The sequence below is a fragment of the Polypterus senegalus genome, chromosome 3 (assembly GCF_016835505.1).
Source record: "Polypterus senegalus isolate Bchr_013 chromosome 3, ASM1683550v1, whole genome shotgun sequence".
Lineage (NCBI taxonomy): Eukaryota > Metazoa > Chordata > Cladistia > Polypteriformes > Polypteridae > Polypterus > Polypterus senegalus.
The window spans coordinates 276,943,957-277,232,314 of record NC_053156.1 but is presented as its reverse complement, the minus strand read 5'-3'; the positions used below and the strand labels follow the sequence as shown (position 1 = coordinate 277,232,314).

The following is a 288,358-nucleotide window of genomic DNA, read 5'->3' as shown; positions in this document are numbered from 1 at the left end:
GAAATTACTCTAACATGTATGTTCTTGTGGTACAACAGAAAACCAGAATGCTGAGAGTAATGTTGGGGAGAATTGTGCAAAAACTACACACGGTGACCTGATCAGGATTCATATCTCGATTCTTATTTAAATTTAGTATTTCAATAACATTACAACCAAAAAGAAAGTAAGTTATATATTGTTCACAAGGGTGAGAAAAGATATGTGAATATAGTACTGCACAAAAATGTGAAATATTAGGTGCTAACACAATTCCATTATTAAAAGATTACAGGCTAACTGTAGGCACCATGCCCCAGCTATCCATTACCAAACCCACTCAGTCAAGTTTAGGGGTCACAAGGATCGGCTATCCCAGCAGCATCAGGTACCATTCATTGCAGAGCAATAAAATAATCATTTTCTGTCTATATGTTATTTCTTATTTAATCCCATATATGTTTATCTGGGAGGCAAGTTTGGATTTTGTTTTATTGTAATAATCTTGTTTTTTAAAATTTCTGTAGTTCCAGTATTTCAGTGGTTTTAAAATAATTTTTTGAAAGAGAAACATTTCTTAATGTGTTCAGTGACCTTTCCTCAATATTTCCTCATGTAATTTTTGCTGTTAGATTCACTTTATTTTGTTAATGTTGTAGCTTTCTGTGCTAATTTTTCAACACAAACCTTAGTGAGTATTTTCTTACAATTAGTTATATTTTCCGTCTGCCTACAGAAAGCATGCGGAGCCTTTGAAAGCCCCCATTCCATATGCAAAAGGCAGAGTAAGTAAAGCCGTCTCAACCCAAAGTACGTGCAGGCACTGAAAATATATCTGATGCATGGGAGGTCTTTGTTTATATAGAAATGCTTCATGCAGAAATAATATGCGTAAAGAATGCATGATCCAATTATAGACTTAATTCACTTGATATTTAATATCACACTAGATTTTTCAGTTATATAATCTGATTTGTAAATGCTGAAATTTGAATGTGAGTGTATTGAAAATGTGGCAGTAACAACAGAAGTACATACAGTAAAATGTGAAAGAAAGTTGCTTTTGTTGAAAATTTTATTATTACACTTAAGTCAATTTTATTCTCTCATTTTATCAAGGTTTAATGCTAATCTTATAACTAACTCTGGTTATATATCTAGTTTTACACCACATTGGTTAACAAAGTATTACGTCCTCTAACATGCTGCACACATGCTACATTCAGGTGCTTAAAGTGACAATTTAATGTGTCAAAAATGTGCTCATAATTCAGTTAATTTTATTTATTTATTTACATTTGTCCAGAAGGTGGAACCTCCTAAATAAAATAAAATGAAGTGTGATACTTCAATGAGATAATATAAAATTGCTCATAATATTTTGTCTCTGAGCTAAACTTTATGTGCCGTTTTCTTTTGATTAGGAAGTTATCTCTGTTTTACTTTAATTAGGTCCTCGTTTTCCACCCCTTTTGGCTGTTATTTCTGCTTTGGAATCTTTCCCTGTCCAGTGTCTTTGGAATATGTTCTGTTTTTTTATCATATGCTTATGCAGTTTTCCATTGGTGACTTAAAAAGTTAGGATGCAGTCCAATAGTTTTTTTAGCAGTTACCTAAAATGAGACATTGCATCAGCTATGCAGTTTGTTTTGTTTTTACTGCTTGCCTGAATTGACTTCATTGACCTAACTACTCAAAGTTAAGTCAATCATCTGTTGTGGTATTTACACTGAGTAGATCAATTCTCTTAAAATCCAGATATATACAACAGTACAAAGCCTTTTAATATGTAATTACAGGACTTTCATCTTAAACATGTAAAAGGGGACCTTTTCAGTTGCCCACCAACAGATGCTTTGGCACACTGCATCAGTGAAGATTGTCGAATGGGTGCTGGAATTGCAGTGATATTCAAAAAGAAATTTAGTGGTGTACAAGAACTACTAATGCAGAGTAAGTTACTTTATGTAAAAAGAAATAAATGAATAAAACTTGCAACTAATTAAATTGGCATAAGAAGCAATTTTATGTTTCACCTTCTATGAATTTGTGTTTCTTCATTGTTTCCCTTCTAGAAAAGACAACTGGAGATTGTGCAGTACTAAAGAGAGATGGTAGATTTGTGTACTACCTGGTGAGTTGTCATCATTTTAGCAACATTGGCAAATTTTAATCCATAGACTCAAATTAAACTGTTAATTAGTTTTTGAGGTGAATGTGGAAGTGGTATCAGTCATATTTTTCACAATCTAAACGTTTCATTATTGTTTGGCCTTATGGTTTTTCAATCATCCCCTTTCTGCACTACAGAGTTGACATTTTTTTTTCTCCTGCACAGATCACAAAAATGAAGGTATTTCACAAACCTACATATTCAAGCCTGAAAAGTAGTTTGGAAGCCATGAAGATGCACATTGTCAGAAATGAAGTGAAGAACCTATCAATGCCTAGGTACAGTGAATTTATCTTGTAGGCACATTTGTAAGCTTTGTGTTAACCTGTCTGTGTTCTTCAGAAAATGACAGTCACTGTGACTTTTTAATGCTTTCTTAGACTTTTTGTTTTATTTGAAAGATGTGATGTGTGCTGTGTTCATTTGTGAAAAATGTGACATCAAAGAAAATCTAACAGTCCTTGTCATTTACAGAATTGGTTGTGGCCTGGATCGATTGAATTGGGAGCAAGTGTCTCGGATGATTGAGGATTTATTCAAAGACATAGATATTCAAATTACTATTTATTCCCTGTAAAACCATTTCCTTGTTGGTGTGTTGAAATGTTGGGGCCAAAAGACGGTTTGTGTGAACATTTGTTTTGCTGTTTAGTAAGCTGAACTCGGTAAATTATTTTAACAGCTGTGGGGTGCTGCCTTTTGTCTGAGGACTGGTAGAGCCAGATGTTATTTCTCAGTTGAATGTTAGGAGTGAAGAAGGTGAAGGGGTTTGGTGTCTCTGAAATGCTACTGAGTTCAATCGGGTTGTTTAGTGTTGCTGGTATCACTTGAGTGTTCCAGCGTTGACACTTTGTCAGTCTAGAAGCCCCTGGGACCATTCTGTGTTTCGTTTGAAATGTGAAAAACCTTTTTATCACATTGCTTCTTTCTTAAATTGTTCTACAAAATGATTGAATTGTTTCTTTTAAAGTTTAGGTTTATAGGTTTTGTGCAATTTTGATTAAAGGGGATATTTAAAAAGAATTTAAGCAGCCTGATCCTGCTGCCATAGCCAGATAATTGTTTCTGTTTAATTATACTTTCCCTGCTGTAAAGTAAGTGTTCTATTCCATTTTAAATGATGTGCATGGGGTAAGAGCAAAACGGTCTGATGTTAGTGATTTCACTTGTTAGTTATTCAGCATGCCTGTACTGCTCATGGGTTAGTGTAGCCTTGATATCACTAGTATTTTCTTTTTTAGGTTTACAATGTCCAGGTAAGGAGGAAATACCCCCTTTTTCTTTTTTAGAACATTAACCTAGTTGGCTTATCTGCATTCTGCAGAAATCTACCCTTCATAACACGTAAATAATCCTCATTTCTCAATCCCTTTGTGGATATCAAAGTGGCTTAGGAAAAGTGAAGCAGCTGTTGCTGCTCGTCATTTTGATAATGGTTCTTGATTTGCTTAAAATAGAACTACAGTAGCTTGGCATTTCACATTAGAGGAAAGTCAGCCAGTTCGGAAGGGCACTGGGTATTGTAATAAAAGATGTTATTAAAATGAGAGTTGCCATCCTTGAATGTGGGGATTCCCTTTGTCTGCTAGTTTGGTTTTTGCTAATAACAAATTTTTAATCAGATGGGCAGTTTCTGCTTTTGATTGAGTTATTTATTTAAGGTTTCTTTCTGTGTAACACAATACATTACGCTGTGCTATTGTTACAGAAAAATAATAAAGAGTTATATTTTTACGTTATTGAAATACTTGTTTTGCCTCTTAATTTGTCCTTTCAGTTTGATTTTTTTGTCTATTTTTAAATATTTGTATGGCTAACTGTTGAAGAATGTACACTAGTACAAATGCTGTGTCCTATAGCAGAGCAATCAATTCATTGTTTTTTGCAGTTTTGCATTCATTTCTAACTGACTGCTTTACAATTATTCAACATAAAGTTAAAGATCTAAAAAAGTCTGAAAAAACATATTGCTTTCTAAAAGGTATGCACTAATTTTTAAATGTGCAAACACAATGAAGAATTTGCAGAGGTTAAATTGGAATCCAAATTATAGTAGAAATGCTAGTTCTTAGCATAGTATCATCATCATCAGCCCATAATAGCTTAACTTTACAGCCAGGTTAAAACATGCAGCACCTGTTGATGTGAAAAGTGGGGAATTTAAAGTATGATTGTACCAGAATATACTTTTCTACTAATTAAATTAACTGACGATTGTTGTGCTCAAATACTGTTTCAGTCCATTTCAGCAATTAGGTGTTTATGTAATTACATCATGCTGGAGGAAACGGATAAATCAAATTTAATTTAAAGAAAACATCTTAAGGTACAGAACTGAACTTATTATTTAATAAACTGATTGAATCAAATATATATATATATCATGGGATTCTCCATATGAACTTCCATTACAAACTGGAATCAAAATGTTAGAAGATCTCCAGATGCTTTGTTTAAAAATATAATACCACGATAGAAAGTGAATTTACATTATGTACCAGCTGCTTGTCTTTCAAAGCAATTTTATCTGATAGTGTAGTTACCTTTGACATTAACCAAGCTGAAAGAGACCTGATGATCCATAAGTATCATTTAAGCCTTTTTGTGACAATTGAACTTGAAGAGATTTTGGTAAGGACACTACTGATAAAATTGGTTACTGCCTCATACTTATCTATTTTTTTTTTTAATTCTGTATTTCGCCTTATACAATTTCTTGTATTAGGAATTTGTTAGTTTTCGCATGCACCTTGGGGTCAGAGCGCAGGGTCTACCATTGTACATCGCCCCTGGAGCAATTGAAGGTTAAGGGCCTTGCTCAAGGGCCCAGCAGAGTAGGATCTCTTTTGGCAGTGGTGGGGATTCGAAACAGCAACATTCGGGATACCAGCGCAGATTTCTAGCCTCAGAGCCACCACTCTGCCCTGTAACATCTGTTACTGTGATTTGGTGGAGCATTGTGGCAGAGTGGTAGTGCTTGTGGCTCACAAGAAGCAGTTGTGGAGTTTGAATTTTTTCTGTATCTTCACATAGGATTCCAATTTCCTCCCACAGTCAATAAAAGTGCAGATTAGGTGAATTTTCAATATAGAATTGGCCTTATTGTGTGTATATGGGTTTGTCTCCAGGTGCCCTGTGGCACTTACCTGGAAAAGTGGTTTAGGAAAGCAGATAAATGGATGTTTGATTACTTTGAACACCAGACATACTGTATTTAAGAAGCAATGACTTTTGTACATCATTTTTCTGTCACACTCTTATTAATGCAGTTACAACCCAATAAAATTCTGACCAGTTTCTTTTAATACTGTGCAAAGCTGAAAGCAGGGTAAATACTTTTTTCACAACACTGCTATTTGTCTATTTCTAGATATAGCAGATTACTGCACATTATTGGAAAAAAGGGCAGTACTATGGGTGGCTGTCCCAAAAAAGATGGATGCAAATAACTAGTTATTTTAAAAAGCCATTTTAATTAAACACACACACTTATACAGTATATATACACTATAAGAGAATGTGTATATATATATATATATATATGTGTGTGTGTGTGTGTGTGTTATATAAACTGCTCAAAAAAATTAAAGGAACACTTTGAAAACACATCAGATCTCAATGGGAAAAAGAAATCCTCCTGGATATCTATACTGATATAGACTGGGTAATGTGTTAGGAACGAAAGGATGCCACATCGCTTGATGGAAATGAAAATGATCAACCTACAGAGCCCTGAATTCAAAGACGCCCCAAAAATCAGAGTGAAAAAATTATGTGGCAGGCTAGTCCATTTTGCCAAAATTTAATTGCAGCAACTCAAAATTGTACGCAGCACTTTGTATGGCCCCTGTGTTCTTGTATACATGCCTGACAACATCGGTGCATGCTTCTAATGAGATGACAGATGGTGTTGTGGGAGATCTCCTCCCAGATCTGGACCAAGGCATCACTGAGCTCCTGGACAGTCTGAGGTGCAACCTGGTGGCATTGGATGGACCAAAACATAATGTCCCAGAGGTGTTCTATTGGATTTAGGTCAGGAAAGTGTGGTGGCCAGTCAATGGTATCAATTCCTTCATCCTCCAGGAACTGCCTGCATACTCTCACCACATGAGGCCAGGAATTGTCATGCACCAGGAGCCACTGTACCAGCATAGGGTCTGACAATGGGTCCAAGGATTTCATCCTGATACCTAATGGCAGCCAAGGTGCCTTTGTCAAGCCTGTAGCAGTCTGTGTGACCCTCCATGGATATGCCTCCCCAGACAATCATTAACCCACCACCAAACTGCTCATGCTGAATGATGTTACAGGCAGCATAATGTTCTCCATGGCTTCTCCAGACCCTTTCACTTCTGTCACGTGCTCAGGGTGAACCTGCTCTCATCTGTAAAAGCACAGGGCACCAGTGGTGCATCTGCCAATTCTGGTATTCTATGGCGAATGCCAATCGAGCTGCATGCTGCTGGGCAGTGAGCTCAGGGCCCATTAGAGGACATGGGGCCCTTGGGTCACCCTCATGAAGTCTTTCTGGTTGTTTGGTCAGAGACATTCACACCAGTGGCCTGCTGGAGGTCATTTTGTAGGGCTCTGGCAGTGCTCATCCTGTTCCTCCTTGCCCAAAGGAGCAGATACTGGTCCTGCTGATGGGTTATGGACCTTCTATGGCCCTCTCCAGCTCTCCTAGAGTAACTGCTTGTCTCCTAGAATCTCCTCCATGCCCTTGAGACTGTGCAGGGAGACACAGCAAACCTTCTGGCAATGACACGTATTGATGTGCCATCCTGGAGAAGTTGGACTACCTGTACAACCTCTGTAGGGTCCAGGTATCGCCTCATGCTACCAGTAGTGACACTGACTGTAGCCAAATGCAAAACTAGTGAAGAAACAGTCAGAAAAGATGAGGAGGGAAAAATGTCAGTGGCCTCCACCTGCTAAACCATTCCTGTTTTAGGGGTCATCTCATTGTTGCCCCTCTAGTGCATCTGTTGTTAATTTCATTAACACCACAGCGGCTGAAACTGATTAACAACCCCCTCTGCTACTTAACTGACCAGATTAATATCCCATAAGTTTTATTGACTTTATGCTATACTCTGATTAAAAAGTGTTCCTTTAATTCTTTTGAGCAGTATATATATATTATATAAAAAAAAATCTTGGGCTAAGACGTGATCTCGGAGAGACACTTTGAAGTCCCACGAGACTTCTTGCATGTCACACCCTACTTAAAAGCAATTTCTTGGAGACACTTTAACATCCCACGAGACAAAGAAGTGAGACAAAAGGGCAGCTGCTGTACAGGCTTTTAAATGATCAACGCACAGCGCGAAATGCAGATTACGCAGCACGGCAGCAGCAGCTGGCTTAAAGGACAGCTGCTGTACAGGCTTTAAAATGATCGTCTCACAGCGTGACATGCAGATCACGCACCATGGCAGCAGCAGCTGCTGTACTGGCGTGGTAGCAGCTAGCAGACAGCCAGCAGCTGATCCGTCCGCATCTCTTTAGCGTTCAGCCCCCACCTTCACTACGCGAGTGGCAGAGACGTGAAGTGGCTAGCATGAAGCACGCCCCCGGGAGCTGGGGGTTATGGGGCGGGTGAGTGAAATGTGTAGGAGGCACAGCCCCCTAGTGTGTATATATGTATATGTATATATATATATATATATATATATATATATATATATATATATATATATATAAAATATGAGGTTTCTGAACTCTCTTGGACCTCCCCCCAACGGGAAGACACACTGAAGAGCGTCCCAAAGTGCAATTACTGTATCTGTGGAAGACAGCCTATAAGTTGCCGGGGCAACCATGGGCTCCCACCATTGGAGCAGTTCACCACCAAAATAAATTCGAAGATTGCGGTCACGCTATGAGCACCTGCCGCCGATGGGTGATGCAGGGAACAGTATTACTTGGCCACTAACATGACCACGACCCTACCTGATTGCTGTGTCTGTGTATAGGAGAGTGTAAAATCCCGTTATAATAAATAACCGTGCTGTTCCTGTTTCAAGCTGAATAAAGTTTGTTTTGCTAAAGTATTGAGACTCACCCTCAAGTTTTGGAGTGCAAGACAGAGGCTCACACGTTACACGGTACCATAAGTGGAGTCCTGGCACTGATGGATTCCCAAGAAGTACAGAAAAACCCACAGCAAGATGAGGCTTTGTTGGCCATCACTGCCTTGGCGCAGCCACAATATGTGCTGCTAAAGATGGCTCCCTTACATGACCCTGAGTGTTTCCTATTCTGTTTTTGAACATATGCCAACATTGATGTGGTTGGGCAGGGGAGCCTAGGCAGCTATTTGACCATATTTTTAGCCTGAGAAGTCCTCCTACCAGTACAGAGTCTCCCTCCCAAAAGACTCAATGATCATGACTACCTGAAGCAACAGATCCTCCTCCACACGGCTGTGAGCTCGGTGGTCAAAGGGTGCCAGTTTCAGCTATGGCATATTGATCCGGATCACCCTGTACGAGGACAGATCCAGGGCTTAGTGGACCTGATTCAAAGCTGGATCTATGAAGTACCTTTCGAGAAGCTTGCTACTGATTCTGTCCTGTCAAGGATAGACGAGAGCCTTTGTGATGAAATGCTATGGAACAGCATCCACTCTGACCTTCAGACTAGAGGGGGCACAAAACACCTAGAAACAATGGGGCTACCCAAGCTTAACCCAGATTTCCATCCAGCCAGCACAGACTTTCAGGGTCACCAGCACCACAAGTAGAAGATGCGAAAGATTGAACACCATAGTGCAGACTAAGCGCAGCTGCTTTTGCTCTGATTAACTGGGACACCTGGCTTGGGAGTGTTACCTCCCACCTGCGCAAACAATGACTATTGTTCTGGCCCAGGTATGCGGCTTGCAAGTTTCCCCCAGGATGTTAAAGAAGGACAATTTTAGGGTCTCTATTATGTAGGGTGGACGGGAAAACCACCGTGACTTGCTCCGGCAGAGCCCTTATAAGACCACAGACAAAGTGAATATCCGCTGTGTCCATGGGGACATTAAAACATATGAGACTATATTACTCCCCCTGAAATTTAAAGGGAAGAACTTTAAGGTTCGGAATGCCGCATCAGACACCTCAGCCTGGCCATTCCTAATAGGAAAAAGGAATGCCCTCTTTTCATGGGTCTTGTCCACCTGCAGAACACCTTCCCCTGTAGTGGATAGAGAGGGACTCGCTGCAGACAGTGTCAGTCAAGGAAACAGATTTGAAAACTGGGGGACAAATCCTCAAGTGAAGTCCCGGGCCAGCTGGCAAAGTTTTCTGCACTGACACACACACCAACAGCACAGACCGGAGACTCTATATGACACAGACGAAAATGAAATAGAACTGGGAGGTGAGTTTGATGCTGCATCGGACACGGTAGCAGTGGGAGGAAAGGACGACTGCATCAAGCACGGAGGAAGCAGAGACCGGAATCCAGATAGAGTTTGCTCACCAACAATGAGCCGATAACAACTTGGATTTTGCATTCAGACAAGCCCATGTGACAAATGACTTTTACTATCTGGAGAGAGAGGACCCGAATTTTAAAACACCAAATTTTTTAATTAAGGATGGTTTTGTTATTTCTGATTGCATGGGTGATAGATGTATCGATCAGTTGGTAGTACCAAGTCATATTGCTCACAGTCACATTCTGGAGGGTCACCTCGACACGAAAAAGATGAGGGAACGTGTTTTGAAACTCTTTTATTGGGTGAATGTGTGCCGGGATGTGGAACGATTTTTTAAAGCCTATCTCGACTGTCAAATAGTTTCCACTCACAGACCCGCCAAAGCACCTCTTGCACCGATGCCTATTTTAGAATTCCTCTTTGAGAAAGTGGGATTAGATATTGTTGGCCTGCTTCCCAAAAATAAAAGTGGCTTTCAGTATATGCTCATATTTATTGATTACGCCACAAAATACCCAGAAGTAGCAATGCTGCGACAGTGGACGCCAAAACTAATGCAAAAGCACTCTCGGATATGTTCATGCATACTGGTATCCCTCCCAAGATCCTCAATGATCAGGGCACACCCTTTATGTCTCGCATCATAAAGCAGGTTTACAAATGTTTTGGAATTAAGCAGTTACACTCCACAGTTTATCATCCGCAGATGAATGACCTGACTGAACGATTTAATAAAACCCTAAAACAGATGATTCGTTTGGTAGTTCATGATAATCCAACTTCCTGGGACATTGTAGTACCTTTCCTCCTGTTTGCTGTCTGGGAGGCCCCACAAGCTTCCATTGGCACAAGTCCTTTTGAACTATTATTTGGCCGGCGACCGTGTGGGGTGTTGGACATTTTTCAGGATGAATGTACGGGGACTTGCGAGGCAAACCCTGGGGGAAGGTTTGCTGACCAAGTCGTTTCGCTACATGAACAGATTGCCAGATTGTCCTCTATTGTGGTGGAACATCAGCAGCGCGAGCAGGAGGCGCAAAAACATAATTATGACAAGACAAGTAAACTCCACGAGTTTCAGAAGGGGGATCGCGTGTTTGTGTTTCGGACCGAATGGCAAGGGCCGGCAGTGACAGAAAAGTGTATATCCCCAGTGAATTATAAAGTCAGAATTTCTGGGGCGGCAGTAACCCATAAAGATTTTGTATATTTTAAAGGAGTGGCACGACCATCACAAAGTCCTGGTCACGGCCGTAGTGGACCCCCAACTGAGGTTGCCGTTGAGGATGTTTTAACTGACACCCAGAAAACGGAATTGCTATCGCTTATCGATGGGAACCCGGATGTTTTTTCGGCTACACCTGGCCGGACAACGATTGCAGAACACAAGATTGTCACTCCGCCCGGTGTGACTATACAGGTGCCCCTGTATCGTCTACCAGACACAACAAGGAAAGTGATACACATATTGATTTTAGGCGTTTCAATAAGATTTCCAAGCTTGCTGTGTACCCAATGCCACGTGTGGACGAGCCGTTAGAAAAGCTTGGGCAGGCTTCATATATCTCCACCTTTGATCTCACAAAGGGTTATTGGCAGGTCCTCTTGGAGGAGTCTAGTTGTGAGAAAGCCACATTCGCCACTCCAGACAGGTTGTTTGAATTTATGGTACTCCCTTTTGGTCTCCATGGTGCACTGCTTTTGATGGACCACATCCTGACCCCATTCTGCGTACGTGTGAGCCCATCTTGACAATGTGGTCATTTTCAGTAATGACTGGAAATCTCATCTCGTCCACCTTTGGGCGGTTCTTGACAGTTTGCGGCTGGTGGAGTTGGCAGCCAGCCCTAAGAAGTGCAAGCTGGGTATGTCAGAAACCCACTATCTGGGATATTCCATGGGGAAGGGTTTGCTCAGGTCTCAAATGAACAAGATGCGGGAGGTGCTTGCATATCCCCGCCCCAAAACACATGGCTAGCCTGTGGAATATTACAGGTGGTTCATTCTCAGTTTTGCACATCGGGCCGCGCCCGAACGGACTTGAAAAGGGCAGAACGAGTGCCTGTTAGAGAGCTTTTGTGGACCTGAAAAATGCTTTATCATCATTCCCGGTTCTGCATAATCCTGACTTTTCAAAGGAATTTATTCTGCAAACAAATGCTAGCGCTTCGGTTTAGGAGTGGTGCTCTCAAAATGTTTTGAGGGGGAAGAACATCCTATCACGTTTCTCAGCAGAAAGCTACTACCCAGGAAACGTAATTACTCAACTATTGAAAAGGAGTACTTGGAGATTAAGTGGACAGTGGAGGCCCTCCGTTACTATCTCTGGGGACGACAGTTTATCCTGGTGACTGACCATGGCCCACTACAATGGCTATACAGACAGAAGGATATGAACGCCCGGCTCACACGGTGGTCTATTAGTTTGCAGACATTTGCTTTAGATCTTTGCCACCATCCCAGGGCTGCACACACCAATACGGACATTCTCTTCCGACTGGCTGAGCCTGGCTTGGACGGTCACTTTGCCCACACCGGTGTGGAAAAAGCTGAGTGGGTAGATGTAAGGTTTCTAAACTCTTTTGGGGACGACACACCGAAAAGTGTCACAAAGTGCGATCGCCACGTCTATGGAAGACAGCCTATCGATTGCTGGGGCAACCACGGCCTCCCAGTGCTGGAACAGTTCGCTGCGAAAACAAATCTGAAAAGATTGCGGTCACATCAGGTCTTCTTGGCTACTTTTGTACAAGCTTTGTACACCCTGATTTGGGTAGTGTATCACATTCTTCCTGTCAGATCCTGTGAAGGTCCATTAGATTGGATGGGAAACACCTTTAAACTGACATCTTTGTATCTCTCCACAGATTTTCTATGAGGTGTAAATCTGGGCCTTGCCTGGGTCACTTAACGGTAGTCAGAGATTTGTCCTGAAATCACTCTAGCATTGTCTGAACTGTACAGTTTGGGTCATTATTGTGCTGATATGTGAACTGCAACCCCAGGCTGAGGTCATGGACTCTCTGCAGCGGGCTTTTTTCAAGGTCCTCTTTGTATTTGTTTTTATCCTTCCCTCAATTCTGGCTAGTCCCCCTGTCCCGACCACTGAAAATTACACCCATAACATGATGTTCGTACCACAATGCTTCAGTATATGTATGGTATGAGGCAGGTGATAAGTAGTGGCCGGTCTTCGCCAAACATAGCGTTTTGGACTTATACCCAAAGAGTTCAATTTTTGTTCCATCTGACCTGAGAATCTTTTCCTTCGTGCTCTCAGAGTTCTTTAAATACCATTCAGCAAACTCCAAACAGGCTGTATTATGCACTTGATTGATGGGAATGCTGCTGAGATGACCCTTCTTCCGATAAGTTCTCCCATCTCAGCAGAGTATTTCTGAATCTGTTAAAGTGACTGTTTGGTTCTTGGTCACCTGCCTGACCAAAGTCCCTGTTTGCCTAGTTAATCAGTTTGGTCAGATTGTTGGTTACAAACTTCTTTCTTTTCACATATATTGAGGCCACTGTGCTCCTGGGAACACTCAAACCTTTAGAAATGGTTGTATTCCACTGCCCTGATGTATGCCTCCCCACAATTTTATCTCAGACATCTGCAGAGAGTTCTTTGAACTTCATGGCTTGGTTTTTGTCCCAACATGCAATGTGAATTGTGGAACCTTATAAACACAGGTCTTTGTGTCTTTCTAAATGATGGCTAATCAGTTCACTTTGCCACAGGTGGACTCCAATCAAGTGCTAGACACACTTCAAGGAGAAGTGAAGTAAACAGGATGTAGCCAACCACAATTTGGAGTGCCATACCCAACAAGAACTTATAGACATTAAACATACAAGATTTTGATTTTTAATAAATTTGCAAACCTTTTTGCACACATGCTTTCACTTTTTTTATTTTGGGATATTGAGTGTAGATTGATGGGCAAGAATGGCCAAGCCTTTTAAAATTAACTCTACAAGACAGTGCAGAAAGTGAAGTACCGTATATACTCATGTACAAGTCAGGACTTGAAACCTGAAAAATCGATCATAAAATCAGACCCCAACTTTTACGCCCATTCAAAAATGCGACACATTTATTTTTTTTTACATCTTTATTTTTTCTTCTGATCGAGCACTCCATCATGGATAAGTGATGCTCTTACGATAAAGGTATGAGGGTATGAGATACAAAAACACAAAACAGTACAAACGCCGTCTTCGGAATAGTTTGAGTATTACCGTGTGGTCACGTAGACACAATACATAGAAATAAAAGGCCGTGTGCTCTGTGTTTACTCTCTCAGGTGGTCATTAGCATATCATAATCTCTTGGACCAATAGCGTGAGTTTTCCACATTTGACTTATGCAACCAACATTATAAAATACTGGAAATTGTACGGTAAAATCAAGCCCCAACTTATCCATGGGAGAACTTATATGCGAGTATATACGGTAGTCTGAAAACTTTCTGAATTCTCTATGCATACTTATCTACAAAGTAAAACTGTTGCATAAAGGAGTACAGCAATCCCTCGCTATATCACGCTTCGACTTTCGCGGCTTCACTCTCGTGAATTTTATATGTAAGCATATCTAAATATATAACATGGATTTTTCGATGGTTCGCGAATTTCTGCGGACAGTGGGTCTTTTTATTTCTGGTACATGCTTTCTCAGTTGGTTTGCCCAGTTGATTTCATACTAGGGACGCTATTGGCGGATGGCTGAGAAGCTACCCAATCAGGACACGCGGTTAAGTTCCTGTGTGCTGATTGGCTCAGTGACGGAGCACCAAATTCAATTCCGCTGCATTAACCAGGAAATCTCATCTTGCTCATTCAGCATCAACGTGTTTCGCTGTGTAAAGAGTTAAGTTTTGTGCTCTTTTGTGTTTATCTTTGTACATAGTCAAGCTCTTCATTATGGCTCCAAAACTATCTGCTCTTGCTACTGCTTCAGGGGCCGTGCCCAAGCTTCAATGGAAGATGCTAACGATTGCCGAAAAGGTAAAAGTTTTGGATGTGTTGAAGGAAGGGAACACCATTACGGCATCAATGAGTCAATGGTTCTTTTTATTTAAAAAGGAGAAAAAGAATATAAGATCTACAGCCGCAGTGTCCTTTAACCAGGGCACAAAACGAGTTGTAAGTGGATGTAATAAGGCGGTAGTCCGGATGTAATCTGCTTTAGGGATTTGGATTGAAGACTGTCGGAAGAAGAACAACGGCGGTGCTACACAATTGACTGAAGAGGCTCCTTTAGAAGAGCTGTAACGCTCTCCTTTGTTATGCAGTAAAATGAAACTCATCGTTGTCGGACAAGTCGTCGTGTCATAATTAATTTTCTATGTACAGTACTTAGTACATGTACATATGTTTAGTGTCACTGTACACACATTTTACTGTATGCAATTTTTCTTGCATTGTACGTATTTATTGATGGTGGCCTGTCTATCGTAATGGATGTAACATACGTGATATCGGAGACGCTTGATATCTTTAAAATAATATTTAGGTTTTACTGTATATAAGCAGTGTGCTTACATACATAATTTCAACAAATCTTACCTAATATCTAAAAGAATACAAAGGGTTTATGCTGTATAACTGTGCGGGAAATGTTTTTAAGAGTGTGGGAGAGTTTATAAGGGCTTAAAATATATAAAAATAACCATATGAACATATGGCTTTTACTTTGCGGATTTTCACCTTTCGCGGGGGGTTCTGGAACGCAACCCCCACGATCAAGGAGGGATCACTGAAGATTCTTATTTTGTGCTCAAGATGTTATTGAAATAAAGATCAATTAAATTCTTCCAGATTGTTTGACAGTAAAAACACTGTCTATTATTGCAGGTGTGTTGAGATGGCAGGGGTTTCCTCTTCATCTATTAATTTTCTGGGTTGCCCTAATTCAATATGGGGTCATGGAAAGGCAGAGCCTCTCAATATCAGGTGCAAGATAGGAACCAGTCCTGGTCAGTGTACCAGTCCATTGCAGACCACAGTCTTTCACATACCACATACCTCTTTTGGCATCAAGGAGGAGAACTGAAGTACCCAAATAAAAACCCATGAAGACATATGGAATTTATACCAAACCTACGCACATTCAGCGGGCAACCATTTTTAGCTTTTGTCCCCTTAAGCTTTGAGGCACAAGAGTGACACCTATAAAGGGTACATGTGTGAGGTTACATGTCCATGGAGTACAGTCTTTGTGCTACAGATCTTAGGACAATTGGGAAATGGGGGTTCTGTTTGGAAACAACATTTGCAAACCTGGTGTCTCCTTTTTTTGTCCATTTCCTCTGAGAATCATTATTTCCCAAAGTGAGCTGCTCCTAATTAAATTGTCCTGCATAATGGGGAAAATTCCATGGCTGTGGTCTCTTAGTTAGTAAAGTTCTCTTTCCTTTAGTCACCCAGGGTTTTTGTTAGCCCTATGCTGGCTTTGGCCTATCCTTTGATCTACAGGAGCGTCCATCACTCCCACACTCAGTGTCATTCACGCTTGGAGACTTTAAAGACACATGTCTTTGGTCTCTGGAAAGAAAAACCATGTACACTCCACACTGAAAGTCAATAGGCCTGGATTTGAAGCCTGGGTCGCTGAAGTTTCAGGTTGCTGCAATAACCACTGTGTCACCATGTTGCCCTTTTTCACACTATTATTAATTTTTTTTGTCTTAGTTAACAAAATACTAGTAGCAGTTTACAAGTGTTGCCAAGCTGTTATGGTCAATCACTGTCAGTCACACCAGTTGTTTCAGCTGTGACAGATGATGTGCTTTTTCTCCACACCCCCATGTTACAAAACAATCAAGACATAATAATGGATGGAAACAAAACATTGAGGCACCTGTTTCTAATTCAAATAACAGTCATGCCAGCATTGTTATTTCTCAACTACTGTTTCTATTGTCATCAAACTATAATACTTTGTAAAACTTTAGTACCTGTTCAACATTTAGACGTCTTTGTCCAAAGGCTGCATACATGTTGTTGACTGTACCTTTTACCTCAAAAGACCTGTTTTATTTCAATAATTCCTTTATTTATATAGTGTGTATTGTATGACAGTGGTTCTCAATCTGTGGGTCGGGCCCCCCTAGGGGGCGCAAAGTAACAAAAAGGGGGGCGCGAAGATGTGAAAATAAGAAAACAAGAATCGAAAATATGAAAAATACATCTATTGAAACCAAAAACAAATTAACTTAAACTACATTCTGATACTAGAAAAATAAATATAGAGTTAGATAAATGTCAATAAAAGTAAGTAATAAAATATGCATCTATGATATATCATTAATTAAAAAAGAACAAATTGGTATTAGTAGGCTCCTTTCAAAAAAAACATGTATGGCGCGATTCAAACTGTTATGAAAACCTGGGTCGCAAATACTTAAAGGTTGTGAAACGCTGTTGTCTGAAAGCAGATATTTGGGATGTGGAAGGAGATTGGAGTACCTGGAAAAAACGTAGTTAGTCAGTATACAAGCTCACACTGACTCCCAGCCAGGCCAGCATGTGCCTAACTAGCACCAGGAATTTTGTTTCACATAAGGTAACATTCTCAAATCCACTTGAGCCAATCTGGGGTCATGCCCAACAACATGGGTACAAAGTGGAAACCTAGACTGGATTTGGTACTCGTTCATGGCAGGGCCTGCTCACATTCATCAGTATACTAACTTGGTATTACCAATTAGCATATACTATTATCACTATATTGGAAAGTCCAGAAAGTATAATATCAGCTACACGGTACTGGGAATGGGCTGGAGATAAACATCTAGAATGACTACTCAAGCTCAAAATCGTTAATTCGGTATTGTGTTGTTATATGGGGCGGCAGGGGGGATTTGGGGGTAATGCGTATCCTGACTGCATTGAACAAAGTCAGTGATCAGCAGTGTTAGGACACCAGTCCAATATGAGGTCCTAAAACCCGCATTGGGCAATTTTAGTGCAACCAATTACCGTAACATGTATGTCTGTAGAATGTAGGAGGATAACTGAATTATGGGGATGGGGAGAACTGTCATTCTCATTTGGACCAGTTTCAAGTAAATAAAGTGTTTGTGCTTGTGTAGAAAGTAGCAGGGTGGCATGGTGGCACAGTGGGTAGCTCCGCTGCCTCGTAGTGAGGAGACCCGGGTTCACTTCCCAGGTCCTCCCTGCATGGAGTTTGCATGTTCTCCACGTATCTGCATGGGTTTCCTCCCACAGTCCAAAGACATGCAGGTTAAGTGCATTGGCGAGTCTAAATTGTCCCTAGTGTGTGCTTGGTGTGAGTGTGTGCCCTGCGGTGGGCTGGCACCCTGCCCGGGGTTTGTTTCCTGCCTTGCGCCCTGTGTTGGCTGGGATTGGCTCCAGCAGACCCCCGTGACCCTGTAGTTAGGATATAGCGGGTTGGATACTGGATGGATAGAACGTAGCAAACCGATCTACACGTATCAGAGATTGTTATATCAGACATTCGAGATGGCAACCGAACAATCCTAAAGAGCCAGACAAAAATGTTTAAAAATGATATTACTCAAAAAGCCCCTTTTCCTTTTCTTTGCCAACAGACTTTTCTTTATTTTCTACAAAAGCAGCCACTGAGAGTGCAGCTTGTCCGTATATAAGATTACCAACAGGATCACACTGTAATGATATCACATTCTGACAATTAGGCCTCATAGCCAGAAAGTCTACAAACAGTGGTGATGTTATAACTAGACAATACAACATTTAAAAAAACAAGCACAAAAACAACTCTAAGATTTCCTTTTAATTCCTGATAAGAACGTGGAAACTCAACAACGACAGAAAATCGGTGGCAAATCTGAACCTGTGTATTCTGAATTTGTGAGGCAGCAGTGTCAATCACTACTCCATCAATATTTCAGTTACTGAGCTATTCATTCTGAATGAACTACAAATGATTTTTGAGGTTACCATCACCCTTTTTATAGCTGGAAACTCAGAAACTGGATTGTGTAGTCCTTTTTATTGTCATAGAAACACAAAAATGTCATCCTTTTCATTTCTGTAGACACAGATAGGAAGAGGTTATACTTTTCTTGTTATAAACAATTTGAAAATGTTGCCTTTTTTCTTGGTACATTAACAAAAACCAATGAAAATGTACTTTTTAGGCGTGGACACACAAAGGAAAAAAATGTCATTTATTAGCTTTAACATAAAAACATCGCTTTATATTGCTAAAGACTTGATTCTAGCAAAATAGGTCACTTTTAGGTCACAAGCCTCATTTACAATTTAATGTCCTGCATGCTTCACAGTCCTGAAGCATGAGTGCCTTAAAATATGTTATACAGAAGGGTTTACAGGAACACGATGGCCTGTGCAAGGCATGTCTGACTGAAAAAAAACATTGAATCGTCCCTTCACTGGTAAACTGTCATGATTTGCAGGTGGCACACACCCTGAAAACTCAAAAATAGAGGTGTACGATATAAGACACTTTGGATGAGGCCATCTGTAAAATAGTAAATACACGTAGTATAGAGGAGGCGCTGACTTGTGGCACAAGAAAGACCGAGCCATGATGAACATAAATGGATGACAGAGCTGGCTGGTAGCTTGTATCCCATCTGTGAGACAGTCACATTAACAGGGGCCGAGTCCGAAAAATGGCACAGTGCTGCTTTTGCGTTTCTTTTCCATTTCAGTGGGTTGTGGGGTCAGAGGTCACTGAAGGTCTGGGATCAATCACTGTTGTAGGAAAGACAAAGAGAAAAGTTGAGTTCATAATAAATAAGCTGTGTTTTCATGATATCGAGCAATACATTTATTATTATGGTTTCTCTTTATTTGGCAGATGCCTTTATCCAAGGCTGCTTAGAAAATACATACACATACAACACATTATACAGCTGAGACAAAATACAGTTTCACTAAACTAACTTTTTGCAAAAAGCAAAACTCACTACACTGAATTTTAGTGGAGGTTTTAAAGGGTGAAAACAAAGAATACTGTCTTGCTAAAGACTTGTTCACACTTCCATGTTGACCTCTCACATCAGTAAAATCAATTCTGCTTATGCCTCTCGTTCTCATCAGCACAGAGGAGCACAATGTGCCTGTTAAAAGTGTGACATGCTGCGTATTTTAAACACAAAGTCACACTAAAATGCACTATCATTCACGTTACTGTGTTTTCTCCACAGGAAGAAGTCTCCCTCCTAGGAAACGTTGGTTTCCCATGTAATGGAACTGGATGAACATGTAGAAAATGAGACATGCAGGTTAGTGATGCTGAATTGGCCCTGGTGTGTGTGTGTGCGTGTGTGTGTGTGTGTCTTAATCCTGTGACGGACTGGCTCCACCCGTCTAGGCTCCAATTGAGCAAGCATTCCATATGCTGAAGTGAAAACCTAAGGGGACAAGCCCCCAAAGTAAGCAGGAGCTTAAGATGGCTGCATTAGAGTCTTAGCAGAACAACAATGAATCACCAGAGAATCACCAGAGAAAAGACCCTCAGCACTTGCTGGTGTGTATGAATCATAGACCAGTCATTGCATACAAAGGATATGTGACCAAGAACTAAATATGCCATTGCTATATCCCGAACATTATGGTACCCTGAAATGGGGGGCACCATGTAGAAAAAGTGTTGTCATTTCTGCATGGTGTGACCACAATATATGCAAATACCCCTAACCGAAAGTGTAAAGTGCAATTTAATGGATTGTTTAATTTTAAAAAAAATTTTAAACTGTAGAGCAAAGGAGTAAATCATGGAAAAATGTGTCTTTTGTCCCAAACATTATGGAGGACACTGTACCAGTAGGCATTTTGTGTCTCTTTAGAACCCTGATGGTCATGTGCTCAAAACTGTCCTTTCATGTCAGTTATTTGTGTCTTGTTCATATCTGTGATATATCAGGCAGTACTTGAGTGACAAGATGCCCAGGTGTTTCCTGGTGAGGCCACCAAAATTTACTTACATCTTGTTTAATGTAAGATCTCGTCGAGTATCTTTTCATGATACTCATAGTTCTCCTGCACATCTTCCCAGGGAGTAAAGGTCTGCCCCTCAGATTCCACAAATGTGTTCCAAGTGTAGACGAAGTCAGAAGGCTTCATAATCTTTAGTTTGCAGCCTGATGCCTTTAGCAACCGAAGCCCCTCTTGAATCTCTGGTTCTTCCCACAAGAAGAGTCGGGCTACCATAATGGTAAGACGCATGTTTTTCCGGCTTTTTAAGGCTTCAGCAATCTTGGCAGCGCAGGCAGAACAGGGGCTGGAGGACATATACCAGGTGACGTGGTAGCGGATCTCTGGATTGCATTCTGGTAGTATATCTCTGAAGAAGGCCTCTTCAGCATGCATTGAGATGTGCTCATCTTCCAGGTAGCCCTGAAAAGTCTCCACCTCTGCGCCATGAACTTCAACTGAGTAGCACAGGAAGGTCTTGTTGCGCCCAGACGAGTACTCCACATTTTTAAATTGAAATTTGAAAAAAAAGGGTGACAATCGATCACTAGAGAGAGAGAGGGAGAGAGAAAGCAGAATCATATGTATCAGTCAATTAAGTATTAATGAAGCTGGGGTTCAACTCAGGTGTCTCCTCATTACCTTCTTCATTAATGAAGGCACAGTGTCGTAATAAAGTTGTGGGTCAAAGTTCAATAACAGACAACAGTTGACTTTATCGATGACTTAACCTTGGCCTATACAAAAAAAGTTTTGTCATATATTGAGTAAGCCTCCTGATCCCAAATGTATTTGATTGCAGGCAGGTGGGAAGGATTGCATTTTATGGCAAGTGGCACATTAATACAGTGGTCACTGTATACATTTTACATGTTGTCCCTGTGTTTAGATGATAACATCCCAAACCCAAAAATATGTAATTCATGTTAAGTGGTGACTTTAAATTCACCTCATATGAGAAAGAAAACACTGGGAGTTGATACTGATACACCCAGTGTTCCTTTCCTCCTTGCAGGTGTTAGGCATTGTAACAGAATAGGCTGATTCAGAAGATTAATGGAAACCACACAGACTAGCGCTACTGAAAACAATCCATGGAGTGGTAACAGCTTTTTGTTGCACTCAGGCTTTGTAATCATTGGTTATAACTCAATGTTTAAACCTAAATTCTGCACACAAGTCAGCAAATGAACTGAATTGTAGTGTGAAAGTGGAGTACACCAGAAGGTAGTCATGTTCTACTGTTGAGCTGATATTGAACTGAAAGCATTGGTGTGAGCGAGACTATGAATAAGAAGCTCTTCTGCAAGGCTGTTTTACTTACACCCCACAGGAGTTGACTGTAATGGAATACTAACATGTTTTTGGGAGATGTCATGCATGGTCATATTTATTTTTGCCAGGCCCCATGTCAGTACTCAAAACTATCTTAATATGTGTTGCTTTGATTGTTCGTTGCCTGCCTCAGACTGACATCATGCTCCCACTTGCACCAGTTGTTTCTGGAGCACACTCTAACCAGCAGAGTATACAGGTACTAAAACAGATGGATGTTTCAGCAATGGACATGAGCTGAGTGTATGTATTAAATATGCTAGATGGATTTTGGCATTCAGTAGGTGTAAATATGGAACAGAGGAATCTTAAATTTATTAAACTACTAGGGGGCTCTGCCTCCTGCTCACTTTGTTTGCCAACCCCCGTGCAGGCAGTCCGCGCTAGTCACTGCTGCTTGCGATGAATCGTGCTTTGATTTTGGATAAACACTGTGAAGGACAGCCGAGTCCCATGCCCGGCAGGGACGCCCCTGCTGCTTATGTTCCAGGGGAGCCGCCATGGGCAGTCCAATACCTTCCCCGGGACGCTTGGTGGCAGCCTCCCTGGCCGACGGTGATTCCCCAACCACCCGCAGGGCCCCATGGGAGATGGAGTCCCCCACAGCTTGGTTGGGGCCTAGGGTGTCCGCTAGGGGGCGCTGTCTGCTTCCCACAGCCCGGCTGGACGAGTCTTCAGCCCCACCCGGAAGTGCAATTAGGACCAGGTGGTTAATCACCTGGAACGCTTCCGGGTGGGCTATAAAAGGGCCCAGCCACCACCACTCGAGGAGCCAGGGTCGGGAGGAGGAGGACTACGCTTGTGGAGGAGTGGTGGTAGAGGAAGAAGAGTGTGTTGTGCTTTGGGACTGTGTATTGCCTGTGGGTCACGGGGAAGACGTGTGCCCACGGGTGAAGAAAGAAATAAAGTGTTGGTGTTTTCATACGTGCCTCAGTGTCTTTCTGTGTCGGGTCAGGCGCCTATATAGCGCCTTTGTTACAACACAAATATCAACTCTGTCTTTGATATCTCCGTCTTTCAAAACTATTATCGTTGGCACATGTTAGTTTATTATATATGTAAGCGTCATCTTTCGGATTCATGTTGAAATTCAGGAAAACTTCTTTGTCCGTGTTTTTCAGATAAATTTTGGGTAAAGTGCACTGCTTTTCGGCATATGGATTTGTATCCATTATTGGCTGTAGAATTTCTAATACATCCGATTGTTTAACTCTTTCAATTCTATGCTGCATTGCTTCTCAATGATCATACATATAAACCTAACCAAATTGTGGTTTCTTTGGTATTATACTTTTAGTAGCTTTAGTTGTTGCGGGACCACAAATACTCATAGCATATGGTCCTGAATCATGTAAATCTAAGTTTTAAGCATTGAATGATGCAAACGTGAACAGATTATTGTAGTTTTGGATAATTTGCTTGTAGTATTTGTGGATTTCACTTTCACCAAATAACAAATCTTTTATTTCTTGTGGATACGCCTCTTCATTGGGAAGAAACACCACTTTTCCCTGATGGCAACATGAATTAGATGATCTGCAAGTCTCTGACTTAAACTTTAAAGCTGAACAATATCCACATACTTCTCTCATGCCACCAATGTCCATATATTCAATCTCTTTTAGCTGTTCCGTTATTTCACCAAGTAATAATTTCAATTTGTTTGCACTAATACAATCTTTACTATCAGTTTTCTGAGACTTTTGAATTTTAGTACTTTCATAATCTCTAACCTGCTCTGCATGTGTATCACGCCAACGTTTTTGAACCTCTTTATGACGTTCTACTTTGTCTTCTACTTTTTGTCTTTTATTTCTGCCCCCGCTTGGACCTGTTAGGTTTTCAATACCACTTGGTCCGGGCTGATTATAACTTTCCTTTTTTTCCGAACTTACACTTAGATTATTATGAATTCTTTTCTCTCCAATGCTTTTGGGCCTTTTTTCGACCCGCTGCCCTTTCTTCTTTGCTTAGTCATTGACATTTCATCTAGAATGAATAAAATTATTGTCCAGAAAAGGACTACAGTAAAGGAAAGGAATAGATTGTTTGTCTTGTATTAAAATGAGGAAAACGTAAAAATTTATAAGAGCTGAGCGCACAGGAACTGTGTCTGACAATAGCATTCACATGAATGAGAGTTGAGTGGACCGTTAGCGTGGTTAAATCTCTTGGCACAAAGTCTCGTCTCGCAGTACTTGAAATTATCTCTCTGAAAAAGTCTCGTCTCGTCCCCGGATTTTTTTTTATATAATACAGAGATGTCTTTGTGTGTAAGCATTGGATATAAATAAGATTTTGGGTTGAGATATGTTTTTTTAAAGGAGTATTCTACCCAAGAATTATGTAATTTGTATCTGTTACTCACCTTTCACTATTTGTAGTGATTGCTAAGAAAAAAAATAGAGGTGGCACTTTCGCTAACATTCTCTTCCCCTTTTCTCCCCTGCAGCTCAGAGAATCTATCCAGTGAGGGTGCTTAGGCCCATCTTCATATATATGCAGTGATCCTTCCTCAATCGCGGGGGTTGCGTTCCAGAACCCCCCGCGCAAGGTGAAATTCCGTGAAGTAAAAACCATATGTTTGTATTGTTATTTTTATATTGTCACCCTTGGGTCACAGATTTGCACAGAAACACAGGAGGTTGTAGAGACAAGGACTTTAAAACACTGCAAACAAATATTTGTCTCTTTTTCAAAAGTTTAAACTGTGCTCCATGACAAGACAGAGATGACAGTTCCGTCTCACAATTAAAAGAATTCAAACATATCTTCCTCTTCAAACTAGTGCGCGTCAGGAGCAGAGAATGTCAGAGAGAGAGAGAGACAGAGAGAGAAAAGCAAACAATCAAAAATCAATAGGTGCTTTTAAGTATGCGAAGCACCACCCGACAAAGCAGCTGCAAGGAAGGGAGCAATGTGAAGGTAGTCTTTCAGCATTTTTTAGAGGAGCGTCCGTATCCTCTAGGCTAGTGTGCGAACAGCCCCTCAGCTCACACCCCCTCCGTCAGGAGCAGAGAATGTCAGAGAGAGAGAGACAGAGAGAGAAAAGCAAACATTCAAAAATCAATACGTGCGGTTAGGGCTTTTAAGTATGCAAAGCATCGCGCGGGAAGCATATCGTATATCATTGAGGAGTTTTATTTAATACATAATATGTGCTCTGATTGGGTAGCTTCTGCCAATAGCGTCCCCTGTATGAAATCAACCGGACAAACCAACTCAGGAAGCATGTACCATAAATTAAAAGACCCATTGTCCACAGAAATCCGCGAAGCAGCGAAAAATCTGTGATATATATTTAGATATGCTTACATATAAAATCCGCGATGGAGTGAAGCCACAAAAGTCGAAGCGCGATATAGCGAGGGATCACTGTACATATGTACATATGTACAAAATTCTTTATACAATGGGCTTCAATAGTGAACGGATCTTACCGAAAGCAAACACTATCAAAACATTAATTAACAAAATGTCAAAATACTCAATGTTGCATAATCCCAATGTTAGTTATCCAGTCATAATCGCACAATATTCCAGACACTTTAATTTTTTTGTTACAGTTTTGTTAAATACACTAATTTCAGAAGATTATCTCATGTAAGACAGTTCAAACTAAATCTTGCTTTTGAAATGAAATCCCACCACCCCTTAATTACTGGACAGGAGTCCTGTTTTCAGTTCAAAAGCTCATTCTTGTTTGAAAATACTTGTTGTCATGCATGAAGCAATTTTCCAGAAAAGATGCTAATTGTTGCCACAGTTATTATATCTTTTAGTGTCACTTTTACCTTTGAGTTCATTTCATTTTCATTCACAAGAAGTGGATTATTTAACAACATTGTAGTAAAAATACATGCATTCAGGATATTGTGAGCATACAACTGGATGACTTGACGTGGATTATGTAACACAAGTATCATGAGACTTCTCTGTTTGACTTTTGTTTTCTCCATTCTGGATGAAATACATGAGATAAAAATTTTATCTTGGCCATCATTACAAACTACGTGGAATATGTAACATATCAAAAAATGTATACTTTTTGGGTTGCCTATTCATTTAAACTTCGCATCACAGCACTCCAACTTCAATATGACCACAAATATGCCATTTCTGAGAGACCTGATTTTTATTTTGTACTTTTCTATAGGATGAGAAATCAAAATTATATACAACCCTGCTACAGTAAATCAGGTAGCAATGCTTTGTCTGAATTGTTGCACTGGGATACACTATGTTTGTACTTGGAAAGAAAGTCACGTGAAATTAGCGCAGAAAAAACTCTTATTTCTCTTTTGCCCTGTACCATGTAAATACAGTTTTAAGATTGCTTGCTTTTATCGTAAGTAAGGGGCTGTTAACAATGAAGTGTGCAATGGACAGTGCACATGGGCAGGCATCCCAGCTGGGATGGAGCATTGCTAATTAATTGGACAGGATGCCAGTTCAGATATGCCACAAGGAACAGGGAAACGATTGTCATGTTTCACCCAGAAGAGAGGCAGAAGATGCCAGTGTGACAGTGGGTACTCTGGTGTCCCGACTGGGGCACCCGTCCATGTGTGCAGTCCATCACAGGTGCAGGTAGAAGAGCACTCAGCAGCTAATTCAGTTCCATTTGCCCCTGTGAGTGTTTGCCATATTACAGCTGTTGTAACATACTGTATATTTAGAAAGAAATCTGAAAAAATAAATTAAGTTCAAATTTGTAACAGTAGTAATCTACTGTGGTCTGTTTTTTGAGAAACGGAAAATCCAAGGTGATGGGTGAACAAGTAAGGTTAAAAACATGAATTGACAAGAAATTCATAAAGGATACAGAATATCATTTTCCTTCCATTCTTGGTTTGCACTTGTTTTGTACAATTCAGGTGTACACAGCCCTGTATCATTGGAAACAAAGCAGGAACCAACTTTGGATAGGCCACCAGTCCATCTCAGGACCCACTGAGTGCACCGCATATCAAGGTAAAATGCTCTATAAATATAAAAGTATCAACAGTCTCTTACAGTAAGATCCCTAATAGTAGGCCAGTGTCAAATTAATCATCTTGCTGAAACTAAGGCTTAATTTGATGTCATTGTGCCAGCTCAAGCAGCTTGGTAACTGCACAAAATGTTTGGTAAACAGTAGGCCATCAGACCTTGCAGCTGTGGAGCATGTCAGCCATCTGGAGAAGCCAGCGTTCTAGGGAAGTGACAAGTCAAGCTGGAAAACAGCCACAGACGCTGTACTTTGAGCTCAGGGCTTTTACAGACGTGGTGCTGACATACGGCCGCTTTCAAGTTGGAATTTATTTAGAACTGATAAGATGTAATGTGGTCTTGTGCAGCAACAGGTACTAATTTGGGGCTCCTCCTCTGCTGAAACGTGCTTTAAGAGTCTAGCTAATCTGGACTGGAGCTGATGATCTTTTCTTAACTTAAAGTTGTCTTGTTTGGTTGTGGATCTCAATCTTAAGATTTTTAAGTGAGGACAACTTAAAAAATGTCTTTCAGTAGCTTGTGCCTTGTTATATGAAAAATAAAGAGCTGCACACCCATTACTAAGAGCCCACCTAGCTTCTCCAAAATGTTTATGCCATCAAAACTAAATGAAGACCTCAGCTAAATTTATGAGGCCCAGTTCTGACCATTTTGGTGGCGCCTTTTGGAATTAACATGACTTCAAACTAGGTACCCACAATATAAGATTTTATGCTATACTAAAAACACAACAATATATTATAACTTCTTCGAGCCTTTTGCTGAAAGGAAAACAGTAGTTGTAGAGTTCTACATTTCAGAGTGGGAGAGGCCAGAAATTGCAAAGTCGATGGACCTGAGTAAAGGCCAGGTGGGAGAGTCATAATTGTGATGTCAAGTGAAGAAATGAATTACCAGTGCAGAAGTACCATTAAAACAGATTATGTCTGTGGTGTGTCATAACTTATTACTTATTATAGAAACCTACAAGGAATGTTTGCAATTGACTTACAAAACGCAAAGTAAACTGGTACACATGTCGTAAATGTAGGAAGGACGGTAACTGTGTGTGTGTGAACTGTTAACATTTGAATTCGATGATGGCTTATAGCGCTGAACTGACCTCTCTGTACTATTCTGCCTGTTCTGGATTACAAAAGAAACAGCACAATAGAGCAACGTGGAGACTGGCAAGATGGGGAAAAAAAAAAAAACAAGTGGTCACCAATTACAAGCGCAAGATGTTATGCGAATGAATATGAATAATATGAATAATGTTGCATCTGTGCCACAATGTTTTCCGAAATGTACTATACAGGTCAAAAAATGAATAATTCTAAATATCATATACTGTATACGTATGTCTCTGTTTTGTTTTGTTTTTTGACATCATAGACCATAAGGCGCGTACTAATTCAGCGTGAGCAGGAACACTCAATAAAACTGAATAAAAAAAATCAAGTGACGGTGAGGTACGAATAAGTCAGATTCACCAGAATTTGTGTGTCAGTTTTTATCTCTCCATATCAGAGAATGTCCAGTTCCATTGCCTGAACACACCACTCACATCTACAGTTATTCACAGTTTCAAATAAAAACTAACAGCATCAGATCCCTGGGTGGGGGGGCAGTAGTATGTATTATGATTGTGACTGAGAAAATAAAAGTAAAAAAAAAACAGTAACTTTTACAAGTCCTATAAATGTACGCGGTCTGTTACAGACGCAAACCAAATGTATGTGTGTACTGTATAATATTAACAACTAGCAAAATACCTACGCTTCGCAGCAGCGAAGTACTGCCTTAAAATTTTTATTAAGAAGAAAATTAAACCTTTTTAAACTGAGGGAAAATATACCAATATTTATTTGTTAAGGATCTCTTTGTATACCACATTTTGAATTTGGCCCTCCGGTTGTAACATGACCAAGCTTACTCTTGAGCATGCAACGTACAGTGGGCCATGTGAACAGTAGTCTTGTTTCAAATCTCACAACTTGGATTGCTGCTGTCATAATCGGTTTGAGTTTCATGGTTTGTTTCAATTACAACAGTATTTGCAGGACTTGTGTTGAAGTGACATTCGGCATCTGTCAAGCATTGTAAGCATACAACCGGCTTCATCGATAACTTCACATCCAGCTTTTAAGAGTTTAAACATTCATAAACATCAAAGTGTCCACTACTCAAATCATCACCTGTCAATCTAAGATGTTTAAGAGGGATTGGCAGTTGTCGAAAGGTGTAAAATATTTGGCCATTTCGGTACACTTGAAAGCGACAACCGAACAATTCAGCGGCAGCCATCAACTCACATGCAGAACCATAGGTGAAGGACTTAAGCATTTCATTCTTCTAGTGCTCCTGTGTAGTATAATTATCTCCTGTACCGTCATCAGTCCACACCTTGAACCTGTCCCAGTCATTCAATACATAAGACACAATGTTCCTCCGGATATCAAGAGTGAGCCTGATATGGCCGTGCAATATGTAACACAGAGAATGGAAAAGGTAGGTGCCATCTCCGGGCATGGAAACCACTCGGTAAGTGACAGTTCTTTGATCAATGGTGATCACTTCGATAGACATGTTAATGGGGGTATGGTTGGAATGGGTGCCTGAACAATGTAAAGTAAGCCTAAAATACCTAAACAATAACTATAATCGTAATAAACGAACAATAAAACAGCAGGGAAGCCGTGGATTAAATAAAAAGGCTGTAGTTATCAGCAGGGAGACGTGAATCCCGTGGCGAAGCAAGGAAGGGAATGTAGAGACCGGAGCGACGGCCGGCCTTATATAGGCAGGCAGCCAACAACGTGGGAAGCGTTGGGATGGGGGACCCAACGCCACCTCACACGGTGACCGAGCTGCAGGCTATGGGCGTATATATGTACGTAAGTAGGATTCAGTTAGCGTTGGGAACCCGCATACCAAATTTCTTGAAGATGGGCCCATAAGTAACAAAGACTGTTGAAAAGTTCAATATGGCAGCCGACAGTGGCATCATACAACCAAAATAAGTACCAAATTTCAGCCTTCTACCTATACGGGAATTTGGAGAATTAGTGACGTTGGAATGTTCAATATGGCGGCTGACAGTGGCATCATACCACCGAAATAAGTACGTACATTGGTTTCGGTTAGCGCATTGAAGCCACCTACCAAATTTCATGAAGATGGGGCCATAAATAAAAAAGTTCAACATGGCGGAAGTTGTCGACCGTTATGACCGTTACACGTAGAATTTCGAAATGAAACCTGCTTAACTTTTGTAAGTAAGCTGTTAGGAATGAGCATGCCAAATTTCAGCCTTCTATCTACACGGGAAGTTGGAGAATTAGTTACGTTGGAAAGTTCAATATGGCGGCCGACAGTGGCGTCATACCACCGAAATAAGTACGTACATCGGTTTCGGTTAGCGCAGGGAAGCCGCCTACCAAATTTCGTGAAGATGGGGCCGTAAATAAGAAAGTTCAACATGGCGGATGTTGTCGACCATTATCGACCGTTATGACCGTTACGTATAGAATTTCGAAATGAAACCTGCTTAACTTTTGTAAGTAAGCTGTAAGGAATAAGCCTGCCAAATTTCAGCCTTTTACCTACACGGGAACTTGGAGAATTAGTGATGAGTGAGTGAGTGAGTGAGTGAGTGAGTGAGTGAGTGAGTGAGTGAGTGAGAGCAGCTCACTATTGAAAATGGCAAATATAGGAGGCAGTCGGGATCGAACTGGGGACTCTTGATTACAAGTCAGCAAATCTTAATCATAGAAACTGTTGTCTTTTCCTTGAACCTTTTGTGAAAGTGTTTATTTGATCTTTGGACTTTAGACTTCACACATTATACAGTTTATGCCAACATTTTGTCATTTACTACTAAAATATGAAAAATGTTTCTGTTTTAAAAATGTGTTTGCACAGATTATTGCAGAAACAGAACATACATGAAATGCATGTGTTCCAAATAACAATCTATTATTTCCACTCTAATACTCCAACATTTCACTCCCAGATAATCGAGGCATGAGCTGGGAGAACTTTGTGCACGTTCTGCGGCTGTGGGGGGATGGAATAGCAGGCTGCTTGCTGCTTGTCTTTATTGGCACTTTTACAGGACAAAAGACGCTGGTGGAGAGGTGCGAATGGATTTAAGGTGGGCCAGATCTATGACTTTTTTGTAGGCTCTGGTAATTCTAATGTTACAACTGTGTCCTGTCTGTCTGTGTCCGGGTTGGCTTTCACTATATAGATATACACAGTGTATATTTATATATAATTTTATATATATGTATATATATTTATATATGAGTATTTGCACTTGATCACCCAGACACCATTGGTAATGTGCGAGGCCAGACTATTAAAATCACCTAGCCACCTAACAATGATTCCTGCCAAAACTAACAGTAGTACAAATCTCTTTCACCATCTCAAACACTGACGCGGAATTCAGTACAAACAGTCCATGAAACACATTATTGGACACCCTTCCTCTTGCACTGGCAAACACCAGCCTGTCATCTTGAAACAAACTTCTTTTTCTCATTGTGTATTTTTCCTAAAAGACCATGTAAAGTGAAGAGAAATTACTACCACTGTAGCTTATCATATTGCAGAGGACATGGTCCCCATCAGTATTGCTTAAAATGATAAATCCTGAATAGGAGTTGCCCCATGTCATGTATGTGTGTTGGGAGGAGCACCTTCCAGACTCATGAGAGGTATGGTTCCCCCTCTGAAAGGTTATTTAGTGTCAGTGGCAATATTGTCTTTTGCTAAAGGACACCCTTGTGTTCTTGTTGCAAAACTTATAAGAGCATTTTCTTTACATTTTCAGGCACTTTAGGGTATTGATTCAAGTTGTTGTTCATTCTGGTTTGAGTTATTTAATCCTAGCAATTTGTTTTAATTAAGACAGTTAATCTGAAATCATTGAACAGGGAAACAAAGCCACATAGTTGTTCATTGTCTTATGTTGAATACAGGTATTAATTGAAGGTTTTATTCAACAAGTCAAATTTTTTTAAATATTTGTTTTAATTTTCAGTCAGTTACAGTGGGGGATATAAGTATGGAATGCATCAGCAGTTTTATTTTCAGTAAATATATTTCCAATGAGGCTATTCACATGAAATTCTCACCAGACATTGGTATTAGCTGAAGTAATCTATAAATATAAAGGATTCACAACATTAAAGGCCATAAATAAAGGTATGTGTAATAAAGTGGAATGACACAGCACCCTGTATTGTCAGCTCGTATTTTTTCCTTAAATAGGACTAAGGTATTGAGTTTATTTTTATTTTTAGATTTGCTGTGATTTTATGTTAAGATCAACAGAGATACAATACTTAAGCAAAAGTACTTTTTATGTTTGTCATTTGGAAAATATTAGAACAATCTGGCCATTAAGCTCTTCAGAGCTTAATTCTTCTAAGGTAACATCAAGTCGAGTTTTGACAGTCCCTAAAGGTCTACTGTCTACCACACTATTTGGTCACTTATTCCATGTGTCTATAGTTCTTTATGTAAAGACAAACATCCTAATGTTTGTATGAAATGTACCCTTAATAAGCTCACAACTGTGTCCCCGTGTTCATCTTGATCTCATTTTAAAGTATGAGTTTCCATCCACTGGATTCATTTCCTTCATAACTTTAAACACTTCAATAATGTCTCCTCTTAATCCCCCTTTGCTTCAACCGAAAAGGCCTAGCTCTTTTAATTTTTCATTATAATTTATCCACTGGAATCAGCCTAGTCACTCTTCTCTGGACCTTTTCTTGTGCTGCTATGCCCTTTTTGTAGCCAAAACTGCACCCAGTACTCCAGATGAGGCCTCACCAGAGTTTTATAAAGCTTGAGCAGAACTTCCTTGGCTTGTACTCAACACATCAAGGCGCTATATAACCTGACACTCTGTTAGCTTTCTGTCTGGAGGATAATAGTGACAAGTCCAGTACGACTTCTGAGTCCTTCTCAGAAGGTGTACTTTTGATTTTCAGAGCCCCCATTGTGTATTCAAACCTTACACTTTATTTATTTTTTATTTTACTTTATTGATTTTATTGTAATCATTCCATACAAATAGATCAATTTTTACAAAAAATAGGATTGAAAACAAATCAACACCCACCCCTAAGAAAGAGAGCATGGGCAACTGAGTAGAACTTAAAGCTAGCAGCCGTCTGGAGTTTTTTTGTTTTTTCTGTCCCCCCTGGCCATTGAACCTTACTCTTATTCGATGTTAATGTTGATTTATTTTGTTTTATAATTGTGTCTTTCATTTTTCTATTCTTTAATATGTAAAGCACTTTGAGCTACTGTTTGTATGAAAATGTGCTATATAAATAAATGTTGTTGTTGTTGTTGTTGTAGTAAAAATAAATAAATTGAAGAGTTTATGGAGAAGAAAAAGAAATGGGAAGAGATTGATGTTAGGTAGAATGCCTAGATAGATAGATAGATAGATAGATAGATAGATAGATAGATAGATAGATAGATATGAAATGCACTATATTATAGATAGATAGATAGATAGATAGATAGATAGATAGATAGATAGATAGATAGATAGATAGATAGATAGATAGATAGATAGATACTTTATTAATCCCAAGGGGAAATTCAAAAAAATAAGGAACCACACCGGCGTGGGCATTTCTTCTCAGTGCTTTAAGTTGACTGCTTGAATAGGCGAGTCTCAGAGTGTAAAAATCCATGTCAAGTATTAAAAATAGTAAAAGTGTCCAGGGAGCGATTCCACATAAAAGAAAGTGGTAGAAGTGATCAATGAATAGAGAAAAAAAATTAAATAAAGGTAAAAAGATAAAGTCATACACAGAGCTGCTGGAATGGCTGCCACTCTCGACGGCGCCGGAAATATTGTCTTGTGGCCTCAGAACCCCTGCAGATTTTATTTTTTCTCCAGCCGTCTGGAGGTTTTTTTTTTCTCTCCCCCCTGGCCATCGGACCTTACTTTTATTCTATGTTAATTAGTGTTTCCTAATTTTAATTATTCATTTTGTCTTCTTTATCTTTCTTCATCAAGTACTTTGAACTACATTGTTTATATGAAAATGTGCTATATAAATAAATGTTATTGTTGTTGTTGTTATTCTAAAATGTTATTTATCAGATCCTGCCAGGTTTTGAAAAAGTTCTGCACAGAACCTCTAAGTGAGAATTTGATTTTTTCCAATTTCAAATATTATAAAACATCTGTTACCCACTGACTTAAAAAGGGAGAGTTAGGATTCTTCCAGTTGAGCAAAATAAGTCTACATGCCAATAGTGAAGTAAAGGCAATCACAGTTTGTTTGTCCTTCTCCACTTTAAACCCTCTGTGAGCCCACCTAACACAGCTGTTAATGGTTTGGAATGGAATTGTGACACCAAGGCTGTCTGAAAGGAAATTAAAAATTTTGTCCAGAATGATGTTAATCTGACGCAGGTCCAAAACATGTGACCCAGTGAGGCTGGGACTTGATTGCAGTGTTCTCAGATTGGACTTTGCCCTGGAAACATTTTGGACAATTTTAAACAAGACAGATATGTTCAATATATAATGTTGAGTTGAATAATTGTATGCTTTGCACAAATGGAGCTCGAATGAATTCTCTGCATTGCTACCTTCCACTCCTTTTCTGATATGTTGAGGGAGAGATCCTTTTCCCACTGTACTCTAGGATTTTTGAAAGTGAGGGACTGTAAAATAATTTTATATGTTGCAGAAATTCTGTCTGAGTCCTCGGAACTGAGCAATATTTTTTCCAGTATAGAGGAAGGTGGGAGATGAGGAAAATTGGCAGGTTCTGTTTAACAAAGTTTCTAATTTGAAGATAGTGAAAGAAATATGTTGCAGGAAAATTACATTTGGAAGTTAATTGTTCATAAGATGCAAAGATGTTGTCTATATAAAGATCTCTAACCAATTTCATCCCAAATGTTTTCCAGATATTAAAAACTGCATATGTTTGCGAGGGTTGAAAAAGGTGGTTCTCGTGCAGAGGTGCCACAGATAAAAGATTCTCTATCTTAAAATGCTTCCTACATTGGTTCCATATTCTGAATGAGTGAAGCACTATTGGGTTATTAGTACATTAGCGATAACTTGCATTTATAAGGGCACAAAGCAGGGAATATAAAGAAGTACTGCATGATTTTATTTCTATTGTGCACCAAGCCTGTGTATGTTCTTCTGTTTGTGTCCAGGTTTTTATATGTTGTATGTTTGCGGCCCAGTAATAAAACTGAAAGTTAGGTAGAGCCATGCCACCTTCTGCCTTAGATCTTTGTAGGGTCACTCTTTGGGATGTTTTTTAGTTCCAAATACATGATGTTATGGTTGAATCTAATTGTTTAAAAAATGATTTATTAATGTATATTGGAATGTTTTTCAATAAAAAGAGAAACTAACACTTTCACTTCCTAGATGTAATACTTTACATTTACTGACATTAAATTTCATCTGCCACACATCTGCTCAAGCCTGTATGCTGTTCAAGTCCCTTTGTAATGATTCAGCAGATTCTAGATTATCTGTCAATCCATCTAGCTTGGTATCATGTGCAATCTTAACAAGCATGTTATTTATATTCTTATCTAAATCATTTATCTATATTAAAAACAGCAGTGGCCCTTTAGTGACCCCTGCTGGACACCACTCTTAACATCGGCCAATTCTGATGAGGCTCCTTCACCATAACCCTCTGCTTCCTGTGTTTGAACCAATTCTACACCCATTTAAAAACAACACCCTGAACTCCCACTTCTTTTAGTTTGATGCCCAACCTCTCATGTGGCATCTTATCAAATGCTTTGTGAAAGTCAACATAAATAATATGTGCTCCACTTTGACCACATCCTTTTGTTGTTTCCTTATAGAATTTCAGCATTCTGTTAAAAAGCTACCTTCCTCTTTTGAACCCATGCTGACTATTTCATAAAACTGCTGTTCTTCTCATATGTTGATCAATCTTATCCTTAGTAATTCTTTCCATTAATTTACCTGTGATGCACGTTAAGCTTACTGGCTCATAGTTGCTTGGATCTTCCCAGTCAACCATTTTTTAATAACAGAATTTCCTAAAATGTGCGTCAAGGGTTTATATGTATACTCACTAATCTCCTTGAGGATAAATGCTATTCTTGGTGAATTGTTTGATTTCAGCCTATTTAAGCCAAGCAGCACTTCTCCCTCTGCAATTTCCAAATCCCTCAGTACCTCCTTAGTAGTCCCTTTTGGGAGGTTATCCAATTCCTCAGAAAAATGCAAGTTTAGAGCATGTGCTGTTTCACTGTATTTTTTAATTCCCCATTACTGTTCCTGATGAACATCACCTCCTCCTTGACTGTTCTTTTATTACTAAGATACTAAAAGAATCTCATTGGGTCATCTTTTGCCTTATCTGCATTATTCTTCTCTAACTGCCATTTAACTTCATTAATGTCCTTCTTAATGGTTGTCCTCATATTCTTATACGTCCTACAATTTGGAGTTACCGTATATACCCGCAGATAAGTTCTGCCACGGATAAGTCGGGAGTTGATTTTAACATACTATATCATTTCTGGTATTTTAGAATGTCGGATGTATAAGTTGAATGCAGGAAACTCACGCTATTGGTCCAAGAGATTGTGATATGCCACCGCCCACAGCCTTTGTTTTCTATGTATAGTGCCTACGTGACCACACGGTGATACCCAAACTATTCCAAAGTGACGTTTGTACTGTTTTGTGTTTTTGTATCTCATACCCTCATACCTTTATCGGAAGAGCATCACTTATCTACGATGAGCGTTCGATCAGAAGAAAATATGAAGCTGGTTTTAAAAGAAAAGTCATTGAAGTAGTGAAAGAAATTGGTAAGTGCGCCTGAGAAACTAGTGTGAAATTGGAGGAAGGAAGAAGATGTAAAACAAAAAAATGTAAGCGTCGCATTTTTGAACGGGCTCATAAGTTGGGGTCTGATTTTATGATCGATTTTTTGGGTTTCAAGACCCGACTGTATACAGTATTAGTCTTAAATGTCTTATACAGCTGTTGTTTCCTTTGCTTCTTCTCGGAAGAAATACTGATGTGAAAAATAAAAGCTTTGCTCCTTCTGACACTGTCCAGTTTATAAATTAAATTTATACCACAGTATTTTAGAGAAAATAAAATAGAGATATTGTGACGAATGGAGGCCGGCACCATTACACGGCCAGGATTCCTCCAAAATAGAAGGACAGGGGAGAGGACTTCCGAAAGGGCGCTATCTCCCCTGAACTGTTATTTGGCAGCCCCTCTGGATTGTAATGGTGCCTTGGATTCTCGCAGGACTATGTGGGAGTTACTGTTTGCTGCCACAGCCCTGTTGGGATGCCGCAAGGGGGAGCTGTGAGAACTGTGGGAGTTGTAAGAGCCCTACTTTGGGCTTCAGGCACACCTGGGAGCAATTCCAGACCTCCCTAATGAGCCACCTGGAATGCTCCCAGGTGTGGCTTATAGAGGAACCAGCCGCCTCCCAGAAAAGGCCAGAGTCGGAGGACAGCGCTTATGACGGTCGCCTGTGAAGGAGAAAGGAGGCTGCAAAGCTCTGGAGGAAAAGGACAGAGTTTCACTGTACTTGTGACTGTTGGAATCAGTCCTTGGAGACTGCTCTGGATCTGGCTGCCTTCTCCTCTTTCTTTTTGTTGGACTGAGCTGGTGCTGTCGCCTATTGGTGTCGGGTTGGGGCGGTAGGTGCGTCTCTGGTCTCCACAATTAATATTGAATATTGCCACATGATCTAAAAATACCAGGATATATAGCATTTAAGCCATATTGCCCAGCCCTGCGCTAATGTCTCCCAAGCAGTTGCTAGCAGACAAGAAACGGTCAGACTACAATAATGAGGAGAACAACTCACAAACTTGGTACATTTGCAGGTCACACCATGCATAACTGCAACAGTAAAGGCTATGATGTCCAATTAAAAAATAAAAAAAGAACAATAATATAACACTCACAAAAATAACACAAAAAGGCACAAAAGGGCACACAACATACTGCACATGTGTGCTAGGATATAATAAAGAATTAATGTTGATTATTTTGTTGTTGTTTTTGTTTGTATTTTTACTTTTGGGAATTTATTTCATGTAATCCTTTCCCTTTGTTGTCCATGTCTTATTTTGGTTTAACTGGACAGGAGTGCAGTTGTTTTGCACCTTCATGCTTATGTTTTTTTTTTTTTATCAGTATGCTGCTGCTGGAGTGTGTGAATTTCCCCTTGAGATTAATAAAGTATCTATCTATCTATCTATCTATCTATCTATCTATCTATCTATCTATCTATCTATCTATCTATCTATCTATCTATCTATCATGTATTGCCTTTCATATTATCTATCTATCTATCTATCTATCTATCTATCTATCTATCTATCTATCTATCTATCTATCTATCTATCATACACCTCTAAGTCAACATTGGCTAAGGGACAAGTGTAATACTGTATGACGTATATATGAATGGAAAACAGTGTTCTGCTGTTATGGACTATTTTGCCATTTATTTTATTCACTTTTTTATTTATTTTTGTTTTAACTTGAGTAATTGTGTTTTGTTATTTTATTTTTGCATTGGAAAATTGCACCTAAATTTCATTGCACACTGTCTCATTGCTACGATGACATTAAAGATTTTGATTTGATTGATTTTAATTTGATTTACTTGTGCTGTCTGACACCAAAGAAAGAACTGAAAAAAAGAAAAGAAAATTTGTAAATCTACTACTAAAAGACACCATTTGGACAATGTCTAACATAACAAGCAAATCCACAGAAGTGAAAAGGGAAACAACTTCAAACTGTAACTGCAAAATAGTTGGAACTGTGTCCCTCAATCAAGGAAAGCTTGAACTTTGACATTAACATAGTCCAAGTCTGCTTTAGAAGACTTGTTATTCATCCTGGAACTTTCTGCAACAACTGGCAAGTGTAAAAATAATGTTCAGGCTTATCATTACATGAAGTCTTAACTAATGACTCAGAGACGAGGGGCACTGTATGTGAAGTCAGAGATGACCTCTGTAGTGTACACAGATGAGACAACTGGCTCACGCTCATAAAGTGGTTTCCTCGTCAGCGTGCATGTCATGGTGGTGTCTGAACATTTGACAGAAAGCTGCCTTTTTCAAGCTCGATGTAAAATGGTTGTACTTAGCATACTAGTGTGAGGTACAACTTTGTGATATTTCAGCTATTGGAATTTTATTATCTTTGGTTAAGTAACCTGGTCAGGTGGAGTGGAGCTCATGCCTGAGTCGGTGATGTTTTGTTGGATAGTGAAGCCTTCATGTTTAGTTTAGTGCCTTGTCTCCTGTCTTCTTCTAATTGGAGTTTTTGAAACATTGGCTCATTGAGATTTGCTTTACAGTAGTGTATCAATAGCCACCATATACAGTAAGTATCTCTCTTACATCTTTGCTAACAACTGGGCAGCAAACTGTAAATGAATAATGTTAGCAAAGAGACAGAATTAAGACGGGTAACTTCAGTGACAGTTTGCACAACATTTATCCTTTAACTATTAGGTCTCCATCAGCAGTGATGGGAACATCTAGTAAGATAGCTTGAGGTAGCAACCCTGGTGTGGTCTGGATTTTTTTAAAATTGGCCCAAGATCTGCACTTACATCAATATTAGGCCTCAGCAGCCTCAGCCACGCTCATTGCTTCTTCAAATTAACCTAACATTTCTACTTAGTTCCTCTGAAAATCTCTCAGCAAAAATATATTTGGTGGTTCTTTGTCTGTCTGTTGTGAATCTTAGTTTTGTAATCCTCTTGAATCCATTTCTGTTGCTTTTTTTTGGAATGTTATTTTGTTTTTCTTTAACTTTATGTTACCATTATTTTTTGTGATGTCATTGTGCTGCCATTTTGTGCTCATGTAATTCTTGTGTGAATTCATTGCATGGAATAGGATTTGTGGCATTGTATTGCATGAGTCCTCATTATCATCCATCCATCCATTATCCAACCTGCTATATCCTAACTACAGGGTCACGGGGGTCTGCTGGAGCCAATCCCAGCCAACATAGGGCGCAAGGTGGGAAACAAACCCCGGGCAGGGTGCCAGCCCACCGCAGGGCACACACACACACCCACACATCAAACAAACACTAGGGTTAATTTAGGATCGCCAATGTACCTAACCTGCATGTCTTTGGACTGTGGGAGGAAACTCACGCAGACACGGGGAGAACATGCAAACTCCACGCAGGGAGGACCCGCGAAGCAAAGCCAGGTCTCCATACTGCCAGGCAGCAGCATTACCCACTGCGCCACCGTGCTGCCCCCTCATGATTATGCAAAACAATGCCGTTCAACTAAACTTTGTCATAAAGACCTTCGTTTTAGTTGGTTGCTTAAGGAAAGGCGTTCATATACCTTTTGTTTTGATTTCCGTTGCGTTTTTCTCTCTGCGTGGTTTTTACTGGGGTGTCCAGCTCTGGTCCTGGAGGGCCCCAATGGCTGCAGGCTTTTATACTAACCCTTTTCAAACTTAGTGGCTAGTTTGTGCTGCTAATCAACTTAATTTAAATGATTTGCTATTAGGACTCGGACCCTTTAAATCAGGAGTGATTCATGTCAGTCATGGAGGTCCACAGTGGCTGCAGGTTTTTGTTCCAATAAAGTTCCTTAATGAGAATTCTGTCATTGCTGATGAAGCACTTATTGCTCAAGTGACATTTTCCTTCTTCATTTTATTTGTCTCTCTTGTTAAGATTTTGAATCCTTAATGTTTTATTTTAGTCTTAATCAGCTGCAGTCACTGTTTTTAATGGCTCCTTATTAGCAACTAGCTGTGTAAGCCTGTGCTGTAAAAAGCCCAGGGTCCTAGAAACTATTGAAATCATCAGAAAAAAAACTGAAATGTAGAGATGTCAGGTAATTGAAAGGGGCAACTCTGGACGTCTCTCTCTTAGGAGGATTCGTTTTGCCGATGTTCTCACCTCGCTTGTGCATTAGCGGTGGGAAGAGTAGTAAAAGGGATAGCGTTTTGCCCATTTTAGTGGCAAAGCGACTTTGTCTTTCTTCAGGGGTTTCGTTTTGCTGATGTGCTCGCCTCACTTGTGTTATTAGCGGCTAAGCGAGTTTTCTGTTTCCTCGGAGGCGCAGCCCTTACCCCGACACCACCTCTCACTTCCGTGCCGGACACACAGACACACTTCCACGCGTAGACATTTATATATAAGATAAGATGCAAATTACACAGGCATCAGCACTTCTCCATTTAGCCTTTTTCCATTTGTGTTTTCATCATGCGCAATTTCATTTAGTAAAATACTCCGAAGAAAACTGAAGAGAAAGTGAAGGACTGAGAATCTGTTTTACACTTCAAATAACTTCGATGACGCCATTAGAGATTTTAAGAATGACCTGACATGGCAGAGTTAAAACAATAACGAGTCATGAAAGTAAATAAGATACTCTATCTATATATATACTGTATGTTATTGGCAATAAGGTGAATGATGGCAATAACGTGACAGCCTTCCCAGAACAGTGGAGGCTGTTAGATACACAAAAGGGGTGACGGTAACTCCATATTAATGTTCATGGTTTTGGAATGAGATGTCCAACAAGCTCATATACTGTAAGTGTGATGGTCAAGTGTCCACAAACCTTTGGCCAAATGGTGTATACATGTACTGTATGTATGTTATTTGTATAGTACATCATGCTTTGAGTTGGCATTGATTGCTATTTTTTGTTTTACATTGTTATAATTGTGTAATGCATACTAAGATTTTCAATAGGAGTTCAAGCAACTAGTAAAACAATTAACTGAATTCTCTAAAAATCCTATACTTATAAAACGATGTTCTTGGTTAATCTGCAGTGGATTGACGTTCCATCTGGGGTTGGTTCCCACATTGCACCCAAAACGGCCTGGCTGGTCGTTGGACCTTCATGACCCTGAATTGAATAAGTGGGTTATATAATGGACAGATGAAAGCCCTCAGTTCTGCCATATCACTCAGTACATTTGTTCATACAACGCTGCTTTAATCCACAACAGAATCAGTTTGTATAAATGGGGCTACTGGGGTGTTACAAGGTGGTACAGTTCTTCGAGTGGTGGGAGCAGCAACACATTGTATCTGTGTCTTCTCCCATCCTTAGCCTCAACATACAGTTACATTCATCGCATTTATTTATTTGTTTATGTTGCTCCATTTTTCTCATTACTTGTTCAGTAATAGTAATAAACTCTTCATGTTTTCACACCAGGCAGTCCTGTCTAGAACTGGTCCTCTCTTTGTGCCTGATGCTGTTTTAGTTCAGAAAATGAATGGATGTTTCCTCCAGCTGCCTATCAGCTATTATTTAACTTTCAGTTAACTGTCATGGATGTGATTTGAGGATGTATTTTTCACTCAAACACCGCAAGTTACACTGTGTAGATTTAACACGTCGGTTATACTGGCCAATTGGGCAGAAAATATAAAGATATTCTGATTCTGGGAAGAAACTTGAGTTCAAAAGATGCACAAGGCCTGAACAAACTTATCTGGAGAGCCTGCTCCATCACAGGACTAAACCTGGACAGCCACACAAGTGGATGGTGACAAACCAGGAGGCCATCATGAAAAATCCCCCTCATTCCCTCCAGCAGGCGCTTTCATGGAGGACTTTTAGCCACAGACTCCTTCACCACTGTGTGCTAAGAAGTGCCTCTCAGCGTTTTTTTCTGATTGCCGCTGTGGGTACTAGATGTAGTGTTCATCTACTCACCACACCTTAACAAATAGTTTTAAAATGTTACTAGATAATATTGTCAAATTGTTTGCCAGTAGAAGGAAAAAAGTAGTGTCTGTCCTTTCTGTAGGCTATCTGCGTTTATACTGTTAGTGCGGTGACTGTTGCCAGTTCATGTACTTTTTATTTCTTGCCATTGTTATAAGGTATCCTTTCTGTACAATTTAAAGCTTTAAAAAAACCCTTTAGTCTTTATCTAAAATGACGTTCTTGCCAAAGATTTTGTGCAGATGGTCGTAAACTAGGAAGCGACTATAAATGGTTAGGAGGGCTCATCCTATCTGAAGTCTAACATTAGCAACCCTTGATAAAAGGCACTTGACTTGACCAATAGGGAGGCCCATTAGTCCCCAAAAGGCCATTCTTCTGTAAGCTGCAGGGAAATACTTCACTCAGCTCACCTTCTGTACGTTTCCAAAGCCTCTTTTATCAGGGTGTGGACTCCAAAATGAAATGATAAACTCTGACCCCCTGTGCAGTAATCTTGCTGGTTAGATAATGTCAGCTCAAAATTTCAGCATTTACCCCTTTTGTGCTCCTTATCATTCTTCTCAATGACTTCTTTACATGACCATCTATTTACATTTACATTTATTCACTTAGCTGACGCTTTTATCCAAAGTGACTTACAAAAGAGGTCAACATAATCGAATAAATATCAGTCTGAGGACTATGTGGGAACAAGTGTTACAGGACAAGGGTATACAATTGAAAGAGCTCTAAACCAGCAGAGCAACACAAAACTAATTGCTCTTACCTTAGTTACAAGAGCCTGTCATCAAAGCCATTATGAATTAGACACTCACAGAATAAGAGCTTTTCAAACACATCCTAAATCAACAAATCAGTCTGGAATGGAGGTGGGCAACTAGTTTCACCAGGTGGGAGCTTCAAATGAAAACAGTCACCTAACGGTGGCACCACCAGGTGCCATTCATTAGAAGTCCTGATTTGGCAAGAAGATGCACAGGGCCTTAGGACGGCCTATATATATATATATATATATATTTATATATATATATATATATATATATATATATATATATATATATATATATATATATATATATATATATATATATATATATATATATATATCTTTAATATATAAACGTCTATGCGTGGAAATGTGTGTGTCTGTCTGAGTGGCCCAGGATTTCAAGGCTACAGCATGAAGCACAAAGAAAGCGACTCTGTCACCAAAGTGATACCACCAAGAAAACTCGACTCGTACTCGGGACTTTTGAATTACAGGGAAGCCTTCTGTGCTACAATAACAGAGGAGTTGCTGACTTGGAGGCCCCAGATTCACAGCCAGCACATCCATCACATTTAGGCACATTTAGTAGAACTGTAAAATTCTAGAAGCCTATTGATTTTGGTCAGTATATCTCCAGTAACTTTGCTCTACACAGATGATCATTTTGCTTTTTTTATGCGCATTGGCCTGTAGTGTTTTACTCCTAAAATCATGGATTTATGTAGAAAAAGATATTTATGGAACCGCTCAGTTCCTTCTTAAGTTTGAACCTATGTCTGAATAAAAGGCATAAATGGATTTCTAAATTGTTCACTAAAAATGATTGTAAGCTTGATTCATATGTCAGTGGGCAGGATGGTAGCACCATCGCTACACTTGGGATATGGGTTCAAGTCCCTACCTGGCCACCACCCATGTTCACTTTACAATGTCTTTCCCTTTAATGGGTTTCTGTTTTGCTTATTATCCTATGTCTCTGGAAATAATTAATGTTGATGGAGTACAAATGTCTCACCGCGTAGTAAATATCAGGGGGGTTCAAAAGGGCGACCTCAATATAGAAAAAAAGTTTAAATTTCATCACAAAAATAACAGAAACTACGAGTATTAAAGTAATACTGCTCAAATACAATATAACCAAATTAATGAGTTTGTATAAAATATCAAATTGATCTACATATTGAATTGCCTTAAGAAGTGGTCAACTTAAAAGTCGGTCGCCTTAAAAGGCGGGTCAGCCTAGTTTATTCAGAATTGTTGCCAATTATGTAAGTAAATGTGTGCCAGTGTCAATTTTATGGTGTTCTGCCTTAAATCAGCACGCAGCGCAGGGTAGGTTCCTGTGTTATGCCCAATGCCCTGGGGCAGAGCTTACCCCCTGGGCAAAAGTGGACTCAGAAGATGGAGATATTTTTGGGGAATCTTGGGAACCCACCCATTTCCAAATCATACCCAAATTACCTGTTTTCTGATCTACAATTATTATTTTGTATTTTGGTGAACCCTTTATCTAAGGCAGTGGTCTCAAACGATCCCAGAGGGCCGCAGTGGCTGCAGGTTTTCATTCTAACCCTTTTTCTTAATTGGTGACCAGTTTTTGCTGCTAATTAATTTGTTTTCCTTTCATTTTAATTGACTTGTTTTTTTTACGATTTGTTCCCCTGAATTTCTTCATCGTTCCTCTGATTTGCTTCATTTCTTTCCTTACATGACACCCAAACAGAAATAAAATGTGACGTGAGTGAGCCAACAGAAGATCAGCTAATTCAGGGCGTCCAACCAATTTCACCCTAACCAGTTGCTTCATTAGGCGCTAATTCTTGTTGTTAATTAAATCTGTTCTTGAATTCCATGGCTTGTTGCTGCTCTCATTGTGCAATGGTAGACATTTCTAAAATTATTGACTTCCTCTTTTCTAAGAGTTCTTTTAAAATGTTTTATGGACCTGAGCAGATCAGCATTCCTGAGACCTTCATCTTTCTTTATTTTCAGATATTGTGTGGCAGACACATTTTGCTGATTATGTTTTGGCTCATTTTATATCTCATTATTGTTTGACTGCTAATTAAGGATAAAGAAACAATTGATGGGTCCGAGTCTTCAAGAACAAGTCAATTAAAATAATTCAAAAGAAGTTAAATGGCAGCAAAAAGGTCACTAATTAAGAAAAGGGTTAGAATGAAAACCTGCAGCCACTGCAGCCCTCCAGGGTTGGAGTTTGAGAACCCTGATCTAAGGTGACTTATAAAAGAGGACCACAGATAGGAGAAGTGACTTGCTCAGTGATGCAGAAGTGGGACCAGATTGTCAGTCCTTTGGTTGAAAGTCCAATGGCTGGATCACAATCAGTGGCGTAGCGTACTGGGGGCGGCAGGGGCGGTTCGCCCCCGGGCGGCACTTTTAGGGAGTGGCAAAGAATTACTGTATATTTTAGTCTTTTAAATGGAAATACCTAAATAAGGGGGCGGCGAAATTTTCCTCCGCCCCGGGCGGCTGACACCCACGCTTCACCACTGACCACAATGCTACACTGCCAGTAGTGCAAAGCAGAGGTTGTAGAACTTGTTTTTTAAATTGACTTCAGATTTAATTTTAGCGAAAACAAAATATATCCATGTTGTGATTTTCAGCATTAGAATCTTTGTTTTTTTTAAATGCAGGTCTAGGAACATTAACATTATCTATAAAAAATATTTAACATTTACTTTCTAGCTCATCCATATCTTTTTCTTATTATCGAAATCCATCCATCCTTTTTCTACATCTGGTTTTATGGTAGAAGCACAAGATAGTAACTACAACTGGACAGGATGTCACTCTAGTGTATGGCACGCGGTGATAATCCACTCTGGCATACGCCAACAGAACCTGCCCTGGACAGGATGCCAGAAAGACACTCACACCACCATAGACTCACATCAACCCCTGAGCAGGACATCCAGCACAGTTTATCACAAAACTGCTGAACCAAACCTGGACAGAATACCAAGCCAGTGCGTGACACATTCACATTGTCCCTGAACAAAGTGCCAGTGCACTACATGGCATAATGCTTCACATACCCACAGAGATAAACCTGTACTGGGCACCGATAGCATTGCAGGGCACACTCTCACATGTATCCACAGGATCAGCCATGATAGCAAGGCCAATGCACTGCATAAAATACCTAGAAAACCAGCCCTAGATTGGGACAAATGCAATGAACCATCCTTGCTCAGGATAGCAGTCCATCACAGGGCAGACAGTCACACTCACTCATTAAAACATCAGACAAACTGGACGAGAACAGGCCATTCAGCCCATCAAAACTCACCTGTCCTATCCACTTAATTCTTTAAATGACATCAAGTCGCATTTTGAAGGTCCCTAAAGTCCTACTGCCCACCTCACTACTTGGTAACGTGTTCCATGTGTCTGTGGTCCTCTGTATGGACAAATCTAAAATATTCAGTTAGCCAATAGGAACATTGAAAATCCGAGGTAAATGTGCAAGGGTCGAAAATGCAAACGACATACAGACAAATGAACAAGCTGGTAATCCATGGAGCTGTGCAGCTGCAGCACTAAACACCGTGCTACTGAAACAGAAGAGGTGAATAGCGAAATTATATGTAAATGCGCATAAAGAGAAATAACTGAGGGCAACATGCCCTGTCCATTTTATGCAATGTCTTTTAATATCATTCACTTTAATCTGTATATATATATAAACAAGTCAATGTACGTGTGTGTGTATGTATGGATGTTCCAGCATCACTTGATGAAGTGATTTTCATGAAACTTGGTACACATGTTTCTCATTGGTCAACTGAAAATACTGTAGGGTGAAATCAACCCTCACCCACCCACTTCTGGGCAAGGTGGGGGGATGATCTTACGGTCTTGTATGTCTGTGATCATCCATTTGACACTCGGAACGACCACCAGAGGGCGAACTGGAGGTGACTGCCAGCGTTCTTTATGTTTGAGCTCCACTGTGCGCCTGTTGCTTTTAAAATTAAAGATTTGGCCATTTCCGAGCATTAACTGGATGATAACATACATACAAGGCCACAAGACAAGCACATTAGTGAGTCTTCATTGTTATTTTTATTTTTAAAGTTGTTTTTTTTTTTAATTATATTTTTCTCAAACAATTAAAAAAAAAAAACACTTTATTTTCCTCCTGGACAATACTGGGTATTTCAGCTAGTGAAAAATATGTGTGAGAGACAATCCTGGAAAGTTAGTTAATGTTTAAATTTGCATAATTGTTTAGCTAGAACAGAATGTTAGTTTTAAATAGCTGTATAGATACTGGAAGATTCTCTTTTTATGCCCTATAAGCTAAAATGTTAATGGAATGTTTTTAACGCTCTGGCAAATTTCCAATGTTAACAAAAGAATAAGCTCAGATAGAATGATGGATTACTTGCAAATGAAAAGATACCAAGCAATACAATTTTCGGACCAGGTGTCATATATATGTGCTAAAATACATTGGCTTGATATACAGTAAAAATCCATACAGTAATTTAAAGAAATGTAGGATGCCAGATGCACACTCACACCACAATAGGCTCACATCAACCCCTGAGCAGGACATCCAGCACAGTTTGTCACAAAACTGCTCAACTCATTTTGAAACTGAAACGTCATAAGCAATAAGTTATTTTTGTGGGTATTATCAAATTTCTTCTTCCTTTCAATTTCAGTAAAAGTTTTAAAAATGAAGATACTTGCACTATGGAATTGTTTGTGTATGCGTCAGATGCAAAAAGTAGGCATCAGTGCTTGAACCTTAGGTGTAGAATTAACGCAGCTATAGTACCTTTTAACTAAGGAGACACTGAAAGGTGGTCTTAATTAATTCAAAAGAAGTTAAATAGCAGCAAACATAAAAGCATAACAGGTCACTAATTAAGAAAAGGGTTAGAATGAAAGCCTTTTAATTAATTTATTGTTTGTCATGCCAGCAGTGGGCTGACGCTCTGTCCAGGGTTGGTTTCTGTGTTATGCCTAAGGCTCCCCAGATAGGCCTCAGTCCTGGGTTACACAATTAATATATGGATGTCAATACTCCCTCCACCCAGAAATTATATTTTAATATTTTTGTTTGTAGTTTCTTCTGATGATTCTTTTTTAAGAAGAATCTGGATGAGATATTTGGACAGCTTACTATTAGCTAAATAAACAGGCTTAATGGACTGAATGGTCTCCTCTCATTTGTCAGATTTCTCATGCATTCTTATTTATGGCCAATAAAAATCTCATGTTTTCACATAGAATGAGAGAAAAAAAGTTAATACTGTAATAGACACTAATGATGACCCGTGTTATACAACAGCAAACGTGAAAAAGTATATGGAAAATATTAAAAATGATCACGTTACTTGTGTTGAATAATCCACATGTCTTTCATCCAGTAGTCTACTCATAACATTCAAAACATGTGCTTTTTCTTATTAAAATATTATTAACAGTTACTCTGGGAAAGGAAGTGTTCATCTTAAACAGGAAGACGCCTCCCCACAATTCTGTGGCTTTGACTTAAGAACAGGACTCTTGACCACTGAATGAGGGGACATTTGCGTCTTCAGTTCAAAAGCACTGTATTATAGGAATGAGTTTTCCCAGTTTATGATGAATTTAGCCTTTCTTGGAAATAACTTAATAATATATATATTAGCAAATAATGCAAGTGTTTACGCATAAGACTGAATAACTGACATGTGGATTATGCAACATTTTTTCATTATTCCATGAATGTTTTTCACGTTGTTTGCCATTGTTCAGCCCTGTTCACCAATAGAACCAGTTACGGTATATCCTAAACTTTTTTCTTTTGTTCAACATCCATCCATCCATCTATTATTCAATCAGGGTCACAGGGGTCTGCTGGAGTCTTGTTCAACATGAAAGCACAAAATTACATTTTTTTGTTGCCCATCACTACAAACCACATGAGGTAAGTAGCCTATAACACACTACCATTTTTAGCTGGAGTGTTCCTTTAATGTGCATTTTTCTTTGACGCGTATACAGTCTCACTAATCTGTTCTGGGGCTGAGGAAGTGGAGAGAAAGTTAGAAGAATGAATAAGGGCCATGTTCTCCCCGTGTCTGCGTGGGTTTCCTCCCACAGTCCAAAGACATGCAGGTTAGGTGCATTGGCGATTCTAAATTGTCCCTAGTGTGTGCTTGGTGTGTGTGTGTGCCCTGCTCTGGGCTGGCACCCTGCCTGGGGTTTGTTTCCTGCCTTGCGCCCTGTGTTGGCTTGGATTGGCTCCAGCAGACCCCCGTGACCCTGTAGTTAGGATATAGTGGGTTGGATAATGGATGGATGGATTAATAAGGGCTTTGGAAGACAGAGGGTTGAAGATAAATAAGAAGACAAAATATATGAGGTGTAATGATGATCAGGATTCAGAAGTTATCTTGCAGGGAGAACTATTGATAAGAATGGATACGTTTAAATATCTGAGATCAGTGGCATCTTGGAAAACAAGATACAGAGAGATATGTCCATAGAGCACAGTGTGGATGGAACAATTGGAAGAAGGCATCAGGAGTATCGTGCAATCAAAGAATTAAGGAGAAGGTTAAAGGTGAGGTTTATAAGACAGAGGGGAGACCAGCAGTGATGTATGGAGCTGAGACGTGGGCAGTAAAGGGAGAGCTGGGAAAGAAGTTAGATGTGGCGGAAATGAGAATGTTGAGATGATTGTGTGGAGTTACAGGAAAAAGGGCCAGAACAAGAAATGAGACAATCAGAGGTACAACAAAAGCATGAGGGACATCAGAGAAAGGACACAAAAGTAGGCTGAAGTGGTATGGACATGTAATGAAGAGAGGCAATGAAAATGTGGGGTAAAGAGTGATGGGAACAGAAGTACAGGGGAAGAGAAAGTGAGGGAGGCCAAAGCAGAGATGGATGGATAAAGTAAAAGAAGATCTGAAAGAAAAGGATCTGACTGGTGAGAAGGTGCAGAACCGAGCTGTTTGGAGAAGGTTGATCAGGAACATCAACCCCATATAGAAGTGAAAGAAGATGAAGAGGAAGTTGAACTTCTGCTCTGCTTTCCTTAAAGACATCTTTTTTTTCTTGAAATTTTTCTTTAAAATTTTCAGTGTTCATAACAGTTTAAAGCTCTAAAAGTGTCAAAAAGAGCAAACAATTTCATTATAAGAAACCAACCCTCACTGATGCTTACAATAACTCTTCCTATCCATTTTCCAAACTTGCTTGATTCATAACAGGTTCATGTAGAGACAGAATCTAAACAGGCAGGAAGCAATTGTGAATCTGATGGTAGTCAGGGTTATGACTTAATCAGTTTTCATGTGGTGAGCGTGGTAATGCGCTGTACTCTCCCGGACTCCCTCTGTCTCTCTCCGTTTAACTCCACGTTCTGGAAGGTGCAGCACAAAAGAAGAAATGAATCCTAAAGAGGATGCCGGTCAATGGTGCCATTTTGCGGCCAAGCTTATCAGTGCACCAACAGACTGTTTGGTAGCTAACCCATGCGGCTGGGTGCCATCTTTATCATCTGCGCTCTGGGGAAATGTCTAATTCGCCTTAATGGGGGTGCCGGCCCTGATTGCAGGGCACGGTCATTCATCCATCTGTCTTCTGAACCTGCTTAATCTGTGAACATTGAAGCCTATCCTGGCAGCATCAGGCATAAGACCGGACCCAGTTCTGAGTGGGAGGCCAGTCCATTGCAGGACAAACTCTCACACACACACACACACACATAAATATCGCACCACTCTACCTAATTTGGGCATTTCTGGGAACCAGGACTAACCCTAACTGCACAATGAAAACCGACATGGGCACAGGTGGTGTGTGCAAACTGTAGCACTGAAGCGTATTAAAACAGTAGCATGTGAGCCTGTGGGTACCCACCTGTTAGCGCTGAATGTTCTTGATGCGCACTGGAATGACACTCCATTGTGATATTTTTGCTTTGTTTTAGGATGCCATTAGTATGTTTTGGAGATGGCATGGTGGTGCAGTGGTCAATGCTGCTGCCTCACAAATCCTGCCTACTTGGTCCAGATCCCATGTTCTTATGTCCGGGTGGCTTTTTCTCTTTGTATTCCACTATTTTTCTGCCCACATTCCCAGAGAAATGCAACTTGTGTGAGTGTTATTACTTCTAAATGTTTGAAGAAAACCCCACCGATCAGCTCCTTAATAGAAAACTTCAAGGAACTTTTTGTCCTTTAGTATGATGAGTGCATCTACGGCACTTAAGAATTATTTCTACTCAAAGTCTTTGGATGTTTTTCTTTTTTTTTTAGCGACTATTGCTTATGCGCTCCCACCGTGTTTTGCTTTTTGCACCAATGCTTATTAAGGAAATGTGAAGACCATACGTGAAGATTAAACTTTAACGGGTGCTGTCTATAATGCCCTATGCTGTTTTCCGTTGCTTATTGATGACTTTGTGTCTTCAAACTATACAAAAAAGACCCTATTAATTGTAGACGAATATATTTTACTTTTATCCTTTGCAAAATATGAAAGCTGTACTCAGAAACAGGGGCAGCAAGGTGATGCAGTAAGACTCACACCTCACGGATGCAGCTTTCAAGTTCCCATTCCAATTAAATGCAATTAAAATTTGACAAATTACTAATCACATAGCGTATACACATGAAGATACACTTTTATTTAAAGGCACAATAAAACAAAGCAGTTCCACCCTGATTAACATTAACAGAACCTGACCATATCCGTCCGTTCATATTATTGTTGAGCTTAGGCCGATTGACATCATAGGAGAAGGTGAGTATGGCTGTGCGTGTGTGAGTAGCCCGCACTGGACGGGTGCTGTGTTGAAGGCTACTGGGATAGGCAATGGGCCCACGAACCCTGAACTGGGTCTAAGAACGTCATGCTATGTTCTGAACACACAGAGAGCACTGAACGACTGAGTACTCTCTCTCATTTTGCGTCTTCTGTTTAAATCAAACTGTCCTGCAGTGAGACATCGCCGCTCTAAATGGCTCACATCCAACACGCACTGTACACGGCCAGGTTAGCTGAGGGCCCTTGCTGATGACCCCCAGCTGACTTAGCGCTTAACTCACCCAGAGATGATTTCAAAAGGAGGCAACTCCATGGGCTCCACTTGGTTCTCCGAGTTCTCCTGGTTCTCTCCATTCTCTTTCTTCTCCTCATTGTTGGTGGGTTGCTCCTGTCCGTTTGCCTTCTCTGCCATGTTTGAGTTTTTCAGGGACTGAGGGCAGATAACTGCTGGTGGAAGTGGAATGGTCGGCAGGCAGAGTGAGAGAGACAGTATTGGGCAGCTGCTGACGGCTATCTGTGAACTTCTAAAATAGGCACAGAGTGGGGGTGGGGGTGTGTGTGTGGGGGGTCAGAGATAGTTGATACTGAGACTTGGGAATGTGCTGGGACTCCAGCCTGAGTGGAGGCCATTTGTGTCTTTGGCAGGGAGATAAGCGGCCTCGTCTGGCGAAACAGTGTGAGAAGTTTGGGGGGTGGGTTGCCCTCCATGAGATCAATCTACATTTGGGCCTCATTCATGTATCCTCTGGGAGTGTTAAGATGGCCTGTTATGTATGATGAGGTGCCACCAGTAAAGGGTTAGCCTAAACAAACAACCCCAAGGTGCAAATTCTTCACTGCATTTCCTTTAGTAAGTTCATTTTTTAAGATTTCAGAAAAGACACACATTTTAGGGCAGCACATTGGCCCAGTGGTTAGCATCATTTCTTCATTGATCAAGCATCCTGGTCATTATCTATTTGCATGTTCACTACACATCCATATGGGGCCTTATCTGCAGAGTCAAAAATCTGGATTTAGGCTAACTGATTATTCAAAACTAGCCCAGTAGATGTGAGTGGGCCTTCTGATTGACTGATTTTGTTGGGTTGGCTCCTGCTTTGTGTCCAGGATAGACCCCGGCCCTCCTTGAGCTTGAAGTGGATAAAGCAGGTTACAAAACGTACATATTAATTTCAGCTGTCAGTTGAACTTGAACATACAGACCACAGGTCCCAGTTTGTGTTGTGTCAGCGAGTGCAGCGTTCTCTAAGAATAAACAGCTGAGACAACGTTTTCAAAAGGGTCATAGAGTTAGCTGAGACTTGGACAAGCATGTCACACAGGGCCCTCTGAACAACAGTAAGATGAGAAGATTGAGGGGGACAAAATGACCTCAGGGCCTACAGGCATAAATCTGTTCTTCAAAAGCACCATGGAATCATGAGGAAGGCCAGTGCAGAATGTCAGGGTATATAGCGCCTGGATGTGTGGAGTACAAGTCACAGGAGGTTCTGCTCAATCTTTATAACACACTGGTGAGGCCTCATCTTCAGAATATCAGTGTATATAGCGCCTTGATGTGTGGAGTACAAGTCACAGGAGGTTCTGCTCAACCTTTATAACACACTGGTGAGGCCTCATCTACAGAATGTCAGGTTATATAGCGCCTTGATGTGTGGAGTACAAGTCCAAGGAGGTTCTGCTCAACCTTTATAACACACTGGTGAGGCCTCATCTACAGAATGTCAGGTTATATAGCGCCTTGATGTGTGGAGTACAAGTCCAAGGAGGTTCTGCTCAACCTTTATAACACACTGGTGAGGCCTCATCGTGAGAATATCAGGTTATATAGCACCTTGATGTGTGGAGTACAAGTCACAGGAGGTTCTGCTCAAGCTTTACAACCCACTGGTGAGGCCTCATCGTCAGAATATCAGGTTATATAGCGCCTTGATGTATGGAGTACAAGTCACAGGAGGTTCTGCTCAACCTTTATAACAAACTGGTGAGGCCTCATCTGGAGTTCTCTGTACAGTTTTGGTCTTCAGGTTACAAAAAGGACATAACAGCACTAGAAAATGTCCAGAGAAGAGCGACCAGGCTGATTACAGGACTACAGGGGATGAGTTATGAGGAAAGATTAAAAGAGCTGAGCCTTTACAGTTTAAACAAAAGAAGATTAAGAGGAGACATGATTGACATGTTTAACTTTTTGAAGGCAATGAGCACAGTGGATCGAGAGTGTTACTTTAAAATGAATTCATCAAGAACACGGGGACACAGTTGGAAACTTGTTAAAGGTAAATTTCACACAAACATTAGGACGTTTTTCTTCACACAGAGAAATGCAGGCACTTGGAATGAGTGACCAAATTGTGTGAGAAGAAGTGAGAATTTAGGAACTTTTAAAACTTGACGATGTTATTTTGGAAGAATTAAGTGGATAGGACTGGCAAGCTTCGTTGGGCTGATTGGCCTGTTCTTTTCTAGATTGTTCTTATATTCTAATGCATAGAACATAAGAAGAAAAGGGAAACCATTCATCCATTTGTTACTTGTTTGATTATCATAGAGCTAAATGTCCCAAAATCTCAGCCAGATTCTTCTTACACTGCATAACTCCATTGCTTGTTCTAGACTCCCACAGTGAAAAATCATCTGAATGAACATCTCCCTTTGTATTCATGACATAATTAAGCATTTATGAAATCCTGTCAGCTCAACTCTACTGATACCCTTGAGTCTTTTGAAGATGTCAGCCAGATCTTCAAGTAGCCTTCCCTTAGCCTGTCAGAGTAGGACTGGTGACCTATAGAGTTGTTTCCTGCCTTGTGCCTAATGGTACTGAGGTGGGCTCTGGCCTTTCCCTGGCCATGAGGTGTATTGCATGGGTTTGATAATGGATGTATGGATAGCCTCCTGCATGACTTGCTAATGTAAGACTAAATAGAAGAAGAGGCACAGACTGCTGCTCTTATTTATTTTTTTCTCCAGCCTTTGGAGTTTTTTTTTTGTTTTTTCTGTCCACCCTGGCCATCGGACCTTACTCTTATTCTATGTTAATTAATGTTGACTTATGTTTATCTTTTATTGTGTCTTCAATTTCTCTATTCATTTTGTAAAGCACTTTGAGCTACATTTTTTTGTATGAATATGTGCTATATAAATAAATGTTGATTGATTGATTGATTGACACTTCTCTTAAGGCTGTGCTCAATTTGACGACTTTATCTTAAGAAATCTGAGGCTATCAGTAGCGCACTCCCATGAAGCCGGTCACATAATGTGATGTGTCAAGTGACTTGCTCCATCTAGTCCATGACTTGCTCCAAACAAATCAAGCAGCGTCTGAAAACAGCTGCAGTAAAGGCCTGGCAAAGCATCACTAGGATGGAAACCCAGCACTGGGAGAAGGCCATGGGTTCGGACTTCAGGCATGTAAAGGATTTTTAACTGAATATTGAAAACAATCATTATATTTATGATTCTGTTATTTTGTCAAAATAGATTTGAGCTCCTGAAAATAGGGGGACCATTTATAAAAATGGCTGTCATTCCTAAACAGCTCATGTGATATTTTTGGTAAACCCCTTAAATTAAAACTGAAAGTCAATACTTTAATCACATAATGATTGCGTAATTTCAAATCAATTATTGTGGCATACAGTGCCAAAATTATGAAAATTGTGTCACTGTCAAAATAATTATGGACTTGAATGTATCTAACAGGTATGCTGAGTTCTTCTGCAATTTCTATTTCCATTCTGTCATGGCAGTAAAGCATGAAATGTAATGTGGCCTTTAGGTTGATTGGTGACTCCGTGATTGGTTTAATTTTATTCATTCTAACTTCACTGATTTTTTACCTTATTGGATTGGCAGCACGGTGGTGCAGTGGGTGGCGCTGCTGCCTCGCAGTAAGTAGACCTAGGTTTGCTTCCCAGGTCCTCCCTGCGTCGAGTTTGCATGTTCTCCCCGTGTCTGCGTGGGTTTCCTCTGGGTGCTCCGGTTTCTTCCCACAGTCCGAAGACATGCAAGTTAGGTGGACTGCCGATTTTAAATTGTCCCTAGTGTGTGCTTGGTGTGTGTGTGTGTGTGTGTGCACACCTTGCAGTGGGCTGGTGCCCTGCCTGGAGTTTGTTTCCTGCCTTGTGCCCTGTGTTGGCTGGGATTGGCTCCGGCAGACCCCTGTGACCCTGTTAGGATATAGCAGGTTGGATAATGGATGGATGGAGGATTATTTTTCTATCTATCACATAGTGCCTAATCTATCATTGTATCATGTCTTTCTTGTCTTTATATAGTGCCTTTCACTTCTATCTATCTATCTATCTATCTATCTATCTATCTATCTATCTATCTATCTATCTATCTATCTATCTATCTATCTATCTATCTATCGTGCCCTTCATATCTATATAGTGCCTTACAGTTATATCTATCTATATTTTTTTTCTGTTGCCCAGTCACCATCTGTGTGGCTTGTTCTCCCGATGTCTATGTGTGTTTTCTCCAGGTAGTCCAGCTTTCCCTTCACATCATGCAGATATCCAGGTAAGATTAATTGGGAAGACTAAACAGGAACAATGTGGATATGCCCTGCAATGTACTGAAGTCACACAAAAGACAGTTCTGACCAAGATTGCAGGTTTCAAGGGAGCACCAGAAGACAGAGACATGGTCTTACAATAGCCTGGCAATATGGTAAAGTTCTCAGCAGGAATGGCACACATCACCATTGCAGCTGCTGAATATCTTTGGAGATGGTAGCGAAGTCTCCAGCAGTAATTATTTCAGGGGCTGAGAATTCAGAGAAGAACAATAGAAGATGACAGGTGTTTACATAGGATCTTATTAGTCCAACAGCTGGTATCAAGCAGATCTGTTGCAATATTTATGGCCCCGTTGTAGCTGGCCCTTTAAATAGTCCTTTAAACATGAGAGGAGAATACTGTGGGAATGGACCCACGAGACAATTACAGGAAGGACCCTGGAAGTGCTGCCCCACTTAGTCTAAAAAGCTTACTCCTTTCAGAACACAGGTGCAACTGAAGTCGGAACATGAGTAGTCCAACTGGCAGGAACAGGAGGCCAGAAGAGTTATGGGAGGTGAGAGTCAGGGCTGTCTCGACAACATCATAGGCCCCCGGGCAAAGTAGTGTGCTGGGGCACCTGTTTTGATAACAAAACAGAAATATATATTGGCATCAGAAACACACTGGGCCCCTGGCCAGTGTCCATTGTGCCCATATGTTAAGATGGCCCTGGTGAGAGTGCTTACCTGTGTTATTGTAATAGAAAAAGACCAGAAACTCCACCATACAGACAGCGGATTATACTTGTATTTAGAAAGATCAAGAAGTGCAGCCATAAATTGTAAGTTGGACTGAGATCTGGATTCAGACTCGGCTACATCAGGACATAAGTGTCTGGCCAGTGTCAAATGTGGTGTTTAGTTTGATGGCCAAAAAAATTCTAACTTTGTAACACTGGCTTTCTCTTTACCAATTTCCCATAAAGCAGTGACTAGTAAAGCACCCGGGCAACAGTTGTTGTCTTCACAATCTCAGCCATTGTAGCTTCTAACACCATCAAAGTTCTCACAGGTCTCTTGATGGCCTCCCTCACTAGTTTTCTGCTTGCACAACTACTCAGCTCTAAGCAGATGTACAGTTGTGCCGTAATTTTTCCATTTCATTATGACTGATTTAACTGAACTCTGAGGGCATTTTCTTGTCTCCATCTCTTCAGTGTTCTTCTGTCTTTGTTGTGTAAGTTAGACCAGTGTTTCTCACACTTTCTGGTGTCACAACCCACTTTTTCCAGTGTAAATGTCTTTGCGAGACCCACCAAGGGTCTCTTATGGTGCATTAAGCACAGCCATCAGAGGGTGGCCAGTGCGATTGTCAGAGCGGTGACCCACTTGCGACCCACTACTTTAGACCACGACTCTAACTTAGCACAAGTTGGGCCTTCCAGATAAGGCATATTTTATAGTGCAATCAACTAAAACCCCAGACAGGAGACATCCATTGAACTAATTCTCTGCCTTCTAATGCCAATTGGCCTCTTCACTCATGATCATGATGGTATCATATTAAAGGGGGAATACTGATGCGATCATGCATTTTGCGTTTTATATCTCTCAATTATAAAAGGAAATCCCGAGACAAGATTTTCTCAGAGATAATTTCAACTCCCGTGAGAGATAATTTCATGTCCCGTGAGACAAGACTTTTTGCCAAGTCACACACTCCTCTCAAACATTTACAACCATGCCCACGCTTCACTCACTTCTCATTCGTGTGAATGCTATTGTCAGACACAGTTTTTGCGGTCTCAGCTCCAAGCAGGATCGGAAATAAAAGACAAAGAGTAGATGACAAAGTAGAAAGTTATAAAGAGGTTCAAAAATGTTGGCGCGATACACATGCAGAGCAGGTTAAAGATTATGAAAGGACTAAAATAGGAAAGTCTCAAAAAACTGATAGTAAAGATCGCATTGGTGTAAACAAATGGAAATTATTACTTAGTGAAATAACAGAACAGCGAAAAGAGATTGAATATATGGACATAGGTGATATGACTGAAGTACAGCATGTAGATATTGTTTGGAATTAAACTTTAAGTTGGAGACTTATAGACCATCTAATTCATGTTGCCATCAGGGAAAAGTAGTGTTTCTTCTCAATGAAGAGGCGTATCTGTGAGAATTAAAAGATTTGCTGTTCGGTGAAAGTGAAACCCACATACACGAGCAGCAGAGACGTGAAGTAGCTGGTGCGTAGCGCAGGGCAGGGGGTTGGCGAGCGAAGAGCAGGGGGCGAAACCCCCTAGTTTCTAATTCATTTAGACCACTTTATAGAGATGTGCTTTCACTTTGACATTAAGGAGTCTTTTGCTGTTGATCAGGGTGAAAAAGAGAGTGCAGGCAGGGTGGAATGGGTGAACAGCGTGAGGAGTGATTTGTGACAGATGGATATCAGCAAGAGTGAAAGGGAAGGTCTACAGGACGGTAGTGAGACCAGATATGTTATATGGGCTGGAGACGGTGGCACTAACTAGAAAGCAGGAGACAGAGCTGGAGGTAGCAGAGTAAAAGATGCTAAGATTTGCATTGGGTGTGATGTGGATGGAGAGGATTAGAAATGAGGACATTAGAGGGTCAGCTCAGGTTGGACAATTGGGAGAAAAAGTTAGAGAGGCGAGATTGTGTTGGTTTGGACATGTGCAGAGGAGAGATGCTGAGTATATTGGGAGAAGGATGGTAAGGATAGAGCTGCCAGGGAAGAGGAAAAGAGGAAGACCTAAGAGAAGGTTTATGGATGTGGTGAGAGAGGACATGCAGGTGATGAAGGAGGAAAAGAAGGGTTAAAAACTCCAAATTAAATCCACTGTCATTCCATGTTGTATAACAAGAAAATGTGAAAACTTCTAAGGCAGTGAATACTTTTGATGGACACTGTAAGGACAATTTCTCTATTTACAGAAATGTAAGATCCATGCCCGCTGTATGCACTCTTAGTAAGACAGTGTTGGATTTTGACCACTTCTCATTTATCAAAGAATATAATATAAACTTGTCCCTTAACCATTTCCAATTTAATAAATACAACAGATAAAAACAGTAGTAATAAAAAATAGAAAAAAAATCTAACACCACAAGTGAATATAAAGCTTACTTTGGCTCAGAATTGTCCAAGGCAATCACTCCTACAAGTCACTCGTCTCCTGCTATCTGAAGAGAGCGACAGTCCAGGCCTGATAGGACCAGCCTTGTATTTGACGGCCCTGAGTCCCTTATACTCCAGCCTCTGCAGTTTTCAGTGTTATATTTAGATTTTTTTTTAATTATAATTCACAAAGCCCTTATACTGTATGAATTTTCTTCATGACTTCCACCTTCAGTGTTCCATTTTTCAACACATTTGCACCCATTGATAGGCCCACAGTGTACATATTGTCCCTGAATTACAGATGGCATTTCAGTGCCACAAGAAATGTCTATTCACATCCCAGGTCAATACATGTCTCAAGACTCGCTTCACTTTGAGTTCCAGTTCTGTGCAACTAATCACCACTGGCTTGAGTTCAGTGCGGCCTAGTGTTGTGCCACAACTCACATTGACCCAATACCATTATGGACTGGTGTCCCACTGACAGCTTTCCTGAGTAATATCACCAGATGACAGTCCAGCGTGACCCTTGCTTCAAGTAATAACGTTCACGAGTCCATCACTTCAGGTCTATATAACTGGGAAATTCACTTCCTTTAGGACTTGACTAGGTGGTGGTTGCTTCCAACGGCTGTGCTGTTTTGAGCATCCACAAAGCCCATGCGTTGACGTCGCTTTCGTTGTTCTGTCATCTGTAAGGAAGAAAAGTAAAAAGAAAGTGTACCAGAGCTCCTAATTTTTACTCCAGTTTTTCTAAAGATGTGTGCGTTAGGTTAAATGACAATTCAGAATTAGTGCCGTGTGTGTGTGTGAGTGGGCTCTGTAATGGACTGTTAATAAATTACATTTCTAAACTGCTTTTCTAACCTGCTGAAAATGTCTTACATAGACAGTGGGTAACCACTTGAACCACCACCATCCACCAACCAGTCTTGTGCCAGTTTGTTCACCACACATTAGCTACTAAGTGGTGTAAGAGTGAGAGACAAGAGTTAGCCAGTAAGGGACTGGGGATGATTAGGGGCTAGAATGGATGAGGCCAAAGTGGGCAAATTAGGCAGGATATCGGGAAACACTCTACTCTTTTTAAAAGATCCCCAGGAATCTTTTATGATCACAGACACCTGAGACGAAGACTGAACTCCTTTGATATGCATTTGGTTCATGAGATCGCTGGCAAGGGGTGTGTGGCACTCCTGAAATCTGTGCAAAAGGACGAAGGTCCAAGACTTTAGAGTCCTGGTGCTCCATGTTTAGCTATATGGTTGCGAGACATGGATGCTATCCAGTGACCCGAGATGAAGACTGGACTCCTTTGGTACCGTGTCTCTCCGGAGAATCCTTGGGTACCGTTGTTTTGACTTTATGCTGAATGAGCACTTGCTCATGGAGTCTTGAATGAGGCACATTACCTCTATTTTGAGGGAGCATCAGTTACGGCACTACAGCCAAGTGGTGTGATTACCCCCAGGGTGATGCGGCTCACAGGATCATCATTGTTGAGGACCTGAGTGGCTGGACCAGGCCAAGAGGACACCCACATAACACCTGGCTGCAGCAGACAGAAGGTTATTTCTGGAAGGTGAGACTGGACTGCGTATCTGCCTGGGTGGTTGCCAATCAGGATCTCAAGCTGTTTTATTGTGTGGTGGGTGCAGTAATGTACGGTACCAGTGTATGCTCCCCAACCTGACCTGAGAGTCAGAAACTCAGGTTGTTCATCACACATGGACAACAGAGTAAGTGTCCCCTGATGGTCTCACCAGTATCTCTTCCAGCAAGAACCCAAGCTTTTCCTAGATGGTCTCCCATCCAAATGCTGGCTGGGCCCAAATCTGCTCAGCTTCAGGTGGATTGCCTGTTCTAAAGTGCAGGTGGTATGGCTGCTGGATCCCATTCACAGTTGGTTCCTGCCTTCTGCCCCAAGCTTATAGAACAGGCCCAGAGCCTGAATGTGATTAATCAGATCTCTCCTTATTCTTACTAGATCCAGATGTCCAGTGCAGTGTTGCACAACTGGCAGACATGAAAACAAAACTCTGCTGGCCTGCAGTTTGGATCCTGCACCGCTGTTCTTCACCTACCTGCTCCTTCAGCTCTGTGAGCTGGCTAGTCAGGTGTGTAACCAAACTCATGGTGGCCCCAAGCTTTTCTTGTAAGTTCCTCAGTTCATTTTGTTCTCCGTCTCCTTCATTAACTACCAGAGACATGGCTTGCATACGGGGGAACCAATCCAGATTCTTATTCTGTTAAAAGAAAAATATTTACATTGAAAATGCTAGCACAGTTTCAGCAGTGTTGCTCATTGAGCTTGGAAGTTCATAATTAAAGGAATCAAAAAAAAAAACCAAACAAGTGAGAAAAAAGTTGCACAAGTTTAAGTTAAGTAAAGGCAAAGACCCATAAGCCCAATATTTCAGTACCTTGATCATCATGGCAACGTAGCTCTCAGGACCCGTGTAGTCCGTCTTATTTTTCTCTCGTACCAGCACGATGAAATACAGGTAGTTCCAGATGTTGTGCTCCATTTTTACATGCTCTTCAAAAGACACAGTTTTGTTGTCAAACTTATCTCGCTCAAGTCCTGCCAAACAGAAGGGTGGATATCACTGAGTGTGGAGAGATGGAGCCGTACTGCAGTTTGACATCTCCTGGGTAAGCATGTCATGGGAATGGTGTGGTAGAGCAGTGGTTAGTGTTACTGTCTCGCAGATCGTGCACCTTGATTTTGTATGGCATGCCTGGTTTTTGTCCTTGTGGAACTTGCATGTCCTTCCTGTGCTTCTGTGGTGTGTACTCTGGTGTTCCTCTCGCACCCCCAGAACTAAATTAGTTAAATTAATGAGTAAATTTAAATTGACCTCCATCTGAATGAGAGTGTATACGCAAGAGACCTGCGATGGATAGTAATCCATCAATGTCTGGGTCTTGTCTTGCTCTGATACTGCTGGAATAGGCTCCAACACCCCATGATGCTGAATTGCGTTACGCAGATTTAAGAAAATGATGTTCTAATACAAATCTGAATTCAATAATCATTCATTTTCTTTTTATATCAATATAAGGACACAGGGGGAAGAGACCATTCCAACACAACTGATTACAAGGTAAGAATTAACTATGGTGTCCATCTGTCAACACATACTCACAAAGTGCCTATCAACCTGACCTGCATGTCTTTAGGGTGAGAGCAGGCCCTGGATTACCTGGAGAAATCCTCCATGAGGTGACACTGCACCAGCTCCTTTCAAATTATGTGCAGGCGTAGATTTTAACCAGGCATCCTGGAACTGTGAAGGAACATCATCATGCCTGGTTTGTTATTTGTCACCCTGCTTTGGGAAAGACAACTGTCAAGGGGTTGTTTTCAGGCTCCAGCTTCCCGCAACATTGAATTGGACCAAGCAGGTTTGAGAATGTGCTACGTCTTCCTTTTCCTTGACACAACTTCCAGTGCAAGCATAAGCACTGCAGAAGAGGAGGCCATCCATTATGTCTCAGAGTGAGACCTGCAGTACTGATCTTGTGGACCCTATACCTGGCATACAGGTACGTTCTTCAACTTCAGTTTTCAGTTTATTTCTTATTATGCAAATTTTAACCACACAAAAAATCTGCCAAATTCCATATCCTGTAGCCCCAAATGGCTCTGCTTGCCTTCACGTTGCTATTATAAAGAAGTAGGCTTCTGCTAGTATTAGCAATAAGCAAAATGGATTCTGGAAGGACATCTTTTGGACATTTATGGCATTATGCCCTTTTCAAAAAGTTCTTTGTCAGTCTGCCTTGACACTGGCATGTGGACCTGCATATGCCCAAATGCTGAACATCACTTTATTTTGGTTTATTAATCTGTCAATCAACCAGTGCTCACCTAACACACATTCTCTTAAATTTGAGATTTCCAGGAGACCAAGAACTATCCCAGTAGCACTTGGCGCACAGCTAGAACCAATCTAGACAAGACATTATTGCAGAGCCCACTCATGCACATCCCCATTCAGCCAATTTAGATTTACCAATTAAACTAATACACATATGGTGGCACAGTGGTAATGCTGCTGCCACGTCTTGAGTCGTCCCTGTGTGGAATTTGCTTGTTCTCCTTGGCAGCGCCTGTTTCCTCCCACTGTCCAAACACATGCAGGTTAAGTGAATTGGCAATGCTGAATTGGCCCTAGTGTGTGTGTTTGACCTCCAATGAACTGGAGCCTGTCCGGGTTTGTTCCTGCCTTCCCCCTATGGTAGCAGGGATTTGCTTCAGCAGCCCCCGCAACTCTGTTCCGGATGAATCAGGTTAGACAAGGCCATGACTAATACACAAATTGGGGGGTGTAGGAGGAAAGCCCACACAGGTAAGGAATCTTTATTGTAGCATAAACTACTGTACTTCCAAGAGACAGCCATAAGAAATTTTTGACCATAAACAAGAAAACAAGTATCACTAAAGGAACACTCCATCCAAAAATGATTTATTTTTGCATATGTATTTACCCCATGTAGTCTGTAATTCTTCATGCAGAATGCGGTTCTCAAAGTTTTTAATATAAGGCCCTGTCCACACAGAACTGAGAGTTTTTCTGCCATCTGTAGTGTCAGGCAAGTGCGGATTGAACGTGAGCATTTTTCTGCTTATTACAGCAAATCAGACTGTCCACTCGGGCTCTCATCACTTGTGATCGGTTGGATGCGCATTCAGATGGCATCAAAAATTGTTGCATGCAATTATTTCTTGGCGTCAATTTCTGCCAAGATTTCAATGAGTGCGAAGAAAAAATCTGTATTGCATTTACACATCGTTCATTTAACATTCTGGGGGAACGGATATGTCCCATGATTTCCTGTCTGTGTGTGTATGTGTGTGTATATACATATATATATATATATATTATATATACTGTACATACATACACACACTAGGGAGTTCCCCCCTGCTCGCTTCACTCACCAGCATCTTCGCGTCTCTGCCGCTCACGTAGTGAAGAGGGGGGCTGGAGGTGATACAATTGGAAACAAATACAGTTTTTTTTTCTACCTCCTCTTTGCTCGATTGTCTGCTGTGCCGCGTGATCTGCATCTCGAACTGCGCTTCGAACATTTGAAACCCTGTACAGTAGCTGTCCTACTGCTTGTCTTTTACTTCTGGCCCAGGACGTGTGGTTAAATCTGTTGGCACAAAGTCCTGTTTTGTGAGGTGTGAGTTCTTGATATTTTTTAGTTTATAATTTAAAAACAGAATAAGAACCTGAAAATCTAACAACATCGCATTAAAGTTTGATAAATTCTGAAAAGAATGATACCAAACATATATATGTAGGTTTTAAAATAAGCCCAATTTAAAGTGTGACAAAAAACATGACATTAAAAATGTCACCATTGCACTTTTTAGGGTTAGGAATTTATACATATACTGTATAGATAGAGTAGATATATATATATTGTGGCGGTTGGCTGGGAGCTGTGCCTGGAAGAACTAGGAGTGGGACTATGCCTCCCCTGGACCACGACAGGGCAGCTGCCCTGGTTTGTATGGGGGCCATGGGAAATAAGCATGGAAGCTCAACCCTGCCAGGGGTTGCCCGGAGGATTGAGGAGCCCTGGACGTCAGCACTTCCGCCACACCCGGAAGTGCTGCCAACAGGATTACCAGGGGCACCCTGATGTGGCGGAAATGCCGTAGGAAGATTGTCAGAGGGCACCTGGAGCATGTCTGGGTGGGTATAAAAGAGGCTAAAAACACTCTGGGCTGCCTGATAACTGCCCCTCACCGGAAAGTACACAAAACTACAATCTGGGCTGCAGGTTGATGTTTACCAGAGGTAAACAAATGCGAATGAAACGTCATATTGAAGTCAATTAAGTGCCACTACAACAGAGCACATTCACTTAACCAAGATATGAACGACCGTGTGGACAGAGCCTAACAGAGGTCTATGATGACCAATGCTGGACAACAGCAAACAATATCAAAAATCCATGAAAAAAAATCTTACATTACTTGTGTTGCATAATCCACATTTTAAGTCATGCAGCGATATGCGCACGTCTCAAACACACATATTTTTACTAAAATACTGTTAAATAAACTATTTGTGGGAAATGCTGTCATGAACCAAAATGGAAGGCTCTCAGAAGTGACTGTGCATTTGAATTGGAGACCCTGCCTCATTCATTGGTCAGGAGTCCAGTGCAGTAACAACATTGGGTTGGTTGGCATTCTGACATGGAATTGATGGGTCCTTACCTGCCTGGGAGGCTGTTTTAATACAAGGATGTGGGTGGACAGGCATCTCGACTGGGTTGGTTAGTGGTACCTTTCCCATGTGGACTATGGCCGGCCAAGACCCCCAAGCTGCCAGATGGAGCCCTCCCCTGCAACGTGGAGATGCCCCGAATTCCAGCAAGGCATCACGGAAAATGGAGTTTTAATACACAGTCCTGCTGGATAAAGTCGGGGACGCTGCGGGGAGACACAGAGACGTTTGTTTTCCATACAGCCCGGGAGTACTTCCATGTCACGAGGACGGAAGAAATAAAGTGCTTCTGGGCTAAAGAAGAAAAGGAGTTTTCACCTGACCCGGAAGTGTGGGATCACAAGCACTTCCGGTTCCTGGACTAAAAAAGACTGTGAGAGATCCCAGACGGGCGAGCTGAGTTGGGTGGCAGGGTGACAACACGTCTGGGACTGGAGGTTTGGTTTATTGTTTGAGTATTGTTATTATTTATGAGTATAGTGGAGTAGAGGGTGCTTTGTGCACATTATTATTGTCCGAATAAAAATTATTGGACTTTTATCTGGTGTCTGGTCTGAGGGTTCAAGGGGACAACAGCGCCCCCTATCTGTCACACCCAGTTGGAAGGCCATTATAATTGTTGGACCAGAGGAGACTGCATCTCAGTACTCTGGATGGGGACATTTTTCTGGGCTGCATGGGAGTTAAATGTTCGGTTGGCTGCTCTGTTGGAGTCCTTGTGTGCTGCTTGGGGGAGCTGTTGGTTGGAGGCTCTCTTGTCACAGGGTGTCCAAATGGAAAGCATACCAGAGGGATGCCACGACTCAGTGTACTGGGGAAGGACATGACCCTGGGAAGCAGTCTGCCCCAGTCCATCCCTTACCTGACTGAGAAAGGCACCACTAACCAATCCATTCGGGATGCACAGCCAGTTCATTCACACCTTTACTTTAAAAGGTCCCCCCAGACAGGTATGGAGTCATCCAATCTTGGCCAGAATGCCAGACAACCTATGCTGTCTATTACAACAGTAAGTGCTGGACTCCTGGCCAATGAATGAAGCGGGGTCTTCAATTCAATGCTCAGTCAGATTTGAGGGCCTTTTATTTTGGTTCAGTAGAGCATTTTCCACAAATGGTTTATTTAACAGTAGTTTAGTACAAATACTCGTGTTTGGGACGGGATGCCATCCAACCCATACTGTCTATTACACGGTTTATTCACTGGCTAACGTTGTGCTTCACATGCCATTAACAGAAAACATGCCCTGAGCTTTCTCTAAGCTTTGTATCTTCAAAAACTAACAGGTACTAATTTGCACAGTTCATTCAACTGGAGAGGGGGGCGATCTTCATGGCTATTTCAAATCTATTTCCAGTTCTGTCCAGACTGCGGAATTGGCCCCTCTCTCTATTCCTTTGCACTTTTACTTTTTTTTTAAGTTATAAGTATTTTCTGCACTTTGTTCGGCCTGTTTTGCTAAGCATTGACCTCTCCTTGCAGCATGAATATAATTTATATGGAAAACACTGTAAAATAATTAGGATGACCAGAAAGGCCCTGTCGGTTTACTTCACAAAGTTTACTTCACGAGTGTGAATGAACGCCAAAGGCTAGCCTCGCTCTGCCTCTCACTTGATGAGCACTTTCCTAATATATGAAAGCAGCTGCGAGATTCAGATAGGTGGTGTTAATCCTGTTGATAAACCCACAGATCTAACTGTCTGTTCCTTTACTTTTGTTTTGTTCAAGGAACAAAAATGACACTTGGATGGCTTTCCAGTGTTTGGCATAGGGTATCAACGAACACAGACTGATCTTTATTTACTTATTTACACTTGGGTGAGTGAGAAATTCAGTTTTTTCCTACACCCAAATAGTCACTTTGCTATTATAGTACTCTCCATTGTTGTGCATGAACTAGTTCAAAAGAGTGCGTTCATTGAACATAAAATATTTGCAAGTGAAGAACTTGAACGTGAGCCTAATTTAGTTTTATGTGACATTCTGGATCTGGTTTAGGTCCAGATTAAACGTTTTGTCTTACCCTGTAATATAGGGGTGTGGAGCTGAATCCGATATTCGGATAAGCACAAATAGTGGATTTTTGCAAATACTAGGGGGCTCGCCATGCACCAACCAATTCGCGTCTCTGTCACTCGTGTATGTGGACAACCTTCACTGGGAAGAAATACTACTTTTCCCTCATGGCAACACGAATTAGACGATCTACAAGTCTCCAACTTGTAGTTTAATTCCGAACAATATCTACATACTTCTGTCATATATATAACCTATGTCCATATATTCAATCTCTTTTCGCTGTTCCATTATTTCACCGAGTAATAATTTCCATTTGTTTGTGCTAATGCAAACTTTACTATCAGTTTTTTGAGACTTTTGAATTTTAGTACTTTCATAATCTCTAACCTGCTCTGCCTGTGTATCGTGCCAATGTTTTTGAACCTCTTTAAGACATTCTACTTTGTCTTCTACTCTTTGTCTTTTATTTGCGATCCCGCCTGGAGCTGAGACTGCAGGAACTGTGTCTGACAATAGCATTCATACGAATGAAAAGTGTTTTAAATGTTTGACAAGAGACCGGGACTTGTCAAAATCTCTTGGCAAAAAGTCTCGTCTCACAGGACTTGAAATTATCTCTCGTAGGAGTTGAAATTATCTCTGTGAAAGTCTAATCTCAGGATTTCCTTTTATTTTTTTATTTTTTTTATTTATTAATTTTATTATAATCAATACATAGTAATCAAGTTTTTACAAAAAAAGAATTATGCTAAGAACAGATCGATCCCCACCCTTGAGAGAGAGCAAGCCAAACGCGTGTAAAATTTAAGGCTTGTAAAAAATACCTAAATCAACAAATTCTCTGTGCTTTATAAACTCATTTCAAAATATTACTGATTAGATCCTGCCATGTTTTGAAAAAGTCTGCACAGATCCTCTAACTGAGTATTTGATTTTTTCCAATTTTAAATAATATAACACATCAGTTTCCCACTGACTTAAAAGAGGAGAGTTTGGGTTCTTCCAGTTTATCAGAATAAGTCTGCGTGCCAACAGTGTAGTGAATGCAATCACAATTTGTTTGTCTTTCTCCACTTTAAGACCCTCTGGAAGAACCCCAAACACAGCTGTTAATGGGTTAGGAGGGATTGTGAGTCCAAGACTGTCTGAGAGGTAATTAAAATTTTTGTCCAGAATAATGTTAATTTGGTGCAGGCCCAGAACATGTGACCCAGTGAGGCTGGGGCTTGGTTGCAACGTTCGCAGGTTGGATCATGCCCTGGAAACATTTTGGAGAGTTTTAGTCGAGACAGATGTGCTCGATATATAATTTTGAGTTGTATAATTGTATGCTTTGCGCATATGGAGCTTGAGTGAATTCTCTGCATTGCTACTTTCCACTCCTTTTCTGATATATTAATTGAGAGGTCATTTTCCCAGTGTCCTCTTGGATCTTTGAAAGGAAGGGATTGTAAAAGGATTTTATATATTGTAGAGATGGAGTCTAACTCCTTGAAATTGAGCAATACTTTTTCCAGCGTGGATGAGGGTGCAAGATGAGGAAAATCTGGAAGGTTCTGTTTAACAAAGTTCCTGATTTGAAGATAGTGAAAGAAATTTGTAGCTGGAATGTTAAATTTGGACTGTAATTGTTCATAGGATGCAAAGGCGTTGTCTATATAAAGATCTCTAACAAGTTAATTCCAAATTTTTCCAGATATTAAAAACTGCATATGTTTGTGAGGGTTGAAAGAGGTGGTTCTTTTGCAGGGGTGCCACAGAAAGAAGCTTCTCCGTCTTAAAATGCTTTCTACATTGGTTCCAGATTCTAAGTGAGTGGAGCACAATTGGGTTATTAGTGTATTGCCGATAGCGTGTGTTTATTGGAGCAGAGCAGGAATACAAAGAAGTACTGCAGGATTTTACTTCTATTGCGGTCCATGCCTGTGTATGTTCTTCTATTTGTGTCCAGGTTCTTATCGCCTGTATATTTGCGCCCAGTAATAAAACTGGAAGTTAGGTAGAGCCATGCCGCCTTCTGCCTTTTGTCTTTGTAGGGTCGCTCTTTTGATGCGTGGATGTTTAGAATTCCAAATAAATGAGGTTATTGTTGAATCTAATTGCTTAAAGAACGATTTATTAATGTATATTGGTATGTTTTGAAATAAAAAGGAGCTTAGGAAGAATATTCATCTTAACAGTGTTAATTCTTCCAGCTAGTGTGAGATGAAGGGTTGACCATCTATGCAAGTCTTGTTTAATTTTTTCCATGCAGGCACGAAATTTTGTTGATATAGAACTTTATGTTTACTTGTGATGTTTACCCGAGGTATTTAAACTGTTCTGCAATGATAAAAGGAAGGGTGTCTAATCTAATATTATATGCTTGCGAATTCACGGAAAAGTACACTTTTATTCAGATTAATTCTGAGACCAGAGAGCTTTTGAAATTCTGTGAGTGCTGCTAAGACTGCAGGCAGAGAATTTTCTGGGTTCGATATATACAGTACCATGTCATCTGCATATAATGAGATTTTCTGTTCCAGTCCTTCTCTGCTAATCCCCTTTATCTGATCAGTATTTCGACAATGTATTGCCAGTGGTTCAATGGCAATTGCAAACAGCAGTGGTGACAAAGGGCATCCTTGTCTTGTGCCACGTTCTAGTTTAAAGTAGTCTGAGCAAATGTTATTGATGCAAACTGAAGCTTCTGGGTTAGTATACAGTAATTTAATCCATGCACAAATGTTCGGGCCAAACCCAAACTTCTCCAAAATAGTAAAAAGGTATTTCCATTCAATCATGTCGAAAGCTTTTTCTGCATCCAATGATAATAATATTTCTGGGGTGTTTGATTTAGTTGGTGAGTATATTACATTAAACAGGCGTCGAAGATTTGAAGATAAGTGTCGGCCCCTAATAAATCCAGTTTGGTCTTGTGATATTACCGAGGGGAGCACTTTCTCCATCCTTCTAGCTATGATTTTAGAGAGTATTTTAACGTTGTTATTCAGAAGTGAAATTGGTCTGTATGATGCACATTGTAATAAGTCCTTATTTTGTTTTGGAAAGACAGTGATTAGTGCTTGGCGAAAGGTTTGTGGAAGAGATTGGTTATCTCTGGCTTCTGTAAATGTTGCTAATAGGAGGGGAGCTAGCTGAGCGGAGAATTTCTTGTAAAACTCTGCAGGGTAGCCGTCAGGGCCTGCTGCTTTTCCACCTTGGAGTGACTTTATAGCATCCAGTAATTTCCTTTTCTAATAGAGAGATTTATTTTGTACGAATTTTTTGTCATTTATTTGAATTCGCAAAAAATAATGTAATATCAAACAGGCACTGTCTGTGTCTGCCTGCTTTTGCTTAAGCTGCACCCTCGCTGACACAAGCATGCGGTGAAGCTCCACTTTCGCTTTTAGGAAAACATCGTACTTTGCGAGACCACTTTACATTTTTTCCCATTGGACTTGCAATATGTGATGTGAATTTTGACCGGCAGCATAAAAGGTTAGTTCACCTACACGCTGTTTCCACAGTCACCATTTGTGTCACATGGTTGGAAGTAGAGCGGTAATTTATATGCATACTTGTATCTGCTTCATTTCTTTTTTGACCGGGATGATATTAGCATATATGGTTATACATGTTTGTTGCTGGGTATAACTCAATAAAGTATATTTAAATATAAAAGTCTTCATAGTTATTGTATTTTATTCAAGAATACTGTAATAGCCTAATATAAGGCATACAAAATTGAAAAACGTAAACTCATGGGTCATTTATTCTCACTCCTTAATAAATACAAAATGAACTGAACATGAACTAGTTCAAAATTGAAATGATGAACTATGAACGTGAATTTATTCATTTTAATCTGTGAACTGAACTTTGAGCGACTTCTTGTGAGGTATGAACTTGCACAACACTGGTACTCTCACTGTCTGTCTCTTTGATTTATATACAATAATTAAAAAGTACGTTTTCTACTTTATTTTCTTACAGAGTTGTGGTACTAAAGTTCACCTTTTAGTGACGCAGCCCTGATTTTTCAGGTAGTTGATTAAATAATTACACACACCAGTTATGGGGTTGAGCATTAGCTAGCATCTTGGTGCCTTAATCCCAGTGGGGGCTTTTGGGGAGGTGGGAGTGAAATGAAAGGTAGCGTAAACTTCACCAGAATCCCTACCAGTCAGACCTGCTAAACCTGCTCATCTAACTACACAAACTTTTATATGCATTTTAATGACTAAATAGCAATGGTTGACCCTCCTATAATGTCCCCAGCCACCTTGGCAGACATGGTAATAAGGTTTTTTTTTCCAGCTATAGCAGTGGGCCACAGAACCAGTTTAATCTCTTTTAATGTTAACCCCACGTGTTAGTTGGGCTCAGAATTCTGTGTAAATGCAGTTATGTCCGATGGAGGGTGACGTATAATTATCCGCTTTACAGAGTTAAGCCTGAATAACTTTTGGGGAAGTATTCTGCTGCCATCTAGTGGATGAATAACATCATGCTGCACAAACTTTATGAATATTCCTACGCATTCTATCAGTTTATGGTAACTCTATTTGAGCTCATCAATATTCATGTGAAGGGTGGAACCTTTGAGCAAAACCACAATGACAAATGAAAAGCTGAATGTCAGTTTTAGAATAAACTGAAATGGAACCGTTGCTTGAGTCGAACGATAGTGATGACGATGTGAATTGGTCATCAGACGCTGGCACAGACGGTGAAACCCACCTGTTTGGTAGATTCTGACCTGGCAGATGTCAGTGATGTCGTGTTTGGTGTCAGCTTCATGCTACTCCTGACAATTGTGCATCCCCTCATTGCCCATGTCTGTTGATCATAATTATCTGGATTATTTATGGTTTGGCAATGATAGTCTGGTGGAGAAAACAGTTGTTAAAATGAACCTCTATTTTGAGCAGTGTCAGAAAAATCACAGCAAAATATTTGCTTGTCACAGTCGCTGGCAGCCTGGTGCTGCAGATACATGTGAGTGTTTACCAATCTTCTGTTCAATATCTCCTTGAATTTTTTTTTTATTACTTTTACCATTGAACAGATGTGAATAACATATGAGCGTGTACTAAGCATTTGAATCAGCAACACACTAACGATGAACGTTTCCATGTGGAGTATTGAGCATTGCACATCATTACCAATATACAAACGACGAAGCATGTGGGGCACTAGAATTCAAGAGAGCTGTATGGCACCCATAAAAAATATTCTTTTCTAATATTTTTGAGTAAAAGTTGGATGACTTGACGTGTGGATTATGTGACAAAAGAGTAACGTGAGAAGTTTTCATGGAATTTTTAATTTTGTTTGCTAGTGTCCAACGCTGGCCACTATCGACCTGTTACATTAGAGACTTTACTATTTCTGTTTTGCAATAAAACATGAGACAGAAATTTTTTCTCGACAATAACTACAAACTACATGAGGTAATTAACATAAAAATATATTTTTTTACAGGAGTGTTCCTTTAATTGCAAATAATTGCCTTGCTGAATTAACGTGAACAGAGTCACTATGAGTTAGTTGTAAGACTTTAGCTTGCCATCTCCTTCTTCCCAATCCAGATCCTTTGCCAGAATACACACACCAGAAAAAAATGGTGCCCACAGTGTACCCTTGCAGTCTAGAGGGGACAATGCTACCGATAACCGCAAGGCATAGTGGGTAAAGCAGTAAACAAGAGATGGCTCTGGATCACAAACTGGTTGCTGCAGACATCCATTTTCTGTGAAGTTATGAGTGAGTCTCGTTTTTTCGCTCATTATGACATTCTGCATTTCACTAATAACGATGACTACGCTAACGGCAATCAACCAGCATTGAAACTGTACAAACTGTGAGATTTGTATCAGGTGATCATCAAAAACATGCAGAAAGTGTATGTTCATGATGGTGACATAAGTATTGACAGAAGTCTCATGGGATGGCTGTCGTGGAAAACCATACATTGCATCAAAATGGTTATGATTTGGAATCAAGTTGTGGGTACATCTGGAACTCGATACTTAACACTGGTAAAGGGACCAAGTAGGATGTCAGCACAGTACGGCATCTGTGCCATCACTGGCAGACCCTTTGCCTGACCAAGGTTGTTGTATAACGATGGACGGTTTCTACTGTACACCTCACCTGAAATGCTTGGGATTTTACTTCAAAGTAAAACTGATACATATGATACTGAATAACTGGACCACCATGATGGGGACACGTCAAGCTGCAGTGTGTGCAGTGGCTGCGTAGCAAAAAGGCAAATCGACAAGGACAAAAAGGATGTCCGGCTCCTAAGCTCTGTTCACAATGCAGAAACTGTAATGTTCATGTCAAAGGAAATGCAGAAGTCACGATGACTTGTGGTGTGATAGGCTACAATAACACAACAGGTGCTATGGATCATGGGAATTAGGCACTGACATTCTAACCCAGGGGTGGGCAATGTCGGTCCTGGAGGGCCACAGTGGCTGTAGGTTTTTGTTCCAACCCAATTTCTTAATGAGAAGTCAACCATTGCTGATGAAGGACTTATTGCTTAAGTGACAGTTTGATGCTTCATTTTAGTGGTCTCGCTTGTTAAGGTTCCCCACCCTCGATTGCATATTTCAATCTTAAACAGCTGCATTCACTGTTTTAAAGGCTTCTCATTAGCAATAAGATGCAAATGACAAAGCAGCCAGCAGTGCTCCATCTAACTTGTTTCATTTACATCTGTGTGTGTTCATCATGCACTGTCTGATTTAATAAAACACTTAAGAGAAAAATGTGACAGACTGAAAATGATCTGTTTAAGGCTTCAAATCATTTGGATGATATCTTTGGAAAGGAAAATATCTACGATATAAGAACCTTACATTGCTAGCTTACAAGCCATAAAATTAAATAAGGTCTACAATTGGTAACAGATTGCTTTCTAATTAAGCAATTGGGTTGGAATGAAAACCTTCAGCCACTGCGGCTCTCCAGGACCGACATCACCCACAACTGTTCTAACCTCAGAAAAAATATTACAAAAAATCTACTCAAACAATGCCTATGTATGTTGATGGCTGTTTCAAAACTTATTATACAAAGAACGGGTACTCAGTCTGCCTCAGTACAGCAGCAGACACTAGACACACTTTTCCTACTGTGATTATGTCATTTACACATTTCTGTTTCACATAACAGTACTTTTTGCTGCTGAAATAAATTCAAGGCTTTTGCCTCAATTTTTCAACGATAAAAATAAAGCTAAGGAGGCTGCCACAAGATCCCATAGCAACTAACTTTACAAGTTTTGAGTTCATGTCTTTGCTATAAAATCCTTGCAAAGTGATCTGGTGCCCTCTGGGGTCCTAACCTTTCATGGTATGTCGGAAGGAATGTCTACCGAAAGGACAGGGGTGGAATACGGGGTCTTGGGTTGCAAGCACATACTTTTTTTTTGGACTCTTGTCAAATTGTCAAAGGGCAAAAAAAGATTTACAAATGACTGATTACAATCCCAAGACCCCACAACCTCAGCTTTTGGTATGTAAAACTGAAGATTAAAAGTTCAAGTAAAGCAAGTAAAAACATTACCAGGAGGAGAATCTGCCTTGAGCTTCTGCATATCTGAGGCGCTTCAAAAAGCAGAAGGTTAATTCATCAGTGCTGGTTTACGGACTGCCACTAAATAATCCTGCGGTACTCCACCATGGCCGGAGAGAGGGAAGTCTGGGCATCTCTGCTCAAGCTACTGCCTCCACAACCCGTCCTCGGATAAGCAGAAGAGGATGGATGGATGGATGGATGATCATGTTGTGGCAGACAACAGGGGACCTTGTCCTACCGGGCACCTGGAGAAGGAAGGACCAGGAGAGGGGCAATATCTTCCCTGGGGCGCAAGAGGGCAGCACCCCTGGATTACATGAGGGCCACGGATTGGGAGCTTGGAAGCTCAAAATGTTGGGATCCGTCTGGACGATCCTGAAGCCATGGATGGCAGCACTTCTGCCACATCAGAAAGTGCTGCTGGAAGAGGAACCAAATGCACCCGGGTGCCCATGCAGCACTTCCGCCACACTAGGAAGTGCTGCAGGCAATTCATCGGGGAGCACCTGGAGCACATCCGGATGCAACATGAAAGGGGCCACCTCACTCCAGTCGGGGAGCCGGAGTCGGGAGGAAGAAGACGGAGCTTGCGAGTGGAGGAGTGAGGGCGGCAGAGGAAGGAAAAGAGAAGAAAAGAAGGAATTGTGAGCTAATTATAGCTGTTTAGAGCATTGTGTGGTGCTGTAGGAAAAGAAGAAAATAAACGTGTGTGTGTATTTTGGACTTCTGGCTGTCTCAGGGTCTGTCTGTGTCCGGGCTTCTATCACAACGTCTGAGCACATTACATTCTCCATCATAAGAGTGGCTTCCAGAGGTATTTTTTATATAATTAATAAAAGTACATGGGCTTGGGACATTATCAGCATACAACTGTATGACTTGACGTGTGCATTATGCGACACAAGAGTAACGTGAGAAGTTTTCATGGAGTTTTTACATATTGTTTGCTGGTGTCCAGCGTTGGCCTCTATAGACCTGTTATATAAGAGACTTTGCTATTTTCGTTTTGTATCAAGACATGAGACTGAAATTTTTTTCTTAACTATAATTACAAACTACATGATGTAATTAACAAAAAAATATATTTTTCTTTACAGGAGTGTTCTTTTAGTATGTAAATAAATGTCTAGCTGAACTGATGTGAACAGAGTCACTAAGTTAGTGCTAAGACTTCAACTTGCCATCTGACGCTTCCCAATCCAGCTCCTTAGCTAGAATATACATGACAAGACAACACACAAGTCCATCACTTACAATACCACTTGCAAACACCTCCTTCTTCACTGCCTGAGTCATGGCCCCCCCACATATTATTTCACTCAACCCAGTTTTAACATTAACTCTCCCTAAATGCCCTCTTATTATAAAGTGAAGAGCTGCTCGATTTTAACAAACAAGAAACTTAGTGCAGCATAAGTGATACTGACCTCAATTTGTTCCATGCCTAAGACCCCGAGCCCAAATCTCATTTAGACACTGATGTGGTGCGAGATTTTGCATATAAGTTGATAAATATTTTGTATGTCTTTATTTGTAATTTAGGCAAAGCAATGTAATTTAGTGCTACATTAGTAATGTCTCTCTTTGAATTTTACGACAGAGTTTTTTGGGGGGAGTACCTGAAACAAATTTAGCTAAAGTCTCTCAACCCCCATAGGAAAACCAGGCTGCCTAACTGCCAAACTTTACCTTAACATATGGCTTGAAGGGTAGGTGTGAAGGTGTTCTATTCCCCCATTGGTTTGAAGTATGGCTGTTTGGAACTGTCTTGTATCAGAAGTCTTTAAGTACCATGACGTCCAATTGGCTGTAGGGATTGGACAGAGAATCTATACATTTGCTTGCTTAACCTTACTCTCTCTCTTACCAAACTACTGAAAGACCATCTCACACCATGAACTGAAAAAGACAACACAATGAAGAGCACAGCTCAGCAGCCATATTGAGACAGGCATGCGGCCTGTTCTGAAGAAAGCTGACCACAAATGATGCCTTAACTAGAGACATTTTAAGTTACTAAGTTTGTGTGCCGCCTGAAACTACACATTAAACATTAATCAGCTTGTATGGTTGCCAATATTCAAATGTGCTTTGCATATTATTATTATTTATGAATATTATCAATAACTAGCAATATACCCGCGCTTCGCAGCGGAGAAGTAGTGTGTTAAAGAAGTTATGAAAAAGAAAAGGAAACATTTTAAAAATAACGTAACATGATTGTCAATGTAATTGTTTTGTCACTGTTGTGAGTTTTGCCGTCATATATATACGAGTATATATATATATATACACACACACACACACACACACACACACACACACACACACACACATCTATATATATATATATATATATATATATACACATATACACATCTACATATATATACACATATCAACATATATACACACAAACATATACAGGTACATACATACATACATACAGATAAATATAAATATATATGCACACATACACATACATACATACATATATATATATATACACTAGCAAAATACCCGCGCTTCGCAGTGGCGAAGTACTGCCTTAAAATTAAATTAAACCTTTTTAAACTGAGGGAAAATATACCAATAATTATTTGTTAAGGATCTCTTTGTATACCACATTGTGAGTTCGGCCCTCCGGTTGTAATATGACCAAGCTGTGCGCTGAGCTTACTCTTGAGCATGTAACGTACAGTTGGCCATGTGAACAGTAATCTTGTTTCAAATCTCACAGCTTGGATTGCTGCTGTCATAATCGGTTTGAGTTTCATGGTTTGTTTCAATTACGACAGTATTTGTAGGACTTGTGTTGAAGTGACATTCGGCATCTGTCAAGTGTTGTAAGCATACAACCAGTTTCATCGATAACTTCACATCCAGCTTTTGAGAGTTTAAACATTCATAAACATCAAAGTGTCCACTACTGAAATCGTCACCTGTGAATCTAAGATGTTTTAGAGGCATTGGCGGCTGTCGAAAGGTGTAAAATATTTGGCCATTTCGGTACACTTGAAAGCGACAACCGAACAATTCAGCGGCAGCCATCAACTCACATGCAGATGCATAGGTGAAGGGCTTAAGCATTTCACTCTTCTAGTGCTCCTGTGTAGTATAATTATCTCCTGTACCTTCATCAGTCCACACCTTGAACCTGTCCCAGAAATTCAATACATAAGACACAATGTTCCTCCAGATATCAAGAGTGAGCCATATACGGCCGTGCAATATGTAACAAAGAGAATGGAAAAGGCAGGTGCTCGGTACTCGGTAAGTGACAGTTCTTTGATCGATGGTGATCACCTCGATAGACATGTTAATGAGGGTATGGTTGGAATGATAAAGGAAATGGGTACCTGAACAATGTAAAGTAAGTCTAAAATACCTAAACAATAACTATAATCGTAATAAAGGAACAATAAAACAGCGGAGAAGCCGTGGATTAAATAAAAAGGCTGTAATTATCAGCAGGGAGATGTGAATCCCGTGGCGAAGCAAGGAAGGGAATGTAGAGACCGGAGCGACGGACTGACCTTATATAGGCAGGCAGCCAACAACGTGGGAGGCGTTGGGATGGGGAACCCAATGCCGCCTCACATGGTGACCGAGCTGCAGGCTATAGACGTATATATGTACGTAAGTAGGATTCAGATAGCATTGGGAACGCGTGTACCAAATTTCTTGAGTAACAAAGACCGTTGAAAAGTTTAATATGGCGGCCGACAGCGGCATCATACCACCGAAATAAGTACCAAATTTCAGCCTTCTACCTACACAGGAAGTTGGAGAATTAGTGACGTTGGAAAGTTCAATATGGTGGCTGACAGTGGCGTCATACCACCGAAATAAGTGCGTACATTGGTTTCGGTTAGCGCAGGGAAGCCGCCTACCAAATTTCGTGAAGATGGGGCCCTGAATAAGAAAGTTCAACATGGCGGACGTTGTTGACCGTTATGACCGTTACGCGTAGAATTTCAAAATGAAACCTGCTTAACTTTTGTAAGTAAGCTGTCAGGAATAAGCCTGCCAGATTTCAGCCTTCTACCTACACGGGAAGTTGGAGAATTAGTGATGAGTGTGTGAGTGAGTGAGCGAGTGAGTGAGTGAGTGAGTGAGTGAGTGAGTGAGTGAGTGAGTGAGTGAGTCGCCTTTTATTAGTATAGATACAAAAGGGGAAAGTAGAGTAATATATTACTCTACAAAGACAGAACAGACACTAACCACAAATAAAGCAGGTGGTCTTCAGGACCTCTTCCTTTTTTTGCTTCTCACTCCTCAGGTCTGCAAATGTGTCGATGATCACTCCAAAAATAAGGTTGAGGACGATGATGATGACAATGAAATAGAACAAGAGGTCATAGACAACACGGGCTGGGAACAGGCCTTCCTGTACAATGAAAATACTGAGTTAGAAGCTTTGCAGGTATGTGAAGACTTACCATAATAACTTACTACATGTTGCTATAGATGTTTCCTTACATCCTTTGACGGTTTTCGCAGGACGTCCCCCACACCTCCTCCATTCCGGAGACCATGGTTCAGCACCGTAATGATGCACATTAGTAGGGTGTCACAAGTTCGTTCTTTGTTATCATCCTCTTCAGCTTCTGCAATGAACAAACAGATATAAACCCTGAGGCTTCCTTGACTGAAATGCTTGAAATCTACCCTGTGTGTCCAAAAATATTATGAACATGTACACCGCCTACAGGCTACTACACTGCTACAGTGTCTCAGAAAATGCATATGGGATCATTAGCTTAAAGTACTCACAAGACATCGTGGACTGAGCCTCATAACTTTTTGGACACCATTGCCCCTATTTATCAGGCATCCTAGAATTTCTCCTAAGAACTGAGCTAAAAGCCTAACTAGGATAAGAATGTGTAGTAGCTATGAAGTGTCCTACACCCACCCCAAGTGTGGAGTAGGAGTTCACGTTTAAGAATGAATGACGTCACGGGATTACAGCACCCCTTACTACAAAATTGAACTCAAGAGGGTGTTTTGTACTTTCCTTGGAAATTATGATGACTCTTTATAGTCTTCTGATAGTAACGCTAAGACTTGACCAGACAGACAATAATAATAATATTCAAAGGAATATGATTATGTTCAAATAAACAGTTTATGCTGGTCTCATAAAATACTTGACGTTACAACTACATCAAGAACAATAACGGAACAAGCACCGAGATGGAAAGACCGAGAAGATACACACTGAATGTGACTTAAGCCTGACCACTGGTCAGCAAGCATTTTGCTTCTGGGATTCTTTCACCTTTTACTTTAGCAAATTTCACTTGCTGACTGCAAATCTGAAAACTGTTTTCGTCCAGCACGTCTTATAGTTAGTTATGATGTTCCAGGTCTTGAACAACTGTGGTGACTGGACAGTAAAGATGGATAACCATTTTGATAAATACCGGTAATTCTACTAGGGATGCCACACGCTACTAACAGCTGTGAGTTGTTTACCTTGTCATTATTAATCTTATTTAAACATTATCCATTTTTAATTAGTGGAAAAAATATTTGTTACTGATTACCAAGTCTTATATGACTCTTAAGCATAATGACACACCTCGGACTTGACGCTGCAGTAGGTAGAGGGTTTTACTGTTTCCTTAACATAACATTGCCTTTCAGGACATTTTGTTCATTAGATTCACCACTACTTTGAAAATGTTGTCAAGGAAAAGGACAGAACCATCGATGCGTTTCAGCATTTAAGAAATAAGTTTAGTCTCGAGAAAAGTGAAGCCAAAACTAAGGAAGGTGTTTTTGTTGGTCCTGAAATCCATGAACTGATGCTTGACAAGGAGTCCAAAAGGAAACTGAAGCCCACTGAATCAGCAGCATGGGTATTCGTGTAGGTTGTCCAGAATTTTCTTGGCAGTCAAAGAGCGGAGAGTTATGCTGAGCTTGTGGAGATCATGCTGGTATGGTCTTCTGGTTTGTTTTCAGAATAAACACATCAAAACAATTTTGGTGGGACAAAGTTTAAACTCCAGATATTGTCTTGATATACTGATATTCAAACGTGTCAAAACGTCAATGATGTGTAGACGTGCTAGCTTAATTACGATTTCTCATATGAAATCAGTGTAAAAAAACTTCATAAAGAGCTGGTCGGAAGTTCCCAGTAGCAAACAAAAAATATTTTTTTGTAGACCTCATTATAATGAGTGGGTTTATTTAACAATGAATGAATGACTTTCAGAAGAATCACCTTTCTGCTGTTATGGCCAAGCAATTGATTTGTAAAATAGCAATTGTTGAAACTACCCATGACTATTCTTGTGGACATTTCCAGTGTTCCTGAGTGTCTTCCGGAGTAGATCCATAACCCCCCTTATCTTCTGCAAGGCTCTACTTATTCAATGCCCTGGAAGTCACCACCTGCCTTCTTGAACCTTCTTGTAAAGTGTGTAACTGTGACACCCCATGTATTGGTAAGGTTGGCACCTGACTACATCTTGTAGTTTGGGACCGACCGGGATCAGATTTGAGACAAGTCAGACATGAGACACGGACACAAAAATGTGGTATTTCCAAAACAAAAGTGGGTTTTGTGTACAGGTGCATCAAAACAACAAAAACTAATGCCCAAATCTAAAATAGTGAGCAATATACAGTATATATATATATATACACACAAAAAAGGTAATCTTCCTAAATGAAAAAAAGGTGTTTAAGAAGAAACTACACACACAACAAAGTGCAAACAATGTCAAAAATACTTACAAGGGAAAAAAAAAACTGTATATTGTGGTCGGGACGCCCCTGTGATGGAAGGATGGGGGAAGGCAGCTTTTCAGGTCACTGCCTCCCCCAAAACTCTAGATGGCAGTTTCCCTGAGATTTGGCAGTGCCCCGGATTCCCGCAGGGCATCCTGGAACTTAGAGTTCAGTTTTACAGCCCTGTTGGGTGCCGTGGGTGCTGCCAGGGGGAGCTGTAAAGGAACAGAAGGACTCGTGCCGTATTTATAACCGGGCTGAAGGAAAATCCAATTCTCCATTTGACCTGGAAGTGCTAGCAGTCATACGAGTGGAAGAACAGAAGCACTTCCGGGTCAAGGACTATATAGAGTAAAGGACTGATGGAGACCTAGCAAGCGAGCCTGAGTCGGGAGGAGGTGGGCAATGCTTACTGGGGGGTGTACAGGAGAAAGAATATTGTGTTTATTGTGGTGGAGGTGCCTTGGAAAGAAGGAAGAAGAAAAATAAAACAACTTCTTGGTGTTTTACCTGTGTCCAGAGGATCTGCCTGTTAGGTAAAAGAAGGGCAACAGTGCCACCTAGAGTCCACTCACTTACAATATACAAGAAAAAACAAAGTGCACCGTAAGCCCAACATCTATATAAATACCTTCACCCAAAATCAAACTATGACTAGGAGATATTTATAAACAAGAAAATATTCACAAAATAATATGCTGCTGTTTGGTATACCAACACTCTATCCACATCAGATTGAGTCAAAGACAGGCAGGAAGTGCCTCTTATAGTCAGGGAACAAATCTTTAGCCAATCCTGTGACACGCTGCTCACTTTCACCAATCGTGACTGACACAGGTGTTTTCTGGAGCGCATCCCGACACAAACTACAAAAGTAAGTTTCTTTTTTCTTGGGAATTCCTTCCTCACACTAACGCATGCATGCATACACGTTCTTAACTAAAACATTTCGCACATTTCTTTGCCAATGGCAGGACTAAAGAGACGCTCGCCTTTATGACGGGGTACGCGCAGTGTCCCTCTGGAGGTGCACCCGACCTGTTGGCGTCGTCCCGCTGCATGAACCTTAAAATGACTGCGAAAGTGCACCCTGCACTTAAAGACTTAAACAGGTAAGTGCTTTAATGTTTATTTTGCAAAAGTTGACTTTCCCCTACTCTTAGGACTTTCTTTCCTTTAAAGGGGTTTGTGGAAAGCAAAGCTCAGTATACCTGTGTGATATTTTTCTGTCAATCATCCATCCAGTCTCGCCTGTCTTTAAGGAGAAATGCTGGCTACTACAATGCAGTTTGCAGTCATGACCACCTTTGTGTCGACACTGTGATATCACTTTGTGAGTCACATATGCACGATCATCCCCATTTGAGGCAATAATCTCTATGTGTGTGCCATCAATCACACCAACAACTCAGCTTGCTTTAAGATTATTTCACAGTGAGTGGTGAAGAAATGTACAAATCTGAGCATCACCTCACATGTTCTAAAGATGTCCAAAGCCTGATGCAATATTTGAGAAATGGTTGGTTGTGACATACCCAGATCATCGCTATTGCTATGGCCAAAAAAACATAACATTACCAAACCTTTCATTTTGGCTGACAGCGCTTATGGCTTCTTAGCGTAGTGAACTGGAAGATTTATTACAAATATTATTCCCTGTCTGTCAAATGGATTTCTTTTTACAAGTTCATTCTTGTCCAGCATTTCTAAAACATTCTGCCATTTACCAGAATGTGTGTACCGATCACTGCCTGAATGTTATCTGCTGGTAGCTCCAAGCATGTTAGTATAGTTTACGAGCTCTCCTAAGTTCTGGTCAAGTTGGAATAGATCTGTAAATCAGAAAAAATGAGAAAATGCTACTACTCTCGCTCTTTCTCCTAGGGTATGACCAAATTTGCATCCCTCTGAGATTCAATACTCTAAAACTCTTGGTATAAAAAAGAAGAGGTCTTCATTGAACACAATGGACAAAGAAAACAATCAACAATGTGGTTTGATAAGAAGTGGAATACCAATCTCTTCACTGTGGTGGGCTTCAAAGTCATCACCCAATGAAAACTCCATTCCTTACACATCATCACATCAAAGCCAGACTGAACTTTGCCCGGGACCATTTAAAACATAATGGATGAGCCTTGTGAGTCTGCACTTCGGTCTAATGAGACAAAACGGGAGCTGATCAGGCACACAGATGTTGCTTTGTATGGTGAAGGCAGGGAGTGGTCTTCAGCTGTAAAAGCACAGTTCCTACAGTTAAACATGAAGATGGAAGCGTAATGCTGTGGGGCTGTTTTGCTGCTTCAGGTACACAGTGTCAAGAAGAAGGAACATAATGACATTTTGAAAGATAACGTGAGGAAATCTTCTGCCGGATTAGGGTCTTTTGGGTCGACCAGCAAGATAATGACCTGAAACACACATCGAAGTTGGTCCAGAACTTTTTAAAAGACAACAAAATCAAGGTCTTGGACTGGCCTTCTCAAAGCCCAGGTTCTCTTGAAAATGTTTGACGGGAGCTCAAGGTTAAGGTTGATGCTCGAAACTATCTAATTTTGGTGAGCTGGAGCAATTTGCTAGGAAGGAATGGGCTAAGATCCCTCAAGAGACTTGTGCCAGTCTTGTTAGAAACTTCAGTAGGAGGGTCCTGTCAGTTCTGAGTTCAAAGGGGAACACTATTGACTATTAATGGTTATAATTTTGGCCTTTCTCATTTAATCAGTAAGATATTTTCCTCCAGCGTTTTGGGGATGTTATCTTTATTCTTTTAGAAGTAATTATGTTGTAAACACTTTTGATGCTGGTTACTTCCTTAGTAAAGCTAATGGTTTTGTTCCATTTCTGTTGGGGAGCTAATAATTTTGTCCTCAACTGTATAAAAATAATTATACAAAATCTATGTATATAGAGTAAAAGCCAAAAACCACTGACTCACTCATCTCCCGAACCACGAGGACTTTGGAATGTAGGTTAGTTACCCTTGGCCCATAGGTGCTCACTAAGAAACAGTTTTAAAAATTTCGTGGTCCAACTGTGAAATTTCTTATAGTTTTTTAGACTCGTTTGTATGTCCATCCGCTTTTCACGAGAGAACTACTTAATGGATTTAGATTGGGTTTTTCTCTATAATTTGCTTGAACATTCCATTGATTTTGTGTCTTTCTCATTGCGCTAAGAATCAGAGTTCGCTTGCGGTGCCGATTTATTAGCGCAAATCCGAGAAGCGCCGTTGACTTCTCTGGGCTCAGAGGCATCTGGGATGGACCATCACACAATGAAAATGTGTATTATGATCAGATGTATTCCAGATATTTTTTGGAAGAAATGGATGCTCTGGACCAAAGGTTATCAGCAACAAGTAAAAAAAAAAGCCCGGGTCTGTCGTGATAAGGGGTTGTGCCGGTACCCTTGGCAAAAGTAATTTATACTTCTGTGATGGCAGCATTAATGCAGAAAAGTACATTGAGATTTTAGAACAACATATGCTGTCTCCAAGGCGACATATTTCCCAGAGGCGTCCATACTTTTTTTAACAAGACAATGCAAAACCACATTCTGCACACATCAGAATGGCATGGCTGCGGAGGAAGAGGGTACGGCTACTGGACTGGCCTGCCTGCAGTCCTCACCTGTCCCCAACAGAGAATGTGTGGAGAATCGCATAACAGAAAAAAAATAAAGAGAACCACAACCCCATACTGTTGTACACCTTAAGATGTGACGAAATAACACCTGAAACGCTTCATCACTCGGAATCCTCAATGCCAAAACGTTTTTGGAATGTGTTGCACTCAGCCTTTTGTGCATACTGCTTTTGTTCCAAATCATGATTACAATCACCTGTTTGAAATCACATCATTATTTAATTATTTTACCTCATTACTGGCCCTAATTTGCCCCCGTTCCAACTTTTTTTGGAATGTGTTGCAGGCCTGAAATGAAGGTATGGATGTCTATTAAGAAATGAAGTTTGACCAGACAAAAGATGACATCTTTTGTTCATAGTGTCTTCAAAAAAGTCAAAGAACTGTACATTTAAGAATGATTGATTTTTTTATTTGCATTTTCCATACTGTCCCAACTTTTTCTGATTTGGGGTTGTACTTCTTAGTATTGTTCAAATGGACTATGAGTAGCACTTTTCTACACCAAATTGCATTTTCCACATGTTTGTCCAGTTTTCAAGACTGTCCAGGTCTTTTTGAACAGTTTTTGGTGCCTCCTCAGTTCTTTGTATCCCTTTAATTTGAATACAGTCTGAAGAATTCACAGGCTTATTAACTATCTCAGAATCAACATTGTTAATCTAAATTTTAAAGTTCACGGTCCAAGCACAGAACCCCCATAATGACCTCACCTCATTCTGCTCTTATCTGTACATGTTGGCCCCAGCTGGTTAACTAACTTGAAATCCAGGTATGAAGTGTAGGTAACCTCGAATGCCAGCAGCTTCTACTTTTAAAGTTAATCTTCAGTGCAGAACTGCATCAAAGGCTTTTTTTTAAGTCTTAGTAAATGAACATTATTATTATGCTTTTGTCTACTACTCAAGTTGCCTGTTAAAAAGATGTAACAGATTGGTTTGACAGGATTTTCATGCACTTAATCTTTAAGTTTATTTCTGATTGTAACATAACATTCTCAAACACTTCTACCCAATTCAGGGTAGCGGAGGCACAGAGTTTGTTTGATATGAGGGTGGGAGTTTCTATCATCCCAAGATTTTATACAGACCACCCTTTGCATAAACTAACCATTATTGAAAATTGTATTCTTAAAATTGGTCATTTGCACATATTAGAAAAGTATTATACACACATGAGACAAGTAGATATAATATTTCTCTAAGCATAAAGACTTAGAATTAAAAAGGCTTATGTTACATATATTTTTATTATTCTGTATAAGCCTGATAGTTCATAAGCCAAAGGTCAGATAAGCTAGAGAGCCGAAGAATGGGCTCCTCATTTAGAGAAGAGAATGTGAACTCTTTGGTTGTAAATCATTGTAGCAAGCGCTGAGATAGCAGGGGAGAGAATAGCCCATATCAAACAGATAAGATGGACAGAGTGGGGTTTGACACCCCCTTAACTAAGGATTATTGGTGGAATTAATGAGAGGCAGGACTAGATCATGTGGAAGAATAATTTTAGGGTAACATAGCATTCATCTTAAAGAAATAGCATAAAGGGTTAATAAATGTGGGAAATCAAATAAAGGTCAAGTGAACAACAAAATGTACACTGAAATAAAAGATTTGGTTTTGGAAAAATACTGAGATGGTCAAGTAAATAAAGAATGGACCAGAAGAAAGGCTGATGTAATATACAAAATGTACTGAAGGATGACTAAGAGATCAGCAGATGTCCTATAAACAAGAATGGACAACTGTTATATGCACAGAAATTTCAAGGGTGGTGGCTCATCTCAAAGAAGAATCAGAATATAATCTAATAGACTTTTATTTTATATAAATCATTTGGGTGTAAACCAATGAATCAACCAGAGTAAAATGTATGCCTTGATTGACACTGAATGTAAATTCAACAGCTTATAAAATGAACGTCTATTCTTAGTTTTTGTGATCATTCTGACTATGCTGTAACGGACTGCTTTTGATGAATGCTCCCTCCAAGGCATTTTGCTGAGGAGTCATTAAAAGATAACAGCTTTTCACCAGCCTGATTACTAAATTGTCCTGTTAGAAGACGTTTCTTTCTTTAATAAGATGTTAAATTTCGACCAGTCAATGGAATGCTAGAAGTCAGATGAGGAAGAATCATGGCTGAAATGATGAGAATTTTAATAAAAGTGAAAGGTGCCCATTGCTGGGGGCTCATTGTTCCATCTTAAGTGAGTCTGTATGCGTGCCATACAATAAAACGTAATTTTGCTTTCTGTTCAGAGTCTCCGAGTGCCTGCATTGGGGCTGAGGGTGCCCGTGTCAGCCTGCTGCAATACTATCGGATGCTGTTTGTATGGTTTTGAGTAAGTCTGGCTCGCAGGTCTCATTCAATAATGGTGGATAAGAAGCACCAAGATTGTGGAATTCGATTACCACTAAAAGTCCATGTACAGGCACCACAGGCTTTGTAAGTGTGAGTTACATTTACAGCACATTTTGTAATCGCAGTTTATTTTTTGAGCGTGAATGATAACACTTGACAAGTGTTTTGCGATCATGTGATTTTTGGCAGCGTTCTTGTGTGGTGTTACTGACAAAATGATTTGTGCGGAGATGGAGAAAAGCAAGGGCGGACGTGCGTTCTTATAGCCAATGACAGTAGTTACTGCTAACTTTAGCCTTCTCCACCTCCAAACAGGTATCGCTGCCATACTTTTACGTTTTAAGTTCTGAGTCTTGAACTGTGGACTTACTGGAGCAAAGGATGCACATTCCCATTTGGAGGTGAGGGAAGGAGGTGTGTTTTGAGACTGGCTGGTTAGCAATGACTACTCCCATTGGCAATAAGAATGAAGTCTTGCTCTTGCTTTTTTCCTTCTACAATGAGCTCAAGAACGCTGGCTAAAACTGCATGATCAGAAAGCTTTGCAAAATCATGTGCAATGTTACACTTACAAACTACGTTCAATATGTAACTTGTGCAAATAAAATGTGCTCAAAACATAACTTGCGCTTTCAAAATATGCTCAATATATTACTTGTGTTTTCAAAAAAATGCACTAAAAATGTAACTCTCACTTACAAAATGCCTGGTGCTTGCAGTAGAGCCACTACTGACAAAACTCATGGGACTACAAAACACTTGCCAAGTGCATCACTCATGGTCAAAACATCACTCACAATTACAAAATGTGCTCAAAATGTAACTTATGCTTACAAATCCATGGTGCTCACACATGGCCCTTTGGCAGTAATCTAACTTCATACAAGAGGAATGTTTGGATCCACAAGAGTAGAGAACTCACCTTGTAAAGGGAAAGGTGTAGAGTGGTCATAATGGGCAGCAGTCAGTTGTCATGCAAGTGCGTCTGTGCACCTCCTCACGTGCTCTGTTAAGGTATGTAATGAGCCACTGGACCACGACAGGGTGCTGCCGCTATTACTATCTTCTCCTTCTTTCCCCACAACACTGAGAAACCTCCCCTTAAGGGTGCCCGACTCCGCCCCATGAGGGAGTTTGACTCCGCCCCTTCCACTCCTGGATTCCCAGGCGTCTTTTAAATGAATGAAGCTGCCGCTAGTCACAACCCCGATCCTGATTAACTTTATGTTATCTTGTTAAGAACCCCAAAGCCAAGGCTAGTTTACCCACATTGACTGGCATTGTGTTTTTTCACTAAATGGGACGACACTGTTGGTGCCCCAATTCATTATAAGACTGTCTGCCATTCCTTCACATGGCCACAGAGTACAATGTATGAAAGGCAGAGATTCATTTGCAAAGGCAAAAGCAAATCGCTATCATAAAATAATCACAAGATTTAAATTGCACAACACTCTAGAAACACAAAGAGACGCTAGGAACTGGGGGGAAACAAAGCACCAAGCAACTTAAATGTAGAATGAATAATAAATATTCTCTGAACTGGGCAGAGGGCAAACAATCTTAAGAACTGCCCTTTACTTGTTAAAAAGGGGCATCTCTTAAAGATAACCAACATTATACAATACAATACAATATAATACAATTTATTTTTATACAGCCCAAAATCACACGAGGAGTGCCACAATGGGCTTTAACAGGTCCTGCCGTTTGACAAGCCTTGACTCTCTAAGAAGACAAGGAAAAACTCCCATAAAAAAACCTGTGTAGGGAAAAAAATGGAAGAAACCTTGAAAGGCAGTTCAAAGAGAGACCCCTTTCCAGGTAGGTTGGGCATGCAGTGGGTGTCAAAAAAAAGGGGGGACAATAGAATACACAGAACAGAACACAAGTAATCCTCATTACAGAATATACAATAGAAATATTACAAACACAGAGCAAAATTCAACTATAAATGATATCACATAATATGATTTGGATTACATAATGGCAGAGGGCAGTACAGCTCACAGAGATAAGGGATGTTTGCTCTCCATGTTATTCCTCTTGTACTCACCATGAAGGTGGCCTGGGACTGTGTCTTTTCCTTGGCAGCCAATCCCCTCACTGTCACAGGAGCTGAGCATATCCTTTGCAGCTTCCCCTGCCCTGGGAAACACACCTACAAAAAAGGACCACATGTACACCAAGAAGCAATGAGTGTAGGATAAGATAGAGATTTACTAACACTATGACATTCAATGTTGAGAACACAGTCTAGGTATTGACACCAAGTGTTCAGGAGTACCTGTACATGTGGGCTACTCTAAGGTACTGGGGAGGACAATCTGTTTGGGCTCACTATCAACACTCAGTCGTGGAGGTGGCACAGAAGTACAGGAGCACTTGTAGCCATTAGACAGCTCTAGGAAGTTGGCCTTGAGGCTTCTGTTATAAGATCCAGGACCCTGGAAATGGCTCCTGGGTTTACCCAGAATTACTGACTGGCCAGGGCTCAACAGCCCCTTTAAGCCATTGGGTTTTCTGAGCTCTGAGTCAGCTGATGAGTATCTGACTAGGGTTCAGACAGCAGGAGGGATAGACGCCAGAGCGAAGTATTCACGCCCTTGGAAGTGTTCACACTTAATGTTGTACAACATTGAGTCACAGAGGATTACATTTGGCTTTTTTTAAAAAAAGGGCAACAGATCAAGAATCTTTAATGACACAGTGAAGACAGATCTCTTCAGAGTGGTGTAAAATAGTTATAAATAAGGAAGATAAAACAACGGATAATATACTTATTTATGCCCTTCAAGCGAGCATTTAGTAGCTGCACCTTCATCTGCCGTGACAGCCTTGAGCAGGTGTGCCCAGGTCTATGAGATTTGTACATCTGCACACTGCAGTTACACCATTCTTCTTTTCAAAACTACTCGGCTCTACCAGGCTGCATGGAGATTGTAAGTGATCAGCCTTATTCAAGTCCAGCCATAAATTCTCAGTAAGACTGAGATCTAGACTCTGACTCGGCCACTCCACAATATATATAAACTGTTGTTTTTAAACCATTCTTGTCTAGCTTTGGCTTTATTCTTGGTCTTATCATCTTGCTAAAAAAACAAATCATCTCTCATGGCACAGACTTTTGGCAGACTTCATCAGGTTTTCCTCTGGCATTTCTTTGTATTTTCCTGCAATCATTTTACCCTCACAAGCCTGAAGTCAGGGATCCCCACAACATGATGCTGCCATCACCTTACTTCACAGTGGGGATAGTTTGTTTTTGATAATGTGCAGTATGCCAAACACACTGTTTAGTCTGATGGACCTTCTTGGAGCTGACTTCAGAGACTCCCATCTGCCTCCTGAAAAACTCAAGCTGAGAGTGTCATGTGTGGCTTTCTCTTTACCAAACTCCTATAACGTGGCAACTGGTGCAGCACCTGCACAGTCTCTCCTGGACCACTGTAACTTGTCACTCCTTCACAGTTCTTATAGGTCTCTTGGTGGCTTCCCTCCCTAGTCTTCTTGAATGATAACTTGGTTTCAGTACATGGCCTGCTTTAGCAGATTTACAGCTGTGTCATACTCTTCCCATTTCTTAATATTTTATTTAACCAGAATCCAAGGGATATTCAGCGACTTGGATACTTTCTTGTCACAATGCACAGACTTGTGCTTTTGAGTTCCCTTCTCACAGAGCTGCTTGGGGTGTTCTTTTGTTATCAATGTGCAGGTTAGTCCACCATAGTGACACACCACAAGTTGGACCTTCTAGATTCCTACAGGGGCATTTAAACTACAATCAATTAAAATCCCCTGACTACAAACAGGTGGTCTCCACGTAACTAATTATGTAACTTCTAAAGCCAATTGTCTGCCTCAGTGATGATTTTGGTCTGTCATATTAACAGGGGTGAATACTTATCCATTTTGTGTTTTATATTTGTAATTAATTTAGGCCACTTTGCAGAAATGTGTTTTTACAATGACATTAAAGAATATTTTTCTGTTCATCAGTGTCAGAAAAGCCAATTCAGTGTTGTATAATAATAAAATGTGAAAACTTTGTGAATACATTTTATAGATAGCTAGATAAATTGATGGGAAAGGCACTATATGATAGATAGATAGATAGATAGATAGATAGATAGATAGATAGATAGATAGATAGGAAAGGGACTATATGATAGATTAGGGTTAGGGTTAGGGTTAGTTATCACCACAGTGAGTGCAAGTGGGGAAAATATTGAGGGTTTACAATCTGAGGTGGTGTGAAGATAGTTATCCAGCCCTGATGTTTCTCTGGCCTTTTATAAATTTCACAAAGTAAAACAGGAGAAGGTGCTACTGCCTGTATTTTATGCAACATTCCCACACTCTATTAATTACTCCTCCAAGCTGAATCTCAGGACAACAAATATCAAGAAGATAGATAGATAGATAGATAGATAGATAGATAGATAGATAGATAGATAGATAGATAGATAGATAGATAGATAGATAGATAGATAGATAGATAGATAGATAGATAGATAGATAGATAGATAGATAGATAGATAGATAGATAGATAGATAGATAGATAGATAGATAGAAAAGGGAATGTAAGGCACTATATAATAGATAGGTGAGAGATAGAGATATAGAAAAACACTACTGTACGAGGGTCATTTGATAAGTCTAGTAAATTTCTATGAGATGGCACCACGAGACTCTCTGGCGTGCCAGAAGTCCACCAACATCTGCTTTGTCTTGGTAGTGCTTAGTTGCAAATGGTTGTTCATGCACCATTTGAAAGAGAATCAAAAGATGTGTTGCATCCTTAGTACATAAAACCAGCGGACTGCACTCTTGTGAGATTTATCCAGGGACCCTAAAATACCACAAACATAATACTTAGGTTAAGGAAAAAAATATGTCTGTAATGTATGTGTGTACATTAGATTTGACCGTACCAAAACTACCACACTAATCAAACAGAAGTTTAATAAAGATACCTAGTGAATGATTTTCTCAGTATATACGTTAAAGTGAATGTCCAGTATAGGGTATAAGAGTAATAATAATAATAATACGGCATAATATGGTCAACACCCTGACCTCTGCAATCAATTTAAGTTTTATCACAGGGTACTTGTAAAAAAAAAAAACAAGCTGATGTCTTGTTAGGACTCACTGTGTGTGTTTGTTTCAAGTAAGCGGTCAATTTCCAAGATGAAGTCATCTTTAAAGGCCAGGAAGCCAACAATGGAGAACAGATAGACAAGTATAAGGGCAAGAAGAGCAGTCAGCAGGATGGACCTTCCATTTCGAGTAACACTCTTAATCACATTGAACAATGTCTCCTCCCGATAAATCAAGTCAAAGAGCTGTAAAGAAAGCAAGAGACAAAGAACTGTAAAATGGCTCCTTTTGCAAACAGTATCTTGCTAGGATGCATTTGGAGATGTTTAGTAGTGTGTTCTTAAATTCAGAATGCTAAGAGTTGTTGGAATGGAAGAACACGTTACAGGCTCTGGCCTTCTGACCTACCAATATACTGTAGAAGAACTCGTGCACAAAGAGGCCCAGCATGCTGGTGAAGACATAGCCCACATGGTACAAGAACTCCATATCCATTATCATGGCCTTATAACCACGGATGAAGGTGCCTCGGTTTCCAACAAAACTCACCACAAAGACAATCTTGTTAATAAGCTAGACAAATGGAGAAAGACAATTAAAAAAACAGCACCCAAAAATAAAATCTGCATATGAACTAGTGCAAATCTTAGTGTTAAAGCATAAGATTGAAAGAAAGAAGAACTCACATTGAATGCGCCAAGCATGATGAGCGTCGGTCCTATCCCAAAGTAATAAATGGAGCGCAGGATGATAGCTACAGTAAATGGCCGGAGTCCGTAGCGTTGGGAGAACAGTGCCATGACAGACAGGCCCACCATGATCCAAAAAAGCATTAACAGCAGTGAGGAATTGAGCACACCTAAATGTAAAACACAAACACAGAATAAATTCTGCCTGATCGTGTTTTCCTACAAGACAAGGTCAGTCAGCACAGAGTGCTTTAGTGGGGACTACTAGTTTATAAAGGTCTACGTTACTGCACCTTCAAAAGTCTCTGGGCACTAAATATCTTCACATAAGTAAAAAGTACAGCAGACCAAAAGCACTCCTTGAGGTGTTAATCACCAATGGCGGCTCATCTTGGATTCAGAAAGTATTCAGTCCCCTTCACTTTCTGCACACTTTATTTTGTTGTAGATTTAATTTTCAACTGATAAATTTGCCATTTGTGCTCATCAATCTACACTCAATAATCCTTATTGACAAAGCGAAAACGTGTTTAGAAAGGTTTGCAAATTTATTACAAATCAAAACCTTTGTTAGAAGTATTCAGACGCTTGATTCAGTTCTTTGCACAAGCGTCTTTAGTGACAATTACGTCTTCCTGGGTAAGTCTGCACAAGCTTTGCACACCAGTACTTGGGCAGTTTATCCTTTTCTTCCTTGTAGATCCTCTTGACTGGATGGGAAGCGTCCATCTACTGGTCTCTCCGAAGATGTTCTATGGGGTTTGTGTCTGGGCTTTGGCTGGGCCACTCAAGGACAGTTGGAGACTCATCCTGAAGCCACTCCACCATTGTCTTGGCTGTTTGCTTCTGGTCATTTTTATGCTGAAATGAGCATTCATCTTTCCTTCAATTCTGACCGGTCTCCCTGTCCTTGACACTGAGATGCACTCCCAATAGCATGATGCTGCTTCACTGTAGGGATGGTATCAGGCAGGTGATGAGCAGTGTCTGGTCTTGGAGCTTGGCGTTCTACCCAAAGAGTTTCATTTTCGTCTAATTAGACCAGAGAATCTTTTTCCTCACGCTCTCAAGTCCAAGTGGGTTGCTGTATTCCTTTCACTCAAGAGTGTCTTCTGACAAGTCATTTTCCATCTTTCTTCAATGAGTGCTGCTGAGATTGTCATCCTTCTAACAGGCTCTCCCATCTCAGCAGATGACTTCTGAAGCTCTGCTCTAGTGACCATTGGCTTTCATGCTCACCATCCTGACGAAGGTCTTTCCGTGGTGCCCTGTGCAATGGTGCTACTGCACAGTTTCTGACCCCAGGCACCTGGAGTCACAACTACAACTGAAATTCTGGTTTACTCCGGATATGTTGAAATTATTTACAATAATATCTTGTAAATAAATGTGTAGTCCAATGTAAGAACATTAAGAAAAATAAGAAAAATTAAGTGCAGGTCCTATATTGCAATAATTACAGAGACTCCAAAGCAAAAGTGACAAGGAAAAAATAACACTGTCCTTCTTATATCCCAGACAGTTCACAAAGGATGGACAAATAATAATCAAAAACAAAAAGACATAAAATTAGGCACAAAGACAACAGTGAAAAATGAGCATTGACAACTACAGTTTACTTTCACCCAAAAATATCTACAATTGGAAGTAAAGCTGTAATCACTACAGTAATATGGGGTACTCAACTCCAGTCCTGGAGGTCCGCAGTAGATGAAGGTTTTTGTTTTAATCAAATTTTTAATTAGAACTCATTTATTTACTACTAAAGCAGTATGTTTTTTGTTTTAGTTAACCCATTTGTTATGATTCAGAACCCTTAATTGCCTATTTTAGTTTTAAACTGTTGCATTCTGGTTTTATTTATTTCCATTTTCTTAACCGGTCATCAGTTAATAATGAGGTACAAATGACAAAGGAAACAGCAGCTCTCCAGCTAACGTGCTTTCTGTGTATTTGCATCATGAGGTATCCTTGTCATAAAATGTTTTGAAATTAGTGAGACAGAAGGGAAGGACCACAAAACATATGGATAACATTGTAAGAAAAAAAATGAAAGCACTAACAAGCCTTTTAATTAAATAATAAATCCCAAGTGTCACTATCTGCTAGGCCTGGCTTCTATTTACAGAACTGCTTGGGATGAAAACCTTCACTCACTGCAGACCTCCAGAGTTGAACTAATAGATTTTAAATCCAGCACTTACCTTTACTGCTGTCCTATACTATTCAGCAGGGCGAAGACCAGTTAAAAGACGACCCCTGGTGGTCTGGACTATACTTTTCTATGGCTAGCCGTTTCATTAAGCCAATTACTTATGCACTTGTACTGGGGTCCTCCAATCAGGACTGTCGTTGAGGCTTGCACTGGATGCCAACCTATGCTCAGGTGTAGTCCTGCTATATCAATCTTGAATCTCTGTGCACACTGGTGTGTTTGTAACCGCCTTGTGCCAACTGCTTGTTCACCTCACAGGTAAATTACGTGGTGAACTTCCACTTTGTCATTCCAACCGGTTTCTCTACACGTGTGTTTCTGTCAGCTATATCCTAAATTCAACACTCTAATCATTTCTGCCTTTTCCACCTCAAATTTAATAAACTCCTCTTTTCCTCCCGCAGTAGCTTTGGAATAACATCTTGGTGTTAAGCCAGTCTTGTCACTTGAGTCACTTGTAGGCCTCCGAATGACCGTCGAAAGGTCCCACACCTGGACGCCAGCGCAACTTTGCCCTGTCGCCATGTTATCCTAATTTGGAGTGCCAAAACAACACATTGAGTCACTATTACAGTACCTCTATAACTATTTGTGCGATCATAATAAGCTATAAATAGCTATTGTCACACACGTGCGAATAGGAGGACGTTGTGTGGACCAAGTAAAGGTAATTCCATGCCAGGCCAGGGGAGGGCGGGGTGCATTAAACCTTCTCCTACTATCTCTACAGACCAGCCGCGGGAAAACCTATCTGAATCAAGAACGTCACTTCCAGTTCCGGCGCCTAGAAGATTGTCACTTCCTGTCCCGGCTCCCAGACTGATGTCAGAGAAACATCACTTCCGGTCAACCTACATCACTTCCTGTCAACATACATCACTTCCTGTCTGACCATTTAAAACCGCCATCTTTTCAAACCTTCACCAGTTCTATTTTGGACTCCGTACTGTCAACATCATTGACTAAACTTAAAAGAATCCTTTGCAGCTAGGAATATTATACAGGTGGCTGCCCCAAACCTTTTTCTACGTGTGTCGAGTTGCTTCTTTTTACACTATATAAAACTCAAGTTTCTTACTTAGATTTGGAATTGGCTTATCACACCTTCTTGCTTGGTTATTCAGTTTGGTCAGATGGCAAACTCTAGGAAGAGTCCTGGTGGTTCCAAACCTCTTCCATTTCACAATTATGGAGTCCACTGTGCTCCTGGGAGTCCTTAAATCTCGAGAAATTGTTTAACATCCTTGCCTTGTTCTATGCCTCAGCACAATTTGAAGGTCTTGGAGTTCATGGCATGGTTATGTCCTGACATCCATTGTGAACTGTGGGACATTATAGACACAGGTATGTTCCTTTCTAAGTGATGTCCAACTAAATCATTTTGCTACCTGTGGACTCCAATCAAGTTATAGGCAAGGATACACCTGCGCACAATTTGGAGTGCCACTGCAAAGGGTCTGACTCATCGTCAATCCTTCTAGTGGGAAACTGGATGAGGCTGTCCTTGGACCCAGTATGCTACTGTAGGTGTCGATGGGTTCTGGACATCCTGCACGATTTGCTTCTAGCTGGTTTGATCTTGTGCTAACAACTGTTGATGTAGATGTTGTCTGAGGGCGTCCACAACTCGATGTGCCCAAGTTTTCATAGCCACATTCCACTGTACCTTCCAAGTTGCTGGGAGTTTTCGCCATAGCGGTCAGTAAGGGAGTCAGTTTTCATCCATTCTGCACACATCAGTTTTCATCCATTCTGCACACATGGCCAAACCAGTGTAGTCTTCCTTTCCGGATTTCCTCAGCTATACTGGGTTGTTGGAGGCACCTGATCCTTATCTTTTTGTTTCATAGGCGATCTCTGACTGAGATTCAGAGACTTTTTCACAGGCATCACATCAGGAATGCTTCTAGGCTGTTGAGGTCTGTCTACAAAAGCGTCCAGGTCTCTGGACTGGGATGATGAGTGCTCGGAAAAGTCACATCTTGGTCTTGATTGTTACATTGCTTTTAATCATTTTGACAACCCAAAGGCAGCAGTGGCAGAACCTCGGAGGTATTTTCTTCTCCTGTATGACTGACCCGAGATATTTGAACTCCGCTACTTGCTCAAGCTGAATGCCATTAAGGTTGAATACATTAAAGGTCTGAATACTTCTATGAATGAAAGATTTTAGCTTTTCATTTTTAATATATTTGGAAACCTTTCTGAAAACATGTTTTCACTTTGTCATTATGGGCTGAGTGTAGATGATGGGCAAAAATGGCAAATTTATCCAATTCAAATGAAATCTACAACACAGTGAAGATTGCCGAAAGATTCTGACTATGTTCTGAATCCATTGCATGTATTTACTGAAGACACGTGAGGCTACCTCCTTCAATCACTTAGACATTGGAATTATTGGATACTTTTATATACTAGTGACTGAACAACTGAGCTGTGAACTAAACTGGTCACTAAATGTCTTACCCTTTGATGTTGAATTGCTGTACGGATAAAAGAATGCAATAATGAGGTTGATGAAGACGGCCAAATTGAAAGAGATACTTCCCCACAAGGTCATCCTCCGGGAGAACCAATACAGAATAGGCATACCTGAAATAGAGAGAAATGAAACAAGTGTTACCTGCAAGGAAGAAACTCCTGTCATGGTGCTTGTCTCACAGAAGAACATAAGGTGATACGACACTACATACTGCGCAGTTTCTTCTGCCATTCCATCTCATTGTGTAGGAAGGAGGACCGCTCAAAAAAGTCGCTGACTTTGCTGCCCTGGTCATCCTGCTCTGTGGTGGTGAAAACACGATGCTTGGTTTCCTCCGTGAGGAACGCACAGATATTGTGAATGGGGAAGACAATCTGTTCCATGCTGCGGTCATCACGCACAATCTGATCATAGTTGATATGGGATAAAGGTGGAAGAAAATTAAAGTTAGGTGTCATGTAGTCACTTAGAATTGAGTGTTTTGATATGCTTTCCACATTAAAATATAACATCTTTCTTAAAAGTACTATAAAGGGTTAATAAGTGTGCATATCAGGAAATAAAGGTCAAGTGAACAACTAAGAATAAGAAGGTTCTACTGAGATGGTTCAAAAAGTTGTCTGACTATCATGTACCCAGTAAAACTTGAGTATTGGAATGTTTTGTAAGGCCCTGAAATTTAGGAGAAATATGACTTTTATTTTTAGGCTTGAAAACTGGTTATAAAACAAGTCATGTCTTTGGAACCAATCAGAGTGAATGTTAGATGAATACGTATGTAAATGATACAGACCTCTGCCTTTATTTTGTTTTTGACCATTCTGTAACAGACTGCTGTGATGGATGCTCCCTGACTCAAAAAGGTTTTATCACACTTGTCCTGGTAGAGGATACATTTATTTCTTTAAATTAATATGTTTAATTTTTTACCAAAGAGATTAAACTAAGGATCATATTTTGGTTAATCTTCTTGCTTTATCGATCAATGCTCATGCTTAGACTGCAGACATTTCAGGCAAAAGTAGATGATTTTGTTAATTGCACTGGAATCCACTTTACTATTAGTTTAACTGACAGGTCTCCATTTCTGGCCTTGATTCTTCTGGCCCAATTCCAGATCTGGATGTGCAGTAACAGTGCTGTGAAAAAGTATTTGCCCCCTTCATGATTTCCTCTATTTTTGCTTATTCGCACCACTAAATGGTTTTGGATGTCCAAGCAGATTTAGTATAATACAAAAGACAACCAGAGCAAACACACCTTTTTTAAATGATCATATGATTTATCACTGGAAAACGCTCAACAACACCTATATCATTCTTGTGAACAAGTAATTGCCCCCTAAATGTAACACTTGGTTGGGTCACTTTTAGCAGCAACCACTTCCATCAAGCACATCTGGCATCAGGAGATTAGCCCTTGGCATCATTGTGGAGAAATTTTGATCAACCGTTCTTTATTGAATTGTTCTCATTCAGCCACATTGGAGGGGTTTTGACTATGAACTGCTGATTTAAGGTCCAGACACAATATCTCAATGGGGTTCAAGTGAGGCCACTCCACATCCTTAATGTTGGATCTTTTCAGCCATTCAAAGGTAGACTTGCTTCTGTGCATTGGATCGTTGTCATGCTGCATAAACCAATTGCACTTGAGCTTCAGATTATGGACTGATGACCGCACATCCACAGTACTTTCTAGTAGACAAATTCAAGCTATGTAATTATGTAAGTCGCTCAAACCACAAAGTAACAAAACATCCCCACACCATTACACTATCACCACCATTTGTGACTGTTGGCACATGACATTCGTATTGTGGAAAGCTGCGTTAGCTTTAAACCAGATGTAATGGGACCTATGTCTTCCAAAAAGGTTATCCCAAAAGTTCTGGGAATCAATGGCAAACATTAGACAAGCCTTTATGTTCCTCCTGTTTAGCAACTCTCCCATTGATACCATTTTTGCCTTTCTAAATGGGGAATTGTGAATGCTGACATTAACTGAGCTGAGAGAGGCCTGCAGTTTCTGCGATGGTTACCGGGGTTCTTCTGACTTCCCAGGTGAGTATTCTGTAAGCTTTTGGAGTAATTGTGCTGGGCCGACCTCTCCTGGGCAGATTTAACACTGTAATGTAACCCCCGCCAATTTTGGGGGTGTACTGTATATGCCTGTTGGCTAAAAGCACTATATATACCATATATACTCGAGTTTAAGTTCTCCCGCGGATAAAAAGGGTCTTGATTTTACTGTATAATTTCCGGTATTTTATAATGTCGGTCGTATAAGTCAAATGCGGAAAACTCATGCTATTGGTCCAAGAGATTATGACATGCTAACGTCCACCTGAGAGAGTAACCACAAAGCACACTGCCTTTTTTTTTCAATGTATTGTGCCTAAGTGACCACACGGTAATACCTGAACTATTCTGAAGTGACGTTTGCACTGTGCTGTGTTTTTGGTATCTCACACCCTCATACACCTTTATCATAAGAGCATCCGTTATCTACAATGGAGCGTTCGATCAGAAAAAAATATGAAGCTGGTTTTAACTTAAAAGTCGTTGAAGTAGTGAAAGAAATTGGTAACTGGACTGCTGCAACAAAATTCAAAGCGTCTGAGAAACTGATAATAATGAAAGGTGTCTGTACCAGTGTAGCAGTGTAGTTGGAGGAAGCAAGAAAATGTAAAAAAAAAAAAAATTAAATGTCGCATTTTTGAATGGGCGTATAAGTCAGTATGTGTAATTGTGAAAAGAATAATATGAGGAATTGAGAAATTTTAAATTTGACAAAATTAACATAAGCTCCCAGGTCAAAACTGCTGAAATATTGTATTGTCACTGGAGTTCAGCATGCATGCAAAGTTTGAAGGAAATTAGTTTGGTAAAACGTTGATTGCAAAATCTGACCCAGACAAACAGACAGGACACGTTGAATAAAATTGTGTAAAGACAAGGAAGAGGTAAATACTTTTCCACAGCACTGTACATGTGAGGTTTGATTTTTTACTAAGCCATTACAATGATGTGACTGGAATGTCTAAAGGAGTGGACAATGGCTCGTCTCACCTCTATCTGAGCGGTGTGTTCATTGTAGTACTCCAGTGGGTCTTCTACCTTCTCCTCAACAGGAGTCGTGGATTTCAACATCTGGGACAGCTGATTGTTATTGAGAGTTAGCTGGAATAAAAGAATAAAAGTGTGCACATTACTTAAATGTAGACCAAATAACTTGGTACTTAAGGCAGAAATGGAACTCTCTCCATTGTCTCAAAAGAGATTATCAGTATACAGGGAGAGTCAAATTTATGTTAACACTAATGGATTATTTTTATCTCGACCACACCTTTCCAGGTCGATGGACCATTGCCATGGCCTCCAGACTCCCCTGATTTGACAACCTGTGATTTCTGGTTATGGGGTATAGTGAAGGAGCGGGTGTATAGAAGGAAAGTTTGTGATATCAATGACCTGAAGGACAGAACACGGACTGTGGAATCATATTTTCCCTGCGAAATGTGTCTCCGGGCTTTAAATGGTACTGTTGCTCGTTGGTTTTTGTGTGTTGAACATGATGGCGAACAGGTTGAGAAATTCCTGTAAATCATCTTGCACATATGAAGTATGTTTTGCAAATAAATTGTTTCCGCCATTCAAATGTTAACATAATTTTGACTCACCATGTACTTATAAAGGACTAAGCTGTTGTATGAAAACCCCTTCATTAGTATGTACCCCTTGGTACTCACCATGGATGAGATGCTCTCTGTGCCATCCGTCTTTCCTCTATTCTGAGGTTTAAGAAGATGAAGCAGTTGTTTGTTGTGTCGAGACAGCTGAAGTGAGAACATTGATAATATTATTATACTTGTAGCATATAATCTGCTATTCTTGTCATCTTGTCCGCATGGTCCTACAGACTAACATAATAAAATTATCATAATATTCTCAGATCTATTTAATCACATCTCAGGGACGAAGGGGACAAAGACAGGACAGCAGCCTACTGCAAGGTCCACTCATGCAACCCACCCGTATTTAAACCCTCGTAGTCAATTTCAAATTGCCGTTGGAGATACAGTTGCTGCCACACTTCCCTATAAAAGTCCTAGACAGCCCAGATCCATGCATACCAGAGAATAGAGCTAAAGCTGTCCAGCTTACTTGCAAAGCCAAGATGTAGATGTTGTGGCCAACTTCTCGGGGAGAAACGCTAAAGTCCTTCTCCTCCTGGCTATAGGCCTTCCTTATCACTTCCACCTTCATGGAGAAACAAAGGTATTCATAAGACAGATATATTCATCCATCTATTATCAAATCTTACTTACCCCATTTCTGGGTTGTAGGAGCCTATACCAGCAATGCAGCATACAAGGCAGAAGCCAAAAGTGGACATGGTGCCAGTCCCTTGCAGGGTACACACACAGACACTTTAGAGAAGCCAATAAAATGGCTAAAATGAATGCCCAGGATGGGAAGTGAACCCAAGACTGCAGAGCTATAAAACAGCAGCAACCACCAATATAAAAAAAGACTTTTATTAATGGTACTATATAGCCATTTCATAATACAGTGGGTTCAGAAAGTACCGACCCCTTCACTTTTACACATTTGCAGCCTTGTACTAAAATCATTTAAATGATCTTATCCACCAACTAGCAACACTCAAGAACACAGAATGAGAAAGCGAAAACAGGATTTTAGGATTTTCTGCAGATTTGTTGAAAATAAAAAAACTGAACGCTTACAATGACACAAGTACCTAGTTGAAGCCCCTTTGGCAGCAAACACAACCTGGTGTCGCTTTGGGTCTGACACAACAAGCTTTGCACACCTGGGTGTGGGGATTTTCAGCCATTTTTCTCTGCAGACCCACTCAAGTTCTGTCAGGTTGGATGGAGGATATCAATGAAGAGAAATTTTCAGGTCTCTACAGTGATGTTCAATTGGGTTCACGTCCGAAGCTCTGGCTCAGCCATAGAAGGACATTCACAGAGTCACTCCTGTGTTGTCTCTGCTTTGTGGTAATGCTTACTGTCCTCTTGGAAGGTGAACTTTCAGGCCAGTCTGACGGCCAGAACAAATGTTTTCTTTATGGATATCTCTGTACTTTGCTCTGTTCAGCTTTCCCTAACCCTGTCTAGCCTTCCAGTCCTTTGCGCTGAAAAAACAACACCATAGTACAATGCTGCGACCAAAATGTTTCCCTGTCAGAATGGTATTTTGTGGGTGGTGAGTGTTGCCCGGTTATCTTCAGACATTACACTAATCTTGATTTCATCATACAAGAGATTTCCACGTTCTGAGAGGCCGTTAGGTGCATTTTTACAAATTCCAAGCTGTCTTCCATTTGTTTTGCTATACTGCTATACTTTTGTCTGGCCACTTTGTCATAAAGCCCATATCGGTGGAGTGTTGAAGTGTCCTTCTAGAAGCTTCTTCCATCTCCACACAGGTTCTCTGGAGCTCAGTTAGAGCTGATTAAGGTGAACAAGCACATTGGGCTGAAAGGCCCATTCATGTCACAATTGTTGTCATGTTCTGATGGTTCAGCTAATTAAAGAGTGTGGTGCATTTGACTCATCAGGAACAATGGAGATACGCAACTGTGTTTTGTCCGCATAACTGAAAATTAGCTTCATGATCCCTTAGAATTCTTCCAAGAGGGACAACATATAAAAAAGCGTGGAAAAAAAATAAATGTGTGGAAATCCACATATAATAAATCTATAATTTAATACAATTGTCTACCTGCTAGATATGTTTGAGAACATTTGAAGACATGATCAGAAACACCGACCCTGTTTTACAAATAGTGGTGATCTACAGTATCAAATGCTACACTGGTACAGACACCTTTCATTATTATCAGAAGGCATAAATTACCTTAGTCAACCAACCTAATAAACAAACAAGGCCAAGGGAGAAGCCCTCAGATCCTAGAGGCCAGGAGGCTACTTCTCTGTCCTTAACTTTACTCAAAGCCTACAGGGCCCTAGGGGAACCTGAATGATGACGGTGAACAACGCTGGCCAATGAACCTGCAGCCAGGACCAAACCAGGAGAAAAATCTGGATGACAAGTGCCATATGACTTCGCCCAGTGGCTCCGTGGCCAGTACCAGTACACAGTTCAAAGCCCATAAGGTCAAAGGGGTGGCCGGACAGCCAACAGACTGATAACTTTGAGGACACTATCTACTATCTGTACCCAGATATGGCCCACATAAAGACAGCATACAAGGCCAATGGAGAAGCCCCCAGAGCTAAGAGGCAAGAAAGCTACTTCCCAGAACCTAACCCTAACTCAGAGCCTACAGGACCAGGAGAGCCTGGATGATGAGGATCAAGCATCATGTCCCCAGAGAGCCTAACCCAACTCCAAAGACCACAAGGCAACTGGGGAAGCTGGAGAAAGACAGCAAACAAGTCAATAACTCTAAAGGGTCCTATCCACCATCTGTAACCAGATATGGCCCTCACAATACCAAAAACACCTGCTAGGATATGTGGCAACAGCTCCAAGCTTGGATGGACAGTGCCTTCTTCCTTCCTAATGACTCTCCTGTGTATTCTGGAGAACATTTTGGGAACAGAGTTTACCATATAAAATAAAAAAAAAAAAACTACAGCAGTCAGAGTAATATGGCTTTTCCAAATCCTGATATTTTTCCTAACTATTGTTTCCATTTAGAAATTGTAACATTGTTTAAAAACTCTCCTTTCAAATAGTTTACTTAAAAAAGAAAGGTTGATATTGTTCTGAAATAACTGTGATATCCAGACTGTGTTTTGGTTAGGGTTTTACTATAGCTGTCATTCATGTTTCTAGAAAGCATTAAGTTTCTAGAGAGCAGCTTACTATTCCCAGAACACCATTTAATCATAAATATCTTTAGAAAGTCAAGTTAGAATAGCGTGAAGATAGCAAACAGATGATTTAATTGGTAAAAAGACATTTCTGAGTACTGTACTATATTCTAAGGAAAGGCTGCAGTATTCGCTTTGGAAAGGTTCTCTTACCAAGTCTTTCCCTCTTAGGTTGAAAAGAATCCTCTCTGCATTCTCAGTGTCATGTCGGCTTTCCATTAGGGCTAGTAGCAGCTTGGACGCATTGTCCTACAGTACAATGTAGAAGGCAAAGATGGTCAGTCTGAACCACACACTGGGGCTTCATGTTACACTTTATTCCCACAAGATAAGAGCTGACTGTGACGCATACTTACCTTCAGCTGCAGCACCAAGTCCATTCTACTCCTGCAAAGGGGGCTGATGTCATTCAATATGAGGGCAGTAATGATGTCAATGCCATTTGACTCATGGGTGACAATGCAGGTCTAGGGCACAAGCAGTATACCATTTAGCAGGACTAATATACCTCCACGACAGACACTGTTAACTTAATGCACAGCTACATTGAGTTCAAGTGAATTTAGTGTAGGGATTCCCCTTCTCCAGCATGGAGAGCCCCTTGGCTCAGGTCAGGTCAGGTTGCACTGGTACAGCGTGTTGCTGCACCCACCTAACGACGAAACACCTCGGGATCCTGGTTGGCAACCCCCCAGGCAGACACGCAGTCCAATCCCACCCTTCTAGAAATGGCCGCAGTAAGAAAAGCAACATCAGAAGAAGGTGCGACGCATACTGACGTGTTTCCTAATTCTTTTAAAAGAGAAAGAGTCAATTATTCTAAAGAGCATTTAGAGCGTATAGGGTTGAAGCTGGCAGTACATACCTGGTTCTCGTGGCATGGACCCTGGCAGTACTCTGTGAGTGTCTCCAGAGTCTGAACGATGAGGCCTACATTGCTCACATTGATGTAGAGACCAAGAAGTCCCAGGCCCCCCGTGGTGCTGCCACACATGATGTCCAGGAATTGCAGGGTTTCACACACCAGGTTATAATTAGTTTTATTGCTCTGGCACCGCAGAAAGTTCTAGGCCAAAAACAAATGTTTTTTAGAAGCACCCAGGGAAAATTTCAGTTGCTCATGCTAAGGTTACTTTGACTGGTTGGCTAACCTGTAGGCTCTGGTTGTGGTTTTCACAAAGTAACTGCAGGAAGCGTAAAATTGGCTTCATTATTATAACACCGGGGGCCATCTCTGCCTCTGGCTCATGCTGATCAGTGGAATCCTCGGGTATGTGCAGAGCTGCTTTGGCTTGAGGGTACTGTGATGGACCTCCTGACTGCATAAACTGGGGCATTCCACCTGAAAGGATTAGAAAGAAAGCTTTTATGGCCTGTCCAGCGGTGGGTTGGCACCCTGCCTGGGATTGGTTCCTGCCTTGTGCTCTGTGTTGGCTGGGATTGGCTCCAGCAGACCCCCGTGACCATGTGTTCAGATTCAGCAGGTTGGAAAATGGATGGTTGGATGGATGGCTTTTACGGCCAGGTTACCACGGTGAGATGAGGTACTTCTACTTAACATTGCCTGTAGCTTTAATAGAGAAGGGGGCACTTGGATTTACTGACAGGCTGATGTATAGAGTATGCATTGCACGCTGACATTTTTGCATTATGTTGGCGCTTGCTTTGTTTATTATTGCAGGAATTGCTATGAGAACTCAGTCTTACGGTACGTCCACACTAAAAACAGTACCTTTAAACAAAAATGATTTTTGTTCATAATAGCGCTTTTCTATCACTTACGAACATCTACACAAAAACGACCAAAAACACATATGACGTACATGTTCACCTTGTCTGGGCATGCGATAATCAGCAAAAAAAATCTTTGAAGGAATGGTAATACCACTGACCACTGAAATTATCGTGCATGTATGCAGCATTCAGACCATACAAAATGCAATTTAGAACTATACAAGTACGCAAAACACAACACCACCATGGAAAGCAACTTTCCTATGTCTGCTATGTTAGAATGCAGTTTTCTTCTGTGAATGGTGACCAATCAGGGAACGAGATGTTGTAATGAGCAGGATCCAATTAGGGAAGGGCTATGTAATAAGTCTGAACAAATCAGAGCATGACTACAGTCTGTGTTTTCAACCTGTCCACACTGTAACGCTTGTAACGTGTGGCCGGGGACCTTGCCTGGCCGGGACTCCTCCACGCTGGGAGAACTTGGGGAGCAAGCGTGGCCAGAGCATTACCTCTCCCAGGGTGCTGGATGGCAACCCCACTGCGTTGCAGCGGTGCCTGGGACTCCCACAGAGGTACATGGGAGTTGGAGTTTGGTGCAGGCACCACCAGGGGGTGCTGCAGCAGGAGCTGCTGAGCCTTTATTGGCAGTTCTTCTGCCACACCCGGAAGTGCTGCCGAAATGAGTCATCAAGCACCTTGAGCAATTCCAGGTGCCTTATAAAAGGAGCCAGCAGCCACTACTCGGGGAGCCAGAGTCGGGAGGAGGAGGAGGACGAAGCTTGACCGGAGTAGTGGACAGGAGAAGTGAAAGACTGACCCCAACTCTCTCTTCTGTTTCTTTTTCTGGTTTCTTTGTGGTGGCGGCCTGCGCCACCACCACTTACTCAAAGCATCATGATGCACCAACATTGATGGACTGAAAGCCAGAAGTCTACGTGACCATCATCATCAGGTCTTTCCATGAAAACCCTAAATACAAAGAGGACTGTTTCATTTATGTTAGGTAGATTGCCCAGAGGGGACTGGGCGGTCTCTTGGTCTGGAACCCCTACAGATTTTATTTTTTTCTCCAGCTTTTGGAGTTTTTTGTTTTTCTGTCCACCCTGGCCATCGGACCTTACTTATTCTATGTTAATTAATGTTGACTTATGTTTATTTTTTATTGTGTCTTCTATTTTTCTATTCATTTTGTAAAGCACTTTGAGCTACATTTTTTTGTATGAATATGTGCTATATAAATAAATGTTGATTGATTGATTGAAAGGACTGTGCTGGACTGTGTTGAGCTTGTGGGAATGGGGAAGGCGTTGCCCACAAGGTAAAAAGGAAAAAATGTGTGTGCCTTGAACTTGTGTCCCAAGCTTGTCTGTGTCGGATTCAGGTGGCAGGGCCAGATGCTACACCGGCATTTTCATAAGTATACAGCTCTGGAGAGCATTTTCAAAGTCACAGTTTTCAGGTGTTAAAAATGCCAGGGTCGTGTGGACAAAAGGTATCTGCGTTTTTTAATTTTAGAAGTTTTAGTGTGGAGAAAGAGTTAGCATTATTGTGAGGTAAAATAGACTATATGATACAGAACGCACCAAAAATCATGGACAAAAAGACAGGCAGAAGTTTAAACTTGGCAGGCAAAATATTGAGATACCAAAACCAGAAGGCAAAGCAAAAATCAGAGTCGAGGACCAAAAACTTAACAGTAACTGAAAACTAACGCTAAATTCTTCAGAGAATGAACTTGTGTATCCACAGAGGAATATCAAAATGGGTGACCAGAATTATATGGTCGTATCATATGACATCACAAGAGCAGCTGAAAGGGCTATGTGATAATACTCAGAGCGTTGCACAAATACTGAAGCAAGACATTAAAAAAAATAAAAATCATATCAAAACAAACAATAAATCATAAAAATATAATCCCTGACCTAAAAAAACAAGCTTACGCTAAAATCACACACCTAAAATATCACAGAATATACAACAGGAAAGTTTGCATTTCTGTAAGTTGCAATTGTAAATGCACTTAAACCTTTAGGCCAAATTTTTTATTTCTTTAATACACCCAAAATGTAGGGATAATCTTTGACAAACATTTTTAACAGTATCTATCTATCTATCTATCTATCTATCTATCTATCTATCTATCTATCTATCTATCTATCTATCTATCTATCTATCTATCATATAGTGCCTTTTATCTATCTATCTATCTATCTATCTATCTATCTATCTATCTATCTATCTATCTATCTATCTATTATATAGTGCACTTTATCTATCTATCTATCTATCTATCTCTCATACAGCGGTTTTCACATCTACAGTGTCTATACTCCTTAGAAGTTTTCACATTTTATTGTTTTACAACATTTCATCACAGTGGGTTGAATTTGGCAGTTTTGACATTAATCAACATAAAACAACTCCATAATGTCACAGTGAAAAGTGGTCTAAATTAATTACAACTATACAACATACAATGATTGATTGCATAATTATTAACAACCTTTAAGGGAGTCTTTAGTAGATACACGTTTGACAGCCATCACAAGCATGACATTTCTTCTCTCCTCAGCATCAACATGACACCAGACAGAAAGTGGTAGCACTCTTGAACTCACCGCCCATGCTTTGGTCCATTTCAAGCTCATCTTTGTTCTTGCTGCCCAGGTCACTGACATTGACTGACACAGTCGCCTTGACCTCCTGCTGTGCCTTCTTCATGCGGTCATTCAGAACTTTGAAAAACTTTTCGGATTTGTTACATTTCATCATATGGTCATAGAAGGAATTCTGGAAAACACAAAATGCAACTCTAGTCTAATAAACCTCAGCTCACTGGCAGTGTGGGCAACCGCAGAGTACTTAAAAGTCTTCTTAGATGTCATATTTCTCCATTTTCATAACTTACACAGTTATCTGACTTTTCAGTACAAAGGTTTATCTTATATGTATTATAAAACAGGGGTTGCCAATTCTGGTCCTGGAGGACCACTGTGGCTGCAGATTTCATTCTAACCCTTTTCTTAATTAGTGACCTATTTTTGCTGCTAATTAACTTCTTTTGAATTAATTTTAGCTGACTTGTTCCTCTGAATTTCTTCCTCGTTCTTCTGAATTGCTACATTTCTTTCCTTAAATGGCACCCAAACAGAAATGAAACTGGAAGTGAGTGAGCCAACAGAAGACCAACAAAGTCAACTAACCAGCTTTACCAGTTGCTTAATTAGGCACAGATTCTCATTGTTAATTAAACCAGTTCTCTCTCGTGGTGCAATGGCACACATTTCCAAAATTTTAGATTTTTCTCTTTTCTAAGAGCAGTGTTTGGGATCTGAGAAGATTGGCATTACTGAGATCTTTATCTTTCTTTATTCTCAGATATTGTATGATGGACACAGTTTGCTGGTCGTGTTTTGGTTCATTTTTGGATCTCATTATTTTTTGGCAGCTAATTAAGGAAAAAGTAACAATTAAGGAGTCGGAGCCTTCAAGAGCAAGTCAAATAAAATGAAATCAAAAAAAGTTAGTTAGCAGCCAATCCAGGTCACTAATTAAGAAAAGGGTTAGAATGAAAACCTACAGCCATGGTGGTCCTCCAGGACTTTCATCTCTACACTACTGACCACATCAGAAGTGGAGATGAGTTTCTCATTGTTCACAACGTCAAAAAGAAGGTTCATCTTTACATTAATGATCAATCAATAGTGTTGACCTCATTTTTATTATATATTCTTTAAATGTGTACATTATTGACCACATAAGAAGTGGTGATGAGGTTCATGAAACTCCTAAACACATCAACTGAAAGGTACAGGAGACTACTGTTACCTGTATGTCTGTATTGCCCCCTTCTAATAAGCAAATTGCCAAGTGAATACTGTCCTGGAAGATCTTATCGCTCTTAGAGTTGATGAGGAGATCAATGAACAGCTTGGTAGCTCCCTTCTTGTCTAGGTGACATTGGATGGCAGTAATAGTGGCCCAGTCTTTCTCTTGGTCCAGGCCTGGCAATTGTGGAAAGAGAAGGATAAGTGACTTTACTGGCCAGTCTCTCCAGAGTGTACTGTAACGTTATGAGCCAAAATACTAACCTCCCACTCGAACATCAGTCATCTCCCCCTTTGAGCCTAACTTCTTGCTGTGCAGATAGTTGGTCAGCAATTGTTTCCTCAAAATAAATCCCTAATGGGTAAAACAAGTCAAGAGAGTTGAGGGGTAAAACAGGTCAGGAGAGTCGAGTGAGGTGGTGAAGACTTTCAGCAATGCTTTTGCACAGTTCCTACTTTTAGTTTCACTCACCTTTTCATCAAAATCATACTTCCTCAACAGCATTTCTTGGAGTGTGCGGAGGACCTTGATGCACAGCTTTTCATCTGATGACATCAGTGCCTTGGTGTGTTCAATAAGTCTGCATAGAAAAAGGAGGTTAGACCGAGGGCAGCCTGAAAGGATCAGTTTTACAGGTGTAACAGTGTCCAGCAAGAGTTAACCAGTCTTCGATCACATGGCATTAATGAGAAATAACCTGAATTAGAGACCCAAAAAAGATATTGTTTCTTTTTAGCTTTTCTTGCATGTTGTGTGCAGTTTTTTAGTAAATAAAATGTATGTACTGCTCAGGAGTGTCTGAGGCAATGGCTGTGGTCATCTCATCTTGCCTTGCTTATGGTTTTGATGAAAGAGATTTTCCAAATACCTTAATCTAACTGAGCATGCTAAGACTCACCCTGCTTGTCCCTAAAGGTCTTGGGTCAGATCAGATCTGACAAATGGGTCATTGTGAGCATAGCACGAGAGAGACATACCTCTATATGAAATTAGTACGAAACGATGTTTCTTTGGATGTCCTGGCATCGATGGACACATTAAGCTAGATAACATAAAGTTCACACTAAGCACTCAGTCGTTATCGCTGCCTGTTGTTATTGCCAGGGGAGGGGGGCTCACTTGATATACTGCAGTGATTTTATGTGTACCTCTGTTGCTCACCAGTAACTTCACTTTGGTAGCTGGCATATGAACTGATCTGCAACTTCTTCTGAATCCCTGTGAATAATGTGATTAACGTCATTTACTAAAAGAGATGTTTTGCACTGCTCTTGATACGATGAGTGAGTGAGTCTGTTCTGGGCCTCAAAGTGAGTGTTGAAGAACTGCCTAGTTATAGATGTTTTTTTTCATTACTATGCCAAGTCTTTTACATTTTTGTGACAAGAATGTTGTGGAAGGTATTATAAAAACATAACCAACATTCCTGGAGTCTTCTGTTATCCTTTAAAAATGCGGTTCTTTTAAAATGGCAAATTTTAGCTCTAAATGGCAGGAAGATCCCTGCACATGGCAACTATCAGGTCCTCCCTGGCAAATTTTAAAATTGTTGGAGGCAGTCTATTAGTAAGATTTTGCGACAGATGTCTTATAGTGTCTGTCACTAACCAATAAGAACAAATGAGAGGACACCATTCAATCCATCAATCACATTTGTTTAGTGAACAGCTGAGCTGTCCCAATATTTCACCCAGATACAGTGGAACCTTGGTTTGCAAGTAACTTGGTTTACGAGTGTTTTGCAAGATGAGCTAAAATCCTTCTATATAAAAGCGGTCGGGATTGTCCTTCCGTCCCGTGAGTGCTACGCATTTTGCAATGCACGATGGGATTTGTAGTTTCGTTTTTCCAGGTAAAAGATGATTTTCTACTCCAGACTGTGTGATATCTTCTTCTTCTTTCTTACTATATAAAAGCGGTTAGGATTGTCCTTCCGTCCGGTGAGTGGAAAGCGTAGCGGTATTCTGCTTATCACAGACTTACTACTTGCAGCTTGCGGTACGAATCGACATGATGTGAGCAGAGTTCTGGTGCTCCCATCGTTCCCTTGCTTTTGTGCGCGATGCGCTGGAAAAATAGACAAAATGATGTCTCTGGAAATAATTAATGTTGATGGAGTACAAATGCCACACCGCGTAGTAAATATCAGGGGGGTTCAAAAGGGCGACCTCAATATAGAAAAAAGTTCAAATTTCATCACAAAAATAACAGAAACTACGAGTATTAAAGTAATACAGCTGAAATGCAATATAACCAAATTAATGAGTTTGTATAAAATATCAAATTGATCTACATATTAAATTTCCTTAAGAAGTGGTCAACTTAAAAGTCGGTCGCCTTAAAAGGTGGGTCAGCCTAATTTTTAATAAATTTTGACTTGATAAACGAGCGAGGTCTTGCAATACGAGTAGTATGGATACGCTTTGTCTGCTGAGCATCATGTGATCACAACTGAGCTGATGGTTCTTCTCATGTGCGCGGGTGTGTGTGTGTCTCTCTTCGTGCGCACGCGTATGTCTCCGCGCACGTGTGTGTGTCTCCTCGCGGACATGTGTGTGTGTGTGTGTCTCTGCTACAGCGCTGGGAGACTGCGATTGCTTTGGGACGCTCTTCCGCGTGTCGTCCCGTTGGGTGGAATCCCACAAGAGTTTAGAAACTCACTCACACCAGCCATGATTCTTTTCAAAGGTAAAGTGCAGGTTAATTTGTTTTATGTATTTTTACTTTACATTTTGTATTAATCATTTTTATATGAATAGTTTTGGGTTGTGGAACGAATCATCTAAATTCCATTATTTCTTATGAGGAAATTCAATTTGATATACGAGTGCTTTGGACTGCGAGCACGTTTCCGGAACGAATTATGCTCGCAAACCGAGGTTCCACTGTACTTCTTAAAGGTTGTCAAGATTTCTGCTTGAACTCCACGTCTCCTGGTTTGTTCCCGATTCCCATAAGTCTTTAAGTAAAGAAGTGCATCCTGGCTTCAGTCCTAAGATGCACGTCCCCTTAATTTCTGCTGGTGTCCTCGGTATGTGATTCAAGCTGAAAAAATTCTGCTGGATCTACTTCATCGATGCTTTTGAGAATTCCGAAGACCCGGATTAGGTCCCCATGCAGTTTCCTCTGCTTAAGACTAAAGAGGTTTAATTCCCTGTCAGAGCAGAGCAATGCTGCCCTTAAGCATTGGGGTACACCTGTTTGCTGCCATCTGCACAGCTTCATGTTCTTCCAAGTGTATATCTTGTAGTATGGTGACTAGAACTGCACACTAGTCTGAGCATAACGTTCTTGATTTATATTCAACAATTTTTACATTAAAACTTAACATTTTATTTGCCCATATAATTGCTTCTGTGCATCAGTGGTTCTTAAACTTTTTTTTTTCCTTACAACCCAACTTTGCCTTTTTTGTGTTTTTCCAACCCACAATTACCACAGAGCTTCATCCCTTTCTCATTGAAGAATTGTCGGTGATTGTCAGCCTGGTGGTTCCCCTTGGAGAATCATAGACACGGGTCGTACCAGAGCAATGACGTTTGTTTGAGCTGCCCACTGCGACGCATTGCATGACATTCTATAAACCATTCGTGACCGCTAAAGAGTACTCACAAGAGTCTGAGGTGTACTCTTGAGACCTCCAATCTGTACCTTTATTTCACTACAACCATCAGAGCCCACAACAGTTATTTGATTTTCCCAAAGAATTCTGACAGATCTCCTTGCACTATAAAAAACTGTAGGCTCACTAGAGCGTTTGGGCTAATCTGCAAGGCTTCAGCAGGACACACTCACTTTGAGATGAAGCCTCCAGTTTCACAGATTTTCCAGGCCTCTGAAGTTTCTATAAAGAGCAGCTCTGGATGGTGCATCACATCCACCAGCACTGACAGTTCTGCCTTCACCAAGGGTTTTAGATGCCTTTCCAGAGTGTCAATGACTTCCTGTTTAAAAGATTGTAAAGGAACAAATTAACATATAATATCTGCAGCTCCCAGTTGAAATTGTGTAGTCTTGTCAGTGATTTGCATTTACCCTCACTAATGTATGCCATAACCGCTAAGTAAAATAAAATACAAACATATGACCATAATAATATGTGGCCTCACTAATATAGATAAGGTTTACTTTAATTACAAAATGTAACAAAACCACAGAAGTGACTCTTAAGGACAAAAAGAGAGTTACCTCTCACACCTCAGCCCCAGTTTACCAAAGGACCCACCTGCAGTTTTTCAATGATGTTCTTGTAGTCCCAAGGGTTGGTTGGAGTCATTAGCCGGTTGGTACGAGGAGCAGTTTTAAAGTTCCTCGACTGGATGTTCTGCATACTGATCATGCTTTGTCTGTTGATCTGGGAGTCCAGCTCCAAAGGCAGAGTGATAGAGCGGCTTTTAGCTGCAGAACACATTGGAGGGTCAGCTATTCAGGCGTAGGGTGATGTGGAAACTTTTATTGGGTCTTATAATAAATGATACAAGTAAGCTGAGTAGAGGGGGGAAGCTGGACAATTAAACATTACTATGTACTTGTCTGTCACATGTAACCAGCCTGTTATGTGGTGAACCAACTTGGAATACAACGTGGTGGAAGATGAGAAGATCTGAATGCACACATTAAAAGTATAACAGAAAGAAAAGTATTCATCCTATCCCTTTTACATTTTATTTTGGTATGATAGGAGATTTAAATGTGTTTAATTGGGATTTTATGGTAAAAATCATAACAACAGAAAGTGGCAGAGCACGATTCTAAGGTTCGATGGTTCAAATGCCATCCCAGTCGCTCTTTGTGTAGAATACCTGCTCATGTTTAAACCCAGACATGGGCTGCCAGGATAGACCCCATGATTCTGTATCAGATTATGTGGGGGTTTGAAACTGGAGGGATAGAAGGCAACAACAACAACAACATTTTCACACACAATGTATAGCTCAAGGAGGCAAATAAAATTACTCTTGATTAGAGATGAGTGAAATGATTTGCACAAAATTGAATTTGCAGTGAAATTTAGTATTCCACTTCACAAAGAAATTTCCAAAATAAATCACCTTTTGCTTCTAGTAAAATTCATACCAGTCACACAAAAAAGAAATCATTTAGTTCCTGTCTGGAAAAGTTTTCATGCATCATTTCCACATGTGTCTGCCTGTCGTTTAGCATTTAAGGCTAGCTAGGAGCACATCAGGTAAGCTGACATGCATTTTCTACTAAATAAAATGATTGAATAACATTAGATAGATAGACAGACAGACAGACAGACAGACAGACAGACAGACAGATAGATAGATAGATAGATAGATAGATAGATAGATAGATAGATAGATAGATAGATAGATAGATGTGAAAGGCACCATATGATAGACAGACAGACAGACAGACAGACAGACAGATAGATAGATAGATAGATAGATAGATAGATAGATAGATAGATAGAGTCACACACTTGTGCATAGGGGACAGCTGAAAGTCTCTTGTGACTGTAATTCTACTGCCACACCAGGGGTTGGTGATGTATGTTGTGGTATAGCAGGTCCGCGGCTGCCAATAAAAAAATCCGTTTTATATCCATATAGCCGTGCTGTTCTCTGTGGGAGCGATTGCATGACCTCGGGGAGTTAATGGGGTAGTTGGAGCGAGTCGCACCTGCACGTGTGGGTGCGGTTGTTCTCGATTGCCTCATTGGCTTCCTGCGGTGTGTGATTAAGGCGCTGAGCCCACAGAGGCACGTGGGGGTGTATATATATGGGTCGACACCAGAATAGGGGAGAGGAGAAATGAAAGGAAGAGATAGATGCATCGAGGATGGAGGTGAAGAAAGTGGAGGTTAAAGGACAGTAAAGAGCAGTCTTAGCAGGAGGATCCGGCTATGTGAAAAGAGGAAGCCGAATGAGCTGGAGCCCTACGAAGGAGCGTTAGTTGGTGGCGCTCTAGGGGATAGTTCGCCCCACTGAAAGTTCAAGTGAGTGGGGTGAGCAGGGCAGGTGTCCTCTCGCGGGATCAGGGGAGCAAATGCGGGAGTGCAAAAGATGAAGGGAGGAGAGCCAACCTCAGACGGTCTGGCAGTGACGTCTGGAAGGAGGCCAAGACTGAGGTTGCCTGAAGGAGTTCATGGCTGTGGGGTATCTGCCGGCTGCAAGTTATGGATGAGCCGGGGAGAAAGAAGGGTGTGCCGAGATCGAGATGATAGAGACTGCATTTTAATCTAAAACACTAAAAGACACAACTGTGCACATTATTGTTTTCTTCACAGGAAAACTCAGTACATGAAAAGTCACCACTGCCAAACCCCCTGCTTCTCCTTGAAGTCACCTTATCCTAGTTGAGGATATGCATATTTATGAGATCCTTTAAATGAAATTCAAACAAAATTGAATGCTATGGTGAAGAATGCTGCACACCCTCATAGAACTGATTTTCCTGGTGGTAGAGGATTACTGCAGTGGGCTGGCGCCCTGCCCGGGGTTTGTTTCCTGCCTTGCGCCCTGTGTTGGCTGGGATTGGCTCCAGCAGACCCCCGTGACCCTGTAGTTAGGATATAGCGGGTTGGATAATGGATGGATGGAGTGGATTATGTCTAAAGATATGTCTGCAAAAGGGCGAAGTTCCAAGTCTTTAGAGTCCTGGTGCTTCCTGTCTTGCTATATGGCTGCGAGACATGGATGCTATCCAGTGACCTGAGACAAAGACTGGACTCCTTCGTTATTGTGTTTCTTCAGAAAATCCTGGGTACCACTGGTTTGACTTTGTATCGCATGAACAGTTGCTCATGGAGTCCCAAATGAGGCACATTACCTGCTAGTGAGAGAGCATCAGTTAAGGCACTACAGCCATGTGGCGTGATTCCCTGAGGGTGATCACCAGGCCAAGGGGACGCCCACGTAACACCTGGCGCCGGCAGATAGAGGGTCATTTCCGGAGAGTGGTACTGTACTGCATGTCTGGATTCCGAGCCGGTTTGTTGTGTTGTTTGTGCAGCAACGTGCTGTACTAGTGCATGCTCCCCAACCTAACGTGACCTGGGGGGGATTACATGCATTTTGCAGCTACAGAAAAGAAGACCTTACAGAGAAATATTGCTTGTTTTCCAACCAAAACAGCTTAAAAACCCCAAATATTCAAAATATGTATGTATTTGGTTTTCTTTGGCTTGCTTATTTTTATATATATTCATTTCTTTTTTTCAGTAATTACTATTGTATTGTCTGTTCTTGCCTTGCGCCCTTTTGTTGGCTGAGATTGGCTCCAGCAGACCCCCGTGACCCTGTATTTAAGATATAGCGGGTTGGATACTGGATGAATACTATTGTATGTCACAATTATTTTCTTTATTATTTCATGTATTTCCTTTTCTTTCTTGTGTTGTGATCAAATTTTTATTGAAACACACAGCAAACACTTTAAAGAGGAGCATATGCCATTCTGACCAGAATTACAATAAGGTGAAACCCCATTCCCACCCTACCACCCTATAACACAACCTAAACCAACCTTAAAAGAGGTTAAAATGGATAGCGACAACAAAAGAATAAAGGAACCCATAAGAACCAGAAAGAGAAGGAATGGCACAGCATTTGACCCCATTATGGAGAAGAAGAGCTAAGGGTTAGATCAATGTCAGGACCTTATATACTTTTTATAATAAAACAATTATTTCTATTTTTCCGTGATCCCTGCAACTGCTTGTACTGTTTGCTCTATATGAGACACCACAAGTAATAAAATACATTAGAACTTCTAGAGGAACCACAAGAAGTGCCTATTTAGATTTGTAGCATTTTATTTTAGGACAGTACGTCTGTGTATTTCACTAGTAAGATATTCATGACCAGTGAGGAGTGAAACCCCACCTATAGAACAATAATAGCTGGGTTGACAGCAGTTCTTTTGTTAATGGAGCGACATTCTGCCCAAATGACAAAAAAAAGCCACATCACTCATTCCATTACAGACACACTATGTCCAGTCCATCCATCCTCTATCAAACCAGTTTAATCCAGATCAGCCTCTTAGGAGGAAGAGCGTATCCTGTCAGCACAGAAGAAATCAATGGAGCTCATTGTTCATAGTTCATTGAAAGCCACATTTCTTCATACAGGGCCAGTTTAGAGTAAGCAAGTCACAAAAACGTCAATAAGAATCATGCAGCCTTAGGGCAACTCAGATTCGAGCTAGTAGTCAGCTGTCAACTAAGTGTCTTCTAAATTATACTTTGTACTCCAATGAAATTCCTAAAAAAGGGCCTCTTGGACTGAAAGTAACGACCCACAGGTGTCTCATTATTTTGTGATATAAGATCTTCTCTCCATTCGATGTAGTGTTTTTGAACGCTGCTTGGAGAAGAACGTTCTCTTATAGAAAACATATTTTTATGGATTTTAAGGAGTTCACTAACACTCTACTCAAACAGCAGGGCGGTCACTGGTAAAATTAATGTGAGTAGATGAGATTACACCAGCCCATGAGACACAGTACTGTAAAATGTTTGAAAATGACATCCTTACCAGTCATGCCCAGCGTGCGAATACACGACTCCACAAGTGCTTTGTGCTGCTGTGGAAGCCATGAACACTCAAAAAGGCGGCAGGTGGCCTGGAGAAGCTGGATTACAATGTTATGGTGGGTCTGCAACGTAAAATACATAGTTGAGATTTGGTCTAGTCTTATATTTTCTACTGCTGACATCAAAAGTTATGATGAGGATTCGATTGACTGTTACCTGCAAGGAGGTACTGTTCTCAGAGAATGGTGAGCTAAAGAAAGCATTAATGGTGTCCAGAACCACTGTGAGTACATACTTTTCCAGAGTAGGGTCTGAATAGCGGCTTTCACGTTTACCACAAACCTGGAATGACACAAATGAAAAAAATGCATAGAAGCCTCCCTGTAACACAAGATGAGAATGAAAGAAAAAGGTGACATGGGCATACCCTAGCCATGTCGATCGTGAAGTTGTCGAAGAGTTTCCAGATGTGGTTACTGGTGTAGATTTCCTTCATTTCCACTTCAGTGTCCACATAGCAGTGATTCACAAAATTCACATAAGCAATCTTGACCTGCCATTATAAAGAGAAACATGAGCCTCCATCTTATAGAGTTAGTTGTTTGATAAAATCCACGGGTGGTAGTTGACACTTTGTGCAATTACACTATGCCCTTACTGAGGGTGAGTATTCTGCTTAAAACACACACCCACACTCCTATTGGTCAAGAGTCCTGTGTTTCATTTAAAAAGTCCCTCCCCTGAGTTTTTGAGCTTCTTTTTTACATATTCACTGATAATTCAAGAAGTAACTATTTAACAATATTTTAAAAAATATATAATTCTTCATGTGTTGAGCCACACACTGTTTAATAGGCACGAGGATTTTTTCACAATTTTTGTCATTTTCTAGTACTGCTCACCATTAGATTCTATTCTATTAGAATCACTATTACGTACTTTCTCCAAGAAAGGTTTTCAGCCAAATACCATATGAAAAAATAATTTTTGGATGGAGTGTTCATTTAATTGTCAGTCAGTCTTTGTCCAACCTGCTATATTCTAACTATAGGGTCATGAGGGTCTGCTGGAGCCAATCCCAGCAAGCACAGGGCACAAGGCAGGAAACAAACCCCTGGCAGGGCACCACCCCACTGCAGGGCACACACACACACACACATCAGGGACAATTTAGGATTGCCAATGCACCTAACATGCATGTCTTTGGACTGTGGGAGGAAACCCATGCAGACACGGGGAGAACATGCAAACTCCACGCAGGGAGGACCCGGGAAGCGAAATCAGCGAGGCAGCAGTGCTTCCCACTGTGCCAACATGCCGCCCCTCATTTAATTGTTTCTCAGCAAAACATTTATACATGTTATACAAAATATAATTATACATATTATACAAAATATAAGTAGCCATGCCTAAAATATCTTCCATAACAAGGAGTACCCTGCCGACTACACCATGCAATAAGGTGCCCTTTAAATGGTAAATGAGTAAGTTTGACATGTATTTGGTTTGTCCATGTTTTTTATTGGTCAGACTGTTACTATTGTTCTTAATTTTCCCACCTAACCCCACAATCACAAATCCCCATTCCTCTCAAAAGGTATTTATGATGTGCTTAACTGGTCTATTTAGTCTCAGCACTAAGCTGATTTTCTTCTTGCTAAAGACACCTTGCATGCACAATGATAGACCCCAGACCTTTCTGCGTGACAGTCTGTGCTTCTTCCATATGGATATTATATCCACAGAGCAGCTTCTGCAGTCATTCTGCCCCAACTAACTCCTGTATTATGGGCCCTAGCATCCACAGGGTGCATCATGCTGGCATTTGAAAGTTTATCACCTACCCACATCCTGGCATCACTTATATGCATCCTACTTATGCTACATTAACAATAAAATGCTTCTTCAGGCACCTCGCTGTAATGTCCACTTACCGACAATTATGGCTCTAGAAGATTACCCACTCACCTCAGTGATGCAGTCCTCATGAGTGACAACACGCACCACATCTTCTAAGGGCAGCAATGAGGTGCACTTGATCTCCGTGTAGACATTTTTGCCCTCTGCACATGCAGCTAGCAGCTCCACTAATGTGATGTGGTATTTCAGTGGACTATTGTCCTTTATTCCATCGCGGGCCTCTTCCATCATTTTCAGCATGTTTGAGAAGGAGGCCTTGTCATTATAAAATACGACAACTTCTTCTCCGGCATTGGTAAGCTGCAATAAAGCAGTCAGGACAGGATACATTTAGGTTGTGTAAAGGTGAAACACCAGGGAACCATTCATAGCTGGCATGGGAAAAAGTACCAAGAATAACATATAGAGAGCAAAGTGATAATTAGGACACAATGCTGCATTGCTCACCTCTGTCATGATCATATCCTGACACTTCTTGACATATTTTCCCTCAGCCTTGATAATGGTGTGAAGAAAATCAAGATACTGCACATGCCGACCACGAGTGGCGAGACAGTTGATGAAGTATTGTAGAACATTTTCTCCAATCTCCGAGCACAACTGATAGTTGTTCATGAAGATGTGCTGGATAGTCTCTGCATCGTCAAGTTGCTGTAATGAAAAAGATTTAATTACGTCAACAGTGAAAGATTATCATGATAGTAGTACAGTGCCTGTTGAACACACTTTAGAGGAAATACACCTCACCTACGACCAAACATTAGCTTAAGGATCGGGAAATTAAAGAATATGTAATTTCTGAAGTAACACAAGAAAACTCAGAAACTGGGAAATGGTAGCTTGTTTAATAAATGGACAATTCCAATTAAAAGAATACATTGTTTGTAACAAAATCCTGCAGCTACAGTGGGAGGACTGAACTTGAAAAGCGCTACCCTATTATGCCTCCCTCTTCTAAAGCCTCTCTCTTCAGCTTCATGAATATTACAAGCACCAGAGGTTACTGTCTCACAAACTTACCCCACGGTTGAGGAACAAGGAGAGATCCTTGTGTAACAGAACCTGATTTTCCGGATTTCCCGAGCAGAATTTCTGGAGGAACTGGTGAGTGTATCGGAAGATCTCTTGTATCTTTTCATCACTCTGATAGAAGGAAAAAAAAATAAGCAAGGAGTTTGGGTTAGAGGAAACTTTCATCCATCCACGTTTCATGGCCTATCAAATATCTTCCATTAGGAGAGATCCACTGAATCCCTACCTGTGCATAAGGAATTTGAAGGAGGTCCATCATGACCTTATGGGCACCCATGTTTTTAAGCAAACGCTGTTGCTTTTTCCAAACACCTGCCCCACACATCTTATTCAGCCGCTCCAAAATCTGGGTGAATAAAGAAAATAATCACTCAAAAAGTAAATAAGATGGTTTTGAACAACAAGAAATCATTTATTTAGGTGTACATTTAATTAAACTGAAGCACCCATCTGTACTGAGTTATAGACAATCATCAAGGAGAGTTTCTTGCACACAGAGGTATTTATTTACAATTATTATATACTAGCCGTCCCCTGCAGCTTCACCTGAGTAGAAGTGAAACAGGACATCGAGGAGGGCCCTGCCTGGCTTCCTACTCCTGACGTCACGCTTCCCCTTCCCCTCAGCCCAGAGCCTCTGTCCCGGTTTAGCGCGAATATATTACTCCTGCAAGCGAACTATGATTCTTAGCACGATGAGAAAAGTCGCAAAATCAACTGAAATGTTCAAGCAACTTCTAGAAAAAACCCGATCTAAATCCATTAAGTAGTTCTCTCGTTCGCTAGCTATATGGATGTAAGATACTCCCCGAGGCTGGCATGTGAGTGAGGAGGGCCCCAAGGCGTCTCTTTCGGATTTGCACAAATAAACCAGTACCGCAAGCGAACTATGATACATAGGGCAATGAGAGAAATTGCAAAATCAACCGGGATGTTCAAGCAAATTATAGAAAAAAACCTGATCTAAATCCGTTTAGTAGTTCTCTTGTGAAAAGCAGACAGACATTCAGACAGACAGACAGATGTTGGATTTTATATATATATATATATATATATATATATATATATATATATATATATATATATATATATATATATATATATATATATAGATTAATTAATTTATCATAGGCAGTGTGTCCATAATAGCATCTTCACAGTCAAGCATTATGTCCAGGCTAAATTGCCCACTATGTTCTAGTCATTATGGCCCCCTAATATCAAAAATTGGCTTTCTAATTCACCCCTTCACTACCTAACAGCTAAAGTGTGGTGAGCGTACTGGTACAAAAATGGCCCAGGTGGTGGCTGAAGTGGCTCCCCATTCCCTGAAGCACTTAGAGTAGTAAGATATACATTATATAAATGTAAAGAATGATTATCTTTGTTCTTATTTAACTGTAGCACCATGACGCAAGAGGGAGTCCAACATTTCTCACTCAGTCCAACATACCTCTTTCACAATCTTGTAATTTTCACTGCTTTTGTCCGTTTTTTCTTTGTTTGCTGCTGCTCCTTCTTCTGTGGGCACCTAAAGCACAATGTAATCTCATGTTGCAGTTGTCCACAATAGAAAGAAGACAATATAACATTTGTCACACTCTTACATCTTTGCCTTTTTTCATTTCATTTAATTTGCACTGTTGGCTTCACACGCCTGCCTCCACCTCTGTTTCTACTCCCACATCTCAAAAACAAGCATGTTGAGTTGATTTGTGATTTTAAACCCCCCCATACACTGTGTGTATGTCCTGTGCTGCACTGGTGCCCAAACCAGCATACTTTGACCCCAGACTGAATTAAAAGGATTAATCAATCCATCGTTTGATTTCTAGTGCCCATGAAAAGTATTCACACTTTTTCATTGTAGTGGATTCAGTTTGGTTTTTTTGACACTGATCAACAGAAAAAGACTCTTTATTGCTAAGGTAAAAACAGACCTCTGCAAAGCAGTCTAAATTAACTACAAAGAGAAAACACAAAATAATTCATCACAATTATTCACCTTCCTCAAGTCAGTATTTATGCACCTTAGGCAGCCACGACATCCCTGGGTTTCTGTCCACAGGTTTCTAACAGCTTTGCACATCTGCACTCTACCATTTCTCCCAATGTATCTTTGCGAAACTGCTCAGGCCCTGTCAGGTGGCATGCAGATCGTGAGTGAACAAGTCCAACCTCAAACTCTCATTTGGTTTGAGATCTGGACTCTGACTCGGACAATACAGGACGTGAACATTGTGGTTTTGATGCCACTAGTGGGTAGCTTTGTCTTTACTCTTGCAGTCTTGTAGGAAAACAAATCATCTACCAAAGCACATGTATTTGGTAAAGCCCATGTCACATTATAAAACCTTTTCATTTGTATTATTTGCATTATGACTCGCTCCAACTAGTCTGCGACTCTCTCCAATAAATCAAACAGGATTGATTGTGTCTTTAGTCGTAGGAGTGCATGAGAGCTGACAACCAATGAATGCTCATCCTTAAGTGCAATACATAAAATGTAGTGATGAGGAACACTGGTGTTTTGAACCAAACAAACAAAACAGAAGCTCATCTTTCTGATGTCTTGTTTTTTTACATACTGAAAAAGAATAAAAAAAAGAGCACAGATGGGGGCTAAACTCACCGTACCTGGTAAACCTTTGTACAACACCGGCTCCATCAGGCAGTACTTTATTGGACAACATAAAAACGAGTGAGAACGAGTGCACTGGAAAGTTGACATTTAGTCAGTAAATTAAACACGGCCAGTGATTTTCAGTCATTTACATGAACGCAGTCCAGTGACAAGCTCAGAAATGGCTTTTGACAAGTCTGACATGCCACCTAACTAGAAGTCACACAATGTGATATTGGCTTAAGTTTTTAAACTTTTCTTTATAACAGGACACTAGTACCCATTAGGTCCATTACAAAACGCAACACCAGGCTGGTTGTTTTTTAAAATTTGTATAATAAACTTCACTTTACAGCACAATTTCATATGGAAAACTAATACATACCATGATTGTGAAGAAAAAACTGACTTGAAAAATACCAATTTTATCTTTTAATTTATACTCCATATTATAAACAATGAGCACTTTCTTCTATTTCATATAACTGAACAAGTGGTATGTCAACAGGGGTAAGGAACACATAGGTAAGCTGACATGCATTTTATCCATCCATTTTCTAACCCGCTGAATCCGAATACAGGGTCAAGGGGGTCTGCTGGAGCCAATCCCAGCCAACACAGGGCACAAGGCAGGAACCAATCCTGGGCAGGGTGCCAACCCACCGCAGGACATGCATTTTATACTAAATAAAATTCTACTAATGATTGAATAACAGATAGATAGATAGATAGATAGATAGATAGATAGATAGATAGATAGATAGATAGATAGATAGATAGATAGATAGATAAGGATGATCAATCTCATCATATTGACAAAGTGAAAACATATTTTCAGAAAGGTTTACAAACTTATTACTAATCAAAAACTGAAATCTCTCAATTATATAAATACTTTGTAGGAACCTGTTTGGCAGAATATACAGCTTTAGGTCATTTGGGTAGGTCTCATCAAGCTTGACACAACTGTATTTGGGTAGTTTATCTAATTCCTCCTGGCAGATCCTCTCAGGCTCTGTTGTGTTGGGATTGGAAGCTTCTGTAAACTGCTGTCTTCGGGTCTCCCAACAGATGTTCCATGGGATTTAAGTTTGGGCTTTGGCTGGGCCACTCAAGGAAAGTCAGAGACTTACTCCAAAATCACTCCAATGTTGTCCTGCTTCAGGTCATTGTTGAGCTGAAAGGTGAACTGTCCTCCCAATCTGAGGTCATGTGCATTCTGGAGAAGATTTTCTTCAAGGACTCCTCTGTATTTGCCTGAAGTCATGCTTCCCTCAATTCTGAGCAGTCTGTCTGTCCCTGTCACTGAGGAGCACTCTAATAGCATGATGCTGCCACCACCATGCTTCACTGTAGGGATGATATTAGCCAGGTAATGAGCAGCGCCTGGCCTTCAGCAGACATAGTGCTTAAAGTTCTGCCCAAAGAATTCATTTTTTTCTCATCAGACCATAGAACCTTTTACCTCACGCTCTTAGAGTCCTTCAAATTGCCATATGCCCTCTAGGGTGGTTTCTATCATAAACGCCTGACTGATACAGTGCTGCTGAGATGATTGTCCTTTCAACAAGTTCTCTCATCTCAGCAAAGGGCTTTTGAAGATCTCTTGAAGTGATCATTCAGTTCGTAGTTACTTCCCAGACTATGGCCCTTCTTGTAAAGCTACTGTATTGCAAATTTTAGGAAGAGTACTGGTGGTTCCAAACATCTTATGGAGGCCACTCAAAGCTTTAGAAATGGTTTTATCCTCTTGCCATGATCTATGCCTCACTAAAACTTGATAATGGAGGTCTATAGAGATTTCCTTGATCTTCATGGCTTTGTTTTTGCTCTGCCATGCAGTGTGAGTTGCGGGACCTTCTATACATAGGTGTGCGACTTTCTAAATGACGTCCAATTATTTCCATTTGCCACAGGTGGATTCCAATCAAGTTCTAGAAGCATCTCATTGAGAATTAAAGCAAACAGAATGACCTGACCACACTCAGGCTCTGAATATCCACAGAAATGAAAGTTTTCAGTTTTTGATTTTTAACACTTTTGCAGACCTTTCTGAAAACATGCTTTCACTTTGTCATTATGGGTTATTGAGTGCAGATTGTTGGTCTAAAATGGCAAATTTATCAGTTTCAAATTAAATCTACAACACAATAAAGTGTGGAGAAAATGAAGGGTCTCGGTAGATTCTGAATCCAATGTACACTACTCATTTTAAAATGGTCAATATTATAAAGAGTTAAGCATAACTATTGTAGGGTTTTATTTAAATATATTAGTGTATTTGAATGTTCAATCCAATGAAGCTTAATTAACTATTAAATGAAGCATAAGCCAAGAAATAAATTTAGTATAGTAATTCAATTTTTATTACTAGGATTTCACACTACACTCAAAGTAACTTTAACCTTCACTTTAATTGTTAAGAAAATAAAAGTGCTCACCTCTGAATTTTTCTTTCCTGCATCATTTGAACCCCCAGTACTTTTTTTTTCCAACCATAACTCAGACTTCTCCACCATGGTGCGTAACTGGTCCAGGTCGGCCTTAATCAGTTTATAATTATCTACATCCTGGGAAGAGATCAGAAGCTGGACCTACAAAAAAATCAAAAAAGGCAGATGAATTAGTGTCAACAATCATATTCTTAAAGAAGAACCAAACAGCTTGATTGTTTCATCTTGTTGTAAACGTACAGCAAGTGGCTGTTACTCCTATTTCAACGTTTTCGTGGATCTTTTTATCTTTGTATAGAACTGCAAACAATTTGAAAAAGGATCAAAGGCCTATTACTGCAGAGGAATGTAGCGAGTTGGACAGATGAGTAAGTCCAAGTACAACTGCGCCCACTAAAACACTGGAGAGGCCCAAAAGCCTGCCAGTTTGTGTTCATGGCACTGTTCCAACAAGGCACAGCATTTAGAGAAGAAAACGTAAACTTATGATGGTCCACTGTGAAATTAAGCCCAGCCTAATTCATAGAGATTAGAAAGATGTCATGTACAAATCCCCTTCACTCACCTGTTTAAAGGTGTGAAGCACTTCCTGCCGTTGGCTGAAATGTTTGAAAAGCAAATGCAAGGCCGTGGACACAAGCGGAGGGTGGCTGTGCATTGTCAGGTGAATTAGGACTCTCAGAAACAGACGGCCTCCTTCATCATCCACCTCCAGGATGCTGTGCCCCCTCCTGAAGTGAAAAGAAAGTGAAACCTTATAACCAAATCAACAATGAATCAATAAATAAATGCATTCATATACAGTATACAGCATGGCAATAAGTTTGCAAGTCCTGAACGGGAAAAGATGGTTAGAAATGCGGAGGTCAGTACATTTCTTAGAGTTCCATTACTTAATGTGATTCCCTGCTGAGCACACAGTTAGTCCTCCTTCAGTTTAAATGCTCTCCGTCTCCCACATTCATGTTTGTGATGTTGCTATGAAGAGACAGCTGTCAGGAAGACATCTTGTTTAACTTCTCTTTGGGCAGATTTATGTAAGTAAATGTAAAGTATTACATGTAGGAAGTAAAAATGTTAGGTTTACATACAAAATGGGACATCTAAAAATCGAAAGTACGCTTTATTAGAAGGAGTTAGCAGTCATAGTGTAATCAACACTATCAACTACCAGACAGTGTTCAACAACAACGACGACGACATTTATTTTTATAACACGTTTTCATACAAATGATGTTTTTCAAAGTGCTTTACAAGGTCAAGAAAGAAAAAAGAAAAATATAAAAATAGATTAGGCAATAGTAAGTAACAAAGAATAAAGTAAGGTCTGATGGCCAGGAGGACAGGAAACAGGAGGCTCAGAAACCATTAAGAAGGCTAACAGAATGTCAGGTTATATAGCACCCTGATGTTTGGAGGCCAAGGAGGTTCTGCTCAAGCTTTATAACACACTGGTGAGGCCTCATCTGCAGTTCTGTGTGCAGTTTTGGTCTCCATGCCACAAAACGGACATAGCAGCACAAGAAAAGGTCCAGAGAAGAGCGACTAGGCTGATTGCAGGGCTACAGGGGATGAATTATGAGGAAAGATTAAAAGAGCTGAGCCTTTACAGTTTAAGCAAAAGAAGAATAAGAGGAGACCTGACTGAAGTATTTAAAATTATGAAGGGAATTAGTCCAGTGGATTGAGACGGTGACTTTAACATGAGTTCACAATAACACAGGGACACAGCTGGAAACTTTTTAAGAGCAAATTTCGCATAAACATTAGGAACTTTTACTTCACACAAAGAACCACAGACACATGGAATAAGCTACCCAAGTAGACCTTAGGGACTTTCAAAACTCAACTTGATGTTTTTTTTTAGAAGAATTAATTGGATAGGACTGGCAAGCTTTGTTGGGCTGAATGGCCTGTCCTCATCCACCTTTATTTAATGTATAAATAAGTGCTCAGACTGAAAGAACATGATATGATGTGACATTATAGGATAAGGAACTGAAACAGAAATGTTTAATGACACTGACCAGGCAGTAGCAGATATATCTAGGAGAACCAGGCTTCTGGATAGTGGTTTTCTCTCCTTGCTTTATTCACCTTTTAAAGGAGTATCTAATCCCAAAAACTACAACACACAGCCCCACAAGTGGAAGGACCCATCAACATCTGACTTGAAGCAAAAAGGGGAAAATAGTCTTTATAAATAAAAATATTGATTTATTTTAGGCCCAAAAGGGGTTGTGTTAAAGTTCCAAAAACACACATCCAGAAAACAAATTTAAAAACCAGAGCATAAAGGTAAAAAATCCAATAAATTCTAAAAAAAGAAAAAGAGAAAGTCAACACCATCACCGAGTGCATTCAGTAAACTGCAAGGAACTGCTTGTTTGTTCAGCCTTTATAGAGTTAAGAGCGGTCTCTTAACAGAGACTGACAGGTTGGGACCACCTCTGGGGGAACCTCCCATAAAATACATGGACCACAGTAACACTGGCATGGATACAGAAAAATAACATTTTATGCAGAAGCAATAAGAAACACAGATTAATGCAAATAAATAAGAAAAGTAATAAAATTAACATGGACAAAAAAGACTTAAAGGCAAGAATTTGAATCCCAGATAGGAGAGGAACGCTGGCTGAACAATAATGTATACACAAGTCAAAATTTGAAAAAGCTTGACATTACAAAACTAAAATCCCCAGAGACCACAAAACTAACTAAAAGACAAGGAGCAGAAGATTATATTGTAAGGATGATGTCGCTGGATCATTCAGAGTTGTAAAAACTCAAATTGCCTCAGGATACAGAAGTGATGCTAACTGATGCACCTGGGCCTGTGGTCTAATTAGGCGTTTCACCCCAACACCATCAGGCACAACAGGGCAACTAGCAAGCAACTGAGGGGACATAATTAAATTAAAGAAACTAAAAGAGGATGCTATGCCATGAGAGTAGGAGGATGGACCAGAAGATGAATGAGAGTCAAAACAAGGCTAAAGTTTAACTGAAAAAGCAGGAGATCTAGCTGACAAAACCCAAAACATAATCGTAACTTGTAGTCAAAAACCTGAAGTGAAAAAGAGATGAGAAAACAAGACGTATATGAACAATCTTTGTTATATTTTAATTTTTGTGAGATCTCCACACACTTGGACAATTAAGTGACCCCAGGAAGTGAACATTACACCTTGTGACCCCTGACATCACTTTGTTCATGACCTCTGACAAAGTCACCAGCAGCCTCATAGTAACTAGAAATAAACCCAAGGAAAAACACAACTACAATGTAAAACAAACGGTGGTGAAATAATAATAATAATAAATTCATTTACTAATACAATTCCAAATTAAAAAACTAACATTACAAATGGCTGCAATGACCATATAAACATATATAGCAAAATAAATCCCATGAAAAAAATTATATAAAAACAATGAAAAATAGCCAATCATCACAAAGAATACCTAACAATAATAAAACAACCTGTTATGGGCAAGTCAGTGTTCCTCCTTTGACTTATGTTTAAATTGCCTTGTATGTCTTTGTTCCCATTTCATTATTTTTTGTTATTTTCCATAATTTTATTATTAATATTGTTCTGTTCAGTTATTTGTCTAATTATGTATTTTGTGCTAATTTTATTGTATTTAGTTATTATGTAGTTTTTATGTGTATATTTTGGTTCTGTCATGTTGCTAGTATTTTGTGGGAGAATTCCCCAAGAGGCGGGGCCATGCTGACCTCATCATTAGAGGACCGCCCACTTCCTTTATATTCAGGCTGAAACAAGAAGGCCCTACAGTTCATTTGTGTGGTTTTTCTAGTAAGTATTGTGCAGTTTATATTCTGTGGTTTTTCTGGCTTTTTGACGTTTTGCTCTGGACTTTGTAATATTTTCCATATTACGTTTTCTAACAACATTTGCCTAATTCTATCCTTTGCCCTTTAAACCCAATTTTCTGCACTTTCTCCTTTGTTAATAAATTATTAATTAATAAAGATTCCTTGTGGGACCCATTTCTGCTCCAAACACGGTTGCACAGTTTTCCCCCTGATGAGGCAAGTTTGCGACTATTTTCTATTTTTTAACTTAAAAGTTTAATCTCCTTTAAGAGACCTACTCAGATCTGAAGCATCCCATTTTCTTAGGATCAGGCTTTCCTTGGTTTAAACCTCTTTCTCAGGCTATTTTAAATGGTCTTGCCCTTCACAATTTTTTTTTGGTGCCAGAATCACAGCATAACAAACAGAAGCAATGTAGCAAAAAGAAAACAAACGAAAGACAAAAAGAGCAATGCCAGGATGAAAACCACATAAAACCATAACACATGGAACAATACACTTAAAAAGGAAAACTCCAATGGTAGAGGAAGAGTACAAGATAATGTGATCCTACTGAATTTAACTACCAAGACTGAGGGTGACACCTCACAATGCCTTCATGTTGGTTGATGTAAACAGGTGAAAGAAGAAGAAGAAACTTAATTTTAATAATGCTACATAAAACTTAGGACCCCCCAGTAAAACTTTAAAGTTAAAATTATAAAGACGAAATGACGTGTTGAAGGTTCAGAAAGGAAGTCTTTGCCTTGGTACTGCCTCTCAGAGGTTTGACAGTTATTTTATTTGTGGATTGGCGATAATTTATAGTAATTCACCCAAATAGTGGATGAAAAATCCCCTCCAACCCTCCAGGGGGCGCTCTCTTTGAGCACTTTTAGCCACTGGCTCATTACACCACGGTGTGCTAAGAGGTCTTTTCTTTTCTGTCCAAAGCTGTCAAGCATTTTAGTGCTTCCTTCCAGAGCACTCGTTAAGTTTATTTTGAAATACCATTTTGAAATATCTGAACAATATTTATTTATTTATTTGTTTTTTTGTATTCATTTATGTTTATGTACATATCAATTGATTGATTGGCTGCATAATTTGTCCTGTAAGTCTGTATTCTTGTTTCTATGTTTCTGCTGCTATATACTATACATGTACATTTTCCCATTGGGAAATCTAATCTAATCTAATCTAGGAGCAGCACGGTGGTGCAATGGTAGCACTGCTGCTTCACAGTAAGGAGACCTGGGTTCGCTTCCCAGGTCCTCCCTGTGTGGAGTTTGCATGTTCTATGTGTGTCTGCGTGGGGTTGCTCCGGTTTCTTCCCACAGTCCAAAGACATGCATGTTAGGTGCATTGGCGATCCTAAATTGTGCGTGGGCTGGCTTCCTGCCTTGCGCCCAGTGCTGGCTGGGATTGGCTCCAGCAGACCCTCATGACCCTGTGTTAGGATATAACAGGTTGGAAAATGACTAACTGGAAATGACCAATCTAATTTTGAACATTTTTAGAATCAAAATGCACTACATTCTGTGCCATACTCCAGTAAACTTGACCCACTGATACATCAACATGATCAACATGATATGAAGCCAGACATATATTCAAATGAGGCATACCCTTCTCCAAACATCAACTCGGCCTGCTCTCCAATCTTCTGCCAGTTGAGAGTAGCTGTGCAGTAAGAGAAGAAAACACAATTAACAGTTACTCAAATTAATTGGAAAGCATCTCCACCTTTACATGACATCCATTTATTCAGGGCACACTTTAAACAAATCCTAGGCTCATGAAGGTAAATGCATGGACAGCCACAAAAAGTAATAACAGATGTATGTGGAATATTCCCTGAGTATTTTAGCTCTCTCCTAAATGTGGAAAGTTATTTTGGATGACAACTCAAAGCTGACATTTTTGTGAATAAGTGCACTCTACGGTGGTCTAACAGCCCACCCAGGAATGAACCCTATTCAGATGCCTTATAGAAGGATTGCTTGTGGTCCTGTAACCTACTGTTGTCTTCTTATCTTGAGCTCTAAAGTGCCTTGTGCAGGTGTTTGATGTAGAAGATCAACTGTAAAATAAAGACCAAGTGAACTGCAAAAAAAGTTTAAATGAAGTGAAATATAAGAGCAGTACACAAGACTGGTGCTTGTCTAGTATCAAGTACTACTAGAATAGGCTTCAGCATCCTTCAGGTCACAAGGCTGATTTATACCTCTGCATCGATCTTACATCACAGGATATGCTGTTAAAGGCTGTTGCTCCTGCAGGCACATGCTGGAATGCTAGTGTTTGTAACAAGTAAGAAATGGCAAAATGTGGGCAGTTTGTTTTCCCCTCCAGATACACCACTGCTCTTGCAACATATTTTCTTTCTTTCATAGTAAACAGAACAGTAGGGAGCGCTCCACCTCCTCAAACACCCAACGCAAGCAAGCTCTAGACACTCTTTTTGTGGCACACTCTTCCCTAAAAGTGTTTCCCACCACAATCACAGCCACAAGTACAATAAAGCACAAAAGCACAATAAATCACTCTGTCCTCTCTCTCTCAGTCCAAGAGTTCCCAAAGTGGTCGATATCGACCCCCTAGGGTGGATTTGAACTTTCTAGGGGTCGATAGTTTCAATAAAAAAATTTAGGGGTTGACGAGAGCAAAAATAGACTTACTACTGCTATTTGCTTGTTACTTCAAAATATCTATGATTCCAATAAGTACCTAATTAAGAAGTAAAATAATTAAAAAAAAACACTTTTTTGATAAAACTACATTAAATACCAAACTTGCGAACGAAAAGGTAAAATGTGTCATTAAAAGAGTCACACGTAAGAATACATGAAAATACATGTAGCACAAACATGTTTGTGCATTGTCTTATCGAGCGTATCAAAGCAAGAGCGGACATGAAAAACCGTTGCATGTCCGCACTTGCTTGCGGTGGGACGAGATGACAAATATTCGATATTAGCAGAATCTATCAGTCTTGTACGGTCATGTTCTCATAAAACACTATAAATTGGTTAATTTGATGTGACATGTACTTATTTGTGATTTGAACTTTGAATATAATTATTTATTGAGGAGCAGTACTGCGAAAACGAAAATCAGAGGAGAGAGTTTGAACAAAAATCTTCCGTTTCAAGTAAGTACATACTTTATTGGGTTTTTTTATCACAGGGTCTGTCAAAACTGTTTGTTAATAAAAGTTTTCATTTCTTCAGATAATAATTGACTGAACCAAAAAAGAAATGCAGACAGTACAGCTTGGACTATTTGTACTTATTTTGAATTTACATATTTATTTCATAAATGTCAAAAATGTAAAAAAACTCTGCTTGTATTGTTTTGCTTTAATTTTCGTTAGTGCAGGTTTTGATATTAAATGTTGCACAAGATAATGCCATATTCCATTGTCCTTTTATATTTTTCAATCATTAATTACAAGTGATTAAAATGAAAAGTTTGATATCTAGTGAAATATTTAATACCGAGTACTGTACAAATGTATTAATTTGAGTAAATAAAGCAAATGACTAGGGGGTCGACGGTTTTTAAAGTTTTTGGTAAAGGGGTCTGAGGCCGAAAAAAGTTTGGGAACTCTTGCTCTCAGTCACTCACTGCCTCCTCCATTTCACCTCACAATCATCGTCCACCTCCACCCGACTCTGGCTCGTCAATGTGAGGCCGGCAGCTCCTTTTATCTAATCCCCCGGGAGTGTTTCCGTGATATGATGCTGCAGCAGCAAAGCACTTCTGGGTGAGGTTGGAGCCCCATGAAACAGGGACTCTCAAATCCTTCAACTCCATCTTGTGGCCCCCAGTGGACCCAGCAATGCAAGTGTGGGTATATTCATGGGTGGGCAGTATGATGGACTGCCACCCTTGTAAGGTTGTTTTACACCTTTGTTGCTTCAGCCCCCTGTAACACTGACCTGGATTAAGCAGGCCTGAGAATGTTTTCTCATTGTTCATTTTTATGGTTAACCAACAGCATGTACAATACTTGATACATGTGTTAAGGCGTGGGTGTGGGCTGATTACCTTATTGTGCAGGTTGTAGCTGATCTTGAATGTGTGATCTCATTTATACCTCATTATGTTAAACATAAATAAAGCACTTTTGGTAATTGCATGCTAAATTGGAAGCCAATGAGGATAATGTTACACATAAGGAAAGCAAAAGTATTTTTACCTGCAGTTTCTATAGCAGATGTGGCATCAGCACTTTCCATGGGATACACCTCCACAAACTCCTTTTTGAAAACTGACAGGAGGAAGGAGATACGGTAGTCTAGCCGAACATTCAGGATGAACTAGGGGTTGGAAGAGAAGAAACATATCATCCTGTATAGTCCACTTCACAGAATGAAATTCAAATATTTAAAAAAAAAATTAAAATGGATGTTCTAATGTATCCATCAGACTCCTATTTAGGCCTACAGCTTGCAAATTTTTTAGTCTAAGGCCACTCCACACTAACCCTACCCCATGCCATTTATTTTCACTGGTGCACTTTAATTTTTATCATTTCCAGCAATACTACCCTAAACCTTTGCATTAAAACAGTGAATATGTCCTGTTGTGCTTTGAACTACAACTCTGTTATATCCCAGTCACCTAGCAGTAATATAATAACAAATCTGACCTCCAGGATTTCAAGTATCTTCAGTTTAGTGTCCATGACGGTAATATCCTGCTTCTCAATACTGTCCTTGGATTTGACGTGCGAGTCTGAGCTCATGCTGGGGCGAGCCGATGAGTTAGATGACACCCTATTTAAGACCATTGTGGACATAATTTGTCCCATTCCGTGGATCGATCTTCTAAAGTTGGGTCCTGTAGAAATCATAACAGTAACAGAAGTAAATTAAGAGGTCTTAAAGGTCTCTATAGCTTATGGTCTCTGTGATCTGTCGACATGACCATCTTGGCTGCAGCGTGGCATACAGTCGATTCAGAAAGTAGTCAGACCCCTTTACTTTCTGCACACTTTATTATGGTGAAGATTTTATTTTAAATGATCAAATATGCCAATTTTGCCCATCAGCCTACACTCAATAACCCATAATGGAAAAAGTGAAAACATGTTTTAAGAAAGGTCTGCAAATTTATTAAAAGATCAAAAACTGAAATCTGTCATTCATATGAGTATTCAGACCTTTCATTCAACACTTTATACAAGCTCTTACAGCAGCAATTCCAGCTTCAGGTCTTATTAGGTAAGTCTCTACAATCACTGAACACTTGGATTTGAGCTGTTTATTCCATTCTTGCTGGCAAATCCTCTCAAGCTCCATTAAATTGGAAGGGGATGGTCTGTAACCAGGCGTCATCAAGTCCCTGCGGGAAATGAACTTCTGCTCATCCACTAATTTAGTTTTTTTCTTTAAATATAAACTCACCAGAGCCATCACTGTGATTCAGCGTTTCCATTGAAGCCCTTGGGATACAATCGATGATCCCAAGAAGGTTCCTAGTGAGCCTCAGCAGCTCAGAAAAACTATAGAAGCCAAAATATACAAGATGGCGGGCCAGACTAACAATCTGCAGCAAAGAAAAGATTTTAGTGTGAGTACACATGCAGTCTACTGTGCCAGTTGCCTGCCACACACACAATCACACACACCCACACACACACACATCCTTTTATTATCTGCAGGAAGCCATGTCTTAAAGTATCCATGCCATCCAAGCTCTGACCTCATAAGTGAGTTTGTTCTTCTCATCATCTGCAAAGGGCATATCATCGCCACCCATGTTTACAAGGTAGTCTTCAACAAAGACCATGGTGCTGGCAAACTTGTTCTTCTTGTTGTCACGTGAATCATTCAAGTTGGAATCATAGCTACAAAGCAAGAACACACCCAGTCAAGTCAGAGTCTCATTTCCTTTTATGCTCTAGTTGTTCAAATCATTAATAAAAACACTCTGTGCTTTAATGATGTTATTCACTAACTGCTCAAAGTGATACCAGATGAATGAGTCAGTTAAGGTCCATGAACATGTGTCAGGAAGAATAAAAAGTCTGTGTAATATGTACACAGACTTATACAACATGTATAAAACATATTTTATATATACAGGTAAAATTCCGTTACAACGAACAGCCAAGGACCTAAAAAATATATATAGTAATGAGATTCTGTATTTGTCACTATACGGCTTTCTTCAACTTGCGTCCAGGCGTTTGCAATCATTTCAACAGCTTCTTTCGCGTTAATTTGTCTACAAGATATGTTGACGTGAATTTTTCTCAGCATTTCCTTGGTATAATACACTTTCAGGGTGCGAATGATGCCCAAATCAAATGGCTGAAGCACTGCTGTGCAATTGGGTGGGAGGAATTCAACGCAAACATTATCTAAATGTGGAAGCATGTTGTGGACAGCACAGTTCTCAGTCAGAAGCCGAATCATCCTTTTCTTCTTCTTCATTTTGGGAGGTTTCCGAACTCTTTTGGGAATGAAATGGGGCGACACACTGAAGTGCGTCCCGAATTGCGATTGCCGCGTCTGTGGAAGACTGTTTGTCCGTTATCGGGAGAGAGCAATCGCAGGCTCACAGCGCTGTAGTGAAGCGCCACAGAAGCAAATCCTAAAAGATCATGGTCGCGCTATAAGTCTTTGTCTTGCACCCCAACACAGGAGGCTGAGTCTCAGTACTTAATTTATTTTTAATAAATTTCCAAAAATCTCAAGTAAACTTTTTTCACGTTGTCATTTTATGGGGTGTTGTGTGTAGAATTCTGAGGAAAAAAATGAATTTAATTCATTTTGGAATAGGGCTGTAACATAACAAAATGTGGAAAAAGTGATGTGCTGTGAATACTTTCCGGAGGCACTGTATATATACAGATATATGTTAGGCCTCCAAAAACCCCAGGTTTATAAATAGTGTCTGTTGAAATCCCATTTATACAAGGGTTAAAAGATGACTTGAAATAAGCCTCATAGAAGCAAGTGTGTCCAGTGATAGACAGGCTCCACATCCATGTTTGGCCTTGTGTATGACACAACTAGAATTGCCTCCAACCCCCCCACAACACAGTATTAGATTAAGTGATTTAGACAATGAATGACTGTATGAATGCCCTTCCATGGCTTACAGTGTCAGCAACAATATCAGATGCTTGCTTCTGAACCTTCTTCTCAGACACTTACTCTTTGATGGTGATGGTAGTGGGGATCTCAGTCCACAGACGAGCAAACTTGACAGGAGTGACATGCTCCTGGGGGTCTCTGTCCACATGAGTGTGCAGCATGAGGTGGCAAAAGGAGGCTCGAAGGTCATAGGGCAGATTATCATCCTCCATGCACAGAAAGATTAAATCCACACCCAGCTGTTGGGAGATCTTGTCAATAGCCAGATACTGACGATCTTTGCACATCCTTGCGAAGAGCTTTAGCTGGTACCTAGAGGAAAAAAGAGTTGTGTAAAAAATATTGAGCTGCTATACAGAAGGGGACATTTATACATACTGTATATTTTTGCTTAGCTTCATATTCCAACAGAAGCCTGATGAAACTCCCCACTAAAATTCACCCCACCTGTTTGCTTGTGTAGATTGGTAAAGTAGAAACCTTACCTGTAGTAGGTGAGAACATTCTCATCATGTGCATTGCCTTGCCTGGCCTCCTGAGCCAGGTGGCGGAGGGTCTTTTCTTCAGTCTCATTATTTTTATCCACCCAAACTAGCCAGACTTCGTCGTGTTCCCTGTATTCTTCCATTGAAAATTCATTAGGTTCTGTAGGAGCTCGACGTCTGTAGGAGGGACAAAATTGACCTTGGAGTCAAATAAGGGAACTTTAAAATTAAAACGTCTAGTCCCTTCTTCTCTGAAAGCTTTACACATTCAACAGTGAACTGCACGACATTGCCATTAGAGGCCCATCACAAGCTCCTAATATTGCTTTAGGGAGTATCAGATATTGAAGCATCATTCCATCAAGTTTTGAAGGGAACTCATAACATACGTAACAAGATTGTGAGATGAAACAAGCCAAAAGGGAAAGAAGAGGCATGATCAGTACTTAAAAAATGTGTCACTATTCAGATTTGTGATCCAAAGAGTAGTTAAGTTGGCCTGAATGGACTACTCCCATCAAGATGGTTCTGATGTTCAAAACAGGCAGGAAGTCAAATGCACAGAGCAAGTAATCGACATCATAAAAGCACCCGACAAAAACAGTAACCCGAATCCAAAAATAATATCAAAACATGCCACTCTGCTAACTAGAGAAGGACTCAACTGAAGGCCTCTGCACAGTAAATAAGCACAGCACTAGAGCGGGAACTCCAGGGGCCTCATGTATAACGCCGTGCGTAGAACTCGCACTATAACATAGCGTAAGTACAAAAGCCGAAATGTGCTTACGCACAGAAAAATCCAGATGCAGGAATCTGTGCGTATTCCAACTTCCACGTTCTTCCACTACATAAATCCCGACCAGCGTGAAAACTAACGCTCGTGCACGCGCATTATGTAACGCCCCTAATCCTCCCAGAATTACGCCTATTTGAATATGCAAATCAATATAAATCGCCCTTAAGCGCAGCCTTCTGTGAAAAGACAATGGGAAAAGCACGGGGAAAATATAAGAATTTCAGCGAATACCAAGTGGAGGCAAAGGAAAAACATACTATTTGTTCAAATAAACCGTGGTATAATCAACAAAAGGAAGTTGATCGAGTGACATAGCGTGTTGGAGAAACTTGAAAGCTCACATTCACAAATCGCACAGTGCCGGAAATAAAAAGAAGTCACATATCAAAGTCGCCGTGAAAAGCCGAGTTGTAAGCCCACTGTCTGAGTGTCATATGAAAGTTTATTAGGGTACAGAGAAAAAAGGCACACGGTGGGGAAAAAGCACGAAATGTCAACTTTAATCTCGACATTTCCACTTTAATCACGTAGTTTATTTTGTCATTTAGTAGAACATTATAAACTTCATCTTAAAATCGTTTAATTAACCAGTTTCTCAAATCACATCGTAATTAAAGTAGCACGTTAAATGCTTTGTTTTGTATTTGATCTTCTACTTGTATGTGATCTATGTGTGTGAATCACTACTTGCTTCTTAAACTGGCTCTCTTCCTCCAACTGGACACAGAGTCCATTACATTCGTGATATTACAGCTCTCTGAATAACTAAAATACTGAGATGTATACGTGATGTCATTTTCATGATGATAGGAGCTAAAGCACATTATTAAACGTGTTTCATGAGCCTCGTGCTCATGACAAGCATTTATCTTTTGTCGAAATTTGTCGCATGCTTTTAGCTGTGTTGTTATTTTTCTTTCTCTTTTATATTCAATATAATGGCGTGGCCTCCCCAAGAGTCCTTGCTTTTCTTTCCCCAAGTAACCGATCGCCATACAATCAGCTCTGTAATAGACATTAAGCCATCTGTAAGCTTAGCGCCGATTCTTCAAAACGTTTAAAGAACATTGAAATATCTTCGTAGTACATGTTTAATTATTCTATCCTTCACGACACTCCCAGTGAAGAATATAGATTATTTAAATGAAGTTAAAGTTTTATGTGTATAATTTAACAAACATATTTTCCTGCATTTCACCTTAACAATGATATCGTCATCATATGTAAATACGCGCTTTATAAAGTGGCTCAGGTTGTGAGATATTATAACTGTAGTGCAAGTTTACAGTGGGGTGATTGTACTTATAAGTACAAACCGTTCTACAAGGAGCAATTGATTGAGTGCATTTAAAGTTCTTGGGATTAAACTGTTTCTGAACCGCGAGGTCCGTACAGGAAAGGCTTTAAAACGTTTTGCAGTGGCTGAGACAGCGTGTGCTTAATGCCATATACCGATAATTCTCATTCCGATCAGCTGCTGCTGTGATTCACACTCAGATACAGTGATATAAATACTCCGAGTCGTGCAGTGAGAGTAATATGGAAAAAGATGATCCGCTGTGGCAACTCCTAACGGGAGGAGCTGAAAGAAGAAGAAGAAGAAGAAGAAGAAGGAAAAGTGAAAGTAACAACGTTAAAGCAGTTATGGTATTTGGAATACTATGGCTGTTCCCTGGACCATTATATTGTTACGAGTTAATTACAATCAGATGCATTACACTAATAAACAATATGCGGTTAGTTTCTGTGTATTTATAAAGCCGCGTCATGAAAATAAGGAGTAATCACACAAGAACAGTAGCATTGCTTTGACGCTGGGTGCCGCCAGTTTGCAAAACCGAGCAGAGAACTTGCGTACGACAAGGCATGAGGTACCGTGGAAAAGTGCGTGGCTTTACGCCAAGTGTAGTTTTTATACATCGCGATTTGAACGTGGAAAAGTTCTTACGCAACATTTCTGTGCGTACGCACCGTTTATACATGAGGCCCCAGGTGAGCTCCATTATTTTTGTCACTTACCCTTCTTTCAAGTGACAGTAAAGTGATTAGTGTTGCCTAGTAACAGATAATGATGGAAGTTAAACTATACACAGAAGGAGGATGAGGCCTCATTTTTAAAAACTTTACAAGGATTTCAAGTGTGAAAAAACAAGAAAATGCGTTTTGGCAAAGAAAGTCAAATTTATAAAACTTGCAGTAGGCACATTTCTACGTGATTTACCGTTTATAAATCACAATCACCTTGTAAATTTGTGCATTTGAATGCACCACCCTAAAGCGGCCACACATGGAGCATGCTAATCAACTTCATAAAATGTGATCAGCTTCATTGGCTAGCGGAGCTGCCACCCACCTGACGCATCGAGGACCTGCCATCTGCACTCAAGTGTATCTGTGCTCCATAACTAACACATTATCATAATTATTATACACACGAGTCAGCATTTAGCACATTTGGCTGTATTTCCCTACTTGATCAAGGATGTAATCATTTCCCATATAGTTCAAGGTATGCATGGGTCATAGCTGCCATAAATATACACGTTTCCCCGTCAAGTTTTCTTTTATAAATCCCAAAGTTTGTGTGAGAAGCTGCATACACACATTTCAAGCCACTTTGATGTGCATGTGCAGGATTTACAAATGAGATCCCAGGAGAGGAGCAGAAGGCTGGGTCACACTACACGTCTCAAGAGAATAGTTAGCAGGAGATCATGTCAAATTTAAAGGCTTCTGTGACTGATTCTTGAGGCTGATTGATACTTCTGAGTGAACCCTATGCTGTAGGCACGCCATCTCCCGTATAGCCTATGACAGGGGTGGGTACTGTTGGTCCTAGAGGGCCATAGTGGCTGCAAGTTTTTGTTCCAACCGTATTTCTTAATAAGTAGTTAGTTATTGCTCATGAACCACTTATTGCTCAAGTGACATTTTGATGCTTCATTTTAGTGGTCTTGCTTATTAAGGTTTTCCACCGTTAATTGTTTATTGCAGTAAGAGTAAGTAAGTCAGCAGTTCTCCATTTCACTTGTTTCCATTTAAGCCTATGTGGAGTCATCATGCACTATTCGGTTTAATAAAACACTTTAGAGAAAAATTCGGCAGAGTGAAAATGATCAATTTTAGGCTTCAAATCATTTCCTTGGAAAGGAAAAAAACTACAATATAAGAACCTAACATGCAAACTGACAAGCCAAAAAATTAAATAAGGTCTGAGACTGGCAAGGATTGGTTTCTAAGTAAGCAACTGGGTTGGAATGAAATCCTGCAGCTACTTTGGCCCTTCAGGACCACCACTGCCCAGGGGTATACATACAGTTAGGTCCATAAATATTTGGACAGAGAGAGATTTTTTCTAATTTTGATTCTGTACATTACCACAATGAATTTTAAATGAAACAACTCAGATGCAGTTGAAGTGCAGACTTTCAGCTTTAATTCAGTGGGGTGAGCAAAAAGATTGCATAAAAATGTGAGGGAACTAAAGCATTATTTAACACAATCCCTTTATTTCAGGGGCTCAAAAGTAATTGGACAAATTAAATAACTGGAAATAAAATGTTCATTTCTAATACTTTTTTGAAAACCTTTTGCTGGCAATGACAGCCTGAAGTCTTGAACTCATGGACATCACCAGATGCTGGGTTTCCTCCTTTTTAATGCTCTGCCAGGCCTTTACTGCAGCGGCTTTCAGTTGCTGTTTGTTTGTGGGCCTTTCTGTCCGAAGTTTAGTCTTCAACAAGTGAAATGCATGTTCAATTGGGTTAAGATCAGGTGACTGACTTGGCCATTCAAGAATTTTCCACTTCTTTGCTTTAATAAACTCCTGGGTTGCTTTGGCTGTATGTTTTGGGTCATTGTCCATCTGTATCATGACAATTTGACTGCATTTAGCTGGATTTGAGCAGACAGTATGTCTCTGAACACCTCAGAATTCATTCGGCTGCTTCTGTCCAGTGTCACATCATCAATAAACACTAGTGTCCCAGTGCCACTGGCAGCCATGCACACCCAAGCCATCACACTGCCTCCACCGTGTTTTACAGATGATGTGGTATGCTTTGGATAATGAGCTGTTCCACGCCTTCTCCATACTCTTTTCTTGCCATCATTCTGGTAGAGGTTGATCTTGGTTTCATCTGTCCAAAGAATGTTTTTCCAGAACTGTGCTGGCTTTTTAGATGTTCTTTAGCAAAGTCCAATCTAGCCTTTCTATTCTTGAGGCTTATGAGTGGCTTGCACCTTGCAGTGCACCCTCTGTATTTACTTTCATGCAGTCTTCTCTTTATGGTAGACTTGGATATCGATACTCCTGCCCCCTGGAGAGTGTTGTTCACTTGGTTGGCTGTCGTGAACGGGTTTCTCTTCACCATGTAAATGATTCTGCGATCATCCACCACTGTTGTCTTCCGTGGACGTCCGGGTCTTTTTGCGTTGCTGAGTTCACCAGTGCTTGCTTTCTTTCTCAGGATGTACCAAACTGTAGATTTTTCCACTTGTAATTTTGTAGCAATTTCTCGGATGGGTTTTTTCTGTTTTCGCAGCTTAAGGATGGCTTCTTTCACCTGCATGGAGAGCTCCTTTGACCGCATGTTGTCTGTTCACAGCAAAATCTTACATATGCAAGCACCACACCTCAAATCAACTCCAGGCTTTTTATCTGTTTAATTGATAATTACATAACGACGGACTTGAACACACCTGCCCATGAAATAGCCTTTGAGTCAATTGTCCAATTACTTTTGAGCCCCTGAAATGAAGGGATTGTGTTAAAAAAATGCTTTAGTTGCCTCACATTTTTATTAAATCTTTTTGCTCACCCCACTGAATTAAAGCTGAAAGTCTGCACTTCAACTGCATCTGAGTTGTTTCATTTAAAATTCATTGTAGTAATGTACAGAACCAAAATTAGAAAAAAGTTGTCTCTGTCCAAATATTTATGGACCTAACCTATACCTATGACATAGCCTGACACGCATGTTCTTAAAGTGTCACATTGTTCTCAATCCTACACATTTCCCTATACCTCTGACAAGTCACTTTGGTAACTATGTATTTCCTGAAACTCATTTCTGTTCATCTTCCAGTTTGGAAGTCAGCAAATACATGAAAAAGTTGAAAAAGATGAGGGACACATATGTTCGCCTATGGAAAAAAATGTGCAGCAAGACGAACGGCAATCCTGAAGGGCAAAAACTGCCTGCATTTTAATGGATCATTTGCTTTTCTTGTGTGCAACTCCCAACGAACGTTCAGGCAAAGGAAAAGTATAAACTGCTTTTGACAGCATAGCATACATACATAGCTACATCACAGACTTGAGGCAGAAGTATAAAGCAGCCTTTATTCCTTCTGAGGGTGTCAAATTATAGGAAACATAAGGGTTAACTCACTGCATGATTCCCTCACGCTACTAGTCCTCCTTCACCTCCTACTACTTTTATGAAAATTCCATGTCTCCGTTTATGCCACAAAAATACCCACAGATCAGCTCTTTTTGTCAACCAACCAACATGAACTTCCGTAGTTAGCCTAGTGACTGAACAGGCTCCTACCAAATATGTGGAGCTCAGCCTCAGTCTCAGCCACTCCTTTACCTTTTCGAAGGGACAGGTGCTGCCTCCAAAGTTCCAATGACACTTTGCTCTGTTTGCAGAGTACAAAACACTCCACTTCATTCTTTTCCTTCAGCTGCTCTTGTTCTTCACTATTTGTGGACATTACAGTGGATTCACCAAGTATTCAGACCCTTTCACTTTCTGCTCACTTTATTGTGTTGTAGATTGTATTTTACAAGTTGCCATTTTTGCCAGTCAGTCAACACTCAACAACACTATAATGACAAAGTGAAAGCAAGTTTTCTGAAAGGTTTGCAAATTTATGAAAAATCAAAAACTGAAATCTGTCATTTACTGTACATGTGTGTTCAGACTCTTTGCACTGGCACTCCAAATTGTCAGGTGCATCCAGTTGCTTAAATTCTCCTTGAGATGTGTCAAGGACTTGATTGGAGCCTACCTGTGCCAGACTGAATTGATTGGGCATTATTTAGAAAGGCGTTATGTGTAGAAGGTTCCACAGTTCACACCGCATGCCAGGCACAAATATTATAAAACCATTTCTAAAGTATGGAGCACAGTGGCTTTTATAATTCTAAAATGGAAGAAGTTCTGGAATAAACAGGACTCTTCCTAGATTTAGCCATTATGCCAAATTAAGTAATTGAGCAAGAAGGGCCTTGGTTAGTTAGGTGACCAAGAACCCAATGGTCACTCTAAGAGAGCTTCAGAAGTCCTCTATTGAGACAGGGAAAACCTGTCGAAAGGACAACCATCTCAGCAGCACTACATCAATCAGGGGTTTATGGCAGACTGGCATTTAAAGAACTCAGAGAGCATCAGGAAAAATACTATCTGGTCTCATAAGAAAATATGCAAGTCTTTTGATAGAACTCCAAGCATTATGTCTTGGGAAGACCAAACATCCCCAGCCTAATGTTATCCCTATGGTGAAGCACAGTGGAGGCACCTTCATGCTGTGGGGATGCTTTACAATGGCAGGAACATGAAGATTGGTCAGAATTGGAAGAAGCAGTGAATGCAGCCAAACACACAGAGGTCCTTGAGGACAACCTGCTCCAGAGTAAATGCAACCTGAGACTGGGGTGATAGTTCACCTTTTAGAAGGACAATGAAACTGAAGCAAAGCCAAAACAAAGCTAGAGCGGCTTTAGGACGAGTCTCGAAATGTTTAGTAGCTCAGCCAAAGAACAGTCTTAAACCCCATAGAACATCTGTAAAGACTACTGAAGATGGCCTCCCATCCAATCTAATGGAGCTTGAGAGGATCTTCCAGAAAGAATGGGATAAACTGCCCAAGTCCAGGTATGCAAAGTTTGTAGGGACTTACCCCAAAAAAACTCAAAACTGGAATAGCTGCCAAAGAGGCTTCCACAAAATACTGAATTAAGGGTCTGAATACTTACATGAATGAGAGATTTCAGTGTATGATTTGAAATAGATTGTTTCAAACATGTTTTATTTTGTCATTATGGGTTATTGAGTGTAGATTAATAGATACATTTGGCATTTCTGTCTAGATAGATAGATACTTTATTAATCCCAAGGGGAAATTCACATAATCCAGCAGCAGTATACTGATACAAAAAAACAATATTAAGTTAAAGAGTAATAAAAATGCATGTAAAAACAGACAATAACTTTGAATAATGTTAGCATTTACTCCCCTGGGTGGAATTAAAGAGTCGCATAGTGTGGGGGAGGACCGATCTCCTCAGTCTGTCAGTGGAGCAGGACGGTGACAAAAGTCTGTTACTGAAGCTAATCCTCTGTCTGGAGATGATCCTGTTCAGTGGACGCAGTGGATTCTCCATGAGTGACAGAAGTTTGCTCAGCGCCCGTCGCTCTGCTACAGATGTTAAACTGTCCAACTTTATTCCAACAATAGAGCCTGCCTTCTTAACAAGTTTGTCCAGGCGTGAGACATCCTTCTTCTTTACAAATTGAATGTACAATACAATAAATTGTGTAGAAAGTAAAGGGATCTGAATACTTTTGGAATCAACTTATATATACATTGCAATTCTGGTTGAACACTCAATAGTCTTCTTCTTACGTGCATACAACAGCCCACCCTTACAACTGGTAACCTACTATGGCAGGACCAAGCCAGTCCACAACTCACTATGTTCTCCTCAAGATAATGTAAATGCAGTAATGGCTAAGGCTGAAAAGACTAGAATAGCTGAGATGTGAGACTTCATCGCAAGCCTCAACCTGACATTATGAAGCCCGCTCCATCACAGGGCTGACCCTGGCCACACTGAAAACGGCTGTGGAAAAGAGAACAGTGGCAAAATTGGATTCCATTATGAAAAATCCCCTCTATCCTCTCCAGGAGGCGCTCTCTTGGAGCACTTTTAGCCACAGGCTCATTCCTTCATGGTGTGCTAAGAAGAACCCCTAGGACATGGGTCGCCAACTCCGCTTCTGAAGGACCACTGTGGCTGCAGGTTTTCATGCTAACCCTTTTTTTTTTACGAGTGCCCTGTTTGTGCTGCTAATTAACTTCTTGTGAATTCATTTTAATTGAATTGCTTCTTTAAAAATGATTTCCCTGAATTTCTTCATCGTTCCTCTGAATTGCTTCATTTCTTTCCTTAAATGGCACCCAAACAAAAATGGGTGCAGACAGAAGACCAACTAAGTCAGGGCCTCAAACTCCAACCAGTTTCACTCCAACCAGTTGCTTAATTAGGCTCTAATTCTTGCTGTTAATTAAACTCGTTCTTTATTTCGATGGCTTGTTGCTGCTCTCATGGTGCATTAGCAGACATTTCCAAAATTCTTGATTTTCTCTTTTCTAAGAGCTCTGTTAAAATGTTGGGCAGATCAACAATCCTGAGACCTTCGTCTTTCTTTATTTTCAAATATTGTATGATGGACACCATTTGTTTGGGCTCATTTTGTATCTCATTATTGTGTGGCTGCTAATTAAGGAAAAAGAAACAAGGGATCTGAGTCTTCAAGAGCAAGTCAAATAAAGTTAATTGAAACGAAGATAATTAACAGCAAAAACAGGTCACTAATTAGGAAAAGGATTAGAATGAAAACCTGCAGCCTCTCGTGGTCCTCCAGGACCGGAGTTGGCGGCCCCTGCTCTACGAGTCTTTTCTGCCCACTGCTATCAGGCAATTCAATGCTTCCTGCCAACATCCCAAACTAAAGGCTCATACTTTTTACGTTCATTTTGCTATTGCTTTACAAGACGCATGATTTATTTATTGATTACCTGATTGGTTGATAGATTGATTATATCATTTATCCTGTGAATCTGTATATTTTCTTTATGTTTCTACTGCTGTATGCACCTAAATTTCCCCTTGGGAACAATAAAACTTATCTAATTTAATGTCACATCTTAATCTCGCTTTGTTTAAACTGAAAACTCCTTTAGTATATTTCATATTCCTGGAATCAGCTTACTTTCCCTTCTCTGGACTTTCTCTAGTGTTGCTAAGTCTTCTTTGGTAATACGGAGACCAAAGCCGCACACAGTACTCCAGGTGAGGCCTGTAATTTAAGCATAGCCTCCTTTGACTTGCACTCTGCACAATACTTACAGTACTGTAAATACTATTATCTTCTAATTTTTCTTGTGTAGGCTGCTTAACAAAAAAAGTGCAAATATAATTTAGTAAAATGGGTCAAAACCATTTAGAGTAAACCTGAGATTGAATGCTCACCTTTCCACTCCTTCATTTTCTGTAACTCTTGTAGGATTCAGAGTAAATTCCAGTACCAGCCACAACCATATGACAAGAACAACAACTGGACGGGATGCCAGTCAATCAAAGGACAACATCACACACAGCAGCCCAATTCAAAATCACATCATCAGCCAGGAATCATCACTGGTACATTCTGCACCACCATGCCACCCAAGACTGTCTCTCCTTTTAATTTGGGCTCATCGCCACACATTACCAATATGTGCAACAATTGGCATCTGGGATTCTTACTCTGTCTTGATGAGGATGTCTTGGTTTTTGGGGTCCAGGACACATTTGCAGATAAGCTCCTGAGTCACAGGGATGGCGACATTGTTGGATACGCAGAGGTCTGACAAGTAGTCGAGGAATCTGAAAAGAGGTTTACATGAGATGTGAGAAACAGCAGTGAACAACAGCAAAGACGTTTAGATCCCCACAAGATCCTCCAAATCCAAAAAGAAAATGACTTAAACAAAGACAACATTCAGCAGATTGAGGCAAACTGAAGATGTGCTCAGTGTCTGTATTTTGATATGAATGAAGACAAAATTACTTTAGGATGGTTGAAGGGGCAAATGGGCCTTTTCAAGCAAAAAATGTCTTTCAGACCAATTTGCACCCGTAAGCCTCATAAGTTCCTAATACCAGCATTGAAAATATTTTATTGAAGTGATCTGGAGTAAATATTTCCTCACTGTATCTTTATCTTTATAATCTATTCATTTTTACTTTTCTCTGTTTTCTTTTATGGTTTGTCTGTGGTGGCATTCTGTGCTGCCACCACCACCTGGTCAGAGTTCTGTGCAGCCGCCTGTGATGTCTGAATGTTTGAATGAAAGCAAATATCACAACCTGCCACGTGACATACTGCATCAAATCCGCTAAGATGAAGCGTTAAAAAAAATCAATAAAGAATAACTAGGTGGTTTTTGGCCTGGAATCACTACAGATTTTCTTTTGTTCTCCTGCATAACTGGAATTTTACATTTTTTTCTGTCCACCTTAGTCAAATGTCCTTACCATCAGTCCATCACTTACAGACTTAAAGAAACAATTCTATATTTAATGACTCTGTTTCTCTTAATTATAAATCTGCCTTATGCAAGTGTACATTATTTATCTTTTTGTACCTGTTTTGTTCTATTTATGCATTCTTTCTCTTATCTAATTCTAATTTGTTTTTCTTTGACCTCTTTGAAAGCACTTTGAGCTATGGTTCACCGACAAAAGTGCGAAAGACATATGAGCGCCGACAAAACCGCGACGGACAAATGAGCGGTGACAAACCCACTAACTGGTTTTCGACAAATGTGCGCCAACAAAATCGCGAGAGAGGCCAAGAGATTGGGACGTGTATGTGCGCATTATGTACACATTATGTGCTAGGTTATAACTGTTATAACTGCTGATGGCATGCCGCGAACAAATAACTCAGTCGAGGGTTGGCATAACGCGTCGTATACAAAGCGGAATTACCAGCAGTCAGGCAGCCAGCAAGTCTAAATACGCTCAACTATCAAGACGTCTTGCTGCAATTCTTCCTACATATGCAGGGCGTCATCTTATGGACTATCTGTGTGCTGTGCTGATGGCATGCCGCGTCTCATAATATTGACTTCTAAAATAAACATTATTATATATGCTTTAAACTAGTAATTCATATTTAATGAAATTTTCGCGATTTTGTCGGCTCGATTTTGACACCACGTTTTAATCTGCGCTATTTTGTCGGCACTCATATGTCTATCGCGCAAATGTCGGGTCACATTGAGCTACACCCTTTGTAGGAAAATATGCCATAAAAATAAATGGTGATGTTGTTGCATCAACGATCAGATGGAACAAGCACACTGACAGGCTCAAGTCACAATAAGAAGCCACAGCAGCGGGGACAGTCCATGAGGTGGGTCAGAACCAAATGGTAGCCGGCTGCATTGATATTATGAGTCGGACTTGTGAAGAAGAGGCAGTGGGAGAAGCACCTTGACATGGAGGGTGAAACTCTTCAAAGAGTAAGTATAGTGGGGCACAGACGAAACAACCGTGCTGCAAAGTGGACAACCTCTCAGTCAGAAACCAAATCAGTCACCTGAGTGGAGGGCGCTTGCTTTCGATCAGCAGGCTACGATTTTCTTTGGGGTTTTTTTTGCATGCTTTCTATATTGTGTGGACCCAAGTTTGTGTCCGTGGAGCTTAGTGTGAAGAAGTTCTGCATTTTCAGACCATTTCAGCCCAACTAGAAGAGCTGTGCTAAACATTTGACAATAATCTTATGAAGCAGTACACATAGTCTACAGCTGCCCTGAGAACTTATGAGTAAGAAGATTTAATAGACAAGTGCTTTCTTTTATTGTATACTGTATGAAAAATGGATGCCTTTAACAAAAAAAGTTAGGTTAATACTAGTTTTAATATCTAAGAAAGATATTTATGATGAGTACAATGAGATATTTGTCGGCTTTTGTTATGATGCTGGGGTACAACAAATAGGTTCTGAGATTCTTCAGGTGAGGAAGGCTGAAGTTTTAAGATAAGGTGATAATACCACAGGTCATGGTGCTGGAGAGCCTTGACGTGTTGCATGTTGCTTAGCACTGTACTCTGCACATATGACAATAGTGACATTATAAACCGGTGAAAATATTTCAATGTGTCTTCCTGAGCAGGGAGCAAATTAGCACCTTTTATTGTCCACCCTTTGGACATTAGGGCCTCACCTGGGTTCCCTGTTCTTCCTCACCAGGCTTACAAAGGTCTCCACCTCTTTTTTGGTGATATGCTTCTCCAATAGCTTGCGGTTGTTGTGTAGCAGCACAGTGATGGTGTCCTCAGCCAGAATGTCATAGCCAATCTGAGACTGCATCACCCCAAACTGCTTGGCTATGTCTTCCTAGGACAGAATGAAGAATGCATGAACTGCTCTGCTCCCTGAAGCATCTTTAACATTTACACATTTTTAAAAGAAAGGGTCTTGAACCCTGCATTTAGATGCCCAAATCTATTATCAAGTGAAACTATTCCTTTTATTTGTCCAGTGCAGTCAGTACCACAATCTCGTCTCCTTGAGGTAGTCCATGTATTCCCTCAATGGGATTATCTACAGTCTTTGCTGTATTATAGTCATTATAATTTTCAACCATCTATCCAACTCCATAACCTTCTTAATACAATTCAGGGTCTCCAAAAGCCAGAAACCATTCTATTGGTATTTCCTAAATTAGTATTCATAAGTTTCTAAACTATCTGACAGGCTTGCTGGACCAGTCCAGGCCTAATTTATCCATAAATTTTTTGATTTTGCACTCTCTGTTACAGTGGTGCTTTGAGCTTGTACCTTGGGCAGCATCAGGAGCAAAGAAGGAGCCTGCAATGAACAACCTGCCATGTTGAAAATCAGATTCATACAGACACAGGTAAACAATGACTGATGTGGGATTCAAACTCAGGCTTAAGTGCTAATAACTGAGCAGAAGTTTCACAAAACTTAGAATTCCTCCTTCCAATTGGCACAACATAAATAAAGGTTGAACTAGAGCTAGTCCAAATTTTTAATTCCCATAATGCACTTGTGAAAGGTCAATGATGATAACTCTTGTGTGTGTGTCCTTGCCCTAAGGGTCTCTAGTTGTCTAGTACACTGCCACACAAAAGGTCTGATGATCACAATACAAAAAGGGTAGCCAGGAATTTGTAATCTGTCCCCATGACAAGAATATTAGAAGTCGGAGCCCCTTGTCACGTCTACCATACCTGATTCTTTCGGTAGTCTTCCTGGGAGTGACGGAGCAGACGGTAACAAAGTCGAAACATGTACTGGTAAGGTGCATTCTTTTGATCAGAGAGCTCTTCTAGTCTTAGCATGGGCCCCTCTCCACCTTTGTCTTTAAAGGGCTCATTAAGGATTCCAAAAATCTGGTGGGGAGGAAACAGGCATCTAATCACTGTTCACGTTCTTACGACAGATATCAAATGCATAGATTAGGATAATATACTGCGCTGCTCTGGTAGAATGTCATAAAGGACTCACCTGCTTGAGAATGTTCTGCTCCCTCATGAGCTTTTGACGATCACGGTTGGGCTTAATTACCACAATGTCTAGGACATTTTGACCATTATTGTTGGTATCCGTAACAAAGAAAACCAAGTCTTCCAACAGCTTGATGGCAAATCTGTTTTTCAGTTCATAAATTCAGGATTAGGATTAGGAGATTTGAGCATCTCAAGCAACATATCAATTCCGTACCTTTTCAGAAAATTTTAAATTAGTGACAATAATTAACTGTACAAATGTGGATTTTGCCTAGTATATGATGATACAACAACTTAGATCTAGTTTTAGGTCATTTGCCCTATATTCGAATGTTTTCTAGTAGGCCATCAACATTTTTAAGAGCATGAATGGACATGAATCTGCTGTTTATGGCTTTAAAATTGTATAAGAATGACTTAAACCAACAAAAGCTTATCCAAATGGCTGGGAAGGATGTAAATTCCCAGTCGCTGGATCCATCCCTCGCTTCTAATTCTGATAATCCATGGGTGTATGGCCGGGTCATATGCACTAAACCTATAAGCCAGTCAGCCTTCAGAAAGTTGATCATGTCATTCTTGGATATTAAAGAAATGGAAACCATCCATTGTTTCTTGTTGAATCAAGATATGAAGCCACATTTCTAAAATGGTGCATTATGGAAGAAGGTATCCAGCTCTCAAATCCACTCTGGGTTTTGGATCTTGTTGAACAGCATGAATAGGAGGTTAACTAAATAAAAAAATCCATCCATTTTTTGGGCCTATTTTACCCATTAGAGGACATCTGTAAAGGTAGGATCCAAACCTTCACAGATCAAATAAAGTTTCCAATTCAATTAACCTGAATGTCTTTGGGAGATCGAAGAAAGGAGAGCACTTAAAGAAAAGAAACAGACTACCAGAAAAGCTAACAATTCCACAAAGACACTAAATTGAGAACAGTGTGGCTATGATGCAAAAGAACTAACTGTTGTGTCAGCATTCTGTCCTATGTAACATTCATTCATTTTACTAGCACACTTATTCTGATTTGGGGTCATTTGATGCCAGAGCCTATACCTACAGCACAATTCAATCCTGGATGAGCATGTAATCTGTCACTGGCTAAACTATTAAACACATTGATTTGTGGTTGCCAACCAACATAATCTTCATGTCTGAACTAAAGCACAGGGAGAAAGTGTACATGGACATGGGGAATATGCACAAGGCTGGATTTCCAACCTAGGACTATGGAGATGCACGGCAACAATGTTACCTGTGGTACCCTCATGCCATGCTCTATAAATGTGATGCCTCTAAAAAGATACAAAAAGCTCTCTTACTGGTAGAAATAACATTTACAAGAAAAGATCCTTGAATAAATCAAACCAGAAAGGATATAACCTACAATATTCATAATAAAATAATAAAAAGTATAAGTGAAAAGACAAAGGCTAATAATTTGTCATATCCTTAGAATGACTAGATATATCATTACTACCTTCGGTCATTTGGACTGATGAATCCTTCTTTGAAGTGTTCCACTATGGTGCCAAGCATGTAGCTGGCATCATTGGCAAAGTCCAAGTCACGAATCTCAGAAACTGGCACCGAGACAATTGCAAAGGCCTCCTTGTCTTCTTTAGCAGGGCAGGTACCAAGCTACAAGAGTGAAGAGAAATTTTAGGAATTGTTAGGAAAGACACTGCCATCAAATATGAATTCACTAAATTGTAGGGCAACAACAGCTTCAAGTAAGAAAGTCATGGCACTAGAAACACTCAACCTGGCCACCATGACAATGGGCTCTATTGGTGTATAAGAGATGGCATTAAGGTATAAAGGAAATACTGGGATGTAATGATTATAATATAGGACTGGCAGCCATTGAACAAGCAACACTGCCTGGTACTTTTACCATCGCAAGTTAATTCACGTGAGAATGCTGGGGCCACTAGGAGGCGATGTACTCCGCTGGCCCTGGAGTACTTAATCAGACCTGATGTTTAATATGCTGGGGAAACTAGAAAGTTGTCTAATTTCAATTTTACTTCACTATACTTTCAAATGCAAATGGTTACTTTTACTCCAATATATTTTGCCAGACACATTTGTCACTGCAATATTAAGCCAAAAACAAAATGGGCTACACAAACATGCACAATGCTTTGGTCATTCAGTTATCTAAAATACAAGTGTCTCTCACTTTAGGAAGAACAGGTTTTGGAAAAACACGTGTATACGAAGAATCTGGGAAAATTTTCAAATATGCACCATTTACACTAAAATCCGGTCATCTCTCATCAGTACTGTAATTATTTGTTTTATTTACAAAACTCAGCTCTGTGAGCAAAACGGCGATTATAGAATAATTGGAAAAGAGGCGAGATTGTGTTGGCTTGGACATGCTCAGAGGAGAGATGCTGAGTATATTGGGAGAAGGATGCTAAGGATAGAGCTGCCAGGGAAGAGGAAAAGAGGAAGGCCTAAGAGAAGGTTTGTGGATGTGGTGAGAGAGGACATGCAGGTGATGGGTGTCACAGAACAAGATACAGAGGACAGAGAGATATGGAAGAAGATGATCCACTGTGGCAACCCCTAACGGGAGCAGCTGAAAGAAGAAGAAAATAGAATAATTGGAAAAATACTTGAAAAGTAGGTGCTACTGCACATGGTACGAAAAGGACACATTTCAAACAGGAGAGTGAACAAGCTATCTTGAGGGCGCAAACTGATGTGCTTCAGTTTTATGACAGCTCACGTGTCAAGTGGGTTTCACTTAACTGTATGATGCTGCACAGTTACTCTCCAGCAGCCATAATATGAATGTAATGTTAATTTAGGTCAAATCACATGTCTACTGTCTTAAGTCCTGTAACTACGTGTTAATAATGTTCATTTTATAATGTTTGATTAACATTTACTACATATGTCAATGTTAGCGTATCCACATTGTGCCTGAAAAGCGATCACATTGACAGGACGCCCACCTCACCTGTGCACATTACTTTCATAGTGTAAGATCAGGGGCTTTGATCGATAGTTTAACAGAGCACTGCTGTTGGTCCCTCGACATTTTGATTGTCCCAATCACACATAAATTTACACCTTTCATTTCTCTTTCATTTTTCCCTTTTCATTTTTACTTTCTCGTATACGAAGTACAGGGAAAGTATTGTAATCGTCCAAAAATTTGATGTTGAGATTTTGATGAATCTCAACGTTTTAGACCTCCCCGACTTTCTCGTATGCAAAGTATTGTAATCCTCCAAAAATTCCATTTCGAGATTTTGATGAATCTTGGTGTTTTAGACCTCCCTGAGTCTGAAAATACCGTTTTTAGAATTATGTCTGTGTGTCTCTCTGTGATAACTCTGTGATAACTTGAGTACACTTTCACTTAGGTCAACCAAATTTTGCAAACAAGTATTAGGTAAAAAAACATAGAGATCTATCAACGTTTGAGCTATTTCCTTACTTTACCTTTTATTCTTGCAGCTGCAGAGCCCCATTTATTACAACTTTACTTTTATAATAATTGTTCAATATATTCTTAATTTGATTTGTTGTTGATGGTTCTTTAATGTATATAATATAAAAACATAATCATTTTTTTGTGGTTTACTCCTCAAATATTCATCCCCATATCTGAGTATATGAGAGAGTCTAGGGGAGACTACTCTTGATTCTTCTTTTTCAACTTCTGTATGACTGTGTACACAAGGGGCATTTATCAGGTGACTGATCAGGTGCTAGGCTTGCTCTGATCGACTGGTAATTGTGTGAGTTATTTTATACAAATTGTGTTACATTTTTACCTATAAGCGTATTTATTGATTCCTTTTTATTGTTTTTAATGCTCCACATCAGCCCTCGACTCATACTGTGAATGAGATTACCGAAAGCAGATGATTAGTGTGACTACCACAGCATGCACAATTTCACACATAATGCAGAGCATTTCCCGTAATTTGATTGGTCTCGTATCAGATTACATTCTTAACTCATGCAAACTGCTCCAGGGTTCACTTAGTACAGCGCCAAGGCCACGCTTTTCTCAAAGGGTCTCAGTCTGGTTGTTTAGGTTTGCACCCCAGTACGTCTGCCGTGTTCACATCTACCAAAAAACAGCAGACGTTTGCGGAAATCACAACTGAGTTCAAACAAACTGCACCAAACGGACTACAGTAGGTGTGAACACGCCTTTAATATCAGATATTTAAAAACGTCTCTCATTGACCACTTTTACTTGAGTCACTTTTGAAGCAGTATACAACACTGCTCAAACGTGGACTCCATTCAACTAATCATGTATCACCCAAAGACAATTGTTTCTGACAAAATCAATTTAGGTGTTCCAGCCACAAGGTCATAAATCAGAACCTGTAGTGCCACCAGCGATGTCATAATCAGTCAATTGGGGTGTACCGCTTCTCTGATTAGGACAATGTAAGGTAAAGGAACCAGATTTATGGAAGCAGCTCCAAAATGGAACTTGATGTTTCCACTATACTAAACCTGTGGCTCAAAGATTAGACTCCTCAGCTACCTAAGGCACAATCATAATGACCACCATCCTCATTTCAAGTGACCACTGAGACACATAACACAATAGTAAACGCTGATATTGCTTTTTTATTTACAAAACATTTAGAGAAATCAATGGAGTTGTTTTCATTCTGAAGTTGCTCAGTATTTTTGACTAAAAATCCCAATTACTGTAAATATATGAAAATTTCCCCTCGGTAGAACAACAAATTATCAAGTGGTTCATTGCTGCTCTACTATATGTTAAGACGTCTCTCCACAGCACCAGGTGGCCCTGATTACTGTGACAAATACAATAAAGCAGCTAGCTGAGCTCACCATTAACCGGATGGGCCTCTCCTCCTCCGTATCAATGAGGACATTGGTGCTCTGGATCCACGTGTTAGTGCATGTGTGCCTCAGCCTCACGTACGAGTTCCTGAAAAAGCAATAAAGTAGGACGATGACACAAGTTAGACTCAATGCTCATGGACAATCAAAACATTGGACAATCAAAAGAAAAACAAATTACCTGGGGACAAAGGAGTCACTTTTCTGCAGTGTGGTGGGGTCCAGCTCAAAGAGTGAGGCTATGTCATTGCCATGTGGTACTGCCGCCAGCTTGTATTTGATGTTCTCACCTGTGTTCTTCTTGAAGATGCGGCTGCTATCTGCCTGCAAGGAGTAACAACACACACTCAGACACACTTTATTTTATACAGTGCCCTTCCACACTCCATTTCTCTAATAAGTCCTCCTCACTTGGGCAGGCAGCGTGGTAGTGACAGAGCCTTTGGATTGTAAACCACAAGACTTTTGGTTCAGCTTCACTACTCTGTCACTGTGAGACATTAAGCCAGTCACTTAAAATACGTGCACTCCAACTGTGAAAACATGTATAGTAGAGTATATATTCAGGAAGACTTTCTGCTAAAATCATTTAAATTCGTGTTTTCCATCATCAAACAACGCTAAATAACCCAAAATGACAAAACAAAAACTTTAGCAAACACATTAAAAATAAAAAAAATGAAATATTAAATTGACATAAGCACTCTTTTCTCGACACTTAGTTGAACCCCCTATGTCAAAGATTCCAGTCTGGAGTCTTCTTGGGTATGTCAGGACAGCACACTTGGATTTGGGGATGTTCTGCCATTCTCCTCTGCTGATCCGCTCAAGCTCTATCAGGTTGGGTGGAGACCATCAATGGACACCTATTTTCAGGGTTCTCCAGGTGGTTCAATGCCACTCAAGGATATTTAAAGTTGACCCTAATCCACTCCGGCCGCTCTCTCTACTTTGTGCAGAGGGGCACTGTCCTTTGGCCTAGTATGAGGTCCTGAGTGCTCTGGTGCAGGTTTTCATTGAGGATCTCTCTGTACTTTGCTCCACTCTGCTTTCCCTCAACCCTGCCTAGCCTCAAAGTCTCTGCCGGTTAAAAACAATGCTGCCAACAACAATGGTACAGGAATGGTACAAAGGTGATGTGTGGTGCTTCGTTTCCTCCAGACATGACTATCAGAATTAAAGCCAGACAGTTCAATTTTGGTCTCATTAGACCAAAGAACCTTGTTTCTCATAGTCTGAGAGTCTTTCATGTGTCTTTTTGCAAACTCCAATTGGGCTTTCATACGTCATCTGGCCACTCTACCATAAAGCGCAGAATATTGGAGTGTTGCAGTGCTGGTTGTATTTCTGGAAGTTTCTTCCATCTTAACACTGGTTCTCTGCAGCTCATCTTGGTCACCTCTCTTACTGGATTCATCGCACTTCTCCTTAGATTACTCAGTTTAGCTGAATGGCCAGCTCTAGGAAGAGACATGGTTCTTCCAAACTTATTCAATTTAAAAATTATCTTAGCCACAGTGCTCTTGGGAACCTTCAATGCTGAAGACTTTTTTTTAGTATTGTCCAGATCTGTTCCTCAACACAATCCTGTCTCTAAGCTCTGTGGGCCGTTGAGTTGAAGGGCAGTTCCTTTGTCCGCATGGCCAGGATTTTGCTCAACTGTGAGACCTTCTATAGATGGGCGGGCCACTCCTAATCAGTCCAATCAATTGTACTGACCACAGGTGGACTCCAAGCAAGGTGTAGAAACATCTTAAAGTTGATTAATACAGTAGAGTGGAATACAACTGACCCTAATTTCATGTGTCATAGCAAAGGTCTGAATACTTGTGTCAAAATGATATTTCAGTTTAAAATTTTTAAAACATTTGCAAAAAATCCAAAAATCCTGTTTTCATTTTCATTTTCACATTCTGGGGTATTAAGTGTTGTTAGATGAAGGAGAAAATCATGTAAATGAGTTAAGCACAAGGCTGCAGCACAACAAGGAGTGACAAAAGTGAAGGGGTCTTTATGTTTTCTGAAGGTGCTTTATATCTTTATATAAACTCTGGTGCTGAATACCGATCTTGAAAATCACCTTGGATAAAGGCATCATGTGCTAACAAAATAACAAGTAAAACAAACAACCCCTCAGCAAGACAAATATTTTAAGGAAGAAGACTTAAATTCCTGAATTATGAGATTTAGACATTTTTACCAAGCAAAGAAACAAAAGGAAATGAAAGTGCAGAGCTAAGCCAAAAACCCATCAAAAAGCAAGTATAAATAAAAACATAAACCATGTCAGCTTGTAAAATCAGCAATATATTTTAGCTGCCATCTAGTAAGAAAAAATATAGGTATGTACGTCTTACTTTCCTTATTAATCAGCAATTATTAATATTATGTATTTTAAGTGGTGCATTGCACTAAAGAATAATGCAAACATTTTTTGCTACAATAAATTATTTTATATTAGGGTGTAGGGTGTGCCCTGTGTTGGCTGGGATTGGCTCCAGCAGACCCCCGTGACCCTGTGTTCGGATTCAGCGGGTTGGAAAATGGATGGATGGATTTATTTTTTGACAGAGACCTACTGTATATCCAAAATGACACATGCTTAATGGCAAATACTTGGCCAAACCTCCATCCTCTTTTCCTTCTTTTAATCTGGGGATCCACAATCATGGAAGAATGTCAGGATTTCCAGTGCAGATTCAAAGTGCAGTGACTCCAGATTGAATGTGGACAAGGCAACAAAAGGTTTGGTTACTTACCAAAGATCTCGCATCACTATTGTCTCCTTTGTAGTTTGGGTTCTCCTATAAAACAGACCATAATACTGGAGTTAATTATATTACAATCAAGAAGCCCCAGAACCCCCAAAACCTATAGAAAAAGAAATACTGTATACATTTAGTGCTTATTAAAGAACATGGAAGCCAGCATAAAGGTAGAAATACAGTTACTATAGTTGTGCCTTTCCAAATTTCCATTTTTTTGTTGTGTTTTAGTCTATGCAAAATTAATCTGCTCAAGCAGGTCTCTTCAACAAGAAACCTCATTATGCATTACCTACAAAAGTACAAATTCAAATAACAAACCAGAAATGTTGACAGTGTTATCCATAAGTTGCTTCGGCTAGTGTGTGACAGAGCTCATGACACAGGTATCCACAAAACCTGTCTATGCCACTAACATTTTAGATGACTATGAGACAAATAAAATGTGCAGATGCTGCTCTTCTTACCATCCCAAAGCCTCAATACACAACTTACAGGGGGCATCTTTTAATTTTTGTGTCTGCTGCTCTCTACAGACATGTTTGTGATGGCCCATCATCAGCATAAACACTTACATCTTCTCTGTTATTTCCTTTACTCTTATTTGGAGCTTAACATTCACTGCGGACTAAAAATTTAGGGTATGTAGGATCACCACAAAACGTTATTTTGGACTTTCTTTTATGAAAAATTTAGTATGTCATGGCCACATTAAAAGTAAAGTAAACTTTATAAACGCTTGGTTTGAAAAAAAAAACAAAACCGAATCCACACGTGATTTAACAAATTGCATCGGTCCCAGTGTATCTTCAAGTGCATCACTCACAGAATAAATGCCCCACTTATACTGAAACATTATTGAGTCGGTGGTGGCGAATGAACCCTCTGGCAACTTCGGCTTACATTTTTGCCACTAGGGGTCCACATTGTTACAAAATATTGAGTCTCTTTATTTATTAACCTAACCAGCAAATCACAATCATACACCTGATCTCTCAGTGGCAGCACTCACAGGTAAAATGGCTCACCTGGAGTGGCAAGGTTGAAATTTATAGGAAACATACGCTTTACAGTTGAACACTTTGGCCATTATGGGGTTACTCAGGCTGTTCTGAATATTATCTATCAATTTTTTAAAAAGTGATTTAAATACCACAACAATACATATTTTTTTAATAATTTGCAGCGCAGGCAGATTAAGGGATTAACTCAGGGACATTTGGACATGCTAATTTCGGGTTGGCCAGCGAGGGGACGACTCACTTAAAAGTTTGCGGTAATTAGTTTCAAAATCCTCCATTGAAAAGGCTCAACCCACAGGGTTTTGTCTAAAAAACCCACCCTCGGTTTCCTCCAGTTCATGCACTTTAAATGTTCAGGGCTGCAGTGTCCCATTTTTAGTCACGTATGAGACAAATACATAAAATAACTATGGAAAATCAGAGAGAGAGAGAGAGAGAGAGAGAAAGAAACTGAACAAAAGACCTGACAATAAGACAAAACAGAAAGGTACAATTGTTGTTATCAATTCTGGAGCTTGCTGTCATTTTGTGTACTGCATCACTAAATGGCATAATAACGTACATAGTCTATGCGTATTGGCGATCCTAAATTGTCCCTAGTGTGTGCTTGGTGTGTGGTGTGTGCCCTTCAGTGGGCTGGTGCTCTGTCCGGGGTTTGTTTCCTGCTTTGCGCCCTGTGTTGGCTGGGTTTGGCTCCAGCAGACCCCCGTGACCCTGTAGTTAGGATATAGCGGGTTGGATAATGGATGGATAGTCTATGCGTAGCTTCAACATGCACAGTGCAGTGCTCTGCTGTTTGTCTAGTTAAAGCCAAGATGAAATGAACATGGATGCTCCTCTGTGGGGCTGCACAATTATTGAACAATGTGCCATAGTGAGATTGCTTTGGGCAGAAGGTGAGAAACCCACATGCGCACTTGTAAGTGGATTAAGGTTAATAACCCGGCTAAGGCAGAAACCTGGTTTCCTAAAAAATCTGTGTTTACATGGACAAGTAATCTTCTGGAGTTCTTCTTTGTCACAATACCCTGATGTCATTAAACTGCACAAAAATGAGCTAAATGGCTTCATTGGTAAATCAGAATATAAGCATGACGCCTGTGATCATTTTCTTGTACTTTCTAAGTATGTTTATTCAATTTGACGTTTTATATGTTTCCAGATTGTATGCAGCAAACTGTTTTTCTGCTTGGATGTGTGACTGAGCCCTGCAAAGGACTGACCCGGTACTCGTGCTTCTTACCTTAAACCCACTAAGAAAATAATAATAATGCAGGTATTTTTACTTCAGTAAGATTAAATAAGTATTATGTTAGGTTACTCATTACTTTAAAAACCAAGCGGACTGCATAATGTATGTTACCGCTCTCGAGATTGTGTTGCTAAGTTTAGAAGAGTACATTAAACTCATCAACACATTTATTTTTATTTCTGAAATATTGAAACACATTATTTCAGCCAGGAGAAAGAAAAATGCAACAACCCAAACATTCACCTCAAAAAATGTAATCAGTGGCTGCTTCTGCCCACGGCTGCAGAAAGCGTGTGTGAAGTAAAGACAAGTGCAGGCTATCAAAGCACAACGGACATACGCAGACTACAACATCCCTAACAGTAACCCAGTTAAGGCTTTACATGGCCACATAATCGGGTTACTCACCGTGAAATCTACCTCTGTGAATGAGCTTTCTTAGAGGAAAATACCCTGATTTCTTCAAGCATAATAAGAGTTTGTATGGCATTTTAGTACTTGGGTGTTGTACCGTGTTAGCCATTATGAATGTAGTGAGAAGTCAAGCAAAATGACACCTTTTATTGGCTAACTAAAAGATTACAATATGCAAGCTTTCGGGGCAATTCAGGTCCCTTCTTCAGGCAGGGGGCCTGTGTTGCCTCAAACGCTTGCATATTATATATAATCTTTTTAGTTAGCCAATAAAAGGTGTCATTTTGCTTGACTTCTCACTGTGGCATTTTAGAAATCAGGTTTCTGTGAATAACCAGTTTATTACCGACTTAAAACGGTCATACAAAGTGACTTACATATTACAGCAGTCCCACGCTGCCTTTAAAAGCCATGGTTGTCTATGTATCAGTAACCAGTTTTATACAAAGTGACTTACACATCACAACAGGATACATGATTATTATTGTGCAGCACTGGCATATTCAATGCCATGCCCAGGTTCTTGCACTGTGTCAGGACTGGGGTGAACCATATGGTCCCTATATAGCCGTGGCAGCTACTGGAAGTGGCTGTTCAGTTTGAACCTACGACTGGAAAGAGACGGAGCGATTCATGAGAAGTGCTTTAACCGCAGAGCATTTTTGCTCCATGGCAAGGCTGTGACTTTGACAGATTTTGTAGAACTGGTTGAAAGGTTGCTACTTTTCAGGTAAACTAGTAGACTGTGTGACTCGGGCTCACTTTCATTAAAAACACTATAAACTGAAGACTAATAGGCATTGATTTATACACAGAATCGAATTCCAAACATAATATTACATGTTGATATTTTTATTTGATATACAGTAGTGCATCTTTTAACTGATATTAGTATTAGCATTAGCATTAGTATTGACTTAAACTTTTAATCTTTACTGACATGACTCATTTGCTTAATTTTATTGGTATGTGCAAAACTAACGTTATTTCAGTCTGAGGCAATTTGTTTCAGAATGGACAATCAACCTGAAAAAGATAAACAATGGTTGTAAGATAATTTTTTATTCATGTAATAATTATTAAATCTAAGTGAAGAGAACCCTTTAAAGTTCTGCGATGTTTGCTGCAAAAAGACAAGAAGAACAGGAGAGAGAAGATCGTCACCTAGACAAGACATCTGCGTTTCTAAATAAACGGTGAGGTAAAGATCTCTACGGACCGAACAAAAATCTGAAGCAGCTATTCACTCAGACTTGAAGGGACTCCTCTTCCTCATCATCTCTAACCCTACATAAGTGTCTTTCAGTATTTCAAGTTTCAAATACATTTCCTATTTTTGCTTTTATCTGTTTTACTGTGTTTTAATAATTTACTTTTATTGCAATACTGATTTTTTTTTTGTTAAATCAAGATATAGTGTTATGAGGTACTGGTGTAAGTGATTGTCATATTTGCATTTTAGCAGCCAAGAGAAGACATTTTCTCAAAAAAAAAAGAAGAGAATTCCTAATAGTCAGACTGTCAAGATGACCGTGTACTGTAGGTAGGCCTGAGAATTTGTCCTTACCTCTGCAGCCAGGTAGTTTGCTGTTGCAAGGTGCTTAAATCTGTAAAGGCTGTTCCAGTGGCCTGCACCTCCTCGACATGGATTGTGATGGACAACCTGGAAAAAGTTGAAACATAAAAAATAACCCTCAATCATTCTCCTGTGCATTAAACTGTTCATGCAGAAATGAGCAACATCAGCATGGCATGGAAGAACACAACAGCTTCATAAAGTACAGCATTCATGTTCAAAATCTCCATACTGTGTCTCACCTCCACTTCCCAGAGAGCATTGGAGCTGGTGGCAGATGTTGCAGACTGACGTAGGGTGGCTCTGAGGAAGACGTGCAGCTTGGCTTTGTATTTTTCGCACGTTAGGAACTTTTCCTGCTCTGCATGAAATAGTCGCACCACATCTCCCTAGGGAGCAAAATGGCCATGTTAGTGCTGCTGAAAAGTCACAATGAGGGGAACAATGTATTCATCACAAACCACCTTTAACCAACAATCATATTATCAGTTCTCAGAGTGAGTCATTGTGGTCACCAGACAAAGATTAGGAGAAGATAACAGTGTGGCTTTGCTAACCTACCCCTTTAAGAACTTCCTCTCGGTCATCTCTAAACATCATGAACAGGTTGATCTTCCAGCTTGTGTTGCAGTTCACAGAATTCACCTGCAAGAACAAAGAGTTTTAATCTTCTCCCAATATTGCTCCACAAGAAGACTACCTGCTCTTAATTATGTCACTTATTTAACTTTTTGTTTCTGAGTAAAAGAGGCAATGTTGTACACAAACTGAAATGGCCCTGGACAGTTTCTCCTTTAGTAATTGACTAATAGGTGCTATATTTCTCTAGGTGAAATATAAAGTACTATATATCTATCCATCTTTCCATCCATCCATCCATCTATGATCATAAATAAAGAACATCCTCATTGCCATAATTGTTTTTAAACAGGTAAAGTGATATACTAGCAGGCACTGACAGAAGGTCAGATAAAGCTTGCTTGAAGGATATAAAAAGGCCCCCATATTTAATAATAATAATCCCACCTATGCATAATTATTCAAGTTTTGGTTTCAAATTTCAAAGAGCCCATCATCAACCATGTTCTGCTGGGGTCCTGTTGGACGTTTCATGGTTTCAGGTAAAGTGTTTTTAAATATCATAAGCTAACCCTTTCTACTCGAAGTAGCACATCCAGGATTTGCATACACAGATGACAGTCCTAATTTGACCTACCTCAAGACACTATTTCTGCAGACTCTGAAGATCACCTTTGTGACTACCATCATTATCCTCCGAGATCTTCCCAAAGTTTTAGGACATCAGATTTTTCCACCATTGCGTATAAATGTCAAATGTTTGTCATGACTCTGTACACTGCTTCTATGTACTGTACAATATGGAGTATGTTATTACTATAACGTATTGTAATGGTCTCAAACCCACTTAATCAGGATGTTATCACTGTATCATTTTAAAATTAACTGTAAGCTGAAATTTACTTCATGAATCCCTCATGATTGTAATTTTTCTTGAATATCTATTATATAAAAAAACGCTAAGGTCTGTTTGGGTGTTCGGTCCCTCTGACCAGTCTGATTGGTTAGTTCAGTTTTGGTGTGACTTGTCAGTTTGGCTTTGGTGATGTAAATGAAAGAGGAAGTGCAAGTGTGACACACATGAGGAGGAGTAAAGGTGTTGGAGGTACGCCGAGAGCCACCTTCATAGACGGGAAGTATAAAAGTGGACAGGAGATAAGCAAGGAGCCTCAAAATGACAGAATCTGAAAAGCAGACTTTAGGGGAACACACTCAAGAGGGGAGCACCGGACAAGAGAAGTTCAGACATACTAGTTAGGGTATCAAGGAAAGGTACTGAAGGTACACGTAGGCCAAGAGATATAAAATATTTTTTAAATTATTCTATTTACTGTCTTCAACAGGTAATTTTAAAGGATTACATTAGTATAAAATTTACGTTCAAATTATATTTGTTTTTAAATATATTTTCAGATTCTGTGCAATCCAGAATTGGATTAAGTGGAAATGAGGGTTATGTTATGTATTCATTTTTATGAACTTGTCTATTCCAAAGGAAATTCACAGGAAAAAAAATAAACGCTTCATTATAAATGTATCCATTAATGCTCTGAACCTGTTTATGCCAATGGATGGCCATGAAGGGCCAGAGGTCATTTCAGAAGCATTAAAACCAACTCTGGAGGGGGAACCAGTCCATTACAGGGCACACATATCCATCATTGGTCATACTTAGCAAATTTAGAAATGAGCATCAAGCAGTCCTGCACATTTTGGGATATGGGGCAAATAGCAGAGTACCAGGAGAAAAAAGAAGAACATCCAACAATGACACGGAGAGAATGTGCACGTGCTGCAAATTTGGTAAATGTGCAACAGTAAGGCAGCAGAGCTTATCAAGTGTCACACACTTGCGCATGGGAGGCAGCTAAAGGGCTTGAGTAAGGGCAGTTCCGAATCAAACTGGGATGTGGCAAAGTGCACTGACTCTTTTTCTCCCTTTCCTTCAGACCATTCACGGAAGATTCCACCTGGCCCTTTTGACGTCACTTCCGGGTCCGAGCCTATGGAAGAAACCTTGCCGGCTCCAGCCCCTGTGATGTCACGTCAAGGCTCGAGCCTATGGTTGAAGACCCTTATGAGCCCGACCCCTTTGATCTCACTTCCTGTCTTCCCCTTTAAAAGCATCCACTTTTTTCCTATTCCCTCAGTTCTGTTTTGGACTCAGTTCTGTGCACAGCAGTGCGGTGTAACATATTCACGACTTTGCAGCCAGGATACCAGTTATATGGGTGGCTGGCCCAAACCATGCTATGGCTCTTTGTAGAGTTTGTGACACAAGGCACCACCTTGCCATCTAAAGGGGGCAGAAAGACAGAGAAAGAGCCCCACTGCTGATGTATAATATGATACCAGCGCAGGATATCAAAGACTTAGAAAGAAGGCACCAAAGACGTTAGGATGTCAGTATGATGGTGGACAACTGCTGAATGATTCAAAAGGAACGCACCAGAAAAAGTGCACAAACGACGGGACATCAAACAAAGTTTGGGATCAAAAGGGCTAAGTAGCAACAAAGTTATATGAAGGTCAATGAATAGGTTTTGTTGTTTTCTTTAGATGCATGTATGAAAATATTGGATTGACTAAATATGTTCATGTTAAATTGATTTAAAACAATATAATATATGTGAAAAAATTATTTAATTAAATTTTATTTTCCGTGTTTTTTCAATTTTGTACCTAAATGTGATGGGGTGGAAACATTCTAACAAAATTTTTTTATTGTGCTCATTGATGCACATACAAATAATTTCACAAGTAAAGCAATTTTTTATGAGTTTAATTTTACAGACCTGTGTAACTAAAGACTTTTAAGGAAAATGACAAAACTCACAGATGTAATATTGCATACTGACCACACAAAAAATACTGTAACACGTATCACCCACCTCTTTGCAGCCCGGGTGGTCCGTCAGTTCATAATTACTTGCATGCAGAGGCTGGCCAGCATTGACAGGATTCAGGATCACCTTGTCTCCCACCACCACCTGTAAAAATCAAAGGAAAAGTGGTCAGCACTTCAGAGCATCGTCCTACCCCTCTACCTCAATTCTAGCTCACCCCTCCAAATGTGGCATGCAAGCCTTCCATTGTTAAAGAGAAATTTTTGGTTAATGTGTGTTTTGTAAGATCGTCTACCAAAAAAATCATTGAATCTGCACAAGAGTTACCTGCAGTTTACTAGTCAGTGCCATAGCTCCTCAAGCAACTGAGATGGGGCTTAGATGTTTCTCCACCATAACCCCAACTAGGAGCAGAGCTTGGTCTTCAAGATATAAAAGTGCTGAGAGGAGATGTTGAAGGAACTATTTTCAGTACGAGGGAAGGTTTCTTTCTTTCACCATTTTGAAAGAAATGGTGACTTCATTTTGAAACAGGATCATGATTTGTCAGCATTAAAGCTGAGGTTCCCTACTTTACTTTGGAATGAAGATAAATGTGAACGTAACTTTAATTGTTACTTGCTGCACTATTCCATTTGTTTTATAATGTACCATATGCTGAATGGGCAACGGCTTGAGCAAATATGACAAATGGTGGGCCTGAGGAAGACGCTTATTTTTATACTTCAGATGACGGCTCAAGATCTTGAGGGCATGGGGAGTAAGCTGAGAGTGCAATTTATGGGTTGGAACTCAGAAACTTCTTCATTACAAATATACATATATACCTATACAAATTTCCACACATGCACGCCTGGGAACCATCTGCCGGGCTCTGACAAGGTAAGCATTTCCACCCTGGAATGAGAGGGAGCGCTGATTCTAGCAGTAGCTCCTCTTTTCTCAGTAATGAGCCACCGCTGAAGGAGGACACCTAGCTACACCTCAAAGCCCAGAAAAGGCTCCACCCCCTTCCAGTCCCAACACTATAAAAAGGAGCCGCTCCTGGAAGGTGGCGTCTAATACTGACCTAACACTTATGGAAGAAAGAGCTCCTACTTAATTGCTGTGATTGTTAAGGCAGACCAAATCTCTTTTCTGTTACTGTTTAACTAGCCATTCCCTGCAGCTCCGTCCGTGTCGTAGTGAAACAGGACAAATTTTAAAAATAAATAAACAAAAATGTATCACTAGCTAAGCTCTAAAACGCAAAGGTAGACCAACTCCCCACTCCTGACATCACGCTTCCCCCTCTCCATGGCCCGTAGCCTGTGTTGGTCCGGCAAGTGAACTATGATTCTTAGCGCGATGAGAGAAGTTGCAAAATCAACTGGAATGTCTAAGCAAATTATAGAATAAAAACCCGATCTAAATCCATTAAGTAATTCTCTCATTCACTAGCTAAGTGGATATAAGAAACGCCCTGAGGCTGGCATGTGAGTGCGTTTCTCTCACATTCGCACAAATAAATCAGCACCGCAAGTGAACTATGATACTTAGCACGATAAGAGAGGTCGCACAATCAACCAGAATGTTCAAGCAAATAATTGAAAAGAAACCTGATCAAATCTGTTAAGTAGTTCTCTCATGAAAAGCGGACAGACATACAGACAGTCAGACGTTGGATTTAATATATATAGAGATGGGCCGTTGTGCCACCTTTTTTTTTGTTTTTTATTAGTAAACAGGGTAACCTGCCTAGTACCCCAACTATTTTTTGGAGTTCACTGGTTTCTCCTCAGTCGTTACTACCTTTTTACTAGGCCCTATCATCCAGTCCCACGGTTTATCTTTTCAGGGCTATGCTGATAATACTCAGCCATACCTATCATTCCCTACAGAGGACCATATGATATCTGCTAGAATCTCTGCATGCCTCACTGATATTGCAACCTGGATGATGGAACTCCAACTCTAGCTCAACCTGGCAAAGACAGAACTCCTTGCTATCCCAGCTTGTCTGTCTATTTAGTATCCCATCTCTGTTCAGCTTGGTTTATTATCACTAACACCTGCCAAGTCAGCATTCAACCTCGGGGTGGTGATTGATGACCAGATGTCCTTTAAGAACCATATTGCTGCAGTCTCTTTGTCTTACAAATTCACTCTGTATAATATTTGATTTTATCTGACAGAGTATGCAACACAACTCCTAGTCCAGGTTTTGGTCTTGTCACGTCTGCACTACGGCAACTCTCTGCTGCAAGAAATACCATCATGTGCCACCATGTTGCTGGAAATTATTCAAAATGCAGAAACACATCCGGTGTTTAATCAGCCAAGGTGGGTACAAGTCACTTCACTCTACAGATCACTGCACTCACTTCCTGTAATGTCACATATATGTGGTGTAATGGTGTGGGGGATATTTTCTTGGTACTTTGGCACATTTGTATCAAATGAGCATCTTTTAAATGTCACACCCCACCTGAGTATTGTTGCTGACCATGTTCATCCCTTTATGACTGCAGTGTACCCATCTTCTGATGGCTACTTCCAGTAGGATAATGTGTCATGTCACAAAGCTCAAATCATCTCAAAATGATTTCTTGAACAAGACAGTGAATTCACTGTACTGAAATTGCCTCCGCAATCACCAGATTCCAATCCAAAAGAGCATCATGGTTGTGCAGCCAACAAATCTGCAGCAACTCCATGATGCTATCATGTGAATATGAACCAAAATCCCTGAAGAATGTTTCAAACACCTTGTTGAATCTATGCCATGAAGAATTATGGCAGTTCTTAAGGCAAAAGGGGGTCCAACCTGGTACTAGCAAGGTGTACCTAATAAAGTGTAGTTAAAAGTGTAGCGCTTTCTCCTGCTTGTTTGTTCACTCAGATAAGGAGGGGACGGGGTGGGAAGTGCTGAAGTACAGTATCTGACTTACTGAATGGGATTTGAGGCATTGTGGTTAAGTCTACACAATAAATAAAATTAAAGGGAAAATAGGGTCACCATAGGACCCCATATGACAAAACAATGTTTAACAGTTATTTGCATAGTTAAATTATTTTTGTGGTCCCCGGTGCCATTTTATTATTCAGACACTGTCATTTCGTGGCTTCACTGCCATGTGGTAACCCATTATTAAGGGGCATGATTTTTGGTATCTTAGACGTTAAATAAAGCGTCTCAAAACTTACAGTGCGATTATTTCTGGTTAGCGTTTCCTAGAATTTGAACCATAGTTTCATCTTTTGACTTTAATTCTGGATATTGTTTGGATTTAATGTCAGTGCCTTTTAACTTTCTAGCATTGACCCTCGTCGATTTTCTTTTGACAATGTTTCATCTTCTGATCCCTACCCATTTAATAACCTGACATCTTCATCTATGGTGGTAAGCAGTAGGGGATGTTTTAGTTGGACAGATATCTGAGTATGCAAAACCCTCACATTGTCCCCATTGCTGCGGAGTTTCCAGAATGGCTGAATGATGAGCCAGGATCCCTCATTGCCCGTTGTATCCAGTGTTACTCTCATGGCGTTCTTCTCCAGCAGTGCAGGTAGTCGTTTATTTACCGTCAGGTATTTGTTGCTTTTCATATGAAGAAGCTGAGGGAAGAAAAAAACAGACAGACGTCATTTATCAGTGACCAATATTCACTTATAATAATAATGACTGAAGGTGTAGGCTGGTCTCTCGAGTCCTCAGTACTGCTGTATAATGTTAAAGTCTCCTGTACCTCCTACACATGAGCAAACAAAGCTTTTGAAAAAAGGCATGACTAAAATAAAAAAGCACCGCTGTGGCTGCACCTTCCCAAAGTCAACAGTGTATATTTGCTGAAGTATTTAACTCTTACTGTTTATCTAGAATATAGTCATAAAATTAAAATAAGTCAATGAAAGATAAAAGTTTTAGAAGTTAATACTAGACCAGGAAGGCACAAGGATCTTTGTGTTTGGGTTAAAATTTTCACAAGTATTTCAAATAGAGATCCTTTAGTAATATGGAAGTCATACCATGATGTCTGTCCTCAGGCATGGATGCATTAAACAAGATAGACAGGAGGAAATAAGCAGCTGTTCACATACAGGATAGAGGGTCATTCCATATGGACCTACTGCTGTTTTATGTATGTATGTGTGTGTGTGTGTGTGTGTGTGTGTGTGTGTAGACGTGGGTTACAAGTATAATCTATTACAGTTGATTCCGGTTAATTAAATCTGATGTTACTGGACATTTACTGTGTCTTTGGGTCTCTCAGTGTGTCCATCTCCTGCTGGTCACAATACTCAGTTACTGACATGGTCAGCTTTGTAGACCAATGGGATAACAACAGTGAGCAGAGCTCAAGTGTGGAGCTACTTAACTGCAAATGCTTAGCAATTAACCTGCACCCTAGAAACCCAACAGGAAAGAATGAATCTGTTGTGGAATGGCCAGTCGTGGGCTTACAGGAATCCATCTCCTCAGTTATCAACCTGTAGAGTTTGAAATGCCAAAATAATTCAATTAATTTGCTCCAGTTGATTCAAAACTCTGCTGCAAGAGTCCTTACATCAACCAGCCACACTGAACACATAACACCCATCCTGCTTTGCCTTCACTGTGTCTTACAGGTTTGAATATAAAATTCTATTATTAAGTTACAAAGCTTTAAATGCACCTGACTACATCAGTGACCTACTCATCGCTCTGCTCCTGTTCACTCACTAAGGTCCTCCCAGACTTTTGAATGACCCCCAAAATTAATGAGATCAGCTGACTCAATTCATTCTTTTAAAAAATAATGTAAAACTCATCTGTTCATGAAGGCATTTAACATACCCTAACATTCTGCCCCTTCTTTCAGTTTACCTCTCAATCCTGTTATGTTCAACATAAGTTTTTTGTGTGTTATATCACAAATGATGTTGTTGGTTGTTCAGGCTTTTCTTCTAGTATTGAATTTAGTATTTTACTCTGGTCTATTGTCTTTTATTCTACTTAGTGCTTTGTGTATCCTGTATTTATCTGTTTTAGTGTTATATGCTGAAAATATTTGTATCCAGTGTTACATATCATAGCAAAAGTTAGACCTCTTATATCACTGAAAGATGCAGAGAAATTAGTTCACGCGTTTGTTTTCAGTCGACTAGATTACTGTAACGCACTCCTCTCAGGACTACCCAAGAAAGACATAAATCGTTTGCAACGAGTGCAGAATGCAGCTGCTAGAATCCTAACTAGGAAAAGAAAATCCAAACACATTTCTCCAGTTTTGATGTCACTATACTGGTTACCTGTGTCATTCAGGATTGACTTTAAAATTCTGCTTATGGTTTATAAAGCCTTAAATAATCTCGCCCCATCTTATATAATCGGAATGTCTGACACGTTATATTCCAAATCGTAACCTTAGATCCTACTTAGAAAGTGGTGAGGCGGCCTTCTGCTGCTATGCACCTAAAATCTGGAATTGCCTGCCAATAGGAATTCACCAGGCTGATACAGTAGAGCACTTTAAAAAACTGCTGAAAACACATTACTTTAACATGGCCTTTTTATAACTTCAATTTAACTTAATCCTGATACTCTGTATGTTCAGGTCATCTTAATAACTATTCATGGTGGCTCTAAAATCCGTACTGACCTCTACTCTCTCTTCTGTTTCTTTTTCCGGTGGCCTGCGCCACCACCACCTACTCAAAGCTTCATGATGCTCCAACAATGATGGATGGATCAAAAGCCAGAAGTCTACATGACCATCAGCATCAAGTCCTTCCGTGAGAACCCTAAATCCAAAGAGGTCTGTTTCATTTATGTTAGGTAGAATGTCCAGAGGGGACTGGGCGGTCTCATGGTCTGGAATCCCTACAGATTTTATTTTTTCTCCAGCCGTCTGGAGTTTTTTTGTTTTTCTGTCCACCCTGGCCATTGGACCTTACTCTTATTCTATGTTAATTAATGTTGACTTATTTTATTTTCTTATTGTGTCTTTTATTTTTCTATTCTTTATTATGTAAAGCACTTTGAGCTACTGTTTGTATGAAAATGTGCTATATAAATAAATGTTGTTGTTGTATATACCCTGCTGTTCCTTCTGTGACTCAGTGGAGCACAACGAGCATGGGAAATATGCTATATAAATAAAAAGCATTACTATTATTATTATTAATATGGTATTGATCTACTGGATTGAAGATCATCAAGCATGGATGTATTACTAGCCAGACCAACACGACAGGATGAATATGATTTTCTGTGTCTAATGTAATGATATATGATAATAATGTCATAATATTTCATTGACTATTGATAATTCTTTAATTTCTTCTCCCTTGCAGGTTAAGAGCCAGGTGTTGTTCTCAATAATACCTTAAAATTTTAGGTGCATATAAATCTCGGTCTGCATATTACCATCTACATAATATGAGCTGTTTACGTCCATCTCTTTCAGCTACCAGCACTGTTATTCTTGTTCATGCTCTGGTTACATCTCATATTGATTATTGTAATTCTATCCTTTCTGGTCTTCCTTACAAACTTTAATTGGTTCAGAATGCTGCAGCTCATATTATTACCAGAACCCCTTCCATAGAGCACATTACTCCAGTCCTTCAGCAGCTTCACTGGCTCCCTATTAAATATCGCATCGATTTTAAGATTCTGCTTATTACTTACAAGATCCTCTATAATCGTGCACCGCTTCATCTTTCTGATCTTCTCCATTCCTTCTCGTATCCTTAGATCTTCTTCCTCTATCAATCTTATTATACCTCCTGCTCACTTGACTACCATGACGTTTTGAGCTTTCAGTCGAGCGGCCCCTCGCCTCTGGAAGTCTTCTCAAGACATTTGTAATACTGACTCACTTCCTACCTTTAAATCTCATCTTAACACGCATCTTTTTAAGATAGCTTATTCTTTCTGATAATTTTAGCTGATAAATTTAAATTCAATTTTATTATTGTAATTATTCTGGTTTTATTGTACTGTAATATTTTATTAATTTTATATTGTGACTGTTGTTATTAATGTGCTCTGTAAGGTGTCCTTGTGTGCCTTGAAAGGTGCCTATAAATAAAATAAATTATTATTATTATTAATGATAGGTCCACTGGACAGCAGGTTCTAATGTATGGACTTGTCACTTGATCAACCAAAAGGAAAGAAAATCCATCTATGTGTGACAGTTCCTGTCACAGACCAGTCAGTCGTTGGCATGTTGAGGAAGTTGATAGTCTCACTCACCTAAAGAGGGGAGTTGGTGCGCGATGTGCCACGAGTGACACTTGGGCACATTAGGCTTCTAGAATTGCTATGGTGTCTCAGCAGTGTGGCAGTGTCAAGTAATAGCTGGCAAATTGACATGGAAGGGAACAACAGGATTACGTGTACATGTAATGAAGAGAGTAATGGTGATGCTAATAGTAGTATAGCAAACCAGTAAGAGGAACCAGTCGGGGGATACGTGGGATTGCTAGCATATCAGCATGGCGTTAATCAGTGAAGGTAGACAAGATCAGCTGGAAGAGGTTATGCATTCCCCAGCATTTAATATTTAATTGCTGAGAGTGACAACATAGTGATAGTGTTATTTGGAGTCAAAATCTGAATATGAATAGTTTGAGGAGTCTAAATTTTCTTAGTCTTATGGAGTCAAGTAGTTTGCTAAAGAAGTGTATTTATTGTTCTTGTGTCTTACAGATTGGGACCTACACTTCTGAACAAACTGGAGGACAGATTCACAGGCCGTCACAATTATGGCAAAGCGGGGACAAGGCAGCGGGCGAATGATCTGGAAAGTGCTTTGGAATTGGGCCTTCAAGGGAGCAGAGATAATGAATGTGTGAAACAAGTTGCAGGGCAAAACGCTTATGCAGAAAGTAGTTTTGAAAAGTAAAGAGAACAGACAGTGGTTTGTGATTTGGCTTCTGCCTGTCCTGAGGGAAAGGAGGCATGGAATTAATCACTGCGGTTGTGCTGAGGGTTTTTTACTTTCAATGTGTCAGCTCAAGTGGATGGGGTGAGAAGATTGGTCTCGTTTTACGTCCATCTGGATTTTTAAAAGCACTCTGACCTTTGTTTCTATTCACTTTATGTGTGAGCCTACATTGTTATGGACTAGGTCAATTAAGTGCATGAGTCTACCATCTTTTAACATTTCAAAGCCCCATATTTAATAAAAATCCATATTGTTTTTGCACTATAAAGAACTGTATTTAGAGTGTCTCTGTCTCATTGTCTTTCACTGGCTCCTCAGTAAGGCACTACAAGATGCCCAAGGTTTAAAATGAGCTACTGCCGTCGGCACCTTTAAAATGACCATTCAGCTTGGCAGACCAACCAGGTAGTGTACTTTTCTGGGTTGTACTCAAGTGTTGAATGGCTTGGGTGCATAAAAGAAATAGTGAATCTGATGGATTGTGTTCAGAATCGGATTTAGTGGACTGTAGAGCTGTGGCTACTGATCAGTAGCTTGAGGGGTCAGAAGGATAGGAATAACCTGTTAGGCTTTGTCCAGGACTGGACCCTGTGGACTGTACTCTCACCATGTGGGTCAGCCCACCATGTAACTTCTAACTGAATTATCATCTGTGAAGTAGACATGACTAATTGCTTTGTAGTTTGTGAAAGTTCAACCTCCCAGAAGTGGTCAGTAGTGATATGTACCTGCTGCCAGGGTCAGTTCGACCCTGACCAGCCTCCTTAAGTAACTCAACTGAAGATGGAATTGTACAGGAAACAGGTGTTAAAGCGTTATAAAGAAGCAGTCGGGTCTCCAGGGTTCACAGCCTTTTCAGTTCATACGTTATCAGACAAGGAGGATAAAAAATTATATGTTATAAAGGTGCACTCCCACCCACAGATAAGATATCTCAGAACTCTGCTTGGTGCCTGTGGTATGGGTGTGGTATGCAGCTTACCTGAATAACACTGCCATATTTCACCACCTCTCCATGAACCTTCTTGTTCTCCGTTTCATTCTGCTTCTGCTCTAGGTCAGCAGCATGCTGGGACAAATAAGAACAAAAATTGATGTTGTAAAGCAGGCCCAGAGTGGGTGCCCTTGGGAGGCTTTGTGAGACTTCACCCTTATATGTCATTTATCATATGGGCAGAAGAACATTTTATAGATGTTCTACTAGCCTGAAGAAATGCACTGAAAGAGTTACCTGTAATTTCTGTAGGAGTACGACATCAGCAATCTTATCCTTTTCATGCTTGGCTTGCTTGGCCTTCCAGTATTGCTTCTGTGCAGAATACCGATTCATGGGACATACCTTGAACAGGCAGTCTGGAAAGATATAAAAGATACAGGAGAACACTCGTGAGCACATGGTGTACTGCTTGACTTCTAGAGGGAAATCACCCGCATACCCTCTAGGACTCAAAGCACAAGGGATGAAAATGAGCCTAACACTCATATAAAAAGTCAGAGAGGCCCTCTCTCTGCAGACCTGCATTTGGTTCTTATCAAGAGTAGAGATGGCAGAGGGTATGTGTGTGCTTGGCCCATTCTAGCCTGCTCACTGAACCATCTTGGTAAATGCTTAGTAAAGGGCATAAAGCTGGGAAGGTAATGCAAAAATAAACACATTAAAATGTCTAAAACCCTGTTCATTGAACTTCTCATGACCACAATCACCAAATTGCAGTGTATTTCTTTGTTTACTGAAAATGAGGAGCTATGCACAGTTTTGTGAGTCAGTAGCTAAGGCTACAAGATATACTGAAGAATCGCACTCCTCCCACAATGCTCTGATCTCAGCAGTTCTCTCGGTACAACTTGTTGCTGTGCTCTTTATTTCACTAATTGGCTGTGTGAAACTAAAACTGCTTGGGTAATGGAAGTCTGTGTATCTATTGACGTGCCACCTGCACCGGAGATGAAGAGAACAATTAGTCTGAAGCTCCCCTGAACTCTAAACAATGTTGTGCTAATGAAGAACAGTCACTGAAACTGCTTATCTATACATATAAAATGCTGAGGGATCTGTCCATTCGTCACACGATTACTCACAAACCACTGGGGCTAGAATCTGGCTGGTGAAGCAACACCAGGGACAGCAGTGACCTCTGCAAAGTTATTGAGGCTCGCATCTTTCTTACGGCTAACTGCTCGAGAGGGTGACATGGCAGAAAGGAAAAGGACACCGGCGACATCTTCTTCTGAAGGAGAACAGCAGCGCCCTCTGCTGAGCATCAAGTACAGGAATCAGAATTCACATGCGACCAAGAACAGCCAAATGTGTGCCAAACACGGGAGTTGCTTCAGTGAAGAAGAATGATGAAAGTTAAGCGTGAATATAGAGAGGGTGGATTTTCAAATACTCACACCTTCCGCCCATATGCACACATTGGTTTTACATCCTTACATCAATGTTTGGTTGAAGAGCACTACTTACGAAGATTGCATCACAGATATGCCCACTTTTGGAATGGTACATTTTTCATAATGAAAAAAAAAACGATGTGTGCCCAAAATGGAAAATGTTCTGCTTGTTATCTAAATGAGCTACCGTTATTTGAGGACAAGAGATCCTCGTGCTTGCTAGTAAAGAATGTGGTAGGTATCATTGACAGCTTCATGCAGCTTATCCAAAAATAATTTTAGGATTACATTAGGCTGATCATAATTCATAACTAACATTAAAAAGCTTCTTACTCTAAAGCAATCTGAACTTAGTGTTACACAACTCATTTAATTGTTATCTTAGTGGTACGGTGTTGTAAAGTGTTAGCCATTATGGATGAAATGAGAAGTCAAGCAAAATGACACCATTTATTGGCTAACTTAAAAGATTATAATATGCAAGCTTTCAAGGCAACTCAGGCTACTTCTCCAGGCAGTTTTTTAATCAATTGCTATCTTAGCTATTGGCACCCCACATCCTGCTGATTTTGATCTTCAGAGCGTTAGACTTCCTCTCTTTCAGTTTCTTTAAGCATGATGTTGTTGCCATCTGGGATCACTACAGTAGGCCCTGCTTCTCCCTTTTGTGAAGGACCACCATAACAGGACAGTTATCTGAAATGGTACAACTTGTTTGTACTGTGATGTCCAACAAAATTGAAGTTCTCCAAAGTTGATGACAGCCCCAGGCTTATGTTGGTACAATTACTGAGGTATTTGTCCATCTAGCTCGCCACAGATTGACCAGTGCAGCAGGCCCATCGCCAGGGGGGGACAAATAGGACTCTGGTCCGGGGCCCTAACGGAAGGGGACCCCTTCACGCTTGATTTTTTTGTGCATTTGGGGACCCGGGGGAAGGCAGAAGCGCCCACGCGTACCCAGTTGTCTGGGGCCCAAATATTTCTGGCGGTGGGCCTGAGTGCAGTTAGCTGACGGTCTTGTTGTGCCAGCTTACTTATTATTATTATTTTCAGACCTGCTGATTCGGGATGTTCCACTAGTGGTACCTGATGCTGAGCACCTGGTCTTGAGCCGCGAAGATTAGAATTTCAGTCTCTCCCTTCAGCCCAGGACTGTTGAGCCATGCCACACTTACACTTTGGTCTACATATGTAATATTCAATTATTTTCCTTAATAAATAAATGACCAAGTATAATATTTTTGTCTCATTTGTTTAACTGGTTTTTCTTTATCTACTTTTAGGACTTGAGTGAAAATCTGATGATGTTTTAGGTCATATTTATGCAGAAATATAGAAAATTCTAAAGAGTTCACAAACTTTCAAGCACAACTGTATGAATGGTCTACAAAGGTAATCGTAGAACTGGCTGTGCAGTGACTTTTTGAAGCAGCTGGACCTTCTCAGTTTCAATGTTAGCCTTGAGTCTCAGCTTTAAAAGAGATTGGTCAACCAATCATGCTTTCACGGAGAACTGAGATAACATTTCTGATGGAATGGGAGCCTATGGTGACTAACAACAGCAAACAATATAAAAATTGCTCATTATTCGTGTCAGATAATCTGCATGTCAAGTCATCCAGTCACATGCTGACAATGTCCAAAATGCATGCATTTTTGGCTAAAATAATGTTAAATAAATACCTCTGGAAAATGAAAGTACTCCACAAACAGGGAGTCAGTTCATACTGGACTGAGTTTTTGAATCGAAGACCCGCGTCTCCCTATCACTCATTAGTCAAGAGGCCCGTCTTCAGTTCAAATCCCATAGGAACGGAATTCCTGTTTGTGGACTACATTCATTTTCTGGAGTAGTCTTCATTGGTTTTAAATATGATCCATTTTTTCTTACTTTTAGAAAAATAATAAAGCATGCATCACCAAGTAGTCTGCACTTCTGCAGAGGACGACCTTTCTTCCTTTAACTCTTTGAGGGCTGAATATTTTTTCCAAATAACATAGTTTCTGAAAAGCAATGGTTTCACACAGAAATCAACATAAAACGTCTGTTGCTGCAGGCTGTGGCTGGCAGTTTGCCAAGAATGTGTGGCAAGCTTGCTGCCAGGCTGTCTTCACTGGTCGCTGTGCATTGCAATCTGGTTTCTACCTCTTATCATTGTTAAGTGGCAGTCCTCCTGGCGAACATTGCCGTAGGCATGTCAGCTACATGAACCTGTTCAGCACCACAATTAGCTGGGGACCAGTCAGCTGGAGTTGGAAGCTCACATTCGTTTTCGATAACTTGTACCAAAATCGGAGTCCAAACAGTCATAGTCCAGTTCAGATAGAGAATAGACAAAACTTCGTCCATAGAGTATTTTGCTTTACGCATTCGCTTTGCTCTCTCGTCATTACGTCAGTGCCATTTTTGATGTTGTTTGCACCTTACTACTCACTCGAGCGCAGGAAATCTCGGTCAAACCAATGAAGCTAAGTTTCCTTCTAGCAACGAGAGTCCAACTAAAACAACAGTTGGTTTTGTCTCAGTTTACAGTCGATTACCATCGGCAACTCCTCCTTATGACAAAAGTCGACATCAGCCCTGAAAGAGTTAAAGCAGTTTTTTGTCTTTCCGAGAAAATATGAAGCTTAAGTCAAATAGCCTGCTCTTCTGATCGCACATTTGGCTTCCTCTATTTATATCCTATCAAGAACAGGGGACATTATTATTATTATTATAATTGTTTGCAATGGTGTCCTTTTATTTTGGGGCACCTATTTGTTCTTTTACGTTGGTGCTGAATAGGATCATAGCACTGTCCTGTCCTCCAAGTTTGTCACTTAAGTCAAACTGCCGTGTGTGTGTGTGTTTTTTTCAAACAAACCTTGCACTACATGTTAGTAACACCAACCACAAAACATGTACGTGTCATAAATGGATCAGACAAAATCTGAAGGTCTGCTTTTCATTTACACAGCCTAAGTAATGATCAAGACAAAACCCCAGACACGTTTTGGGATTTTATAAATATCAGCCAGACCACTGTGTCAAGTCTCAAAAAAAATACAACATTGCCGGTAAAAAGAAAATGTCTGGTCACCCTTCATCTATTTCTCTATTATTTTTTTTTATTCAAAATGATATCAATAGATCAATCTGTCTGCATTGTGAAAAAAAAAAGGAGTCAGACAGATTTACTTGCGTCTGTGTGAGCCCCCTTTAATCTAACCACACTATAAGCCTGACTCAATTGCCTTTAAAAGGGGAAGGTGGAAATGTGTTTGAGAGCAGAATGGAACCTTAGGTGGGCACGAGAGAAAGTGTATGGGAGAGGATGGACACAGGATGGCATTTGGAAAAGACCGACCAGGAGCAAGACAGGAATGTGTGCTGTAGGCTCACTTTTGGAAAATCCCCCTAAACCACCCTACTCTACCTTGACGGGGGTTAGACTCCACACTGGAGAATTCAAAGGGAAATAAAATGTCAGTTTGTGCAGCGTACCAGGTAGGCGTGCAATTATGTGAGGGGAGATATTCGTTATTTGCCTCAGTACCATTTCAGTACTGGTAATGAAGTCTGAAAGCTGGTATTGATGCTGAAGTCAAAATATTAGTACCGATCCAACATTATAACCTACCGACATGTAGTGGGTTCTTATTAGCACATGTAGGGGAACTAATTCAGCTGGTTTGCTGCAATACTTTATTGTAATTAATTCTTTTTTCCCTGTGTTATTTCCCTTTATTGTACATCACTTTTTATGAACTGTAATGTGTTATTTTATGAAGAAATTTAGGGGTTGCCACCAAGCCCCTAACCCAGGGGTGGACAATGTCAGTCCTGGAGGGCCGCAGTGGCTGCAGGTTTTTGTTCCAACCCAGTTGCTTAATTAGAAATCAAGTGTTGCCAATAATTTAATTTCATGGCTTGTTACTGCTTTAACTCTGCCATGTCAGGTCATTCTCACATTCTTACATTTTTTTTTATCTTTTTAAGGATATCATCCAAATGATTTGAAGTCTAAAATCGGATGAGTAATTCTCAGTTCTTCACTTTCCTTCCAAGTATTTAATTAAACCCAATAGTGTCTGATAAATACACACAGGTGTACATGGAAAGAAGCTAAATGGAGAACAACTGGTTTCTTTTGTCATTTGCATCTTATTGCTAATAAGGAGCAATTAAAAACCGAGACTACAGCTGTTTAAGGTTAAAATAGGCAATAAGGGTTCAAAATCTTAATGAGCGAGACAACAAAAATGAAGCAGAAGTGTCACTTGAGCAACAGGTGCTTCTTATTAAGCAACTGGGTTGGAACAAAACTCCACATCCACTGCAGCCCTCCAGGAATGACTTTGCCCACCCCGCATTAACCCCACACCCAAAAATACCCAACATAGTCACAGATTCAAATAATGTCTTTTTTTGTAATCCCCCAAGCACTTTGTACAATGAAATACAGCCCATAACCATATAAAAAATGACTCTATGTTCTCCGTACGCCTCCCAACTCTGACTCCTCGAGGTAAGGCAGCGAGCTTTTCTTTTATATTGGACCCTGAACAGCTCTGTGTGACCCAGTATGACTTGTGGGGAGTACTTCTGGCTTATTTGGGGAACCAGAGCAATCCTCCCATGACAGAGCCCCCTTATAACACTAAGGATTCACTTCCGGACTCAAGTTCCCATGAACCCCTGCAGGGTGTCCAAGTTGCAACACCTCCAGTGGACCACTGCGACCTAGCGCATAGGGGAAGGAACTGCTCCTGGCCTCCAGCTTCTGCTTGTTCCTTCCATTTTGTCCCAATGTCATGCCGTCATCCAGCCACAATGCTCGTCACTCGTCTGTCTTCCATGGCACTCAGAACAGCTTCAGTGCAGGGCCCAAAATGTCTCTAATGGTTGTACTGTATTCTTGTTTTGCAGCCTCATAATGGCTTCTTTGACTTTCATTGGTACAGCTCTTGTCCTCATGTTGAACAACTACAGACTCCAAAGGGTAGGTATCTTATGAAGCAATGAAACCCACCTGAGGAATCACAAACACCTGTGACACCAAGTGTCCCAAACATTATGGTGCCCTGAAATGTGAAGGTCCATGCAGAAAAAGTGTCGTCATTTGTACATGTTGTGACCAAAATGCATGCAAATACTCTTAAATGAAAGTCTACCGTGTGCACTTTAATTACGTCTGAATTGTTTGATTTATAATTATAAACTGTGGAGCAGAGGGGGAAATCAAGCAAAAAAAGGCTTTTTTCTACCAAACATCAACTGTAACACTGTAAATATGTTTAATGAGAAAAATGTTGCTATGTTAAATACTTATTTCCCCCACTATATAAACCCCAACTAAGGCAGTTTAGAAGTGGCGGTGCACTGATCAGCCACAGTGTAATAGTATTTCATAAAGAATCACATGACACCATTTATAAGATAAGAGGTCAGTGTCATCCACAATATCAAAATTCCAATTCCAGCCAACATACTAGCCAGGGCCTTTCCTGATAAATGTGATTAATGGCCTGGCTGCCCTCCAGAGCAGCCGTAATTAAGAGATCCTGCTTGGGCTCCTCACTAAGTCGAAGCACTGAGATTAAACATTAGCTTTACGGTTGTGTGGTCCACCTGCCATTATCTGCAAGCAAAACAATCATCTCATTCCTTGCTTTGCCAGTGTGTCTCAGAACAAAGCTGTCCACCTCTCGCTGTCAAGCTGCCATTTACTTATGCAAACAGGCCTGTGCACTACACAAACACCCCACACTTTGTTCATAAAGCTCTCATCTGCACATGAAAAGTCACAAGGCAGCTCTGCCTTGTTTTGCATGCTGACTGATGTTCTCTGACAGCTTCAGTCAACACACACTCTACATTGAGAATGGCATATATGATAAAAGATCACACCCCATAACAGAGGAAAAACTTGCAAAATATCCTTTAGTGAGAATTTGCAAGTGTGTTCACCATCTAATAAGCAGGTACTCAGTTCACACAAGACAGTAGAGACGGCAACTGACTTTCGCAAACAGCAGTTACAACCTCTCCCTTTAGAAATGAATGATTCTGCAGTCAATATGGAGGAAATCTTCAAATTGGTCAAGCTGCAATATTAACACTAAGAAGGCCCAGCAGTGAGCGTATTATCTACTCTAACTAAAGAAACACAACATTTCCCAGCCCATTTTAGTGCAATTCTACATAGCCATTAAAAGTGGGATCATATCCTCCATCGTTGTCTGGTTTAGTTCAACAACGGTCCACACAAAAATTAAAATACCGTGTGTTGTGAGGTCTGCCGAAAAAATAATTAGCTGTTGCAGACCCGTAGGCATCTAAAGTCATAATGACCACCACTGACTCGCCTTACCCAGGTCATCACTTATTCCAAAAACCTCCCTGCTGGTAAACAGTTTAGGTCAATTGAAAATAAAACTTAGACTAGGGCTGAAACGACTCCATATTTTTCATCCATCGGGCCCCCATTCTCCTGTTTTTTTCAGTTATACATCTACTTTATTGTTGTAAAATCTCTGAGAAATGTTGTGTGATGGTATTTACTCATTCTGTCATTCTCAAGTATCCCCCCCACCGCCTTGGCTTCTATCCATCCATCCATTATCCAACCCGCTATATCCTAACTACAGGGGTCACGGGGGTCTGCCGGAGCCAATCCCAGCCAACACAGGGTGCAAGGCAGGAAACAAACCCGGGCAGGGTGCCAGCCCACTGCAGGGCACACACACACACCAATCACAATTTAGAATCGGCAATCCACCTAACCTGCATGTCTTTGGACTGTGGGAAGAAACCGGAGCGCCCAGAGGAAACCCACACAGACACAGGGAGAACATGCAAACTCCACGCAGGGAGGGCCCGAGAAGCGAACCTGAGTCTCCTAACTGCGAGGCAGCAGCACTACCCACTGCGCCACCGTGCCGCCCCTCTTGGCTTCTATGCTATTTACCTAATCCTACTTCCTCTCCCTGATTTCTGGGGTGTCATATTGTCTTTGTCAGGTATTAGTTTGGACTAGTTTAGATTTTGAAGCTGTCCTTGGACTATAAATTTCTTATGGATCTGGCAATCCTGCACAACGAGCTTACGCTGTGGACACATGATGTAAGAGAAAACATGATCAGATTGCAAAAATGAAAAAAAAGACAGAGAAAATAGAAAGGGAAGAAGTGACGAGACATGCCAGAGAAAACGACAGGAAGTGTCCAAAGTTTGGAATCATTTTAAGCTGAAACAAAATCAGAAACTGTACATTGTATCAAACAGAATTAGTCTACTAAAATACATAGATAGATAGATAGATAGATAGATAGATAGATAGACCGACAGACAGACAGATAGATAGATAGATAGATAGATCACTACATAGCAGACAGACAGACAGACAGACAGACAGACAGACAGACAGACAGACAGACAGATAGATAGATAGATAGATAGATGTGAAGGGCACTATATAATACATAGATAGATAGATAGATAGATAGATAGATAGATAGATAGATAGATAGATAGATAGATAGATACTTTATTAATCCCAAGGGGAAATTCACATAATCCAGCAGCAAATAGTACCACGTCTGTGCTTCAGTGTCTCAGAAGAAACTATCCAGTCCACAGAGCAGACCCGAAACACAATAACGTTAATGTTAGCATTGAATGTAAGTCAATATGATTGCTAGTTGAGATGAAAGTTAGTAAATAATCTAAATATGGCCATATGTAATGGCTTGTTAAGAATGTAAATCAATACACTTGCTAGATATGAAGTCACTAAATAAGGTAAGTTTTGATCAAGAAATATAACCACAGAAAATACAATTGTGAAAGCCTGGGCATCTTTCATGTAGTTATTATGTTAGTCACACAAGCACACACCATATCTGCCTCATCCAGGGGACACGATCCTGTCAGATTTTGTTTGCCTGCCACAGATGCCACTAAGCCTTTCAAGAAGACAGTAAAGGCTTACATTATGCCTGAGCTCTCATTAGGTTGAAACTTGCAGTTCTGAAAGTTAAGTTGCAAACTTAAAGGCAGTTTTTATGTATTATTATTATTATTATTATTATTATATATCTTATTTTTAGATAGTATGGATACCACTTTTGAAGTGTTTTGAAATTAATGTACTATTTTTTATTTATTTGTTAACTTAATTTGTCCCAGGGAGAAATTTGGTTGTTTAGAGAAGCGGAATGGTGGTTTTGAGGTTAAGGATCTGAGCCAGTATCTGGAAAGTTGCTGGTTCAAATCCCCGATACTGGTAAAAGAGATCCAACTCTATTAGGCCCTTGAGCAAAGCCCTTAAGCCTGCAATTGTTCCAGGAGTGCTGTACAATGGCTAACCCTTTGTTCTGACCCCAAGGGGTATGCAAAAACTAATAAATTCCTTTCCCCTTGGGATTAATAAAGTATCTATCTATCTATCTATCTATCTACAATAAATTGTATAAGGTGAAATATAGTACAAAAGAAAAAACAAATCTTTAAATAAACTAGGGGGCTTTGCCCCCTGCTCACTTCGCTCTCCAAACACGGCCTGTGCCAGCCACCTCACGTTTCGGCCACTTGCGTATGTGAATTTCACTTTCACCAAACAACAAATCTTTTAATTCTCTTGGTTACGTCTCTTCATTAGGAAGAAGCACGACTTTTCCCTGTTGGCAACATGAATTAGACAATCTACAAGTCTCCAACTTAAAGTTTAAATCTGAACAATATATTCAATCTCTTTTCGCTGTTCCGTTATTTCACCAAGTAATAATTTCCATTTGTTAGCGCTAATGTGATCTTTACTATAATTTTTTTTGAGACTTTCAAATTTTAGTACTTCTATTATCTCTAACTGCTCTGCATGTGTAACGTTTTTTAATTCTTTACGACGTTCTACTTTGTCATCTACTCTTTGTCTTTTATTTCCAGCCCCAGGCGTGGTTAAATCTTTTGGCACAAAGTCTCGTCTTGCGGGATTTGAAAGCATCTCTTACATCTTGTCCCAGGCTAAAAAGTCTTGTCTCATCCCAGGATTTTTTTATTATAATAGAGAGATAACTACACAGGTAAATATAAATACGTATCATCTGAGCACGTTCTAGAATGACTAAAAATTAAGAAGATTTAAAGAGAAGGAAAACTTCTGACTTGGCAATCCCAGTCCCACTGAGGCACTAGGCAGGCGTTACAGTGGTAGGTATGAAGGAGCCTCTATGGTGCTTCTTGACACACTTTTACTGAATGATTCATTGGCTGAAGGTCCTCAGTGTTAGTGCTTCACAGAAAGGAATGTCTAGCACCGTCCGTAATGGCACTCAGTTTTGTTTTATTCTCTCCTTTGCTACGACCTCCACAGTGAATCCCATAACTGAGTCTGCCCTTTTAATTTCCCAGTTGATTCAGTGGGCCTCTCTTGAAGTGATGTTACCAGCCCAACACACAACAACGTAGAAAATCACACTGGCCAATGTTTTCTTTAAAACCCAGAATGTAACATGGCACTCACAGGCACTAAATTGGCTTAGTTTTGACAGATAATATTATTGTATGCAATTTAAGCAATAAAAATGTTGATTTTTCTAAAAAGGAAACCAATTAGCTGCTCATTTTAAGAGACCTTTCTTGTTTTATCTTTTGCATATTTACTGTTGCTCTTCAATAGAGCATCTTGATTATACTTGATTAATCATTGGAATGGCAGAGTGGTGGCTCTGAGGCTAGGGATTTGCACTGGTAATTGGAAGGTTGCCGGTTCAAAGCCCGTAAACACCAAAAGTAACTCTACTTCGTTGGGCCATTGAGCAAAGCCCTTAACCTGCAATTGCTCCATCCTGGGTATGACGTCAATCTGCATCCAGCCCTGCATGTAGGCCCTCCAACCTGCAGGGAAAACTAGGGGATTGGTGTCAGAATTGGCACTCCAGCCATCATAAAAAACCTCACACTGGTCGACTCCATCTGAACTAGTGTGGTTGCATGGCTGCACTCGGGTCCTAGTCTGTGATCCTGAGTTGGTTTGTCATGTGTGTCATGCACCACTCTGCCATTCCAATGATTAATTAAGTATAATCAAGATTGCTTAAATTGCCCAGAGGGGACTGGGCGGTCTCATGGTCTGGAATCCCTACAGATTTTATTTTTTTCTCCAGCCGTCTGGAGTTTTTTTTTGTTTTTTTCTGTCCCCCCTGGCCATTGGACCTTACTCTTATTCGATGTTAATTAACGTTGATTTATTTTGTTCTTCTTATTGTGTCTTTTATTTTTCTATTCTTTTATTATGTAAAGCACTTTGAGCTACTGTTTGTATGAAAATGTGCTATATTAATAAATGTTTGTTGTTGTTTGTTGTTTGATGTGGTGGGTGCGGCACTGCGCTGTATCAGTACGTGCTCCAAACCTCCTCCTTGTTGGAATAATTAGTAGAATACTTGATTGCTTAAATAATCGATAGCTGCAGCAACATAACAGATATCTTAACAGTCTCTTTCCCAGAGCCAGGGCCATCACAAACCAGTCATTTGGCCCGTCTTCCTCACTTATTCGTGTGTTCTTTCATATGTGAAGGTGTGAATTCGTATGACGTGTGTATATGTGTGTCATCTGCATATCTCCTATATAATTGTACTAGTCTGTAACTCTTCACAATGTATGTTGCTTAACTGTCATGGTTTTTGTATATCACGCGTTCTTTCATGAGCATCTCCAAAACTACCAAGTCAAATTCCAATACATTAAGGACTTGCAAATAAAAGGGATTAAGATTGTGATTCAAATCTCTGGTCTATGCATATGTGAGTGTGGATCTCTGGTTACTAAACACTGGAGTGTAATCCAACGTACTTAGAAGTACTCCACCCAGGAATGACATTTTTTAGGTGTGATATGATAAATCCAGACCACATCATAATATATTTCCTGAACTGAAGTGTACACGGTTGAGATTTGAGAGACTTGAGTCAATGGAGATTAATTCTGACACAGCATTTAATGGAGTGTGGAGTACCATGCCCCAATCTGAGAACACCAGCTACCCAAAACTTGTGATTCTCACACACTACTGAACTCTGACCTAACCCTGGAGCTTCTGAGAATATAAAATGAAATTAAACACTTTGAGTCAAGTGATTGCCTTAAACAGGACAACTGGCAGTATCCATTATGGTGTCAGACAGATGTTCCTTGACAGGTCAGAGAGGTTTTTTCGTGAGAGCAGATTGCCATGAAATGATTGCATGGATTCATTGTGTGGTAAAATCAATGAATTTCGACCCAGCAGTGGGACTTTAAAGAGTGTTAAATGACTTCATCATTATTTGGGGTTGTGAAATCTGAAACTGGGACAAACTGTTCATGTGACATGACACACCACACCTAGAGCTACTTTATTCCTCAGCTTGCTAAAGAAGATCAAATAAAGCATTTATTTATATTTCTATCTGCTATGACAGTTACTTCCTAACATACTTGTCTTGATTATTTCAGGGCTTATACTGGTCATTAAGTGTGCCAAGGGTCTAGTCTGGTGGAGTCTTTACCACCAAAGCTGACACAGACATCTGATTTGCAAAACCCAAACATTACAGCTGTATTCTGAAAATGGCAGGTGCTTTAACGTGTCATGACCCAAGCATGGACTTCAAAAGTGGTTGATTGGGAAGCAAAATTAAATTCTTTCACTGGGATAGATTTGCCTGATTTACACAGAATAATCTCTCAACTGAAACCCTCCACCTGCGTTCTTGACCCAATACCAACAAGTTTTTTGAAGGAAGTATCAGGCGTGCTAATTGATAATATTCTTGACATTGTAAACTCGTCATTAGATATGGGGATCTTCCCAGACTGTCTTAAGACTGCTGTAGTTAAACCCCTACTTAAGAAAAATAATCTTAACCCCTCTGCTTTTGAAAATTTTAGACCCATCTTTAACCTGCCCTTCTTAAGTAAAATTCTAGAGAAGGCAGTCATTATGCAGTTAAATGACCACCTCAATAAACATGCTGTTCTTGATAAATTTCAGTCGGGTTTTAGAACAAATCACAGCACAGAAACTGCACTTGTTAAAGTAGTAAATGATTTGCAGGTAAATGCAGACAGAGGCCATTTATCTGTTCTCATCCTCTTAGATCTTAGTGCCGCATTTGACACCATTGATCACAATATTCTCAGAAATCGCCGTAGTCAATGGGTGGGCCTCTCTGGCAGGGTCCTTAATTGGTTTGAATCCTACCTGGCAGGGAGAAAATTCTTTGTGAGTTGTGGTAATCATAACTCAAAGACACATGATATCCTATATGGTGTTCCACAAGGCTCTATCCTGGGTCCACTGCTCTTCTCAATCTACATGCTTCCGTTAGGTCAGATTATCTCAGGTTACAACGTGAGCTACCACAGCTATGCTGATGACACACAGCTGTACTTATCAATAGCACCTGATGACCAAGACACTGTTAATTCACTAACACAATGTCTTACTGGTATTTCTGAATGGATGAATAGTAATTTTCTCAAGCTAAATAAAGAGAAAACTGAAATCTTAGTGATTGGCAATAATGGATACAATGAGGGTATCAGAAATAAACTTGATGCATTAGGATTAAAAGTCAAGACGGAAGTAAAAAACTTAGGAGTAACTGTTGACTGTAACCTGAATTTTAAATCGCATATTCATCAGACCACTAGGACAACACTTTTTCACTTAAGAAACATAGCAAAAGTTAGACCTCTTATATCACTGAAAGATGCTGAGAAATTAGTTCACGCGTTTGTTTTCAGTCGTCTAGATTGCTGTAACGCACTCCTCTCAGAACTACCCAAAAAAGACATAAATCATTTGCAACGAGTGCAGAATGCAGCTGCTAGAATCCTAACTGGGAAAAGAAAATTCGAGCACATCTCTCCAGTTTTAATGTCACTACACTGGTTACCTGTGTCATTCAGAATTGACTTTAAAATTCTGCTTATGGTTTATAAAGCCTTAAATAATCTTGCCCCATCTTATAGATCAGAATGTTTGACACCCTATATCCCAAATCGTAACCTTAGATCCTCAAATGAGTGTCTCCTTAGAATTCCAAAAGCTAAACTTAAAAGAAGTGGTGAGGCGGCCTTCTGCTGTTATACACCTAAAATCTGGAATAGCCTGCCAATAGGAATTCTCCAGGCTAATACAGTAGAGCACTTTAAAACACTGCTGAAAACACACTACTTTAACATGGCCTTTTAATAATTTCAATTTAATTTAATCCTGATACTCTATATCTCCAACTCATTATAATAACTATTAATGGTGGCTGTAAATTCCGTACTGACTCCTACTCTCTCTTCTGTTTCTTTTTCCGGTTTCTTTGTGGTGGAGGCCTGCGCCACCACCGCCTACTCAAAGCATCATGATGCTCCAACATTGATGGACTAAAAGCTAGAAGTCTACATGACCATCATCATCAAGCCAAAAGAAAAAGAAGCAAAAGAAGATTAAGAGGTGACATGATTGAAGTGTTTAAAATTATGAAGGGAATTAGTACAGTGGATCGAGACTTGTATTTTAAAATGAGTTCATCAAGAACACGGGGACACAGTTGGAAACTTGTTAAGGGTAAATTTCGCACCAACATTAGGAAGATTTTCTTTACACAAAGAACGATAGACACTTGGAATAAGCTACCAAGTAGTGTGGTAGACAGTAAGACATTAGGGACTTTCAAAACTCGACTTGATGTTTTCTTGGAGGAAACAAGTGGATAGGACTGGCGAGCTTTGTTGGGCTGAATGGCCTGTTCTCGTCTAGATTGTTCTAATGTTCTAAAGTCCTTCCGTGAAAACCCTAAATCCAGAGGACTGTTCCACTTATGTTAGGTAGATTGCTCAGAGGGGACTGGGCGGTCTCATGGTCTGGTATCCCTGCAGATTTTTTTTTTTCTCCAGCTGTCCGGATTTTTTTTTGTTTTTTCTGTCCACCCTGGCCATTGGACCTTACTCTTATTCTATGTTAATTAATGTTGACTTATTTTATTTTCTTACTGTGTCTTTTATTTTTCAATTCTTCATTATGTAAAGCACTTTGAGCTAAATTTTTTGTATGAAAATGTGCTATATAAATAAATGTTGTTGTTGTTGTTGTAGTTCAACACTGACCCAAAAGAGGGTGACAGATGTAACAGTTCGTTCCTACAAATCTTGAAGGGTAATATTCAGAGGAATGCTTTTTAATAATTTTGGGGGGCAAAGGATTGTACCATTGACAAACAAGCCTAATTAGTCTCCAATATACTGTATATTTATTATACAGTACTAAGATTTAAATGACAAAAAGTTCCTTTTTTTTAGCTAAATCTAAAAAATAAACAGTATCAGAATTTTTCAGTTAGCAAAAACTAATTTCATCACACACCAATGTTAAATGTGCCAAGGGGTGGCTAAAATGGTACCATAGCCAAATCACAAACATGAGGTAAAAGTATCACTTTAAATGATTCAATAGCAATTATAATTTATGAAGAATTCTAAAAAATGTCACACAATGACGCAAAAAAATCCTAACTGTGGGCTTTTAAGACGTGTGAAATTACACACTGCAAACTATTGTTTGGATATGTGACACTTAGTCAATATAGACAGATTTTGGTCTAGGGCCGTGGTCTTTACAGACTTTTGGAATATACAGGGATATGGTGACTAAAGCTACGTCCAAAAGTATCTGTGACCACATTAAAATGACCAAAAACGCATATGACACAGCTGTTCGTCTACACTGAAACAGGAAGAGGGAGTGTCCACCACACTAGACATTCAATTGCAGATTGTGTTTACATAAGGAGAACAACAATGATGAATACAAAAAACAAAAAAAAATTATTTTCTTTAAGCTGATGATAAGATGGATTTTTTATTGAGAGTAACGCACAAGTATAAGGCAGCTGAGAAAGTGTAATCAGCAGTAACCAATCAGGGAAGGGCCACATAATAAGCACAGACCAATCAGAGCACAATTAGAGCCTGGTTTTCAAAGATCTCCACTTTCACCCATTCATACTGCAATGCTGAGCAGGTGTTGTCAGATATATGAGGCTCTGGAGTGTATTTTCAAAAGTTGCCATTTTCAGAGGAAAAAAACCAGTGCGGTAGTGTGGATGAAAGGCAAAAATATAAATAAATGTCTAATGGGGAAGCTTTACTGCAGCAGGACCAGCAAGGTTAGTGAGGGTAAAATGAATGCAGCAAAATACAGGGAAGGTCCTGGAGGAAAACCTCATGCATTCTGCAAAAAAGCCTTCACCTTGAGGGACATTTTGTTTTCCAGCAAGACATCAAGCTCAAGTATAAACCCAAAGTTACATAGGAATTTCTGCAAAACAACAATGTGAATGTCCTGCAGTGTCCAAGTCAGAGTCCAGATCTCAATCCAATTGAGAATTTGTGGCTAGACTTGACAAAGGCTGATCACTCGGGATACCCATGCAGCCTGAGAGAGCTTGAGCTGCTACATTTATGCAAAGAAGGATGGGGAAAATGGCAGCTTCAAAATGTACAAATGTGACAAAGAGAAAGAGAGACCTATGCACATAGACACAAGGCTGTCACATGGCTGGCAGAGATACTTCTCCTAAATACTGATTTGAATACTTATGCAATTATTTTATATATAATTATATTATAATTGCATATAATTGCAATTAGTTTTAAACAATTATGTTGGGCAGCACGGTGGCACAGCGGTAGCGCTGCTGCCTCGCAGTAAGGAGACATGGGTTCGCTTCCCAGGTCCTCCCTGTGTGGAGTTTGCATGTTCACCCCATGTCTGTGTGGGTTTCCTCCGGGAGCTCTGGTTTCCTCCCACAGTCCAAAGACATGCAGGTTAGGTGCGTTGGCGACCCTAAATTGTTCCTAGTGTGTGCTTGATGCGTGTGTGTGTCTTGCAGTGGGCTGGCGCCCTGACCGGGATTTGTTTCCTGTCTTGAGCTCTGTGTTGGCTGGGATTGGCTCCAGCAGACCCCCGTGACCCTGTGTTAGGATATAGCAGGTTGGAGAATGACTGACTAACCAATTATATCTGTTATCACTGGTTTCCCCCATGGTGGCTAGAAGATTTGTGTATGGTGTTTATTGGTTTGGAGAAGGCTTATGATAGAGTGCCACATCGAGAAGTCTGGAGGTGCACGAGAGAGAAAGGAAGACCAAAGAAGTATGTGAGGATTGTCCAGGATATGTTATGTATGAAGGAGTGAGGACTGAGGTTAAAAGCAATGCTGGGGTAACAGGCAAGATTTCAGTTAGATGAGGACTGCAACAGGGGTCTTCTTTAAGTCTTTACCTCTTTGTGTTGTGTAGCCCCAGAAAAGAGGAAGTGGTGAAGAAGTTGGAAGAACGAACAAGGGCTTTGGAGAAAGGGGGTTGAAGATGAATAGGAAGAAGACAGACTATATCAGGTTTAATGACGATCAGGATGTTTAAGGATGATCAGACGTTAGCCTGCAGGGAGGTCTGTCGAAAAGAGCAGATACATTTAAATATCTAGGATCAGTGGTAGCCCAAGATGGAAAACTAGATATAGAGATAACTCACAGAGAGCAGTGTGGGTGGAACCATCAGAAGAAGGCATCAGGAGTATTGTGGGTTTGAAGAATTAAGGAGACAGTAATAGGTCAGGTTTTTGTGACAGTGATAAGACCATCAGTGGTGCATGGAGCTTAGATGTGGTTAGAAAATGGAGCAAAGGAGAAGAAGCTGAATGTGGCAGAAATGAGAATGTTGAGATGGATGTGAGGAGTTACAAACAAGGACAGAATAAGAAATGGGAGAATTAGAGGTACAGCAAAAGTGGGAGAGATACATCAAAAAGGACACGAAAGAAGGTTGAAGTGGTATGGACATGTGATGAGGAGAGACGATGAATACGTGGGCAAAAGAGTGATGGGAATGGAAGAAAAGGGGAAGAGAAAATGAGGGAGGTCAAAGTGGAGGAGGACAGATAAAGTAAAAGAAGATCTAAAAGAAAAGGGCTTGACTGGCGAGGAAGTGCAAGACCAAGCTGTATGGAGAAAGCTGTTCAAGATGAAGATAAAGAAGAAGAAAATGTGAAAACCTTCAATGGGAGTGAATAATTTTTATAGATATTTTTTACCAGTACACTTTTTGAGAAGTTCTGAGCCTCCACTCAGAGATGAGCACTATATAAAAATAAGTTGAATTGATCTGATTTCTACTTTCATGGTCAGTTCATACACTACATAAGAAGAAACTATTCCAGTACGCATAAGTCACTCCTCTGATGGGTGCAGTTTGCAAAACTATACTTACCTCTGAACTTCTTGGGTGGGTTGATCAGGTCCCCTGCATTAGGCTCCACAACACATCGGTCATCAACCAGCCTGGTGGAAAAAAGCACAAATTTAAGAACTGAAAAACTAAAGGAAGAACCACAAGGACATTCAGACAAGACACACTTGTCACCTGTTTGTGCCGCCTGTCCATCTATAACACAATATGCCCAAATGGGAATGAGGAGCATGCAAAAACTCATTTTCCTAAAAGAGTAGCTTTTTACATTTCTGTCTCTCCCCATGTCTGTCGAAAGCATTTCTTTCATGATGAACGACCCTGTGTTTAAATGAAGAAACAATGCCCTACATGGGTTTGGCCCTGATGGCAAAATTTCATCCGTAAAGGAATCTTAAAAATGTGGACCTAATAGGATATAACCTATTTTGGCTGTAGGACAAGAAGAACACGTTTTTTTGTACTAAATCCTGAAAACAATTTGTGTTAACAATCTTTTTTTGCTTGCTTTTTGAATCCAGCCTGGTGTTCATGCTCATGTTTCAGGAAATCTCTGTAAGAAGGGGCTCATTAGCATATGCAAATAATGCTGCTGTTGCCCTTTAGCATTTTAGTTACCAGAGTCTGATTGCAAACAGGTGACTTGCTCTCTGGCAAATAAGGTGCTTCTCTGAACACTCCACTACATAAAAGCACACCACCACCACCACCACCTCCTTTCCTCTGCAGCAGCACTCTTAAAAGCAATGCGCTGGAATGCATGTGGGTAACCACAACACTGGTCGGATATCCTGAAGCCACACCATGAATGCAAAGTGACCATAAGCCGAAGATAAATCAGAGTCTTCCACAAAGCCAAGAGATGAGAGGCTTTGGCTTTTTTATGATACTCTAATGCAAAAAAATAATAATACAATAATGTGATTTACAGTATAGTAGTAAATAACAAATTATAAGTATGAATATTTCCCAAAATACCAAAATGCACAATAAAGTTATGTGGAAACAACAAAAAATACAATCAAAGAGGTGTATATGATATACGTATCTTGATTTTCAGAAGGCTTTTGATAAGGTACCACACAACTGTTTAGTAATCCAACTAAAAATAGACAGACCTCAGGGTGTGGTCTGAAGATGGGTACAAAATTGACTAAAACACAGGAGGCAAAGGGTTTTGACGAGAGGAAATTTATCAGAATTGGTTGAAACTAAGATGGGTGTCCCTCAGTGTTCAGTGATGGAGGTCACTGATCTTTTCAATTTACATAAATGATCTGGATAAGAATAAAATGAATAAGCTGGTTACGTTTGCAGATGATACCAAACTAGGTGGAAGGGCAGATAATGAAGTTGTTACAGACACGAGTTGTATACAGCACAAAGTTAATAAAACACCTGCTCCATGCCATTGACATTCCTGCCGGATGGGATATCTGGTTGTCAGCATTTCCCCACTTGGCTGTGATGCCCCTTGGCTTCTCTCTGGCCTCAATATGTATACAGTATATACAGGATTATATACTGTATTATTGGGAATGAATGTTATCTTTAAAAGCAAGTTAAATGTATATCTCTTTTTGTACAATATTTCTCTCTTGTACTTATTTCCACCCTGGTTACAAAAGGGATGGTATTGGCTCTGTTCTACATCAAGAAAGGCAGGGGAGAAAGAGTGTCCCCAGCAGGATACACTTCCTTCAGTTCAAAGATATATGGGTGAGGTGGACTGGCGATGCTAAATGGGCCCATGACGTGTATGTTCACTTAATAATGGGCCAATGCCCTGCCCAGGGCTTCTTCCTACCCTTGCACCGAATGCTTGCTGAGATAGGCTCAGCTTCCTTGAGACATTGCTTTGAATAAGCAGTTTTTGAAAATGTATGGATGGATATAAAAAGAGTAGAGATCCTACATTTACTTTCACTTTTGATACTTCCATCCATCCATCCATTATCCAACCCGCTATATCCTAACTACAGGGTCACGGGGGTCTGCTGGAGCCAATCCCAGCCAACACAGGGCACAAGGCAGGAAACAAACCCAGGGCAGGGCGCCAGCCCACTGCAGACTTTTGATACTTTTCATGCATAATATCAGATGCTTTCAAACTTCAACATGAGAAGTTTTCACATTGGAAAATCTTTTAATTACTTGAGTAACTTTTCTGCTATCATTCAAGTATGGCTGTTAAGTACATTATACATTGAAGAAGAGACAACGGTGAACAACAGACAGAAAGAAAGGCAATGGAGCAGAAAATGAAAGCAAAGATGAGAATATATATAAAGTTGAGTAGAAAGATAGAAGAGAAAATAAATGAGGAGAGAGGAAGAGGCAGACAATGATGAAAGCTAAGATAGTGAGAGGCAATTGAGCAAAGAAGAAGTGAGAGTATACAAAGAAGCAGAAATGTAAATAGTATGTATAGAGTGTAGAAAAGATGATAAAATAATGGAGACGAGAGAAGGCAAAATCCAATATTACAGTGGATTCAGAAAGTACTCAACATCATTTCATTTTCTGCACACTTTATTGTGCTACAGATCTGATTTAAAATGGCTATCAATTCACACTCAATAACCCATAATGACAAGGTGAAAACAGGAATTCTGAAAGGTTTGCAACTGTATTAAAAATGAAATATTGAAATCTCTCATTTTTGCAAGTGTAGGTGCTGGAAGGTAAGGCAGGATCAAGCATGGGCCAAATGCGTGCCCAAAGAAACTTCTCAGTCCAAAAGTTCATTGTAAAAGGTTTAGTGAAAATTCAAGAAAACAATCCACACAAGAATAGAGAAGAGTTGTTATGCACGTAGAATAAAAGGCAAAAAATAGGAAAATGTTTCTTCTTGTTCAACCTCAATTGTTTCTATACTTAAGGATGAGTTATTTCCCTATGCTGTACTTCGCATTTAGTATGTTCAAAACGTACGGCTCTGCACATACAGCTCAGCACGCCAAGGTGCAGTTTGAAACCGTGTGCCCTCCATGCCTTACCTACGGCAAGGAAGGTCACTAACTGAGACTAATAATCTATGGTCAAAGGAACAAGAAATGGTTAGAATATATCAATTCAATTCAGCTTGTGGGGGTTATAAGAAATTCCCATAGACTATGCATTAATATATAGGCAAACATTTAATATAATTTAAATAACTAGCAAATGGCTCTTACAGTAAGTATTCAGATCATTTGTTATAATAATAATAATAATAATAATAATACATTTTATTTATATAGAACCTTTCCCATGCTCAAGGCGCTTCTCATAAGACCTCTGCTGAGATGGCAGAAAGTGTCAGAAGGATGACTATCTTAGCAGCATACCATCAACCAGGCGTTACTTACACCTGAACACCAGCAAGACCAAGGAACTGGTGGTGGATTTTAGGAGGCCCAGGCCCCTCATGGACCCCATGATCATCGGAGAAGACTGTGTGCAGAGGGTACAGACCTATAAATACCTGGGAGTGCAGCTAGATGACAAATTGGACTGGACTGCCAATAATGATGCTCTGTACAAGAAAGGTCAGAGCCGACTATACTTTCTTAGAAGGTTGGCGTCCTTCAACATCTGCAATAAGATGCTGCAGATGTTCTAACAGACGGTTGTGGCGAGCGCCCTCTTCTATGCTGTGCGCTGGGGAGGCAGCATAAAGAAGAAGGACGTCTCAAGCCTGGACAGACTTGTTAAGAAGGCAGGCTCTATTGTAGGAATAAAGCTGGACAGTTTAACATCTGTAGCAGAGCGACGGGCGCTGAGCAAATTCCTGTCAATCAGGAAGAATCCACTGCATCCACTTAACAGGATCATCTCCAGGCAGAGGTATAGTTTCAGTGACAGACTTTTGTCACCGTCCTGCTCCACTGACAGACTGAGGAGATCGTTCCTCCCCTACACTATGTGACTCTTCAGTTCCACCCGGGGGAACATTATTCAAAGTTATTGTCTGTTTTTACCTGCATTTTTTATTACTCTTTAATTTAATATATTTTTTTTGTATCAGTATACTGCTGCTGGATTATGTGAACTTCCCCTTGGGATTAATAAATTATCTATCTATCTATCTATTATATAGTGCCTTTCATATCTACAGTATGTATGTATGTATGTACTGTATGTGGCTAGATGAAAGCCAGTCCTGAGTAAAAGTTTGCCAAACAGCTATTCTCAGACTTTAAGAGCTGAGGAAAATATTTTGTGGTCTGATAAGAGAAAACATGAATTCCTTCAGCAGGTCTCCAAGAACTACTTCTGAAAAAGACCAGCTATTGTCCCTCATCTGCTCCCTTGAGATGAACAATGGTGGTAGCAGCATCAATCTATAGGGTGCTTCTCATTCGAAGGTACAAAGAGACTGGTCAGAACCGAAGGGAAGGATGAATGCAGCCAAATGCAGAGAGGTCCTTGGAAAAAAAAACCTGCTACAGAGTTCATGGGACGTTTCAGCGTCACAATGACCCAAAGCATATACTCGAGGCAATGCTGAGTGGCTTCAGGACAAATTTCTGTCTGTTCTTGCATGGCCCAGACAAGGTACAGGAGGTTAGGAGCACACTCTGATACAGCGCATTGCCGCACCAATCACATGACAAACAAACTCCGGACCCCAGATTAGGACCCGAGTGCAGCCATGCAACAGGTGACACCTCAGCACCACACTAGTTCAAATGGGATTGAACCAGTGTGAGGGTCCAGATTTACATTCCATGGTATATCTGTGGATAGACCTGAAGATGGCAGTCCACAGATGCTTCCAGTCCAATGTAATGGAGTTTCAGAGGATCTGCCAGCAAGAATGGAATAAACTGCGCAAATCCAGGTGTGCAAAGCTTGTCCCAAGAAGACTTTAAGATGCAACTGCAGCCAAAGGGGCTTCTGCAAAGTACTGAATTAAGGGCCTGAATACTTACATGAATGCCATATTTCAGCTTTTGATTTTTAATAATTTGGAAACCTTTCTGAGAATATGTTTTCGCTTTGTTATGAGTTATTGAGTTCACGCTGATGGGCAGTAATGGCAAATTCAACCATTACAAATTAAATCTACCACACAATAAAGTGTACAGAAAATGAAGGGGTCTGAATACCTTCTGCATCCACTGGGGTAAAAGATGTATCAAAGGGGGGTAGAAAGAGAACGGAAAAGGAAACCAAGAAGTAGTAAAAGAAGGACGAGCAGAAAGCTATAGGACATCACCCTGGAAAAAAAAAGTAGTGGATGGTCAGAGGTAAGACAATACAGAGGAGACAGAATAAGAGCCAAAAAGAAACAGAGTGAGTTAGAGACAGGAAATAAGGAGAGGTAAAAAGGAACAAAATACATAAAATGGCAGTGGAATCTCCTGGAGTGATTAAGACACGTGGGAGTTATGAGTCTGGGTATTCAATCCTCACTTAACTATAACCTTGTGATGGTCCAGGTTAGTCATAACCAAGATGAGCCAGTGCAATGAGGACACCTAACAGCAACAGGGAGGAAGGTGCAAAGTGAAATTGTGCTTATATTTAAATAATAGCATTCAAAAAGTGCAATGCCCCTCCATTATAAATAAGTAAATAAATAATCTATAATAAAAACAAGTGCTCTTCAGTAGAGCTAAAACCTGCAATAGTCCAATAATATAACTCGGCAGGCATCATGTTTCCTCGACTCCCATCAGAGGAGGACATCTTTTGCTTTCCATCTCCCTCAGCTCACCCTTTGTGTCTTACACTCAGGTGGAGACACCAGACACCGACAGCTGCAGTCTCACCCTGTGGCTCCCATCCTGACCGTCTCCTTCAGCACTGGCTGGTATGCCCAGAGCCCAACTCCCTAATGGTGTCTGCAGGTCTTCAGAGAATTCAATTGTTCTCTGCCCCTCCAAGGTACCCAGCGTGAGTGATCTGCCCTTACAGAGCCATTCCTCTCACTCCCTCGTAGGGTCAATGACCGCTCTGCCTCCTCCCCAACATGCCAGCTCACACCCCCCTAATATTGCCTTTACTTTTCTTGCCCGTCTCATTTCCTCCCTTCCTGTTCAGGCTCCTTTAATCCTTCTGTTGGGCACAAGTTTTGCGCTTACGGACTGCTGAGTGCTAATGAGACAATTGGCCACATATGAATGCTTGGCCAGCTAATTACTCACTACCACCCCATGCTGCCACTCTGAAATCTGCCCCTCCACCTAAGTGCTCCATTTATGTATTTAAAAAATCTTTTATCTCCACAGATCCTATTGTGCATCACTACATATACCTAACCCAATTCCCCCCATCCATGTCTCTGTCAGAAAATTACATAATCAAAAAAATAAGTTCATTCATGTCCCTGTTGTGAATGGCACCCTGCCAGTGAGAGGGCAGATAATAGAACTGTCAGTGCCGGATGGCAGATTTGAATATCCGGGATCTAAAGAGTAAAACTCAGCTGAAAACCTTGTCTTTCCAGATTCTTTATGCTCTTTTGTTTTTTTTTTACTCTTATGTCTTTTGGATGATCTGCAACTGCAACAAAACTATTAGTCTTCAGACTGACGACACAGGAATCTTTCAGTCAATTCATGCTATCTGTTTCTCAGCCAAATGTTATGCAAAAAGCTTAAGAAAATAAGCCAAAAACAACCTGCAGGTCTAGGTTAAGTGGTAGGAAAATCAAAGCTGATAAGAATATTTTAGGTATTAACAAATTCTCTACTAGAAAATTGACAAAAAACATGATTAAATATTACTTCTAACTGCTGGTCTGGTCATTTATCTGTCTGAGGGCTTCATTTTATACATGAAGAGGGGCCATTCTGTCAGGAGGCTATATTTTCCACTTGACACTGCTTGAATGAGTATTTTTGTCAGTGCACACAGTGATGGAGATAAGACTGTCACGATCACGTAGCACATGACTGGGCAGATCTTCGGTATACTCTGAATAGAACTGACAAGACTGGGAACTAAATGTTGTGAACTAACAAATGGTTAGGAAGGACCTGAGTGTGGCAATGTGCACACATATTGTAACATCTGCACAGAGTGGATTCAAAAACTACAGACATGGACACATTTGTTGTTACCCTTAGAGCTCATTGGAAGCGTGCTGTATGCCTCCTGCAAAGTGATGGCATGAAAAGCAATTGTCCCCTGTAGACCCGCATGGCTTTGACATGTCATTGAGGAAAGCAAAGCAAGTGTGGAGAGAGATCAAGTGTGGCTTATTCTACAAAGAGATTCTAAAATGGCCTGCACTCATTTGTTGGTACCCCTAGAAAAGATCATAAATAAGATAAATAAGATTAGATAAGATTTCCCAGATTAGTGTCACACATTCTCCAATTGTGCAATCAGTCATTCAGCCTATTTAATGGATAAAAGTCGTCACTCAGCCATTTGGTATCATTGTGTGTTCCACACTGAACATTGACCAGAGAAAGTAAAGAAGAGAGTAGTGTGAATAGATCAGAAAGAAAACGATAGAGAAAAATGTTAAAGATAAAGGCTAGAAGACCATCTCCAAGCAGCTTGATGTTCTTGGGACAATAGTTGCAAATATTATTAAGGAGTTTAAGGTCCAGCCTCCCCGCATGTGGCCACAAGAGGAAAATCAACCCCAGAAAGGGCAGAAGGATAGTGAGAATGGTAGACAAAAAGCCAAGGGCAATTCCCAAAGGGATACAAGCTGAATGCCAAGGGCAAGGTCCGTCAGTGTCTGATTGCACAATATGTTGCTTTTTGAGTGAAAGTGGGCTTAGTGGGAGAAGACTCAAGAGGACTCAACTGTTGAATGAAAACCATAAAAAAGCCAGAATGGAATTGGCTGAAATGCATATTGACAAGCCATAAAGTTTCTGAGAGAATATCCATTAAACAGATTAGACAAAACTGGAGTTTTTGGCAATAATCAGCAGCTCTATTTTCACAGATGAAAAAATGAAGCTTTCAAAGACAAGAACAGCATATCTACTGTGAAACATGGAGGAGAGACGCTTATATTTTGGGGCTGCTTTGCTGCCACTGTCACTGGGTGCCCTGAGTCTATGCAGAGAACAATGAAATCTCGAGACTATCAATTCATTCTGGAGCATAACGTACTGCCCCGTGTCACAAAGCTCTATATCAGTCACAGGTCTTGGACCCTCCAACAGGATAATGAGCCAAAACACACAGCTTAAAGCACCAAAGAATGGCTAAGAACAAAATATTGGACTATTCTGAAGCGTCCTTCTATGAGCCCTGATCTGAATCCTTGCGAACATCTATGGAAAGAACTGAAACATGTAGTCTGGAGAAGATCCCCTTCAAACCTGACACAGCTGGAGCAGTTAGCTCAGGAAGATTAGGCCAAACAACATGTGGACAGGTGCAGAAGTCTTATTGAGTGCTCCCGGAATTGCTTGTTTGAAGGTTAAGAGTCCCATCATTTTTGACCATGTCATATTCATTTGTGTTATTATTTGACATATTCTGTTGAATCAAAATTCTAAAGCAATGTCCAATTTTTGTTAAATACCAAATGAACTACTTTTGTTAGTTTCAAGTTATTTCAGAGACAATTGTGGATTCATCAAATTTGTCCACATCCATATTCAGACCCTTTCACTTTTTACACATTTGACTACATTGCAGCCTCGTGCTGACTTCATTTACATTCATTTTTTTCACTCATCAAGCAGAACTTAATACCACAGAATGAAAAAGTGAAAACAGGATTTTAGGCTTGCTTTGCAAATGTATTAAAAGTAACATCTGAAATATCCCATTGGCACAAGTATTCAAATCCTGTACTCAGTATCCTGGTAAATCCCCTTTGGCAGCAATTACAGCCTGGAGTCTTGGGTATGGCATGACAAGCTTCACACGCCCAGATTGTGGGTTTTCATGCCATTCTTCTCAGTAGATTCTCTTAAGCTCTGTCAGGTTGGATGGTGATCCTCTCTGGATTTTCAGGTCTCTCAAGAGATGTTCCACTGGGTTCAAGTCCAGGCGCTGGCTGAGCCACAAATGCTACTAACTCTACACTACTCCTGTGTTATCTTTGCTTTGTGTTTTGGGTCATTGTCCTGCTGTTAGATGAACCTTGGGCCCAGTCCAAGCTCCAGAGCACTCTGGTGCAGGTTTCCATTAAGGAGATCTCTGTACTTTGTTCTTCACAGCATAATGCAGATACCACCATGCTTCAACATTCGAATGGAATTGTACAGATGATGAGCAATCCCTGGTTTCTTCCAGATGTGATGCTTACAAATGAGGCCACAGAGCTTGGTTTCACCAGACCAGAGAATCTTGTTTCTCATAGTCAGTGAGTCCTTTAGATGCCTTTTTGCCAACTCTGAATGTGCTTTCATGTGTCGTATGGCCAGTCTGCCATCAAGCCTCTAGATTATTGTAGGATAACAGTGATGGTTGGTTCTCTGTTCTCCAAACAGGCAAATCTGGAGCTCAACTGTGTTCTTGGTTACCTCTCTTATTAAGGCCCTTATCCCATGATTATTCAGTTTAGCCCGGCAGCCAGCTCTAGGGTGATCTGCTGTGGTTCCAAACTTCTTTCATTTATAAATTATATAGTCAACTGTATTCATGGGAATCTTCAATGCTGAAATATTTCGTAGCCTTCCCCAGATCTGTGCCTCGATACAGTCCCCTCAGCTCTGTGTGTAATTTCGTTGACCTCATGGTTCAGTTTTTGTTCAAGTGTGGGACCTTCTATTGACAGGTTTGTGCCTTTTCTCATCATGTCCTTTTAATTGAATTGACCACAAATGGACTTCAGACAAGGTGTAGAAACATCTCAAAGGTGATCAATTAAATATGATATATGAATTAAATATGCGCCAGATATGTCAAAGTGAAGGGTCTGAATACTTGTGTTAATGTGAGATTTCAGACTTTTTAATATTAATAAATCAAATTCTAAAATCCTGTTTTTGTTTTGTCATTCTGGGGCACTGATTGTTGCTTGATGTGAGGAAAAAAATTACCGTATTTTTCGCTCCATAAGACGCACTTTTTTCCCCAAAAGAAGGATGGAAATGTCTGTGCGTCTTATGGAGCGAATATTGTGTCACAGACCATGATGTGTATTACCTGACAAAAGTCGACATCCAGGGGTACAGCGCGACAATCAGCTGTTAATGGCGACAAAACTCACGGTTACGTTATAGGCATTCCCTCTCTGCTTGGAGGAATGTTAGACTCATTGACTAAGCATCTAATCCTTGTGTGTGCATGAGTTACGAAATGTAAACAAATGTAAACAAAGCCAAGATGGCATCGACATCTCACGAGGGAGCAAAGCGAGTGCAGAAAACACTTTGTTGAGAGTGATCAGGAGATCGAGCAAGAGAGTGAGGAACTGGCATCAGCTGATTGGACACCAACCGATGCCACCCCAGCTGAGCGCATTCGCGCTGCCGATGCACCTATGGCAAGATTCGTGTGGGAGGAATACCTAGACATTGATCTGTGGGAGCCAGACTGGCTACCGGACTTCACAAGACGTCATGGCTTGCTGTAGACAGATTACCAGCCCCTGGACTACTTCAGGCTGTTCTTTCCTGAAAATGTCTTTCAACTACTGACAGACAAGACAAACAGGTATGCAGAACAATTTTTTTGAATCGCAGGCTGCGCTTCCACCGCATTCTCATTTTTCAAAGTGGAAACCCACAACAAAAGACGAGATGAAGGGCTTTGTGGCATTACAAATAGAGATGGGACTAGACTGGTGATATAACTTCACGGAGCATTGGTCCAAATGTGCTTTGTCCCCTGGTGGCTTTGGACAGGCTATGCCGCGTGATAGGTACGTGCTGCTGCAAAGTGACTGTGAGCAACTGAGCTTCATAAATGCTGTCTCTGGCGATGAGGAGTTCTTGGGGTTTCCAGAAAACTAGAAGAATGCTTGAACCTTTTCCTTTTCAAGGAAATTTTGGGACATGTGATTTAGGAAATAGAGACTGATACACTTTCTCTGGAAATGCAGCACATCTGGCCACCCTACACATCGCAAGACTCTACGATCTCGCCAACTGACATTAGGCAACATGGACTGTAGGTAACAAAAGCTAAGGAACAGTCAACTGAGACTATAAGCCTTGTTCTATGTATTATAATTATTTTTTTATTTATAAGTAAATTGGACTTCTTATGTTATAAATCTAAACCAGCTCTTCCTCTCCTTTTTCTTAATGCAGCTTCTGACTTCCCTCTCTGTAACTAATTTGATAGAATATTGAGGTGAAACTGACAGTGTTTGTGCTTCATGGCGATGCATGCAACTAAGTCTCTGTGAAAAGAATGATTGTTGCTTAATGCTTTTGTATTCAGATACTAATGCAAAAACGATACAAAAATGGCTTCTCACTCTGATTAACAAAACAGCACAAGTTGACCAACTGCCAATTAACATGCAGTAGGTGACATGACAGGGCAGCATACCGCTAAATCATTTTTCTGTCAATGCAGTTAATAAACAGGGCAAGATCAGACAACCGCCTTGAGGGAAGGGAAGGGCTGGGGGAATGTGAAAGTTCCCCAGGGCAATTTAAATTTTAATGTGCATGTCAATATCCTTCAAAACATGGAAACTTACAGAATCCACAAGTACTCGTCACTCAGATTTACAAAGGGCCTTGATTTTTTTTAACTACAATGGCACAAGTGAATCTGCTAGTACAACTAGAAAGTTGAGATCAGTGGGATAGAATACTGAAATTTGTAGAAGGTAGAGGTGTATGCTGTAGTAGTAGTAGTAGAAGCAGTGATAGCAGCAAAATGTCACATGTATAGAATACAGTGAAATTCTCATACAGGCTATCACCACTCTCTGATTCCATGATAAGCAAAACTGTATTGAAATATATCATTTAAATTTATGTCAGCAGCTATACCACATGCACTCAAAAGAGGTCATCCACATGAATCTAAGCATGTTCTTGGATGGGAGACCATCTAGGAAAGTTTGGGTTTCTGCTGGAAGATGTATTCATGAGTCCATGGTCTGAATGAGTATCCCAATGTCCCAGTGCAGTGATGGAGACACTGTGATTTACTTCAGATGAGGCATAAAACCAAGGTCTTGACTCTTGTGGTCATAAAAGATCCTTGGGCATCCTTCATAAAGAGTAGGGTTTATCCAGATATCCAGGATAAATTGCCCACCATGGGGTAACACTGAACCCCTAATCATCTCCTGTCTCCAGCCGGCTACATCTCTTACCACTTAAAACTGATGTGGTCAGTTAAGTAGCAGAGGGGGTTGTTTATCAATTTCAGCTGCTTTGGTATTAATGAAATTAACAACAGGTGCACTAAAAGGGCGCCATTGTAAAGACCCCCAAAACAGAAGTGGCTTAACAGGTGGAGGCCACAGACATTTTCCCCTCCTCATTAGCTTTTTCACTCGTTTTGCACTTGGCTAAGGTCGCTGTCACTACTGGTAGCACGAGGAGATACCTGGACCCTGCAGAGGCGGCACAGGTATTCCAGCTTCTCCAGGATGGCACATCAATACATGCCATTGCCAGAAGGTTTGTTGTGTCTCCCAGCACAGTCTCAAGGGCATGGAGGAGATTCCAGAAGACAGGCAGTTACTCTAGTGGAGCTGGGAAGGGCCGTAGAAGGTCCTTAACCCATCAGTAGGACTGGTATCTGCTCCTTTGGGCAAATAGGAACAGGATGAGCACAGCCAGAGCCCTACAAAATGACCTCCAGCAGGCCACTGGTGTGAATGTCTCTGACCAAACAATCACAAACAGACTTAATGAGGGTGGCCTGATAGCCCGACGTCCTCTAGCTTGCCCTGTGCTCACTGCCCGGCATTTGCCATAGAATACCAGAATTGGCAGGTCCACCACTGGCGCCCTGTGCTTTTCACAGATGAGAGCAGGTTTACCCTGAGCACATGTGACAGACGTGAAAGGGTCTGGAGAAGCCTGTGGTGTTATGGGTCCACAGCTCGTTGAGCAAAGGCCATTTTTAAATAATCACCGCACCCGAGGCGGCTTCGTGAGGCGATGTTGTAGCGAGCCGCAGGGCAGTCGTCGATGTGGGCGTTTCTCACCGTGTGCACAGGTGAGGAACTGCCCACATTCGTGATTGCTCCCGTGGCTAATGCTACAGCTGTGATGGCCCCTCACGTTTTAAAAGAAGCGAGTCGGTTGTGGAGGGGTGTAAAAAAGAAAGGAGATGAGGAAAGAGGACGGAGGTTACAGGGAGCGAGGAAGCAGGCGGTGCGTGAGTGTAGTGAGCGCGATCGAGCGCTCGTGGGCAGCTGCGAGGAAGCTGGGTGTTAGGCCGACACCCAGACGTTTGAGTTGAGGTTGCTCCGCTGAGTGACCAGGTAGCGGGAGTGCCTAGAGGAAAGCGACGAGCCGCAGAAGGCCGTGGAAAGGCAGCGGAAGTCGGGAGGCTTGGTGGTGGAGTCCCCAATGTGTGCGTCCTGGCTATTGGGGTAATCAAGTCTCGGGGACTGGGATGAGTGCCATACCGGAGCCAGGGATCGGGAGGTCTCCAGTCTCGCGTGTGTTGTAGGAGGGCAGCTGCAGAGAGCGTCTTGCCTGCTGCTAAGCCCAAACGGGATAAGCAGGTGAGACGCTAACAGAAACGCTAACAGAAACATTACACCGGATTTATTGTTTTAAAGACTGCTTCCATGAGAAGATTTTAACCTCTGGTTTTAAGGATGTGTTTTTTTTTCTATTTATTGGTTTTACCCCCGTGTTCTTTTTATGGATTATTTATTTACTGAACTTTTGAATGGACTGCACTATTTATGAACACTGTTTATTTTGTTGACTGTTTTTTAAATAAAAGCACTGTTTTCACTTTTAACCATGCCCTTGTTCAGATGCTCAATTATTGCCTTCACAGACTAGCTCACTCGGTAACATTATCGACGGTGTTGGGTTCAAGGGTTCCCAAACATCAAAGGGAGCGTGGAGCCAGAACCCACATCGTCACAAAGCCATGACGAACGTTATACTGCCTAACATCGTTCAGCATGACTAGTTTGGTGGTGGGTCAGTGATGGTATATCTGGGGAGGCAAATCCATGGAGGGACCCACAGACCTCTTACAGGCTAGACAATGGCACCATGACTGCCATTAAGTATCAGGATAAAATCCTTGGACCCATTGACAGATACTATGCTGGTGTAGTAGGTCCTGGGTTCCTCCTGGTGCACAACAATGTGGTGAGAGTATGTAGGCAGTTCCTTGAGGATGAAGGAGTTGATACCATTGGCTTGCCACCATGCTCGCCTGACCTCAATCCAATAGAACACCTCTGGGTGTGACATTATGTGTCGGTCCATCCGACGCCGCCAGGTTGCACCTCAGATTGTCCAAGAGCTCAGTGATGCCCTGGTCCAGATGTGGGAGGAGATCCCCCAGGACACCACCTGTCATCTCATTAGGACGTTGTCAAAGCATTCATACAAGCACATGGTGGCCATACAAACTACTGAGTATGATTTGGAGTTGCTGCAATTAAATTTCGTCAAAATGGACTAGCCTGCCGCATCACTTTTTCACTTTGATTTTCGGGATGTCTTTGAATTCAGCCCTCTGTAGGTGGATAATTTTCATTTCCATCAAATGATGTGGCATCCTTTCATTCCTACCACATTATCCAGTCCATATCAGTAGACTATCCAGCAGAATTTTTTTTTTACCATAGAGATCTGATCTAATTTTTTTAGCAGTTTACTTCATTTACTGTCATGACTGTTTAATCTAAATCAGTGTTTCTCAACCACTAGATTGCCATCGCTGTGTTGCACATAAGGAAAATGAAATGACATTTCAGTTACAGATTTGCACTGATAACCAAGGAGCAGAAAAACAAATCCTCCACCCCGCTTGACTGCTGTCTGGTTGTCATTAATGAATTTAAAAAGGGTCATGAAGCCATAAACATTGAGAAATACAGAACTAAATGAGGTACTCCATTTCACTTTTGAAAAGCACAATTCATTTTATATCTTTCTCACCGATGGCCTGTTATTTATAATTTTGGGTACAGAGACAGAAAAGAGGTTCAATTCTCTAGAAGAGGGTTTCTTAAATATTCATATTCCTGTGACTCAACCTTGCCTTTCGTAGTGTCTTTCGAGCCCCATTCCATGATGAGCCTGGGGGGATTAACCCTTGGAGAATTGTCGCCAACAAACATTGCCTTTAGAGAATCAACAGCAATACTGTAATGGAACAATGTCGATTACTTAAAGAAAACGTAGCAACCAATTAAGAGACACTTCTTAAACTGTACGTGACAACAGTAAGTCATGACCCTTTGTGACCCAAAGGCAGCAACCCTGTCCTAACCCATATGATAAGAAACTGTGCTCTAGAAGAGAGAAGATTAGTGAGATACATCTAAATCTAATAGCAAAAGTAAGAGATAACACAAATTGTGATATCAAAAATCTAATTTGAAGTCAAGAACTACAAAGTTAAACTGAATTTGCTTTTTAATTTTGACTTGTTTTCGAGGCTAAGCTAAAACACCTCCATACTTGCAACTCCTCCAAATGGCTCCCACAGATTACTGGCTAATCTCACTTTTTCCACATACACTATGCAAAGAATACCAATGAATGTACTTTCAGATGCAAAGATAATAAGTTGAAAAACTTTTTCAGTATTTGAGATTTACATCCAATAACACACTCCAGCCATCAAATTTATCGCTGGCTTATGCAGTTGAAGATCATGGGACAACTGTGAAGATCCCAACGGTATTGAGTGTACAGGAGGAACCAACTATGAATGGGGTGCCTGTCTGCTGCAGAACCAAATTTTGAATCACCAATGAACCTACTCTGTATGTTCTGGGATGTGGGTGAAAAACTGTAGAACCTGTAGGAAAGCCCACCAAGCTGGAATTTGTCAATCTAAAGTGGGAGCAGGAAGTTTAACCAAGAACAGTCCTCTGAGAGCTTCCCAAAGAGTGATGTTGTTCTCAGGTTATTGAGATGATCCTTTATTACACCTAACATGCAGTATTAAAAGGGGTTCAAAGAGAGATGGAAAAAGTCATCAGGATAGATGTGTCTTACTGTCAACAAGAAGATGAGCACATGTATGGTACCAAAAGAAGCCTACAGGACACACGTTGCTTAGCATAGTACAGGACTCTGTTTCTTGAGAAGCTCTAGCACTCCATCAATCACCTTCTCACACTCACACACTCATTCATACCGCACCAACCTACTGCCATCAGTTAACATCCCAGTCCAATCTTGGGAATGTAGAAGGAAAACCAGATAACCTGATGAATAACCCACACGGGCATAGGATGAGCATCTAAACTCCAAATAGGCAGTGACTAGCAGTAATTAAACCATCAAATCTATACTAAGAACCGGCAATCAATTTTGATACTTCTCAAATTTAAATGAGATTATTTCTATGTCATAAGTCCCATTTTGTAAAGGCAATATTCAATCTAACTTCCATCCTATATCTCGGAATGCCTCTCACCTTACACTCCAAATCGTAACCTTTGACCTTCAAATGAGTGTCTGCTTAGAATTCCAAGAGCTAAACCTAAAAGAAGTGGTGAGGCGACCTTCTGCTGTTATGCACCTAAAATCTGGAATAGCTTACCGATAGAAATTCGCCAGGCTAATACGGTGCAGCATTTTAAAAAAACTGCTAAAAACACATTATTTTAACAAGACTTTCTCAAAGCTTCATTTTAGTGTAACCCAGATATTCTGTATATGTGTTTAATTATTTTATCATGGCTCAGCAATCCATACTAACCCCTACTTTCTCTGCTGCTCTTTTTCCGGTTTTCTGTGGTGGTGATCTGCACCACCACCACCTGATAAAGGCCCTACATTGATGGTTTGAAGGCCAGAGGTCCACATGACCATCATCATCTAATTCTTTCACATGAAGCCTGAAAACCATGAGGACTGATTGAGATTATTTATGTTACATAGATTGCCAAGTAGGGGCCGAGTGGCCTAGGAACCCCTGCAGATTTTGTTTTTTTCCACAACCCTCGATTTTTTTCTGTCCTCCCTGGCTATCAGACCTTACTTTATTCTTTGTTTATCATTATTTCCAAACTTTTATATTTTATCTTTTTACTTTCTTCATCTTGTAAAGCACTTTGAGCTACATCATTTGTATGAAAACGTGCTATAGAAATAAATGTTGCTGTTGTTGTAACTTGACTTAGCAAAGGAGAAGCAAGTTAATGTTAATTTTGTTTAATTACTAAAAATGCAACCATTTTAAAGAGCTATCTGTCTTAAATAAAAAAGCAAAACTGACAGGAGAATTACAAAGTGTCATATGCATGTGCTTGGGGAACATCTTAAGGGCTTAAATAATTGTAATATTCCACCAAGACACAAGGTGGTGCTGGCTAATATCAATCTCTCTTCTCCTCCCTCTACAAAACAGAAGATTGACAGTGGTCCTTTCATGATATCAGTTCCGGGGTCCTACCACCTGGACCCACCTCTTCCTCCCAGAAACCATCATAAGCGAAACAGGCTCCATACTGGGCAGTCCATCTTGCTGAGGAAATCAGAACGAGTCGCTTAGCTTTTATTGCGCGCTTAATTTTCTTACAACAAGCACTTGAATATATGAGTTTGGCCTTCAAAGGTGCCCCAAAAATCATTACTTCTCTTGTGTTTTTTGTAACAAAAAGGTTATATAAAACAATGAAATTTGGAGGCTGATAAAGCAAATAACTGCTCCTCATAAGAACAACTAAGCAGTCATGTTGGAGAAGGAAGAATAAAGCAACATTCTGCTTGCTTACTACATATGCTAAATACAACAGCAAAATGGTAGAGTAACTATTTAAATGTTTGTTGCACTCTAACAATGTATTTTTTGAACAAGAGTTCTATTGGACTAACCATGGATGTTCACTTTAATTCTAGTATCTTCAATTCGATTCTTACATAACTAACATTAGCACTAGCACTGTAGTACAGTCAAAACAAAACACAAAATAACCGCCACAAAGTAGCTGCTCAGTTGTCAAAACTGGACATTAAAACAACAATCCTTATGAATCGTTCTTCACTCTTCATGTGGGTCATTGTCTACTGCTTAGCCTTCCGTAAATTTTTTTAAACTTTATACCATATATACTCACGTATAAGTCGGGTCTTGAAACTCGGAAAAAAATCAGACCCCGACTTATACGCCCGTTCAAAAATGCGACACTTCATTTTTTTTTACATCATCTTGCCTCCTCCAATCTTGCATCAGTTTCTCAGACACATCGAACTTTGTTGCAGCAGCGCAATTACCAATTTCTTTCACTACTTCAACAATGTTTAATTTAAAACCAGCATAATATTTTCTTCTGATTGAATGCTCCATCGTAGATAAGGGATGCTCTTATGATAAAGGTGTATGAGGGTGTGAGATACAAAAAACAGTGCAAACGTCAATTTGGAATAGGGCGGGTATTACCGTGTGGTGATGTAGGCACAACAGAGAGAGAGGTTGGGAGCACACGCTGATACAGCGCATTGCCACACCCACACTGAAAAAAAGCCTGTGTGCTCTGTGGCGACTCTCTCAGGTGGGCGTTAGCATATCATAATCTCTTGAACCAATAGCGTGAGTTTTCCGCATTTGACTTATACAACCAACATAATAAAATTCCAGAAATTATATGGTAAAATCAAGTCCTGACTTATCTGCGGGAGAACTTATCTGATCTGATAAATGCACCCGAATGTTACGCCATGCTTACATTGTCTAACTTGTTCAGTGTTGTTGGTCAGTCTGTCATCGTCCAACCCGCTATATCCTAGCACAGGGTCACGCGGGTCGGCTGGAGCCAATCCCAGCCAGCACAGGATGCAAGGCAGGAACAAATCCAGGGCAGGGTGCCAGCCCACCGCAGGGAACACACACACACACACCCACACACTAGGGACAAGTTAGGATCGCCAATGCACCTAACCTGCATGTCTTTGGATTATGGAAGGAAACCGAAGCACCCGGAGAAAACCCACGCAGACATGGGGAGAACATGCAAACTCCACACAGGGAGGACCCGGGAAGTGAACCCACTGTGCCACCGAGCTGCCTAGTGTTGTTGGTACTTTGTAAAGCATGGACCGTGGACTATCTTACTGACAGACCTCAGTATGTGCGTCTTGGGAACTGCAGGTCTGACATTGTGGTCAGCAACACTGGAGCGCCGCAGAGGACTGGACTTTCTCCGGTCCTGTTCAGCCAACATACATCAGACTTCTAATACAACTCTGAGTCCTGCCACGTGCAAAAGTTCACTGACGACACTGCTATTGTGGGCTACATCAGGAGTGGGCAGGAGGAGGAGTATAGGAAGCTAATCAAAGACTTTGTTAAATGGTGCGACTCAAACCACCTACAACTGAACACCAGCAAAATCAAGGAGCAGGTGGTGGATTTCAGGAGGACCAGGCCTCTCATGGACCCCGTGATCATCAGAGGTGACTGTGTGCAGAGGGTACAGACCTATAAATACCTGGGAGTGCAGCTGGATGACAAATTGGACTGGACTGCCAATACTGATGCTCTGTGCAAGAGAGGACAGAGCCGACTATACTTCCTTAGAAGGTTGACGTCCTTCAACATCTGCAATAAGATGCTTCAGATGTTCTATCAGAAAGTTGTGGCAAGTGCCCTCTTCTATGCGGTGGTGTGCTGGGGAGGCAGCATAAAGAAGAGGGACACCTCACGCCTGGAAAAACTGGTGAGGAAGGCAGGCTGTATTGTAGGAATAAAGCTGGACAGTTTAACATCTGTAGCAGAGCGTCGGGCGCTGAGCAAACTCCTGTCAATCATGAAGAATCCACTGCATCCACTGAACAGTGTCATCTCCAGGCAGAGGAGTAGCTTCAGCGACAGACTGGTGTCACCGTCCTGCTCTACTGACAGACTGAGGAGATCGTTCCTCCCCTACACTATGCGACTCTTCAATTCCACCCAGGGGAGTAAATGCTAACATTATTCAAAGTTATTATCGGTTTATACATGCATTTTTTTATTACTCTTTAATTTAATATTGTTTTTTTGTATCAGTATACTGCTGCTGGATTATGTGAATTTCCCCTTGGGATTAATAAAGTATCTATCTATCTATCTATCTATCTATCTATCTATCTATCTCCTTTACTAAAAATCAACACAAAAAACAACTTCTATGTGGCATTTAGACTTTACGCTTCACAAGCCTTTATTTTCACGTTTTATCTGGATGTTCAGATGATGTCTTGTATAATTACTACATTTAGTTTTGATTTTGTATAGCACCTTTCCTAAAGGGCACTATCACTTTCACCAAACAACTCACATACCTGGACATAAAGATGAATGCACACAGATGTTAATACTGGCAACAAAATACCTACAAACTGAGCTGCCGTTTAAGACAAGGAGAGAAACATATGGCAAAATATGGCAGATGTTCTGTCATGTTGCATTTTGAAACCAGTCCTCAGAGGAATTGGTGGCACTAATACGGATTATCAGAGTGCTTTTAAACCACCCACTCCAACATTCTCCAGCGACTTTGAGAGATAAAATTACACAGGCCTCTGTCACAAACCCCTAATCATGTTCTGCCTTCATCAAAAATAGAAGTTTCACTTTTTTTTGAAGATCCTGCTCATGACGTCAGAACTCAACAGAGATAACCACCTGATTGATGTGAAGAGGTGTGAATGAAGCAAGCAAGTGAGCCCTTACTTACTCACAATAACCGACAAGCGAGGGTCAAAGGTTAAGAATTTACAGTCCGACTCCACCCGCCCTTCAGGCATGGCAGACCCTGGGATATCAGGCCGGACGAACCTTGTACTACATGTTTGGAGAAACGTTGCCAGGCTTTTCTTTGGCTGTGCAAACAACACTGGATTTGCGGTGTGCCAAATGGAGCTGTTAAAATGTAAGCAGCCGAGTGAGTAGCACATTGCTGTCTCACACCCTTGGACCCTTGTTTGATTTTGGGGTGGGGGCTGACTGCTGAGTCGAGTCTGCAGGTTCACAACAAACGCCTACCACTGCTCAAAAACCTTTCGCAAGACTCGCCCAATTGGGCTGATGGAATTGCACTCACGTCCAGATGCAGAAAAGCCCATAAAATGTGCTGCTTTAGACAAATAAGAATAAACCAGTTTCATAAGCAATTGATAAATAAATGCCATTGCCATTCAAAGGAGGAGAGGTTGGGAGCAGGCACTGATACAGCGTGTTGCTGCACCCATCACACGACAAATGCGATCATGAAGAATTGGGGAGGCAGTAACGACTTTCTGTCAGGTTAACTAATGGATTCAGAAAATGTTAGGACCCCTTCACTTTCTGCACACTGTACTTTACTGTGTAGTAGATTTAATTTGAAATGGATAAATTTGCAGTTTTTATCTATCAATCTACAGTTGTGCTTGAAAGTGAACCCTTTAGAATTTTCTATATTTCTGCATAAATATGACCTAAAACATCATCAGATTTTCACTCAAGTCCTAAAAGTAGATAAAGAGAAACCAGTTAAACAAATGAGACAAAAATATTATACTTGGTCATTTATTCAGTATCTGGTGTGACCCCCTTTGCAGCAATAACCGCAACTAAACGTTTCCGGTAACTTCTGATCATTCCTGCACACTGGCTTGGAGGAATTTTAGCCCATTCCTCCGTACAGAACAGCTTCAACTCTGGGATGTTGGTGGGTTTCCTCACATGAACTGCTCGCTTCAGGTCCTTCTACAACATTTCAATTGGATTAAGGTCAGGACTTTGACTTGGCCATTCCAAAACATTAACTTTATTCTCCTTTAACCATTCTTTGGTAGAACGTCTTGTGTGCTTAGGGTCGTTGTCTTGCTGCATGACCCACCTTCTCTTGAGAGTCAGTTCATGGACAGATGTCCTAACATTTTCCTTTAGAATTCTCTGATATAATTCAGAATTCATTGTTCCATCAATGAAGGCAAGCCGTCCTGGCCCAAATGCAGCAAAACAGGCCCAAACCATGATACAACCATCGCCATGTTTCACAGATGGGATAAGGTTCTTATGCTGGAATGCAGTGTTTTCCTTTCTCCAAACATAACGCTTTTCAGTTAAACCAAAAAGTTCTATTTTGGTCTCATCCGTCCACAAAACATTCTTCCGATAGCCTTCTGGTTTGTCCACGTGATCTTTAGCACTGCAGACGTGCAGCAATTTTTTTTTGGAGAGTAGTGGCTTTCTCCTTGCAACCCTGCCATGCACAAATGTTGTTCAGTGTTCTCCTGATGGTGGACTCATGAACATGAACATTAGCCAATGTGAGAGAGGCCTTCAGTTGCTTAGAAGTTACCCTGGGGTCCTTTGTGACCTCACCAACTATTACACGCCTTGCTCTTGGAGTGATCTTTGTTGGTCGACCACTCCTGGGGAGGGTAACATTGGTCTTGAATTTCCTCCATTTGTACACAATCTGTCTGACTGTGGATTGGTGGAGTCCAAACACTTTAAAGATGGTTTTGTAACCTATTCCAGCCTGATGAGCATTAACAACTCTTTTTGTGAGGTCCTCAGAAATCTCCTTTGTTCGTGTCATGATACACTTCCACAAACATGAGTTGTGAAGAGCAGACTTTGATAGATCCTGTTCTTTAAATAACACAGGGTGCCCACTCACACCTGATTGGCATCCCATTGATTGAAAACACCCGACTCGAATTTCACCTTCAAACTAACTGATCATCCTAAAGGTTCACATACTTTTGCCATTCACAAATATGAAATATTCGATCATTTTCCTCAATAAATAAATGACCAAGTATAATATTTTTGTCTCATTTGTTTAACTGGTTTCTCTTTATCTACTTTTAGGACTTGAGTGAAAATCTGATGATGTTTTAGGTCATATCTATGCAAAAATATAGAAAATTCTAAAGGGTTCACAAACTTTCAAGCACCACTACACACCCAATAACCAATGTTTCCACTTTGTCCTCACGGGTTATTGATGTTGTGATGTAGGAGTCCCAAGCACTAAAGAGTTCCTAAGCACACAGTGCTAAACACTTGCAATAATGCCCATTAGAGGGGGATCTCACATTTAAACCCCGGCTAGTAATAAGGTGTGGGCATCTGAGGAATTTGATGGACTAAAAAACAAGATTAATGTTAGGGTGCCAGTCTTGGTATACGAGTGTGGACCCAAAAATAACAAGAATTTTTTGTACTAGACTGCTCTCTGCATCATTTGGCCAAGCGGCGTCCTTGAAGTGCTCAAGCGATTGTGTGTTGAAGTGCGGAGAAAACAACCCCAATTTTGACGATCAGGAAGGTGGCTTCTGCATCACGACAACGCTCCCATCCACACAGCATTAAGTGCGTGGCAGTGTTTCACGAAAAATGGGATGACAGTGGTTTCACCCCCCTACTTCCAAGACCTTGCACCCTGCGATTTTTTCTTATTTCTAAGAATGAAAAAGGACCTTAAAAGAAAACTGTTTTCAGGATGTAAAGGAGGTCAAGAAGCAAATGATGGAGGCACTGAAGGCTATCACTTTGCAAGAGTTTCAGAACAGTTGTGAACAATGAAAAAAGTGGTGGGACAAGTGTATTGTATCTCAGGGAGAGTATTTTGAGGGTGATTACATTTTGGAAATGTTCTGAGAAATATACAATTTTTTTTAAAATTCTTGTTATTTTTGGGTCCCCCCTCGTACTTCCAAACTTTAAATAAAACAGCATGCGAGTCCACGAATATAAACACAAAGCGTTTCACAAAATCACTGCCTATTAAGGCTTCCTCGATCTTTTTGTTCAGGGTTTGAAGGAGCTCCATCTCTTCGGGTTTCCAATCAGAAATTGATGCCTCCTTCCAGGTGGCTCTGCTTTTGTGGTCTTAGGACCGGAAGGGAGTCAACTGCTCTCATTGGGCGGTCTCTCTGCAGTGTGGAGGCAAAGGAAGACAACCAAGTTAGCAGCAGAGCCCCCTCTCGACCCACAGTGAAATATCTGGAAGGAACATGAAGGGTGACCCTCTAACACACATGTGTGACAAAGGACAACCAAGCACAAATTCTTTATAAAATACAGTAAAAGAGTCTTCACAAAAAAGTATTCCCATCATACTGAAGCATCATGTGGCACAAAGGCAAAATGGATTTGCTTGTAACAATGCAAACAGAATCCCATTATGGAATCCAAAACCAAAGACAAAACACTGAGAAGGGAGGTCAAAAATTTCAAAAAATGGTGCAAGGCATTTACAATTTACAAAAGCCCAAGAACTCTCCACTCCAGAGCACATTCACAATAAACCGCTAGGAACTGCAGAAGACCCTCCAGATTTATCCTTGTGGGGATTTGCAAGTATCCCAGTGTCTTGGAGGACCACCCACAATACACACGGAACATAGCAAGACAACTGACAAAACCAAAAATAAAGAATGATGATAACTGACATCGCTCTATTATAAAAAAAAATCCTGAAGAGAAACACAAGGGCGTTGAAACGTGATCTAAGGGCACAGGAAGACATTTAACACTAGAATTACCAGAGCCTACGAAAAAACTCGTAGATCCGTCCCACCTTAAATCGCCACTTAAATCCATTCGCACCTCTCCCAGCGTCTTTTGTCTTGTTAATGTTGAGATTAAAAGAAACCGTGAGATGAAAGAGATTGGACACAGAGCGTCTCACGGGAACCTTAAACATGAGGCTATGTGCCAAGAGATGGACCCAGGACCGTCTCACGATCAAGTGGAACATGAGATTCTTGCAAGACAAGCCCTACTTACAATCAATATCAAATAAGCCAAGAGGCAGCAAAACATTCAGTCGTCTACAGGATTTCAGCACACACAGATCCAGGGCTCTCAGCGCATATAAAACGTGTAAGGACAGTACGTTACAAACGAAATGTCGATGAATAAGTGAAGAAGAAAGCAGCGCGGAGAAAAGAGACTCAAAAGCGTTGGAGAGACAAAAAAGAAAAAGAATAATCGAGGTGCAAATTCAGAAAATAAGGAAAGTAATTATCAGGCCGGAACAAGTGGAAATGAAAAAAAAAAAAAACACGTCCAATCAGGCTCAGAAATAAAAGTCAGAGTAAAAGACAAAGTAGAACTCCAGAAAGACGTTCACAAACATTGGAGCTAAACACATGAAGAGCAGGTTAGAAATTATGAAAGCAGTGGAATTCGAAAGGCTCAAAAAAAGAAAAAAACGACACGATACACATGTGGAGAAAGTTAAAGGATATAAACGTAGGAAAATTAGAAAGTGTAAAAAAAAGAAAGTAAAGGTCGCAGTAGTGAAAACAAACAAACTGCCTCATTTATTTATGCACCTCTCTAACTTTGGTTTTGCGCAATAATCACTGCACTATTGCACCTTAACACTTAATTCTACTTTATTCACATAATTGTACTTATTTATGTTCTACTATACTGTTATCTTTCAGTCTATGACTTTTTGTTAATCTAACTGATATTCTTCTAACTTTGCACAGTTTGTGATAAGCGGATCAGGATGCATTTCACTGCGTGTTGTCCTGTATAACTATGCATGGGACAAATAAAGAATCTTGAGAATTTCAATAACGGAGTTTACCGCACATGCATTAATTGGTTACTTTGCAAGAAAAATTATTAACTGCTGATGTTGTCGCTCGTTTTGTCTGTGCCGAAATTCCAAACAGAGAAACCTATCCTGAATTACGGCACAAAGTCATTAAACACTGACTTCATTAAAAAGAGTCAGCACATTAGGACTCAAAGATTCCAAATATGGTTTTAAAAGAAGTTCTGAAATAAAAGTGAAACTAATGAAATAGCAACAATTCAAAAAAAAAAAAATCTTTATTAGTGGGTATCCGGAAAACCAAACTAGTGAAGCAAGCAAGGGGCCCCCTAGTAAATAAAAAAAGTCAAAAATGAACAAAAGAGACACAACACTTGAATTTGTACCCCAGCCTGGGGAGGAATCCTGGCTGAGATATGATAGATGAGCATAGATTGATAGGCAAAAATGGTACATTTATCCATTCCAAATTAAATCTACAACTCAGTAAAGTGTGCAGAAACTAAAGGGGTCCAAGTACTTTCTGAGTCCACTGTACACCCGTCTGGATTGCAACTGGAATCTCCATCTGGCCAGGATGCTACATCATGACAATAGGACTTCCTGTGATCTCAACCAGAAAAAGTCCATTCAGAAAACTGACTGATGGACGGCTACAAGGAACAACCCAATAACTTTCTTTGATTAATAAAACATGGCTTTTCTTCTGCAAGGACAGACCCTATAAACCAGGGGTACTCAACTCTGGTCGGGGAGATCCACACTGGCTGCACATTTTCTTTCCAATCAGTTCTGCAATTAGAAGCCAGGGCAAGGAGATAATGAAAGGTGGCAGTTAAATAATATTGTGTATTAGTGCTTTCATTCCTCCAAGATAAATCTTCTTCACACTGCAGATGTTCTTATTTTCTGAGAACATTATCCATACGTTTTGTGGTCAGATTTGTACCTCTTGGTCCTTACCTTCTCTCTTGTTCATTTCAAAATATTTTATTATTCTGGATACTTAATTAAATGGATTCAATGGAGGCAAACTACCTGGAGGGCAGCACGGTGGCGCAGTGGATAGTGCAGCTGCCTCCCTGCGTGGAGTTTGAATGTTCTCCCCGTGTCTGTGTGGGTTTGCTCCGGTTTCCTCCCACAGTCCAAAGACATGCAGGTTAGGTGCATTGGCGATCCTAAATTGTCCTTGGTGTGTGTGCCCTACAGTGGGCTGGCGCCCTGACCTGGGGTTTGTTCCTGCCTTGCGCCCTGTGTTGGCTGGTATTGGCTCAAGCAGACCCCCGTGACCCTGTAGTTAGGATATAGCAGGCTGGAAAACGACTGACTGACTGACATTACCTGGAGAGCTTTTGGTTCTTTTCATTATTAACTGATTGCCGCTTAAGTAAACAGACCATAATTAAAACTTTAATGCAGCAGTTTAAAATTAAGGGTTCTGAATCATAACATATTGCTTTAGTTTGTAAATAAATGGGTTCAAATGAAAACAATGTGGTGAAATCAAAAACCAGCAGCCACTGCAGACCTCCAGGATGGTAGCCGAGTACCCCGATTGAGGATTTCTAGCAAGACTCTTGAAGCCAATGTTCAAATTTCAGATTGAAAAAACTTCATAGGCTAAGTCACCTCAAAGTGAAGAGAAGCAGCCTGAAGGTGCAGCAGCCTCGAGGCCGGTGTCAGCTGTCACCTTTGCTGCGTCACCTCTCCCACTCTCAGGGTCACTCCAAACAAAGGCTCGGCGCTTCCTGTCATTTACTTTACCGCTCAGTGGAAAGGTTTGGCCATTGTTGCATGTTTTTCTTGGCAGGACCTGGTCAGAACCCCCGCCACCTCCTGTCCCCAGCCCAGTCCCTGTGGAGTTTCTGTGGCCTCATCGGTGCAGGGTCCTGAACTTTGTCGTGAGATGTGAAGTGTGAGGTCACATCCAAAAGCAATCATTTCATCTCCTTAGACAATGACTGCTTAAACACATATCAACCTTCACTGTACACTGCTGATCATAATTCTCTTCACCTAAGTGGTGCGTTGCTTTCTGCAACACAATAGCGACAAATACTGTAAATATGGCCATTAACTATCAATGATAATAAGAGTTACCTTTCTTGTAATAAAATACCATATCATTCTTAAACCAACTTCATGAAAAAATGCAATCAAAAATACCAGCCATTATAATAGTAACACTCTGCCTCTTTATAGCGCCTTACTTCATTCATATCCGCTGTGATGGACAGCACCAATGGGCTGCACTCCATATTGGGTGACCAGAACAGTAGAAGAAAGGCAAAACAAAACATGTCATGTTCTCTCCAAAAGGTTGGTAGAAGATAGCAACACTATGAAGAGTGTGTGGGAATTCCTGTGTGCATGGACCGGAGACAGTTACCTAGCCAGGAGGCCAATACATTGGAAGGACATGGGGTCCTACTGAGAGGCTAGACAGCAGTACCACTGGGTCTCAGTACCCAAATGGACACCCGCAGGACATACTGAGAATTGTAGTGCTGTGGAGCAGCCCTGTTGGGTTCCATGGGTGCTGTCAGAGAGTGCTGTGAGGATCTGTGATCCCTGCTTTTGGGAAGTGCTTCCAATGTGTGATGTCCTAGCACCAGAAATACTCCCTGGCCTAAGAGAATAGAAGCTGGTTGACCTCATCAAGCCGAGTTGGAGTCTGGATGGACAAAGCTTGTCTGGAGGAGTGGAAGGAGAAGGAAAAGAGAGAAGAAGGGAGTTGTGCTTGTGTTTAATATTATGAAGAAGACTTTTATTTAGGTACTCCTTGAGCATGGGAAAGGCGCTATATAAATAAAATGCATTATTATTATTACTTTATTATAATAAACCTTTTATTTGAACCTGGGACTTGTGTCGCTGTGGTTGTGTCTGGGGCTTAGGGTGCTATTACACCCCCTATTGGTCACACCACCTTAATAAAAGAATAATTGTTTGTGTGTCTGTCAGGTTGCTATAGCTCTGTCCAGATGGTGCATCACAAATATTAACAAGGCTTTTACGAAATCCCATTCCAAAAGACCATATGCATTGCATTTGTCATTCGAACAGATTGAGCATCACAAACATTTGTAGTAATAAAATGCATTGCATATGTCACTCCAACAAATGGCGCATCACAAACATTAACACTACTTTTACAAACCCCTTATCAAAAGGCACATAACAGCTACATATGCATTGTATTTGTTATTCCAACAAATGGTGCATCACAAACACTTGTAGCAATCAAATGCATTGCATATGTCATTGCAACAGATGGTCACAAACATAAATGCTATTTTTCTGAATACCATATGTGACAGATTAGGGTTTTCTCGCACCCTTATACCCTCAGACCACTCGTCAGACACCAGGTAAAAGTCCAAATAATAGGATTTATTATAATAATAAAGTGCACAAAGCACGCTCCTCTCCACAATTCTCCAATAACAATACACAATAACCAATCCTCCAAACTCTCAGACGCTTACCCACCCTGCCTCCCAACTCAGCTTGTCCGTCTAGGATCTCCCACAGTCCTTTATACTCCTTGACCCAGAAGCGTTTCACCCTCTCTGTCCATGTGACCTGGAACACTTCCGGGTCAGATAAAAATCCTTCTTTTCTTCACCCAGGAAGCACATCGTTCTCTTTGTCCATGTGACTATGACGTACTTCCTGGGCGTAAGGCAAATAGTCTCTGGGCCTTCCTGCAGCGACTCCTGGAGGCCCCCATGGTATCCAGCAGGGCTGTGAATAAAGACTGCAATGTCCATAATGCCCTGCTGGTCTTCGGGGCACCTCCATACTGCAGGGAGGGCTCCACCTGGCGGCGTGGGGGTATTGGCCGGGATGAACAGCCGGCCATACATCACACATACCAAATGGCATATAACAGAGACCTACACACTGCATGGTGATCTTCAAACATTAATGTTGTGGTCCACGCTGATTACTTCATTTCCATCCCATTTTAGATGTGTAGCTATGCTAGCACAACTATAAAGAGAATGGATGACTCCATACAGAGTTCTGTTTTCCTCATGCACAAGAAACCAGGTGTCTGTCCCAGGAAATCTTAACTCACAGGACCCAAAACAGAATGAGATCTAAGTGGGCATACAAACAGATTATATAGTAAAGCTCAATATTTTAGAATTTGGCTTTGTCCCTTCCAGCACTTTCTTCATGCCACTTTGTATGTCAGATCTTTCTGGTGGTTCTTAACTAAGTCCTTTTATATTCACACTAATACTGATAGCCACAAACTGACTTTGCCTTAAACAATCACAGGTGGCAGAGCATGAAATCCCCAGCACTGTGCATTGTGCCTTTTGTACCTACCCACACAATGACGTCTTTCTACAATCGGTTCAGTCATATCTAAGTCAAAATCTTTACGCCTCAGTCTCTACCGCATGACAGGCTCTAATGCGTGGGATGGGAGCAAGGAAGTGATGCCACACTGTATATCTCACAACCTGTGGTTACATAACATACACAAAAATAAAACATTTGTTTGGTGCTTAAAGGCAGTCACCAAGAAGGACATGTGTGCAGGTCATTGATGGGTTTCTATAAGGAAAACTCCTCCATTAGCATAAAAACACTGTTTGTTCTGAAAGCTTCCACCTGACGCTCTTTTTTCAAATTACACCATAAGCTTCCTAATCAATCTGCTAATTAGAATTGCTCCCACTAACCAATGCAGACTAGTATTACCCTACTACGAATGTGACTATACCAGTCCCCCAAGGAGAAGTGCCCCCTTAAAGAAGACTCTATACAAGAATGCATAGCAAATGTTTTCTAAAACATACCACCCATAAACACTTCACAGTACTACACATAACGTCTAAGAGTAAAGAAAAATGTGCAGGCGCCCCCCAAAATAACTGGAGTCAGTCTGTATGACATGCCGCTATGGCACCAGCCCAGCGCAGAACTGCAAAGTGCTGCAGAGAGTGGAAGTCACTTGGAATGTTACTGGCACAAAGCTACCCACCGTTCAGTGTCAGACTTATACAACTAATGTCAAAATTACTTTCTGTCATTTACTTATCGTTTCTACCATTATGTTACTCACATTATTGCATCACCAATTTGAAAGATTACTTTTGATGGGGCACTGCCACTTTGTGCATTTATTTGTATGAAATACAAAGATTTTGTGTTTTATTTTTTCTTATGGGTGCAAAACATATTTTGTATCTGGCCATTAGGCTGCGACCAGAAGTCATGTAATGTGCCACCGGGTTAACTTCCCCAAAAAAAAAAAACAAAAACAATTTAAACTTTGCTCCATCTCGACTTTTATCTCAGCTTCTGGCATTCATTCTCTCCTTTGCAGAGTTGGCCGAGAAAAAAATATGTGGAGAAAACAAAGTTTCCGATGGAACCCAAAGCGGGGCCCCAGCAAACAATACCAAAAATATCTATGAAAAAAAATCTCATGTTACTCGCGTCACATAATCCACAAAGTCATGCATTCATATGCTCACAACGTCCCAAACACATGTAAAAGACTTCCACAAATAGGAAGCTCCGTGACACGGGATCACACTTTGGAATTGAAGACCTGCCTCTCCTGCTTCTTCATTGGTCAAGAGTCTTGTCTCTTAAGGGTCAATCTATGAGCACAGACTGAACAAATGCATGCTCAGCATTTACATTACACTAAAAACAACTTCACGGCTGCATTACCTGCACATTATTACTGTAAAGAGTGGACGTTATCAACTTGCACATAAAAGGTCACTCAGTCATTTACTAATCCACTTATTCCCGAATAGGGTCGTAGGGTTTGAACTAATTAATTATATGAGAAAGGTGCAACAACCCCAGAATATAAAACATAGCATGGGTTTTACAGATGATATGTGGGCAGAAGATCAGAGCCGGGAGCAAGAAACAAGGACTGCTCTGTGATGTTTAGCTTCTGTGGCACTCAAAGAGGATGATTGTGCCATAAATGACAAGCACAGAACATAACAACAGCTCACTCTGTGATAAAAGAGCTGCCCAGCGGCAAACACATATCACAAAGACTGACCTGGGGTTATGATTTATCTGTGGCTTTTTGCTTTTGTGTATCTTGACACTGAAAATAAAATTTTAAAGATTACTGCTGCAAGAATTATTACAAGAACAAGAAAATATGAACACATAACTCCAGTTCTTAAATCCTTATGCTGGCTCCAGGTTAAGTTTAGGGCAGATTTCAAAATCCTCCTTTTAACATATAAAGCATTAAATGGCCAAGGTCTGGCTTACTTATCTGAACTAATCATGACTTACAAACTTGAGCACACATTAAGATCTCAAGATGCCAGTCTGCTTATGATTCCAAGAATTAATAAAATAACAGCGGGAGGTCAAGCTTTTAGTTACAGGGCCCCTAAACTGTGGACTGGTCTGCCTGCTACTATAAGAGATGCCCCTTCGGTCTCAGCCTTTAAATCCCAGCTGAAGACTCACTACTTCAGTTTAGCACACCCTGACTAGAGCTGCTGATTAACTGTACATACTGCATCTCTGTTGTTAGTCATTAGCACTAAACATAAGAAACGTGATAGTTATAATCTATACTAATAAAAGGCAAAGCCCTCACTCACTCACTCACTGACTCACTCACTCACTGACTCATCACTAATTCTCCAACTTCCCGTGTGGGTGGAAGGCTGAAATTTGGCAGGTTCATTCCTTACAGCTTCCTTACAAAAGTTGGGCAGGTTTTATATCGAAATTCTACGCGTAATGGTCATAACTGGAAGCAGTTTTCTCCATTTACTGTAATGGAGATGAGCTTCAACGCCGGGCGGAGTTTAGTGTGACATCATCACGCCTCCCCGTAATCACGCAGTACATAGAAAACCAGGAAGACCTCAAAAAGCGCTTAAGAAAACATGCATTATATAATTGAGAAGGCAGCGAAACAATAAGAAGCGAGCGAGTGACATATACAACCATATTCATGAGTTCTGCTACTTCAGAAACAAAGCACGATGTAAACCTACACTTTAAATTAAGTTCATAGACAGGCTGCCGCTGGCGTTTGTAATTTAGTGCCTGCCCATATAAGGCCGTCCGTCAGCGGCAATCCAATAGCAAACTGCCACGGGTAAATATTCACGGGTGAAGGACTGTGCTTATGGAGAGGAAGATGAGATGGTCAGGGTGGTGTTTGACACAAACTCAGCGAAACTGCGAGAGAAAGTTTTAAGTGCCAGGACTAAGGTAACATTAAATACAGCCATGGACATAGCAGGAGATGGCACCAGCACAGCTGGGAACCTTCGATGCATGTACACCGAGTGGCTCCGTGAACTGGCGCAGTGCACAGATAAAAGCAACAGTTCCAAAGAGCTGAACAAAACCGAATTACACAATTGAAAAGGCAGCAAAAATATGAAGCGTCTGATAAGCATATTCATAAATCCAGCTACTGCGGAAACAAAGCACACGGTGGAAAAGTCAATGTCCCGCTAAAGGAAGACAGTGTAAAAAACGTGCATGCAGTGTGTCAGGTCTCAGATAAAGAAGAAGGCGAGCTGTTTATTGATGCAGTAAGAAACAATCGATGAATGAAACCTGTCATCTTTACAGCGATTGACAAACACGGAATGTAACTTGAACACAACACATCCTACAAATACGAACCTGATTGAAAGAAATAATGATAATCAAATCCTTGATGACAGCAACACTCAGTAACACTCACAAAACAAATACTGTATATTGACAGTCATGTTACGTTATTTTTAAAATGTTCCCTTTTCTTTTTCTACCTTTTTAACACACTACTTCTCCATGATACGCGGGTATATATATATATATATATATATATATATACCGATCTACATACTCGAATAATGGATACTTTATTCGCCATCAATGATTGTTTTGGTAAAGCCATACTCAGTGTATTCATTAGATGAGCGGTAAAAAGTAAGAGCGAGGGAGGATGACTCATTGAGGCATGCAGGCTGTAGTCTTGCGTCAACTCTATCTGAATTGCGCGATCACATTTGAAAAATATATCTTTTCAAGTTCTATTTAGTCCATATGTGTCAAACTCAAGGGCCGGGCCACATCCGCCCGGCGTGTAATTATATCCGCCCGAGATCATTTTATATACTGTATTATTGTTATTAATGGCCCGGGTATATGAAGCGCTGGTAACACAATAAACTACAGATCCCATAATGCAGCGCTTCAGCTGCCTTGCCGAACACTTAACGCGATAATCAAGTCTACCTTATGATGCTGCAAGTTATTGCGAAGCTAGAGTTATTGCGCACTGAGTTTGCACGGCGCTTTGGTGACTTTGAAGAACAAAAAAAGTCCGTCTACATGCGGCTCGAACCTTGTGCATGTTTGGTAGCACATATCTGTGTGAGAAGCTCTTCTCAGTGATAAAGACTAACAAAACAGCACACAGGAGTCGCCTCACTGATGAGCACCTGCAATCCATCCTGAGAATCTCCACAACACAGAACCTCACACCAAACAGAAACGAACTTGTGGCCAAAAAGATGCCAGGCGTCCAGCTCTAAAATGACATATGAGCAAAGACAACTGAATGATTTGATTTGTTATTGCACGTAAGAGCGGAGTCAACCGTTTTAACAAACAGCGTATTGCACTGATACGAAATAGCTGTGTGTGTATATATGTAGATATATATATGTATGTATATATGTGTATATGTATAGATATGTATATATATATATGTTTATGTGTGTGTGTGTAAATATATATATATATATATATATATATATGACAACAATACTCATCACTCACAACAGTGACAAAACAATTACATTGACAATCAGGTTACGTTATTTTCAAAATGTTTCCTTTTCTTTTCATTGCTTCTTTAACACACTACTTCTCCGCTGCGAAGCGCGGGTATTTTGCTAGTTCATTACTAACCCTCACCTATTCTGTTTCTCTTCTCGGTACACAAATGTGGCACTTGGTCCCACGGCCCACCTGCCAAGTTGTTTGCCTGCCTACTGTAAAGTCATCCCTGATGGAGGATCGCAGGAATCGTGGGAAAGAGGGGTCCTTTTATTGGATTGTCTGGCCCAGTGCTGTTTCAGCTGTGGAATGGCCAAATGGGGGAGGCAGCTTGAAAGATTAGGTCTCCAGGACTCTAAACAAATCCAAATCATATTATGGGATATCATCTACTGTTAAATTCTGCTCCGTACTTCTAAAATTTTTATTTTTATACTGTATTGAGGATTTGTTCTGTTCTGTGTATTGTATTGTCTTGACCCCCTTCTTTTTGACACCCACTGCATGCCCAACCTACCTGGAAAGGGGTCACTCTTTGAACTGCCTTTCCCAAGGTTTCTTCCATATTTTCCCTACAAAGGTTTTTTGGGAGTTTTTTCTTGTCTTCTTAAGAGAATCAAGGCTGGGGGGCTGTCAAGAGGCAGGGCCTGTTAAAGCCCATTGCGGCACTTTTTGTGTGATTTTGGGCTATACAAAAATAAATTGTATTGTATTGTATTGTACTTTCGGTATTCCCGTTATACAATAAATCAGTTCCTTTCCGAGTTCTACGCAATTTGGAGAACTTTAACGATTATTGAGTTTATAAAAATATTAATAGCTAGATGGGGAACTTAGTGTAGTTGCTGTCCCACTTCCATGGTACTGACACTAATTTTATGATAGTATTGTTAAGGAATGCTTTTAAGCAGATCAGAGATATGTGATACAGTACCTGTCAAGTAATATAATCCAAATAATCAGCCACTGTGGCACAATGTCAGAGGCTTCGCTTCAGGCACTGACATACGAGGGTCAATCCTTGTAAGGGCAAGTAAAGGTGTGTACACCTGATGAGCCCCAATTAGGGCAAAACTCACATTGTGTACTCTTTGTATTATTTAGCAGGTACTGTATCATATATATATATATATATATATATATATATATATATATATATAAACTGCTCAAAAAAATTAAAGGAACACTTTGATACACTGGATATCTCTACTGACATGGACTGGGTAATGTGTTAGGAACGAAAAGATGGCACATCGTTTGATGGAAATTAAAATGATCAGCCTACAGAGGGCTGAATTCAAAGACACCCCGAAAATCAAAGTGAAAAAATGATGCGGCAGGCTAGTCCATTTTGCTGAAATGTCATTACAGCAACTCAAAATCGTACTCAGTAGATGGTATGGCCCCCATGTGCTTGTATGCATGAATGACAACTTCAGGGGGAGGGGCATGCTCCTAATGAGACGACAGAGGGTGTCCTGGGGATCTCCTCCCAAATCTAGACCAGGGCATCACTGAGCTCCTGGACTGTCTGAGGTCGGATGGATCGAAACATAATGTCCCAGACTTGTTCTAATGGATTGAGGTCATGAGAGCGTGAGGGCCGGTCAATGGTATCAATTCCTTCATCCTCCAAGACTTGGCTGCATACTCTCACCACATGAGGCCGGGCATTGTTGTGCACCAGGAGGAACCCAGGACCCACTGCACCAGCATATGGTCTGAGAGTGGGTCGAAGGATTTCATCCCGATACCTAATGGCAGTCAAGGTGCCATTGTCTAACCTGTAGAGGTCTGTGCGTACCTCCATGGATATGCTTCCCCAGACCATCACTGACCCACCACCAAACTGGTCATGCGGAACACTGTTACAGGCAGCATAACGTTCTCCACAGCTTCTCCAGACCCTTTCACGTCTGTCAAATGTGCTCAGGGTGAACCTGCTCTCATCTGTGAAAAGCACAGGGCATCAGTGGTGGACCTGCCAATTCTGATATTCTATGGCAAATGCCAATCAAGCTCCACTGTGCCGGGCAGTAAGCACAGGGCCCACAAAAGGACATCGGACCCTCAGGCCACCCTCATGAAGTCTATTTCTGATTGTTTGGTCAGAGACGTTCACACCAGTGGCCTGCTGGAGATAATTTTGTAGGCTATGGCAGTGCTCATCCTGTTCCTCCTTGCCCAAAGGAGTAGATGCCTGTCCTGCTGATGGTTTAAGGACCTTCTACGGCCCTTCTCAGCTCCATTAGAGTAACTGCCTGTCTCCTGGAATCTCCTTTATGCCCTTGAGACTGTGTTGGGAGACACAAGAAACCTTCTGGCAATGGCATGTATTGATGTGCCATCCTGGAGAAGATGGACTACCTGTGCAGCCTCTGTAGGGTCCAGGTATCGCCTCATGCTACCAGTAGTGACACTGACTGTAGCCAAATGCAAAATGAGTGAAAAAACAGTCAGAAAAGATGAGGAGGGAGAAATGTCCGTGACCTCCACCTGTTAAATCATTTTTGTTTTGGGGGTCGTCTCATTGTTGCCCCTCTAGTGCACCTGTTGTTAATTTCATTAACACCACAGCAGCTGAAACTGATTAACAACCCCCCCCCCGCGCTACTTAACAGACCAAGAAGCCCAGAAGTTTCATTGACTTGATGCTATACTCTGATTAAAAAGAGTTCCTTTAATTTTTTGAGCAGTATATACGTTTATTATTGATCAATCTACTTCAAAGCTATTCAGTTTTAATACTAGCAGTGGTAGTTGTTGGAGTCATAGTATTATCACAAGTGTAGAAAACCCTGTTCAAAAAGCATGCAACAAGTTTCACGAACTTGATGCTATACTCTAATTTAAGAGTGTTTCCTTAATTTTTAAGCAGTATATATATACACCGTATAAATTCATTACTTGTTATCCACCAGAGTTATGTTCTGTACAGGATACGTAAACCACAGATTTTGAAGATTTGATCCTATGGGAAAAATGAGCTTAGGCTCAGGAGGAATGCTGGCTTGAGGGAAGAACCAGTGGGAAGGACCAATGGCCTCCTGCTCTCGCCTCTCAAGGTTCGGTAAAGATCCTTCATCTGTTTCCTACTGACAATCTTGTTATGTCTTTTGCTTCCTCTATAGTCAAGTTCGATTGTCTTCTTGGTGCTCTTTCTGAGGCCATGAGAGACCACAGCAGGGCTGATCCGAGAATCTCATTAAACCATCTAATCATTAATAGCAACAGGCAGTGTATGCCATGGGCAGGGACAGTTTAAGATCTCCACTTGCTGGGAATTCCTTGTTTGTGGGTAACAATTGCAAGCCCCAGTCAGGTTCAACAGCTTACCCATACTTCTTAATGCCGTATTTGCTGTATATGTTGATTTATTTAGTGCAGTATGCACAAGTCCGGACATTGAAGGGCATGATAGACCTGTTATTGCTCAATTTCACATGTCACTCATGCATGATAGGCATCTTGGAATTTTTTTTCTGTCACGAACATAACCCTCAATGTCTACCTCTGCCGCATCCTGTGGCTCTCTTATCTGCAGAAGGATTGCTAAGACTGTGAATGTCACGAAACGGGTTGCGCTTTTATAGTAGCCAGCAAGCAAATCTTTATGAATAGTGATATTGAGTGCCAGCCTATGTTGACTAGCTCCTATCAAGAACCAAACGAGCACGGTTAGAAACAAATATAAGCACAAAAAACAGTTTTAACAAATCAAAGCAAGAATAGGAATACTATTATCAAAGATGTGCTATCTACAGAAAATACAAGCAAAACAAGTATGAATGTCAGTGATTGGCTTTTCTCAAAAGGTCAGATACGCTGACCATTTTTCCAACATGGTCAAAACAACACAACAATGCAATATAAAATCTGGCAGTGATCTACAGTCTCACACAAGTAACATCAAAGAGTGTACAGTCTGTAGAGTTATACTTAAATGCACGTCAAAGTGAACATCATCTTTGAAACAGTTTACAAAAATCAAGCAAATGAAACCCACAACTTCACATACAGCAGATCACGTGTATCTTAAATATGCTTCACTTTCAAAAACTGAAGGGTTAGGACAGTTTAGGGTTAAGCCATTAAGTGTCTCTGGTTACATATCTTACTGTAAGTACGATAATTAAAACTTAGAGTGCTGTCGTGTATATTTCAGTAAAAGCTTACTGGCTCTTAATGTGCATGAGCATTGTGATCACTCATTAAAAAATTAACGATAATGATTGTTCTAATCCTACCAGTGGTTTCTGAAATCACCTGCAAACCAATTTAGACAAAAATGAAAATAGAAAATAATTCTCATTTAGTCTCCCACACAGAAGGGCCTTTGAACATGTACAATGCACGGATATCTCACCCTCATAGAGATACACACACATAAGGCGTGCACAGCACCCAACTAATATTACAAGGAAGAGCTCATGCAGTGCCCATTGTACACAGACACAAACGTATGACATACAGTGGGCCTCTGACAAGTGCACAATGTATGACAGCCGCAACTTGAACTGCACAAAACGCATCTTAATGATACCACACACAAGCCATATGAGCAGCACACAAGATACCATAGCATTTCAGCCATAAATACACACACATATTGTATAAAATGAAACCCGATGATAAGACACAGTTCTGGGGTCTTTACTATTTAATATCTATATACTTCCTTTATGTCTAAATCATACACATGGCTTAGACATTCACTGCTATGCTGATGATACCCAGATATGTGTAAAGACATCCACATTCCTTCCACCTCCTGGGATTATTGCCTGCTTGCGTGATATATGTCTGACATCTAATATTTTTGTTTAATTAAACAGTAGAAATACTTTGGATTGTAAATAAATCTCAATTGGCTAAGAAGGATTATTTTATGGGGCAGCATGGTGGCACAGTGGGTAACACTGCTGCCTTGCAGTTAGGGGACCCATGTTCTCTTCCCGGGTCCTCCCTCTGTGGAGTTTGCATGTTCCTCCCAAAGACATGCAGGTTAGGTGCATTGGCGATTCTTAATTGTGCTTGGTGTGTGTGCAACTTACGGTGGGCTGGTGCCCTGCCCAGGGTTTGTGTTGGCTGGGATTGGCTCCAGCAGACCCCCTGAGCCCCTGTAGTTAGGATATAGCGGGTTGGATAATGGATGGCTCATTTTATATTACGTCAAGTATGCGCATCAAGGGTCACCCTCTGAGTTCCTCAAAGAACTGAGAGGGGGCATTGCCGCTAACCATCTTGTCTTCTTCCCCTTCCACAATACAGAGAAACCGCCCTTCCAGGCCTGGGTCATAAACGCTTAATCGTTGGGAAGGAGACATTACTTCTTACCCAAGCAACCAGAGCAAAAGAGTTCCACTCATAGAAAATGACTGACAAAGCCACCACATTATTTTATAGTGTTTTCTGTTTTCTTTGAATGCCATTTTATTTCATTTTTATTTAAAATCTTAAGCTAACAGAGACGGCCGGGTTGGTGCCCCAATATTTACCTGTGTATCAACCAGTCATTCCCTCGGATGACCACAATAAAAGTTGATGGTCTCTGTTCAGGCATCATCTGCAGTTAGAAGTCTAAATCTGACACATTTGATTGTTTCTCTGTCAAGCTGGACTTCGACCATCTTTGGCCTCAGCAGATGCTGACTGTTTAGCCCGTGTTTTTATTATACACAATCTAAGCTGGACTGCTATGCCGTATTGTATGATTCAAAGTCAGTTCTAAACAAACTGGAGTACGTTCTGACCTCTCCTGCTAGGACTAACACCAAGTCCTGGGGGCATATTACACCAACTTTGAAGCAACTACATTGGCTCCCAATTGAATTTTGTGTTCACTATAAAGTACTGTACTTCTGTTAACTTACAAAGCCTTCAAAGACCAAGCTCATTTTTTTCTCTCTGTTCTTTAACATTTGTATGTTCTTCTCTAAGTTAGTCCACTACTTACCATTCCTCGGATTAGTAACAGTACTATGGCTGACAGAGCCTTCAGTGTCTCTGCTCCAACCCAAGAGCTCCAAGAAGTCAAGTTGTTACCAGTTTTTAAAAATGGACTTCAACCTTAATGGTTTGCTAAATCTTTTGTATAATCTTATTTATCATTTTCTATAATTCTTTTATGTGCAGTATTTACTTTCTATTTTTTGCTATTTTTGTCTATGCTATACACTACATCCTTGGGTTTAAAAAAGAATATATATATATAAAATTTATATAAAATCCAACATCTGTCTGTCTGTCTATCCGTTTATCACAAGAAAACTTATTAACGGATTTAGATCGGGTTTTTTTCTAGAATTTGCTTGAACATTCCTGTTGATTTCTCATCGCGTTAAGTATCATAGTTCGCTTGCGGTACTGATTTATTCTCGCTAATCCGATAAAAACACTGCTGGCTGAGGGGAAGGGTGTGGGGCTCTCCTCACTCACACACCAGCCTCCGCTTCTCTCGCCATGTGTTGGAGAGCACTTTGCCTCCTCTTAGCTAGCAATGCCTGTTTGTTCAACAGACATTATCATCTACAGATTGTTAACGTAACGTTTGACGTTTCTGAGAGAGACATCAGAGCTACGTGTGTTTCAGAGAGTAGCTGCTGATTGCCAGAGATATCACGGCCACATAGTTTTCTCCCCACGCGGGGAACGCTCTCCCATCAGAGCAGAACACGATCAGATACAGTGTCATTTGACGTTGGAGTGTACCTATCTTCTACTGGGCCCGAATTACATTTTTGTTTTTATTGATTTTTAAACTTTTTCCCTGTTTTACTACTTTGTGGGTAGAGCCACTGGGGTAAGCTAGTATTCTTATAATATATATATTTATATATATACTAGCAAAATACCCGCGCTTCGCAGCGGAGAAGTAGTGTGTTAAAGAAGCAATGAAAAGAAAAGGAAACATTTTGAAAATAACGTAACATGATTGTCAATGTAATTGTTTTGTCACTGTTGTGAGTGATGAGTGTTGTTGTCATATATATATATATATATTTACACACACACACATAAACATATATATATATACATATCTATACATATACACACATATATACACACATATACATACATACACACACATATATACATATATACACACACAGCTATTTCGTATCAGTGCAATACGCTGTTTGTTAAAACGGTTGACTCCCGCTCTTACGTGCAATAACAAATCAAATCATTCAGTTGTCTTTGCTCATATGTCATTTTAGAGCTGGACGCCTGGCATCTTTTTTTGGCCACAAGTTCGTTTCTTTTGGTGTGAGGTTCTGTGTTGTGGAGATTCTCAGGATGGATTGCAGGTGCTCATCAGTGAGGCGACTCCTGTGTGCTGTTTTGTTAGTCTTTATCACTGAGAAGAGCTTCTCACACAGATATGTGCTACCAAACATGCACAAGGTTCGAGCCGCATGTAGACGGACTTTTTTTGTTCTTCAAAGTCACCAAAGCGCCATGCAAACTCAGTGCGCAATAACTGTAGTAAGCGGTAAGTGTTCGGCAAGGCAGCTGAAGCGCTGCATTATGGGATCTGTAGTTTATTGTGTTACCAGCGCTTCATATACCCGGGCTTTAATAACAATAATACAGTATATAAAATGATCTCGCGGGCGGATATAATTACGCCGGGCGGATGTGGCCGCTGCCCTTGAGTTTGACACATATGGACTAAATAGAACTTGAAAAGATATATTTTTCAAATGTGATCGCAATTCAGATAAAGTTGACGCAAGACTACAGCCTGCATGCCTCAATGAGTCATCCTCCCTCGCTCTTACTTTTTACCGTTCATCTAATGAATACACTGAGTATGGCTTTACCAAAACAATCATTGATGGCGAATAAAGTATCCATTATTCGAGTATGTAGAGCGGGATATATATATATACATATATATATACCAGCGTATCGCAGCGAGAAGTAGTGTGTTAAAAAGGTAGAAAAGAAAAGGGAACATTTTAAAAATAACGTAACATGACTGTCAATATACAGTATTTGTTTTGTGAGTGTTACTGAGTGTTGCTGTCATCAAGGATTTGATTATCATTATTTCTTTCAATCAGGTTCGTATTTGTAGGATGTGTTGTGTTCAAGTTACATTCCGTGTTTGTCAATCGTTGTAAAGATGACAGGTTTCATTCATCGATTTGTTTCTTACTGCATCAATAAACAGCTCGTCTTCTTCTTTATCTGAGACCTGACACACTGCATGCACGGGTTTTTTTACACTGTCTTCCTTTAGCGGGACATTGACTTTTTCCACCGTGTGCTTTGTTTCCACAGTAGCTGCATTTATGAATATGCTTATCAGACGCTTCATATTTTTTGCTGCCTTTTCAATTGTGTAATTCGGTTTTTGTTCATAGCTCTTTGGAACTGTTGCCTTTTATCTGTGCACTGCGTCAGTTCACGTGAGCCACTCGGTGTACATGCATCGAAGGTTCCCAGCTGTGCTGGTGCCATCTCGTGCTATGTCCATGGCTGTATTTAATGTTACCTTAGTCCTGGCACTTAAAACTTTCTCTCGCAGTTTCGCTGAGTTTGTGTCAAACACCACCCTGACCATCTCATCTTCCTCTCCATAAGCACAGTCCTTCACCCGTGAATATTTAGTGGGAGTTTGCTATTGGATTGCCGCTGACGGACGGCCTTATATGGGCAGGCACTAAATTACAAACGCCAGCGGCAGCCTGTCTATGAACTTAATTTAAAGTGTAGGTTTACATCGTGCTTTGTTTCCGAAGTAGCAGAACTCATGAATATGGTTGTATATGTCACTCGCCGCTTCTTATTGTTTCGCTGCCTTCTCAATTATATAATGCATGTTTTCTTAAGCGCTTTTTTGAGGTCTTCCTGGTTTTCTATGTACTGCGTGATTACGTGGGAGGCGTGATGATGTCACACGAAACTCCGCCCCCACGGCGTTGAAGCTCATCTCCATTACAGTAAATGGAGAAAACTGCTTCCAGTTATGACCATTATGCGTAGAATTTCGATATAAAACCTGCCCAACTTTTGTAAGGAAGCTGTAAGGAATGAACCTGCCAAATTTCAGCCTTCCACCCACACGGGAAGTTGGAGAATTAGTGATGAGTGAGTGAGTCAGTGAGTGAGTGAGTGAGTGAGTGAGTCAGTGAGTGAGTGAGTGAGGGCTTTGCCTTTTATTAGTATAGATAATATATATATAAATACTAAATTTTGACCATCTGTCTGTGACCATCTGTCACGAGATTACTCGTAAACTACTGGGATTTTGGTCTTGAAAGCTTATGACTTGATACGTTCTGGAAATCAGAAAACTTAAGGGAGCAGCATCCACGGCAAACTGACCTCTGCTTGAGGGTTTATTAGGGCAAAGTGATCAGCTAATGAAGTGACATGATGGAAAGGAAAAAAAGACCAGCGACATTTGCTGAGTATCAAGCAAATCACACAGGCCAATGATGTGAGAGAGAACACTATAATAGGAAGAAGAACAAAATAAAGATGATGAAGAGCAGTGCCATCTCCTGAGCATCAAGTGCAGGGTACAGAATGAAGAAACGACATGGACGGAAAAGTTGTGATTGTTAAATACATGTAAAGAATTCATAACGAAGTGTGTGTATTTATATGTGTTACTGTTCTTTATATCCTATTTGGAATCATTTTGTCAACTTTATATCAACCAAAAACGTGACAGCAGATGTTCAGGAAGCTGACTTTGCGGATTTTTTACTTCAATTAGGTAATGGTGAACTTAACATAAGTTTACAAATAAGTGACATTGCTGTGGTCATTCCACACATCGGTATCCTTGAATATATTTAAGGAGAAGATGATCTTTGACATTTAATTAAGGGCACTTTTGGGTCCTATATTAATGCTGAATTAGTACATGAAATTAAAAGCAACGTCATCCTGCCCTAAGAACAATAACTGCTTTGACATTAACACGCGCATCATATATGAACTGATGGACGGTGAGGAGAAGGCATACTTCAGTACAGTTGGTATTACTTCTGAAGACAAAAATAGTCAACTTAACTCCCCATTAAATTCATTAAGTCTTTAACACCTTCAAGACTGCCAGCTCACAAACTTTTAGGAACAATCGTCACGATCCTTTAGATGCATTAATGGCGATTGTCCCAATGTGGCTGGGGGGGTGACCCAGCCGGACACCTTCCTCAGACCATGTGGGGGCGACCGCTCTGGTTGCTATGGGGACCACAGGTACAGGGCTTTGAAGCTCAACCCTGTAGGGGCCCGGGGTCACCGCCAGGTGGTGCCCGGATGCCATGGGAGCCCTGGACCTCGGCACTTCCGCCACACCTGGAAGTGCCGGGGGGAAGATGAGCAGGGACACATGGAATGCTTCTGGGGATGCAGCCAGCACTTCTGCCACACCGAGGCGTGTCGGTGGGAGATTGCCGAAACACACCTGGCGCACATCCGGGTACTTATAAAAGGGGCCAACTCCCTTCTTGAGATGGCTAGAGTCGGGAGAGAAGAGAGCTTGGTGGAGAGGAGTGGATAGATGGATAGATGGATGGATCTGAGAAGAAAGGCATTATATGATAGATAGATAGATAGATAGATAGATAGATAGATAGATAGATAGATAGATAGATAGATAGATAGATAGATAGATAGATAGATAAGATAGATAAGATAGATAAGATAGATAGATAAGATAGATACTTACAATATACGAGGGTGAGTCAAGCTAAAGTTAGAAAATGGGATTTATTAGAAAATAGAATGAACCTTAACAAAACTGATCAGGGGCCTCATGTATAAACGGTGCGTACGCACAGAAATGTTGTGTAAGAAATTTTCCATGTTCAAATCGCGATGTATAAAACCTACACTTGGCGTAAAGCCACGCACTTTTCCACGGTACCTCGTACCTTGTCGTACGCAAGTTCTCCACTCGGTTTTGCAGACTGGCGGCACCCAGCGTCAAAGCAATGCTATTGTGTGATTACTCATTATTTTCCTGACGCGGCTTTATAAATACACTGAAACAAACCGCATATTGTTTATTATTGTAACGCATCTGATTGTAATTAACTTGTAACAATATAATGGTCCAGGGAATAGCCATAGTATTCCAAATACAATAACTGCTTTAGCGTTGTTACTCTCACTGCACCTTCTTCTTTCAGCTCCTCCCGTTAGAAGTTGCCACAGCGGATCATCTTTTTCCATATTACTCTCACTGCACCACTCGGAGTATTTATATCACTGTATCTGAGTGTGAATCACAGCAGCAGGTGATCGGAAAGAGAATTATCGGTATACAGCATCAGGCACGCGCTACCTCAGCCACGGCAAAACATTTCAAAGCCTTTCCTGTACAGACCTGGCGGTTCAGAAACAGTTTCATCCCAAGAACTATAAACGCACTTAATCATTGCTCCTTGTAGAACTGTTTGTACTTATAAGTACAATTACCTCACTGTAAACTTGCACTACAGTTATAATATTGCACAACCTGAGCCACTTTATAAAGTGCGTATTTACATATGATGACAATATCATTTTTAAGATGAAATGCAGCAAAATATGTTTATTATATTATACAGGTAAAATTTTAACTTCATTTAAATAATCTATATTCTTCACTGGGATTGGCGTGAAGGATAGAATAATTAAACATGTGCTACGAAGATATTTCAATGTTCCTTAAACCTTTTAAAGAATCAGCGCTCTAAGTTTACAGATGGCTTAACATCTATTACAGAGCTGATTGTGTGGCAATCGGTTACTTGGGGAAAGAAAAGCAAGAACTGCATGGGTGGCCACGCCAATATATATTGAGTATAAAACAGAAAGAGAAAATAACGTCACAGCTAAAAATGCAGCGGCAAATTTCGACAAAAGTTAAATGCTTGTGTCATGAGCATGAGGCGGCTATGCAGTGTCCGCAATGGACGTGGCTATCCACTGTGCATAAGATACCTCACTGACATTGGCGGGCGAAGGAGCCACCGATTCTTTTTCTGCCCAGTGCCACCACAAACCTAGAGCCATCCCTGAGTACTGCTGCAATAAATTATTTCATCGATGGTCGTGCACAATCGCTGCGCCATGAAACCCATGTTTAATAACGTGCTTTAACTCTTAATGATATCACGTATACATCTCAGTATTTTAGTTATTCAGAGAGCTGTATTATCACGAATGTAATGGATTCTGTGTACAGTCGGAGGAAGAGAGCCGGTTTAAGAAGCAAGTAGTGATTCACACACATAGATCACATAGAAGATCAAATACAAAACAAAGCATTTAACGTGCTACTTTAATTACGATGTGATTTGAGAAACTGGTGAAGTAAATGATTTTAAGATAACGTTTATGATGTTCTACTTTAATGACAAAATAAACTACATGATTAAAGTGGAAATTTCGAGATTGAAGTTGACATTTCGTGCTTTTTTTCCCCACTGTGCCATTTTTTTCTCTGTACCCTAAAAAGCTTTCATATGACACTCAAGACGGTAGGCTACAACTCGGCTTTTCACGGAGACTGATATCTAAACTTTCAAGTTTCTCCAACACGCTATGTCACTCGATCAACTTCCTTTTGTTGATTATACCACGTTTAATTAAACAAATAGTATTTTTTTCCTTTGCCTCCACTTGGTATTCGCTGAAATTCTTATATTTCCCCCCGTGCTTTTCCCGTTGTCTTTTCACAGAAGGCTGAACTTAAGGGTGATTTATATTGATTTGCATATTCAAAGAGGCGTAATTCTGGGAGGAGTTGGGGCGTTACATAAAGCGCGTGCACGAGCATTAGTTTTCACGCTGATCGGGATTTATGTAGCGGAAGAACGTGGAAGTTGGAGTACGCACAGATTCCTGCATCTGGATTTTTCTGTGCGTAAGCACATTTCGGCTTTTGTGCTTACGCCATGTTATAGTGCGAGTTCTACGCATGGCGTTATGCATGAGGCCCCAGGTCATTTCTCAATGTGATCTCCACCCTTCTCAATGATCTTGCGCCATCTGCCTGAAGGTGCCTGGATTCCTGCAAAATAAGGTTTTGCCTCGTCCTCGCTGCCACTCGTGCCCCCGGGTTATTGTCAAACACTACCTGCCAAGGGGTACTACAGCCACTAGTGCAGGTTACCGTGCCCTGCTGGAGACCAATGTGAGGCCTGCTATTCACAGGCTCCTGTCAATCATGGAGAATCCACTGCATCCACTGAACAGGATCATCTCCAGACAGAGGAGCAGCTTCAGCGACAGACTGCTGTCACCGTCCTGCTCCACTGACAGACTGAGGAGATCATTCCTCCTCCACACCATGCGACTCTTCAATTCCACCCGGGGGGGTAAACGTTAACATTATACAAAGTTATTGTCTGTTATACCTGCACTTTTATCACTCTTTAATTTAATATTGTTTTTTATCAGTATGCTGCTGCTGGAGTATGGGAATTTCCCCTTGGGATTAATAAAGTATCAATCTATCTATCTATCTTATATAGTGTCTTTCCTATCTATCTATCTATCTATCTATCTATCTATTTATCTATCTATTTATCTGTCTGTCTGTCTGTCTGTCTGTTCGATCCAAGCGGTGGGGACTGCTGTCTCAAGGACTCCTTTTGCTTGCCAGCCCACACACTGCTAAGAACACCAAGGCTTGTCTGGAGTGTGGGGTATACAGGACAGTGCCAAGACAAATACAGTATACTACACCGGATACCTCGCCATGATGCTAGAACTTCAATTCCAAAACAATATGTCACGGTATAAAAAATGCTAATGAAAACAAAAAGAAGTGATCTGCAAATTCTATTCACCCTGCACTATACTAAAAACATGATAACAACGTATCATTTTATGTTTTACACTACTGAATTTAATTTTTTTTTGAAAATATACACTGATGTCAAATGTGATCATGCTACACAAAAGTTGGGACAGTCGAGTGTTTCCCATTTCTATCAATCACATTAAATGTTTGGCCATTGGGGACACAAGTTGGTGAAGTTTAGCAAACAAAAATGTACCCCATGCATCCATTGTGCAGGTCTTCAGTTACACAATTGTAAGGGGCTGTTCACTGCTGTAAGTGCACCACAAATTCTCAGTCGGAGACATGTCAGGACTGCAGGCAGGCTACTCTCGTACCCACACTCTCTGTTTACCAAGTCTTGTAATCCGGGCAGAACATGGTTTGCAGTTGTCCTGCTGGGAAATGCAAGGAAAAGATGCCATCTGGAAGTGTTGCTCCAAGGTTTGTACGTATTTTTCTACATTAATGGTGCCCTCACCGATGCCATGGGCACTGACACACCGCCATGCCATGACAGATGCTGGCTTTTGGGCCTGACATAGGTAACAGCTTTTCCTCTTTGGTCTGGAAAACTGTTTGACAGGTGAACTCGTCAGACCTCAAATCACGATACTTTCCATACCAGATGAAGTCAGCAGCCCGTTCGGACAGCATTGACGTTTAGCTTCTGCTTTGCACTGTAAAGCCTTAAGTTACATCTGTGGATACACCGGCAAAAGGTGTTGAGTGACAAAGATTTACTGCAGTTTTGTCATGATATTCATTACAGACAGTGCATTCAAAAGTGGTTTTTGGCCTTGCCTTTTATGCAACGAGATCACAGATTTCTTGAATCACTTAATTATATTGTGCACAGTACAGGGTCAAATGCCCCAACACCCAACTGATTTGTCGTTGGGTGACGTTCTTCTCAAAGTGGTGGATTGTTCACTAACACTTCTGTTGATAAACTGGCAGAGCCTCAATCCATCGTTGCTCCTGAAGGACTAAGCTCCTTATATACTAGAACACCCGTTTCACATCACATGTTTAACATCGCCTTGTCATTTCAACTTGTCACAATTTTATCAGCCCTAAACTACCCTGTCCAGATTTTTTTGGAACATATTGCAGGTATCAATTTCAGAATAAACATATATCTTCAAATGTCAATGCAGTTGATTAGGTAAAACGTGATATACCAGGGGCCTCATGTATAACGCCGTGCGTAGAACTCGCACTATAACATGGCGTAAGCACAAAAGCCGAAATGTGCTTACGCACAGAAAAATCCAGATGCAGGAATCTGTGCGTACTCCAACTTCCATGTTCTTCCGCTACATAAATCCCGATCAGCGTGAAAAGAAACGCTTGTGCACGCGCATTATGTAACGCCCCAAATCCTCCCAGAATTACGCCTCTTTGAATATGCAAATCAATATAAATCGCCCTTAAGCTCAGCCTTCTGTGAAAAGACAACGGGAAAAGCACGGGGGAAAATATAAGAATTTCAGCGAATACCAAGTGGAGGCAAAGGAAAAACATACTATTTGTTCAAATAAACCGTGGTATAATCAACAAAAGGAAGTTGATCGAGTGACATAGCGTGTTGGAGAAACTTGAAAGCTCAGATATCAGTCGCCGTGAAAAGGTGAGTCGTAACCCACCGTCTGAGTGTCATATGAAAGCTTTTTAGGGTACAGAGAAAAAAAAGGCACACAGTGGGGAAAAAAGCACGAAATGTCAACTTCAATGTCGAAATTTCCACTTTAATCACGTAGTTTATTTTGTCATTAAAGTAGAACATCATAAACTTCATCTTAAAATCGTTTAATTAGTCAGTTTCTCAAATAACATCGTAATTAAAGTAACACGTTAAATGCTTTGTTTTGTATTTGATCTTCTATGTGCTCTATGTGTGTGAATCACTACTTGCTTCTTAAACCGGCTTTCTCTTCCTCTGACAGGACACAGAATCCATTACATTCGTGATATTACAGCTCTCTGAATAACTAAAATACTGAGATGTATACGTGATGTCATTTTAATGATGATAAGAGTTAAAGCACGTTATTAAACATGTGTTTTACAGCGCAGCGATTGTGCACGACCATCGATGAAATTATTTATTGCAGCAGTACTCAGGGGCGGCTCTAGGCTTGATGTGGCACTGGGCAGAGGAAGAATCGGTGGCTCCTTCGCCCGCCCGTCAGTAAGGTAGCTTATGCACAGTGGATGGCTACGTTCGTTGCGGACACTGCATAGCCGCCTCGTGCTCATGACACAAGCATTTAACTTTTGTCGAAATTTGCCACTGCATTTTTATCTGTGTCGTTATTTTCTTTCTGTTTTATATTCAATATATATTGGCGTGGCCTCCCATGCAGTTCTTGCTTTTCTTTCTCCAAGTAACCGATTGCCACACAATCAGCTCTGTAATAGATGTTAAGCCATCTGTAAACTTAGAGCACTAATTCTTTAAAAAGTTTAAGGAACATTGAACTATCTTCGTAGTACATGTTTAATTATTCTATCCTTCACGCCAGTCCCAGTGAAGAATATAGATTATTTAAATGAAGTTAAAGTTTTACCTGTATAATATAATAAACATATTTTGCTGCATTTCATCTTAAAAATGATATCGTCATCATATGTAAATACGCGCTTTATAAAGTGGCTCAGGTTGTCCAATATTATAACTGTAGTGCAATTTTACAGTGGGGTGATTGTATTTATAAGTACTAACAGTTCTACAAGGAGCAATGATTGAGTGCATTTAAAGTTCTTGGGATTAAACTGTTTCTGAACTGCGAGGTCTGTACAGGAAAGGCTTTAAAACGTTTTGCCGTGGCTGAGGTAGCATGTGCTTAATGCCGTATACCAATAATTCTCTTTCCGATCACCTGCTGCTGTGATTCACACTTAACAGCTAGCCTAGAATTAATACATTTTATATACATTTTAATTTCTGTCAACAGTGTTTTAAATTATTTAAAATTATTTTATATTAAATATTATTTGAAATGAAACATCTTTAATTTCAATATTTTTTCATTTAAGGCTATCCTATATTTTAATAAATTTTCATTTTAAACTATTTATTTTGTATTAAATTACACAATATTATTTATTATTTTTTTTTAAACTGCTCCTTATACAGCAGACACACAAAATTTGTAAGCAATGTGGGCTAAAGTCACTTCGGAGGCCCCACAAAGATTAGGGACCCTAAAGTTTAAGTGTCATTAGTGTCATAGCAGATCTGCCCCGATGGCTCCTTTGTAGTCTAGAAACGCAGGACTGGTGGTAGTGCATCAAAGGTAATCACACAAGCAAGAAGATCCTGAGCATGGCAAAGGCACTATATAAATAAAATGTTTTATTACTATTATTATTATTCACAAAGCTGTGAGTGGCACTAGGCAAATAAAGGCGCCAAAGTGGTTCTTTAGAGTCACGCCATAAGGAATCTTGTTGCTAAAACAATCATGAAGGCTCCTGAGATAACCTTTTACTTACTTTTACTTAGACCTGTAATAGGCTCAGTAAATAGATGATAAAGCAGGGCCGTCTTAACAGCATCATAGGCCCCCAGGGAAAGTGGTGCGCTGGGGCCCCTGTTTTGATAGCAACACCGAAATATTGTGGGCCCCTGTGCTCTTGGGGTCCCCAGTCAGCGCCCATGGTGCCCATACGTTATGACCGCCCTGGATAACAGATTTGTGGGATACCACTGTGTTTCCTGCATACAATAACAAACTCATTTAAGCTCTTCTTGATCCTGTTAGCATCTTGCCTGGTAGACTACTATATATTACAGGTTTCTATTTATTCTACATGTTAGAAAACTTTCAAAGAACCAATTATGTACCCAAAGAACGTTTCTCAGGACAAAATGGTACTTTGCCAAGCAATGGGTCTACGAGAAACCACGCAACCCTGTACACTGCCATTAAAGTGCCAGTGTTACTAAAAGCATGTGTGACTTTGCGCTGTGAATGTAAACCTTGTTCATATCTGAATCCTATTTACACATCCAGTAAAAGGCTTTAGGTAAACTGAAAGGCTGTCCGACGGAAGCCATTCTCTAGACACTGTAAATCAACTACGAGAGCAGAGCATACCAATTCGGTCATTTTCACTACTCCGTTGATCCTACCCTGCTGCCCCGCAAGTCTTCGCACGCCGGTTCATTACAGCTGCCAGGGCAGCGGAATCCTCGCACGGCTTAGCTGTGAATGCTGATCGGTAGCGGAGGCGTATTCTTTCTTTCTTTCTTTTTCCAACACCTGTTAACAACCAGCGCCCGCGCCCATTGAAAGAGTTCGTCTTATGGAGAATAGTAACGGCACTTGAACACTCCCGTGTGTCGGGTACTCATACTTACCCCAGAGTGCTGATGAATCCATTCACGGAGCCTTCGGCATAAAGGGACACGATGTCCCCGATGTGCAAAAAACTGGACACTTCCGACGACATGGCATGGGCACTCCGCAGCGCTCAGTCAGTCAGTCTCCTAGCACGGCAAGCGAGTCCTTTGACTCTTTAATTGAGATGTCCGTGTTTATGAGATACAGTGTAGGCACACCTGAGCTGCAAAAAAAGTAAACCAGGAAGTAAGACAGAAATGAGCGACTGAAACAAGAGTCAAAGTGCCGGGGAGGAGTGGTAGACAGAGTTTATGCAAATTGTGCGCACTGTGTCCGTCCGGTTGCAGAAATTAAAGAGACCAATCAGCAGAGCGGAGTAGCGCGCTAAGAAATCAGCCAGCCCTCCGATGCGGGAGTCCCGATTGCACACAAACGGAATAAATATGTAAGTAAGTTAAGTGTGTGAGTGACAGCAGTCAGTGAAAGTGACCGACGAACTGCGGGTTTGACTGATACCAGTTTCTTTGCCAGCCAATTCTTTTATCGTGAGAAACAATTTGAATAGCAAACGTAAACAAACTGTTTTGCCATTAAAGAAACTCACTGTTAGCTGTTAAAATATCAAGCACCTAAAGTATATTTAAGACAGCATGTTAATCGTAAGCGATATCTCAATAGGAAAATATAATCTTCCACACATTCATTTTTGAACTCTCAGAATTGAGAGGGCGAGGTCAGAGCTCCTGTCAATCGAAGGGACCACTCACGTACAGCAGTACTCGCAGTCCGATTTCAATCTTTTATATACTTGCTTCATGGCCGCTGCACAAAGTCTTAAAGCCAATTGGTTGCTGTGACCTTAAACCTCATTCTTTTACTACACACACTCTAGCGCGTTAGTCCAAAAAACTGTCAATATGTACAAAGCGTGGGTGGCGTGGTGACGCAGTGGTAAGCGCTGCGATCTCAATGATTCAGCGTATTGATTCTAAGTGCCATGCCTTGAAACTACCCATTTGAAGTTTGCACATTCCTCCCATGTTTGTCACAGTATTATTCCAGGTATTATCATTAAGTATGGATGGATATTTCAGACACAAAATAATTCATTAATTAATAAATGCAAGTGGTAGCACTGCTGCCTTGCAGTAAGGAGGCCAGTGTTCACGTCCCGAATTCTCACTGCTTTCTCTTTGCGTGTTCTCCCCATCTCTGCATGGGTTTCCTCCCACAGTCCCAAGACAGTGGATTGGCAATGCTAAATTGGCTCAGGTGTGTGTGTGTTTGTGTGTGTATGTTCCTCTGTTCAGGGGCTTGTGCCCAGTGCCTGCTGGGATAGGCTCCAGCCCCTGCCCAAACCAATGACTCCGCTCAGGATTGAGCAGGGCTTTCAAAATGGTATGGTAAAATAACCAAGATAAATAAATGGGGGTGGCATGGTGACTCAGTGATAGCACTGCGGTCTCAAGGATTTGCCGTATTGATTCTGACTACCACGCCTTGTGTTTGTCCATGTAGAGTTATCACATCCGCCCCATTTTTCTCAGAGTTTCCTTCCAGGTACTACCATTTATTATGGAGGATTTTTTAAGACAACATTAAATAAACAGGTTGAGTTGGCACCCTGCCCGGGGTTTGTTTCCTGCCTTGCGCCCTGTGTTAGCTGGGATTGGCTCCAGCAGACCCCCATTACCCTGTAGTTAGGATGTAGCAGGTTAGATAATGGATGGATGCATAAATGGGGTAGGTACAGCAAACAACTGTCTCAAGGATTTACCATATTGATTCTGACTACCACACCTTGCGATTGTCCATGTAAGTTTTGCACATCCTACCCTGCATTTTTTTTTGGATTATATTGATTTTAATAACAAATAACATTCTATACAAATAAGTCAAATTTTACAAGACTTGGTTCAAAACAAATCAACCCCCACCAATGAGAAAGAGAGCTAGGCCAGCAGAGTAAACCTTTAAGCTAGTAAAAATAAGCAAACAGATAAATTAATAAATGAACAAAAATAAATAGAGTAAAAAAAAAAAGGAAAAAAGAGGGGAGGGAACCTGCCTCCTCAATTAAATTGCTTAGTCTAAATGCAGGGGTGTCAAACTCCGGTCCTGGAGGGCCGCAGTGAATGCAGGTTTTCATTCTAACCATCTTCTTCATTAGTGACCTGTTTCTGCTGCTAATTAACTTCATTTGCCTTCATCTTTACTGACTTCACTCGGGCCCCTTGGTTGTCTCTTCTTCCATAATTAGCAGCCAAACAATAATGAGACCCAAAACAAGCCGCCACATGACCAGCTCACCTGTGCCCATCACACAATTTCTGAAAATAAAGAAAGCCGGAGGTCTCAGTAAGGTTAATCTCTCAGGTCGCCGAAACATTTTGACTTTGTTCTTAGAAAAAACAGAAAATCAATAGTTTTGGAAATGTCTACTGTGGCAGAATGAGAGCAGCAACAGGTCACGGAATTAAATAATGAGTTTAATTAACAGCAAGAATCGGCTTCTCATTAAGAAATTGGTTGGAGTGAGATTGGTTGGCATTTGAAGTCCCAATTTAGCTGGTCAACTGTTGGCTCGTTTCACATCTCATTTCTATTTGGCTGTCATTTAATGAAGAAAAGAATTAATTCAGAGGGCTGAATCTTTAAAAACATGGCTATTAAAATGAAGGGAGAAGGAGTTAATTAGCAGTAAAAACTGTTCACTGATTAGGAAAAGGGTCAAAATGAAAACCTGCAGCCACTGTGGCCTTCTAAGCTTGGAGTTTGACATCCGTGGTCTAAAATGTTATTGATTAGATCCTGCCAGGGTTTGAAAACGTTTTGTGCAGATCCTCTAAGTGAGAATTAGATTTTTTCCAATTTCAAATAATATATAACATCAGTTACCCACCTACTTAACAGAGGTAAGTTAGGATTCTTCCAATTGAGCAAGATAAGCCTGCGTGACAATAGTTTAGTAAAGGCAATTACAGTTTGTTTGTCCTTCTCCACTTTAAGCCCCTCTGTGAGCCCACCAGACACAGCTGTTAGTGGATTAGGAGGGATTGTGACACCCAGGCTGTGTGATAGGCATTTAAAGATTTTGGTCCAAAATGATGTTAATTTGGTGCAGGCCCAGAACATGTGGCCCAGTGAAGCTGGAACTTGATTCCAGCGTTCGCAGGTTGGATTTTGCCCTGGAAACATTTTGGACAATTTTAAAAGACACAGATGTTCCCAATATATACTTTTGAGTTGATTAATTGTATGCTTTGCACATACAGTATGGAGCTCGAGTGAATTCTGTGCATTGCAACCTTCCACTCCTTTTCTGAGATGTTGAGTAAGAGATCCTTTTCTCACTGTACTCTGGAATCTTTGAAAGGGAGGAACTGTAAAATGGTTTTATATATTACGGAAATGCTGTCTGAGTCCTCAAGACTGATCGATATTTTTTCCGGCATAGAGGTAGGTGGGAGGTGAGGAAAATTGTGCAGGTCCTGTTCAACAAATGACACTGCTATCGTTGGCTGCATCAGCAGTGGGCAGGAGGAGGAGTATAGGAACCTAATCAAGGACTTTGTTAAATGGTGCGACTCAAACCACCTACAACTGAACACCAGCAAAACCAAAGGAGCTGGTAAGTACAAGTCATCGTATATTGGCGATGACTTGTACTTACATATAGTACAACTTGAAAAATATCTATTTTTTTACCCATTAAAGTTGAGAGGGCTCTAACAAGTACAGTGTTTTGATTGGTGAATCATCGGCAGAGTGTTCATAAATCTTTGGCCACCGAGTGCATTATAGGCAGACACTTCAGATGCAGGCTCCCATGAGGATGATGATGAATTCAAAACTTCTGTTGAGAATTAGATAAAGTTAAAGGTGGTGTTAGTGCTGGGCTGCTGCTCTTTTTAATATATTAAACTATAATATACTTAAACGCGTAGGAGTGGAACAGGACAGTGAGGAGGGCTCTGCCCAGCTCCCTACTCCTGATGTCACGCTTCCCCCTCTCCTTGGCCCACATCCTCTGTCTCAGATTAGTGTCAATAAATCACTCCTACAAGCGAACTATGATACATAGCACGATGAGGGAAGTCGCAAAATGAACCGGAATGTTCAAGCAAATTAAAGGAAAAAAAACAATCTAAATCCGTTAATTAGTTCTCTCATTTGCTAGATATGCTCCGAAGCTGGAGCGTTATTGAGGAGGGCCTCAGCCCACTACGCCTCTCTCGGATTCGCGCAAATAAATCAGTACCACAAGTGAACTAAGATACTTAGTTTGAGGAGAGAAGTCGCAAAATCAACTGGAATGTTTAAATATTATAGAAAAAAAAAACAGATCTAAATCCGTGAAGTAGTTCTCTTGTGAAAAGCGAACAGACAGACAGACATACATTGGATTTTATATATATAGAGATGATCTGGACAAGAATAAAATCAGTAAGCTGATTAGGTGGAAGGGCAGATCATTTAAAATCAGCCAAGTCTTTACAGAGGGATTTGGACAGCATACAGGCTTGGGCAGATTTGTGGTAAGTTAAATTTAATATAAGTAAACATAAAGTATTACACATAAGAAGTAAAAATGACAGATTTTAAAAAAGAATGAGAGGTTAGGAATTTGAAAGTACAGAAGAGGGATCTATGAATCACAGCGGACTCAGTATTAGCTACATTCAGCTTAGTGCAGGGAGTACAAGTCAAAGCACAAGCTGAGAGGGCGGGCTCAAGCGAGTCCCGTGTTTTGATTGGTTGATCATCAGAAGAGCGTGCGTAAATCTTTCATTCATCAAGTGTTACATTTATAGGCAGACGTGTCAGACGCAGACTCCTGAGGAGATGAGGAATTCAGGGCTTCTTGAATTAAAGCAGCTGATTCATATTGTAATTCTGGCCAACATTGTCATGTCGGCCATAAACGTGCACAGTTGCAACTTGCTTCCCTTGGGAATCCTGTGAGTCATAGGCCTGTGCAAAGTTGTGACTGTGAGAGAGCCCTCTTTGGATGATTCATCAATCAAAACACTGTATTCGCTAGAGCCCGCCCTTTCAGCTTTGATGGGTGATGATTATTGTATTGTATTTCCAAAGTGGTAATCTAGATTGGCCATCTAGCTCTGAGAAGAGGATTATTGTATTCTGCTCTGTGTTTTGTATTTACCCCATTTTTTAGCACTCATTACAACCTACCTGGAAGCGGGGGGGTGTTCTCTCACTCTGAATTGCCCTAACAAGCTTTCTTCCATTTTTCCCCTATAATGTTTTTTGGGAGTTTTTTCTTGTCTTTATAGAGAGTCAAGGCTTGGGGGGGAGCTGTCAAAAACCACCATCTTGTTATAGCTCATTGAGGCATTCCTTGAGTGAGTATGGGATATACAAGAAATAAATTGTTGTTGTTGTAGTCGATAATGATAGTTTTCATTTCAAGGTGTCTTTCTTGTAATTTGGAGAAGTATGTTAAAAATTTGAGGTGCTCTTTGCTTGCCTTAGGAGTCTTCTGTCTCCATCCACATATCCAAAGGGTGACCCTGCAAAGACCTAAGGCGGAAATTGGCAAGGCTCTACCTAACTTTCAATTTCAATTACTAGGCGGTGAGTATGCAACTATACAGTAAGTGTCTCTGAGGCTAGGGATCTGCACTGGCAATCAGAAGGTTGTCGGTTCAAATCCTGTAAATGCCAAAAGGGACTCTGCTCTGTTGGGCCCATGAGCAAAGCCCTTAACCTGCAATTGCTGAGCGTATTGAGTAGTGAGAAAAGCGCTATATAAATGCAAAGAATTATTATTTTTTTTATTTAAATAGATGAACGTACACGGGCTTGGTCCGCAATAGAAATAAAATCATGCAGTACTTCTTTATATTCCTTGCTTTGTACCCCAATATGTACAAGTCATCGCCAATATTCTAACAACCGAATTGTGCTTCACTCAATCAGAATATGGAACCAATATAGGAAGTACTTCAAGACAGAGAAGTTTTTATCTGTGGCACCTCTGAACGAGAACTACCTTTTTCCAACCTCTCAAACATGCACAGTTTTTACTGTCTGGAAAACTTTTGGGACTAAATCACTCAGAGATCTGTACATAGACAACATCTTTGCATCCTACGAACAATTATACTCTACATTTAACTTTCCAGCAGCACATTTCTTTTACTACCTAAAATTTTGTTTTGAAACTTTGTTAAACAGAACCTGCTTAAATTTCCTTACCTCCCTCCTATTTCTATTCCAAAAAAAATATTGATCAGTCTTGAGGACTCAGACAGCATTTCCGTAATATATGAAACCATTTTACAGTCCCTCCCTTTCAAAGATCCCAGAGTACAGCGGGAAAAGGATCTCTCATACAACATCTCAGAAAAGGAGTAGAAAGTAGCAATGCACAGAATTCAATCGAGCTCCATATGTGCAAAGCATACAATTACTCAACTCAAAATTATATATCGAACATATCTGTCTCTTAAAACTGTCCAAAATGTTTCCAGGGCAAAGTCCAACCACTGAACGCTGGAATCAAGTTCCAGCTTCACTGGGCCACATGTTCTGGGCCTGCGCCAAATTAACATCATTCTGGACAAAAATCTTTAAATGCCTATCAGACAGTCTGGGTGGCACAATACCTCCTAATCCACTAACAGCCGTGTCTGGTGGGCTCACAGAGGGGATTAAAGTGGAGAAGGACAAACAAACTGTGATTGCCTTTACCTCACTATTGTCACGCAGACTTATCTTCCTCAGCTGGAAGAATCCTAACTCTCCTCTTTTAAGTCAGTGGGTAAGTCATGTTATATATAATTTGAAACTGGAAAAAATCTAATTCTCACTTAGAGGATCTGTACAAAACTTTTTCAAAACCTGGCAGGATCTAATCAATAACATTTTACAATAAGCACTTAAATTGTGGAAGCAGATTCTCTCCTCTCTTTAACTCCATTTACCTTTATTCATTTATTAATTTATCTATTTACTTATTTTTACTAGCTTAAAGTTTTACTCTGCTGGCCTAGCTCTCTTTCTCAGGGCTGGGGGTTGATTTGTTTCAAAACTAATTTTGTAAAACTTGATTTATTTGTGTGGAATGTTATTTGATTTTAATAAAATTAATAAAATAAAAAAATGAGTCCTCTGTCTCGTAGACATGTGCAAAGATGAAGCTATGAACATCCTCTCTATCAGCGATCCACCAGTCAAACCACAGCACTCAATAGGGCCCACCTTCTTAACTTTATTTTAGTTTTTATTTCAAGCCTTCTTTAATATTGTATATAGTAGCACTGAAATAAATAAATGACGACACAAATATATAAAGAAATAGACAACAAAAAGCATATGTGTCTTGAAACTTTTAACTATTTATGCACACATATCTTTGTATTTTTCTTGATTTATTGCCACACTTCACAATACATTTATTTATTTGTGTATTTACTTGTTAATTTCATTTTGTCTAAACTGTTCTACCCCCCCATCCCTAAAGAAGCAGAAGGACAGTTGGCGACTCTTTGTGAGTGTGAGGTGGCCCTGTGGGGGACTGGCATCCAGCCTTGCACCCAATGTTGCTTGGGTAGGTTGTGGCCCAATCAAACCGTGTACTGGATTTTTTTTTTCTTAATAAAAATGTCATTTTGTAAAAAGTGGCTCTGAAAAAGAACTGACCCTCCATTTTCGTGAGTCTTCTGAAGTTGCTGGACTAGGCTCTGACCCTCATCTGAGTTAGAAGCAAGCTTGACATTTTTATTTTACCAAGTGTTCCTCTATAGTGAAAACCATCCCATGCTTTTAGTGGTTACACTGCCTTTGGTTAATAAGCACACTTTATTTTATATAGCGCTTTTCCAAAACATTCTGATGCTTTAATATTTAGTGGAGGAAACTGCCTGGGCCTGACAATCATTCCTTATAGTTCACTCACTAAACCCATTTATTCTATGAGAGGTCCGCAAAGAAATAAGAGTCAGTCCTGGTAGCAGAGGGCACAAGGCAGGAGCTGACCCTGAGCAGAATATGTAGGCTTTGCAGAGCACAATCACTTCCTCATTACAAGACTATTACAGGAACACATCCTGTGTCAAGATCGAGACCACCACAGTTATCAAGTATTTTACTGCAGATGTGTCATTGATTCCAGGCAACTCAGAGAGACTGCAGCATTGTTGATAACTGTACATTTAAATTTCATTTCTTTGAGCCTTATGATGGACTTTTATGTCATTTTTGAGGAGTTGTCTGTTCGGTGCCAAGTGTTGTGAGGATTAAGGCTGTTATGTTATTTTTTAGAAGACCTTTTTTTTCTGTAAAGCAATTCACATACAAACATGAGGAACTTAATTGTTAAACTCTTTGATGAGGTACATCAGAAGACAAGTTAAAACAACAAATAATTTTATCTTTCATTTTCCTAACCAGCTTGTTCCTTTTACAGGTCACAGTCAAATGTTTCACACAAGTATTTGTAAAGGAAGATTACATCTTGCCTGAAGAAGGGGTCTGAGTTGTCTCGAAAGCTCGCATATTGTAATCTTTTTAGTTAGCCAATAAAAGGTGTCATTTTGCTTGGCTTTTCTCTAAAGGAAGAAACAAATGGAATACCCCATGCAGAAGAAAAAACAAACTCCGAGTTCATAGGTTTTAAAATAAAACAGTCAGACCCTCGCTATACTGAAAACTAACAAAACCTCTGGGCCAGATGGGATTTTTACCAATAGTATTAAAAGAAATGAAAGACATCATCTATAAACTCTCATTGGCCATATTCAAACAGTCACTTAAGAAAGGAGAAGCGCCTGAGAACTGGAAAGCTGCAAATGTGGCTCCAATCTTCAACATGGGAGACAAAATAGGGAGACAGGTGATTTAATGGAAGAAACTTTTAAGGAAAAGATTGAGCAACACATTGCAAGAACTGAAGGTTTACTAAACAGTCAGTATGGGTTCCGAAAAGGGAGGTCATGTTTTACTAACATCCTAGAATTTTATGAGGAAGCAACAAAAGGATATGATCAGAGTGGAGCTTATGAGATTATCTTTCTTGGCTTTCAAAAAGCATTTGATAAGGTGCCATATGAGAGGGTGGGCATCAAACTAAAAGAAGTTTATGGTGTGGTGTGTAGATGGGTGAAGAATTGGTTAATAGCTCAGGAGGCTGAAGGTTATGGTCTAAGGAATCTTGTCAGAACTGGCTGATGTTAAGTGTGGTGTCCACAGGGGTCAGTGCTAGGGCCGCTGCCATTTTTAATATATTTAAATGATTTGGAATGGAATATAAGTAACAAGATCCTTAATACTGCAGATGATACCAAGCTAGGTGGAGTGGAAGATATTCTCAAATCCGTTGAATCATTACAGAGGGACTTGGAGAGCATACAGGCCTGGGCAGATTTGTGGGAGATGAAATTTAATGTCAGTAAATGTAAAGTATTACACATAGGAAGTAAAAGTGTTAGCTTTGAATACACAATGGGAGGTCTGAAAATCAAAAGTTTGTCTTATGAGAAGGATTTAGGAGTCATAGTGGACTCTATACTATTAACTGCCAGATGGTATTCAGGAGCCATTAAGAAGGCTAACAGAATGTCAGGTTATAAAGCACCTTGATGTGTGGAGTTCAAGTCAAAGAAGGTTCTGCTCAAACTTTATAACACACTGGTGAGGCCTCATTTGGAGTTCTGTGTGCTTCAGTCTACCAGGAGGACATAGCAGCACTAGAAAAGGTCCAGAGAAGAGTGACTAGGCTGATCACAGGGCTACAGGGGATAAATTACAAGGAACGATTAAACAAGCTAAGCTTTTCAGTTGAAGCTAAAGAAGATTAAGAGGAGACATGACTAAAGTGTTTAAAATTATGAAGGAGATTAGCCCGGGGGATCAAGGATCATCAAGAACATGGGGGCACCGTTGGAAACCTGGAAAATTTCACACAAACATTATATTTTTCTACACATAGAGAGCCATAGACACATGGAATAAGCTACCAAGTTGGACTTTATGGACCTTCAAAACTCAACGTGATGTTATTTTGGAAGAACTAAGTGGATATAACTGTTGAGGTTTGTTGGGCTCGATGGCCTGTTCTCATCCATATTGTTATAATGTTCTGAAATGGATCCTGATGACTACCGACCACTAAGTCTTACCTTTGTATCATGCAAAATTATGGAAACTATAAGGAGAATCAATTTAACAAATACCTCTATGAAAATGATATACCAAATAACAGCCAGCATGGGTTTATGACTGGAAGATCCTGACAAAACAATCTTTGAGATTTTTTTTTGAACAGGCAACCAGAATAGTTGACAAAAAAAGCATAAGTCATAATTTACTCAGAATTTCACAAGTCCCTTTGATACAGTCCCATACTGAAGATTAATTCTGAAACTATACACTTACCTAAAGGATTATTAGGAACACCATACTAATACGGTGTTTGACCCCCTTTCGCCTTCAGAACTGCCTTAATTCTATGTTGCATTGATTCAACAAGGTGCTGAAAGCATTCTTTAGAAATGTTGGCCCATATTGATAGGATAGCATCTTGCAGTTGATGGAGATTTGTGGGATGCACCTCTAGGGCACGAAGCTCCCGTTCCACCACATCCCAAAGATGCTCTATTGGGTTGAGATCTGGTGACTGTGGGGGCCATTTTAGTACAGTGAACTCATTGTCATGTTCAAGAAACGAATTTGAAATGATTCGAGTTTTGTGACATGGTGCATTATCCTGCTGGAAGTAGCCATCAGAGGATGGGTACATGGTGATCATGAAGGGATGGACATGGTCAGAAACAATGCTCAGGTAGCCCGTGGCATTAAAACGATGCCCAATTGGCACTAAGGGGCCTAAAGTGTGCCAAGAAAACATTCCCCCACACCATTACACCACCACCACCAGCCTGCACAGTGGTAACAAGGCATGATGGATCCATGTTCTCATCCTGTTTACGCCAAATTCTGACTCTACCATTTGAATGTCTCAACAGAAATCGAGACTCATCAGACCAGGCAACATTTTCCAGTCTTCAACTGTCCAATTTTGGTGAGCTTCTGCAAACTGTAGCCTCTTTTTCCTATTTGTAGTGGAGATGAGTGGCACCCGGTGGGGTCTTCTGCTGTTGTAGCCCATCCGCCTCAAGGTTGTGCGTGTTGCGGCTTCACAAATGCTTTGCTGCATACCTCGGTTGTAATGAGTGGTTATTTCAGTCAAAGTTGCTCTTCTATCAGCTTGAATCAGTCGGCCCATTCTCCTCTGACCTCTAGCATCAACAAGGCATTTTCACCCACAGGACTGCCGCATACTGGATGTTTTTCCCTTTTCACACCATTCTTTGTAAACCCTAGAAATGGTTGTGTGTGAAAATTCCAGTAACTGAGCAGACTGTGAAATACTCAGACCGACCCATCTGGCACCAACAACCATGCCACGCTCAAAATTGCTTAAATCACCTTTCTTTCCCATTCTGACATTCAGTTTGGAGTTCAGGAGATTGTCTTGACCAGGACCACACCCCTAAATGCATTGAAGCAACTGCCATGTGATTGGTTGATTAGATAACTGCATTAATGAGAAATTGAACAGGTGTTCCTAATAATCCTTTAGGTGAGTGTAAGCTGTAGGCATCAGAGGTAACCTGCAAAACTGGATCACAGCTTGGTTAACCTACAGGATACAAAGAGTTACAGATACAATAAGGATGGGGCCATCAGTGAAGTCCCTTTGGGGGTCTGTCCTAGATCCTTTACTTTTTCTGATTTCTATTAATGACACAAATTTTGGCATTGTTAGTAAACTTGTGAAATTCACAAGTGAAACTAAGGTATGGCAGACACTGATCAGACAGTGAAAACAATAAACGAAGACTTGGACAAGCTTCACAGCTGGGTGAATATCGTTTAACACAGAAAAGAGCAAAGTTCCACACATGGGCAAAATGATGATCAGTTATAAATACAAGATGGGAGACACCTTTCTACAGGAAGCACCCTCTACGAAGGGTTAAGGAGTTTGTGTGGGCACAACATTTTTATTATCGAAGCAGTGTACAACAGCAATTAAAAAGGCAAATAACAAGTTAGGTTATATTATAAAAGGTATTGAATATAAACTCAGGGACGTTATGTCAAGACTATGTAATGCACTAGCGAGACCACCTCTGGAGTGTTGTGTGCAGTTCTAGTCACCACGCTACAAGAAAGACATGGAAGCACTTGAAGCTGTGCAGAGCAGGTGCATCCCAGGACTTAAGGACATGTCGCACTGCGACAAGACTCAAGGGTATTAAACCTGTTTAGTCTCATGCAGAGAAGACTGCATGGGACCTAATCCAGGTCTTTTAAATTCTCAGAGGCAATGAATTCTTTAAGCTTAAGGGTCATTCATGTTTATGAGGATACCAGTGGAAATTAAGGGAAAGTGCATTTAGGATTGAAGTCAGGAAGCACTTCTTTACAAAAAGAGTTGTGGAAATCAGGAACAAACTACTGAGACATGAAGTTGAAGCAGAAAAATCAACTACCTTTAGGAAGTATTTGGATGGTGTATTATGGCAGCTCCTCCGGGATCTGGTGCCCTGCCCGGGGTTTGTTTCCTGCCTTGCGCCCGGTGTTGGCTGGGATTGGCTCCAGCAGACCCCTGTGACCCTATAGTTAGGATATAGGGGGTTGGATAATGGATGGATGGATTATGACAGCTCAGCAATTAGCTAAACAAATGAGCTTGATAAACTGAATGGACTCCCCTCGTTTTCAAATTATTGATGTTCTATCCCTTGTAACGCTAGACGGCGCTATGCCAGCGCTTAGCCCATCACACAGACACTGACAACATGAGCTGAAAGCACAAAGAAGTCGTTTAATTATTTTCTTTTTTTAAGCAGTGCCTCCAAGCACCCCATACACAATAAACAGGCAATTAAATAACCAAAAAATTCATAATTATACACTAATATCCCTCCTCCATACCTCACAGCGAGCTCTGTCCTACTCCTCCCCACTCAGGCTCGCTTACTGGGTCTCCAGCAGTCCTTTATATAGTCGTTGACCCGGAAGTGCTTCTGTCCTTCTGTCATGTGACTCATCGGCACTCCTGGGTCAGATGGAGAACTTGTAATTTCTTTTTGTACTTCTGTCCCTTTGACTTTGGAGTGCTTCCGGGCTATGTAAACAGTAGGGACTCCCCAGTCTCCCTACAGTGTCTCCTGGCAGCACCCATGGTACCCAGCAGGGCTGTGTTGCCGAACTCCAAGTCCCATAGTGCCCTGCGGCAGTTCAGGGAAGCTGCCATCTATTGTCCTTGGGGAGGCAGTGTCCTTGATAAGCTGTCTTCCCCCATCCTTCCGTTACTGGGGCGTCCTGGCCAGGAAAAATTGCCAGCTGTCCATCACACCCTGCAGCATCAGATATAAGTAAAGACTCGACCCGGGCTGGGATGCCATTCTATCACAGACAGTGCACTTACTCACCCCAGGACAAGTTAGAGTCACTGTTTAATGTAACCTACAGATTGTTGGATGGTGGGGAGAAGTCCTACAATACAAAGAGAAAACTCTCACGAAAAAACGGCAAATATGGAACTGTCAGATGACATGTTCTCCATTAAAAAAATGGAATATTCTTATATTTCAGATTTTAATTACTAGTAAGGGTGGCACGGTGGCGCAGTGGGTATCGCTGCTGTCTCACGGTTAGGAGACCCTGGTTCCCTTCCCGGGTCCTTCCTTTGTGGAGTTTGCATGTTCTCCCCGTGTCCTCCGGGTACTCCGGTTTCCTCCCACAGTCCAAATACATGCAGGTTAGGTGGAATGGCGATTCTAAATTGTCCCTAATGTGTGCTTGGTGTGTGGGTGTGTGTGTGTGCGTGCCCTGCGGTGGACTGGCGCCCTGCCTGGGGTTTGTTTCCTGCCTTGCGCCCTGTGTTGGCTGGGATTGGCTCTGGCAGACCCCCGTGACCCAGTAGCAGGTTGGATAATGGATGGATGGATGGATAAATTACTAGTAATATCCATCTGCTTAGTACACAGCACACTACATAGAGGTAGGTGCAATTCTGGAACACTTTAACCTGTGACCTAGTGGCTTAGGGAGTGAACTGTAACCCAACAGGATGTTGATTCAGTCTTCACAATTCTAGGATCTTTAACCTGGCAGTGTTCCACATATAGAAATAATCGAAACAATCAAAAAGTTATGCTTTTTAAACTTCTTTGGATATAAAATGTCAGCTAAATAAATAATTCTTGCTTAGCACTTTGTGTTTTTTTTTTTAGCTCTCAGCTGAGATCTTATCCTTATACAATGAAAATAAGCTAATTTTAAATACCGGGGAACAAGGAAAGAAAAACACTTAAATGAAATTTGACACTACAAAGACCTTTTCTTTTTTACCTTTTGTGTGTTTAGGTGTATGTTGGCAGCAGGATTTACATGAGACAGGTGAAGTATCCTTATACCTCTCGTGTGAAAGACACACAATGTGCTTTCATAAAGACTCTCCAATGAGCAGAGTTAGAAAATAACTTACATAGAAAGGATAAATTATATGAGCAGTACATGTGATGTGGGTAGCGTTGCTTTCTCACTCTGCTTGAACCCTTGTTCAGTTCCTCCCTTCAATGTGGAGCCTGAATGTTCCCCCAGAGTGATTTTGCCCCTCAGTAATCAAAGATACAGTAAGCTTAATTCGTGGAAATGTGTAGATGGGGGCAACATTGACTCAGACGCAGGAAGCAAAGGGTTATGGTGTGGGGAACTTTTTAAGAATTAAGTGAAGTGGTGTCAGTGCTGGGCTGCTGCTGTTTTTAGCATGGTATCTTTATATATAATACGCTACCATGGCTGTTCGTTTGTCTGTCCAGGATTTTAAAGCACCTGTAGCTCACAAACCTTTTGAACAATTGTCCTGAAATTTGGTACACATATACTACATGACCTCTACTGTCTGCTTTCGGGATGATGATTTTTATTCCTTTTTTTATTTTTATTTTAGTTTATTGTAGAATTAACTCTCAGCAGCGGCCAGCAGGGCAGTCGTGTGGCGCATGCGTATGGGCACCGTTCTCAACTCTACCACCTTTGCCATCACTTCCCCTACCTCTTCATATCTTAAATCATTCCTGAGGCAGATTAAAGACTTAAGTGCCAGCTTAAGTGAAAAATTAAAGAAAAGTAATTGCAACACAAACACTGACTTAATCAGTTTTAATGCGAAAAGATGCCAACGAAAGAAGAGAAGAAGCAGGCAGCTAGGGTGGAGAAAAGAAGAGCTGCTCAGAAAGCAGCAAGTGACCTCTCACTGAAAAAAGTATAACTTCCATTCAACTTAAAGTAATTAAGGTTATGATTCACACTTAATATTTTCAATCTGAGCCAATATAATTCATTGTATCTTATTGAACCCACAATTATTAAGTTGAGGCAAATCATTTAGAGTGATTGGGTGTAATTCACTTGTTTTATACTGAAGTAAATCTATTTTTTAAGCTGTTACAATTTAAAATGGTTTATTGGTCGTAACCTGTTTTTATGCTATTATTATTATAAACATAAAACACTCCAATGCTGTACTCTTTACATTTATTTAAAAATCTAGTTTAAATACACAAGCATTTTGCAGTGTAAATCTTAAATATACAACAAAAAATTATTAATCATTTCTACAGCTTTCTTGAAAGTATGTTTTATTACGAGTTCTTATACTTAAAATGAACAGTTGAGAAACAGGGTTACTTACTAGAAATCCTCCATTATAAAAGTCTCCTGCTGAAAATGCCCAGACCTGTATCGCCACGTCCACTCCACTCGGGAAAGTGTTCTTCTTTTTTGGCAGTTGGAAAGCCAGCATGCTGGAAAGTTCGACAGGAAGAATATACAAATGGCCCCACAAACACAGCACACAAACAACCTAAAATATTAGGTTAACTGAAATAGGATTTTTATGTTTATTCTCTCCACCATAACTTACTTTGGTACAAACAAATTTTTTTACTTTTACTTTGATTGAGATCTGAAACCAAATATTTCAAGCTACAACACTAAATGACTAATCTTAAGTTGCTTGAAAGAGAAAATATATGTTGAATAAACAACATCAATGTTATACTTTTTTCAGTGCTCAGCAAACGAATGCTAAATATACAGAGAAAGAGGATGAAAACTAGTAATGCTCAAGTCAAGTGTATTCACTGCACGTTATCGTGCAGTGTGCCATTACTGGTAGTATTTAAGAATATAAATGATCTGGTACAAGAATATAAGCTGCTTAAGTTTGAACATGATGCCAAACTAGGTGGAATGGCAGACAATATAAAATCATTTGGGTCATTATAGATGGACTTGGACAGCATACAGGCTTGCCCAGATTTGTGGCAGGGGAAATTTAATGTAAGTAAATGTAAAGTATTACACATTGGAAGTAAAAATGTTAGGTCTGAATATGAAGTTCAACAACAACAACAACAACATTTATTTATATAGCACATTTTCATGCAAACAGTAGCTCAAAGTGCTTTACATAATAAAGAATAGAAAAATAAAAGACACAGTAAGAAAATAAAATAAGTCAACATTAATTAACATAGAATAAGAGTAAGGTCCAATGGTCAGGGTGGACAGAAAAAACAAAAAAACTCCAGACGGCTGGAGAAGAAAATAAAATCTGTAGGGATACCAGACCATTAGACTGCCCAGTCCCCTCTGGGCAAATTGGATGTTTGAAACTTCAAAGTACAGCAAAGAAGGACTTAGGAGTCATTATAGGCTCTATCCACATCAAGACAGTGCACAGAAGCGAAAAGCGATCAGGAAAGCTGATGGGATGTCAAGTTATATATCATCATGTGTTGAGTGCAAGTCAAGGGAGATTATGCTCAAGTTATATAACACACAAGTGAGGCCTCACCTGGAGTACTGCACATAGCAGCTCTAGAGAAAGTCCAGAGAAGACCAATTTAGCTCATTTCAGGACACACAGGTATGAACAATGAGGAGAGAATGAAAGAGTTAAATCTTTTCAGTTTAAACTTAAGAGTTGACATAATTGAAGTATTTCAAATTATGAAGGAAATTCACACAGTGGATCCCACCAGTTATTTAAAAGTAAATTCTTCCACAAGAGGTTGGGAACTTTGTAAGGGTAACCATCACAGAAATGTTAGGAAGTTTTTCTTCACACAAAGGACCATAGACGTGGAATAAATTACCAAGCAGTGTGGCGAAGGGTGGGACTTTAGGAACGTTCAGTTCTCAACTTGATGTAATTTCGGGCAATCTAGATCAGGGTTTCTTAAACTATTTGCATCCCCGGTTCCCACCATTGGGTCATGAGTTACTTGAGTATTTAATGGGTTTGCGGTCATGCATGATTTGTGAACTGGGTCACCACAAGTTGATAAAGCAATGAGTATTGCTCAGACAATTAATTACACTCCTCTGTCAATCATTCACAATTCTTCAAAGGAAATTCCCCCATTCTGACAATCATTTATGATTCTTCAAGGGGTCCCCTTGCTCTGACGATCATCTACAATTTTTCAAGGTGGACATTGATGATCGTTTTGAAGACACTAAAAGGTATAAAATTGTGTCACGACAAAAAAAATCTGATCTAGATGAACAGGATGGATGAGCCTGTTGGGCTTAATGACCTGTTGTTGTCACAATTGCTCTTAACGTTCAAATATTTTGTCTGCTTGTGATTATAGGATAAGGCAGCCATATAAACTGCACTATTAAGCAATTATTTTGTTCAATAATATATAAAGCACTTTGTATTGAATGCATTTAATGCTTTATCGCACATGTGATCAAACCTCTGTTTAATGGATTATTATACTGTGATCTTCCTGGTAGATAGGCTAGTGGTAACAAAAGCCTGAGATTCAAATGGTCAAACCATCTTATATGAATAGAGAGAAATCAGTATGAGCAGGAAGAAAAGAAACAAAAAATGATAGTTGGGGCCTGGGGGATGCTCTGTTTAATTTTTGTGTTCAAAGGCCGAGGAAAAATAACGGCAATATGCCGAACATAGGTACTATAAGATGGATAATGTCTGTTAAACACTCGATATCAAAACTCTGACACATAATGCTGCTCCATTGTTACTCCTGCCTGATTCGCCTTCTGCTTTTCTGACTTGCTCCATTTGCTGACAGTGTCTTCATAAAGTATTCAGTCCCCCATCACTTTTTACACATTCTTTTATGTTGCAGGATTCTGTTAAGATTTTTAAATTTATTTTTTTCACTCAATATCCTAGAATGACAAATCAAAAACGGGATTTTAGGATTTTTTTTAAATTTATTGTATGTCTGTAGTACTAGGGTGTTGTACCCTGTTAGCCATTATGAATGCAGGCCCAAAGAAGGGGCCTCAGTTGCCTTGAATGCTTGCATATTGTAATCTTTTTAGTTAGCCAATAAAAGGTGTCATTTTGCTTTACTTTTCACTGCAAATTTATTAAAAGTAAAAAGCTGAAATGTCCGACTGAAACAAGTATTCAGACTATTTATTCTGTACTTTGTTGTGGCAACAATTCCAGCTGGACTCTTCTTGGGTTTGATGTGACAAGCGTTGCACATACATGGAGTTGGGGACATGCTGCCTTTCTTCTTTGCAGATCCTCTCAAGTTCTGTCAGGTTGCATGGAGACCATTAGTGGACAGCTGTTTTCAGGTCTCTCCAGAAAAGTTTGATTGGGTTCAAGTCTTGGATCTGGATGGTTCCTTCCAAGACATTTCCAGAATTGACCCTAAGCCACTCCTGTGTTGTCTTTGCTTTGTTCTTATCCTATTGTAATATTAACCTTTGGCCCATTCTGAGGTCCAGAGTGTTCTGGAGCAAGTTTTCATTAAGGATATCTCTGTACTTTACTCCATTCAGCTTTCCCTCAACCTTGACTAATCTCACAGTTCCTGTCACTGAAAACCAACCCCAAAGCATGATGCATTTATCCCCATGATTCACCGCTTGAATGATATCGTGCAGGTGGTGAACAGTGCCTGGCTTCCTCCAGGTGTGATGCTTTGAATTGAGGTCAAAATGTTCAATCTTGGTTTCATCAGACCAGCAAATCTTTTTTCTTATAGCCTGAGAGTTCTTTAGGTGCATTTTTGCAAACTCCAAGTAGGCTTTCATTTGTCGTCTGACCACTCTAGATTTGTGGAGTGTTGCAGTGATGCTTGTCCCTTTAGAAGCTTCTCCCACCTGCACACAGAGTGACTATCAGGCTCTTAGTCTCCTCTGTTATTAAGAACCTCCTCTCATGATTGCTTGGATTGGCTGGGCAGCCCGTTCTTTAAATAATCATGGCTGTTCCAAACTCCTTCCATTTAATAATTGTGGAGGTCACTGTGCTCTTAGAAGCTTTCAGTGCTACTGGAATTTTTTGTAGATTTCCCCAGATCTGTGCCTAAACACAATCCTGTCTCTAAGCTCTACAGGCAATTCCTTCAATCCCATGAACTGTTTTTTGCTCTGATTCACCATGGCACCTTCTATAGACAGGTACAAGCCCTTCCTAATTAAGTCCAGTCAATTGAAATAGCTCCAGGTGGACTCCAAACAAGGTGTAGAAACATCTCAATGATGCTCAATAGAATGGGATGCACCCGAGCCATATTTCAAGAGTCATTGACAGTGTTGGTGCCAGTAGTACACTCAGCTCAAAATCAGCTCAAAACAAAAAGAAAGCTGATTACACTGCTGCACTCCATCGCAGTCCCTATCAAAGTTGGCTGGCTGGTTGGTCACTTTGTTTTATTTTATTATAGGGGTTTTTGCATACTGAACTTATCTGGAAAAGCTTATAATGATTCACAATAAAGACATCATGCTCATAAAAGTAGGATTTGCATGTGAAACACCATTGTCACTACCAGTCAGGTGGAAAAGCAGCCGGGAACAGTCTCAGGACACGATGGAGCCAGTAAACATCACTGCGACGTATTGGAGTCTCCAGAGGACAGATGATTGTGAAGGAGATCACTGCAACAGAGGCTTAGCATCATTACCCTTGGGAAGGTGTGTGACAGAAACATTGATAATTTAGATTTGTCCTCTTATCTGGCAGCCCCGAAGGTGTTTCTCAATCTAGAGGATGTTTACTTGTTGCATCTCCTTAACTCACTCCTAATCTTGCTTATCCTTTAAACAGTTGCTCAGAGTTCCCCTTGACTCCCCAGGAGGTGATTCTTCTTTCATTAGATCTCTTGGGTGGCAGATAAGACTGTCTGCTTCACTCTGGAGGTATCTCAAGAAGGCCCCGGAGATCACAGCTGAGATGAGTTCAGAAACCTTATGAGCAGCAACAGGCTGTCACAGCTGTCCTCTCAATGAGCTCCTATGGGGCACACCACAGCCCAGAATGGTAGCTGAGCTGCACGGTCGATCAACACCATCCCCCTAGCCGAGAAGTTAGGCAAGTGACAGGCAGGAAGTGTCGCTGCCTGTCTTGTGGTCTTTTGTACTGTATGACAGTGTTGTTTCTAAAAATAAAATGTAAAATTAACTAGAGAGGAAATCAAACTCAAAATGATTTTCTTTCATGTTTGCAGTCTTGAGCCTTATAGCGGTAACAACTATAAGCAGACACACCCATCATTACATATAGTATGTGGATCAGAGAAAGTGTGAAGACCAACAGCACACACACACACACAGCGCACGTGTACAAACTCCATCACAAAAGTAACTACAGTGGGCCAGGAGAAGAGCATGTCATCACCAGCCAGCGTCTTCCTCCACTAAGAGGCTTCCTCCATCTATCTAATGTCAAATCTACGTGGGACAGGGAACTGTCATAATTTTGTGATTTTATACTCTTCAAAAACTCTTTTTATTTTATTATTATTGAAAATAATTTGTTTATGCTTTGTTTATTATGTTGCAGCCACCACCATTTTATGTTTCTGTATGGTTGTGGCAATTTTGGTTATGGTCGCTAAGCTTCTTGCGAGCCATGTAACTTGGGGGTCATGCGATGTTACGATTGAAATGCTATTAGAATGATTTTCTTTCATAGTATATTTTTGCTTTGACTTTCTTTCTTACAAATCAATTGGGTGTCCATCCATTCATTATCCAACCCACTATATCCTAACTACAGGGTCACGGGGGTCTGCTGGAGTCAATCCTAGTTAACACAAGGCTCAAGGCAGGAAACAAACCCTGCGTAGGGCACCAGCCCACCGCATCTATTATATGTAGATTATATATGTAATCCGTAATATATGTATTATATGTATATTATAAATTTAAATTTCTTTTCTATCTTTTTCATTCATTTTTCAGTACTGTTCATTTGTTATGTTAGTTTCTGTTAACTTTCTTGGTTTAAACTGGAAGCCTGACTCAGGCTCAGAATTCTGTGTAAGTACGGTCAAACCTGAGTCAAACTTGGGGCAACATACAATGATCCACTTTACAGTGTTAAGCCCAGGTCGATATTCTGCTGCCATCCAGTGGATAAAATAATATTATGCTGTAAAAACTCAAATTTCTATGCATTTTGCTACTCTTAGTTATCTCATCGATATTTATGAGTGGGGTGTGGCCTTCAAGCCAAACACAATGGCAGTACAATGTGATGTATTGTGTCATGATTGAGTGATGATGAATGATGGAGTAAGTTACCAAGCAGTGTAGTAGACAGTAGGACTTCAGGGACCTTCAAAACTCGGCTCGATGTTGTTTTGGAGGAATTAGGTAGATAAGACCAGTGAGCTTTGTTGGGCTGAATGGCCTGTTCCTATCTAAATCTATCTAATGTTCCACCTACATAAGATGGTGGCTTACTATTTCTGTGTCCATGTTTCTAGATACTCCTCAATAAACAAACAACTAGTGAGAAGTGGCGTTTTTGTGTTCTCCCCTCACAATAACAGTGGTGGGGGGTCCTCCCTGAAAAAAGCAGTTTAAAATTCCCACATTTAGCACTTTCACATATTGAACATTTTTTGAATGACATAAAACTGGTATTGTCTGAAGAAGGGTGATTTTTTTAAGGATACATTCACATGGCAGCTAAAAGTGATCCTATCCTGCTTTTAACCTCATATCTGTTTGTTTTTTGTTTTTTTGATTTCTTAGATAAATTTTGTAACTGATCCAAATCAGTCTCTCCTAAATGTGTACAAAATAATAAAATGATATTGTCAGGCAGATGCAAACTAAAAGACGCTGTTTGCTGCTCTACCTTATGGCATTTCAGTGCATGACACGTGCAAATGTGTCAACACATGATGATAGGAACAGAATCAAGAAATAAAGGATGAGAGTTGATGGTTTGAGTGCATTTATCCCTGCTGATGTTCTGTACATAGAAACAAGTGACTTAAAGCACAAGAGACAGGACTGGTGAAAGTGATGGAAGTAAAACAGTAGCTACAAGAGCACTGAACCTTTGAAAAGCTTCGTCTCAGTGACAGTTTTTGCTAATTGTACTTCTCTGAACAATTATATCTTTGTCACATACGAGTGGGTGAATTGGAATTGTGCTTGTCACACATGTGCGCATAGGAGATGGTTGATCGGCTCAAATGGTGTTAATTCTCAGTCGAACCAGGGGTTGGTGTCCACCCATGGATGACGTCACTTCTGGCTCTCACTGATGGCATCCTAGTAGCACTTTGAGTAGTGAGAAAAAGCGCCATATAAATGTAATGAATTATTATTACTATTATTATTACCTATTCCAGAACCCACCTACAGAAGACCATCCTCATAACCCATACACACTCTGTTAGTTAGTTCTGTTTTGAACTCTGCACTGTGAAGACGTGCTTGGTTTTGCATTTTCATTATACGGGGTGGTTATCGCCAAACCTCTTTTTGCTTCTGCTTTATTAATTTTACATATGTAGCCTTTTTTGGTTTAAAGTAGCCAATGCAGGGTTGTACACTGCAATTTATAACAATGGCGCAATTATTCTCAGCTACCCAACAACATTCATAAAAATGAATGACAATCGGAAACAACAAAATTGTCAATAATAATTCAACAGATTAAATAGATTAAATCAGGACACGTCAAACTGGATAACTATTAATCCTAAAAACAACAGAAGTGAAAAAATCTACAAAAACCCTGAACCCAGACCTGTACTAAGGGAATCCTAAGACATTCTTGACCACTTCCTGCATTTAACACTTTTCCTTTCCCTTCCATAGGTCTCAATAGAAACTCTACGCGGGTGTTCTCCTCTATTTCAAATGTGTTTGTCTCTCCATTCAACCATTCAAAGAAATGTGTAGATTCTAAATTAAACACACACTGTGCCTGACCAATTTGTTGTAGTTTGGAGGAAAACTGCTGAGGCATTAATATCTAATAATGAAACATTTTGAGACTCCAGTGTTATTATTGACTTATTTCTATTCAAATACTGCATATCCTTATTTATAACTGGGTTTGTGGGGGGATCATTATAAATAAAAACAACTCTTATTTCTAATGTACATTTTCATCTAAATGTTGTAGCCTAAAGTGCTTTATAAGATGTCAAAGAAATAGTTACAATTTAATTAAATTAGATAAGAAAAATAATGCATAAATAGAATACAAAGAATAATTCATACTTATATAAGATAGAAATATAATTAAGAGAAATACAGTCCATAAATATAGAATTGGTTTATTATTATAGGTATATCCATCCATCCATTTTCTAACCCGCTGAATCTGAATACAGGGTCATGGGGGTCTGCTGGAGCCAAACCCAGCCAACACAGGGCAGGAACCAATCCAGGGCAGGGTGCCAACCCACCACAGGACACACACAAACACACACTAGGGCCAATTTAGAATCGCCAATCCACCAAACTAGCATGTCTTTGGATTGTGGGAGGAAACCGGAGCGCCTGGAGGAAACCCACGCAGACACGGGGAGAACATGCAAACTCCACGCAGGGAGGACCCGGGAAGCGAACCCAGGTCTCCTAACTGCGAGGCAGCAGCGCTACCACTGCGCCACCGTGCCGCCCCTATTATAGGTATATTATTATTATTATTAACTTTCGAAATGACAGTCTCATGTTAAAGTCAGATAGCCGGGGTTGACAATAAAAATTGAAAAAAAAAACACTCCAGTTTAACTGGATAAGAAAAATAAAATTAATTTGTATAAAAATCTGTGTCATCAGTGGTCATCTGCAATAGGAAAAGGTGGGTGGGCAGTGAGGACAATGTAGAGATTCTGTCGAGCTCGCCCTAAAGCTCTCTTCACCTGACGTATCCTAATTTCTCCAAATACAAACATGGGCCGCATTTTGCCAACTCCCTTTTCCACTGACGCTTTAGACAGAAGTTATCTTTGCCAGCCTGGCAATAGACTGTTGTGCCAGTTGCGTGATTTTAGGCGGCACTTAGTTACTTTTCTTATTCTTATGAGGATATTTTCACTATTTTTTACAGTTTCATTTAGCTTAAAAATGTACAAAATAATTATTTTCATTTAGTAAAAATGAAATATACATTTTTGTGGCTGGCTTTGTGGAGTTCTTGTATTGGCTGCAGGTACGTCTATTATGCCAATGCTTGTGAGTTGCAGTGAGGATTTTTAGCCCATCTGGACTTTTGTTTTGTTTATGCTTTTTTTAATTTAATTTTTTTATTATTGGTTTTGTCATGGTGATCAGCCATTTACTTGCTATTTGACTTTTCTCTGATCTAGCCCTCAGGACTCCTTAATTTTTCAGTCTCTGTGTTTGCACTTAAGTGTGTCACTTAAACACATGAGTCCAGTTTAGAAATTTTACATCCTTTAAAGGAAAATCAGGATAGCTGGACTGTTACGATATCCAGGCACTATACCACATGCACTTCAGAACAGGTCATCCACCTGAAGCTAATCATGTTCGGAGACCTTCTTGGATGGGAGACTATCTAGGAAAAGCTTAGGTTGCTGCTGGAAGAGGTGTTGGTGAGGCCAGCAGGGATTGCTTACCCTGTGGTCTGAATGTGGATCCTAATGTCCCCAGTGCAGTGCTAGGGACACTGAGCTGTAAAAATGGCACTGTCCTTAGGAGATGTGAAACCAAGGTGTTGACTCTCTGTGGTTATAAAAGATCTCTGGACATCCTTCGTAAAGAGTAAGGGGTATCCTGATGTCCAGGCTAGATTGCCCTCCATGACCTGGTCATTCTGGACACTAACCATTCCCTCACTTACCACTTCACCCCTTAACAGCTAATGTGTTGTGAGCATACTGGTGCAAAAATGGCTGCCATCGCATCATGCATGTGGATGCTCCACATTAGTCGTGGCTGAAGTGGCTCCCTACTCACTGAAGTACTTTGAGTAGTGACAAAGTCCTATACAAATGTAAAGAATTATTATTATTATTATTATTATTAGTATTAGTATTAGTATTATTATCCATCACCAAGAAGAACTTTTTGACATTCTTCAGTGTTTTCTCGGACACATAGCCTGAAATTGGGACTGTCCTTGTAAACTGAACGTCTGGCCAACTTAGTAAATTATAGTGACAGTGAAAAAGTAAACCATTATAATGTGTATCTAACTAAGCCGTGAGCTTGATTTAGTGTAAGGTAAATAGTACTAACTAAATGTTTATTTGCTCTGTGCATAATGGGCTTACTCACCACAGGGTACTTCATTCATAATTAGATCATCTTTTATTGTACTTGCTTGCATTTTATACTTTGATGGTTAGTGAGATCATTTCATTTACCTGCTATGAGTTAAAAGCATTGGGAGGAAAGAGATGCACGCAGAGGTTTCTGCGCACGCCAAGCTGGACTTTCCAGTAAACAGGGGTACTCAGCTCCTGTCCTGGAGATCTGCAGAGGCTGCAGGTTTTTGCTGAAACCAGATTTTTAATTTGAACCCATTTATTTACTTCTAAAGAAATATTTTTTGGATTTAGTATTAGTTAACTCATTTGGTGCGATTTAGATTTTAGTTTTGCTGCATTAAGATTTTAATAGTTGCCTGTTTTTTTTGCTCAGTTATTAATGAGGTGCAAATGTAAAACGGAACCACTTTCTCTCCAGCTAACTTGCATCCATTTAAACCTGTGTATGTGCATCATATAATATCTATGTTAATACAATGTTTTGTAATAAATTAGTGAGAGAAGGGAAAGACCAAACCTGTCCTAGACCACCAAACATACGCGTAACATTCTCAAAAAAATTTAAACTCTACAATGTGACGGCGCGCTACACGATAACATGCAGTGAATACTCTTGACTTGAGCATTCCTAGTTTTCAGACTCTTTCTCTGTACGTTTAGCATTCGTTTGCTCAGAGGTTGAGGTACTTGCTGCTTCCTGAGCAGCTCTTCTTTTCTCCACACTAGCGGCCCGCTTCTTCTCTTCTTTGGTCGGCATCTTTTTGTGTTAAAACTGATTAAGTCAGTGTTTGTGTTGCAATGACTTAGTACGTTTTCCTTAATTTTTCACTTAAGCTGGCACTTGAGGTAGATTGAAGACTTAAGAATGATTTAAAATATGAAGAGGTAGAGGAAGATGGCGAAGGTGGTAGGGATGAGAACGGTGCCCGTACACATGTACCGTATAGCCGCCCTGCTGGACACTTCTGAGAGTTGATTCTACAATAAAATAAGATACAAATGAAAAGAGTAATAAAAATCATCACCCCAAAAGCTACAGGTGATTTAAAATCCTGGACAGACAAACAAACAGCCACGGTAGCGTATTATATAAGAAGAAATCAAGTTTCATTATCTGCTAGTCTTCTAATTATGAAACTGGTTGGAATGAAAACCTGCACCCACTGCAGACCTCCAGGACCGTGACAGAGGATTGCCATCCCGCACGCATTCAATCAGCCAGTGACAGCGACTTTGTACCCACACACGCAGTCTGCTGGTGCTTTATGAACTTTCTTTGGGGATCTGTTTGCCGTCAGTATTGTCTACTATAGGTAAAAAAGAGGAAAATCCATAAACTATACAAGTCAGTGTAAGGCAAAATTGAAAACAATAAAAAAATGTGTTTTTAAAGTCAAGCAGTCACTCTGTTTAAAGTTAGATAAGTTTGAAAATTCGTCAGAGCTTTTCAAAGAGAGATTTTGACATTTTAAAATTGTGCACAGCGGGATATGTTCAAGATATCTCAACAAGAACTGAATTGTCCCAATAAATTTCCTTGAAGAATAAGTGTGCCACAATTCCACAAAATTGGTTCATGGGGGCTGACTTGTTTCATGCAGACAGATGGACAGACTTGGTTATAGCAACAGGGGCTTTATGCATTATATGTAAACACACCTAAAAAAAATAATGGAAATGCACAGAAATGACAAAACCAATAACAAACTATACCAATAATATTCAAACTACAGTAAAAATATGAAATTAAAGAAAGCTTTACTTGAGCCTTGGAGAAAACTCTGGCTAAACCATAAGAGTCACAGACAAGGAAACAATAGGCACACCTCACACTGCCAGTGACCGAAATGAGAGTTGAACTCTGAAGCTGTGAGACAGCAGGACTAACTACTGAGTCACCATCCCACCCTCCAGTGATGTTTACCAATTTTATATACAGCCAAGACTTTTAGTTCTCTTATAAGATCATATTTTTATTGTCCACACTAAGTTTGCACATCTACAGGTACATATATATCAGTTTCTTCAGTTTAGCGTTACTGACTATCCTACAACAATTGTCCATTATGTATTGTGTGTTAGCAGCATTAAAATGGTTAAATAAGTTTGGCACTTGGAGCTCAAGACAACACCCAGATTCCCATGAAACAAAGAGCTGTGACCAAGGAGCACAGCGGCAGGCCTTATCTGAAGAGTGCAGGGCAGCGGTTATTAATGGATTTCCTTTCTTCTCAATGGGAAACGATTCCGGCCTGATGCATTAGAGTGCAGCGTTAAGAGCCTCCCATGAGTTCACTGAAGAAACTAGTTTTATCTTTTTGTAGAGGCATCTTCGGTTTTGAATGAAAAAGTGAAGCAAGTTCCACCACCTTGTGATTCTGCACTCTGTAGGCTATGTTTACAGGAAAAGTGTACAGGTGAAGTCCCAGTACGGCAAATTGACTCTTTATTCCAAGTCATGTCGCTCTCACAGGGATACAGAGAAGGTCCCAGGAGGTCTCAACCTGATTTTAAACATCAATTGCCTGTGCCAGGCTGAGTCACAAGGCTTAATTTAGTTAAAGTTGAGACGTATTGCTACCAGCAGATTCCACCTTAGCTCAGTCTCTGGATCAAGGGTGGCCTGCTCTGATCCTGGAGTATCACAATGGCTACAGGTTTTCACTCTATTTTCTTAATTAGTGACTAGTTTTTGCTACTATTTAGCTTCATTTAATTTATTTACTATTGAAGACTCAGACCTTTTAAATCAGGGCTGAGAAATGTTAGGACTGCAATAGATTGCCCCTGAATGTCAGGATCCCTGAGACCCCAGGCATTGATCTTGTTCACAATGCATCCCTGAAATGAGAATCTATGTTTGAACTTGGATTTTGACTTGCTGGTGTCACCCGGCATTAGGAGCTGACATGATGATCCAGAGCAGGGGTGGCCAGTTCTGATCCTTGAGGACCGCAGTAGCTTCAGGTTTTTGTTCCAACCCAGATGCTTAATTAGAAGCCAATCCTCACCAACAACAGATCTTATTTAGGACAGTGGAGGAGAGAGAGATGTTAGGAATATGCACTGATGGAGCCCATTGGTGCACACACCATACAAAAAACCACCTCAGGATCCCAAATTAGTACCCGAGCACAGCTGTGCAACAGGTGACACCTCAGCATCACACTGGTTTAAATGGAATGGAGTGCCAATCCTGCTTGCAGTGGTGGATTCAGGTTAATGTCATATCCAGGTCGGAGCAATTGCAGGTTAAGGGCCTTGCTCAAGGGCCCAACAGAGTGGAATCAGGTCCGGCATTTATAGAATTTGAACCAGCAACCTTCCGCTTGCCAGCAAAGATCCTTAGCCTTGGAGCCTCCACTCCACCTGTAGAGCAGTGGGCAATTTACAAAAAGGTATGACACTCTTCACCCTTGCAGCTGGTGGCAGCAAGAACCTGCCATTGAGGCCCCTGTAGGATATTTGGTAAAAGTGGACCAGCATTCTGTCGGAAATACAAGGGTCTACCAGTGGGAACAATAGATAGACAACCTCAGAGTTTTTAAAGGGCTGTGTTTGGCCTAAAACGCTTCAATGGAGATTGAAAGTGACCTCAGAAATACTCCAGGGATCAAATTTAAAAGAAGCCAATAACCAAGTCAAAGGGAATAGTGTTGGAAAAGGGCTCACTTCACAGAAGGAAGAAAGGCCAAAGAAACGAAGAAGAGAGAGAGACGGTTTAAGTAACAAGCAAATGGAAAGAAAATGTAGGCAAAGAAGAGGCTGCTCCAGCTACCTTACCAGCCTTTCTGTAGTTAAGCCACGGCCAGACTTTTTCAAGGGATAACCTTGGAGGCATTTCAGGGCCCTTTGGGCTACATAGGCCCTGAAATTAATGTACAATCTATTAAAAAATATTTTTCAAAGAAATATTACTGGCTGACCAAGTCCTCATTAAACCTTTTTTTCATTATCCACCACTAGTCACACACACATGTTCTCATCCCTAGGTTCATGCCTGACCTCTGAACTGCAGGTAATGATAGAGGACAGCTATTAAAACAACATTGGTGGGAGAGCTGAATTATGGGCTGTTGGAACAGAAAATGCATACAGAAGAAATCAATTTGTTGTGTTATAATAGTGTAAGATCTCAGAATTGGCTAGTTACAGAATGTAAATGGCGGGATTCTGCATGAATGGTAAACTCTGACACCACTTCTGAATGTTCGAGTCGTAACAACAGTGTTGAGCAACTTTCAAAGCCTCTGTTCACTGCTCCAGAGGGTGCAAGTCCGATTTATCATGTATAGAATGTATGTGTGTTCATAAATGGCCACACAATTAGCTGTAATTGTGACTGAGAGCAACAGATGTACACAGCAACTCCTCCAGCACTGCACGCTGAATCCAAATTCCAGGGTCCTCTTGTGGTCTGATGTCAGTTATGGTGAGCTGCTGGATTTCTTTGCACTTTTTGTAGTGTATATAATAACTCAAAAAATTGATGTTAAAATGTACTATCAACAAAAACTTTATGTTGTTATTATGATGACAACTTATTTGTCACTTTGTGCAGTAGTGAGAAACTCTTTTCAAAAATTAAATGGTTCTGTACACTTTACATACTTGAATAAAATGATGTTATTGGCAGATCACGTGCTTCGGAAAAAATAAAGTGACACAAACAAACTGGACCTTGTGCAATGACTGAGTCGATCAAATCTTTACTGAACAACGGGTAAAGTTTATTGGTAGTTTTGCAAAAGAGCTCAAAGCCTGCCAACTGTTAAAAAACTAAAGATGATAATATGGTTTGATTTTTGTTTTATTTTTTCTTAATTTAAAATAAATACCTGATACTGTAAAAATAACTACTAAAAACTCGTAATTCTGTCCCACCTTAAATCGCTTCTTAAATCCCTTCACACCTTTCAGCGTCCTTTGTCCTCTAAATGTGCTGATAAAGAGAAGCTAGGAGCAGCCGGCTATTCCATCCCCCCACCAATTTAGAACGTGCACGAACTTCTCCCAGCTCATGCCTTGATTGAGTATCTGGGAGTGAAGTGGAGTTTTAGAGTGGAAATAATAGATCGTTATTTGGAACACACGCATTTCATGTATGTTCCATTTCTTCAGTAATCTGTGTCAACACATTGTTAAAACAGAAACGTTTTTTTATATTCTAGTAGTAGATGACAAAATGTAGGCATAAACTATATAATGTATGAAGCCTGAAGTCCAAATATCAAAGAAACATTTTCACAAGAATAACATAACAATTGCGCTTTTATTCAAAAATATAACTGCAGAAACAAAAAGCCACCTTAATATGCGACATTGACAGCCATTTATTGTAACTGCCTTCGTGATTCAATAGAATCAGTTCCCGCTTGGGAATCAAAAGGTAACGAGTTCGATCCTGCGCCACTCCGTTTTGAGAAGTAAACTGCTCTTAGTCTTACTATTTTAGAATAAAAGCATACATTTGATTTCAGTCTGTAACAGCCGGTGCAATTTATGATCCTTGTAAAGGTAAGACTAAGAGCAGTTTACTTCTCAAAACAGAGTGGCGCAGGATCGAACTCGTTACCTTTTGATTCCAAGGCGAGAACTGATTCCATTGCACCACAGAGGCAGTTATAATAAACTGCTGTCAATGTCGCATGTTAAAGCTGACTTTTGTTTCTGCAGTTATATTTTTGAATAAAAGCGCAATTGTTGTGCTATATTTGAACCTTTTATGAAAATGTTTCTTTGCTATTTGGACTTCAGGCTTCATACATTATATAGTTTATGCCTACATTTTGTCATCTACTACTAGAATATAAAAAACGTTTCTGTTTTAACAATGTGTTTACACAAATTACTGTAGAAACGGAACAGACATGAAATGCGTGTGTTCCAAATAACAATCTATTATTTCCACTCTAAAACTCCACTTCACTCCCAGATACTCAATCAAGGCATGAGCTGAGAGAAGTTCATGCACGTTCTAAATTGGTGGGTGGATGGAATAGCCGGCTGCTCCTAGCTTCTCTTTATCAGCACATTTAGAAGACAAAGGACGCTGGCGGAAAGGTGTGAAGGGATTTAAGAAGCAATTTAAGGTGGGACAGAATTACGAGTTTTTTCGTAGGCTCTGGTAATTCTAGTGTTAATGGCACTTTACTGAGTGGTGTGGTTCCTCACTGAACCACTGTTTAACAGAGAACCCTTTCATTCTGGGAAATGTTTTTTGCATATAAAAGTTATTATTTGGGTGTTAATAAGGTTCCTAATGTGTGGAAAAAAAAACAAAAATCTTGGATGTATGGGTGGCTACCTAGCTGGATACAAACAGATCACGAAAAGCCAAACATGGCCTGTGTTATTTTATACAGGAAAAGTCCTTTTAAAATCAGGAGCCACTGGTACTTCACAAATCTGTTATCATCTCTTCATGGCTATTTATGAAACCTGTTACTGATCTTAGGAAATGAAAGCTTTTTCTGGAACCTTTATCTGGATTGAAAATGATTCTCCTATGGCATCACTCTGAAGAACCACATTGACACCTTTATGAGTACCATAAGACCTGTAACGTGCGGCCAGGGCCCTTGCCCGGCTGGAACACCTCCACACTGGGAAGACCAGGGGAGCAAGTGTGGCTGGTACGTTACCTCACCCAGGACGCTAGATAGCAACCCCCCTGAGCCGCAGCGGTGCCTCGGACTCCTGCAGGGCTTCATGGGAGTTGGAGTGTGGTGCAGTCCTGTTGGGATCCGCAGTCGTGGCAATGGGTTGGTGCAGCTGGAGTTACTGAGCCCTTATGCGCAGTCCATCTGCCACAACCAGAAGTACCGCCGGAAATGAAGTCATCAAGTACCTGGAGCACTTCTGGGTGCATTATAAAAGGAGCCAGCAGCCACTACTCCGGAGCCAGAGTCGGGAAGAGGAGGAGTGGAGGAGAAAAAGGCAAGGATAAAAATATTGTGTGGTATTGTGCTTGTGTTGGGACTGTGTTGTGCCTGTGGGAACAGGGAAGGCATTACCCACAGACAGAAGAAAAGAAAAAGAAAACATTTATTTGTTTTATCAGTGTGCCTCCTGTGTCTGGCTGTGTCGGGTCAGGCGCTAGTATAGCGTCTTTGTTACACACCTTATTATTATTAACAGTGTGGGTAACATAACAACATTTTAAAATACACTCCTATTCATTCCCTCTCCCAAAATAGTAAGATGAAATGGATTAGACTCTTTATTATTAAAATTAGACATGGCAAACTGTGTTCTAATGGCTGTCAGGTCTAATTTTATGCTTTGACATTGCTACCCTGTCTCTCTTTGTCACTCTCAATCTCAGATACTGTTTCAGTGGTTGTTATGGCTATCCGTTACCTTATTGCATGCTCTCTTACTACTTGCTCTTCTTGTGCTATTCAACTGTAGGCAACTCTAAATGTTGACATTATTAGTTTTTTCTTAAGTCCCTCAAACACTTTAATGGGACCCAGAAGATCCCAGGACCACCCGCTCTCCTAATTCCTCTCCTGAGTTAGGCCCAGGAAGGCATCAAGATTTTTGCCCTGATTGTGTCACCTCTATATACCTACAGTATTTGTCATGATTCTTTTTAGTTTTAATAGTTAATCATTTTTGGACTTTTTCATTTGCTATTTTGGATTTTAAGCTCACCAGCATTTTGAGTTCTTAAAGGGCAAACATACTTATTGCAAGAAGCTTGTCCTATGTTGGATTAAAAGGAGTCTCAGGGAAACACTTCTTCATTGAAGTTAACCATTTTCAAATTGCTCTTTCAAATTCTTTTTTGGCTCTCTTCTTTTGCTCGTGTTTTTTGACTACGTCTTTCATCTCTAATTTTGGCTTTGACGCTCATACTTCTCATCTGCCGGTTTTGACCCTTTATAGGTTACGTCTGTTTCCTGGTACACTCTCAGACACTTGTCCGCTTGCAGACATAACACACTGCTTATTCACTGACCCAGGAATGGTGATCAATGTCTGTGCAGAGTTTGGAAAGTTTTCCTCTGCATACGTCAGATGTCCTCCCACATCCTAAAGATATGCAGGTTAGATTATTTGAGGATTCTAAACTGTTCTGAGGTGTATTTGTACCCTTCAATGAAATGACTTCTAGTCAGTAGTTAGTTGCTGCCTTGTGCAGAAAAAGGTCTTGTTTCAAGTGTAACAGAAAAAGTATCTTTTTAAAATAGGAGGCCTTTGAACTCACATAACCACCACAAGAATGATAAAAAGTACATAATGAGGAGCTGAAAAAAACAATTGTATCTCGTCAGAACATCTCTTCCCTGAGAAATTTTTTTTCTCTCTGCTAAGAAAAATCACCCAGAAGTGACGTGACATGCAAATCAAGGGTTTCAGATGATATCACTGAGTGATTGTGTGGTTTCTATGTCAAACTACAGCTGGATGTTAAACTGACAGCCCATTGCTGAGACCTATACTAAACGGCATGGCTGATTATTCACGCCATTCTTTTTGATAACCACTAATTTGGATGCCCATCTGCCCCATTCATTGCCAAGTATTACACACTAGAAGCACTGTACTTTAATTCTGTGTAACAAATTTAAAAAGCTACTGCAGGAATTCTGACTCATACCAAACATAATGAATGCATCACTGCTTATTTGACTTTATGTGTGATATCTGACATCTTCTAAATTATTTTACTAATATATGAAGTGTGATAAGAATGAGTCTCCAGACATCATAAAGGTTTGGGGCAGCCACCCCTATATTATTTCCCAGCTGCAAAAAGTTTTTAGATATTGAACAGAAATGTTCACAAGACTGAGTCCAAAACAGAACTGATCATTCGGAGGTTAGAAGGCGGTTTTAAGGGCTTGGTAAGGAAATTATGTCATCTAGTCCGGAACCGGAAATGCCGTCATCAGAGGTGCCAGAAGTGAAGTCATCAGAGGCGTCGGAGCTGAAGGTGACATCATCAGAGGCGCTGGAATCTGGTGAGATTTCCCGGGAATGGTCTGCAAGAAACTGAGAGAGACAATCAGCACACCCTGCCACCCCCTGGTCTGGTGTAGTATTACAGTTCTCCAGACTTTTTAGCTGTCTCCTAAACGCACATGTGTGACAGAAGGTCTTAACTCCAACACTCCAGATTTCATCATTGTTTGTCACAATCTAACTTTTTAGAGCAGACGTTCTGAAACATTTCTGAGGATGCAAATAAGAAAATCACTACCATACTGAGACTCAAGAAGATGATGATTACCATAATGACAGCAGTGGTATGAAATAACAAGGGCTATATAATAAAAAAACAGTGAATGCTTTTCTTCTATTTGCTCATGTTTCTTACATAAATATTACTACAAGAGAAAAGTGGAAAGCAAACATATTCACTATATAAAACAACAGAGTGTGTCTGTGTCTGTGTTTGTGTGTCTTGTCCTTAAGAGCAATCTGATTGGTCAATTTGACTTTGGTCTGATTGGTCCATTTTGTTTTGGTTGCTCAGTCAAATGCTGGGCAAGACAGGTTGACACACACAAGGAATGCTGATGAAAGAGGTTGGACCACTAAAGAGCTGCCTTGAAAGATGGGAAGTATTCACAAGAATATGAACAACTAGCCGTCCCCCGTGGCTTAGCCCGTACAGTAGTGAAATAGGACAAACTTTAAAAAGCAATAAACAAAAAGGTATCGCTAGCTAAGCGGAGGCAAATTATGCTCCAAAACGCAGAGGAAGACCTACTCCCACTACTGACGTCATGCTTCGCCCTCCCCACGGCCCGCAGCCTCTGTGTTGGATTAGCACAAATATATGGCTACTGCAAGCAAACTAATATTCTTAGCGCGATGAGAGAAGTTGCAGATTCTTCCAGAATGTTTAAGCAAATTCTACAAAAAAAACCTGATCTAAATCCGTTAAGTAGTTCTCTCATTCACTAGCTAAGCGGATGTAAGATATGCACCGAGGCTGGCACGTGAGTGAGGAGGTTCCCAACCCCTCCACTTGGCCCACTGCATCTGCATATTGGATTCATGCAAATAAATCGGTACTGCAAGCGAACTATGATAATTAGCGCAATGACAGAAGTCGCAAAATCAACCAGAATGTTCAAGCAAATTCTAGAAAAAAACCCGATCTAAATCTGTTTAGAAGTTCTCTCGTTCGCTAGCTAAGCAGACGTAAGCTGCGCCCCAAGGCTGGAGCATGAGTGAGGAGTCCCCCGTGCAATCAAAATCCGTTAAGTAGTTCTCTTGTGAAAAGTGGACAGATATACAGACAGACAGACAGACGTTGGATTTTATATATAGAGAGATGTTTCAAAGTGGGTAGTGGGTCTCACTTTCCATTGGTGGCAGTCAAAAACAAGACAAGAAGCAAGCAACACGCCTTCAAATGAGTTTGAGAAGCAAGCTTTATGAGAACATGATTGAGAATAAAAGTGCCGGCCAAGACAGATTGAGAAACATTAGAATACCAAAGAATGGCACTGATTACAGTAAAGGAGAATTCTTTCAGCTTAAGGGTGAATCTCATACTTTAGAGTGGAAATAGTGGTTAATTACATTTAGGGCTGAAGCCAGGAAGCACTTCTTCATTCAAAGAGTTGTAGGACTCTGGAATACACTACCGAGACATGGAGTTGAAGCAGAAACCTTGACAACGTTTGAGAAGTAGCTGCATGAGATGTTGGGACAGATTAGCTATTAGCTAAATAAACGGGATTGATGGACTGAATGGTCTTGTCTCATGTGTCAAATTTCTTATGTTCAAAGATGAGAATACATGTAAGGCAAGAGATATCAAATATTAAATACTAGCCAACCCGCGGTGTACCATACGCCGCATAATCAGGCCAGTTTTTTAATGATTTTTAAGCACAGGGAGAAAATTAACATTTGAAAAATCGGTAATGTAATAAATCAGCAAGAAAAGCAACATTGTAACAATGCACGGAATGAACCAACACACAATCGTCCGTGACTGAAAACTGGCAGACCGTCCTCGCGCCTTCTCCTGCCAGACGGAGGGATGGGGGTGCACGGCGCGGAGTGTGGAATGGGAGGAGAGGAGAAGGAAGCCCATTCAGCTCCATCCGTCATGCTAGTCTGCTGATTTCTCGTTCAGTATGCACTGTCCGCTCATGTGCCCACCTCCAACTCGTCACTTGAGTCGTCATCTTTACATAGTCCAGATGTACCTGTGAGTGACGTAGACGTTTCATTGCTCTGTGTAGTTTTGGCTGCTTTTCTATATATAATCCACCAAGACCCCCGACCACGGTAGTAGCGAGGTGGGTGTGTACAAAGGGTTGGGACGCAACCAGTGGGAGCGTATGAGTCGCACTTAGTGGGAATTCCATGTTTTGCAGCCCGAATGGGGTTCAACGGCTTACCCACGCCTCTCTGCGCTGGATAGACACACGCTCAATGTCATGCATAATTATTTATTGAATGCTAAACACTTCTGGAAAGACACGGTTGTCTAAAATGGGTTGCTGTGAGAATACAAGAGTAAGTGAATGAAAAGATGGAACTCTGGAGAGAGCAAAATACAACACAATAGTGAACCCGCGGCATAACAAACACCGCATAATTATTTATTGATGGTTGAACACTTCTGGAAAGGCACAGTTGTCTAAAAAGGAAGGGTTTGAGGATACAACAGAAAGAGAATGAAAAAATGGAACTGTAGACTTTTCATTGCTCTGTGCGGTTTTGGCTGCATTTCTATATATAATCCACCAAGATACCCAACCACGGTAGTAGCGAGGGGGGTGTGAACAAAGTGCAGGAGCATCTAAGAAGACGCATTTTTGTCACGGATGCGAATTGCTGTATGTAGCGTGTAAAACAGTTTGCTATGGTGCACGCGGTCGTGTGTCGTAACCAAAAACTCGGTTTTTAAAGACTGCTTACTTCATTGTGTTTCAACCTCAGTTGTAAAGGAACGTTTTAAGGACCCCATGGGATACCCCTCAGTTTTGGCTGCTTTTCTATATATAATCCACCAAGATACCCGACCACGGTTATGCGAGGTGGGAGGGGAGTGTGTACAAAGAGTTGGGACGCAACCAGTGGGAGCGTATGAGTCACACTTAGTGGGAATTCCACGGTTTGCAGCCTGAATGGGGTTTAACGGCTTGCCCACGCCTCTATGCGCTGGGTAGTCACACGATCAATCTCATGAATAATTATTTATTGAATGCTAAACACTTCTGAAAAGACACGGATGTCTAAAACAGGTTGGTGTGAGAATACAACAGTAAGTGAATGAAAAGATGGAACTCTGGAGAGAGCAAAATAGAACACAATAGTGAACCCGCGGCGTAACAAACGCAGCGTGGCTCAGACGTGCATGTGGACTCTTACCACAGATAAAAGGGACTAACTGGGTGGTCGGTGAGTTTTTGTGTCCGGGCAAATGGGCAGGCAGTGTGAATGCCTAGAGAGCGAGGGTAGATGCCGGCCAGTGAAAAAGGAGTGTTGGTGGGCAGGAAAACGTCTTCCGTGTTCCTGCAGGAGCATCTAAGAAGACGAATGTTTGTCGCGGATGCGAAAGCTGTATGTAGCATGTAAAACAGTTTGCTGTGGTGCATGCGGTCGTGCGTCGTAACTGAGAAGTCGGTTTTAAAGACTGTTTACTTCATTGTGGTTTAACCTCAGTTGTAAAGGATTGTTTTAAGGATCCCATGGGATACCCCTCGCAAACCGTTTCACACACTGCATATGGCGATTCACCTCCGCGAGAAACATGCCTCTATGAACAGTCAACATAGCTCGGAGGTGCATCACATGCACATGACATTAACCTCACCTGCACTGCATGTGGCCTCTACGACAGACGAATATAAATGACGCCATTTTTTCTGTGTCGTCATGTCCGAGTTGGTGGGCGTGGCCCTGCGAGTTGTCATCGTATCCAATGGTCTTAGAGTTGGTGGGCGTGGCTCCTTCCTGCGTGCGCCATAGTTGTCTCACTTGTCGGTGGCTTAGTGAATCCACGCCCCTTCCGGCGTGCTTTCCATGGTTGTCTTGCCTTAGTGAATTATATATATAGATTTTACAATGTATTCTATCACCTGTCTTTTGACAGGTAACATTCCTAGTTGTTAATAAAACAATAATTATCATTCAAAACAGGGAGTAGATTCCTGAGGCATACTGCTGCCAGTGTACAGTAAATGCCGTGTGTCAAACTTTAGTAAAGCTGAGAAAAATAAATTCTCAGGTGCAACTCAAAGACGTGTTGATTTTTGAAAAGATAATATGAATAGCTTAGGTACTCCTCTCACTTAATCAGAAATTAAGTGCTAAAATTAATGAATCTATTCAATTCAATCATACCAAATAATGATAACAGTCTAATTATAAATGTTTATTTATTGTCGAGGGCTCCACTTTACATTCTGTGTTACCCTTGTATGGAGTGCTTACAGTTCTCAGTGGTTTAACAAACATGTCCATTGCACTCTAAATTATCGAACCACTTGTAAAAGAATCAGTCTCAACAAACAAAAAGGTTTAGAGCAGTCACGGGTACATTGTCCCAGGCTGCAATTGGGTAAAAGAACGATAAGTCATGTTGCTCAGTTGCGTTCCCAGATCAAACTGTTTGGATAGTGAAATGATGGCAGCTTTAAAAGCCGAAACAGGAAGTGATGTTGTTCGTGGTACAAGAACCAGAAGTGATGTCATTTGAGGTGCCGGAACAGGAAGTGGCGTTGATGATGGTGTGTCTGGTAGGTTCCCGTATCTGGCCAGCAGAGATAACAGAAGTAGGATTAGTGCACCCTTCCACCCCCTGAACTGGCGGGTAATTACCTCTACTTGGTCCACTCAGTTTCTTCCTACTCGCACATGTGTGACACGCTTTAACACTAGAATTACCAGAGCCTACAAAAAAACTCGGAGATCCGTA

The 288,358-nt window shown here is 40.5% G+C and overlaps 3 protein-coding genes across 4 annotated transcripts in view; 1 reads left to right on the top strand and 2 right to left on the bottom strand.

The window, feature by feature from the left end:
- The window catches only part of oard1 (O-acyl-ADP-ribose deacylase 1), a 7,260-nt gene extending 3,363 nt beyond the window's left edge, over nucleotides 1–3,897 (top strand). For both annotated transcript variants that reach the window (XM_039749236.1, XM_039749237.1), the window contains exons 4-8: nucleotides 716–764; nucleotides 1,779–1,932; nucleotides 2,055–2,113; nucleotides 2,318–2,430; nucleotides 2,627–3,897. In XM_039749236.1, the coding sequence (XP_039605170.1) occupies nucleotides 716–764; nucleotides 1,779–1,932; nucleotides 2,055–2,113; nucleotides 2,318–2,430; nucleotides 2,627–2,729 (478 nt within the window). In that variant the 3' untranslated portion in view covers nucleotides 2,730–3,897. The remainder of the gene's footprint in view (nucleotides 1–715; nucleotides 765–1,778; nucleotides 1,933–2,054; nucleotides 2,114–2,317; nucleotides 2,431–2,626) is intronic.
- Nucleotides 3,898–18,348: 14,451 nt separating this feature from the next.
- Nucleotides 18,349–52,715, bottom strand: apobec2a (apolipoprotein B mRNA editing enzyme, catalytic polypeptide-like 2a). The gene is made up of 3 exons (XM_039749239.1): nucleotides 52,481–52,715; nucleotides 20,546–21,081; nucleotides 18,349–19,310 (listed from the first exon to the last, which is right to left on the bottom strand). Exons 1-2 carry the CDS (start codon nucleotides 52,609–52,611, stop codon nucleotides 20,553–20,555), a joined length of 660 nt encoding a protein of 219 aa, XP_039605173.1. The 5' UTR covers nucleotides 52,612–52,715; the 3' UTR covers nucleotides 18,349–19,310; nucleotides 20,546–20,552.
- A 7,056-nt stretch (nucleotides 52,716–59,771) lies between these two features.
- On the bottom strand, nucleotides 59,772–249,123 carry itpr3 (inositol 1,4,5-trisphosphate receptor, type 3). Its single transcript, XM_039749235.1, has 58 exons — nucleotides 248,875–249,123; nucleotides 196,393–196,463; nucleotides 177,937–178,058; nucleotides 177,688–177,774; nucleotides 172,228–172,386; nucleotides 168,835–168,933; nucleotides 165,926–166,009; nucleotides 165,607–165,753; nucleotides 165,356–165,451; nucleotides 161,095–161,139; nucleotides 158,517–158,659; nucleotides 158,324–158,423; nucleotides 154,959–155,119; nucleotides 153,471–153,612; nucleotides 153,194–153,355; nucleotides 152,161–152,333; nucleotides 149,693–149,812; nucleotides 139,353–139,529; nucleotides 138,928–139,179; nucleotides 137,468–137,612; nucleotides 137,170–137,311; nucleotides 136,413–136,603; nucleotides 135,960–136,080; nucleotides 133,384–133,438; nucleotides 128,495–128,660; nucleotides 127,918–128,070; nucleotides 124,307–124,384; nucleotides 123,080–123,199; nucleotides 122,842–122,964; nucleotides 122,269–122,472; nucleotides 121,870–122,121; nucleotides 120,329–120,454; nucleotides 120,118–120,243; nucleotides 119,903–120,023; nucleotides 115,624–115,796; nucleotides 115,194–115,342; nucleotides 111,870–111,978; nucleotides 111,662–111,752; nucleotides 111,399–111,574; nucleotides 110,189–110,360; nucleotides 106,982–107,172; nucleotides 106,696–106,896; nucleotides 106,187–106,297; nucleotides 105,984–106,079; nucleotides 103,126–103,221; nucleotides 102,711–102,797; nucleotides 102,031–102,141; nucleotides 99,171–99,363; nucleotides 98,944–99,069; nucleotides 94,257–94,429; nucleotides 93,979–94,143; nucleotides 93,623–93,815; nucleotides 90,520–90,624; nucleotides 80,194–80,321; nucleotides 79,936–80,101; nucleotides 62,281–62,441; nucleotides 61,942–62,103; nucleotides 59,772–60,549 (listed from the first exon to the last, which is right to left on the bottom strand). The coding sequence occupies exons 1-58, from the start codon at nucleotides 248,964–248,966 to the stop codon at nucleotides 60,454–60,456; spliced, it is 7,986 nt and encodes a 2,661-aa protein (XP_039605169.1). The 5' UTR covers nucleotides 248,967–249,123; the 3' UTR covers nucleotides 59,772–60,453.
- Between the last annotated feature and the right edge of the window lie 39,235 nt (nucleotides 249,124–288,358).

Coding starts and splice junctions, on each gene's coding strand:
- itpr3 (XM_039749235.1), bottom strand. CDS start 248,966: ATGTCGTCGGAAGTGTCCAGTTTTTTGCACATCGGGGACATCGTGTCC. Junction 133,439..135,959: donor ATCTGCTATAGAAACTGCAG/GTAAAAATACTT, acceptor CTTACTGCACAG/CTACTCTCAACTGGCAGAAG. Junction 90,625..93,622: donor ACTTGAAACAAACACACACA/GTGAGTCCTAAC, acceptor CCTTTTTTGTAG/GTGTGTTTCCCAGGGCAGGG.
- apobec2a (XM_039749239.1), bottom strand. CDS start 52,611: ATGGCAGAGAAGGCAAACGGACAGGAGCAACCCACCAACAATGAGGAG. Junction 21,082..52,480: donor CCTTTTGAAATCATCTCTGG/GTGAGTTAAGCG, acceptor CTCTCTCTCTAG/TGATCGATTGTCACCCTTTT.